Source organism: Heterocephalus glaber, unplaced genomic scaffold (assembly GCF_053883595.1).
Source record: "Heterocephalus glaber isolate CG9 unplaced genomic scaffold, H.glaber_assembly_v1.0 deba00001666, whole genome shotgun sequence".
Taxonomy (NCBI): Eukaryota; Metazoa; Chordata; class Mammalia; order Rodentia; family Bathyergidae; genus Heterocephalus; species Heterocephalus glaber.
Window position 1 is genome coordinate 16,047,554 of NW_028258406.1, and position 288,358 is coordinate 16,335,911.

At 38.4% G+C, this 288,358-nt stretch overlaps 3 protein-coding genes and 2 pseudogenes across 10 annotated transcripts in view; all 5 read right to left on the minus strand.

The window, feature by feature from the left end:
- Positions 1–38,124: 38,124 nt before the first annotated feature.
- Positions 38,125–123,057, minus strand: Zc3h13 (zinc finger CCCH-type containing 13). 5 transcript variants are annotated; one of them, XM_087197336.1, is made up of 20 exons: positions 122,715–123,057; positions 113,928–114,053; positions 113,482–113,591; positions 111,954–112,065; positions 104,614–104,722; positions 97,078–97,217; positions 96,389–96,546; positions 88,310–88,507; positions 85,043–85,353; positions 82,022–82,486; positions 67,259–67,450; positions 63,164–63,247; positions 62,263–62,818; positions 59,516–59,619; positions 58,009–59,202; positions 56,638–57,153; positions 52,535–52,684; positions 50,866–51,066; positions 46,707–46,870; positions 38,125–40,749 (listed from the first exon to the last, which is right to left on the minus strand). In XM_087197336.1, the coding sequence occupies exons 2-20, from the start codon at positions 114,042–114,044 to the stop codon at positions 40,579–40,581; spliced, it is 5,052 nt and encodes a 1,683-aa protein (XP_087053462.1). In that variant the 5' UTR covers positions 114,045–114,053; positions 122,715–123,057; the 3' UTR covers positions 38,125–40,578. The 5 variants fall into 5 exon arrangements, with proteins under 5 accessions (XP_087053462.1, XP_087053460.1, XP_087053461.1 ...); XM_087197334.1 differs by having other exon boundaries at positions 52,535–52,687; XM_087197335.1 differs by having other exon boundaries at positions 52,535–52,687; positions 113,928–114,050; positions 122,715–123,033.
- Positions 123,058–123,587: 530 nt separating this feature from the next.
- Positions 123,588–193,027, minus strand: Cpb2 (carboxypeptidase B2). 2 transcript variants are annotated; one of them, XM_004844206.4, is made up of 11 exons: positions 192,824–193,027; positions 162,343–162,418; positions 160,192–160,316; positions 158,318–158,426; positions 150,338–150,439; positions 148,002–148,106; positions 141,885–141,995; positions 141,018–141,111; positions 130,448–130,650; positions 128,207–128,294; positions 123,588–123,924 (listed from the first exon to the last, which is right to left on the minus strand). In XM_004844206.4, exons 1-11 carry the CDS (start codon positions 192,895–192,897, stop codon positions 123,740–123,742), a joined length of 1,272 nt encoding a protein of 423 aa, XP_004844263.1. In that variant the 5' UTR covers positions 192,898–193,027; the 3' UTR covers positions 123,588–123,739. The 2 variants fall into 2 exon arrangements, with proteins under 2 accessions (XP_004844263.1, XP_004844264.1); XM_004844207.4 differs by lacking the exon at positions 128,207–128,294.
- On the minus strand, positions 154,725–156,534 carry LOC147822261 (glutamine synthetase pseudogene; annotated as a pseudogene).
- A 16,947-nt stretch (positions 193,028–209,974) lies between the features above and the next one.
- Lcp1 (lymphocyte cytosolic protein 1) overlaps positions 209,975–288,358 on the minus strand; it is a 92,995-nt gene continuing 14,611 nt past the window's right edge. The window contains exons 2-18 of one of the 3 annotated variants that reach the window (XM_021257865.2): positions 265,544–265,605; positions 263,803–263,913; positions 245,999–246,086; positions 245,189–245,352; positions 244,891–245,020; positions 243,301–243,433; positions 241,541–241,622; positions 239,787–239,952; positions 237,956–238,098; positions 235,859–235,954; positions 234,242–234,437; positions 232,070–232,148; positions 231,430–231,544; positions 230,415–230,548; positions 217,440–217,563; positions 214,599–214,723; positions 209,975–211,759 (exon numbers count right to left, since the gene is read on the minus strand). In XM_021257865.2, coding sequence (XP_021113524.1) covers positions 211,627–211,759; positions 214,599–214,723; positions 217,440–217,563; positions 230,415–230,548; positions 231,430–231,544; positions 232,070–232,148; positions 234,242–234,437; positions 235,859–235,954; positions 237,956–238,098; positions 239,787–239,952; positions 241,541–241,622; positions 243,301–243,433; positions 244,891–245,020; positions 245,189–245,352; positions 245,999–246,062 — 1,884 coding nt within the window. In that variant the 5' untranslated portion in view covers positions 246,063–246,086; positions 263,803–263,913; positions 265,544–265,605 and the 3' untranslated portion in view covers positions 209,975–211,626. Of the gene's footprint in view, positions 211,760–214,598; positions 214,724–217,439; positions 217,564–230,414; positions 230,549–231,429; positions 231,545–232,069; positions 232,149–234,241; positions 234,438–235,858; positions 235,955–237,955; positions 238,099–239,786; positions 239,953–241,540; positions 241,623–243,300; positions 243,434–244,890; positions 245,021–245,188; positions 245,353–245,998; positions 246,087–246,919; positions 247,027–263,802; positions 263,914–265,543; positions 265,606–288,358 lie in introns of those variants that run through there. The other 2 variants (XM_004844204.4, XM_087197337.1) reach the window with 2 other exon arrangements.
- The window catches only part of LOC101700880 (optineurin pseudogene), a 6,387-nt pseudogene continuing 4,249 nt past the window's right edge, over positions 286,221–288,358 (minus strand).

The window sequence follows — 288,358 nt, forward strand, 5'->3', positions numbered from 1 at the left end:
GCCAGGTGCTTAACAGCCACATGTGGCTCATGGCTGCCATATTAGACAGTGCAGCTCGAGAAAGCATCAAGTCCCCTTCTTCAGCATAAGGACTTCTAAGTTAACTTTCAAATGCTGCCACAAACTGCCTGACATAAACAACTTAAAGGGGGAAAGATTTATTTTGTCTTACAGTTTCAGAGGATTCAGTCCATGGTCAGGGGCTCCATTACTTTTGGACTTGTGGTGAAATGGAAGGATATAGTGGTAGAAAACTGATTGCTTCATAAAACCTAGAAGCAGAGAGAGTGAAAGAGCTGGAGAGAGGGCAGGGCCAGGGACCAAGTTCACACCCCTATGATCCACTCCCTTCAACCAGGACCCACCTCCTCTTTCTATCACTTCTCAATGGCCATCAAACTATGGTCTCATATTTATTCCTTTCCCTTCTTTCCTTTCCCTTACCCCTCCCACTAAATATGAGAAAAGGAAAAAATGGAAACAAAGTCTGTAAATAGGGAGGGTTGGAGGGGTTGAAGGGAGGGCAGGGGAATGGGGAAAAAAATAAGAACCAAGGTATATCATGTAAATGTACAAATTCCCAATGATAAATGTCATCATATTGTATATCCAAAATGTACTGATAAACTTAATGAATAAAAAATTATAGTCTTATCAGTGTGTTAATTTGCTGTGAAGTTAGGGCCTTATGATCCAACCACTTTCTAAAAGTCCATTAGCAACCAAGCCTTCCACACAATGAACCTCTTAGGGTGACATATCCGATCCCAATAATAACTTTTATGAACTCTCAGTGTTTCAGAACTCTTACACTTGGGGAAACACAGACTCAGGCTTTCTAGACAGGCACATGGAAATCCATCTACAGGACTGGAGCCCTGAAATGTGGCCCTACAGGGACACACTGTTCAGAGTGAGCCACAAAGCGCCTGAGTGCAGGGGCTGAGCTACACTATCCGGCTCCCAGGCAAAGGGTGTATGGAGGCACAAGTAACTGCTGATAACCACACATGGCTGAGTGCTGGCTGCAAATTGAAGGGCCCCTTGAAAATGCTGGAAACAGATGTTCTGAAGACTCTGACCTCTCATCATTAATTTGAGAATTTAAATGCCTGTTAATTTCCCCTTTTTATTGCTGAGCTCCACACAGCAGCATGCTCAATGTCAATGGGAATATCCTTTGGGGATGTTCAATATATCAAATCTGAAGGTCACTGGAAATCTGGGCAGTCAGAGCAAGGGAAGAGGCCCAGGAAAGAGGGAGGGGAACCTTGAGGCACAGAGAGGCTGAGGAGAGGCTCCTCTGGATGCCACTGAAGCCTGAGCAGGAGAGGTGGACACTCATCTGCTGGCTCTTGGCTGATGCACAGGCAGAATAAGAGCTTTAGGGAGGAAACATAATGATTAGGAAAATCAAAAGCAGTGATTTGAGGGAAGCCCCCTCATTCCCTGCATCTGATGTCTTCCTTTCCATCTGATGACCCACAGTGGCTTCTCAGGAGTATTCTGCAGGGAACAATGCACAGACTCTGGAGTCAGGTGATCCAGTTCAAGTTCTGTTTCCTGTACTTTCCAGCCATGAGGCCCTGGGTGGCTGCATAACAGCCTGTTTGCTTGGGGAGGAAATGGGATGATGAGCACCATTACAGCTTTGTGTGAAGTTTATAGTATTAAAAAAATGATGCCAAGCACAGGGCTGAGCACATTACAGAGACTTAATAACCCACCACTTCTTCCCCCTTTATTCCGTTTCTCAGAGACTTTGAACAGGACTGCTGGGATTTACAGTGATTGCCGACAATGACTTTAGGGGCCTCCTTGCAACATCTTCCAGGAAAGAGGATGTTTTGAGGTCAAAACCTCTGGGGGGAGAATCAAGGTTGCTTCCTACTTAGACAAGAGGCTGAGAGGAGCCTGGGGTTCTAGTGTGTCCATGCCTTGGGGCATCAACTCTTTGCTCTTGGCTAATGGGGAGAATGAGGGGAGAAAAATAGTCAGATCCTGTGACTGATCCCCTGGGCCAACTGCATCAGTGTCTGCCTAGCCTGGCCTGCTCAGGGAACAGACACAGAAGCCACACCTGCCAGTTGGGCCCTGGCTGGCGGTACAGCCTCCACCTTCCAGTTTCCCCAAGCCCCTGAACATGAGCTCACCCCTTCCTTCAAAGAAATCAATTCTTCTTTGAATGCTCCCTGGGATTTCTCTTTTTTAGATGGTTTACTGAAGTGCCCCAGTTGAGGGTTAAAATTCCAGCCAAGTTTCACAAAAAGTCATGATTATTTTTTGTCAGTACTTTGGAAAAAATATAATTGCTTTCACAAAAGGAAGATCTCTAGGGCTTTTAACTTCCCTTCTTTAAAAAAGGTGGAGAAATTCCACCAGCATCCTGCAGGGGCTCAAGTAAAGCTCCAGAGAATCCCCAACTTTCTCATTGACATTTTTACCCTTGCAGTTTGACTTCCTACCAGGGGAGGACAATCATAAAGCAAGGGCAAGGGACACACACCGAATCATGGAGACTGATATTGAATCACTCTCATCCGGGGAGATCTTCCCCAGCCCAGGAGGGTGGTGCTATGAGGTGATGATCTGACCATGAGGGCCTTGGATCATCTTTTCTGCCTTCACCAAGACTGCTGAGATCACTTTCCTCAACCCAACTAGTCCCTGAGGAATAGCAGCGAACAGACTGCTCCCCAATTATGGCCTTCCTTTTGGTGTTTATTGTAAGACCCTGGTGAGACTTAGCACAAGTAACACCATCTTGTTACAGGCCCTCCATCTTGTCCCTGTGGGTTTCGGGTTCACTAAAGGACACAGAGTTCCTGGAATGTACTTGTTTATCTGTTAAGACACCCTGGAATGTGCCATTGTTTCTGTGTAAAGAACATCCTGTTAGATAAGTAAAGAACATCTGCAAACTCCCCTAACTGTCCCCTAACTGCAAAAATTCTGCTTCTGTAGTTCTGCTTGCTAAGCACCCCTGCAACCCCTATAAAACCTTCCAACCCCCTGAGCTTGGGGCCTCTCTAAGCTTATTGCTTGGAGGGTGCTGTCTGGTCAGACTAATCAAGGTCTGTTTTTTACCATCTCAATCTGTCTGGTGTGTTCCCTCCTGGGTGATCCTCACTGCAGTCAGCTCCTTGGAGTGTTTGGTAAGGCCCTCGGTCTACATTTTGGAGGCCTCAGTGAGATCCCCGGGTAGGAACCCCCAATTCAGCTGAGACTCCGTGGCGGGATCCAGCAGGAAACCCTCAGACACAGGCCTCAGAAAACCTCCAGAGGTAAGTTTTCAGCCAGTTGCAACCATTTTTTAAGTCCGGAGTGAGGTGGCTGATGAGCCGGAAAGCCTCCCCTGACCCCAAGGTTCCTGACGAGGAACAAGGGAAGATTTAGTTTCATTTTGTCGTGGTGCCCGTTTGTCTCATCTTTTATGTGTTGGTGTTGTGTCTGTTGTTTGTCTGATTTTACATTCTTTTCAGTCCTCATCAGGAGCAGAGTGATGGGAGGATCCTTTTCTACCTGGTCCACTCCGCTTGACTGTTTTCTTACTAATTTTAAATTGGCTTTCTCTCCAGAACAAGAAGATGAATATAGGGTGAAATTTTCTCACAGAAAACTCCGCTCCCTGTGCCAACTGGAATGGCCAGTTTTCAGGGTGGGATGGCCAGCCGAAGGGACTTTTGACCCCAGTATTTGTCGGGCAGTTTGGTGCAAAATCATCAGTCACCCTGGCCACCCAGACCAATTTACCTACATAGACATCTGGGTTCAGGGTTGAGAGGAACCTTCAGCTTGGCTGCAGCGCTGTTCTCTTCAAACAGACACTCACGTTTTAGTCGCTGCCCCAAAAGGACCCCGGGGACTTAAGACCTGGGCTCCCAAGCCGGTGCTTTCACAGGAACCTGACCCGCTAGACCCCTTGGGAGGGCTTCTGCCCTATGTGGAATCCTCCACCCCCTCAGATAGATCCCACTCTAGACCCCAAAATCCTTTCCTTCCTCCGTCTGTTCAACCTTCAGCCCCTACTCCTCTCTATCCTCCTCTCCCTGAAGAGCCCCAGTCCCCGGACTCAGTGACTTCTCCCCAACACATGTGAGCTGGGGCTGTGTATGGACCTAGCAAGGTCCCCACAGGGGAAACTAGTTCGGCCCCTCTCTTGCCCCTTCGGGAGACAGAGCAAGGTCACTATGCTTATATCCCTTCCACTACCAGTGACTTATACAATTGGAAACACCAGAATCCTCCTTTTTCAGAAAAACCCCAAGCTCTAATCTCTCTCCTGGAGTCTATCTTTCATACCCATGATCCTACTTGGGATGATTACCAACAACTCCAGGCCCTTTTTACCTCAGAGGACAGGGAAAAAATCTGGGGACAGGCTGTAAGGTCAGTACTGGGCGGAGCAGAGGGCCCCCTAGATGAACAGCAGCGGGCCCATATTGAAGCACAACTCCCATCCACCCAACCCCGCTGGCAAGTTAATTCCTCAGGCAGGAGAGAGGCTGTCCAGAACTATTGTCAGCATCTCCTGGCTGGCCTAAGGGGAGCCGCTTGGAAGCCTACCAATTTGAGCAAGGTAAGTGAGGTCCTTCAAGGATCAGAGGAATCCCCTTCTGCCGTTTTGGAACATCTGTTGGAAGCATACTGTACGTATACTCCAATCAATCCAGACACCCCTGCAAATCAGCAGGCAATAAATTTGGCATTTGTTACCCAGTTGGCCCCAGACATTAGAAAGAAGCTACAGAGACTAAAAGGATTTGAGGGAGAGAATAGGGAAAAGTTGATGAGTGTAGCCATGAAGGTGTTTAACAACAGAGATTCCCGGAAGAGAAAATGGCCAAGAGACTGGGAAAAGTGACCATATCTGCCTTGGCTGATGGACGATTTGTCCAGAAAGAAAGACCTGAAAACAAAGGAGGGCACAGAGCCCCCCCAAACAAAAATGGGAGTACCTTCAGAAAAAGTTTCCCAGGGTATGGGCTGAAGCCAATCCACTTGGGCTGACCAAACACCATGCCCCGGTGGTGGTCCCATTTTTGGCCTCTGCTACCCCCATCCATGTGCGACAGTACCCCCTCTGGCTTGAGGCCAAGGTGGGGATCTCTAAGCACATCCACCAACTCCAGGAAGCCGGCATCTTGGTCCCTTGCCAGTCAGCCTGGAATACACCACTGCTTCCTGTGAGGAAGCCTGGCAACTCAGACTTCAGGCTACTACAGGATTTGAGGGAGGTAAACAGCCAGGTGGAGACCATCCACCCAATGGTACCAAACCCCTATACTCTGTTGAGTCTCATCCCCCCTGCTCATGTGTGGTACTCAGTATTAGACCTCAAAGATGCATTTTTCAGCCTACCCCTAGCACCAGTGAGCCAGCCCCTCTTTGCCTTAGAATGGACTGACCCAGACACCGGGACTACCGGACAGCTGACATGGACCCAGTTGCCACAGGGATTCAAGAACTCCCCCACTCTGTTTGGAGAAGCTCTCAGCAAAGATCTACGAGAGGTAAGGAGAGTTTTTCCCCAAGCAACTATTCTTCAGTATGTAGATGACCTCCTAGTGGCAACTTTGACTGATGAAGAGTGTCTTGTGGCCACTGAGGGCCTCCTGGAAGCCCTCCAAGACCTGGGCTATTGGGTGTCCTGGAAGAAAGCTCAGCTCTGCCAGACCAAGGTAACCTACTTGGGCTATATTCTTGAGAAAGGAAAGAGGAGGCTGGCAGAATCAAGGGTATCAGAAATTCTCCAGATTCTGGAACAGAGCTCAAAGAAACAGGTGTGTGGATTCCTAGGGGCAATTGGGTATTGCAGAATTTGGATCCCTGGCTTCACTGAGATTGCCAAACCCCTGCACAAAACCACTGTGGGGGGAAATACACCCCTCGAATGGACGGAGGCTTGCCAGCAGGCATTTCAATTGCTTAAGACTGTGCTTGCATCGGCACCAGCCCTGGCACTGCCAGATTTAAACAAGCCCTTCACTCTGTATGTAGCAGAGAAAAATGGGGTGGCCAAGGGAGTGATTACTCAGCTTTTGGGACCATGGAAGTGGTCAGTGGCATACCTCTCAAAAAAGCTAGACCCAGTGGCCCGAGGGTGGCCTACATGTCTGAGGACAGTAGCAGCAGCAGCGGCTCTAACCCGGGAGGCTGACAAACTGACATTCAGACAGGATTTGACTTTGATCATTCCCCATGCCATTGAGCCATTGTTAAATAGCTCACCTAGCAAGTGGCTGTCTAATGCCAGACAGTTACAATACCAAGGACTCTTGTTAGAACAGCTGCACATTAAGTTTGCCACCACAGCTAGCCTTAACCTGGCTACTCTACTCCCAGAATCTGACAAACAGATGCCCATCCATGATTGCCTCAAGACTCTTGAAAACTTGAGGGGAGGGCATCCGGATTTAATGGACCAGGCCCTCCCCCGTGCAGAGGCAACGTCCTACACTGATGGGTGCAGCTTCCTGTGTGACAGAGTGCAATATGCCGGGGTGGCGGTGGTCAACCAGGACCAGCAGGTGGAATGGAAACAGAGGCTACCCCAAGGGACATTGGCACAGAGGGCTGAGCTGATTGCTTTGACTAAGGCTCTGGAACTGGGAAAAGGCAAAAGGATAAATATTTTCACTGACAGCCGTTATGCTTTTGCCACTGCCCATGTGCACGGGGAGATTTATCAGAACCGAGGGCTGCTGACCTCCGAAGGAAAGGAAATTAAAAACAAGACTGAGATATTGGCATTGCTACAAGCCATCTGGTTGCCCTGAGAGGTTGCTATCATCCATTGCTGTGGGTATCAAAAGGGGTCTAGCCCCAAGGTGATTGGTAATAATGCAGCTGATCAGGCAGCAAAACAAGCTGCCCAAAAATCAGTGGGGAAGCAAATGGTTCTGCTTCCCACACCGGTACTCCCAGAAAAACCTGAATACACAGATAAAGAAGTAACAGAAATGGACAGGAAATGCTGGACTCAAGGTAAACATGGGTGGTGGGCAACTAATGATGGAAAGGTGGTGCTCCCAGCCACTGTAGCAGACACGCTGCTATGCGAACTACATGAGTCCACCCACCTCAGTGAGAAAAGGATGATGGCTGCCCTGCAACCCCATTTCATCAGCAAGGGATTGGCCCAAAAGGCCCAGGACATGGTGAGACGATGCCCCACCTGCCTCAAGGTAAATGCAAATCAGGTGACTGGACCCCTTGGGGCCGAACACAGAGGATTAACTCCAGGAGAACATTGGGAATTGGACTTTACTGAAATGAAGCCTGGCATGTATGGGTATAAATATTTACTAGTTTTTGTGGATACCTTTTCAGGATGGATAGAAGCATACCCCACTAAGAGAGAGACAGCTGAAGTAACCATCAAAAAAGCTCTCAGGGCTGGGGATTTAGCTCAGTGGTTTGGCCGCCTGCTGCACAAGCGCAAGGACCTGAGTTCAATCCCTGCTACCAAAAAAAAGCTCTTGACAGAAATAGTTCCTCATTTTGGCTTGCCCCTAGCCCTGGGGTCCGACAATGGCCCTGCCTTCACAGCTAAAATATCTAAATTGATTGATAAAGTTCTAGGGATAAAATGGAATTTACATTGTACCTATAGGCCTCAGAGTTCAGGGCAAGTAGAGAGAGCAAATCAAACTTTAAAGGAGGTCCTAACTAAATTATGCCTGGAGACTGAACTAGGTTGGGTAGAGCTTCTTCCCTTCGCTCTTCTCCACACTAGGTGCACTCCTAAGCTGCCCCTTAATCTGTCACCCTTCCAGATCATTTACGGGCCATCTCCCCCTATCATCCCCATGATAGATTTGGAGTTGAGGGAAAAGCTTTCCCACCTCCAGCTTCTTAAGTCTTTAAAGGCTGTCCATCAGCTTCAGTCAGAATTACATGATAGATTGAGAAAGACCATGCCTGACTCCAATAAGAAACCTCTACAACCCTTGCCCTATAAGCTGGGAGATTTGGTTTTCATTCACAGGTTCGACTCCAAGACCCTGGAACCCCATTGGAAGGGACCATTTCCCATTGTCCTGGTGACTCCCTTGGCTGTGAAGGTAGCTGGACATTTGGCCTGGATCCATCACAGTCATCTGAAGGCAGTGCCACCCCCAACCCCAGCCTCAGGATGGTGAGTCATTTGACAAGCAAAGGATCCCTTAAAGATAAGATTGGTCAAGGACTGAGATGGGTAATGTGGGGACTTATAGAAACCTTGGTCCTGTTGGCTCAGGTACTAGGAGATGTTCAACAGCTGGCGCCTTCCAGCCATGCCCCCCAAAACTGGACATGGTCTCTCAAAAATTCACTTACTGGAGCCCTGATTGCTACTGTTACAACAGACCGGCAGCCCATCTTTCAGGTTGACTTGTGTGATATAGGACTAGTTACTGGGACCATGGGAATGTCTGTCATTGCAGGGCCATGTTCAGATGCCCCTTCAACCCCTGGGGGACAACAGGGATGGTCTACACTTAACAGAGAGAGGGGTCTCCAGACCATAGATATTTATGCATGTCCTATAGGTAAAGACCCAAAATGTAATGGGGGGGCCAGGATACCATTGTTACTATTGGGGCTGTGAGTCCATAGCCCCATGGAAAAATAATGACCAGTATTTAGCCTTGGAGTGACGAACCGCTAGTAGCTCATGCTCCTTGGGACATTGTAACCCCATTCGGTTAATGCTAAAACAATGGCAAAATCCATACAAAGAATGGGAGGAAGGTAAATCTTGGACAGTGGCACTAAACGCAAATGGGCAGGACCCAATGACAGACATCATCATTCAGCAAAGTCCGGTAGTGACACCGCCCAAACCAGTGGGAAACCTTTATAAGATATTGAGCCCCCAAAAAGACAGTGGCCAACCTCACAGGTGTGGAGAAAATTCCACTTCCTCACGGCCAAAAAAGAAAACACGCACTTACCCCACTGGCCACCCGGGTAACACTCTACCCAACAAGGTGCCCGTAACTGCCCCAGAGTCACCAATCCAACCATACTTAAAAATGCTGGATGCTATGTTTATGGTGTTAAATGGATCAAACAATAATGTCACTAATGAATGTTGGATGTGTCTAAGCCCAAAGCCCCCATATTATATAGAAATAGCAATCAATGGAACTTACACTGAAACCAGGCAAGATGGGCATAACTGGAAACAGACGAGGTTGTCAATAGGGGATATACATGGAAGAGGGTTGTGTGTTAAAAACCCTAAGGTCGCCTCATCCTACTTAGATAGTGCTTGCTTTTACCAAACAGCTTCTGCAGAACCTGATAAGTACCTAAGGGCAGAAAACAACTCATGGTGGGCATGCACAGGAGACATAATCCCTTGCCTCTCTGTTGCTGTCCTACAAAGGGAACCTGAGGTTTGTGTGCTGGTCCATAACTTGCCCCAGGTATTTATATATGGTGGAGAACAGGGATGGGAATATTTGACCAGAAAAGTCCACCATATAAAAATAAAGCGTCACCCTGCCCTCATCCCAGTACTGGCAGGATCCGCAGCTCTAGGAGCAGCAGCATTGGTGGTGCAGGATGCTAACTTTAAGGCCCTAACTCAATAAGTAAGGATAAACTTGGGCCTGATCACTAAATCAGTATCCCATCTGGAAAAACAAGTGGACTCCTTGGTGGAAATGGTCCTCCAGAACCACCGAAGTCTTGATCTCCTGTTCATAAAAGAAGGTGGACTGTGTGCAGCCTTAGGAGAACAGTGCTGTTATTATGCCAATAAATCAGAAGTTATTCAAGACACCCTGGCTACAGTAAACAAACATTTGCAAGAAAAGTATGACAGATTAGAAGAAAATTCTGGATGGTATCAGTCTTTGTTTAACTGGTCTCCCTGGTTGACTACCCTAGTGTCCGCCCTGGCAGGACCTTTGATGATCCTGCTGCTGGCACTAATTTTTGGGCCGTGCATCATCAACAAGCTCATGGCCTACACTCAGGCCCGAGTAGGGTCCGTTCATCTCATGGTTCTAAACCAGCAAGCTAGATATAGGCCGCTACCACTTGAAAAAGAAAGCAGTGCCTAAGATTACTTGCCTAGATAAATCAGTGGGGAATGTAAGACCCTGGTGAGACTTAGCACAAGTAACACCATTTTGTTACAGGCCCTCCATCTTGTCCCTGTGGGTTTCGGGTTCACTAAAGGACACAGAGTTCCTGGAATGTACTTGTTTATCTGTTAAGACACCCTGGAATGTACCATTGTTTCTGTGTAAAGAACATCCTGTTAGATAAGTAAAGAACATCTGCAAACTCCCCTAACCGTCCTCTAACTGCAAAAATTCTGCTTCTGTAGTTCTGCTTGCTAAGCACCCCTGCAGCCTCTATAAAACCTTCCAACCCCCTGAGCTTGGGGCCTCTCTTAGCTTATTGCTTGGAGGGTGCTGTCTGGCCAGGCTAATAAAGGTCTGTTTTTTACCATCTCAATCTGTCTGGTGTGTTCCCTCCCGGGTGATCCTCACTGCAGTCAGCTCCTCGGAGCATTTGGTAAGGCCCTCGGTCTTACAATTATGTCCCTGATTTATAGCCATTTTGGACCCAGTCAGGGACAAGGAGGCCAGCACCTCCCAGAATGTGTAGGAAATGATCTTTGTCCTTCAGTTGACAAGCAGTAGGTCTCCTCAGACTCCTTACTGGCCAGGAGTGCTGGGGGCCAGGCAAGTGGGGTCCCAGTCTCTTTCCTCTCTGTTTGTTGGGATCTGTTTCAAGATTAACAATCCACTGGGTCCCTAGCCTGCTACTCATTTAAAGCATGATTTGTGTTTTCTTCTGTGACAGTCAGAGACCTAGCCATTTTTGCTGAAAACTATGACTCTTCAGGAGGGCCTACTGAGGCCCTGTAAGTAACTAAAAGCAGAACATAATTGGACCTTTGTTTTATATTCTTTGTTACTGTAAAACTTTGGCTGAGATTCCTACTTAGCTCTGTAGGTAGGTGGGTTAATCATTTAGGGGGTATCTATCTAAAAGTTGGCAAACAAGCTTGATTAGCCCTGAATTTACAGACTCTCATCCTCCTAGACTGAGGAGTCTAAGGTAAGGGATTTATAGGGACATTCAACTACACCCAGAAGTCCCTGGCCCTTGTCCTAAACCTGTGATCACTTGGACTCCAGGAAAAGCAAAGCTCTTCATGACTGAAACTACCATAAATGGACAATCATTTCAGGGGAATCAAACTTTCCTTCAATTAAAAAAAAAAAGAAAAGCTTTGCTTCAAGCCATGAGGATTTCAGAGCCAGGAAACCAGGGCTGAGGTGAAATCACCTGGGCCCCACCCACCCACCAGCTACTCCCTTAAAGCTGTCCTTCTGTCTTTCAGGTGGGGCAGCCTGACCTCCTTTGTCAGAGTGTGCCTCCTCAAGCTGCTGAAGGGGGACTCCTTTTCTATCTTCTTACTTTCCTTTCTTAAGGCTAGCCTGATCTTCTTGGGCTCCTCAAATTAAAGCCCTTTGCCATTTTCTCTTATTTTCCAATTAAAACTTTTTCTGTAAAAAAGAAAAAAAGATCAACAATCCAGGCCAAAATACCTTATCTTCATTCTGTATCCTGATTAGTGCTCACACACACGCGCACACACACACACACACACACACACACACCTGCACACATACATATTAAAACTAGCAAGCACCAAATGCAATTGATAGCTTAGTTGTTAACATTGTACCAATGCCAATTTCCTGACTTTGAAAATGTATTATAGTACTAGATGTTATTATTGAGGAAAAGTGGGCAAAGTGTCCAGGAGAACTCTTTATACTTTTTTTTTTTGCAACTCCTTTTGAGAAAACAAATTATTTAATGTTTTTTCCATTATCTTAATTCTTTAAAAATTAAAAGTCTTTGCCACAAGGACCCTGAGGTTCTCATAGAAACTAAGCATGTAAATCAGGGACCTGCCTGGCCCAGCCAGAGTTCCTTAGTGGAGCTGTACCAGGCCTCCAGGATGGCACTTGCTAAGGGGCATTTTCCTCACTGAGCACTGACAAAATGTTTATACTTGGAGTGCTGCTGGTTTTCAGGTCTTTGCCCTGCTTTTTATTTTTTTACCACTTTGGGGAAATGCCAATTTAAAAAAAATTTGTTTCATATTGCCACTGATAAGGAAGCACTAGTGGATCACCTGACCCAGGTATACTTTGCCACAGCTGGTATCTCTGCCTTTTATATACCAGTTTTCTAACACTGCCAAATGTGGACCACAATTCCCCTCACCTACCCCATCCTGTGATCATTAAGCCTCTTCCTTTTTGTCTCTTCATAGTGTGGTTTCAGTCTTGGTCACCAGCCCATGGTGTTATTGGGAAGTAGCAGATCTATTAGAAGGTGGAGCCTAATAGAAGGAAATTAGACTACAAGGGTGTACTCTTGAAGGGGATATTGGGACCCCAGCCCCTTCCTGTCTCTATTTGTTTCCCAGACACCATGGGGAGAGAAGCTTTACTCTACCACATTCTCCCAGCCATGATGTTCTGTCTCACTACAGGCCCAAAAGCAATGGGTCAATCAACCACGGACTGAAACCTTTGAAATCATCAGCCAAAATAAACCTTTCCTCTTTATAAATGGATAATCTCAAGTATTTTGTCACAATGACAGAATGTTGAACAACACACCCTACTTGATGCTGTATCCTCTACCTGGCACAGGGTAGATACTCAAGACATACTCTTTGAATGATGAGTCCTAAACAGAATAAAGTAAGAACCAAGGTTCTGGGGAGAGTCCTTAGGTCAGGCTCTTTCTTCTTCCTATGTGTGATTTGCAGGCTTCAAGGAAGAACTCGTATTTTCTGCTGGGTTAGCTCAAGTAGGATGAGCCAGGTTCCTGAAGACATCTCTCCTGCTACCTGGAGAAAGGGACATACAGGACAGACACAGGTGGGGTGAGCACAGCCACAGATGGTGGGGCACAAGTAGAGAGGTGCAGGCCTAGGAGGAGTGAGAAAAAGAAAAGTCTGAGGGCACTGCAGAAGCTCCTGAATCCAAATGGGTCAGAACTTTCCACATTATAAAAGCAGAGATGCCAGGTGTAGTGGCACACGCCTGTAATCCCATCATTTGGGAGGCTGAGACAGGAGGATCGCCATGAGTTTGGAGCCAGCCTGGACTATAAATCAAGACCCTGTCTCAAAAAACAAAACAAAAAAGCACAGCTGCTGCCTCCTCCTATCAGATTTGCCAGTAGCAGCACAGGGATCCTTGGTGCCCTGTCCTGCTCCACCCTCTCACTGCCCCAGATGAAAGTGAGCCCTGTGTGCAGTGCCCCTTCCTCACACATCTGTCCTTTTCACATCTGCACTCGCCTGAGGATGACACAGCAGTCTGGGGCTGGTGTGCAGGTGGAGAATCCTCTTCTAACTGATGGGAAGTGTGTATCTTTTTCCCACAGGCCCCTTATTCATTGCTCATTCTCACACATTGAAGCGAAACATATCAGAAATGTCATAGATGCTCCAACAGCATTGAAAATTGGCACCGGAAAAACTTGGGCAGGGCTACTGATCCCGGAAGGCTTCTTGGATGGGGCCCATTTTAAAGAACAAGGATCATCCAGGAAGTGATGCCAGGGAAGGGGCGGCATGTGGGGAAACACACAGTGCTCTAAGAAAGCCAGCGTGTGGCACTTGGGAGCCATGCCCAGTGAGGCAGAGAAGGCTGCTTGGAGCACGAGGCAGGCCAGGCCCAGCTGAGGCTGGTGAGGGAAGGCTGAGTTTGTCCTGAGCTGTGAAGAACCACTGGAGGGTACTAGGCAGAAAGCCACATAATCAGAATTGTCTGTAGCAAGAGCTGTCTTGGCAGTGGGCAGAGTTGTTTGGGGGGGACTGGAGCCTTGAACCTGAAAGTGGCTGTGTGTCCTGAGAAAGCAGCTATGGTGCTAAAGGGACTTCTGCTTGGTGAGAGGGAGAGGAATGGGCCACGGGTGCCCAGGAAGGTTGGTATGTGTGGAGATGGAGTGGGGGCCTTTGGAAGTCTTGGGTTCTGCCCTTGCTAACATCCCAGGGCTGCAATGACAATAGTGCCCCTTAGTCTGGTGGTACTGATGTCTGGAGAACGTGGCCAGGTGCTGAGCTGTTCACCCCAGAGTTTGCCTGGCTTCCAGTGTCAGAAAGAGCTGCATGGGAAATTCTGTTCCTCAACTTACAAGTTCCTCTGCAACTTCATCCTCAAGCCCACTTCTGAGGTTTGCATACCACAGAAGAACAGTCACCATGGCACCATAAGAAAACAAAGCACCCAGGATGCTGAGGCAGGAGGATGATCACAAGTTGTAGGCCAGTCAGGGATATATAGCAAAATACTGTCTGAAAGGAAGAAAGAAAGAAAGAGAGAGAGAGAGGGGGCCGGGGATTTTGGTTCAGTGGTGCTGCTGCCTGCCTCTCAAGCGCAAGGTCCAGTGCATGTAACATATTAAATCATAACTTTTATACTGTGTACCCTAAAATGAAACTAAAAGCTCAGTGTTGTAAATCCATCTGCCTGAGTCTTGCTCCCCAAACCCTCATTCTCTCACTTCTCTCCACTCACACTTAAGTACTTCTGCTCAGTTGATGCTTTATTAATTTTTTTTTCTAGCACTGGGAATTGACCCCAGAGCCTTCACACTGAGCTAGAACCCCAGCCCTTTTTATTTTTGATTTTGAGATAGGGTTACATTTAGTGAAAGTTGCCCAGGCTGGGCTTGAACTTTCTGTCCCCCTGCCTGGGATTACAAAGTGCTGTGATCACAGGCAGGTGCCACCATGTCTGGCAGCTTTGCCACTTGGATTTTTTTCTACTCCTCTCCAACCTCTTCAGTTTTGTCTTCATTTCACAGATCCCCATATAAAAACCCTGCCTACCCCACTTTCTTCTCTCATTTTTCACATGAAAAAGACAGAGGTTCAAGCAAACAAAGTTTCCACACGAATATGTCTCACATACACACATAAACACAATGAAAGTGAAAGACACATCTCCTACGCCTTAACTCAAGCTCCCATATGGACTTGGCGGCTGGAAAAAAACACTTTTTCTTCCATCACAGTTCTGGAAGCTCGGAACTCAAGATTGGCGAGCCAGCATGGTGGGGTTCTGGGGTGGCCCTTCTCCTGATCCTGTCCTCCCTGGGCCTCTCCTGGTCACATGCATAGGGCTGGGCAGAGTGGGGAGATCTCATCTCTCTCTCTTTTTATGAGGGTGCTGTCCCCATTCATGAGGACTCACTCTCATGACCCAATTACTGCCCTAACCCCCACCCCATACCATCACTTTGGGGGTTAGGGTTTCAACGTATGAATTTGGGGGAGACCCACATTTAGCATCCTGTTTTGGATAGTGTTGTTGGAGACAGTGGGACCAGGAGAGGGACTCGTCCTAGTTAAGTTACAGACTGGTCATTCCAGTTACGCAGCTCAAACCTACCAACCCATGGCTGCCCCAGTCAGGAGCAGGGCTTTCATTTTGCTTACATTGGCAGTGCTCAGGAATATCCAAACTATCAGGCAGGAGAGAGAGAGAGAGAGAGAGAGAGAGAGAGAGAGAGAGAGAGAGAGAGAGAGAGAGAGAGGGAGAGAGAGAGAGAGAGAATGAATATTCCATAAAGAATTAGGCAAAAGCTGAAGATGAGAAGAAATGATGAAATCACATTCCCTGACATGGAAGTAAAGGAGCCAGAGTATCACCCTGGGAGAAGAGTGAGACCCAAGGGCGTTCTGTTCATACAATGCACACCACTCATGATGGAAGAATCGTTTCCTGGGCTCCCTCAATGTCAGAAGCTTCCTTTGACAAACAAACACAGCGTGTCTCTATAACCTTTAGATGTGCATATAAAGTGGCAAAATCCATGAGGGTTACATTCCTAGAGCACCTGTGAATTGTAAAAAACTGGGAATTTCAGATATGGTCAGAAAAATGCCTATTTTTATAGTTTAAACCTGAAATATGCTATGTCTTCCAGTTATGTAATTTTATAAAATACTGTATTAATAAAGCCTTAGAAGGTGCAGGGCATTTTGGTGGCATCTTAGGGTTTTTAGGTCTTTAAGAAGAACAAAATCAAGAGCACTGGAGATAGCTACATGTGATACGGCAACCTGTTATGATGTGGGAAGGCTGATGCATCTACCAGAGATGGGTTATAGGACAGCAGCCAATCAGCAGCAAGAACTGAATAACGCTCTCAGATTGGCTACTTGCAAACCTCCTGCCGAAAAAACAATTGTCAATTGTGAAGGAAGGATATTTGCAGTTTCTGAGAAACTGTGGGGGTTTCCTCTAACAATTATTAGTTAGATTCTAAGGAAAAATCCACAAACAACTGAGGCTGCAAGCTCTGAATTGCACCTTTGCAGGGGTATATTGTACACATTTGAAGAGAGTAGAAAGCCCAGAGTTGCTCTTTGGATAACTAAGGAAAGAGGAATACTAAAGTGTTTTTCAAAACGAGTCCTATCTTCACATGTGTGGGGGACACATATGGCCTGGACTGGTGTGTGAATTTATTCATTCCTACAGGGCCACAGAAAAAGTATATGGAAAAAGCTCTGGGCATAAACTATCTGCAACCTTTGTGGCTTGTCAGTGCTCTTTTTGTTTCAAAAGGTCAGCCATGAGAACTTTATAAAGATCATGTGGGAAGAGACAGAAAAATGGACAGGAGGGAGAGGTTGCTGACATCCATCAGGGATTAAGGATTTTCTCTTCTTTTGTAGCACTGGCCTCACAAAGACCAACACTGGTCCTCAGATTGTTCATGCAGAAGCTCAGAAGCTATGCTGAGCCATCAGTGATGTGCTCAGTCAGAGGTGTGTCCTCTTTCCCATCAGGATAAACCTAAGACCAAAAATCCATTTGGAGATGATTCTTGTTCCGAATCACAGTAATGCATCCTTAGAGAACATCCAGCTGAGTGCTTTGACTGGAAATTTAGATAACTGGCATGAACTCAGGAGAGGGAGATAGTATCTAGACACAAATTTCTTGTGGATGTGGAGCTACTCTTCATGCTAACAGGGTATCTTCATTAGTTAATGGGTCTGTCCAAAGAACTGATAAAGCTGCTTAAGTATTGATCATTTGATCAGCATTATCTAAGGAATTCAGGGACTGGGCTAATTGCAGTGCCTTTTCCCAGTGTGGAAAATAGCCAAGAATTGAAAGGAACAAGGGGAAGAAAGTGAACTAAAAACAGAGGCTTAAAAAAACACATGCAGGGAAGCTTGCCATTTTTCTTCAAAATTAAATTAAACTAGATGTTCTTTGAAATAACTTATAGAAACAAAACACAATGTATTGCATAAAGTTATAGAAATGTGAGTTACTAGTGATTTTCATTTTTCTGTGGCTCCTAAAACTTTAGGCTCATGCCTTTTCTCTCTATAGAAACAAAAATTATTCCAAATATAGCTGTTGCTATATCTGGCTTTACTTGAAAGACTAGGGTACTTTAAACACAAGACCTGATCCAGGACACACAATAGTCCTGTGAGATATTTGTATCCCTGTTTTACAATCAAGGCACAAAGGGGTTAAGTTGCTTACCTACCATAGCTCTCACCAGAGGAATGAGGATGGATCCCCAGCCTCTCTAACTTGCCAAGGTTATTCCTAAAGTCATACACTGATCAGACTATCAACCAAGTCTCTCTCAAAGTGAAGAACTCAAGACTAATATCAGATATGGAATAACAATGTTTTCTGCCAGAAGGTAACAGGTAGTGAATTGAAAACACCCAAAGAGTGGAAATGTGAGCCAAGACTATGTATCTGGACAAACTGACTTTCAAGGACAAAGAACACAGACAAATTTTTATGACCATATTAGAATTTAGAGAATATTGTTCCCTTTAACCTTTCCTGAGAACTTGTCTTGAGAACAGCTTCACCCAACCAAAATATCTGACAAGACACAGGTACAAGGACTGAGGGTAAAAATTAAGTATACATTTACCTATGGAACTAATATTAAATGGTAGAAACAGGGGAGACAGAGTAGTGATACATTCTGACAGTGTATAAGCAGACCAGTCAATGGAATGTAGAAAGAGAAGTGAAGAGTAAGTGGAGAGTAGAAAAGCTAATTTATACCTTGATAGTAACAGCGAATACAGGAATATTTCATATTAGATGCTTGAGGACAAGGAAGGGAGAGAAGTGAGGAAAAAGCAAAGAAGACCAGCTTCATAGTGTGTGACAGTTTCACAGAATGAATCTGCTTAACATTTGGATCCCTTTTTACAAGGCCTGATTGCTGAGAGGACAGCAAAAGGTGGTTAAAATGTGCTTTGAAGTCAGGTAGCCATAGGAGTTTGCTGTTGGACTTCATTGTTCTCAATCTCCATTTCTTTGTGAGAAAACTGAGGCTGATAATATATTTCTTTCAGTTTTATGGGATTGTGAGGATATACAGAATGAGAAAGTGTCTGGCATATAGTAGTCCACACTGTCCATTGGCAGTAATGCTATGTTCCATTTGTGGGGTGCTTCCGAAGACACACTTAGTAAAGGTGATTTTTTTTTTTTTTTTTTTTTTTTGGTACTAAGGACTGAACCAAGAGCCTTCACTCTGAGCCACTGGGCTATATCTCTAGCTATTTTTACATGTTTTATATGTTTTTATTTTCTCACTAAGTTGCTAAATCACCCAAGCTGAGCTTGAACTTTCAATCCTCCTTGCCCAGGGTCCTCAAGTGCTGTGAGTACAGGCATGTGCCGCCACACCTGGCCTGGGAACATGAACTTCAACTGTTGTGGATATTTGTCCTTCTTTTGGCTCAGTATCTCTGAATAGCCTCCTGATGTTTGGGGTTCTCTACCTCATGTATGTGTGCTTCCTCAAAGTAAGGTGGGCACTCACTTTCCCAGCCTCCCTCCAAGTCTAGGGTTGAGCATGTGACTATGTTCCCCAATCAGAGCTTACACATGAGGAGACAGGGAAGGAAGAAGCAGCTGCCACATGGTCTCCAATCTGCTAGGCTCCTCAGGGAACACCAGGCCCTGCAAGTACAGGGTAAGCTGCAAGGGCCACCCCAGGTGTACAGCAGAACCTCTGAATGGGAGCAGTCCTGCAGTGTGCAGTCGTCCTCCTGGTGCACAATTTTAATCCTGCTTCTCTGGCACCCTAAAATCATTCCATAAATTCTTTTTCAGCTTAAATCTGGAAGAGTAGTTTCTGGCCTGTGATTATCAGTCAAGACAGATACTCTGTAGTCACAACCCCAAGTCCCAGTGGTTTAGCACCATCAGTCAAGTATCTCTCTTCTGAGCAATGAGTTGTGGGTCTGGCTCCTCTGGCTTGTGATGCCACCACTCCATCAGGTCTCAAGGTCATCAGCCACATCTATTGGGTCTGGATGGCAGATGCACAAGGAGAAAATGCATAGAGGTTCTTGTGGATTCAGTAGTGCTGGACCTGGGAAGTAGCCTCCATCTCTCACACTGTAAGCTGGTGGGATGATGTAGGGTAACTATGTGCTTAAGAATAAGAAATGGGAGGGGAGGGGGAGAATAAGAAATGGCTGGCTCCACCACTGTGGCCTTGGCTAGGAGCTTCCAGGACCACTTTCTTCATATCTAGAAGGGCTTTGTCAGTCTCAGGATAATGCAGATATGGGGTAATATTTTAACCCAAACTGCATCAAGTAAACACAAATCATGACCTAGCTAGTAAGGAGAGACTTTATTTGAAAAGAGGTGAATTACTGCAATAAAAGGAGAAGGACTATTGCAATAGGGGAAAGACTCTGATCATAAGACCCATATCTTGAAAGTCACACAAAGAGAGCTTTTCTTTTATAGGGGGAACAAATAAGGCTCGAGAGGACAGGTGATATGATGGGACAGTTGGCTAGGGAAGGTTTTTCCCTGTGGTCAGCCAATTCTCAGGAGGGGATGTTCTGTTCTTTAAGCTTAAGGGTGAGTCAAAATCTAGAGGTTGCGGTGGCGTGGTGTGTGGCGGGTGCTAACTAAAGTTAGTAGATATTTAGTCCAGATTGGTCAGTGGGGACTATTAAAATAATTAGTCAAGAGTCTATTAGGCTACACAAGCAACTGAAAACTCAACTCCATGTGTTGTAGTCAAGGTTTGCAAAGGAATAGACAGATAATGTATAGGAGTATAATGCTCATCTGTGATGGTTGAGTGATTGTGTTAACTTGAGAAGTTTGGCTAAGAGAAGCTTAGCTAAATTGGCTCAGCAATTCCACACTTTAGGGCATGGGAGATCCACCCTAGGGCTGATTCTTGCCTGATTTTTATAAAGAGGAAATGAGGAAGGACCTGGCTATTTCTGTTCCTTTGGAGGAGCTCCAGTCTTTGCCTTCCAATGTAGACTCATCTCCTGCCTTCCAGCTCAGACCCATCAGCCTCCTAATAAAGACCCCCACATGACACTGCAGTGAGCTCCAGAACTTCCACTGAATCCTTCAGTCTCCAGTGTGCAGACAGACCCTCTGGACTCTTCCTCATCTGACCCTGTGGGTGGCCATTGTAAGCCAATCTTGTAAATTCTCTTATATATCTATATACTTTGTGTTATATCTCTTTCTCTAGTAAATACTGACTGATACATCCACCCAAATAGTCAAATGCAGAGAGTGCAAGAGATCTGTCTGCATACTGGAGACCTGAAGGATCCACCTGAGGCCCTGTATCCCACGACAATGTCCAGCACGAGTCCAGTTGAAGGCCTAAAGCCCACAGCAATGTCTCATGCAAGTCCGTATCAAGGATCTGCACTGGGTAGGCCCAAAGGACAGTGTGGAAGGTAGAAAGTCTGCACCAGCATGGTGCAGGATCTGTGCCACCAGACTGCGGGATCTGTACTGAAGCCAGGAAACTATGCTGAAGATGAAGACTAGAGCTCCCCCGAAGAGAACAGGAGCCATCCCAGGTGACAGCCAGGCCCTGAGCTCCTCCTCCAACAAGAAGAGCCAAGTTCGTATCAGTGTGCCAAGGTTCTCCAGGAAAATCAACAGCATGCAGTCTTCCCCTCTAGTTCTTCTTCTATGCCATTGGCAACAGTCCTCAGGTGGGTCTTCCTCACCCAGAAAGATGCTGAGTCAGTTCAGCTGGCCATTCTAAGTTGACCATTAGTTAATCCACCACATCATTTAAATAATAAAACAGAAACTAAGCTTGGCCAATGAGGTCAACTAATCCAACTAGGGGCTTTCCATTTTAACCAGTCAAATATTTCTTTGTCATGCTTCTGAGAACACACTATAAATGTTTCCCCATACTGCTTCAGTGTACACTTTCACTGAACTGGTTTCATGAATTACTGTCTGCTCTAATAGATTCTTTAATGTGCAGTTTATGTTTTAATAGAACAAACAGCTCCGTTAATCATTCATGGGGCAAAAAATGGGAATCTGGTGAGTCTGCGACTGGCTATATTGTAAATAAACATGGGGATATCTCTGAGGTTTAGCTAAGCCACTCTCAGAAAGTGGCTCTTCGCAGTAGGCCATATCAGGAATACAAAAGGTTGAGGCATAGCTAAATTTTAACACTTCAACCAAATCCCCAGAATTACATAAAATCACTATAATCATAGGAATGTGAGAAAGAATATCACTACCTAGCCAACTGATACCAGTAGTTACCTGTTAAACTCTCATTTCTCTGATATATTTCAATACATCATAGTTCTAAGTATGTTAGGATATATCTCTAAGGGAAATCACAATATGTATAGGATAGTAATAGCTAAGCTATGAAATAACTAATGAATCAAGTTTCAGCATTATCCCTAAAGCCCTTGGCATCAGGGATATTCATTTAAATAAAATTATAATTTCAGCTTCTTTATGAATAAGGTCGAAGTCTTTCTGATTCAATTTTTTACACAATATTTTTAGCTTATAATTTTTAATGTTTAAAACTGTTTCCAATGAGTAAGTCTTAAACCATCTCATCTACCATGTAAATATGTATGTAGATTTCAGAGAGTTCATTATTTACTTATATTTTAATGTATTTTATGAACCCATTGTTGAAGTCATTAAAGTCAGTTATTACTTACACTCAGCGGGTTTGTTTCAATTCCCACTGTTGTTCCCACAGTTAAAATACCAAAAAGGCTTACTCAACATGCACCGACAGCAGGAAGAAAACATTTTCCTAATTAAAGTAACTTCCAATTTGTGTATACAAAACATATTCAAGATCAAGGAAATGCCTCCTACCTATCTTATGCATCATAAACAGAGAAATTTTCTCTTCCCACATAGACAGATAAAGACAGGAATTTTCATACAGATGGTTTTTGGAGGGTTGGTAGGAGAGATAGGAGGATGGTATTAATGGTCACTCCAGAAACAGGCACCTCTGTCAATGGAAGGAAGCAGAGACTCAGAGAGGGCCAAATTGATTATTCCTTCTTGTGGAAGGATCCAGAAGTCTCCTTCCCCACATGCCCCCCACCTAGACAGCACAGTGCTTTTCCCATTGGCTATAGTAGGTGCTTCCTTCAGTGATAATGGAAATTTAAAATGAGGCTAAAGCTTTAATTGGAAGTAAGAGAAAATGCAGGGAGACCTCAGCTTCAGAAGGAAAGCCAAAAGGGGAACAATTCTGACAGAGAACAGGCTGGTCCCTTAACAAAGAAAAATAAGAGAAAATAGGAAAGGCATTTTACTTGAGTTGCTGAAGGGGACACAGGTCTGACAATGATCAAACTGGCCCCTAAACAAAGAAAAAGGCAAAAGCTTTTAAGGGTTTCCTGAAGTGAGCTAGATCATTATCTCAGTTGAGTTTCCAAGCTCAGTGGCAGTCCTTAAGGCTCAAGGGCCCCTTCCATTCCCCTGAGCAGATTGTTCCTGCTTGGTGACAGGAGGGCAGGCTTTGGGCTCCTGGATGAGGTGCAAGTTTAGGGTAATGATGAGACTTTGAGGTGCCTGTTCTAGGGAGTCAAAGTTGGTAGTTGAATGTCCCTGAAAATCTCTTACCTTGGTGCCCTCAGTCTGGAAGGGGGATTGTAAGACCGGGGGCCTTGCCAAATGCTCCGAGGAGCTGACTGTAGTGAAGCACACCCAGGGATCCCAGCGGTGCCTCCAGAATGTAAGACCAAGAGCCTTACCAAATGCTCCGAGGAGCTGACTGCAGAGAAGAACACCCGGGAAGGAACACACCGGACAGGTTGGAAAGTAAAACAGACCTTTATTAGTCTGGCCAGATGGCACTCCCAAAGCAAAATAGCTTAGAGAGGCAGCTGGCTCAGAGTCCGAGGCTGTTTTTATAGGGGGTTGAGGGGGAAGTTAACATATAGAATTAAAGAAAAGGGGACAAAGGTTAGTGGTCGACTGTCATGTATTGATGGTCAGCAGACATTTGCAGCTTGTTCTAAAAATTGTGGTGTCTGGAACATCAGTTCCGGGCGAACAAGGAGTTGAGTAGTTTACTTTGGGACTTTAGGTCTGTTACAGATTTTTATCTAGTGTCCCAAAACTAACAAGCATCTTTATCCATTAACCCACATTTAATCACAATGGGGCTGGAGAAAAGGAACAAAGGTTATGCAGTCCCACATTCCCCACTGATTTTTGGAACTTAAGTAATCTTACACACAAATGTAGGTATCCATTGTACACAACAACATGACAATAATAAGCATGTACACACAACTATGATGACAAGAAAAAGTTGTTTTAACCATTGTAGGTTGGGCAACCACGAAGTTAACCATTTGAACAAGTCCCCGCCATCCTCATTATATATATTTTTTAGCCAGATCTTCTAATTGTTTCACCTTTTCTTCGATCTTTGGACCACTATCGGTAAGTTTGAAACAACACATATTTTTTACTCTCTCACAACCTTGGTGGTGGAGGAGCAACAAATAGTCTATTGCTGCTCTATTATCTAAGATTGCCTGTCTCTGTTCCTGTAACTCTTGGTTAATTAATGCCAAGGCTGATGAGGTAGCATTTAACCCTTTGACCACCTTGCAAGCTGATTTTCGTACTGCCTTTTCAGCATGGACTCCTATAGAAGGCAGGGCAACAAAAGATGCTATCATGGTTATTACTTCAGCATCTGTTAACAGACCTACGTCATCATCACATCCTGGTGCAGTGTAAGGTGACCAACGTTTAGTTCTGTTAGGCACAATCAAATCAGTTCTGTCTGGCAAGACTACAGGTAGATGACTCAAACAGCAACGGGTCTTGGTTAAATTTGCTGGAATATAATTAAAGGTTATACCTTCACAGGTATAAAACCATCCTGTGGGCAGGGAGATATGGCAATTGTTACACACAATTTTTTTGTTTTATATGGCAGGACATCCCTTTTGACCGTTTTATCCTCAGACATTTGGTTGTACAATTTTCATGCATAGCACATTCAGTTTTGTTTGACATAATTACCTTGGGTGTATATAATTTGACAGCATTTTTAGGTTTACGGCAGGTGTCATGCCCCCAATTATAACTATCCATGTAAGTAAGATTTTTTTCCTGGGATGTCCTTAAATAGGGTATAGGGTCGTATTAATTCTAAAGAGGTGCATACCGGAATGAGACAGCTTCCCAGCACATAATGGAAATTTACATCAACATTTAAGTAGAATTCAGACAAGTTAAGCGAGTTTGCCAATTGAATCCATACATTTTTTGTGTGATCTAGTCCTCTAGGGGGCAATAATGCCAGTGTCCCAGAGAATATTATCATTAAGGTGAAACATCTCCAACCCGTTCCAGTCTTAGCTTTTGGTTGCCTGGTTGGCTGATAATCTTCCATTTGTCCTTTTTGATGTCCACGGGGGGGTCCTGCTTTCAGATGGTTGCAATGTATCCAGGCAGAATGTCCAGCCACCTTCACTGCCAAGGGAGTTGACAGGACAGCAGGAACTGGTCCCTTCCAATGAGGTTCCAGGGTCTTGGAATCAAACCTGCGAATTAAAACCAAATCTCCCGGCTTATAGGGTAAAGGTTGTAAAGGTTTTTCATTTGGACTAGTCATTTTCTTTCGTAATATCTCATGTAGCTCTGACTGAAGCTGATGAACTGCTTTTAAGGATTTAAGGAGTCGAAGGTGGGAAAACTTTTTTTTAATCCTACATCTATTAATGGAATGATTGGGGGAGATCGTCCATAAACAATCTGGAAGGGGGACAGATTGAGGGGAGGCTTGGGAGTGCACCTCGTTTGGAGGAGGGCAAAAGGGAGAAGCTCTACCCAACCTAGTTCAGTCTCCAAGCATAATTTAGTCAGAATCTCCTTTAAAGTTCGATTTGTTCTATCTGTCCTGAACTTTGAGGCCTATAGGCGCAGTGTAGATTCCACTTTATTCCAAGGATGTTATTAATTAATTTAGATATCTTAGCCGTAAAGGCTGGACCATTGTCAGACCCCAGAGCTAAGGGCAAACCAAAACGGAGAACTATTTCTGTCAGGAGCTTTTTAACTGTTACTTCTGCTGTCTCCCACTTGGTGGGGTATGCTTCTACCCATCCTGAAAATGTATCCACAAAACTGGCAGGTATTTGTACCCATACATGCCAGGCTTTATTTCAGTAAAGTCCAACTCCCAATGTTCTCCTGGAGTTAGTCCTCTGTGTTGGACCCCAGGAAGCCCGGTTACCCGATTAGCATTTACCTTGAGGCAGGTGGGGCATCGTCTCACCATGTCCTGGGCCTTTTGGGCTAATCCCTGGCTGACAAAATGGGGTCGTAAGGCAGCCATCATCCTTTTTTCACCGAGGTGGGTAGACTCATGTAGTTCTTGCAGCAACGTGTCTGCTACAGCGGCTGGGGGCACCACCTTTCCCTCCTTAGTTGTCCACCACCCATGTCTTCCTTGAGTCCAGTGTCTCCTGTTCATTTCCATTATTTCCTTGTCTGTATATTTAGGTTTTTCTGGGAGTACCGGTGTGGGAAGCAGAACCATTTGCTTCCCCACTGATTTTTGGGTGGCTTGTCTGGCTGCCTGATCAGCAGCATTATTACCAATCACCTCGGGGCTTGACCCCTTTTGGTGCCCATGGCAATGGATGATGGGAACCTCTTGGGGCAACCAGATGGTTTGTAGCAGTGCCAATATCTCAGTCTTATTTTTAATTTCCTTCCCTTCGGAGGTTAGCAGCCCTCTGTTCTGATAAATCTCCCCATGTACATGCGCGGTGGCAAAAGCATAACGGCTATCAGTGAATATATTTATCCTTTTTCCTTTTCCTAATTCCAGAGCCTTAGTTAAAGCAATCAGCTCAGCCTTCTGTGCTGATGTCCCTTGAGGTAGCCCCTGCTCCCATTCCACCTGTTGGTCCTGGTTGACCATCGCTGCCCCAGCATACCGTACACCATCACAAACAAAACTGCACCCATCAGTATAGAACGTTATCTCTGCGCAGGGGAGGGCCTGGTCCGTCAAGTCCAGACGTCCTCCCCTCGAGTTTTCAAGAGTCTCGAGGCAATCATGGATGGGCATTTGTTCGTCAGATTCTGGGAGTAGAGTAGCCGGATTGAGGCCAGAAGAGGTGGCAAACTTAATGCGTGGCTGTTCTAATAAGAGTCCTTGGTATTGTAACAGTCTGGTATTAGACAGCCATTTGCTAGGTGAGCTATTCAACAAGGGCTCAATGGCATGGGGAGTGATTAAAGTTAAATCCTGTCCAAAGGTCAATTTGTCAGCCTCTCGGGTTAAAGCAGCTGCTGCTGCTACTGTCCTCAAACAAGTAGGCCCCCCTTGGGCCACTGGGTCAAGCTTCTTTGAGAGGTATGCCACAGGCCACTTCCATGGCCCCAAAAGCTGAGTAATCACTCCCTTAGCTGCCCCATTTTTCTCTGTCACATACAAGGTAAAGGGCTTAAGTCTGGCAATGCCAGGGCTGGTGCAGATGCAAGTGCAGTCTTAAGCAATTGAAATGCCTGCTGGCAAGCCTCAGTCCATTTGAGGGGTGTATTTCCTCCTGCAGTGGCCTCATGCAGGGGTTTGGCAATCTCAGCAAAGCCAGGAATCCAAATCCTGCAATAGCCAACCACCCCTAGGAACTCTCGCACCTGTTTCTTTGAGCCTGGCTTCAGAAACTGGAGAATTGCGGATACTCTTGATTCTGCCAGCCTCCTCTTTCCCTTTTCAAGAATATAGCCCAAGTAGGTTACCTTGGTTTGGCAGAGTTGAGCTTTCTTCCAGGACACCCGATATCCCAGTTCCTGGAGGGCTTTCAGGAGGCCCTCAATGGCTGCAATGCATTCTTTATCGGTTGAAGTCACCACCAGGAGGTCATCAACATACTGAAGAATAGTCACCAGGAGAAACACTTTTCTTACCTCTTGCAGATCTTTGTTGAGAGCTTCGCCGAACAGAGTGGGGGAGTTTTTGAATCCCTGCAGCAGCCGGGTCCATGTCAGCTGTCCGGTTGTTCCGGCATCTGGGTCAGTCCATTTGAAGGCAAAGAGGGGCTGGCTCACAGGTGCTAGAGGCAGGCTGAAAAATGCATCTTTAAGGTCTAATACTGAGTACCACACATGACCAGGAAGGATGAGACTCAACAGAGTACATGGGTTTGGCACCATTGGGTGAACAGTCTCCACCCGGCTGTTGACTTTCCATAAATCCTGTACCGGTCTGAAGTCTGAGGTGTCGGGCTTTTTCACGGGAAGCAGTGGTGTATTCCAGGCTGTCTAGCAAGGGATCAAGATGCCGGCTTTCTGGAGTCAGTGGATGTGTTTGGAGATCCCCACCTTGGCCTCGTCAATCTTTTTTATCTACTAGAAGAACCCCATCTTTTTCTTTCTTAGTCTCTTTCTCTCTCTTTCTTTTTAACTTTTCACAATCCCTTTTATAATGGCCCTTCTCTTTGCAATATGTGCATTGATCCTTCTCTAACAAGGGCTGTACTTTACTTTTATCCTCTTTTTTATTTTCTCTGTATTCCTTTCAGATAAAACCTCCATCTGCCAAGGCTGTAATGTTCACCTTTCCTATCTTTTTAGCCATTCTATCCTCAAAAGGATCCCTATTGTTAAACACCTTCATCGCCACACTCATCAACTTTTTCCTATTCTCTCCCTCAAATCCTTCTATCCGCTGCAGTTTCTTTCTAATATCTGGGGCAAACTGAGTGACAAAAGCCAAATTAATTGCCTGTCGATTTGCAGGGGCATCTGGGTCAATTGGAGTATACGTACAGTATGCTTCCAACAGATGCTCCAGAGAGGCAGAAAGGGATTCCTCAGGTCCTTGGAGGACCTCGCTTACCTTGCTCAAATTGGTAGGCTTTCGAGTGGCTCCCCTCAAGCCAGCTAGGAGATGCTGACAGTTTTGGAGAGCTTCTCTCCCGCCCGAGGAATTAACTTGCCATGGGGGATGGGTGGACAGAAGTTGTGCCTCAACATAGGCCCAGTGTTGCTCATCAAGTGGGCCCTCTGTTCCTCCCAACACTGATTTTATGGCTTGCCCTTGGATCCTCTCTCTCCTTGGAGGTGGAAAGGGCTTGAAGGAGTTGTTGACAATCATCCCAGGTTGGGTCATGGGTATGAAAAACAGATTCTAGGAGGGAGATCAAAGCCTGGGATTTTTCTGAAAAAGGGGGATTTTGATGTTTCCAATTATACAAATCACTGGTAGAGAAAGGGATATAGACATAATGACCCTGTTCTATTTCCCTAAGAGGCAGAAGAGGAACTGAACTAGTCCCTTCAGTGAGAGCTCCGCAGGGACCATAAGCTGCCCATTCTCGTGTGGGAGGGGGAGGTTATAGAATCTGGAGATTTTCCTTCTTCAGGAAGAGGAGGGGAGAGAGGGTTTTGAGATCTGGGGCCAGCTTTATCAGAGGAGGAGGATGGCTCCACATAGGGTGGAGGTCTTATAACAAGATCTAAGGGGTCAGGATCTTGTGAGAGCACTGGCTTGGGAGCCCAGGTTTTGGCCTCTCGGGTTCCCTTGGGGCCATAACCAGAATGCAAGAGTTTGTTTGCAGGGAACAGTGCTGCAACCATGCCAGAGGCTCTTGACAAGCCTGGACCCAGATATTTATATATGGAAACTGATCAGGATGGCTAGGGTGCCCAGTGACCCTTCTCCATACCGCCCTGCAGAGACTCGGGTCAAAAGAGCCCTCAGCTGGCCATCCAACTCCAAAGGCTGGCCATTCCAATTGACACAGGGAATGAAGTTTTCTGCGAGAAAATTTAACCCCATATTTGTTCTCCTGTTTGGGGGAAAAAAGCCAATTTAAAATTAGAGAGAAAACAATCCAATGGGGTATTTCTGGAGCAGGATCCTCCCATCTCTGTCCTGATGGTTTGGAAAGAAATACAAAATTAAACACACAACGGACAGGACACCAACATACGAATGACAAGACAAACAGGTGCCACAACAAAAGCAAAACCAAACCTTCCCTTGTTCCTCGTCAGGAACCCTGGGGTCAGGGGAGGCTTACTGGCCCGTCAGCCACCTCACTCCTGAAAACAAACGGTTGCAACCGGCCAAAAACTTACCTCTGGAGGTTTTCTGAGGTCTGTGCCTGAGTCTCCTGCTGGATCCCACCACAGAGTCTCGGCTGAACCGGGGTTCCTTACCCAGGGATCTCGCTGGGGCCTCCAAAATGTAAGACTGGGGGCCTTACCAAATGCTCCGAGGAGCTGACTGTAGTGAAGCACACCCAGGGATCCCAGCGGTGCCTCCAGAATGTAAGACCAAGAGCCTTACCAAAAGCTCCGAGGAGCTGACTGCAGAGAAGAACACCCGGGAAGGAACACACCGGACAGGTTGGAAAATAAAACAGACCTTTATTAGACTGGCCAGATGGCACTCCCAAAGCAAAATAGCTTAGAGAGGCAGCTGGCTCAGAGTCCGAGGCTGTTTTTATAGGGGGTTGAGGGGGAAGTTAACATATAGAATTAAAGAAAAGGGGACAAAGGTTAGTGGTCGACTGTCATGTATTGATGGTCAGCAGACATTTGCAGCTTGTTCTAAAAATTGTGGTGTGCGGAACATCAGTTCCGGGCGAACAAGGAGTTGAGTAGTTTACTTTGGGACTTTAGGTCTGTTACAGATTTTTATCTAGTGTCCCAAAACTAACAAGCATCTTTATCCATTAACTCACATTTAATCACAATGGGGCTGGAGAAAAGGAACAAAGGTTATGCAGTCCCACAGGATGAGATAGGTTAAGTAAATTTAGGGACAATAAACATTGAATCACCAGTTTTATTTTATTTTATTTTTAGGTACCGGAGATCGAACTTGTGCAGCAGGTGACGAAACCACTGAGCTAAATCCCCGGCCCTTGAATCACCAGTTTTAGATAGACATTGCCACCTGATGACTAACCCACCTACAGGCAGAGTTGAGGAGGGATCTGACCCAAAGTTTTAAGGTAATGAAGGAGCCAGATATAAAATGAAGGCAGAAATACCAAGCTTTATCCTGTTTTTAGTTACCTATTAAACATCTGTAGGCACAAGTGAAGAGCTACTTTTTTTTCAAGCAAAAGCATTTTTAAGACCTTGACAACCTCAGTAAAAATACAAATCATATTTTTAATAACAGGTTAAAAGCCTGGGAATTTGTCCTCTGTCCCTCTGTGATGATCCTGAAGTTCTATTTTTTCAACTAATAAGAAATGCTATGGTACGGGTCTCTTGGCTTTAATGATGTACCTGGTTTTTGAGGTTGATACAGTTGTTTAGGAGAACCAGGAGGAGAGTACAAACCATACTTTTATGTCCTGAGTTAGGTCCAGGTGTTCCCCTCCCTTTGTCCCTTTGGACAGCTTTGATCTCACTTTTGTGCTTCTGCAAATATTTGGTTTGTTTTACTTTTTGTCAGGGAAAGAAAAACAGCAAAACAGTCCTGGGACATGCTCTACTGATTAACTAGCTGCCAGTAACCATGCACTGCTGGCACAAGCCTGGACTGCCAGAGGTCTCCAGGTCCTGATCTCTCCATGAGACCCAGATGAGAGCCAGGGCAGAGAACATGGAATGTCCCCATTTTACATGCACATTCTTATCTAAACATGATCTTTCTCTCATTTAATTATATTAAAATTATACATCATATGAAAACTTTTTTAATATAGCAGATTCTTGATTGAACCATGATAACTACTGGCATGTGTGCTATTTCCTATCCTTGCCAAAGTCTGCTTGTTAAAGATAAGTGCTCCAAGTTTAATTTATGTTGCACCCTGAGGATTCTTGATTGAAAATAAAACCAGTATCTATTTAAAAATTGTAATATGATTCTATTCCAAAGGAATTAGCAAGGAGCTTCAGGAGAGATGGCAATAATGTCTCACATGTAGCCAACAGAAATGTCATGAAGCTGTTTCAAAATTATCTGTTGGCCTTTTTAACTTCAAAATGACTAACCACGCTTCTTGGTCAGATGGGTAATTTTAATAGGAAGCGTGATCACATTTGCACTCTAGGGAGTTCATTTCCTCTACAATCAAATTCAAAGATGAACTCATTTAACATTCTTATAGCACAATACAAAGATTAATTAAGCAATAATCTCTTCACTCTGTTCATTGGTGGTGGGTAACAAGTTTTCTAGTTAACTTCCCTAAACTAAATCTGTAGTAGTGGATGTTCTAGGGAGCTGATCAACCACAGTAACATTTTTGACAAAGACTATTGAAAGGTCGCCGAAGGGGGCCACACATGGATGTTCAAGCAAGCTTTATTGGGGCCACAGTCTGCAGCCTGCCGGGCGGGCTGACTCACAGAATGGAGACCAGCAACTGTATGGGCTGAGCTGGAAGCTTATATAGGGATCTTTCAGGTGGGAGAGCACTAGGCCATTGGTGGGGGTGAGTGATTGGGGGTGAGTGATTCGGGCTGGGGTATGTGGCAACAGGTTTCGGTGGTCGGGGGGATGGAGTCCCTGCTTTTGGGAAGTCCCTATTTTACTGGAACATCTGACCACGAAACCGGTGGGGCAGAAAGACCTTAACTAGGCAGAGAGTCACTAGCAAAGGGAGGTCATGCCTTAGCTATGCAGAAGTTCCCTGTTCCTTGTGGCCGGAGTGGGGTAAAGGGAAAGGAGAGGAGGGGGCTTGCTCTGTGGGGGCTCTGAAATACCTAACAGCTATTGCTACCTTCAATTGCCCTTGATGATTTGTGACACTTGCAATGAATTAATAAACATTGTGTTGGAGATGGTGGTCTACAGAAAGAATTGTCGTTTATCTGTGGGGTACCTGACACAGTAAGCATGGAGATAAAAATTGAGATGTGATTGTAACCATCAGTATAAAAACTGTATTATGCATTTAATTTTAAAATAATTGTTTTCAATCATTTTGTCCATTTTTCCCCCATTACTACAGATGAAACTTGACATGAAAAAATAATATGGAGAGGGCCAGGGATGTAGCTCAGTGGCACTGCACCTGCCTGGCAAGCACAAGGTCCTGAGTTCGATTGCCTATACTGCAAAAAACAAAAAACAAACAAACAAAAAAATGGAGAAATTGACACAGAAACCACCATAGGGGCAGAGGACAAAGTGCTAGACCCTTAACCTGCTACTAATTAAAAGTACGATCTGTGTTTTCTCCTGAGGCAGTAGAAAACTTTTTTAAAAGCTGCTTTTTGCTGTAAAAAACAACGATCTACAGATAGCCAATAGGTGACTAGCAGTAGAACAAAGCTTGACCTTCTTTACCTAACTTTCCTTTATTACCTTAACAGTCTGGGTCAGATCCTTGCTCAGCTCTGCATGTTGGTGGGTTAGTCATTTAGGGTGTATCTGTCTAAAAGCTGGAAAACAAGGTTGATCAGCCCTGAATTTACATAACCTATCTCATCCCCCTTTAAGACTGAGGACACCAAGAAAAGAGATTTACAGGCATATTCAGTGATGGGAGAGTGCCCGTAAGTCTCCAGTCATTACCTTACACCCACAGACAACTTGGGAGTTCAGCAGAGCCTCTACAAAACTGAGAGGACTTCGGTGGAAGCACCTTGTAAAACCAGAACTGAGATAATGATCAATTAGACCCTAGCCTGCCTCAGCTAATTCATAAAGGTCTTGCTCTTTTGTTAACAGGCCAGTCTGAGCCTCATCATTAGAGCGTACCCCTGTACCCCCTTCAGCTCAAGCTGAAGTCCCTCCCTTATTTTCTCATACTTTCTAACTCGGCCTAATAAATTGCTTATGCCTCACACTAATAGTGTCCCGAATCGATTTTCTGTGATGAGTTGACGAACCTACCCCAAGTGAGTTGAGGTGGAGGACCTCCTTTGACCCTGTTCAGTGACAAACTGAGGTCTGGGAATAAGACTGTTATCTCAAACCATTTCCCATTTTGAGATGCTCAATTCATGAATTGTTAACTGCTCAAATAAAAGCTTTAAATGTTAATGTGCCATAATTTATCTTTTAACAGTGGTTTAAAACATAAGCCACACATATACATAACCAACTAATCTAAATATAGACAATATGATAGAATGCACTGCTAGAGGTAGCTGTAACAGGTAAAACAATAAAATGAGAAGTTTGGAATGAGAAAAGTTCCAGTGAAGAAGTGACATTTGATGTATCTGAAGCACAAGCACAAACTCAAAGGGAAGAGGCACTGGAGGAGGGGGCTGGTGAGCAGGAGGTGGCATTCAAATCAGGGGAGGCAGAATTCACCATTCCCAGGGAAACTGCTGGTGTGTGGGGCACTGCCTGCCATGGACACACAAAAGTGAGTATGACAGTGTCCATGATGCTGAGGCAGTAGAAGAGCCTCATAGAAGATGATGTGCACATGGAGGAAAGAAAAGTTGTGGTGGGCCATAGATGTGGCTAAAAGTTCATTTTGCATTAGACTGTGAAGGACCTTCACTGATCAGGCAGTGTTTGGACTTTATTCCATGCAAAAATCCAGATTTTTGAAGCAGAAGTGAGAGAAAAAGTCCTACAAACTTAAAAACAAGCTACAACCCAATTCTTACCTTTGTAATAAGAAAGTGACAGACAAGTTGATTGGCTTATGCTTAGACAGCTTGGCTGTGGCAGGACCCCAGCTAAAAACCCTGTTAATCACTAGTATGATTTACAGACTGTTCTGGTAATAGTGTAGAGTGTGAATTAGGAAGATGGAACTCAAGCAAAGTGTCCAAGTAATAAGTAGCAGCCAGAAAGCTGTTGGATGGTCCAAATAAAGACATAAGACCCAGGATTTCATATTAGCTGAAGTCTTTGTATTACTTTGTTAGTTTCCAAGCTGAATGTACTTTAAAATCATAATTATCATTCAATCATTCATTCTACATTCAATCACATTTTAGAGATCAAAAATAAAGTATAATTCCCCAGTTCCTGTCTGAATGTGCCAAGGAGGTATCTTATATAAATTGAAGGATGTTTTGTCTTGTCACTGATTATGCAAGAATGAGCTGCTGTTGGGTTTAGACGAACTGTGATGTCGCACATTTACAGGCCATGGAATGCAATTTATTATACTTGATTTTTAAAAATCTTATTTTTTGAGTATGTTTTTATAAAGGAAGCCAACATGTTCTTGAGGGTGGTGTGGGCATGCACAATTTTGAGAAATGACAGCACATTAGTCTCATGAAGTTGGCATCAGCAGGCCCAAATTGTTACCAGTGCTTCAACTCAGCAATGAAATCATGGAAGATACAGTACTATTGTTGGCAAACTTAACACCTATATCCAACCTTTATCTCCCCTGGTCATTTCTAATACACAAGCTAGAAAAGTGAAATACTCAATTTCCCAGCTTCCTTTGCTGTTAAGAGGTGGCTAAGTGACATGGTTATGGCAACAGAAATAGGAACAAACAGTGTATGATTCTTATGCACCACGATGATGTCAAAGAAATGAACTAACTTTTGTTTGGTCTATATTGATATTACTCCAAAGTTAGTTCATCGCGAATATTTATCTGAGAATGTATGGTGATAGAGAAGTACACAGCTGATAACTAGTGATCACTGGATTAAATTTCAGTGGAAAGGACTTCAGGAGGAACATGCTGCATAAATCTGTTATCTTTCTGCTATAAATTGTAAACAACAAACAAAAAGACTGTAAGAAACTCCATAAATTCTATTTCCACTGAAACTAGGATGCCAAAATAGACGTAAGGGCTGCCCAAACAGCTGAGATTCAGCAGTAGTATGGGCAAAGGAGGAAGAGTAGTGAGAAGAGGTAGGCAGCAGTAGCAGATCTCAGCAAAAATCACTTTTTTGAATGTGAAGTCTCCCCCTCATTCCCTCAAAGCAGCAAAAGTGATGTCCCTTGTTAATAACAATTAGGGGCAGAGGAGAGCAAGGCTAGCTGTGGAAGGCCTCCAGGATCTAGTTTGGTTGAGGGAAGAAAAGGAGGCAGAGTTATACAAGAAATCACAGGAAGAGGTTGTATTTACTAAAGGCAGTACAGCTCTGAGGCATTAGCTGAAGAGATGATAAACATGATTATGGAATATGAAAGGCTATCATGGCCTGGATTTCCTGCAAATATGTGAGTAATCAAGAAAAACTGCCATGAGACTGATAAAAAAATAACATTTATAAAACTTAGGAGAAATTAGCAAAAATGACCAAACATTTGCCATCTGAAAAATATTGCATAACAGATGAAAACATCATGCCACGAATATTAAAATCCAGTGATTCAGTTACCTCCTTAAAAAAAGTCAACAGAGCAAAATACAAGTCAAGGAAGAGATGGTGAGAAAATGGTAGGAAAAAACATGAGCTTAGGAAAATAATTAAGAAAAATATATACTGTGGGAAACTCAATGAAACATAGTTAATAAATGCAGAAATAAAAACTAAAAGAAAAGGAAATGAAGAAAAAAAATAAATTTGTTCTCTTGTTAATGAAAGACTAGATAATTCAGACCAATAAACTACAGCACAGACTCCAGTCACTGGGTTGGCTTGGATAAAAAAAACTTGCTTCTGGAGGAGGCAACAGCATCTGAGACCCCAATTTTCTTCTACAAACAATTCTGCAGACAAAATATTGGCATATAATAAAAAACACCCAAATCTGCCGGAGATTTAGCTCAGTGGTTTCACCACCTGCCTTGCAAGCGCAAGAGCCAGAGTTCGATCCCCGGTACCAAAAAAAAAAAAAAAAGAAAAGCACCCAAATCTAAGAGTAAAGAATACAAAGCAGAAACATAATAGAAGCAGATCCTAAAGTGGCATTAAATTTTAGTATTGTCAAGCAAGTCTAAAACTTGGATATTTTGAGAAAACAAATAATGATAGTAATAAACTCACTGAGAACTCTTGAGTTCACACTGACATAACTGGATCAACAAAGGAAGACATGGGTAGGGAAAGCAAATATTTTAAGTAGAATCCCAATAAATGTAGTAATAGAGTTAGAAAATTGCCACTTGCCAATGACCAGAATACAAAGAAATGCATGGGGATGACTAATGTCAGAGGTTTTCTCTTGATGTTCACATCTCTTTTTCCCATCATTTTACTTTCAAGATTTTAGTCTCCTATGTTTTAGCTCAATCTCTTATAAGCAACACATAGTTTGTTCTGCAATTTCATAATTTTTCTTTAACTGGGGTGCTGAATCTGTTTTCATTTAATGAAATTTACAAATACATTTGGTTTACATCTACATGCTTTAAATTTGTCATTTTATCTTACTTTTTCCTTGTTTGCCTTTTCTAAATCTGTATCATTTCATTATTCTCTATTCTTTCCTCTCAGATAAAATTCCAACTTCATAGTCTGCATATTCTCAATTTATTTGCACATCAGTAAGTTTTTGTTCTCAATGCTACCAGTATTTAAATTGTCTAGTCATTAATAGTTATTCTAAAAAGAAATGCCAGATTGCTGCAGTAACTCAGTAGCACTTGCTATAAATAGAAAATAATCAAAACACAAATATTATTAGAGCTCATCTTACATGCTACTTGGAAGACTATACTAAGATTTAGGCCTATACTGCTCAAAATGGTGGCTATGAGCCACATATAACTACTTAAATTTAATGTCAAACAAAAATTTACAAACTCAGTTCCTGTCACATTGGCTACCTGTCTAGTGTTAATAAAAGGCACACGAGGCTACTGACTACTGTACTGGGAAGTGCACTTAAAGGACATTTCCATCACTGTGGAAAATTCTGTTGAACAGCACTGTTCTAGACCTTCTCTCTAGCAACCCCCCACCCACTCCTACCATCTCTTCCTAATGCTGAGCAATACTAATATTTCTGTCTGGTAATGTACCAAAGAACTTTCCCCTAGTTCACACCTTTGCTCATTCCAATCTTTCTGTCTAAAAAGCTCTTCCCTGCTAGCTGCATTTTATTTTTTAAGGTGTCATTCACAAGACCACTACATTCTAAAATAGTACCTTATCCCCAATGTCCATTCCATTTCCCATTACAGCCCTGTTTTTTCATTACAAACACTGCATTTTTAAATTATCTCAAATCACCTATTTCCCACCTTTGCTTAAACTATTCAAAATTATGAAGCCCATAAAAATCTATACCAACACAAAATCGAAAATCTGAACACGAATAGCTCAATACAGTTAAGAAATTGTCTTCAGACCCATGTAGAAAATTATTCAATACTTTTAGCTGTGCCTGATGGCACACACGTGTAATGTTAGCTACTCAGGAGGCTGAGGCAGGAGAATTCCAAGTTTGAGCCCAGCATAGGCAATCTAGTGAGATTCTACCTCAAAATAATGAGCTCAGTGTTCCTTGGGCTCAATCCCCAGGACCACAAACAAGCAAACAAGCAAGCAAGCAAGCAAGCTTGTTTCATATTTTAAACCACAGATTTCCCCCAGGACATGTCACTGCATTCAAAATACAAATGGAAAGAGCAAAATAAACTAATGAATAAAAGAAGTTTATTATGTAGTTTAGTGATTTTGAAAAGAAATAATAAGGCAAGTTCAGGTTCAAATTTATTTTAAAAGACAGCTATAGAATTTTACCTAGAAAAAAAGGAAACACACCTCTGAAAGTCCCCTCCGCCCCCTCCTCCCACTCCCCACCCTGGGCCTTGCACATGCATGTGAGGAAGGTATGCTCCTCTGAATTATATACCCAGCCCCATACACCATGTTGGATAGCAAGCTGAGGTTTAGCTGATAGCTTTCCTTTTCGGATTAAAAAAAAAAATCACAAACAATAGTAATCACAACTTAATTTTTACTCAAGTGAACAGAAAAGAGTAAGATAATTCTGTTGATGCCACACATGTTCAAGTTGATAAGGACAAATCACAAAATCTTAAGGTAGTTACGGGGTAAAATGGGGACGAGAACCTGTATTCACTGGTCAGAATAGAGAAGTGGCAGGTTAGATTTTTCAGCATATTTATTACTTAAACATACTTACAAGTTTTTGTGAAATAAAGTTAGCTATTGTCAGTTAGTACAACCCTTTAGGTGAGATAGCTGCCCAAAAAATTAAAAATCAAACAGCTCTCAATTATCTAATTATTTGTCAACTTTCATTTATTTTGGATTGCAGACATAACTTTTCTCCCTTCTCTATTTAGACAACTCCAATGAGCAGCTTGAATCCAGTCGTGCAATTAGGACAAATGGACAAATCTGATTCAATTATGAGACAAATTCAAGGGTACTAGAAAATAATTTACTGATTGGAAGATTTTTCAGAAATACTAGTTTGATTGAGGCTTTCATATATGGCCCAAAAGCTTTTATGAAAACTCCAACAAAAAGATTTATTGTAGAACTTTACAGATATATGGTTAATAATACTGAGTATGATTGAATTTAAAAAATGAGACTTAACAGTACATGAAGCTCAGAATATGGTTGACCAAGTGAACAATGGATCGTTCTGAATTTTCTTTTGCAATGTAAAAGATATTCAAAGCTAAAATGGCAATAGATTTAAGTTGCAGATTTAACTGTAGTTTTTATTCCATGAATAATTTCTGAAATATGACCCATGGACAAATGAGGAAACAATTATTTTTGTCATATTCCACAATTATAAGAAGCCAAAAGAAAATTCTAGGAATTTTAAAGCCATTACAAAATTAAATTTAAAAATGTTTGTATTTTAAATATTTATGCTGCAGAAAACAATCTCATCCACTTTAATCAGGAAATAGTTTCCTAAAGGGCATTCATTCTCTGGGATAATTTTTTTTTCTTTATTCAAAACATTTAATAAAGGAAAAGATGCCAGGAAAATGTGATTACTTTTTGTTTTCTGTTCTGTTTGCAAATTTCTTATACACGATTTCAAAGTCATTTGAAAAAATTAACTGCACAACAAATGTTTCTTGAAGCAAACAAAAACTTTTAAGAGTCATTATGTAACCTTTAAAGAGGACACAAAACTACTGATATAGGTAATACAGACTCATACTTCACCAAAACTCTGGAAGGCCATGACCAAATTAAAATTCTGTCTTTTTTTTATTGTCATTACTTCTATCTGCCCACAAATTCTGCAGGTTGCAGTTCATTTCCAATTTACACATCTACTTTATGAGTTGAACATGTAGAGAACAAAGATGATATACTGTAATTTTTAAAAAGTAAAGCTGTTTTCTGTATTACATAGTATAGGATGGATGCAGTTTGATGTAACTAAAGGTTATAATACTGAACAATGTAACAGTAGGATTATAAACCTCATCAATTATATAGGTTTGTTAACTAATGGTTTGCTTCAAATAATTACTGAGCTATATTTGAAGTGCATCCTCAGTATGTGTCACACTATGTACAGCAGTTCAATGAAGAAAGAAGCAGGAAAAGTGTCTGAAACATGAAACTGTAATGTTGATGGTAAATGCTTCAGAATATCAGCATACAACTAACGAACAGCCAAGTACATAAATCTTGAACAAGAAAAGGAAAGGTATGTTTATTAAAAATAAAATGATAACAGTCTTTGATAATAAACAAGAAATTATTCAGAGCACAAAGACACCAATATACACCATAACAATATACACACATTTTTAAAAAATCAAAGACTCATGAAGTAATTTTTTTAGAACTTAAAAAGAATATTTTGGCTTCCTTCTGGAGATGTGCCTACAAATACACTACACTAGACCAGCATTCCCTTTCAAATGTTCTATTCAACACGGTATTCCACAATGTGTGCAATTATTTTGATGAACACACTGTTAAAATCATTGTTCTGTATGGATGATCCAGAATATAAATCCGTGGTTCCATTCCATAAAAAATATTGATAGAGGACTGGGGATTTAGCTCAGTGGTGTCACTGCCTGCCTCGAAAGCGCAAGGTCCTGAGTTCGAGTCCCGGTACCAAAAAAAAAATATTGATAGGCTGGAAGAGCAGTGATGAGGTTTTACAAAATCTTCAGCTTTAACAAAAGGTACAGAACAGGCTACCTAGATGGTTTCACATTATTTTGCATGAGTATTAAGTATGGTATAAAAATTAATGTAAAATTTTAAGTTAGTCAAAAACTAGTGTCTCTAGAGATCAATGTTCTTCACTCTTTTAGTACGGTGACAAACCTTTTTCTGCCTTTGTCACTGATAATGTTTGTCAAACTAAACTTTGAAAAAGAATATGCACTGTCGAAGGAAGATAGTACCCAAAGTATCATGCTGAATTTCAGTCTTAGGACACACACAGTTCCTGTTGCATATTGGAGTGTGATATTTTATTATCTTCAATCTTTTCATGTCCTGGGGCATGGCAAGTAGTCTTTCGCTTAAATAACCGAAGACTCAATCGTAGTAATTCATTGTCTACCATTGGAGCATTTGTGTAAGCTTGTTTTACAGTACCCTACATGTGGAAAAAAAAAAAAAAAAGATGTACATTACTAGACAACAAAAGGAAAAACGGGGAAATTAACCTTATCAGAAATATCAAAGTTGTAAGAGTACTTGGCTTTGAATGGATGTTAAATTTGCTTTGTTGGATTTAAAAGCGAAATTACAAAATGTTTCAGACTCAATAATCTTAGTTTTAAAAGACAGAAAACTTTAGAGGGCATCTTGACCTCTTGCTTTATTTGTGTTAGTACATGTTTGCAGTACATAATTGTTACATTCATCACAGGAAGTTGGTGCATGTACATAACACACCTTAATTCTTTTTTGGTTAATGTAGGAATCCTCTCAACAGTTCCCAAGAAGTAATAATGAATAGATTTTTTACCTACCATTTCCAATGACAAAATAAACACAAAACATATTTACACATCCTATTGGTGAATGGCACTATTTCTTCCATGAAATAAAATCTCTACCAGAGTTACAACCTAACTCAATCTTATTTTTACTTAACAAAACTTAAATTCTTAGAAGATAAGACATAACTTCCTTCCTCTTGTTTTTCTTTTGCAAGCAAAACACTCAACATTTCATATTGGTTTGTAATGTTCATAAAATTTGGGCTCTGGAATGGAATGAATTCTCTAGAAGACTACTGGTCATGTAATACACTAGGTACTACTATCACATACTAAAATGTACTTATATCTATTAATATAATCTAAAGCTACATTAGCATTTTTGGAAAGTTATGTACCCTACCCATGTGGATAAAGAAATCAGACTAAGATTTGGATATTTCCATCCCTCTGCTATTTCTCTTCTTTTCTGGGATCTTCAAAAACAAATGACAGTGGTTCCTAGATCACATCTGCATACTTGTTAAAAAATATTTTGTCATTGTAATACAGGAAAATTAGCTTTTTATGCATGTAACTATGAGGTTTAACTCAGATTCATATAACCTTGATCACAATCAAGATAGACCAGTTTCATTACACCCAAAAAATCCCTTTAGTTCCTTCCCCCTTTGTATCCATATCCACTTCCCAAATTTAACCCCTGGCAATCACTGATACATCTTCCACTGTAATATAGCCTTTTCCAGAATGTCATGTAAATACAAAATATAACTTTTGAAATTAGTTCTTTTCTTCAGCATAATCCCTTTGAGATTCATCTATATTGTTGACAGTACAAATAGTCTGGCTACATTTTATTGGTAACTAGTAATCTCTTTTATGTATACACCACAGTTTATCTATTATCTAGTTGAAGAACAATGGAGTTGGTTTGCTGGAGTTGAATATGGCTGTTATAAACTTCTGTGCATAGGTTTTTACATGAAAATAAGTTTTTATCTTTTTAAGGTAAATACTAGTAATGGAACTGCTGGATCATACAGTAAATGTATAATTAACTTTGTAAGAAATAACCGAACTTTTCCCAAGTGGCTCTACCTTTTTGCATTCAATAATACAGTATATGAGTTCTTATCACTATGCAACCTTACCAACACTTGATATTCTTGAGATTTGTTGGTGGTTTCTTAGTGAAAAAGGTAGTTAACATGTTACTGCTGGCTTGAACCACTGGAGATACAGGCATGACTGTTCCATTTCACAGCAGTAAGACATGAATTACAGCCCTTGTGAATGTGTTAATGGTATTTCAATGCAGTTTTAATTTACATTTCCTAATAGCTAATGATGTTAAACATGGTCTTAATGGCTGTTCATATATGCTCTTTGGTGAAATGTTATGTTCAAATCTTTTACTTATTTTTAAAAATTAGTTTTCTTACTGTTAAGTCTTGAGAATATTATATTTCAGATAGTTTTTTTAAAAAATATATTTTATAAGTAATTTTTTGTACTATGTTTGTCTTTAGATTCTCTAATCAGTATCTTCCAATGGACAAGTTTTAAATTTTGATGAAGAAAAATTATCTCAAAAAGTTAATATAATAACCCCAAAACTCTTTTCTTTCCCTTTCCTGGTCCTATTTGTGGGATCTATTTCTGGCCTCTGTTCTGTTCCACTGACCTATTTCTTCACCAATACCATACTATCTTAAGTAGTATAGTTTTCTGTAAGTCTTGAAACAGAGTAGTACAAATTTTCCATCATTCTTGTTTTGTAAAACTTTGGCGAGTATAATAGCATTGACTTTCCATATAAACTTTAGAATCAACTTGTCTATATCTACAAAAAAAATTCTGGTTGGATTTTTATTGGAATTCTGTTAAATCTGCAAATCAATCTGAGAGAGAACCATATCAGACCCGGGACCTTGCGCTTGCAAGGCAGGCAGCAGAACCACTGAGCTAAATCCCCGGCCCCTCTGCACATGTTTTGTTAGACTCATACCTAAGTACAAAACATGTGATGAAAATCTATGGTGAATGTCAAACTGTTTTGCATCCACTTAGGACATTAAGGCAATCATGACACTGCAACTAAAAACATGCAAGAGAAGACAAAGAAAGTGCCAAGAACGATGGGATATGTTGAAGTGAGGGGGAATATTTTGAGGGGGATCAAAGCAATGTCCTTTACTATAACAAATTAAACATTCACCCTATTTTTTGATATCTACTTCATTTCTTGGGAGCCACTATAAAAGGAATTCTTTAACATCTTGGGTTCTAGTTACTCATTGATAGTATTATCAAAGTACTATTTATTTATTTATTTATTTATTTATTTTTTGGTACTGGGGATCGAACTTGGGACCTTGTGCTTGCAAGGCAGGTGGTTGAACCACTGAACTAAATCCCCGGCCTGTACTATTGTTTTTTATATCCTGACTTTTTATCTCATGACCTCACTAAACTTATTTATTTGTTCTAGGAATTTTTTTGGTAAGTTCCTTGAATCTCCTGTAAGAGTCAAAGTCCTGAACAATGGTTTTCATGAAAAATTTTAATGCAAATATTTTTGAAGTTTCTCTTTTGCTGTGTCTCTTAAACATGCTAGGTTACTTTACTGTCTATGAATAAAATAGCTTTACTTCTGCCTTTCCTAATCTGTATGCACTTTCAAACTGGCTAGGACTTCCAGTATGATGTTGAATGGAGCAGTGAGGGTGAACATCTCTGTCTTGTCTTTGTACTCAGGGGGGGAGAATTCAAACTATTATTATTAGCTAAGATGTTACAGATTTTTCTCATACATACTCTTTATAAAGTAAAAACCCTTCTAATTACAATTGCTGAGTATTTTTATTATATAGGAATGTTAAGTTTTATCAAACAATTTTTCTGCACTGATTGATATGATCATACATTTTTCCTTTATTTTGTTGATATGGTAGGTAACATTGAGTAATTTTAATTTTAAAACGCAGAATCACTCTTTCATTCACAGGACAAACCATACTTGGCTATGATGATACGCAGAAATGATTTCCTAGTATTTTTGAGAATTTTTGCGTCTCTCTCCATGAAAGATAGCATCTGCAGTTGTCTTGTGATATCTTTCAATGCTGGATTCATAAAATGAGTTGGGAAGTGTTACTGTCTCTTCAGTTTTCTGGAAGAAACTGTTTAGAATTGCTGTAATTTTTTCTTTAAATGTTTGGCAGATTTTGTCAATGGAACCACTAGGATTGGACTGGAGGTTCCTTTTTCAGAAGCCTTTGAACTACAAATTTAATTTAAAAGATCAACAGATAAAGACTATTCAGATGTCTGTTATTTCTTAGGCTTTGGTAGTTCGTGGCTTTGGAACTCATTCCACTTCCGGTGAACTGTCAAACTTAAGAGCGTGAGCTTCCTCACAGAACTCCCTTACTTCCCTTCCCTTCCCACACCTGTGCGACATGCACCGCTGTGCCTACCCTCACCCCTGACAAGGGCACTTTGTGGCCCCCCTGCCCCACCCTCTGGTCAGTTCCCCAGAAGATCACCAGTCCCAGTCACTCCTTCAAAGGACCGGCTTGTGCTTTCACCCAGTTTCTTCAGTTTCTTTTATCTTCAATTTCATTGCTTTCTGTTTCCTATTACTTCCCTTTTGTTTCCTGTAGGTTCAGCAAACTTTACTTTTATTATAATATGAAAATGAGATTAAAATCCATTTTTTTGTATCCTTTACTTATTTCTTCAGAGATGCATCATAATTCACATACTCTACAACAGCCATTCTCCTACATAGAGCCGGATGGCACTATACTGGGTCAACAGCATTCTGCTTTTATTCATCTGATAGTGCTTACCACCTATCCAAGTGAATGCCCTTATCCTGCACATTCCTTTTATACTCACATAGAATTTAAAGGTTTTTGTTTTTCTTAGATTTTTCATAAGGCTAATATCTGAAATAATTTTTCTTTAATTATGCCCCTCTTCCTACTTCGGCTTTTGTGCTAATACTATTTATTTACTTATTTATTTATGTGGTTGTTTGAGACAAGGCTTTGTTATCAGGCTGGCCTTGAATTCTGGGCAATCTTCCTGCCTCAGCCTCCAAAATGGTGGGATTACAGGCACATACCACCATGTCTGGCTTGTGCTGGTATTCCGAACACTGAGTAATCTAAAAACTTCTAACATTTTGTTTAGGTGGATCGTTTAAGACATTTATAATGTGCCATTAAAATTTTCATCATGTGTCACATGCTGTAATTACCTGTGATTACACTGAAGAACTAAGTTTCTGAACAATGGTTCTCCATGAGGAATTTGCAGGTGTTTCTAGTAGTCACAGTTTTTGAGACGCATTATCAACAGAGGAACCAACAAATGTAATAAATAATGTATCTATTTTTTAAAGGATTCTAAAGAGATTATAAGCCATACAATCCTTCTTAACTGGAATTTCTTATCTGAACCAGACAGAAAATAAAGTGAATGATTATTTTTCAATTCACTACCAAGGTTGGTGGTAACTGGAAACAGTGATTCATTACACACATGCTTAGGAAACGGGAGGCTCAATTCTCTCAGAGAAATGTTCAGTTGAGAAAGCTACAAGTTGAGATGAGCACCTTGGCAAAAGAATAAGATGACTTAAGTACACACTGAAATGAGAATAGCAGCAATGGAAGAATGACTGCAGCAACTCTGTCAGAGGTAATTTTGGGCAGGCATTTAAGTAGGGAAGACATGGTGACTACACAGTCAAAAAGTGAATTTTTAAAAGTCTCCTATTCTTCATCTGTTTCCATTTTAATCTCTGGAGATGAAATCATCTTCATTCTTTATGAATTTACCACCCTCCAAACCTGGGTATCTTTCTTTAATGAGGTATCCTTTTGTTTAGCAATGTTATATATCCAAAGGTAATCCTAGATTTCCTTAAGTTAGTATGCTAATGTTTTCTAACTTTTTAGAACCAACTTTCTTTATCATACTACCCATGCTGACCACCACCTCCAAATAAAAAGGACAGTTTTTTAACTTTAAAAACACTAAGATGTTTTCAAATTATCGGATCTCTTCCAAATCAAATCTAATTTTTATTTACCTTACTTTTCAACTTTCTTTATTCTTCTCAAGTAAATGCTTATACAGTATATAATCATCTTCATTTATTTTTCTCTATTCCAACTTGGTACAGCCTCAGAAACACTATCCCTGTCAATAACCTCTCTATGCTTTATCTGCGATTTTTTTGCTGTTGATCTTTGAAAAAATTTCTAACATGTTTGTTTATGTAAAGAAACTTTTCACAAATGTAAAATATCTCACAAAAAGAATATATTTTTCTTATACATGAAGTTTTGAATAACAAATAATTGTTATTTAGGGCAATTTTGTTATTCAAAATAATCACCAATCAGTACTATTAAAGTAAAATGAAAAGTATTAGAAATTTTAATAGGATTCTTCCTTTATGTGTATAGGAAAGGCTAGGAGTCCAAATTCATAAAAACAGGTAAAATGAGAATTCACTTTAAACCAATCAAATGAAAAACATGCCATTCATACTTCTCACTTTGTTTTTTTCCCAAGCAAATTACAGTACCTTCTCATTTTTAACAAGCTGTTTTCGGATTGCAGAATCCCGTCTGAAGCATAATGCTTTACAACATGGTCCAAGATTACTAAGAAGATTTGCTCTTTCTTCTTTTCGTAGTAACGCAGCCATATTGAGGGCCCCCAAATCATGTTCAAAAAGACTGTCAGCATCTTTTAATAAAAATAAACATGCATTAAATTTTCCTGAGGTAGGAAAGCGCTACCAATGGCTTAATTAAATGCTCCTTGAGTCTAAGATTTATCAAAATTAACAGAATTGGTGAAAATTATTTCATACAAAAGGCAATATTCTCTGTAAAGGACCTTCAACATGTAGTTATGTTGCTAATTTTAAACACACTGATTACTATGAGAAGTTCAAGTAAAGAATTATTGAAATTAAATTTAGCATGTTGCCTACTATTAACTACTAAAGTTCTAGATTTCAGGACCTTATTAATTTAGCAAAATTCAAATGTAATAATATTCAAGTCTGACCTCTAAAAAGGAAACAGTTAAGTGATTATGGGACTGGGCATTTAGCTCAGTGGTTCTGCCACCTGCCTCACAAGCGCAAGGTCCTGAGTTAGATTCCCAGTACCAAAAAAAAAAAAAAAGTGATTATGTATTAGCCAACCTGTAAATCATCATAAAAACCTGGGACAGTATATTAAACTAAAATCACTTAATTTTAAGTTACTATATGGAACAGAGAACAAAAACATTAAAATTTTGCAAAAATAGTATGGCCCAGTGGCACATGCCTGTAGTCCCAGATACTTGGGAGGCTAAGGCAGGAGGAGGATGACAAGTTTGAGGACAGCTTGGGCAACTTAGCAAGACCCTATCTCAAAATAAAAAGGGCTAGGGATATAGCTCAGTGGTAGAGCACTATTGAGTTTAATCTTTTCTTTCTTTTGGTACCAGGAATTGGACTCAGGACTTTGCGCTTGCCAGGCAGGCACAGCGCCACTGAGCTAAATCCCCAGCTCTTGGGTTTAATCTTTAGTACCAAACAAACAAACAAACAAAAAACCTCACAAAAATCAAGGAAAAGAAGGAAAGATTTGACCAAAAAGTAAGGGTTAAAAAGAGACAGAAGGGAAGTCAAAATAACAGAACAGAACCAGTTAGTAACCCCAATAAATAACTCTAGGTACTCTATCATAATCAGATAGGTTACTATAACATAATCAGATAGGTTACTTTTAGAATTCACAAAGGAAAGCAGTAAATAGCACCTGGGTAAAGACAAAAGACAAATTTGAGAACAAGTAAAGTTGCACTACACAGTTCATCTGAATTTTCTGAACTGCACAGCATAAGTAATGAGATTAGATCATTAACAAGAAACTAGTTTCCCAGATATATGTAAGTTAACATGTTCTATACCTAACTGGTAGGTATACAACATAAGAAAAATTTAAATAAACAATAACTTGATTAGTCCCCAAACACTGAAGTCTATCAGAATCATCTAAAGAGCTTTTTAAAATTCATCAGCCCAAGGGGCCGGGGATTTAGCTCAGTGGTTCCAGCGCCTGTCTCGCAAGCGCAAGGTCCTGAGTTCGATCCCTGGTACCGAAAAAAAAAAAATTTATCAGCCTTCTAGAATCAGAATCTCAATAACTGGGCCGGGATAGCATGAAGAAAAAAAAAAAACAAGCAGTTCCTCAGATGATTCACTAATGTCTGAGTGAACCAATGATAACAAAAACATGAACTATTATTCCACTATATATACAAACAGAAGAAATCTGCATTGAACCCATGGCCTTCTAGGGAAATTGCTAGTTAGGACAGATTCTTTTTATTGGGGTCCGTTCTGTTTTTACAACAGTACAATACAAAACATCTTTTACATACATAAAAGATTAGAGAAACTGTCAACTTCCTCAGAAAGAATAACATGACTAAACTTCCAGTCTGTTTATGGTTGTGAACTGCGCAGCACTATATTACTCAAAAGGCACTAAATACATACTTAGAAGGAAAACAAAGGATGCAAAATAATTGGGAAAGTTTGCTTAAGAGAACATAACTATATTCCAATTAGTTAACCTAGATAAAAGCAATTTCAGTAGACATGTAAGTTTTCTGTGGTAAGCCTAGGTTTGTTTTTTAAATTATATATAGCGTGGATATATGCTCTCTTTCATGTTGGGTCATGAGAATAGAGCAAATGGTCTGTACAGGTCAGTAATCAATTATTTCACAAACATTTACTGAATATATACTATGTGTTAGGCAATGGCGTGGCCAATGGCATAATTAGTGATAATAGATAATCACATGAATATGGTCATAAACAAAGTCCAATTCCATATGAAATACATATCAGTAGCATTTATCAGTTCTGTAATACAATCAACTTTTTTTGGCAAAAAACTAGCAAGTTCTGACTGTTAAGTAATAATCAAATCTTCCTTTTACAAATAGCTTATGGTTTTATGTTTTACCTAATCTTCCTTTTACAAACAGTTCATAGTTTTGTTTTACCTAAGTCACCAAGGGTCAAATTTTATTTCATAGTAAAATCAAAGTGGATTTTAACTTAAAATGTCATTAGCAGAATTCACAGAAGAAAACAGCTTTAGAGGGAGATAAGATTTTAAGGGTTTTATTCCCTTGCTTTACAAATGAAACTGAGGGTCACAGGAGTTACTTGATTAAGACCACAGATCCAATTAGAGTAAAAAAAGTTGGGGACAAGAATCCAAGTCTTTGATCACTTTTCAGGTGAATACATGTTCACAATTATAATTAACATATTTTTCATGCACATACACTGCTTATTGGGTCATAGTAAAATCAAAAATTTTTACTATATATGCTAAAAGGAGGAAAAAGGGGCATTGATTCACAACACTTGTAAAATAATATTTTCCAGTTTTATGTTAGTAAGATGTATATTAGTTTTATATTAATTCTTTTAACTAAACAATTTTGTTCTCAGGGACATGACTATTGCTTTTACCTTAACCTCCTTTTCCTTCTTTTTGTCATGTATTCCACCTCTCCTAATACAATTATTAATAAGCTACCAAAAAATTATGATAGACACCAGATAAAGTGAAAGAGCAAAAACTTCCAGAATCAATAAACAAAGGGATTACAGAATAATTAAAGTTGTTTCAATAGGGTGAGTACTCAATGTGATACAATTTTCAGACAAAACAGCAGCAGTTCCAGTGCTCTATATCCCAGGCCCTGCAGGGCACATTTGCTCTTGCAGCACATAGCTGAGGTGCAATCATTCCCAATTGCCCATGATAACACTGACAGAGAGAGAGTAAACAATAAGTAGCAAGGGCTAGGCCTATGGAATCCAGACCACCTGCTCACACTGACCAAGCTCTTCACAACTTATTTTTTTGGCAGCACTGGGGCTTGAACCTATAGCCCCTGCACTGAGTTATATCCCCAGTCCTTTTAATTTTTTATTTTGATGCAAGGTCTTATTAAGTCACTGTTACTCAGGCTGGGCTGATCTCAGCCTCCTAGAAGGCTGAGATTATAGGCAAGCACCATCATGCTTCACTACAATTTTGTTAAAGGCTCAACTTAGACATCAGCATTTGGATAGAAATATTCAGTTCCCAGGGGAAAGAGTTGGCAAGACACACAATTTCCTTAGGCATGCAAAATACGTATTTTTCTAGGTTGTGCATTATTGTGCCCCAGGTAAACCCCTGGACACTGACATTTGAACTCACCTGTTAAAAGACCAAACTTCTCTTCAGTGTTGGGATCTAACCCAAGGCCTTGCTTATGCTAAACACACATTTTACCACTGAGCTATACCCCGGCCCCCAGAACCCCAAAGAACTTTTGATACAGCAAGTTCATTTTACCATTTATGCAATTTTTCTGTGGGATTAAATTTTTCTCAAAATAAATTTAAGAAAGGAATTTTGACCATGAAGATTAAATTATGACTATGAGTGATTCCTTTAAAAACCAGTTCCTCAGGCCGGGGTTTTAGCTCAGTGGTTCTGCTGCCTGCCTTGAAAGCTCAAGGACCCGAGTTTGATCCCTGGTACCAAAAACAAACAAACAAACAAAAAACCAGTTCCTACAGGATAAGTATATATGACAACCAAACAGAATTCTTTTCAAAAGCATCTAACAGTTATAGCAGGCATTATAAAGTAAAATGGAATTACCTTTGGGTTTTTCTAATAGTCTCTGACATGTTTCTTTTACTTTGGTAAAGAGCTCAGAACCGGCCAACTTTTTAGAAATTCCAACCCTCAGCATAACAGCTCCAGGTGTGAATTTTAAGAGTGCAGCCCCAGGCTCCCGTGGTTCTTTTGGATGCTTTGGCATAAGACCAGACCAATCCACATCTATCACATCTAATGGATCTGTAAAAAGTTAAAAAATAGGATTTTTTTTTTACATCAAGAAATAGAAGTCTTATCTACAGAGAAATATATTTGGCCCTCCCCATCTGTGGGGTTCTGTATCTGTGAATTCAACCAACCATAGATCAAAAATACCCAAAAAAGCTGTGGGTAATGAACATGTATAGACTTTTTCCATGTCATTATTTGCTCACCTACATTAGGAATTCTAAGTTAATCTAGAGACGATTTAAAGAATGAAGGAAGATGTGCATACACTGGACAGGTTACATTTTATACAGGTCCTGAGCATCCACAGGTTCAAGGACCTGCAGGGTTCCTGGAACCAACTCTCCATGGATATGGGGGGACAACAACTATCTACCAAGTAAACATGCAATGACTAGTAAGTACTTTAAACCAAAAATTTCACATCCTTAAAATGAAAGCTTTCCCATAAAAACTTATGTTTAAAATATAAGAACCTTTACAAATAATAAACTTTCCCACCAAAAGAAAACAGGCAAGTTAATCCATTCCTACAAAAATAGCTCATCTAAACTAGATGGGAGATTTCCAACAAAAGAACTCATTAAGTCTCACGTTCTGAAACATGGTACTAGAATCCTATTCAGGGTCAAAGCTATGTGTGTGCACAAACATACAATTTAGTTTTAAAAAATAATTCATTATGAAATTCCTTTAAGAATCAGTGACTATTATTAACATTGGAGCAAATGTTCCTCTATCAAGAAGGAAGAGCTGAAAAAATGTTTTGCTTAAAAATATCTAGCAAAAATCCAGCAAAAATATCAAGTAACAATCATACATACCTTCCACATTAGTAGAAAGAATTTTGGAATATAAGAGCAAATCAAATCAAAATAAAGATTTCATATTTTATGTGTCTAGACCAAGCAGGGATCCTTACTATAAAAAAAACTTGAATTTAAGGTTCATAGTATATAATCCAGAATCTTAACAAATACTGATTGTCTTCTACATGATAGGCATATACAGCGCTTCACAATTCCAGTGCCACAAGCCAACTTAAACTCTACACAGGAGATGGGCATAGTAGTGCCAGCCTGAAACCCCAAAACTCGGGAAGCTGAAGCAGGAGGATTGTCATGGGCCATAGTGAGTTTAAGGTAAGCCTGAACTACACAGTGAGATACTGTCTCAAAAAACAAAACAAAGCACCTCAAAACCAAAACCAACCAAACAAAAAAAACCTTTAGAAAGGGAATCTTAGAATTTTGCTTTCTCAAATTCTCAAATGAGGCTCTTTCATAAGCAAAATCTACTTCAAAATGAATGGATGACCAAGAATACTGACTGTAATTTTCCTTTTGTTGGTCTTTCAACCTTAATTAAAATATGAAGCAAAAAACTCAAAGTGTCTTATATCAATTCATTAAAATGAAAAGGAACAGAGAACAACATGAATGGGGTAATTTTTATGCTGAACCACCTCTGCAATGATTACCTGGCATCTTCTCCTCGTCCTGTTGGTCCTCTCTCTTTTCCACATCACCTGCCAGAATTTCATCTAGCTCATCATCACTGATTGGTTCATACCCTTCTCCAGCACCAGAGCCTAATGAATGTACATCATCTAACTTGGATTCATCATCTCCTGCTAAGCAGACAATGTAAAAAAAAAAAAAAAGCATTAAAGGGAAGGGATGTCTAAGTCAAACCAAAAGGTAGAGAATGTGCACTCTAAAACACTGTGAAAAGCATCCCCCGCCCCCAACCCCACCCTGTACCGGGAATCAAACTCAGGATCTGTGCTTGCCAGGCAGACACAGTGCTATTGAGCTAAATCCCTGGCCCGAAAAGCATTTTTAAATCAGAAAACTACATTTCTTAATTAGTGAAAAAATCATTTCAAAAGAAAATGGAGAAATTTTCATTAGATTTATTTTTAGTAGTAAAAATTCAGTATAGACAGCAATATTTACTCTTATAAGATTAGAATTAAAATATGAGAAATAAAAGCTACCACTAATACATTAATGTTGACTGTTATGTATATTGTGTTAATTCTTGATAATAAAATTTTAGCAGTCTGAAAACTTTAACTTCAGAAGTCTACAAAAAGGGCCAGGGATTTAGTTCAGTGGTTTCGCCGCCTGCTGCGCAAGCGCAAGGACCCGAGTTCAATCCCCAGTACCAAAAAAACAAAAGAAGTTTACAATTTCTTTACCTAAATAAACTTATTAATTAAAAAATTGCAAACATTATTTTAAAAATGTATTTTAAATGTAAATCTCATTTTATAATGTTTAACTCATTATATGAAGAACTTTCTAGCAGTGAGGTAAAATGTAGACGTGCCATTAATTCTTTCCCTACCTCCCAATTCATCTTTCCTATCCCAATATTTTTATTTAATTAATGAATGCAGCTTCTAGGAAAATGTTATAACACAATTTCAAAATATCTTTGCTACTACCAGTAGTGTTCATTCCACTTCTTCATGTCATCAACTTTTCCCAATTAGTACCTCAGAGCATATCATGGTGAATTAGTCACAAACTTAACCTTAAATCTATAGCATATGCTTAGTATTACTAATCATTAGCTATCCATACACTTTAGCGAATCTACAACACTAAATGTTTTCACACTGCAACAGTACACTTTATGGGTATGAATGTGCAGGAAATGAGGCCATGAAATGTTTCTAATCATTCTAAGAACTCTCTGTTCTATTGAATTCTATAATAAATGTCCCACATGCCCACCACTTTATCTCTATGGTAAGCCACTTTAATAATTTTGTTATATAATTATACATCTAAACATAAATGCACAAAATACAATTTTTTTTTTTTTTTTGGTACAGGGGATCGAACTTGGGTCTTTGCGCTTCTGTAGCAGGTGGCGAAACTATTGAGCTAAATCCCTGGCCCCTACAAAATAAGATTTTATGTTTTTAAGTTCACCGAACTCGTTTTCTTACTTTAAATGAATAAAATATTTATACTGTAGAGGAGGTGGTTCACCTCTAAATTTCTATGCTTCATTATCTGTAGTAACAACTGGCAAATTACATATCCTAGGGATGAGGGACATTGACAGCAATTAGGAGAGCTATCATGATGATTAGTTTAATTATATTCAATTATTCCCCAAGATTGTACTTCCATTAGAACGATGGCTCATGATTTGATGCTATTCATACTTAAATTTGATATGAAAATAATGTAAAGAAAGCTAAGGTAGAAATGTTTTTGTCAAGTCAGAAAAAGAAAATATATATAACAAATGACATATTGGAACATCTAACTGGCTAATCAAGAGATACATGAATCCACTTTTATATATTTTTTTCTTTTTGAATCCATTTTTAAAAGCAGTGAATTTTACTATAGGCCAAAGGTTCTTGTGTGGAAATAAAAAAAATCTCAGAGTTTTAGCAGAACAATGATATAAGTACTGATAACAGAGCTGGACAGTCCCAAGGAGCAAGGAGGCAGAATTTCCAGGATAATTTTTTTTTTTGGTACCAGGGATCAAACTCAGGACCTTGTGCTTGTGAGGCAGGCGTGGTGCCACTGAGCTAAATCCCTGGCCCTCCAGGAAAATTTTGAGAGAAAGTATTACTCCTATAACCTGAGCTATAATTCACCAAGAAATAAGATGTGGGGGTTTGTACATTCAGGCAGAACACATCTTCATTCATCACGATTTTATTGTGTCCTTACTATAGTCCTAATGATAAAGAATGAAAGCTACAGTCTCTAAAAAAGAGCACATACACTGGGGAGAAAATCTTGGAAAAATAATTATAATACAGTATAGTGATTTTGCAAAAAATGTACAAAGTGCTGTAGGAATTTGAAAAAAAAAAAGTGTCCACAGCACTAGAAGGTTTCATAGAGGAAGTAATGCACATACATCAAGACTTGAAGTTTGAGTAAGTGAAGATGAAAGGGAAAATGTCTACCAGAAAATGGGAAGAATGAATAGAAAGAGGGACTAGAAAATGGAAAGACAAAGCTCAGCTTGTCTAAATTTGGGGTAAATCTTCTAGGACAGTGATGGCAAACTTCTTTGAGACCAAGGGCCCAAACTGTAACCCAAAACCCACTTATTTACCACAAAGTGCCAATACTGCAATTAAACCTGAATACTGAGGTTTTAGCTTAGAAAAAACAACTATTATATGATGCTCGGCTGCTAGGGCGACTTGGCTCATGTGCCCACAGAGAGGGCTCTGTAGACCTGCTGTGGCGTGTGTGCCACAGGTTCGCCATCAGTGTTCCAGGATAAAGACAATTAGTATAGAAGCAATAATCTTCTATTTACTTATTTTAATTTGCCAAATGACATAGCATTTAGCCTATAGTAAAATCTACTGCTTTTATTTATTTTTTTAAAATTTTAATTGTTTTTGGTACTGGGGATCGAACTTGGGTCCTTGCGCTTGTGCAGCAGGGGGCGAAACCACTGAGCTAAATCCCTGGCCCACTCTACTGCTTTTAAAAGTGGATTCTAACTGGGTGTGGTGGCCCATGCCTGTAATCCCAGAACTCAGGAGGCTGAGGCAGGAGGATTACTGCAAGTTCCAGGCCAGCCTGAGCTACATAGTGAGACCCTATCTCAAAATGAAAACAAAAACAAATTAAAAACAACAACAAAAAAGTGGATCCTTATACTTCCTGGTTATTGAATTAGATATCCCAAACTGCCATCTATTATATGTATTTTTCTATTGAACTTGACAAAAAGCATTTCTACCTCAGCTTTTTTCACATTACATGTTCATCTCAATATGGAGTACAAATAGCATGAAATCACAAGCAATGGTTCTAATGGAGGTACAACACTGGGGTATAATTGAATATAACTAAAATAATCATTGAAATACCTCTCCTGTGATTGGAGTCCATGTCCTTCATCCTTAAAATAGTTTGTCCGGCAGGGCGGGAGCAAGGGCAGCAAAGAGAGCCAGAGTGGACAGTGGCACTCCACAGAGCCATGACCAGCTCTGACTGGGCCAAGGCGCTGACATCAACTTCTCTACACTTGTGCTCTAGGGGTGGGAAGCGCTAGCAGGCTCCTGCAGTGGATCTGTCATTAAATCAGTTTCTGGGGTGTTATTATTTCATATATTTGCTTTCACTCTCAATTGCCCTAGAGAAAAAGAACCACTAATAGTTATTTGAATCCCTCTCTGAATTAAGAAGGGAATTGAATTTTGTGACTTTTATTTTTTTAGCATTTAAGTAAAGGATGTTGTTATTCTTTAACATCTATAGAGATTGTATCTAAGCAATCTTTTATTCCAATGGTTAGGCAGTAGCAAAATTGATTACTTAACTCTGATTGTGCTTTCTTCTTTCAATCACTATCTTTTCGCTCATAGGCTTACTGGAACCAAATTTGCATTGACACTAGTACTAAGAACATATTTTTTTTTTTTTTAAATCAGAGGGCTTTTCCTTATGAACTTACTTCTTCTATAAAAGAATCAGTCAATCTGCCTACTGGTGGATGGCCTTTCAAAAGAAATACTTGTTTCCCACAAAATCGGAAAAGCAAAGCAGCCATGAAACAGAAAACGGGTGCGGCACTCACCTTCCACACTCTCAGGTCTCTCAGCTTTATTCAGGTCTTCAAATCCCTGTGCAGACCCCAGATCTTTATCCATTCTTTCTTTATCCAAAGCTACAGAGTCGCGAGAAGAGCCTTCTAGGTCTCTTTCATATTCATTCTCCAGTTTTGATTCACTGCGTTTCATAGACTCCATTTGAGAAGAACTCTCAAAAGTTCTATCTCTTTCTCTGTCTCTATCAAGAGAATCAGGGATTAGTCTCTCTCTCTCCCTGTCCAAGTCTCTCCTTTTATCTCTGTCTCTTTCTCGCTCCCGCAATCTATCACGATCTCTGTTCCGTGACCAATCTTTATCAGCTTCTCGGTCCCAGTCTCTCGGCCTTGTATCTCTCCTCTCTCTCTCCCTCTCTCTATCATGCTCATATCGATCTCGTTCTTGAAATCTATCTCTGCTGTCAAACGACCCAGATCTTGAATGGACCTGCCGATCTGACTCAGGAGAACTTCTTCTTGAACTATGGCTTCTTGAATCCTGGCGATCTAAAATTAAAATGTCATACACAAAAAGTTAATGTATAATAAAAGGAAAACAAAATATTTTAGGGCCCTTGAAAATTCACAATTTAGCTTCTATATTCTACACATTTTTCAGTATTGAATTTTCTCTTCAAATACTATTATTACATTTATAAAAAGTATACTATTATATATTTCTCTCTCCAAATAACTATTTTAAGGGGAAATTTCTTTCTTGATGAAAGTGGTAAACAAAAATTTTCATAGTTGGGCATGGTAGTGCACACTGTAATCCTAGTACTCTGGAGGCCAAGACAGAAGACTGCAAGTTTGAGCCTAGCCTGGATAACTTAGCAACCTGGATAATCCTGTCTCAAAAAATAAAAAGGGCTGGAGATATAGTTCAGTGTGAAGGCCTCAGGTTAAATTCCCAGTGTGTGTTTGGTGTGGGGGGCTTTCATGTCTATTTCCACTACAGGTACAAGATGTCATAAGTATATAAATTGGTTAGACATTAATAGAACTATTTCATTCTCTGATCTCTCCTCACTCCTGTCTTGTTTTTTGTGGTTAAAAATGCATCATAGGCTGCAGGAAGGATAGCTAGGTTGGTGTTGCAGGTTGTGCAACAGGACTTGAAAACATAAGGCTTTTGACCAAGACATACCTCTAAAATCATGATATTAAACTAGTAACACTGGACCTCTATTATAATGTTGGTATTAAAGTGATAACAGGTGAGATTTTAATAGGCCTTTAAGTTCCATAAAATTTAAGGCAGTATACAAAGTAACCAATTTAGCATTACTTTAGAATTATAATCTGTATAAAATATACTAACAAGAAACACTGATTAGACCATAATTCAACTTTTATTACCTGAAGAAGTACTTCGGTTGGGTTCTCCACGCTTTAACTGATCAATCCTAGATTTTCTCTCTCCTGTGATTTCCAGGCTTTTTGTTTTTTCTCTATCTCTTGAGCCACTATGCAGCACTCTCTTTCGACCACCTTGGTCATCCCCACTCCGATGGGCAGAATCATTGGATGGAGAGCGCAAACGACCAGAGGTGTGACTACGATTACTCCGATTGCTCCCGAGGCTGCTGCTCCTCTTTTGATCCAATGGCTTGCGATGTGGTGTATCTTCTATAGTCACGTGAGGTGCCTCTACTTTTTCCACCCGTGTTCTGTGGCATTTTCTATGTAACTCTTCACTGGCAAAAGGAGCACTGCTGTTGTTGGGGGTGGCAGAGGTGGAAATGGTGCCAGAGGTGGTACCAGCAGTAGCAGCAGCAGAGGCAAGAGCAGCAGCAGCACCAGCCACAGGAGGAGGAGGAGGGAGAAGAGAAGACAGAGGAGAAGGGGTACTACCAGGAGTAGCAGCAGTGGCAGCACGCTCTGGTTCTGTCAGTTCCGTCCGGTCAGGCACATCCTCATCAGACCAGTCACTAAAGGCCGTGTCTTCTTTCCTCTGAGGATCCTCTGGTGTGCCATCTTTACCACTGGAAATTTCAACCAGTTCCTCTTTGGTTGTCATGGGGGGCGTCCGTGGACCCCTTTTCTTCTTACTTTGCTGGGTTGCTTCTTCATCAGAAATATCAGAATCACCTTTGGATCTTTTATGTTTTTTTTCAATATTTTTCTTCTTCAGTCCTTTTTTTGGTGAAAAGACTTGGCCATCTTCAGATATTGTCTCAATGTTACCCCTCTCTATCCCAATATCATCCTCTTTTTTTTTCTTGATAGGTTTCTTCTGAAGTTTTGCCTTTTTCTTACTTTCGTCATAAGCTCGATCACATATGTCACGATCTTCACACTGGTGGTGGCCCATCATGTCTTGTGCACGTGCTCTTGAGCTTTCTAGGAGTTCTGCCTGTTCTCTCTGTTTATCTGCAGCAGAAATTTTCTCTTTGAGTTCTTGCTCCTCATAGTGCCGTGAGCTCTCTTTTCTTTCCAGTTTACGATCTTCTTCTTTCCACCTACCTTGCCTGTCTTCTGTGAGGTGTGATGGGCTGAGAGAACGAGATTCTTGAGGTCGGACAACCTGGCTCAAGAGCCTGTGTTTATCATCTACATAAAAAATAAAAGTAATCCCATTTTCCTCAGGATAATAAACACAGTACATTACAGTTAAAGGAAATGGAGATAATCTCTCATTTTTCAACTTAAAAAGTTTTAAATGGCAGTAAGTTCAGTCAGATAAAAATATAGCTTTAACTACAAATGGAAAAAGAGCTACTGTGATGACTGTTTCTAATATACTTCAGGCATAAAAGGAATTGTTTAGGGCAAGAAAGCTTTTTTGAAATCTTAATTTATCGGTTCCAATTGGTCATAGTTACAAACAAGTATGGATACAAACACAGAAACAGGCTGTGCTTACTTTTGTCATCCCCACTGTTGTAAGTGTCACTGTCAGGAGAATGCTCACGCCGGCGCTTAGGTGACTGCCGAGGGCTGGGACTCCCTTCATTTCTATAGCGCTTCCTAAATTGGGCAAGCAAATGTAATTTATAAAATGCCAGAAGATGAAAATGATTACTATGTTTTTTATTAGCTTTTTAAAATATAACTAGAACTTATATTTGTAGGAAAGCAGTATCGTCAGAGCTGTATCATACAAATGGTATTCAGTGTCTTTAATAAAAATTTCTTACATTATTTGCTAATATTTACAATTGTGAAGTTGAAGTACAAAGCAACATTTCTTTCATTATACATGTAGACTGACTCGAGTGAAAATTGCCAGATTTAAATACTGCAAGGTGGAAACACACAACAGACAAATCAATTAATTAATGAGGCCTTCAATATAAACATTCATCATTTTACATTTCTATTAAATAGAAATGCCCATAAGCAAGGAAGATGGATGAGGAAAACTAGTATTATCTTTGGAGTAAAGAGGCTGTGAGCCTCTTTAAAGAGCCACATTGCTCATTACACAAACTTAAGTAAGTTCCTTGAATCTCAGCTTTCTTATCTGAAATGGGGGGCAGAGGGGATAAAAGTCCATCTCACAAAACTGCAATGAGGAATAAATTAGTTACATTATAAACCTGATGCTGGGCATGTTACAGGCACACTGAAAAAAAAAATTAGTTCCTTTCCCCTTCTTAGAACAAGAGCACTTGGTAACAAATTAACAAAACAATTCATATATTCAATTTTTCCTTAGTTGAGCTTTAAATTGGTAATGATTTACGTATCTTGAGTACTTGAATTACTTCAGTGTTTTCTTATATTTTCATTAAACTTTGACCACTTGTTTTTTTTTTGTTTTTTTTTACTAACATTGTTTCTAAAGATTGCAGTCAAAAGTTGAGACACATGCTGCACACATGTATCTACCTAACAGCTCTTTTATACAGATGAGTGACCATGTGGAGGCAGCAGCCCCAGGTCCAATGTGACAACCTACAGGTCCCAGCTTGTGCAACTCTTTGCCCACAGTTTCTCCCATTAACAGATAGCCTATTTCCTCATTGTAAAAATCCAGGCTCATTCAGTGACTTGCTATATGACAAGATGTGGTGAAAGTTATGCTATAAGAATTTGGAAAGAACTCAAGAGGCCTTGAAACTTCTGGTTTTGCTCTCATGGTATGCTCTACCACTACAAGCAAAAGCAGAGTTTATACTACTAAAGGTCTGTTTATTTTTTATAGTAATGCAAGGAATGTCACAGAAGACTCTGCTTCTGTGCTGTGTTGTTTGTTCATAACCATAATTCACAATGATGAAAAACTGGGTTAGCCACTCACTGCCTACTTCTCAACTAACACGAGCCTGAACACAGAGAGGGCTGCTAAGTTGACAGGTATAACCATGTGGCCACCTGAGCCATCATTTGGAGAAAATATTTGTGAAAGTGGAACTAACACAGAGGGAAATAGTGGAGAGCTACTATGTAAGTTCTGAGGGAGGAAGAGGGGGAGGGAGAGAGGGAAAGGGAGAAGGAAAGGGAGAGGGAAAAGGGAGAGGGAGAGGGAGAGGGAGAGAAAGAGGGAGAAAGGGAGGAGAGGGGGAGAGGGGGAGGGGGGAGAGGAGGAGAGGGAGAGGGAGAGAGGAGAGAGGAGAGAGGAGAGAGGAGAGAGGAGAGAGGGAGAGAGGGAGAGAGGGAGAGAGGGAGAGAGGGAGAGAGGGAGAGAGGGAGAGAGGGAGAGAGGGAGAGAGGGAGAGAGGGAGAGAGGGAGAGAGGGAGAGAGATCTGTCATCTTCTAGCCATGAAAACACTGAATGCTTCTTATGGCCTGGAGGTAGTGACTCCATGCATACAAGCATATAAAATTCAGGAATGGCACGGGCTATCTTTTGGTTACTAGTCAACATCATTAACTAGTAGAGGATGTGCTAGGACACAAGTTCACTATCACTTGTATGTTGGACTCCTGCTAAGACGAAGTCTGCCGCAGTCAAAAAAACCCATATGCCATCAAAAAGCAAGAATAAACAAGAAAGATTATGCTCTGGGTTGGTTGTGGTCTGTCCCCCAAAGGAAGGTTGATGACCTGGAGGCTTGATCCTCAATGTGGCAGTGTTGAAGTGGTGGAAGCTAAGAGAAGGGGCCTACTACAAGTTGATCAGGTCATTGAGAACATGGCCATCAGAATGAATTCATGTTGGTCTCACAGCCTGAGTTAGTTTAGTTGGTTATTTTAAAGCTGGATCATCCCACACACTTGGACGATCTACATACCACCAGTTCCTGTTCTGCTTATTCATCATGTTATGCCAGAGCCAGAAAGGCCCCTAACAGAGGCTGAACAGATTGGGGGGGGGGGTCTATCTGCTCATGCACTCTCAGCCTCCAAAATTATGAGCTAAATAAACCTCTTTCTTTATAAAATGCCAGTCTCAGGTATTTTGTTATGGCAATAGAAAACAGACTAATAGTCCCTGAACTCAAAAATTAAATTTAAAAATTATTTTTCCAGACATTTAAAGACTACAGCCCAAAAATATATTTATATGTAAATATAAAATTAAAAATGTGAAGTACAGGAAGGAACATGCAGAGAAGAAAAAGATTTAACAGGAAATTAAAGAGCAAACTAAAAAACATTAAATGAAACTTCTGAATTCTTTATTGATATGTACCTTTAAAAACTTCATTCATACTCATTCTTACTTTGATTTTCTTTCATCATGTCCATCTCTTGGGTTTCGATCTTCTCGGATATCTTCTCGCTTTTCTCTGCGGTCATCTCGCCCCTTGTCCTTTTCTTCCCAATCCCGCTGACGTTCTCGTTCTTTATCCCTTTCTCTTGCTCTCTCTCTTTCCCGTTCTCTCTCTCTTTCCCGTTCTCGTTCTCTCTCCCTCTCCCTTTCTTCTCTTTCTCGCTCTCGTTCTTTTTCCCTGTCTCGCTCTCTCTCTCTTTCCCTTTCTCGATCATGGTCACGATCTCTCTCCCTTTCACGGTCTCTCTCTTTTTCTCTTTCTCTTTCTCTCTCCCTTTCTCTGGCACGCTCTCTTTCTAGTTCTCTTTCTTTTTCTCTTTCTCTTTCTCGATCCCGTTCCCTCTCTCTCTCCCGTTCTCTGTCTCGTTCTCGTTCTCTATCTCTTTCTCTAGCTCTTTCATCTCTTCTATCATCCACTCTGTCTACTCTTCGTTCCTCTCTTCTTTCATCACGCTCAAGCTCGTCATTCCTCCCCTGATGTCGAATTGGTGAGCTTGGTCTTTGATCTACAATGAAAATCAAGTTTTGTCAGTGATTAATTTGAGATGTAACCTATAGGTAAGAGAGCATGGGAAATCTAAATTTTATCTGTGTATAGGGTCACATTGGCAACAAAGTACAAATCAGGTATTATATATTTACTTTTAATCATCTAAATAATAATCACCTCTGGACCTTTTAAAAATATTTTCTTAAATATAATTTCCATTTGCCCACTAACTACCATTTTCTACTCCCCAACAACCTCCTCCCCCCTCCCACTGGTCCACCTTTGAGCTTTCTCTGCATGCTCCTTACCCTACCTCCAGCCCACTGCTCCAACCCCACTTTCTGCCATCTCTACCCTTCACCTCTGATCTTCTCTGTCCCCCCAGCAGGACCTGAGAACACTGGTGGCAAAAGATAGGGGCAGCAGGAGGTGTAGAACATAGGAGCTGAAGGAAAAAAAAAATTTCCCTCGTAAGTCACACCTCTAATTTCAGGCCAAAATATATACACATCAAAGTGCAACTATTATGTGAGAAAAATATAGTAGAACAAAACTGAACTAGAATTAAGGGTACTGATGTCTAACAATCTTGGAACAATCAAATGTAAAAAGTGTTTCATATTAGTGATATGTAGTTATAATTAGTAACTAATAAAAGTTTTAAATGATTACTCAGGTGAAGAGCTGTTCTCTAAAAAATTAACTGATAATCCTATTGCATTATATATATATATATTTTTCTAATCTACATATGAATCACATAAACACACAGAAAATGAATATATGCTATCCAAATGCCCAGTTGAACCGGAAATTGGTCTGGGATCAAAAAGTGTATAAGGTGATAGCATGAACTTCTTCAAAGAGAGCTATTTTTGAAAGCAACTACTGTGGTATGATCTAGGCTACTGTGATGTTTCTATTTTCATACTACATCTACTGATTCACGGATAAAGACCAAACTATACTATGTCAAATAAGTTGACAAATGTTCCATTTATCAAGCAGGGTAATTTTGGAATATTTCTCATGAAAGGTTCAACATAGCAACTTGAACTTCGGTTCCTCATCACTGACAAAAAAGACATCTATATTTACTATTTAAAGGTTATAGATCCCATATCTGTCAGTTTTAAAGTTCGTGGAATTTTAAAGCTAAAATAAAATAAAACCCTATTCAATCTTTTCTCTCCCTTTCTTTTGAAAAACAGAAATTATAGTCCACAAGTGACTTTGGTTATTTGTCAGAGTTACCAAGATAGTAGATGCATTAGGACATCCGGACTAATAGAAGTCTATTTTTCTTAAACCTTTTTACTTTGCTAAAACCAACTTAAATTTAAAATGGTTCTTCTGTATCACACTGTGTTTTCCCAGAGTGCTGTCTGAATTCTTGGTTTGGGAATCACAATTACAGGGCCAGGGATTTAGCTCAGTGGTTCTGCAGCTTGCCTTGCAAGCACAAGGTCCCAAGTTTGATCCTCAGTACCAAAAAAAAAAAATCACAATTACAAAATAACAAGAAACAAATTCAATACCGAAATTTGCTATAATTCATACTTAAAATTTCTCAATACAGGTGTGCTGGTGAATAGACTGCTGGTGAATAGACATCTGTACTTTACTCGGACACTTTCCTGGAGTGTCTGAATAAAACACAGTTAACACCTCTAATTTCCCAAACAAATTAACAATGGTCCTTATTTCAAAGGAAAATGGAACAATCCAATGGAAAGGATAAGAATGTGTTCAACATATCTAAACTGTGTTCCTTATATTTCCCTCAAAATCTGCTCTTCAAAGATGTGCCTCTCTTCATATATTTTCTTATCATAATGAATGACATACCTCTTCACAAAAACTGGCTATGCCACTATTCTCAAATACCATTACTTTTACTTCCAGAATATTTCTTTCTTTTCCTATTCCTATCTCTAAACATTAATTTAGAGTCAGTCAGCTCTTTTCAGATGACTATGTCAACAACAATCTAATTGGTTGGTATCTTTATCTTCTTAATGTTTCTAATAACAACTATTTTTTACATCTCCTTAAACACAGTTATTTGTAGGCAGTGAAAAGCAATTAAATTCAAAATTTTTACCTTAAATTAGGTAATTTACAAACTAGCCTAGTCTCTCATCAGTCCTTTTCCCCCAGCATCTTTCCATCCCCACCAATTACAGCATACTACTCCAACCTCAAAATACAATTCTTTATGCTAAAGCATGTGTTTCTTTCAATCATGTGTACGTACTTATGCTACACCTCTCCCTGCAAAATGCTTCTTTTACCATTTCCTCTAGCAAATGTATGTATTCTTTAGGCCCTACTGAAGATATTGTTTCTTTAGTTAAAACAGCTTTCTTCAAATCCCTCAGAATTGTGTTTGCTCCTTTATTTTCTCATAGAACTCCATAAAGTAGTAGCAATTGTCACAATTGATTATCTATCACAATTAATCTGTGAAGGTCAGATTTAAAGGAAAGTTTAAATCTTCGAGCACAGAATAAGGTATTCGACTGGGCACATCTTTACCCTCAACCTTTATCAACCTCCTGAATGCTCATCATATTCTGGCCACATTAATATCTTTCATTTCCAAGACAGGTAGGGCTAGTTCCCATCTCTGGGAATTTGCAACTACTCTTTCCTCTCCAAAGAATCTACACTTAAATCTTTGCAAAGTTAGCTGCTTCTCCTACATTTATGTTTCTGCAGAAATGTCATTTCCTCAATTTTTTTCATAAACACTGTAATGTAGGTACTTCTCTCATTACTTTATTTGGATCCCTTGTTTGTTTCCTTGCTAGCTTCATAAACCTTTCTTTTTTGAAGGAAGGGGCTTGTCTCCCCACTTCATTAAGTTCTGTAAGGACAAGAAATACTGTATTCCAAGTGCTTAACGAAGTGCCTGGCATGGGTACTCAATACATATTTGTAGACTATATCATTAACCTAAAAATGTTTATATTTTAATTGTAACACTGATAATTATTGAAGTAGCTATATTAAAATAGAAATTAGATTTATAGTCAGAAGACCGAAATGTGAATTACAGTTTTAGAACTTACTTCTCTGTAATATTAAAAAGTTACCTCTCTTAGATCTCCTTTCTTAAATTGCAAAACATGGATAATTTTATCATATCTACACTCACAGAGATAATGTAAAGACAAGTCAAAGATATATGTAAAGCAACTATTAAAGTTCTTGGCACCTAGCAGAAGTTTAGTATGTGTGCCTGAGCTAAACACAAGATTTAAACCAAATATTACTGCTGAATTCAGGCATAAACCTGAGGAAGCATATGAAAATAGAAAAAAGTACTAGAACATAATATTAAAGAAAGCTTGTCAAAATGCTGAGAAATAGTTTTAGAAACAAGAAATATATAAGCCACAGCCCTATCTATAACTAAGGAAATACTGCACATCTTTTAATTCAAATATATTAGGTTTACCTTTCACCCAATCAACTCTTTTCTCCCTCTGAATCTATCTAGCTCCCAAGCATAGATGGTGTCTTACATACAGACTTTGTTCTTCTCCCATTTCTACCCATAGCAAGATACTTTATTATATCTGATTCAGCCACAGTAAAGCACAAATATTCAATTATCTGGTCCATTAAATTTCATATTAATCTCAGCATTATAGTAAATCTTACTTTAGTAATCAGGCCAGGTTAGTGAGACCTTAATTTAATTAATTAATTTATTAATTTATTTATTTTCTGGTACTGGGGATTGAATTCAGGTCCTTGCACTTGCGAGGCAGGCGCTGGAACCACTGAGCTAAATCTCTGGCTTTGACCTTAAGATTTTAAATGTTTATGGCCTTAATACGTACAGACAGTAAAAACTTGGAAAGAAAGTAATTATAACCCATTAAGTGTCTCTTAGTAATCTTGCTTCAAAACTGTTCTAAGAGATCATCTAATAGATTAACAGAAAACTTTTTAGCTTAAGACATACAAAAACATAAAATTATCTAAAGCAAATACATACTGTCAGAACAGAATATGAATAAAATGTTTCTATGAACAATCTCCAGCCCTATCACCATTTTTCCCAGGCTCTGTGGAAGTCCTTATGTCTCTACTGGTAATAGGTTTAGGTATTTCTAGAATCAGAACAGACTAGGATGGCGCTCAATCACCCATATTCTTTACAGAGTTGTTTGCTGTTTGGTTAAGATGAGAGACACATAGTAGGGCAACTTAGCTTTTGTATTCTGCTGTTTTAGGTACTGGTAGCTAGCTAGTTCCATAATTCCTTCTACCCCAACTGAACAAGGAAGATTATATGAATACCATTTCCAATGTGCCATCAAGCATAAGTCTTAAAAGATATTCTTTTTTAATATTTATTTATTTAATATTTTAATATTAAAAAATAAATTGGTAACCATTTAAAGTACAATTCCCCCAATGGCTTAAATTCCATTTGACAAACCTCTTTCTCTGTTGTCACGTCGGTCTCTCTCCCCATGTCTTCTCTCGAAGGAAGAGTCCCTTGTTTGATCTCTGCTGTCTCTTTCTGGATATCTGTCTCTCTCAGGGTAGCTATTTCGAGTCTCCCAGCTGTCATGATAGTTGCCACTACTACTGTGACTATCAATTTGAGAGCCTCTGGTTCCCCGGCTTCCTAAACAAAGGATATTCACACAGATGTTTCACATACATACTTTACTCAACCTCCATCAATCACAACTTTTCCTCCTAAAAAAAAAACACTCTAAATTGTTTTTGTATTCTTAAATGTGGTAGTCACTGTTGAAAAGAATACTAAGCTTTGGACCAGAACACCCCAGTTGCTCAATGACTGACTAATAATTTGCTAAGTCCCAGTTTTCCGTATCTATGAAAAAGTCATATAATGGAAATATAAGCAAGAAGACTAACAACCCAAAACTAACAAAACAAAAAATAAAAACATTTCTTCATATCTAATTCTAGTTTATGGTGAAAATATTTTAATATAGAACCAAAACTATTTGGTAGCATAAAGTGATATCTGAAAATTTTCACTAAAAGATGTGGGAAACAAATGTCTTTATTAACTTTATTCATAATATCCCCAAAATGGAAAATACTCAAATGTCTTTCAGTGGTAAATGGTCAGATCACAGTAAATCTGTACTATGGAATAGTATTCAGGAGTAAGGAATCCATTATTGATAGATGAAATAATCTGAATGAACTACAAGATAATGCTAACTAAAAAAGCCAACGTGAAGCTAAGGGAGGTGGTACATGCCCGTGATCCCAATCAAAAGGCTAAGGCAGGAGGATCACTTTGAGTTTGAGGTCAGTGAATTCAAGGGCACCCTGAACTGCATAGTGAGACCTTGTCTCAAAAAAACCAAAAAATAACCAACCAAGCAAACAAACAAAAAACCCATAACATCATCAACAACAACAACAACAACAACAAGATAATGTCAACAGAATACATAAAATTTGATTCTGACATATTCATGAAAAAAATGTAAGATGTAAAATATTAGATGGCTCAGGTATGGGGAAAGGTATGGGATAGCTACAAAGGGGATTTTGTTACATTTGAGTGTCTTTTTTTTTGAGGTGGTCTCACTATATTGCTGGCCTCAAGTGTTCCTCTTGTCTCAGTCTTCTGAGTAGCTAGGACCACAGGAATATGTCACCATGCATGTCTCAGATGAAAATCTTGACTACAGAGAAGGCAATACAATGCTACCTGTGATAAAGGCACATAGAGCTACAAACACACATAAAAAATACATATGAATGCATTTATAATCAGTGAATTTGAATCTATGGATGTCTTTGTTACTTTTCTCTTGTTGCTGAGACAAAATACCTGATACCCGAAGTTAAAGGGGGAAAGGTTGATTTAGCTTATAGTTCCTAGGGGCTTCAGTCTGTAACTGGCTGGCTCCAAGGCAGGGTGGCAGAGGGGCAACAGTTCAAAGTGGTCAGACAGTAGCAAAGCAACAAGAGGACCTTAACAGTGTCTTTCTGTCCTTTTTATCTTATCCAGACTACCCGGATTAGGGCAGGGCCACACCAATCACTGTACTGCTTTAGTAATCACACACCCTTAATCCCAGCATCACACATTCTAGATTCGGCCACCTTTGAAAAAGTCACCTATGAGTGCATGAGGCTTTTGGGGGGACATCTAGACCCAAACTATAACATTCCACTGCTGGTCCCTTAAAGACTTATGTACATTCCTTTATGCAAAAGGGATTCAGTCCGCCTCTAAGAACTGCCAAAGTTCTAACGTTTTCAGCATTGCTGAAAAGTCCAAGTCCAAAGTCTCCTCTGAGATTTAAAACAAATTCTTAGCTGCAAGCCCTTGTACAAATGAAAAGAAAGTCAAACACTTCCAACATTTAATGCCACAAGACATTTCCATTCCAAAAGTTACAAACAGGAGGATAAAGGAATGGGAACAAAGCAAGTTCACAATCCAGGAGGGCAAACATTAAGACCTACAGTTCCACTTCCAGCATCTCTAGCAATCTCCAAAGGGTTCAGCCAAGTAGTTCTCCCACGTGGCTCCACCGGTATGGCACTGCAGGTGGTTGTAGCTCCCATGACTTCTCTCTGGGGCTGGCTCTACTCCATTACAGTTTTCCTCACATGATCCATTGGCTTCTGGCTTCTTCAAACTTCTGAGGTCTCAACTGCACCCCTGGGTTCACAACTTCACACACTGCCCTCTCAGGGGTACACTGTCTAGGCCTTCCAGGCTTCTTCTGAAATCTGGGTGGAAGCCTTCCTGACCCCACAACTCTTGCATTCTGCATGCACCTAAGACCAGCACCCACATGGATGATGCCGAGGTCTGCTGCCACTTGGAGCAGTAGCTAGGCTTCCTTCTCTCTTGGCTGTAGGAGTTCAGAGCCTATGAACCAAATCCCAAGGAACAACTTCCCTAGGTTGCCACCATTCTGGAACATGGTGCTCTGGGGCTCTTTTCTCAAAGCAGTCTTTCATTTTTTTAATTTTGAGGCTGCAAAGGGTGGCGTCCTGCTGCTTCTTGTGATACCCTCAGGCCATCTTTTCTATTCTGTTCCTTCTCAGCAATCAAGATCTCCTGTTCTACCTTTTCAGGCTGCAACTTTACTGGAGCTTCCTTTCTGGCCAAATTTACAATGTTTTAAATCATTCTGCTGGACTCTTTGTTCTTGATTCTCAACATAAATCTGGTTAAAAGCACGCAACAGTAGCCATGCCACTGCCTCAACATTAGACTGCCTTGAAATTTCTTCTGCCAGTTTAGTCTGCTGGCCTTAATCTCAGTCTCAGGCAAAGACTCTAGCCAGGAGCAAAATGCAGACAAACTTTTTGCCAAGGCATATCGCACATCATCTGGAGTCTAACAGACAATGCAGTCCATCTCAGCAGAAACTTCCTGAGCCTGGTCTTTACTGGCTTGCTGGACTTCTGAGCACTGACCAGAATCTCCCATACAGTACAGCCTGAGGTGTTCCAGCTATACTTTTTCAGCCAGCATCTCCAAACCTTCCCAAACACATCTCATAAGCCAGTTCCAAAGGCTCTTGAACCACGTGGCCAGATAATGTCACAGCAAGGACCCCACTTCTCTGCTACCAAATCCTGAGTTACTGTTCACTTATTTTTTGGGGTTTTTTTTTGCTTAAATTCTTTTATTGGTACATTTTAGGTATACAACACATTTACATTTCTCACTGGAAACTTGTACCTTTACATGATGCATCTTGGTTCTTATTTTTTCCCCATTCCTAGCCCAGCCTTCCCTATTTATAAAGACTTTGTTTCCATTTTTTTCCATTTCTCATCATTTTTCCTTTCCCTTCTTTCCTTTCCCCTGCCCCTCCCAATACCCCTACCCCTTTGGACCTTTTCTTCCTATTTCGCATTATCAATTATTCATTCTAATCATTGGTACATTTTAGGTATACAATTTAATGACATTCATCATTGGAAATTTGCACCTTTACATTATCTCTCTTGGTTGTTATTTTTCACCCTTGCCCTGCCCTCCTTTCAACCCCTCCATTCCTCCCTATTTACAAAGACTTTGTTTCCATTTTTCCATTTTCTCATATTAATTTGATTCCCTTCTGTCCTTTCCCCTACCCTTCCAAATTCCCCTTCACCCTTGCCCCTTCTCTTCCTATTTCACATTATCTATTATACCTTTTAGTCCTTATTTACACTTTCAGTTTCTCACACCACAGAAACTATTTGGTATTTACACATGTGTATCCTATTTATTTCACTTAAGAGTATCACCTCAATGTGCATCCATTTAGCTATAAATGTCTCTAATTTCTCAATTTTTATGGCTGAGTAGTACTCCATTTTATAAAAAAAATACCTTTTCTTTATCCAGTCTCCAGTTGATGGGCATTTGGGCTGTTTCCAAGTTTTAGCTATTACAAACTGTGCTGCTATGAACATGGGTGCACATATATCATTGTGGTATGATTCTTTTAATTCTTTGGGGAAGATCCCCAGCAGGGGAATAGCGGGGTCAAATGGGACTTCCAGTCCTAGTTCTTTGAGGTATCTCCATACTGATTTCCACAGTGCTTCCACCAGTCTACACTCCCACCAGCAGTGGAGCAGGGTTCCTCTTTCCCCACAGCCCCACCAGCATTTGTTATTGGTGGATTTCATGATAGCAGCCATCCGTTCTGGAGTGAGGTGGAATCTCAGCATTGTTTTCATTTGCATACCTCGAAGGACCAGTGATGCTGAACATTTTTTCATGTATTTATTTGCTATTTCTACTTCTTTGTCTGAGAAATGTCTGTTCATTTCAGATGCCTATTTTCGGATTGGGTCTTTAAATTTGGGAGGTCTGATCTTTTTAAATTCTTTATAGATTCGAGGTAGCAGACCTTTGTCTGAGGAAGAGCAGGTGAAGATTTTTTCTCACATTGTGGGTTGTCTCTTCACACTGCTGGTGGTTTCTCTTGCTATGCAGAAACTTTTCAATAAGAAGAGATCCCACTTGTTGTCTGTTTGTGCTAGTTCACGGGCAACTGAGGTTTTGTTCATAAAATCTTTTCCTATACCAATGTCTTCAGGAGTTCTACCTAACCTCTGTTCCAACTGGTTCAGCGTTTCTATTTTAATATTTAGATCTTTAATTTATTTCAATTTTAGTTTAGTGCATGGTGAGAGATATGTCTAGTTTTAATCTTTGGGAAGTTGAAACCCAATTTTTCAAGCACCATTTATGAAAGAGGCTATCTTTCCTCCAGTGAGGGTGTTTGGCTCCTTTATTGAAGATGAGATGGCTGACTGTGTCTGGGGTTGTTTTTGCATCTTCTAATCTGTTCCACTGGTCCTCAGGTCTGTTTCTTTGCCAGTACCATGCTGTTTTTATCACAGTAGCTTTGTAGTAGAGTTGCACGTTCAGGATTCTGATACCCCCTGCCATGTTTCTGTTACCTAGAATTGCTTTTGCTATCCTGGGTCTCTTCTTGTTCCAAATGAATTTTTGGATTGTTTTCTCAAGGTCCATGAAGTATGCTGCTGGGATCTCAACTGGAATTGCATTAAATCTATATAGCAGTTTTGGAGGTATGGCCATTTTCACTATATTTCCTACCCAGGAGCAGGGGATGTCTGTCCATTTTCTGATATCATCTTCAATCTCTCTTTTCAGAGTATTATAGTTTTCAGAGAAGAGGTCTTTGATTTCTTTCGTTAGGTTGATTCCTAGATATTTCAGTTTTTTGGATGCTATTGTGAAAGGAATTATTTACCCTATTTCTCTCTCAGTGACTCTGTTATTTGTGTGGAGGAAAGCTACTGATTTTTGTGTGCTGACCTTGTATCCAGCTACTTGACTGAATTTGGTTAAGTCTAGAAGACTTTTGGTGGAGTTCTTGGGGTCTTCTATATACAGTATCATGTCATCTGCAAATAATGACAATTTGACTTCATTTCCTATCTTTATTCCTCTTATTTCGTTCTCTTGTCTAATTGCCGTGGCTAATGTTTCTAAAACTATATTGAACAAGAGTGGTGATAGTGGACATCCTTGTCTTGTTCCTGATTTTAGTGTGAAGGATTCCAGTTTTTGACCATTTGGTATGATATTGGCTGTTGGTTTTTCATAGATGGCTTTTATCAGTTTGAGGTAGAAACCATCTATTCCAATTTTCTGTAGGGTTTTTAACATAAATGCATGGTGGATTTTGTCAAATGTTTTTTCTGCATCTATGGAGATAATCATATGGTTTTTGTCCTTGGCTCTATTGATATAGTGTATTACATTGATTGATTTGCATATGTTGAACCATCCCTGCATCCCTGGGATGAATCCCACTTGATCAGGGTGCATGATCCTCTTGATGATCTTCTCCATTCCATCTGCCAGTATCTTATTAAGGATTTTTGCATCTATGTTCATTAGTGAGATTGGCCTATAATTCTCTTTTTTGATTGGGTCTTTCTCTGCTTTGGGGATCAAGGTGATGCTTGCTTCCAGGAATGAATTTGGGAGTATTGCTTCCCTTTCAATTTCACTGAAGAGTTTAAACAGTAGTGGTAATAGTTCCTCTCTAAATGTCTTGCAGAATTCAGCAGTGAAGCCATCAGGACCTGCGCTTTTCTTAGTTAATAAGTTTTTAATTACATTTTCAATTTCACTGGTTGATACTAGCTTGTTTAGAACATTTAGGTCTTCTTCATTCAACTTTGGTAATTCATATGTATCTAGGAATCTGTCCATTTCTTCTATGTTGTCCATCTTATTGGCATATAGGTTCTGGAAGTAGGTACTGATGATCCTCTGGATTTCTGCTGGGTCTGTGGTAATTTCACCCTTTTCATTCCTAACTGCATGGATTTGGGCCTTTTCTTTCCTTTTTCTGATAAGATTGGCTAAGGGTTTGTCAATTTTGTTGATTCTTTTGAAGAACCAACTCTTGGCTTCATTTTTTGTATTATTCTCTTAGTCTCCACTGCATTGATTTCTCCTCTGATCTTTATAATTTCCTCCCCTGTATGAGCTTTGGGTTTGTCCTGCTTTTCTTTTTCCAGAATCTTGAGGTTCAGCCTCAGTTTGTTTAATTGGGCTCGTTCTATTTTCCTAATATGTGTATTCACTGCTATGAATTTCCCTCGTAAGACTGCTTTCATTGTGTCCCATTGATTCCGATATGTTGCATTGTCACTGTCATTTAATTGAAGGAACTGTCTGATATCTTAATTTCCTCTGTGACCCATTGGTTATTCAGAAGTGTGTTGTTCAATTTCCACATGTTTATGAAATTTTTCCGTTTGCTATGGATCTCCAATTTCATCACATTACAGTATGATAATATACAGGGGATAACTTCAATTCCTTTGCACTTACGTAAACATGTTCTATGCACAAGTATGTGGTCCATTTTGGAGAATGACCCATGTGCAGCTGAGAAGAATGTGTATTCTGATTTTGTGGGGTGGTACACTCTGTAAACATCTGTTAAGTTCATTTGTTCAAGAGTTCGATTGAGTTCTAGTTCTTCATTACTTATTTTTTGTCTAGTTGATCCATCTATTTGTGACAGTGGGGTACTGAGGTCCCCCACTACAATTGTATTAGTGCATATATGACTTTTCATGTCCATTAGTATTTGTTTTATATAGTTGGGCACACTAGTGTTTGGTGCATAGATATTTATGATTGTCATCTCTTCCTCTTGGATTCTTCCCTTTACAAGGATGTAGTGTCTTTCTTTGTCTCTCTTAATCAGTGTTGGTTTTGAAATCTACTTGATCTGCAAAGAAGACAGCTACTCCTTTTTTTAGGGTTCCTGTTGCATGGAATATTTTTTTCTACCCATTAACTTTCAGTCTATGAGTTTCCTTTTGAATTAAGTGCATTTCTTGTATGCAGCATATTTTTGGATTTTGCTTCTTGACCCACTCTGCCAGTCTATTTCTTTTGATTCATGAATTGAGACCATTAACACTGATGGTTATAACTGAAACGTATTGACTTGTCATTGCCATGACTTTTTCTTTTTGTTGGGTTCTCCCCCTTTACATTTAATTTCTTGTCAGGCCCGATGGGTACATTCTGCTTTGCTTCCTGGGGTTGTGATCTTCATTGTCTTTTCCTAGGATATTGTGTAAAAATTTTTGGAGTGCTGGTTTGGTATTCATGAAGTTCCTAAGGTGCTCTTTGTCATGAAAGTATCTTATTTCTCCATCAATTTTGAAAGATAGTTTTGCAGGGTACATCAATCTTGGTTGGAGGCTGTTTTGTTTTAGGCCTTCGAATACGTCATTCCAAGCTCTTGCCTTGAGGGTTTGTGTTGAGAAATCTGCTGTGATTCTGATGGGTTTTTCTTTGTATGTGATTTGTTTCTTTTCTCTAACTGCTTATAGAACTCTGTTCTTGTTGAGTTTCTGGAATCTTTAACAATTATATGCCTATGTGTAGATTTTTTTTGACCAATGCTATTTGGAGTCCTATATGCCTCACTTTATCTGTATGCCAAGCTCTTCTCCCCTGCTTGGGAAGTTTTCTGCCATTACTTCTGTGAGCAGTTTTTTTTAATGTCATCTGCACTCTCTCCTGTTTCTTTATTGAGTCCAAGTAGTCTTATGTTATTCTCCTTTCCATCGTCTAGCAGCTGCTGGATTGATTTCTTGTGTTTCCTTACAATTTTGAAGCAATATTTCTTTTCCTGGTCACTAATTGCAATCTTATCTTCTATATCTGAAATTCTGTCCTCACACTGGCTCATTCTGCTATGTAGACTTTCAATGGAGTTTTTGATCTCCTGGAAATCTGTTTGCCTCTGTTTTATGGATTTCATTTGTTTCCTATGTTGGGATTCCATCATGTTCCTCAGCTCCTCTCTAGATTTATTAATCATGTTTTGCACTACGAACACAATCCCTGCTGTTATCTGAGAAAGTATTTCTGATTTCATTTTTTTCCAGATCCTCTTTTTTTTTGTCAGTTCAGGGGGTCCAGGTGGTTGAGTATCAGTGTTCCATCTCATTTCCCTTTGGGGCTGCTGTAGGTGATCTGAAAGTCTGGTTTTGAGACTTGTTTACGTGTCTTTGCATTTTGACCCGGAGGTGGGGGGTGCTGTTGGCACACAACGTGGCTCACCTCCTCTGAGCTGGGAGTGGTGGAACAGAGGCTCAGAAGCCACTTCCTCTGGGCTGGGAACGGTGGGATGGACGGTGGCCCAGAAGCCTCTACCCTGGGCTGGGAGCAGTGGGACAGTGGCTCCGAAGCCCCTTCCTCTGGGGCAGGAGCAGCGGGATGGATGGTGGCCCGGAAACTCCTTCCTCTGGGCCAGGACCTGTTGGACAGTGGCTCAGAAGTCCCTACCTCTGGGCTGGGTTACTTTTCACTTGTTTTTGGAACAAAATACCCAACTCCCAAAGTTAAAGGGGAAAGGGTTTATCTCACAGTTTGTAGAGGTTTCAGTCCATACTTGTCTGGCTCCAAGGCAGAATGGCACATGGAAGAGGGGCATTGCAGAGGAGAAACAGTTCATGGTGGCCAGAGAAGGTAGCAAAGCAACAAGAGAACCTTAATGGTGTCTTTCTGCCCCTTTTATCTTATCCCAATCACCAGGATTAGGGTGGTGCTGAACCAATCAGTGCACTGATTTAGTAATCACACACCCTTAATCTCAGCATCACACACTCTAGGTTCAGCCACCTCTGAAAAAACCACCTATGAGCAAATGAGGCTTTTAGGGGGACATCTAGCACAATCCATAACAATGGATCAATCACACCAGTATTAACCTCTTGATTTCAATGCTGTACCATAGTTAAGTTGTTAACATATTAACATTAAGAAAGCTGAAGGGAGGGTGTAAAGGGCTTTCCTGTAACTGCTCTGCAATCTTCTGTGAATCTCTACTTACTTCAAAATACATTTTTTTAAAATTTAAATTTTTATTAAAATATTTAAATTTTTAAGGGGGTGCATTAGTGGAAAAAGAAAGAGAAGCAATACTGGGGCTGTGGGGCTGGGGATTTAGCTCAGTGGTTTCGCCGCCTGCTGAGCAAATGCAAGGACCCAAGTTCAATACCCGGTACCAAAAAAAAAAAAAACCAATACCGGGGCTGTGATAATCTAGTAATACTTGGCAAAAACAAAGGCAAAATCTGTAGAAGGTTCTGCCTTCAACCTCATAGAAATACCACAGAAACACCACAATTTGGAGTTCACTCAAAATTTAAGAGCACATGAAAAGCAAACCATACAAAGCCAACAGCTGGAGACTCTCGCTAGCACACTTTTTCCTCTTTCTCTCTCAGAATTTATGTGTAACAGATTTGAAGCCCTAAAATGACTGCAGCATAATTGTAAATAATACAACAGGATATTTTAATAATCTTAATATCTGCAAAGAATAATAATTAAAGACCAGAAAAAATATATATTAGAAACACTTTAAAAGACAATAAAGGGGCTACCTACACCACAATATCAAGGAATGAAAAGGTTAACTATCAGATCAGATGCAGCTAAGAAAAAGGTAGTAAGAAGCTAAGTCTAAGGATATGAAAAATTTGAAAGTTAAAAATCAAAAAGGTACAATAAGGCTATTCAACGTGTCTATAATTATATGTTGCTTAGAGTTAAAACAAAAAAACAGAGAAAAGCTGAAACTATGCCAAAAGATACTAACACATAGTAACATACTAACTAAAAAAAGAGCAGTCAGCAAAATAACCTTCAAGACAAATCACTGTTAAGGACAAAGAGGCTCATTCTATAATGATGAAAGGGATAATTTATCTGTGTATACCTAATAACAAAGCCTCAAAATACTAAAATAAAAAACAAATCAAACTACAAAAAGAAATCAGCAAGTCCACAAATTTCACATAATGGAAGATTTAATTCACCTGTCTAATGAAAGAACAAGCAGACTCTAAAAAAATTAGATGTAGATTTAAAAACATTAACAAATTGATCTTAGAGATACTCTGCATTCAACTATTAAAAACACAAGCATGTGCAAAACACAAAAATCCCACTGCTGAGCTGCATAGTGAGATTTAACAAACACATACACCAAAGAACTGATTTTAAAAAAATGTATTATTTGACAACAATTAAAATGAAGGGGGGGAATTATTAAGAGCTTCCCTGGAAATCTAAAACTCAATTTCTACATAACTGATGAGTCAAAGAATAAATCATTAAAATGTACAGTGTTTAGAATGAACACTAACAGAAACAGTACATATTTTACAAAAGAGTAAAACATAATACCAGAAATCAATGAAATAGAACAATAGAGATACAAAGAAATATAAAAAAGACTAAATATTGGTTCTTTGAAAAGACTCAAAAGGTACAAATCTTGACTAAGAAAAAAATAAGGGAATATAATTACAATGATAAAAGATCTTTAAAAGTATATTTATGAACACCTTTCTGTCAAAAATTTGAGACAAATAACCCATAGGGAGAAAAAAACTACAACTGTTTCAAGAAGATACAAAATCTACACATTTGATGGTGAAATCTCTAACCATCAGACAAATGTCACCAAACTTTTAAAGAACATATAACTATATGTAGATTATTCCAAAGAAGAGAAAACAAGAAGTAATACATTCTATGTGGCTAGCTTAACTGAGTCTCAACTCAAAGGACAATAAAAAAACAAAAAGCAACACGCACATAGGCATGCACGCACACACTCCTTCCTTGGCTGCAGTGGTTTGCTAGAACTGCTTCACACTGGCTCACCAGAGCCAGTGGTGGACCTCTCTTCCCAGCTCCACATGGAGTGATGACACGTTGGTAGCCCAAAATCTGCCATGGTAGAAATTATGTCTACCATGGGAACTGGCAAAAGGTAAAGTTGGGACTTTTTTCTGAACAATTAAAACATTTATCACTGTACAGTACCAGTGATGTTATGTCAATTTCAAAAACATACATGTTTAATTCAAAATTATAACAAACATTCAAGAACTTTAAAAAAAGACAAAATTTCATTTATCTCAAAATGTAATTGTTAAATATCTCAGGAATATCTTATGGAGATATTACTTCTATCTCCATAAGTAAAATAGAGACAAACTACATGATCTTCAAGATGAGAAAAAACAATCTGTTAGCTAAATTGAGAAAATTAGGAGAACCCTTAACACAATAAAAAGCATCCGCAAAAAATTTAATGGCAGCAACAATACTTTAAAATTGGAAGCAAAGCAAAAAGAACCATTTTATTTATGTTCGACACTGTACAGCACTGACAGAGATGGTGTCTTAGTCACTTTCTTCATGGCTAGGATAAAATACCCAACATTCACAACTTCAAGGAGGAGTTTAGTTTGGCTCACATTTTAGAAACTACAATCCATACATGGTCAGCAGCGTGTGGGAAAGGCCTAGGCGAAGGAAAGCTGTTTACTTCAAGGCAGCCAGAAAGCAGCGCATGAAGGGAAGAGCCAAAGAGGGAGACAGTTGTGACCTCCGAGGTCACACTCCCAGGGACCCGCCTCTTTTGACCTGGCCCACCTTCTAACACCAAGCCAGCCAAAACGCCCCCATGATCCAACCAATCACCTTCACAAGAGGGCTATGAGCAGAGGAGGAGGCTTTACGAGCATATCTTTTTTTTTTTTTTTTTTTTTTTTTGGTACCAGGGATCAAACTTGGGACCTTGGGCTTGGGAGGCAGGTGTGGAACCACTTGAGCTAAATCCCAGGCAAGCAGCATACATAGCCATAACATGCTAAGCAAATTACTGACTAAAACTAATTAGAAATGAAGCACCCAGTCTGTTCCCACATATATTTGTTAAAAGAATTTAATTAGATCTATTAGAAAAACACAACAACCTTGCGATCAATATACAAATATTAATTACCATTTCCATGCATCAGCAATAAGCATTAGAAACTGTAATGTTTAAAAAGACTTCATTTAGTACACATGTAGACAGTTATTCACTAAAAAAACACTGTCTGAAAAAGGTTAGAAAAACATAAAGCCATAATGGACACACACATTTTCTTGTATCAAATGTTTTGGGAAGGATATATATACAAAGCTGGTAAAAAATGGCCTGGGGCAGAAAAGTACAAGCTTTTCACTAATAGCTTGGGGTGTACCTCTGAAATTTTGAACCATGTGAATGCATTATTTTAAAATTTAGCTTAAAAAGGGCCAGGGAGCCAGGGATTTAGCTCAGTGGTTCTGCAGCCTGCCTTGCAGGCACAAGGATCCGAGTTCAATCCCCGGTACCAAAAAACAACAAAAAAAAGAAAAAGGGCCAGAGATTCAGCTCAGTGGTTCCACTGCCTGCCTCACAAGTGCAAGGTCCCGAGTTCGATCCCCAGTACCAAAAAAAAAAAATTTAGCTTAAAAATATGTATGTATATACCATTTATAATGGCAACAAAAATAGAGGGTACCTGGGAATAAAATATATATACATATACATATATATGTGTATATATATATACACACACACACACACAACCTTAATGGGAAAAGATATGTCAATAAATACATTTGAAATAATCTGATAAGTTTTTATGAAATTAAAAACTGTTTTCTAAAATTTACACAAAAAAGTAAAGAACCAAGAAAAGTGAGGACAATTATGAAGAAGCTGAGGGAAAATCAACACTTAAATGAGAAGCTATAATACTGACCAGGGAAAGAGATCAACAAACCAATGAAAAGAATAGGAGTAATAAGAGTTCTGCAGCAATGTTTGAGGTAGAGAAAGGTTTGGCTGAAGAAAGAAGTCCAAGCTTACAGTCATGAATAACGTTTCAGTCATCCGGGTATTAGTAATGCTTTCTCAAGGAAGAGACATGGCTCAAGATGCCAATACAGTATGTGATTGTTTAGGGGAGCTGGGATTTAGCTCAGTGGTTTTGCCGCCTGCTGCGCAAGCACAAGGACCCCAGTTAGATCCCTGATACCAAAAAAAAGGAATTTCGTTCAGTACGTGATTGTTTGAAACAAGTGCAAATACTGAATACATAAATCAGTCTTTATGATGCCACCAATTTTGAAAATATACTATTTAACTATTTTAATGATTATTTTATCACATATACCAGTTTATTAGAAATTACTTTTTTATAATTTTAATGTTTGGCTTGATAGTAATTTTCTTAGTATTCCACGTTAATCAAGATAGTAGGCATGACCCCAACCAGGAGGTATTTAACCCATCCTGGGGCCCCTGTGTTTTGCTACTTTAATAATTCTAATACAGAATTTATAGGGAAGATCACAAATTCAATTCACTGAGAAATACTTTGACAAAATAATAACAATGAATGTAAGAAATTATATATTTAGAAGTCTTAGGAGGCTTAGTATTTTCTATATAAACATACAAGATAGAGTGATATATGTATACCAATGTTTATAGCAGCACAATTCAAAAGAGCTAAATCTTGGAAGCAGCCTACATGTCTATCAACAGATGAGTGGAGAAAGAAAATGTAGTACTGGGCTAGGGATTTAGCTCAGTGGTACTGCTGCCTGCTTTGCAAGTGCAAGGTCCTGTACCAATCTTCGGTACCAAAAAAAAAAAGAAAAGAAAATGTAGTATCTATACATAACGGAATACTACTCGGCTAGAAAGAAGGATAAATTTAGGGCTGGGGATTTAGCTCAGTGGTTCCGCTGCCTGCCTCGGAAGCACAAGAACCCAAGTTTGATCCCCAGTACAAAAAAGGAAAAAAAAGGATAAATCTGAGACATTTGTAGGAAAATGAATACACCTGGAAAATATAATGGTCAGTGAAATAAATCAGACATACAAGCTTAAATACTGTATGGTTTCTCTCATTTGAATACTCAAAGTACAAGTAAAGAGTAAAATAAAAGATTGATAAGAGGAAACAGGGCGATAGAACTTCTGCAAATGGGAAGAGGTCCAAGAGACCGAGGGTGAGAAGCGGATGTAAAAAGATTTAAATTGTTTCATGTACATGTACCAAATACCCAGAATGAATGTAAACATTGTTATGTTGCAAACATGAACTGAAAAACAAATAACAATAATAATGAAAATGGGGTAAGGGGATCTAGAGACAGAGAGAGGTGGGTGGGGAGGGGAAGGGGAATAAAAAAAGAACCAAGATATGTTTTGTACATGCAACTACTTCCTAAGATGAATGTAGACTTCATTTACTGCAAACATGTATTAATAAACTTTTTAAAAATGAATATACAAGATACAGTTCATTGACAAGCCGAAATACTTACCCTTTTCAGGTAACTCTGGTACTCTCCCCCTACTTCTGCCCATCCGGTCATTCCTAATTTCACTTCGAGACTCATTTCTGGAATCATTTCTTATTTCAGTACGAGAACTCTCTTCTCTCAAGTGGTTTCTGCCATAACTCCGGGATTCTTCTTGGTACATTTCCTCCTTTCGATGAGTATCTCGACCTTCACGGTCCCGGTAATCATGGGCATCACGAGAGGACCGAGAGTCTCTGGGATCCCGGCTCTCTTTCGTGTCTCTGCTGTAATCCCTCATCTCCCTGGAGTCCCGGAGGTCTCTGGAATCTCTCAGTTCCCTTCGTTCTCTAGTGTCTCTGGTATCTCTCCGGTCCCGACCATCTCGGGGTTCTCTGTCATCTCTGTGGTCTCTAGAAGAGCTCTGATCCTGCTCATACTCTCGTTCCTCTCTTGTATCCTTTTCTCTATCCCTTTTGCCTCTAGTTTCTGTAACACAATTTTGGAAATCAAATGTAATTCATTTAAAAAATTTTCAGGAAGCAAGATAATATATTTAATACAGAGCTTTTAAAATTTTATTACATAAGTAATTCATGTTCTTTGCAAGAAAAAAGAAGAAAACAGGGGCAAATAATAAAATTAAAACCATCTGTATGTTAAAATTCAAAAGATAATTTTATTAACACTTGATCCTAAACAAATGAAACAAATAAGTGGATCTACATTATTGATGACTTACTTTATAGAAACCACTTTTAGATCTAGATATACAATGATGTTAACCAAATCTACTAAGTATAAAGTAGACCAGGACACATATGACCAGCTCAACTGTACTTAAGCACTGGAGAATAGCTCACAGTAAGCCCACTGGCAAATAAATAGTTACTCACTTTTCCTGAGCTCTTAATAGTATTATATTCATGTGTGCAACAGTTTTTACAGTTTTCTCACTTAACGGATTTTCTAATATATCACAGAAAAAAAATTTTCATTTTAAAAAACTGAACCTCACTGATTATCTAAACCAAATCTGTCATTTTATATATCAAGGAAAGAGGCCCAAAGATTAGATGGCTTAGTCAACCCCATACCCTCATGGGAATTTGCAAAGATTAGGAACCACTATTTAAATATGCATAGAAAAGGCATAAATTGACTATAACATACATGTGACATGTAGCCAAAAAAAATTTAATAAGAATCAAAAATAAATCCTGCCCTTTTTAAAAAAAATCAAGTTCTGCAAGCTGCTTTCATACTTGAATTGTCCTAATCTGAAGATGTTTTAGCAACTGTAGCAGCATTATGCCTAAAATATAAACTTATGTCCATTTTCTTTATCCCTTTTAGTTAGGTCCATAGACTTTCTCAAAGACCCAAACATCCAGTATGCACAAGGCCTTTAGACCCTCACCTCAATAACCAATCTTCCTGGCCAGTGCCTTTGTCTACATACTTACAACCCAAAAATGCTGTTTAAGGACAGAAGCAAGAGGCAAGAATCTGATATATCACCATCCCCATCTTTGTACAACTATGAGCTCCCCTCTTACACCACCAGCCTTAAAAATGTGTTCATTTAGTACCAGTTCCTTTCTTCACGATGCCATCTGTCCTTACAAATATATCTAATTATTGTATTTTATTCTTTACTTACTTCCCTATAACTCCACTGAAATTATCCTTATTTCAAAAAATGACATCTAAATAGAGAATAAACATTTGCCAAATCTCTTTTATGGAAGGTTAAAGAAACATCCTATTACAAAAGATTCTTCCTGTATCATATGTTCTTATCATAAAAAGAAGCATTTCTATGAGGCATATTACTTTCCCTTTATTAGTATATTTCATAATAGTTTTTTTGATAAGTAGTCATTAAATGTATATTATATTCTTGTTCTGCTCTAGTTGTTAAATGTCTTCTTAAAATTAACAGATAGGTATAAGAGATTTTTCTGATCTTACAAATGTTCCATAAACATTGCACTAATGTTTCCATCATGTGTTTCATAAATATACCACAAAGTTCCATATATACTATTGCACTGATCTGGTTCCAGAATCACGTACAAAAGGATTAAGTCTATAAAACAGGGGTTTTTTTCTCCCCTTACACATACATCCACCATTTTCTTGAATAAAAAGATTAAATACTGCTTGGATTATTGATAGGAAGAGAGGAACTAAGTTTAGAATCATTCATGGGAGATTACTATACTATACTCACAGACAGGGATTTAAAATGCTTATTAAACAGAAATGTTGCAAGTAAACAAGTATTTACTGAGTATTCTCTTTGTTCAAAACTAACTCAGGAGAAATGAGGAAAAGTTAAATAAACAAAGGCAAGATGCACAGAAAGAGATGAAAGCTATTTGACTGTGCACATGTCAGCCTGTATAAGGAACAGCTTATCTAACATTAACTTAATTCTCAGAACTCTAAAAAGACAAATGGCTTTGCTTACTTTCTTTTCTTTTCCTTTTTCAGTGCCAATCATAGAACCCAGAGCCCGGCACAACTTAGGAAAGAGTTCTACCAATGAGCTATACTCTCGGCCTTCTTACTTCTTTATTATGGATTTATAGCTAGAAATTCAATGACTTGGTTGCACTGAATTTCCGAAAGTTTCTCCAGCCCTAACTTCTTTATCAAAACACTTTCAACACTTTTAAACTCTTTCCTATTTTGCTGCTTTTCTTCCCTTTACTTCCTTTGTTCAATAACACATTAAGTAATAGAAAGGGGCACTCTTAAGAATCAAATAGCCAAAAGTACTCAGAGTAAAACACCCTAATTAAATAAAAGACCAACTTAGCATGCCCACTTCTTGTACTTATCCTACATTCCTGTCTTTTATAATCTCCTGTTGTCCTTAAGAACTCTAGTCTGTAGGTAACAGAGGACTTAATACAGCACAATCTTCTATTCCTTATTATAACAATAAATATGAATCTCGACTTTTTAATAAAGAAAATATCTACATAAGAACAGGATAAAATTAAGCAAAAATAACAGGATAAAATTGGTGCATACCTTCTCTCCTTTCATGACGCCGATCATGTGACTGTGAGGTCCTCTCATGGTCATGCCTCCCTTTCTCTCGCATTGGAGAGCGATGTCTTAGAGGACTTTGCTTTCTCTGAGGAGAAGACAAACAATGTGAAGGATAAGGAGAAGCAGAACGTCGTAAAGATGGAGTTAACGTCCGTTGGTAGGATGGTGAAGGAGTTCTTTTTCGGCGAGGAGAAGGAGAATGTCTTTGAATAGACGATCCTGATTGTGAAGATGAGGAGTGATGCCTAGAAGATATAGGAGAATGATGCTGTCCTGCCGGGGAAGTAGATCTATGAGGGTAAACAGTAAAAAGTTAATTAGTTATTTTTTAAAAACCTGTTCAAGAGCCTTCAATTCTAGTCAAAGGAAAAACAAAATTGAATGTAAAAGATAAAGCTAAAAATATAGGTAATATTCTAGGATAAATTCTAATTCACAATGCTGTAAAACTCTAAGTTATTTTTTAAAGATGTATCTGATTTGTAAGCCAAGTGAGAGCAATAGCTCTATAAGAGATATTCAGTACCTATCTCCCAAGCTTTGGTGCCACTTTTTTCAGGCAACATTCTTCCTGAGCAAAGACTACCTATTCTAACTTAAAGTATGGAATTTACTCTGATAATCTGAAAGTGTGAACAGCCACAGAGAAAACACAGTCATAATATCTAGATAGGAAGTAGATGTGAAAATGGAAGTAAATTCAAGGTTGTGGGAAAAGGGGAGTTACCACCAGCAAAGCCAAGCAAAGTCTATGCTGCATGGGTTGACATTTTGAACTGTAAAAGAATTGTAGGGTTAAGGAAAAGACAAGTATATGCTACGGGTTATCTTAAATAATCTGCCTTTTCTTGTGGGTGGCACAAATTAAGATTCAGCATATAATTATTGTTTAACTAAAGCTTCCTTCAAATTATATTTTACTCCTACCAGAGGAACCACTTACGACAATACAAAGTACAACTGAGTAACTATTACAGTCTGTTATGTCATAGTGTGGGCATGACAGGAAATGAAATACACACATTTGTGCAATACCTAAAGGAAACAGGTCTAATGTTTAAAAATAACATTCTAGATATCACATGCCCTGTTAATTATCAATGCTTTTTTTAAGAAAAATTCTGACATTCTAGACAAAGTATTCTGTAATTACACTCAGTTCCTTTGATAAATGTTTATTTTTAAGATATCTGAAATGATGGCAAAATCATTATTAACCCTAAATCAAGGTTTCTCAACCTTTCACTGCTGACATTTTGTATAACGCTGTAGGATGTTCAGCAGCATCCCTGACCAATACTCACTAGATGTCTGGAGCATCACTCTCATCTGAGTTGTGACATGACTTCAGATACCCCCAAATATCCCCTATGAGCCAAAATAATCCCTGGTTGAAAACCACAGCTATATACGTTGCTGTATATAAATGATGCCTTTGTATATCTTTTAATAAAAGGTTTAAATCTATAAAATGTATATTAGTAAGTCAGGAAAGTGATCATATATATTAGGATTCACAGAACAAAAATTTAGGCAAAGAAAAAGGGCTTTTGGATAATAGTTGACTAAAATATAAAAATTTGCTATGTGGATTCATCTAAATACCTAGTGATTTATGATTCCTTTTAGCTTTATGCTTTTAAAAAACTGTTGTTCTTTTTTAATATAAAAAAAGCCATAAGTCACTAAACTGTAACTGACTCTTAAGTAGCATTTATTTACTTTTAGATACAAGTAGAAATGCTTGATATTGGAAAACCAATGATGGCTATTCAAATATATCCTACCACAGCTGGGGATTTAGCTCAGTGGTTCTGCCACCTGCCTTGCAAGTGCAAGGTCCCGAGATCGATCCCCAGTACCAAAAACAAACGAACAAACAAATATATCCTATTGAACAGGAAAATCACTATTATCTGGGTACTTTTTTTTTGAGACAGCATCTTATTTTGTAAAATTCAGGCTGACCTTGAACTCACTACATATCCCAGGCTCGCCTCAAACTTGCAGTGATCCTCCTGTTCCAGCCTCCTCAGTGGTGGGATTACAGGCATGTGTCACCATGCCTGGCTTATCTGGGTACTTTTTGATTTCAATTTCATCAAGTGCTAGTCATGTTAGAAATATCAAAATTAATAATGTCTTCCTATTGAACTGATACTGTGAGTTTATTTCTCAAATATATTAAAATTGTTTCACAAGTGTCTACAATAGCCTTTCATGATTAGTTCATAGAATGGAAAAACCAAAACAGTTTACTCATAATATCTATAAAAACCACCTAATAGAGCTCAATCACATTTCTATTGCAACTTGGTGTCTACAGCATGAAAGAAAAAACTTCAATTCTAGTTTAAATAATCAAGCTAAGATGTAAGACCAGAACACTAATGTCTTGTCAAGTAAAGGCTTTACCATTTTAACTTTATTTTCTCCTTACTCATCTTTTCAGTTTCAGAAAATTTTACATTTAATTTAAATATCTTTACATTTTCTTCTCTACTCTTACTACTCTTTTGAAAGTCTAGTGACTAAGAAAAGATGTGTTAAAACACAACTATTATGTAAATGAGCAATCTCATTTCTATTTATATATCCAAAGGAACTGAAAGCAGAGTCTCCTAAGAGATATTTGCAGGCCTATGCTTATAGCAGTATTATTCACTACAATCAAAAGGTGGAAGGAACCCAAATGTTCGTCGACAGATGAATGAATAAATAAGTATTATTTACCCCCCACAAAAAATTATTCACCCTGAAAAAATAAGGGAATTTTGCCATGTACTATAACACAAATGAACCCTAGGGACTTTATGCCAATAATGTATGATTTTACTTATATGAGACATGTAAAGTAGTCAAATTCACAAAAACACAGTATAGAATAAAGGTTACAGAGGCTGGGAGAAGGAAAACAAAGGCAGTTATTATTTGAAAAGTACAGCTTCAAATTTGCAAGATGAAAAAGTTCTGGAGATATTTCACAACAAGGTTTATAATACCCAATACTATTGAACCGTATACTTAAAACTAATTTAGATAGTAATTTTTATGTTTTTACCACAATAAAAAAATTTTCAGTAAGTTTTAAAAGTTAATGTTTACTGAATTATGTTTAATAATTGTTTAGCTCATTATGGGAATATTATACATACACATAGTTGAAAACAAACCCATGACAATAATGACTGAGTTTCTGAAAAGTAAATACAAAAGAAATACTGTTAAAAACAAAATCTTCCTTACCTTGGTTTGTCTCTCTTTTCTCTCTGCCTTTCAAAATCTCGTCCTCTGTCCTTTCCATCCCTTGGTTTTTCTTCTATCCTGTCTTTCACTTTATACTTCTCTTTATATTTCTTTCCCAGAGTAATATCTTCTGGTATAGGAGGGGGTGGACTAGGAGTACGTGGCCCTTTCTTTTTACTCTGGTTGCTTTTTGAATTCCTGAAGGTTACACAAAGTTATAATTAGAGGTCTACACATTTCTAAAAGGCTAAGTGGGTATTTTTAAGTGCTCTTGTAAAAAAAGTGTTCCTTCCAATTAATGGCCTCTATTATGTTGTACATTAGGTATCAATATTGAGGGGGAAAATATATCATAGAAAGGAGCAAAGAATTAAATTACTTGCTCTTTATTACATTACTAGTGCTTATTATTATATAATGTTAAAGAATAGGTTTGCAAGAAAAAATAGAGGTGAGGAAAGAAGAAACTTTTAGGAAAGAAAGTAATATTATAAAGTAAAACAACTGCTTGGATTACATTTTTTAGTCTATATGTACAGTACAGAAAAGAAACTGAAGTAAAAATCATCTATAACACTAATACTCCCAAATAACAATTGTTAACACACTTGATACTTCCATACTTTCTTTACCAGATATCCACATGCAAAATAAAAAGACCTTTATACCATACACAAAAATTCACACAAAATGAACTAAAAACCTAAACATAAATATTAAAATTACAAAACTCTTAGAAGAAACCATAAAAAAAAACTTCGTAACACTGGACTTGGCAATGATTTTTTCATTATGACAACTAAGGCATAGGTACCAAAAGCAAAACTTGACAAATGGACTACATCAAACATAAAAACTATTGTGTGTCAAAGGACATAATCAAAAGTGAAGAGGCAACCTACAGAATGAGGAAAATAAATTCTAAATGATATTTGGGAGGGTCACAACTAATTTCTCATCAATAAAAATGGCTCTTAATATTGCCATCTTTTTTCCTGTCTCACACACATATTACAGTGCATTATATTTTGCACTGAACACGGACATAGTGTGGACATTTTTCTAAAACAGTAGATTAAGGTAGTCATTGTTACAGACTGTAAGAATTTCCTTGATAGATGCTTCCAAACTTCTTTAATCAATTTCATATCCACAGGGTTTTTTTAATGTAGCTTCCAAGTTTTGATCATTATGAAAACACAATTATTTACAACTGAAATCTCAAGTACTGTTAGTGAGCATTCCTTTAAATCTTTGAATCTGGTTTAAGAAATCTTGCCCAATTCTTAGATCACAAAGATGGCATCCTAAAATCTGGGAATTTTGCCTTTCATGTTTATATCTTATTTTTGGTACCGGGGATCGAACTCGGGTCCTTGCGCTTGCGCAGCAGGCGGCGAAACCACTGAGCTAAATCCCTGGCCCTCATGTTTATGTCTTTAATCAAATTATAATTGATTTTTAGGTATAAGCTATCTTTCACTTGGTATTTTAACTTTGGTCCCTTTTACAAAAAAACTGACTGGGTTTGCCTCATTGCTAAAAAAGTTTAACTGACTATAATAGCATTTTTATGTCCAAATTATTTTTCCTGACAGCTCTATAAACGGCTATGTTTTATAGCATTTAGTACTGTAGATAACATGTCCAAGACAGTCACACCTTTTTCCTATTAGGTAACCTGATTTTTTCTTTTGAGATACTTATAAAACACTAGCGCACGGAAAAAAATTTTCATCAAGTCCAGATACTTTCAAAAAAAACTTTGCCAAGGGCCAGGGATTTAGCTCAGTGGTTCTGCTGCCTGCCTCGCAAGCACAAGGTCCTGAGTTCGATCCCCAGTACCAAAAAAAAAAAGAAAAAACTTTGCGAAGAGAAAGCACCAACAGAGTGAAGAAATAACCCATAAAGTGGAAAAAAATTTCTTACCAGCTATTCTGATAAAGGACTATTATCTAGAATATTCAAAGAACTCCAAAAAAAATCAGACCCCCCCCAAACTTAAAGACTCAATGCAAAAATCAGCACCTGAAATAAGGAGACACTTCTCAGTTAAAAAATTAGAAAAGGCTAATGAATATATGAAAAAATGTTCAACATAACTGGTCATTTGAGAGATGCAAATTAAAACAATGCTGAGATTCCATCTTACTCCAGAAAGAATGGCTGCTAACAAGAAATCAACCAGGCCCAGGGATTTAGCTCAGTGGTTTCACCGCCTGCTCTGCAGGCACAAGGACCCGAGTTCTATGCCTGGTACCAAAAAAAAAAAAAAAAAAAAAAAAGAAAGAAAGAAAATAAATCAACCAATAACAAATGCTGGAGAGGCTGTGGGGAAAATGGAACCCTTCTCTACTGTTGGTGGGAGTGCAAACTGGTGCAACCACTGTGGAAATCAGTGCAGAGATTTCTCAAAAAACTAAAACTAGAGGTTCCATTTGACCCAGCTATTTCCCTGCTGGGTATCTTCCCAAAAGAATTAAAAGCATCATACCACAGCAATACATGCACACCCATTTTTACAGCAGCACAGTTTGTAACAGCTAAATCTTGGAAACAGCCCAAATGCCCATCAACTGATGAGTGGATAAGAAGATGTAGGTTTTTTTATACAATGGAGTACTACTCTGCCATAAAGAAGATGAGCTTCAGACATTTATAATTAAATGGATGGACCTTGAGACCATACCCTTAAGTGAAGTAAATCAGACACACGTTTAAATATCACATTGTTTCTCTGGTGTGAGAAACTGAATGTGGAAATAAGGATTGAGATATATAATGGATGTTGGGAAATGGGAAGAAAGTGTTCAAATGGGAAGGGGAACAAAGGAGGAGGCAAGGAGAAAGGAAGGGATAAGAAAAAAAGTAAAAATAAAGGAAAAAGTGAAAACAAAGCTTTTGTACATAAATGGGATAAAATAAAATAAAATTTATTTTTAAAAAACCTTTGCCAGGACAGAAACACTAAATTTGCTGGAAGATAAATTAGGTAGAACTCTTGAAGATATTGGTATAGGAAAAGACTTTATAAACAAAACCTCAGTGGCACGGGAACCTGCACAAAGAATCAACAACTGGGATCTCATCTTATTAAAAAGCTTCTGCACGGCAAGAGAAACCACCAACAGAGCTAAGAGGCAACCTACAATGTCAGAAAAAATTTTCAGCAACTGTACCTTAGACAAAGGTCTACTATCTAGAATATATAAAGCACTGAAAAAAATCAGAACCCCCAAATTCAAAGACCCAATTCAAAAATGGGCATCTTCCAGCACCTGCCTCACAAATGCAAGGTCCCGAGTTCGATCCCCAGTACCCCCAAAAAACAAAAACAAACAAAAAAATGGGCATCTGAAATGAACAGACATTTCTCAGACAAGTAAAAGCAGTAAATAAATATATGAAAAAATGTTCAAAAGCACAGGTCATTTGAGAGATGCAACACTGAGATTCCACCTCACCCTAGAAAGAATGGTTGCTATTAAGAAATCATCTAATAACAAATGCTGGTGGGGATGTGGGGAGAAAGGAGCCCTTCTCCATTGTTGGTGGGAGTGCAGACTGGTGCAAACACTGTGGAACTCAGTATGGAGATACCTCAAAGAACTAGGACTAGAGGTCCTATTCAACCCAGCTATTCCCCTGCTGGGTATCTTCACAAAAAAATTAAAAGAATCTCACCACAGCGATATATATGCACCCATGTTTATAGCAGCACAGTTCTTAATACCGAAAGCTTGGAAACAACTCAAGTGCCCATCAACTGGAGACTGGATAAAGAAGATGTAGTTTTTTAATAAAATGGAGTACTACTCAGCCATAAACAACCAGAAACTAGAGATATTTATAGCTAAATGGATGCAGCTATTTCCTCTTAAGTGAAATAAACAGGACACACATGTATAAATACCGAATAGTTTCTCTAGTGTAAGAAACTGAAAGTGTAATTAAGGATACACAAAGATGAAATGGCCTAATAACATATTTCTCGGACTGTGTTTCCATCACATGTCATATGACTGTATTGAAATTTAGATTAGGGAGAAGCTTGGCTTATGTGGAATCTGCTAACTGGAGTTTTTTCCAGATCATTATTTGTTCAATGTTGGTTTTGGGGATCTTTCTGAAACAAATCACATCCTCTGGTGTCTTGTTGGTGCTTGAGATACTTTTTTAGGTTACACGGAAAAATGTTTAAGTGCTTTTCAGTTTTGTTTTGGTTGAGTTCTACTATATTTGAATATTATTGTAGTTTTTTTCCCCTTGCATTGTTCTTCTTTGAATGGTTTTAATTTTTTGTATGTTTGATAATAAAGTTACTTAAAAAATTTTTTTTAAATTAAAAAAAAACCTTTGCCAGCAAGCATTCATAAACTGCTCCAATCTGAAATTTCACATTTTTTACTCAGCTAGATCTATTTTTATTTCATCACTTTATGACACACATCTCTTTAAAGTTCTCTTATACAGTTACCGCATCTCTTGGATCTCCTATGTCAAATTCTTCTGTCATTCCCATCTCTCTTATATAATGCAATATCATAAACTTGCCTTCAAATTTAGTACAGTAATTTTTCTTTTAAGTAGCAACCATTCTAATAATTCTAAATTTGGTAATCTCATTATTCTATTTCCACTTGAAATTTTTTTCCCTAAATGTCCTTGTTTACAGATTTTTTTTGGTTCAAGATCTACAGCTCTCATAACATCAATATCCTTGCAAACCATAACAAATTTATGCCTGAATTTATACTTAAATTTGTTCCTGGTTTCCATTTTAACACTTCTGTGTAAGCCATCTGCTAAATGTTCAGTCAGTACTGGTTTTTTAAGCAGCTCTTTCTTTTCATATATCTAATGAATTTTCAAAATTCATTCATTTTACTATTAATATTTATAGATGAAGATTTAAGCCTACATCCTAAAACTTACTTTCTATTAAGTTCTTAAGTCACAAGATTCCTTAAATATAAAAACATAATGGATATGGGCCGGGGATTTAGCTCAGTGGTTCCAGCGCCTGCCTCGCAAGCACAAGGTCCCGAGTTCGATTCCCGCTACCACATACACACAAAAAATGGATAGTATCGTCCTCAAAATTGCTGAAAGATTTAAAAAAGATAAAAGCATCCAAGTCACAATTAGCATTCAGAAAATTTAGCCATCTTGGTCCTTATCCTTGTTTCTTATCACATACAGGGTCACCTACTTAAGTAAAAAATTTTTTAAATATTAAGACCCAATCTATTTTTCATCTTTACCTTACACCAACATTAGCCATACATCTAACTGCCTATTTATGTGGTATCTTTTTATGCATCCAACTGGTAATATCTATATTTCTAAAACTTTTTCCATTTCAAACAAAAATAGTCAATACTTGGCAACTCTATCAAAAATTTTTAAGATAAAAAAGAATGTCAAGGAGAAATGCCAGCTTTTAGGGAGCAGTGCAAGTTTTAGTTTGTCAGTAATTGTATCCATCCAATCAATATGATATCCTACTTAAGACTAGGCCACTCTTAAACATTATGTACTGCAAACATGTACAAAAAAAGGAAGTGGATCACGAGATGTAGGAGGGGAAGGAGGGAAGGGAAAGGGGATAAAAAAAGAAATTAAGATGTATTATGAACATGTACCAATTCCCCACAAGGAATGTAAACATTACATACTGCACACATGCTCCAATAAAAAAAAAAAAATCTTAAAAAAATAAACCCTTATGAAACCACATCCCCCAAAAGAGTGTATTTACTTGCCTGTCACTTCAGTTGACTTACTAGCCCTGGCTGAAAGACTCCACTGAATTTTAACCGAAATTCTAATACTTGTGGTTAATATATCTTCAAACAGCTTAATGTATGACCACCAATGAAATTAGAAGTTCATTATCTGACATACTCTAGTCAATATGACCTGCATAACAAACCACTATACTTAATGTTTTCTTTGTGTATGCAAGGTATTGTTTTTCAGGTCTTTCCATTTAATTATTAAACTAATACATCATCTTAAAGTCAACTACAAAATAGAATACAGGAAATATAGTTAAATCAATTGGCCAAATATTTATCAAAGGATGAGTTACTAATAAAGCAGAAAGTGAGATAGTATTACAAAAAGAGGATGAAACTGTCATCTAAACAGTTATTAAAACTTTCTGTAAAGAGATTAAATTTCAAAGATGTCATAAATAGAAAGGATAAGAAAATGAAGATAAGGTATTTCTGATATACAGTTTATTGGAGAAATGAATAGAACTGAAGTAAAGTTATATAATTAGTTAGGCAAGCAGATAGCAAGTGGATCATATCACTTGGTTCAACTTCCTCCACATGCCTTTGCAATATTTACTAAATCCCAGGAACAAAGGAAAGTTCAAGTCAGCTTTACTGAATGCCTTATTAATTACAATCCAAATCTCTATGCAAAGTAGGCACTGTGGGAAGACGAACAAGGAACCATCAAGATCCCAATTTTCAAGGAGCTTAATCTAACAGAGGTTGTAAAACATATATGTCATAGCTGAAATATACTGTAAAAGGCAATTAATATTAATAAGAAGGTATAAACAAAATCTGATAGGTACACAAAAGGAACAAAAATTATGTTCTATAAGGAAAAATGGGAAAACTTAATGGAAAACTTAAAATTTAAGTTAGAGATTGATGGACTGAGTGTAGAAGACAGCAGACAGGAGGAAAATTGAACAAAAATACTGACAAGACAGAAAAGATCAAAGTCTGAATGTCATTCTGAGAAATAGGAATTTCATTCTACAAGATAGAAAACCAGAGTTTTACAAAGGCATAACTCGTTAATGAGAACTGTTCTGTTAAGATTTCTCTGACAGCAACTGTAAGAGCAACTAGGGGAGCTAAATGAAAATGTGTATGTTTGTACCGGGTTGGACACTATATAAAGTAAGTACAATTAGAATGATAGAATAATCTAGGCAGAGTAAATAGAGTCTGAATTATGCTAAGTGTCTCTAGAAACCAGAAAGGAGATGAGTTTCATTATAGGTTCAGATACAGAGGGTCTGCTAACTGATCAAATGTTGGGGAGGTTTTAGTTATTAGAAAAAAAAAAAATTGGTGTATGCACTTTAATTAAAATTTAAATACAGTGTTACTTCAGTTCACAAATTCAATTTTCTCCATGATTCTGATAGTGAATCAAACTAGACAAGAACTGAATCAAATTTCCCCATAAGGTCAAGTAAACCTAACCATTCAATTTGATTTGGTTCATGGAATCATGGAATGAATCAAGGTCGTGAAACAAGGTACCACTGTAGTACAGTGGCATTAAATGAAAACATGTTTATTGTCCTATTCTTTCTTCTTCAATGTAATTATATTTCATCATTCCTATTTTTATTTCTTCAGGTAGTTACTATAAAATTTCTAAATAACATACTCAGCTTCTAGGGATATACTATAAAAACTAATCTTGATCATGTACACAAAGAGGTAAGAATGTATATTATGTATAAATTATACTAGCTAATAACAAAAACAACATAAAGTTCAACAACAGAAAAGTAAAATATGTAACATAAATATTAATGAACTAAGGCTATATTTGTATCACTATCAAGAAATATAAAAAATATTAAATGAAAAAGCAAGTTGTACAAGGAACGTTATATATTTGTATTATAACTAGATGAGAGCAATATATTTTGTAAAACAATGCATATTAATGAAAGTATAAATATTCAAGCACACATATAAATACCAAATTCAAGAGAAAAGAACAAGAAATATATCTATTATTTTTTCTTAAAAACTAAAAAGCTCTGAAGTATGTCTGGATTTGCTACATATACTGTTCTCTATAGTTTTAACTTTTTGTTTAAGAAGAAAAAAACAGTAAATATTAACTATACTAAAAATGTCTTTTGGTACCGGAAATCGAACTCAGGGCCTCGCACTCGCCATGCAGGCACTGCACCGCTGAGCTACACCCCCAGCCCTAAAAATGCCCTTCTATAATCAACTAGAGAGTACTTCTTTTTTAGTATCCTTTGAGAAAAAAGGTACCTTCTGGCACTATCACCCCACTGACCTCTGCTGGTCCAACAGGGGCGAAGACACTGCAGATGTCTTCCTATCTTTCTTGCTAGCTGAAGAGGACTTGGGGCTTGATTTTCGCTTTGGAGATTTGCTAGACTTTCTTAGAGAAGGTGATGGAGACAATTTTGATCTAATCACTTCTGGCGAGACCTTTCAAAAGAATTCAGTAGTCAATTCACAAACTCCTTCACTCATGGTGTAACACAGCATACATCTTTAAAATCATGAAAAACAAATCCTCAAATTAAAAATCAAATAGTACTATAGTCACCATCTGTTGACAATAGTTTAACTCCTGCTTCTAACCAGGAAGATAGTTACCCTAACATACAGTAGTATGAAGAAAGTAAATTAAAAATTATAAAATTTCAAAATCTCCAAAAAAATCACAAATTATATTTAAATGAATTTTGACTTCTACACCTTAGAAAGGTGAACAAGACATTTTAGTAATAGCATGGGCCTGAACCAGACACATTGACTCAAACCCCATAGTAGCTGCTGATTCTAGGCAACAGGGCTTCAGTTTTATTCAACAACAGACTTCCTATTATCTAATAATGTTAGTTGATCAATGTATCAGTATTCTAGTATAATTTAAGATGCAGGTATCAACTGATTTCTGATCAATTTCCACACTGATACTAATTACTAACATATTTATTGCAATAAATAGGATACCTCCTTTTTAATGATAATTTCTTCTCTCTTCTCCAAATTTTCTTGTTCCAACTTCATTAATTCTCTCTGTATCTTCTGACGCTTCATTTCCAATGACAATTCATGAACATAATCATAATTAATATCTCCATTGTCAGAATCTTTAAAATAAAAATTCCATTGCTTGTCAGAAATTATAATGATCTACACAAAATTATTTTTCTATTAATTTTATACACAAATTTAAATGGAAGACTTTAATTAGAATAACATGCCTTTGAAAAATAAAAGAAATATTTTGTCTATAAAGAATTCAATCACTATGGTTGGCTTCTTTATGAAAAGCCATGCATTTTTAAGGATCATGAGTTTTCTGAAAGTGATTCAGGAGCTGTTTGAAGGTGGCTTTTGGCCAGAACCTGAGATTTTAAAAGTTGCAATTAGGGCTGGAGATGTAGCTTCAGTGGCAGTTGCACTTTCTGATGCATGTTCAAGGCCCTGGGTGTGACACCCAGTACTACAAAGTGAGGAAGGGAGGGAGATATCAAAAAGCCTGTAATATTTCATGCTGCATAAGATGTAATCATTTCCTTGATTTACTTGGAGATTCATCAATAAAGTGAGGTTATATTAGGTGTGCAACATAATTTCTGTCACTGCAATATGAATGATTTATATCTAAAGCTAGAATTAATACTAATGCATACACATATACTAATTTCTCAAGGAGTTTTAATATATTCATTTCCATTGACATATTATTTCTTCAAATTAGGCTGGGCATAGCAGCACATGCCTGTAATCCCAGCACTCAGATTCACACAAGTTCAATGCCAGCCTGAGCTACACAATGAGTTCAAGGCCAGCCTGAACTAAGTAGTAATACCTTGTCTCAAAAAAGCAAAAAGGAAAGAAGAAAAAGCGATTAGAACTATCCATCTCAATGGATCTGATGCCATCTTATATCCAATCGTTTCTGATGAAAATGGTAGGAAGGCTGATAAAGAAGGGGAAGAGGGAAAGAGGAGAAGGAAGAGCAGTATGAAGATCCATTTTATTACAACATATGTAACCTGTGGCTACTGGCATTCAACCCCTCATCTGCATGTAACATAAATGCCAAGAAGCCTAGAGAAAGGAACTGACTGACTTCTATTCTAACTAATGGCCATGCTGGGCTTGACTGATCACAAACTGAGGTGCCTTGTCAAGCTACACTTTCAGTACTTTATATATTTCTTAACTGAGGTAAAGAAAATGAAGAAACTCTGCGCAAGCTCAAGGACCCAAGTTCGATCCCCGGTACCAGAAAAAAAAAAAAAAAAAGAAAGAAAGAAAATGAAGAAACTAAAAAACAATAAAGAGGGGCCGGGGATTTAGCTCAGTGGTTCTGGAGGCTGCCTTGCAAGCACAAGGTCCCAAGTTCAATCCCTGGTACCAAAACCAAAACAAAAACAAACAAAAAAAAAAGGAAAATAATAAAGACAAGCAGTCCTATTTAATTGATTAAAGAACAAGAAAACAGACACCATCATCGGGTATACCTCAAATGCAGTAGAACGCAACTATCCATTCACACTTGGGGACTGAGTAACTATACATTCATTATCTGTGTGATCAAACTTGATTACTCATCTTATGCTGGACAGTATCTTAATAAACTATAAAAAAGACTGAATCATATTATTCAATCAGAAAACAATTACTAAATGAATAGCTGTCTCTGGTTACTATTTTGTACTCCACTGAGACACTTTACTTCAGTGAATAAAATGACTCAATGACCTGACTTGATTGTTCTTAAATAAAATTCTATCACCAAACATCTGAGTAAAACAAAAGAAAGAATAATTTTGAAGGTGTCAGGCTAGGAATGTAGCTCAGTAGCACTGCGCCTGCCTGGCAATTGCAAGGTCCTAAGTTCAATTCCTGGTTAAAAAAAAAAAAAATTCTTTGAAGGTGTCATAAGTAATGCTAAAGCCATCTAAAAACTGCTATCTGGAAATATCATCAACACAGAACAAATATGAGAAATGAGAAGATGGCTTTCAGTCTAAGTTTCCAACTACCAAATCAAGAGAGAAGCCTGAGCAGATAAAATATATGTCAAAGTCAATGTACTACAGGCAACATACTTTGCTATGAGGAAAAGCACTTGAATTCTTACTCTGAAAGTACTTATTTTATTCATATTTGTTTTAATAAAAACTCAGATGTTTTTCTACTCTATGAAAGAAGAAACAGGCCCAAAATACAGAGTTGGGGATGGTGGCACATGTCTATAATCTGAGTACCAAGTAGGCTGAAGCAGGAAGGTTTCAAGCATGACCCTTGCAAGGACAACTCAGTGAGACTGTCTCAAAATAAAAAAATAAAAAGGATTGGGGATGTATCTCAGTGGTGGAACACCATCTCAGCTAGAAATTATTTCTAAAATTACTTTATGAATAGTGATTCATCAAAATGATTCTAACATTGGAAAAACATTTAGTATAATGAAATTTAACGAGAGATTTTAAAAATGTATAAAATGTATAACAGAAAAACATATTGGGGCCGGGGATTTGCCTCAGTGGTTCTATCGCTTGCCTTGCAAGCACAAGGACCTGAGTTCGATCCCTGGTACCAAAAAAAAAAAAAAAAAAAGTAACAAATAAGGAATGGTTGACAAATAAATAAAGAATTCTTACTAACTGACAGAAAAATGAGCAAAAGACATGAAAAGCAATCCATAAGTGAGAAAAATATAAATAGTATATAATGTACTATGGAGACATTTTTTTTCTAATTATGGTAGTAATTGTTCCCTAAGGTTCAGAGAAAGGACAAGTTCATTCCTTAGTGGTAACAATGTAAACTAGTACCTTTATCCTGTGAAATCATTTGTTAATATAGGTAAAAGCCTTGGGAACATTCATACCCTTTAATACAACTGTACTTATTATATGAAAATTTATTATATGAAAATAACCACAGATGTACAAAAAGCTTATATATAAGGATTAAAGACTATATTTGAATGCTTCCATTTGTTTTTATTTATGATTCTCACCATTAAAGTTTTAAACAGTTATGGGTACAAGTAAAATACGAAATTCCTCTTATCTTCCTCCAACTGCCATCTTCACTGTAGTGCTAACACTGCTAACAGGATAGTGCTGCATGCATTAAAAATCTTTAAAACTGAAAGTGTAAATGAGGACCAAAATGTATAACTGATAATGTGAAATAGGAAGAAAGGTTCAAAGGGGAAGGGGAAGGGGAAGTGGGGGGCGTGGGGCAAAGGAAAGAAGGGAAAGAAAAAAATATGAGAAAAGGAAAAAACAAAGTTTTTGTAAATAGGGAGGGGTGTAGGGGTGGAAGGGAGGGCAGAGAAATGGGGAAAAAATAAGAACTAAGATATATCATGTACAGGTACAAATTCCCAATGATGAATGTGATCATAATATATACCTAAAATGTATCAATAAAGTTAATTTTTAAAAAATCTTTATAGCTTTCTCACTAATACAAGAACTAGAACTACAACTACAACAATGCCTTATGAATAAGATCATTCCATGTCACACAGAAAGCTCAATCACCTTCATTTTAACATCTGCAAAGTATTTCATAGTATGAATATTCTGTAACTTATTTGAGCAGTTCTTTCATTTTGATAAGACAGTTTGTTTTCAACATTTTGCTTCTAGAAAAAGGACTTCAATGAACATTCTGATACCAACCATAGTTCACAAGTGCAAGTATTCTTGGCAGTTTCTCAAACTACATTTGCTGGATCAAAGATAAGTATAATTTCTATTTTAACTATGACCAAACTGCACTCCAAAACAGCTTTACCAATATAAACTTCACCTAAAGACATGACTATTTTTCATTTCTGCCAAACTAATGAAACACTGGTGAAAAATTCTGTATTTTTATGGAGCAGTGTCTCAAACCCAGAGTTTCATGCATGACAGGACAAGTATTCCATCACTAAGCTGTATTTCCAGTCCTATCTTTATTTTCTATTAGCCCTTCTGTGCAGTAAGGTTAAGCATTCATTGGCTATTTGTGTTTCACATGCATACATCTTTAGCCTGTTTTCTAACTGGACTGCCTTCTTGTGAATTTCGGGGAGCTCATTATGTGATGGCAGACTTACAGTCCACAGAGTGGCAGCTCTTAGTGGTAGAGCAAGATCAGGCCAAGAAGAATTGAGAACGCACCCAGAGGTTGGAGGTAAGTTTATTACACTGGCAGGCTGATCTGGAATTTCTCCACAAAGCAGTCAGCCCGGATCTGGCAGTGAACAGGGTTTATATGGGTTAGGGGAAGAGGGGTGGGGATACAAAAGCAAGGCATTTATCATCAGTTCATTGGTTGAGGAAGTTACATTTAGTTTACACAATTTGATAGAAAAGTACACTGGATACAGACATTCCTGAAAACAAAGGACAATGAAGGAGGACATGTGTTAGGTGTGGGAGGGGGGATGAGCTGGGGATGGCTCTTTGTCAGTTGGGTCAGCTAGCCACAGGAAAAACCTGATTTGCTCAGAAATCATTTTCCAGCTCAATTATATGATTACATGTTTTTATATATTGTATTTACTAATGGTTACATATACAACTACTTCTAGTTTATCATGTATCTTTAACTTCTACATTTAGTTATCAGAAATTTATTTTTATGTAATAAATAATAAATTTTTTTTTAAGTTTACTCTAGCTTTAGAGTAGAAAATGAATTAAGGAACAACATTAAGCAACTGATGGAATTAGGAAGTTATTTTGGTAAAATAATTCACAAGCAATAAACATGTTTTTTAAAACTAGAATATCAGTAGTAAACTAAGAGAAATGGATGGTTTTGAAAGGCATTTACTAGGTCAAAATGTCAACTCTGAAAACACCTAGGTGGAAGGGAAGGAGTATCAATGACAACACTCAGTCCTAGGGACCAGCTAGGAAAGTAGTACTCTTAACATGAAACTCAGATGGAGATGTCCAGTTGATGAATGCTAACTCTTTCAATCTGGAGTTTAATTAAAAGTTCTAGATTTCACAATAATTAACACAGAAATGAATGAGGCACTGGGATCATGATTCCATCTAGAAAAAATAAGGAGAAAAAGAGGTGGTAGCCAAAAGGTAAGCAACCAAGTCTTAGAAGCTATTCCCATATACAAGTGGTTCCCAAAGAGTGGTGAAAGGATTCCTAGGGGGTCCCTTAGACAACTTTTGGAGTTTCCAAAGTTCAAAACTTTTTATAACAGTATTAGATTATCTGTGTGGTTTACTAATTCTATACTGACTATATGGCTGAGTTTTCCAGAAGATATATCTTTAAGAGACTGAATCAGAAGCAGTGATGAAGCATATGAAAATCTAGCTATGTTATTAAATCAGATATTAAAACAACTTGTAAAAACATGTAAAGCATTGTTACTTCTTAAATTTTCTTTTGCCTTGTAAAGCAATTAATTTTCATAAAAATATATATTAGATTTATTATTGCCACTATTGACTTAATAGTTTTCCAAATTCTCAAATTCAATTTCTAACCTGATAATCATTGAAAAGTATAATCCATAAAGAGAAAAGCTCTTAGCTAGTATAGTGGCATACACTTATAATCCCAGCAGTCTGGAAGACTAAAGTAAGAAACCAGAAAGACCCTGTCTCAAAAAATAAAGGGCTTTGTACAAAGGCCCTGGGTTTAAACCCCAGTACTCAAAAACAGTAAAAATTTTTTTAAAAATTTAAAAAGAGGAGGAGGAAGAATAGGAGGATGAGAGCTCTTTTGAGGTCCTTAAAGAATACAAACATACCCTAGAACCAAGAAGCTGAAGAAAGACTACTACATAACAATTCTTCTTGAGTTCAGCTAAAAATGCTACTTACTTTATAGTGACAAAGCACAAGGTAAGTTTATTAAACTAGTTCATCTCACTATTCATGCTTTGAGATGACTAACATACGTCAATATTCCTTCAAAAGATAACTTAAATCACAGATGCACAAAAATTAAAACTTGTGAGTTTTAATCAAAGGAAAACAAGAAATCACCATGTGATGTCTTATATGTAAAACTGTTAAAGACATTTATATTCACCTTTAAGAAAATTTTCTATATAATATATATAGAATGTAATAGAATCACTTTAGATTCTTTTGAGAAGATATTCAAGTATAAAGTCTTAGCGATCACCCAGAGTACAAGGAGTCTCTAAATAAGACAAAAGGGCTTGAACAGGAAGACAGAAAACTAAAATGTCATAGATAGAAGCCAATACAAAGTATGTTTTCTACAGCTGTTGTGTCAAATGCTGCAGAAAGGTCATATATAACAAAGACAAATACATCTCCATTTATTCAGCAAAGAAGATAAGTTGTGAGAGCAACTTGCAAAGCAGTTTTTGTAGAAAGGTGGGTCAGAAGACCACAGTAAGTATCAGTTAAAAGAGCAGAGATAGTAACATACAGAACTCTGAAGAATTTAGCTTGTAAGTGGGGATAGAGGAAGATGGTACCCAAAACTAATATGAGAAGAGAAAATGGATGCAAGGCCAGGGATTTAGCTCAGTGGCACCGTACCTCCCTTGCAAGTGCAAGGTCCTGAGTATATAATCTCTGGTACCAAAAAAAAAAAAAAGAAAATGGATGTAAAAGATAGAGAAGAGAATATATAATAAATGAACAGACTGCTGAGGTAGAGGAAATCAGATTTAGAATACAGTACAAGGGAATGTATTAACTTTATGAAGCAAGAGGAAGGCCTCTTGCACAAACAATGAGGAAAGCAAATACTGCGATTTATTAACGACTCAACCAATTATCAAAGGAACAACATAGCTACTTTTACTGTAACTGTGTACAAAAGATATTGGCTTGGGTTATAAAATACCAATGAATTAATCATAAGGAAGTCTCCAGTTTGTTCTTCAAAACAACTTTTTAACACAGCACTATCCAAAGGATAGAATAGATTTCCTTAATAGTACTGATGTTTCGATTACTGGAGAGATTAGGATACTTTTCAAATTCTGGTCTATATACATCTTCAGAGATCATTGATAGAACATTTGTGATGTGGAAAACAAATGCTTATTTTTTAAGACAATGACTCAGATATTTTGCTAATTTTCATGAATACATCCCAGGACTCAATTATCATCTGATTTTGATTTCCCCTGAAAAATGAAAAGTCAACAAACAATTTCTTAGAAGTAATTTTCTCAGGCACTTAAGTCTTAAAGATCCCATTTTTAATATTTTTTGTGTAAAATAACATAAATTTAAATTTTTTAATCTTAGTATTGAGGAATTTAAAATTTTACAAATGTAATAAATTTCCAAAGAACTATCATACAGCAAAGTTCTAGAGAGAAAACAAAATGAGGAAGTTGAAATATGCAGCACAAACTTCTTTTTCTGCCTTTGTACTGCTATTATATGCGTTATAACACCAAAGTAGGATAATAGTTCTGAAACAATAGAGAGATCACAGTTTTAAAGTCGATAGAGTGAATCATCAAGAACTGATTAGGTACGCAAAGATCTTGAAACTCACCATCTCTATTAGTTTCCCATTCTACATTTTCTTCTTCACTTTCTGGAGTTCTCTCCTTAGTGATTTTTATATCTTCCTTCTCCCTGTGTCTCCCTCTTGAAGATTCTTTCTAAGAAGTACATACATACACATCGATGAGTGATTTTAAAAATTACATAAGGTGGTAGGTTATCATATAATATTTTAATTTCATTCATCTTTGTTTCAAAGAATCAGTTTTGTAAATAGTCATTTATATACAAGCAGGGGAAGCGACAAGTTCTAGTACAGCACCACAATGAAAAATTATAGTATGTTTATTTCAGTAAAGAACATCAATATTGAGTCAGGTGTGGTGGTGCACGCCTGTAATTCCTGCACTCAGAAGGCTGAGGCAGAAGAATTCCCATGAATTCAAGGCCAGCCTGACCTACATAGCAAGACCCTGTCAAGAAAAAAAAGAAAAAAGAGGAAAAACATGACAGACAGATAGACAGATAAGATAGGCAGGCAGGCAGACAGAATAAAATACAATGGAAAGATTTGTAAGTGACCATATTTAAAAACAAGAGTTCTAAACCATTCATAGTAAACTCTCAAAATAACTGATCTAAGACTTATACACTAAAATAACAGCCATTTTCCTACAATGCCTAAAGATAAATTTAACAATTTTACAGCATTTAAAAAAAAGACATTTTACCAATTAGTTCTAAACAACATAATTAAAAAAAACAAGTTTTACATATTATTCAAAGTTTAACAATAGCCTATACACAAAACAGGACAACAGCAATTCAATTTATAAAATTCATTTGAATAACCTATTACATAAGATTTGAAACCACATTTTACTAGGTGGTGAGAAAATAAAGTAACCAGTGTCATATAACTGTTATCTTTCCATCACAGTGGAATTCTCACTTTTCTTCACAATCAAAATAGTAACTACAAAAGAAAATGATACTAAGTGCTTAAACTTCCTTCTGAGCATTACTAGTCATATAATCTGGCTGCCTAAAACTACACAAATCGATTCTTCTAAGTTTTCTTTTTCAAGAACAGTGATATACAGCTGCCTCTAAATTTTCCATATTTAGGTAAGTTGTTGTAAATAATAACTGCAAAATGACATATATGATTACTGATAAGATAATAAACGGTAACAAAAATCATTAAAAGACTATGAGAATAATACTTGCTATGGAAAAATTGCAAAGGATCAAGGAAAAAAACGGGCTTTTATTTATACAGAAGACAAAAGAAAAAAGGAACACAATCTATTTTTAATCATAAAATATAGTCTGTGAAACACTAATGAAGAACTATTATATACCTCATACAATTTCCAAATGTTCTATGAATTAAACCCACTATTAAATATACATTAGTATATACCCATATTACAAATATTTTATGGGAAGTTATCTTCAAATATCTGAGGAAAATATTGTGAGTTTTCTGTCTAAAGCATCTTCTAATAACCAACTACAAGTTTAACTGCAAAGGACTTCAGAGCAGTAGTGCTGGTGCTACAAAATAGACAAAATAATCTGTAATATTAAACACAAAAATGTTTTTTCTAATATTCTAACACTATCCTGCTTTAAATCATAATATAGAGAACTATTTTGATAACACATTAGGAAGGTCTAGCTTGCTTAAAATTATCGTATTTCCTCATTTTCTCTACTTCAACAATCTGTAACTTATTTAGGCATGCTATTCCTTTATCAAATACAATTATTTCCTCTTCTCATATTCAAATAAATAGGGTCTGGTATTTTTTCTTTCTTTTTTTTGGAGGGGGGTGGGTCTCGCTATATAGCTCGGGCTAGCCTTGAACTCACTGTGTAGTCCAGGCTGGCCTCAAACTTGTGGCAATCCTGCTTCAGCCTCCTGAGTGCTTGGATTACAGGTGAGCCTGGCATTTCTTGTCACATATGGTACAGCACAGTCCTTTATTTCTTGATTAGATGGTTTTTCATCTTATATTTCTTAAATCCAAACATATTAATTAGAAATATAACCTTCTAACTATTTTATTTTGTATTCTTGTTTTAGTCACTTTCCTCATCACTGGGAAAAATACTCAACACCACAACTTAAATGAGAGGTTATTTTGGCTCACAATTTTAGTGCACAGACGGTTCCAAGGCAGGAAGGCATGGTAGAAGGGCCTGGGCACAGGAAAGCTGCTGGCATCAAGGCAGCAGGAAGCAAAGAGCCAAGGAAGGAACCAGAATGGGAGATATGCCCTTCCAAGTCACACCCCCAATGACCCACCTCTTCTTACAGACCCCACCTCCTAACACCAAGTCAGCTATAGCACTCCATAATCCAATCTTCTTCCCAAACCCCCCCTATAAGTGCATGAAGCTCTTGAGGGACATCTAGATATAAACTATCACAATTCTAAAATTAGTCATTTGGACAAACAAGGGCTGATGAAAATATATGATGTGCTTAGGTAAAAAAATTACAGTAAAAGACAGACTGCCATTAATCCTCCTCAAAATGATCCCCACACTTTGAACACACTTATCTAATATTTCTTACTTTTCTGAAGCAGTTGTGAAAGTCTTCTTTCATGAGTGTCTTTATTAAACGTGCTCAAATACAATGAATGTTGCTGCTGAGTGCCATCCAATGAAAAGGCAAACTTGTAAACGTAACAGTGTGTCATCTACCTTATTCACTGGATGTGACACCATGCAACTTCTGCCTGATTTCCAAAGTCAAAATGACCATAAAGGGTAAACGGTTTGCATAAATCCAGGACACTGAGGCAGCCACAACAGCACAATTAAATACACTCACAAAAGAAGACTTCCAGGACTGCTACAAAAAGTGGCAAGAATGATGGTGGTCATGTGATTGAGAGGTGGAGGGTGCTGAGGGGGATGAATGGCAATGTGTATTTTACTGTAATGCATTTTTAAATTCTAAACATTCACCTTATTTTTCTATTATACTGAATATGCATGTTGAAATATTTGTTAAAGAAACACAATATTTTAGCCATAACCCATGGGACCAGATATTTCAGAATTTTTTAAAATTTCAAAATATAGTGAGTAACACTGACAGCAGGGTCTGCATCAGCAGCCGCCTGTGATCAAACATGTAAGTATTTTTATAGCAAAATCGGAATTTAGTAATTTGGAAAAGACTATAATCAGATCACTACAACATCTAGCTTTGCTGCCAAATAAGTCTACATGGTTTTAGGTTTCTTGGATTTCAGAAATACAATAAATGATTGTGAACTTCTGTTTTCTTGCATTGCTGGTGATTGAATCCAATGCCTTTGTACTGACCAATATCCTCAACCTCCCCACCCCACTTTATTATTACTCTTTTTTTTCTTTTTCTCCAGTACCAGGGATCAAACTCAGGACCAGGAGCCACTGAGCTACATCCCCGGCATTACTTTTTATTTTGAGACAGTGTTTCACAAAGTCTCTATGTTACTCAGGCTGGGCTGGAACCTGTGATCCTCCTACCTCCACCTCTCAGAGTGCTAGGATGGCAGGCATACAGTATCATGCTCAACTGATTATGGACTTGTAACTTACTTTTGTTTTTCCTTTATTTTATGTTCATATATCATGATCATTATATGTGTGTGCAGACCATGTCCATTATGAATTTTATTTTAAACAGTAAGGAGGAATTAAAAGGAATCTGAAATAAAAAGGAAATATGGAGGATAACACAAGTTAAGAATCAGAATAAGTGGATTAGTAACTAAACAATAAAATGTTAGGAGATTTGTAAGAAATGTAATCCAACCTCCTACCTTATGCAAAAAAATTTTCTTTTATATTTACATAGTACAGAAGCCCTCTATTAGATGAATTTGGCAGGAAAAAAATGGGCTCCCAAGGTCTCCACTGATGGCTCTCTACTCTCACACCCCTTTGCTCCCATTTCTAGAGAGTTTTAATTATTAAAAAATTCTTACTGGGCCAGGGATTTAGCTCAGTGGTTCTGCGGCCTGCCACGAAAGTGCAAGGACCCAAGTTCAATCCCCTATACAAAAAAAAATTCTTGCTTATACTGCTCCAGAATTTCTACTGATCTCTGGACTTGTGGGAAGGGAAAAAAAAGCCCATATCAAAGGCCAAAGGTATGCAATATGTTTATCATACAATGCTTATCATATATTTATATTTCATGATTTTCATATACTTCAATTATTTTCCCATCTTCTGTGCACTAATTTGCCAATATGCTTCAATACATGATTTTCAAAATTAATCTAATTTTGCCAGAGACAGGAAGAATTTATATGGTAAGATTGTTCTACAAATTAACTAATTGTTCAATAATTCCCAAATTGTTCTACAGATTAAATGCTATCTTCACTTTAATCCCAGCAGGCTACTCTACAGACACTGACAAACTGATTTAAAGTTTATAAGGGGACCCAGAATAGACAATGCAATACTGAAGAAGATCAAAGTAAAAAAACTGACATTACTTCATGACCTCATGTAAAGCTAGAGTAATCATGACAGCCTAGTATCAGCTGAAAGAATGACAAACACATCAGAGAAATAGCATAGAGCTAGAAATAGACCCACAGTGGACATAGTGTCAACTGATCTTTGACAAAAGAATAAAGACAATTCAAATGGAGCAAGAACAGACTCTATACAAATGGTGCTAGCATACTGAACATCTGAACATTAAAAAAAAAAGAATCTAGACACAGACCTTACAATCATTGAAAAATTAACTCTAAATGGATAGTGTGTCAAAGACCTAAACATATACCTCACCAAAAAACTTATACAGATGATAAACATATGAAAAGATGTTCATCATATGTAGTAGGCATCCCTGCCCAGTCCTAGTGGGCTATAAGTGGTATCTGCTTCTTGCTTTCCCTAATTCAGCTATATTCTTTTATATCAGGAGTCAGACTGAAGCCCCATGTGACTCAAATGGGCATGTCAGATGGCAGACTGGGGCAAGTATAGCCCCTTCCCCCAGTGGCTGCCACCGAAGCATAAGCCCTGGTCTGTGAAATGACAGGGCTCTGCTGAGCTATGTGCAGCTGAGCTCAGGGTGAACCCAATTAAAATCTTTTCCCTTGAATTATGGCTTCTCACTGACCCGATGGGTTGCTTGCTAATTGCACCCAGTCCCAGTACTTGTTCCTATCCAAGCAAGATAAGCAGTGCTTACTCTCTTATAGCATTGCCTGGCACCAGCATGCCAGGTGTTCGGCAGTGTTTCACTAGATGCCTTCAAAGCATACCCTGCTCCCTATTCCTTCCCGTGGCTGTATTCAATAAATACTGGATCCACCTGGGGGCCTTTGTCTTTGCTGCCCAGATCAGCACTGATCAGTCCCAAAACCCAGCTTTTTCTCTAAGTCTCATTTCCTGTCTTTATTCTTTAATTAGCCTTGTGCTGTCATGGCTCACAGGAGACCAGGACCCCACTGCAGGAGTTCTGGTAACGTCCCTTTCCCATTCCTTATAATCATAGTATGTCATTAAGGAAACTGCACACAAAGCAACAAGAGATACCACTATACACCTATCTGAAGAGCCCAAACTCAATACATTCACAACACCAAACGTTGGTTAATTGTAGAATAACAGGAACCTCATTCATTAATGGTGGGGATCTAAAATGACACAGCCAATTCAGAAAAGTTTGGCAGATTTTTCCAAAACTAAAAATACTCTTCTTATGTAATCTAGGAACAATACTCCTCGGTATTTACCTAGAAGAGTTGAAAATTAGAAACAAAGAAACCCTGCACATAAAATATCTATACCAGCCTTGTTCATAACTAACAAAACTTGAAAGCAATCAACATGTTCTTCAGCAGTCTCACTCCCAATATATCTCATGTATATGCAAATATCTCAAAAATCTGAATTGAATCCAAAATTCTTAACACTTCTGTTCCCAAGTATTTCAGATAAGGATACTGAACAAAGGCATTCACTACAACTCTACTTATAGCAATAGCAAGAGGAAAATAAACAAATCAAACCATGATTACTGTACATTATCATCTCATGCCCCCAAGGATGGTTATAATTAAAAAGTTAAATAAGTGTGAGTAAGGATGTGGAGAAACTGGAAATCCCTTATACTCTGCTACCAAGAATGTAAAATGGTGGGCCAGGGATTTAGCTCAGTGGTGCTGCTCCCTGCCTCGAAAGCGCAAGGTCCCAAGTTCGATCCCTGGTACCAAAAAAAAAAGAAATGTAAAATGGTGCAGCCTCTTAGTAAGAGTCTAACGGGTTCTCAAAAGGTTAAATGTATAGCTACCACATGATTCAGCAATTCCACTCAATATAAACCAAAGAGAAATTACAATATATATCCACGCAAATGCTTATACACAAATGTTTATAGCTGCATTATACATTAAGAGGCAAAAAGTGGAAATAGTCCAAGTATCCATCAACTGAAGAACAAACAAAATATGGTCTATCCATACAATGTAATATTATTTAGCAAAAACAATGAATGGAATATTGACCTGTTTTATCATCTTTCATGAAGCTTGGAAACATTATGCTGAGTGAAGGAAGCTAGTCACAAAAGATCACACATTACATTATTTCATTTATGTGAAATGTCTAGAGTAGGCAAATCTAAGAAAGAGAAAGGGGATTTAGTAGTTGTGTAGGTCTGTTGGTCAGCAGCGAAACAGGATGGTGACCACCAAAAAGTATGGGTTTCTTTAGGGAGTAATGAAAGTGATTGTGGTGACAGCTGTGTGACTGTGAAACAGTGGCGTGCACAATTGAAATGAATCAACTGTACAGTACGTGGACTCTCTCTCAATAAATCTGGTATAAACACACCAATTAAGTATAATAAATTTCTTGAAAGAAAAAAAAAAAAGATCCAGGAATGATTTCCATTCGTAACATTTGTTTTCTTTTATTCAGTGTACTACATCATAAATTGTGTATCTCTTTTTACTTCATTGCTAACAAATTCACAGCTAAATTTTGCGCTTCTATGTCTATTTCTTTACCTAAGTTTTCTAATTCAGTTTTTGTACTCCATGCTTTGCTTTCACTGTTTTAGTTCCTAAGTGTTCTACTATAAGTCACTTCAATCTTTCTTGGAAGCAAAATATGATGAATAGCTGAATTCTAAAAACTTAAGAATATACTCAGATACTCATGATCCTCACCATAGTACAAAAACCCTATAAATTCAGCTTGCCCACTGTCTATCAGTTCCTTTCATCTTACGATCTTATAGTGCCTAAGTGCACATTTACCATACACTTGGCATACAACGTATTTAAAACGGAACTTAAAGAATAAATCACTACTGAAATTTAACTAAGTTTTGGGAAATTCATCCCTTACCCTAACAGGCGAGGATGATTCCTCTGTATTTCGTTTCTGGGGCTCACCATCCACATCTTGGCGTTTGTTCTTCATTCTTTCTCTGAGATCCCCTGTAGGTCTTTCAGGTGACCTTTGAATCAAAATACAACAGAAATTAAAAAACAAAAAAAACAAAAAACCTAAATTTATATAATATCTTACATGAATATATTTATAGAAAAACCTCATAAATCTTAACTTTTCTAACTGTTCTTAGCTCCTAAATTTCTCAAGAGTAACTCACTTCAGCTTAAATACTAATATGTAAATATATGAGAAATATTTACAGATTTTCTCCCAATACCAATCAAAGAATTTACCAGATGGAAATACACACAAAAAATAGCAAAATCTTAACAGCAAATCCTTTATTCTAAGTCTAGTAATAACATTACTTTTTTCCATTTGAGACAAAGTTTTCTACTCATTTTCCTCAAAACTATCTCTTATACAAAAATTTTGAGTGATTTTGAGTGGGCAAATAAAAATTTTCAGATGAATTAAAGCATATGTTAAAAGTATGCTATTCATATAAACAAAAATTAAAAATACTGAGTTTCTCCAAATGCATTTATGTATGTACTTCCAGGTAATTAAACATATATAATAAGATGACAAATGACACTCTAAATACAAATCAGAGTATTTGGCATCACAAATAAACTAAAATGTGTATTGTTTAAGGGGACAAGAAGTTAGCTAATATTAAGGAAATTTGAAATTTAAATTCTAATAAACTTTGACATCTACACACAAATTCACTCAAAGAAAAGTTTCCATTTGTTAATGTTCAGTTCTTATACACTGCTGTTGCCTAAGCAATCAGCATACTCAACTTTAGGACTAGGTAAATTATTTGTCTACTACTCACGTTTAAATTGCTTTTGTGACACTCTATGTATGCTACCTCTTTAAAGACCATTACAAAGTCATCATGAGGAAATCAAAATAAAAAGGTAACTATTAAGCAAGTTCAATTTAGCCAAGCCTCTGTTAAAAGCAAAATCATGTTCTAAACAGGAAGTATGTCTACCCACATATAAATATATTTTATTTATGATAACACAAAGTGATAACGAATTTGGCAAATGCATTTTATCCAACAGGGTTTATACAAAATTTGAATTTATAACATATTAAAAACACTATTTAAATTTTAATATTTGAAGAGTTAACAATAGTCTGACTTCACTAAAAATAAATTCTAATATCATGGAACTCTGTGTCTTAATAAATAATTAGAGGGAAAAAGTAAGCCATACTATATTACAAAAGGATCCATTGTTAAAACACATAAATACCAAACATACACATTAACTTTAAAGCTAACATTTTCATAATCTTGAAAATAACAACCTAAAGATCTTGTGGATCTTTGACTATAGATAAGACTGCTATCAAAAGAAAATCTGACCAAATATATGGTTGTATTTCAGGTTTTCATAGTACATAAACTACAAAAGCCATCTTCTAATAGTATGTGAGCAGTTCAAAGTTCTCAGTTCACCTTCTATAACTGCTGCTGTAACCTTTCCCACGAGGTGAAGGGCCATGTACGAATCTGCATGTGTTTCCATAGAGGCAGTTGCCAGTCTTCAGCCAGTTACGGCACTGTGTCTAAGAGACAGATATTATTGGGTAAATTTGCTTTTATATCTGGAAAAAAAGACATGCTAGTGGGACAAAATTAAGACAAATTCTAGCAAAACTCCACCTAACCTATGATATATTATTCCCCCAATAATAAAAAAAAATTAGAAAAAAATAGAAAAACCCATAAACCCTACCACTTTCTTTACTCTTTTTTTTCCTTTACTCTTTTATAAACACATTTAACAAAATTTACTAAACTGACATTCTCAAGTAAAACAACTTGTTCACCTTTATTATGCAGATCAGTTTTCAGTAAAAGGATTCTAAGAGAAATGTGTGACCACACCAAGGACAACTCACCTCTGTTGTACTGCCAGTGCTGGGTCCAAGCCTCTCAAACACACTGGGTCTTCGCGATGTGCTATCAGATATAGTCTTGGTGTTTTCCACTGTGACTTTTCTCCTAATTTTTGACATTTTGTACTACTTTAACCAAAAAAGAAGGAAGCAAAACTGTAAAATTCTTTAAATAACTCAACCCATAACTTACAAATAGATAAAACTGAGGTAGCACTATAAAATATCAAGAATATTCCTTGGGGGAGAACTGAGGACAAGAGGAATGACACTTAAACAAAAATAAAGTATCTTATAAACACCTCTTATTAGTAAATTTGTAACAGCTTTGAAATCTGTACCCCTTCTGCAGAATAAACAAATGATTCCATTCAGCAGCAAGGCTTTTCACAGTACATTCAATCCAGAAAAAACACTACAAAATGTTTAACAAGTTACTTAGAAAAACTGTTTCAAAATTGAGTAACTTCAAGGAACTGCTTAACTGAAAAACATGTATCAGAAAATGAAAAAGTAAAAACCAGGTAATATACTGATAACAGAAACTATGTTTTCCTTTTTGGTTTTCAAGATAAGGTCTTGCTATGCCATGCAGGCTGGCCTCAAACTCATTACAGTCTTCCTGCTTCAGTCTCCTGAGTGCTGGGATTACAGGAGTGGGCCACCAGGCCCGGCTCATCCTATGCTGCATATTTTATACAGTTTAAGTGACAGCAGAAGTTTAGCCTCAAAAAACTTTAGCCTCCCTCATGCTGATGGGAGAAAAATGAGCACTAAATATTTTCTTTTTCTTCAAAGGTCAAAGAAAAGCAGCCTGATAAGGATATTTATTTTCTGGTAAAACAGCAACAAAAAGCCCCTCAAGGTTGATAAAATGACTTTTTTCCAAAATAGGACAAGTTATAGAACTAGAAAAAGTCAAAGTTTCTATAGTCTATCATACATTGACATAAAAGTCAAAGGTGCTAGAAGTAATGCATAGGCTATTTTACCAACAAGAAAAGAAAGACAAATGATAAAAATATTTCTAGCCAGGTGTAGTGGCACATGCCTGCAATCCCAACACTCAGGAGGCTGAGGTAGGAGGGTCCCTGCGAATTCAAGGCCAGCCTGAGCTACATGGCAAGACCCAGTCAAGAGGGGGAGGGGGGATGACAGAGAGTCAGAAATATAAAATAAAATTTATATATATATAAATATATATTTATATATTTATATATCTATATATATTTATATATATTTATATATTTATATATAAAATAAAATTTATATATATAAAATAAATTATATATATATAAAATATATAAAAACTGTAATAGAAAGATAATCCCATTATATAACTGATTCAACTGGAAATTAAAATAATAATGGATAGCATGATATATGTTAGAAAACATTATTAAATTCTAGACCAAGAAGCAACTGTATCTGCTGTGAAAAGTGGGTGGGAACTGCCAATTAAGAACAAGTAAAAAAGAACTAAGCTATATCACACTTTAAACCTTAATAGTTGTCAGAAGTTACTAGAATGAAGCATCGCAGCTAAAAAACTGAAAGTTCCATTTGTTAGAGAACTAGTCTTTTTCCCTGAGATCAAACCTAGAGCCTCCTATGTGCCAGGCACTGAACTACATCCCCAGCCTTTTTAGGGTCTCACTATACTCCTCAGGCTGGCCTTGAACTGTATCTTCCTGCTTCAGCCTCCCAACTAGGTGGGATTACAAACCTGCAGTACCACACCTGGCTTGGAAGTAATCTTTACAAAAATCACAAACACTCTTTAATAAGGTCTCAAAGTAAAGAAGTATCACTTGAGAGGACATCAAATCATGGTAGTACTAAAGCAAAACAACAAATAATAAAAATTCAAAACAATATTTGGTTAAATTACGTTCTCCATATTGCATTCTGTAAAAGATTAAAAAAGAACATTTGACAAAAAATGATGACAAATCAAGAAAATATAATTGATACAATATGGTAGTTTAGTCATTACTGTAACTTAAGATGTAACTATTGTTTTAATACAATAGCAACTAGTTTTTAGGGATTCAAAGCACTTAAAAATAACTTTAAAGCAATTAGAAATTATAAAAATTAGCTCAGTGTCACATAAATGAATAAGACTTTGCTGCAACATAAAATCACTTATGCATCAACTGTTCTCCAAGTAAGGAACTATAGCTAATTCTACATACTAGTGTCAACCTTATAATCTTTATTTTTCTTGAACTCATTCAGCCTAAACGTGAACAAATCAAAGAAAATTTGGTGTAATTTTATATGTTCTCTTTGATTTACTAACCATAAAGACTGTTATGGCTTGTGTCTAGATGTTCCCCCAAAGCCTCATGGAGTCACAGGTGGGGCTGTGAGGTAGCTGGATCTGGAGTGTGTGATGCTGGATCAAGGCTGTATAATCATTACTAAATTAGTCCACTGACTGGTCTGGCATAGTTCTGGGTAGAATTAAAGCTTCCCCACCTTGGGCGTGAGTATTACCCAGCCTAAGGGCATGTAGCCTGGATGAGATATAAGGGATGGAAAGAGAGCTGCTTGTTGCTTATTGCTTCTTTGCTGCTTTCTGCCTTCTGCCTGCCCTGCTTTGCCATGGACTGATTATCCTGCCTTGCCACCCTGCCTTGGAGCCAGCTGACTATGGACTGAAACCTCTACAAACTGTGAACCAGATAAACTTTTCCTCCTTTAACTTTGTGTGTCAGGTATTTTAGCTCAGCAATGAGAACAGTAACTAAGAGATCTAGAAAATTTAGTTTTGGTTAACTAAAAAAACTTCCCAGCAATTTATAATTTATATCTGTGTAAGATTCAAGAAGTAAATATATAAAAGCCAGCATGGTGGCACATGCCTGTAATCTCAGTACTCAGGAGACTGAGGGAGGAGGATGGAAGCAAATCTGATGTTAGCTTGGGCTACATAGCAGCACCCTGTCTCAAGAAAACAAAAAAATATATATATACACACACACTGTATATACATATATACAGTGTGTGTGTATATATATAGAAAAAATATATAAATATACAGAAAAAATTAGAGAAAAACTTTTAAGTTCCATTATATCCCCATTCTTCCATCTCTTGGTCCCTTTCCCTTATGCTAAAGATCCATCTCCCTATTTCCCATTATCAATCTTTTATTTTATTCTTTATTTATACTTTAGGTTTCTCATGAGAAATCATGTGTTATTTAAGCTTGTGTTCAATCATTCATTTTTTAAAATTTCTTAATAAATTTAAAATTGAATGGGTTTCAAATTTCCTTATGAGCTATTTATATAGAACTTGAAGGAAAATTTTTTCTTCATAAGCTATCTGTCTCATCCTACTACACTGCCTCAAAGAAACAACCCCTACGCATACAATTTTCCCTCCACCATCAACAGAAATGGGTTAGTTCTGTTTCTAATACCCTTACTCTCAATTGGCCTTGACTCCCCTAAACATATCCTCCTCTCAAAAAACAAAACAAAAAATTCAATGGTAGCAGATTCCAGAGCTGAGACAATAAACTATTTATGATTTTATTTGAAACACTGGTCATCTATCATCTTTCCTGTTTTGCTGATGAATCTGAGAATTAACTCTCTTGTTTTTTTTTTCTTGCTGTGTCACCTGTTTAGATCAGCACTATTCTCTGACCCACTGTTAGAAAGCAGTTTCACAACTTCACTCTAATCTTTGATCCTAATACAAGTTTTGAAGATTCCAGAGTTTTGACTACTATGTCAAGGACACTCTAGTAAAGACTAATGATACAGGCTTACAAACCACTCCCACTCCCTTGTATTCTTGCCCCCTGAAAAGCTGCTTTCTGCATAGATAAAACTGCTTCTATTAGAGGTGAAATCAAGAACTACTAAAGACTGACCTACATGGTGATTATTCCAGGAATTTTACACCCAGCTACTACTGAGTCATCTAGGGAAGAAATGCAGCGAAGGCGGACTCTCCTTTTTCCTCACAGTCCAACAGTGCCAGACTTTGCTTTACCAATGCACCACATCTTGGTATCAGGTCTAGGTTAAAAAGAAAGACTACAGATCTGAGGCAAAGTGGGGGGGGATGTGCGAGGGGAATAGGAATTAAAAATTCTTAATTGGAATGATGTCTGCTAGGGTTTGGATGAATGTCCCCCAAAGGTCCATATAGAAAGGCTTGGTCCCCAGGGTAGCAGCACTGCGAGGCACTGTGGACCTTTAAGAGGTGAAGCCCAGTGGGAAGATCGTAGATGCTTAGGACCTCAGGTCACAGAGGGGGACCGTGAGACTCTACTTTATTCCTCTCTGCTTCCTGGTTTCTGATATGAGCACTTTGCTCTTGCATGTGCTCCTGCCATGGTGTGCTACTCTCCAAAGAGACCCAAAGTGATTGGCCCAAAGTTGGACTCCAAAACTGTTGGCTAAAATAAACTTTCTTTTCTTCAGGAGCCTATTTTATTGCAGTAACACAAAACTGACACATATTCATCTAGGAACTTCTATTGGTCAACAATAAAGTTACTTAAATATTAGTACTGAGACATTCATGAGTTTGTAAATAAAAATGCTGTAAGTATGCTTGTATAGAGACAATGTATAACTTTTAAAATCTCATTTGTCCAGGGCCGGGGATTTAACTCAGTGGTACTGCCACCTGACTTGCAAGCGCAAGGTCCTGAGTTCAATCCCCGGTAGAAAAAAAAAAAACAAACAAAAACCCACTCATCTGTCCAAAATATACAATCTACAATATGCCAGATAAAGGTTTTCTTTACATATATTTATTAAAACTATGTAACCAACTAATCTGACAATTAGAATTTTCAATCCTTTTTACAAATCTGGCCCCATAAGAAAGATGAATACAACAACAAAAATGCACATTTGACTGAGACAAAAAAATTTCTCAACTTGCATCAACAGACTTCAATGAGACCTAAACACTTCAAAGTATGTAAGTTAGGAACAATAAAATAAGATAAAAATGTAAATGCTAAAGTCCTCCGTATCACTGAGACCATAAATTGAGGTCACAGTAGTAGTAACTTACTAATTTATTTTTTTTGTAAGGTTTTACTCCATTTTTGTTTTGGTGTAACGACCATCACACGTCTATCCACATTATCATGACTTTCCCAACCACAGGTGTTATTAAAGCTAGGTAACACTGGTTAAAGTCTTTTCAATTATTTTCCTATTTCTTATCTCCATTTGCAGAGTAATTGAATATCAGGAGTTCTTATAATCTCTTTTTGATTAAAAAAGAAAATCATAGTGAAAACCTGGCACACTAAGTCTACTGAGTTAGAATCTTAAAAATGGGAAATGGTCCCCTACTCCAGGAAACGTTCAATATCACAATGTGCTCAGAAGTTCACATCATAAACATGGGTGAAAGAAACACAGAGGGGCCTCTTTCTGAATAAGCAATTACTTCTGACACCTAATTATTAAAATCTTGTCAATAAAACATATATAGGTTGCAAGCGCAAGGACCCGAGTTTGATGCCCGATTCCAAAAAAAAAACATATATAGGTTGAGAATCCCTTCTCCAAAGTACTCTGGACCAGAGTATTTTGTATTTCAGGCTTTTTTGATTTTGAAATATTTGAAAAAATATATATAGCAAGATTATCTTGGAGGTGGGATCTAAGTTTAAATTTAAAATTCATTTGTGTTTTATACACATAGCCTGAAGTTATTTTTATGCAGTATTTTTAGTGTATCTGCATTCTGACTACAACTTACCACATGAAGTTAGAATTTTCCACTAGTGGTGTCATGTTGGTGCTTAAAGAGTTTTTAATTTTGAAGCATTTTAGAATTTAGATTTTCAGACTAGGGATGCTCAAACTGTATCAGTTTTGATATCTTCACTTCAATCTATTACTACATCTTTCCAATGTCTCAGCTATCAGTAGCATAAGTAAAAGCATAAATTAAGTTAAGTAGCAGCATATTAGATAGTGGTCAAATAATGAAGCAATTAAAACTACATAAATAGGGCCAGGGATTTAGCTCACTGGTTCCATTGCCTGCCTCTCAAGCGCAAGGACCCGAGTTCGATCCCCGGTACCAAAAAAAAAAAAAAACCCAAAAAACTACATAAATACTCCAAGTACAGTAGTAGGACAAATCCCTACATCCTGAACTTATAATGTAAATGGGTTACATTAAAAATAAGGCCTCTTCATACTTCATATTCCTATTTTACATTTTTTTTTTTTTACTCTTTTGGTTTTTTGAGACAGGGTCTTGCTATGTAGTTCAGGCTGGCCTTGAACTCACTATGTATCCCAGGCTGGCCTTGAATTCGAAGCAATCCTCCTGCTAAGCAGCCTCCTAAATTCTGGGATTACAGAAGTGTTCCACCACACTTGGCTTATACTTCATATTCTTAAAAGGAAAAAAATAGCTAAATTTATTTGATACAGAGTTTGAGAGAACTTTTTAAATAAGAACTCTGTAAAACAACCTTACAGATTGCTAATCTGTAGATTCAAGAGTAAAACAATTCTAAACTGAATTCCAAATAGAACTGAAACAACTAAGCTGATATCCCATGTTGGCAGCTATTATAAAATAAATAGAGCTGCAACATACAAAATTATCCTAAGAAAAAAAGACCCTAAAAAATATATCTGTATTTATTATATATCTCCACACCACTTAATGTTTCAACTGCTAATAAACATCTGGTAAAACAGCTCCATATCTGTATAGGACTGGGGGAATGAAAAGATGGGGAAAACTAAAAATCCACTGAAAACCAATTTTCCATACAAATGTAAGTTAAACAATTTTGTTTTTTATATGTAAATGCCAATGCTTACTATAAATTAACATTGGTAACTTAAAATTTTCATGACATATAGACAAAATAACATCCACTTACTAGATTTTAGTATTTTAAATTTATATTATGTATATGAAAATGAGAAAAGTCTGCATATCTCAAAACATAAAATCAATGTTCATTTTAAATCACCAGTAATCAGGAATCCAGTAAGAGGCCCTCCATATGCACGGGTTCTGCACCCATGGATTCAACAAACCTCAGATAAAATATATTCTAAAAAAGAGTGTCCACACATGTTTAAATACCGCATTCTCTGGTGTGAGAAACCGAAAGTGAAAATAAAGACTAAAACATTTAATAGTTATTGGGAAATGGGGAGAACATATTCAAATGGGAGGGGGAGCAAGAGAAGAGGGAGAGAGAAAAGAGGGGAGAAAGAAAGTGAAAATAGAAGGAAAAAGTGGAAACAAAGCTTTTGTACATAGGGAGGGGAAGGGGGAATGGGATAAAATAAAATTTATTTTTAAAAAGTGTCTGTAATGAACATATAAAAACTTTTTTCTCATTATTCTGCAAACAATACAGTATTAACTATTTTCATGGCATTTATATTGTATTACTACAAGGCAGACTAAATATGGATGAAACCAAATCAGATCAGATGCACAGTGAAAGCATTAAGTTTCAGAGTACTATTTTTAGTCACAAATTGCTACGTGCCTGCATCAACTTTCTTAGTCTCCTGTTGACACTCTCCGGTTATAATCTAAACACTTAAGAAATTAGAAGTTATTTCAAAATGTACAGATTATGTCCACAAAACTCTTCAAACTATTGTGTAAGTAGTAAAGCCAATAATGTCAAATATTTTTATCCTTTTTTATTAGTAAATATTTGTAGTACATAATGCTTACATTCCTTGTGAGGACTTGGTACATATACATAACACATCTTATTTCCTTTATTTTTTTGGTACCGGGGATCAAACTCTGGACCTTGCACTTGCGAGGCAGGCGGCAAAACCACTGAGCTAAATCCCCAGTCCTTAACTCGTTTTTTAAAATCACCTTTCCCTACCCTCCTCGCCTCCATCTCTTGATTTTTCCCTATGGGAGAGATCTCTCTCCCTACTTCCTATTATTTATCTTTTATTTTGTTCTTTACATTTAGTAATGTCACGTATTACAGAACCAGACCCAGCTAACTAGCCACATACACGTGGAATGTACTGCATAATCATTTGGATTTACTGCAACTGTACCACAAACTTGGAAGTTTGTAGTGTGAAGATCTTTTCCAAACTTTTTAAATGACTTTCTTAAAAATTCAAAAACCTGAAGAGACTGCAAATACCCCAAATTGTCAAAGTTGTTCAAATTAGCCTCCCCATGTAACCAAATAGTTTAGAACACTATCATCCACAATCAAGATCTTACAGTATTATCAACTCTGAATTATTTTCCAGCCACATTAAATTATGCTAATCTAGTTAGGAAAAAAAAAGCCAACTACAGACCCTCTCTCCTTTTATTCTTCTTCTCCACTTTCTGACAAAACAGATGGCAAAAGCAACTACCTCGGGAAAGCAAGACCAAATACAATGAAACCTAAGAACCTTTTTTCTCTAATATATCTGAAAAGAATGAAGAGAGAGACTCCAAAACTAAGACCATACTGTGCACCCTTCTATCGAATACAAATGAGAACATCAATCAAGGGTTCCCACGCCTACCGACATCAGATAGGAGAGACGCACAACCTTTGGTCTGAGTAAAGCTGTCCCCTTAGTCGAGCGGCAGAATCACAACCAGAGCAAGAAACGAGGTCCGGACATAGGAAGCTATTACAAGAGTTCAGTGCAAGATGCTCAAAGCAGCGCTCAAAACCCGAAGTGGTGAGGAGGGTCCCATATATAACTCAGGCCTCCCTATTCCAGGATCGGCTGACACCTTTCCTCAGATAAGCACGTCGACTTAATGACTGCTTACCTCCTCTCCAAGTTCCCCTTCCCAGCACAGTTCCGAGGTGTCACCGCTAGCTCCGTTCCGAGGAGCAGGGGAGGCGACAGTCCGTCCCCGCGCCTGGACCCGGGAGGACAAGGAGAGGGAGGTGCACGCGCGGCTCTGCCACGGCGAGCGAAGGGCCCCGGGGCGGCCGAGAAGTGGAAGTCGCCCGCCACTTCGCCAGGGTCAAGCGAGACCCGGACGTAGGAGAAAAACAGAACCAAGAGACTGAAAAGTAAGAAACGGATACGAAAACACTACCAGGCCGCTAGGCGGACCGTCTCAGAACACCGCCGGAAATCAGAAGCTGGCCGAGCTGTCGCGGGACGCAGGCAGCTTCCGGCCGCCAGATTAGTCGTCAGGCGCAGGTCCCCGCCCCTAGCCACGCCCCCGAGTGAACGTCGACTCGGGTGGGCGTGGTGCTGTCGGTGGAAATCCGCAACCTGTGCAGTGAGAGACCGTGGGAGAGCAATTTGGGAGCTGGGAGGGCTGAATTCCAATTAAAAGAGAAATTGTTTCCTTTTATTATGTAACGTGTTACAGTGAACGGGTGGTCTAGATACCATGTTTGTTGCTGCAAGTAATTACAGCCATTGTTTTCTTTCGTTCCCAGTGTTTCTTGAGGGGCTGAGCTGGAGCGAGAGGCGGGTTCTGTTCTCTGAGTTTCACACCTCTCGCGATCCTGGCCTTAGCCTGGGTCTGGGGCGGGCAGAAACAGAAGTGTACTAAAATGACCGGAAAACTTGAATGTATGGTACTCCTGACCAACTTTCCTTCTGTTGATTAGAGCCAGTTATCTCCTTGAAACAGTGAGGCTTAATCAGAAATTAAAAGTGAACACATACGCGAATCTTCGTCTTAATTTCAAAGTAGCATATATTATGTTCGTTGACAAAAGCAAGGAATAGGAAAACCGTTTATCAAAACTACTGATCAAACTTAGAAACTAGTACGATTTGGTCTGTCTAGAATCGGTAAAAGTACGGAAGCAGAGTGAAAAGTCAAGGGCATTAAACGTTCCTGATGACATGCCAGGCTATTTTAGAGACAGCAGCGAGAGCTTCTGTACAAGTAGGTTTGATATAACGTTCTGGCAGTAAGAACCCATATCTGCCTGTATCTCGAAGTTCAATTGTAAATGAGTACTTCGTGCCCAAATCATGGATCCAGTCATCGGAACCTCCAGGAGCCAGGTCTAAAACAAGAAGAAAAATTACTTTTTGAAAAATAGATATTTCAAATTAATTAACAAAATGAGATTTTTTTTTTTTGTAAAAATGAAAGTAACTTTGTTCTTTTCTGATAATTAAATAACCTGAGTTTCTTGTAGAAAATGGAGATTGATGGGAAACAGGTTACGGAAGAAAACAAAAATTATCCATAACTCTACCATAATCCTACCAAGAAATGATAAACACCAATGTTTTAGTGTAGTTTTTTTTTTCAGTGCATACATTCACTTACGTTTTTACTACATTATTGCATAAGTAAAATCACTTCCATTTCTATATGTATACAGTAGTAACATTTCTAAACAATCATTACAACATTTATAAATATAATAGAGTTCAAATCTACATCATCATTTTCTATAATCTCATGCCACTGCTTAGTAAAGCTAGATATAATTCATTTAAATAATATCCAAATGATAAATAGCATCAAAATGTGAGTTGTACATCGTGTTTATTATATCATTGTCCATCTTATATTTTTAGCAATTATCCTTGCTCATTTTCCACATTATTCATTTTATAGATTATTTATAAAACTATTAATGTTATTAACCCTGTATAATATGTGGAGAAATTTTTTCTCTCATTCAAATATTTAGTTTTCAACTTAAGTTTATGGTAGGGTTTTTATACTTTAATATTTGACCTTTCTGGAATTTATTCTGCTGATATTTGTTAATAATTCAATTAAGTTTTTATTCTAAATAACTTGTCAGATCTTCTGACTCCATTATTGAATTAGTTGACATCATCCTTTTTAATTTTTTTTTTTTTTGAGACAAGATCTCACTATGTAATTCAGGCTGGTCTCAAATCATGATGATCCTTCTTGCCTCAGCTTCCTAAGTGCTGGGATTACAGGCATGTGCCCTGCAAATTAACATCATTCTTAGTTTGAAGTGCCTACTTTTGGGACACTAGATCTCATACTGTATTTGATATCTTTCTGTGCTCCCTGTTCCATTCTATTGACTTCTCTTTTTGAAACCCAGTTCCACACTGTCCTAATTACTATAAGTTTATAATGTGCATTAACACCTGGTTGGGAGCAAATTCTCTCTTATTAATTTTATTTTTGGTACAGTGGATCCTCAAGTTATGACCAGCCTGATGTATGAACAACTTGGGTTAATTAGGTTAATGGAAGATTCATCTGCCTCTTGTTATCTATAGCATGTACCCAGGCAAACATCCAGATCTCAGCTGTATTGACTTACAACCAACCTCAGTTACAACCAGCCCTCGGAAACTAATCAAGTTTGTAAGTCAAAGGTCCACTGTATTTTATAAGCTCTTCTACCAAATTTATTCCTTCAGATGAATTTCAGGCTCATTTAAGTGTTCATTGAGATTGTGTTAAATACACAAATTAACTCAGGAAAATTTTTATATTGCTTTCTCAAAAACACTAAGGCAGCTGGGCGTGGTGGCGTATGCCTGTAATCCCAGCTCTCTTGGAGGCTGAAGCAGGAGGATTGCCTCAAGTTCAAGCCTAGCCTGGGCTACATAGTGAATTCAAGACCAGCCTGAACTACATAGTGACACCCTATCTCAAAAAACAACAAAAAAAAGAAAAACACAAAAGCTGGTTTTATCTTCCGTTATATACATCAAAAAAGTTTTCTAGGGCTGGAGATTTAGCTCAGTGGTTCTGCTGCCTGCCTCGTAAGCACAAGGACCCAAGTTCGATCTCCGGTACCCAAAAAATGTTTTCTATATTTTTCATATAGGTCCTGTGGATTTGTTGTATGTCTCTACACAGACATACATTTAATAACATTCAAACATGTGTATATGTATGTGTGTATATATGTATGTACCATGTATATATGTATGTAATGGGTTACAGCCAGAGCTTTTTTCCATTTTATTTTCTACATGATCATTTTTATATATAAGAAAGTTCTAGCTGGGTACATGCCTGAAATCTCAGCACTCAGTAGGCAGGGGGATTGCTGTGAGTTCGAGGCCAGTTAGGGCTACATAGTGAGTTTAAGCCCAGCCTGAATTACATGGTGAGACCCTGTCTCAAAAAACAACAAAAAGAAAAATAGTTCTAGATTTATGTATATTTAGTTCTTGACCACTTTACCCAACACTGACTGATACTAATATTTTTGGTTGGCTTTTTATAGTTTTCTAGGTAAACAATTATATAATACGCAAAAATGACCATTTTTGCCTCTTTCTGTTTATATGTGGATTGATTATGAGGTTGTCTACTGAAGTATGATTTATAATTTTTTTTATATATAATATTTTAAAATAGCTGTCAGGAATGGTTTAATTAATTCATTCAGCAGATATTTCTGACAACCATGATCAACATCTGGTATTTATTCTTCCAGCATTTTTCTTGTGCTTAAACACATCCATGTACATACTGATGCATCCTGGATCAATGAGTGTGTGTAGATGGACTGACTTCATCGTAACAGGGCTATTCTAAAAGCTTCTTCAGCCCTGACTCACTGTAGTTAATGCTTTGGGAAACAATAATAAAGACGATGGGAACAAAAAAGCTCAGAATTGTGACGGTAAGTGGGGTTTTTCCCCAGGGCAAGGACTTGGTTCTGCATCAGCAAAGTCAGCAGTAAACCAAGGGACAAAGATATGGGGTGGATGAGAGAGAGAAAGAGGGGAAATTCTGACGCATCCTGCTAATAGAGCATCTGCTGTTCAAACAACATATTCAAAACAATATAAATGTAACTTTTTATACCTTACAGGTCAAACCCTGGGACTATGCATATATTGCCTTCAAGCCTTTTCATATGCTCTTGCCTACCCCTGGCCTTTTCACACTTTTATTTGGCAAGCACTTACCAGGTACCAAGACCTTCCCGTACATCTTAACTAATTACCTGTCTTACCTACAGTATTCTCAGGCCTTTAAGCCTTATTTTCTTTAAAGCATCTGATGAAATTATACTATACTTCAATGTTTATTTACCATCAGGAGTTGGCAGACTTATTCTGTAAAGGACCAGATTTTAAATATTTTAGGTTTTGTAGGCCACATTGTTAACAATTACTGAGGTCTGCTGTTATGAAAGCCATCACACACCATATGCAAATGAATGAGCAGAACTGTGTTGCAATAATGTTTATATCCACAAATATGAATTTTATATAATTTTCACATGTCAAAATGTGTTCTTTTTAATCCATTTAAAAAGATGAAAAATCATTCTTAGCTCACTGGTTACATAAAAATAAGCAGTGGGCTGGACTTGAGCTTCAGGTTGCAGTTTGCTGATATATGGTTTCATGCTTATTTTTTATTCCTCTTGTATCATTTACCCTCCAGCTTCGAAAGTACAAAATCATTGTCTGTCATTCCACTATGAGTACTTAGGAATCTCTCAGTAAATATCATCCAGCAGAAATTAATCAAAAAGACATTCAACTGTAGAATGTTATGAACTATATTCTTGAGTACAGGTTATTGTTAAAAAGCACTTAAGAAAAATGGCATCACTTAGATTTGTGTAGTGTACAACAGCAGTCCCCAACATTTTTGGCACCAAGGACTGGTTTCATGGAGGACAATTTTTCCACTGACAGATGGAGGGTTAGGGTGGACTGTTTCAGGGTTAAATTCTCTTATGGAGTGTGCAACCTAGATCCCTCACACAGGCAGGTCACAGTAGTGTTTGTGCCCCTGTGAGAATCTAATACCACTGCTGATCTGACAGTAAGCAGAGCTAAGGCAATAATGCAAGCAAGGTGGGCAGCTGTAAATACAGACTACCATCTGTGTCCCAGGGTTGGGGACACTTGGTGTACAGTACGCGCAACCTTACATGTTGGCCCTGGACACTTCACACATTCTTTTCCCCCTTTATGACATTTTTTTCTTTAACTAATATACCAACTCTATAATCTGTACTCTGTAGTGACAAGCATAATTTCTTAAATACCATGTTGGCTTCTTTTTAGTGTAGTTATGTATTATTGCAACTTTGTTCAGCACTGTCACAGCTATTATGTTTCTGTTTCTAATTGTTATAATTCAATCACATGTGACCTTATTTAAAGATTTGGTTTGGAAAACTAAACCTACATAGAAAAATACAAATTCCTGGGCCGGGGATTTGGCTCAGTTGTTCCAGCACCTGCCTCAAAAGTGCAAGGTCCTGAGTTCAATCCCCAGTACCAAAAAAAAAAAAAAAAAAGAAAAGAAAAATACAAATTCCTTTAAAAACTCAGTTCTCCAAGATCTTAAAAAGAAATACTTACATAAAGTCTCTGAGCCACTGCCATGTGTATACTTGATATTTTTATGAATACTCTCAATAGCACGAGCTGCTTCCCTGGCCACTAGAGACTAAAAGCAATAGGATATAGAATTTCAGTTAATGTGCAGCTTTGAAACAGGACAGGTGGAAGTTTCAAAAAACAATTACATTAACTAAATAAAAGTGTGTATATGAAAAAACTAGATTTATCTAAAAAGTAAGTTAAGATGAATACATTAAAAATGTTTTTAACTATATGGCGATCACAACTGGTTGGTTTTAAACATAAACTCTTCCAGCGCATTGAAAATTTTGATATTTTAATTTGTGCCCAAAAAATTCTCACATAGCTTTTCAGGAATCCATTTATTATGTAAAATAAACTTCATTTCAAAGGCTTGGACTTACTCCATTCCTAGACAAAATTATCATCAAATTTTAAATCCAATTTCTCTATATATACATCCACTGCATGGATGATACACTTCTCATCCTCATACAAATTCTACTTTCTTCATGTTTAAAATGTCTAATTCAGTGGCACCAGGCCTGCCTGGCAAGCACAAGGTCCTCAGTTTGATTCCTGGTACCAAAAAATAAAAAATCTTTTAAAAGTCTAATGACTTCCATTCGATCCCCGGTACCAAAAAAAAAAAAAGTCTAATTACTTCCAAAGACTCATCACGTAAAAAAGATTATGCCCCTAGTAGGTAGCAGGATAATAACTAAGCCTACTAAGCTGGACTACATTTGATTATGAAGATCTTTTCTGAAGTTCCCACCTAACCCAGAAATTGAGACTAGACTCATGGTCATCACTATCACCTTCTGGACAAATCTAGAAGAATGTCTAGATTCTAAATGTCTAAATTTTTTTACGAGTATGTATAATATTGAGTATACCTTTGTCCAAAACTTACATTTTAATGGAACCCCATTGTCTACAAAACAAAATACAAATTGATTCTGACCTTTAAAACCCTTCACAAGATGACCATGCCTACTTTCTGATGATGTTACCCTCCACTCCTGCGCTCTCCCAGTCCCTTGAGCGAGGTTTCTGTGAGCGATGCCATCTCTTCTGTTTGGAAGGTTATCCCTTTCCTCTGTGTACATAGAAATCTTTCAAAACTGCCTAAAATGGTGACTGTCCTTTGATGTCAATGGTATTTTATTATTCTTGTTTCTTTGCAGTTTGTCAACCCTTAATAGACTGTGAGTCCCTCGAGAATAGAAGCTACTGCATCCCCTCACTTATCTCAGCACTTCCCTCTGAAAGAGTTAAGAGGCCACCCCTGACCATCCCAGTCAGCGCTGTTTCACTGCTGGGATATGTTGGTTTAGTGAAAGTATAAGTTACTATACTTACTCTATGTGATATTGGTTCTGGTGATTGAACTCAGGGCCTCATGCATGCTAAATGAGCCCTCTACTAGCTAAAGCAGCATATCCCCGCCCCTGTATGGGTCTTCTTTGAACTTACTATTGTCCATTACATTCTAAAAAAAAAAGGAAATTAAAAATAAACTCTTGCTTCAGTGAAGTCCTAAAACCTTCAATCCCTGAATCCATTGAATCCTGACCTCAGGGTGACTCTTGACAGAGTTAGACTGTTGAGGATCAGGCCATGATATGTATAGATCGATGTGGGCCAGGCTACAGGCCCTGCAGTTCTGAGGCCAATGTGACTTGCTTTAGGAATAGGGAAATACTCAGAAGGCTGCATGTTTCCTGGCTGTGTGGGGAAAGCGCATAATCACAGTGCTCCTAAGGCAAAATAGCATCTGCTGAGGACAATGCAAAAAAATGAAGCAATCCAGGTATAGGGAAGGACTTAATCCCCATTAACTTGTTCCCTTTGTGAGGATTAACTTGTTCCTCATTTTTTGTTGCCCCAGTCTTACTCCAGTCACTGTTCTGGGAAAAGTATACTACCCCTCCCACTGTGCTTCTTGCTGGCTATTAAAAGCAGGTTAACCATGGAGATTATCAATTCTGTTCACTAGAGGCAGGCTAGTCCCAGTCCACTTGAAACTTGAATATTGTCTCTGTTTTTCTTTATTTCCCATTGTCCGCCCTCCAGGTATTCCAAGAGTCTGAACAGCCCCTAGCATTAGACCATGATACAAAACAACTATACATTTGTCATCAAGTGGAGAAAGCTTTTTTCCATAGTTTTTGCTTCTTGAACTATGTATTATTTTATTTCTGAAATCTAATGAAAAAAAAAAGTAGTACTTACCAGTTCCTCATGGTCTTTGCTTTTGCTTCTATTATAGGAATATGGGAACAGTATCTGCTGGGAGTATGAATGCATGCTGATGTAAGCTTTAATTTGCTTAATATGTCTTCTCAAGAAATTTGCCACCGCCTTTACTTCCGGTTCTGATTCAGGATAAGGTCCACAGTAGGTTTCAGAGCATGAGAAACTTGATGCACCTTCCTCTAGTAAAATTGATAAAAGAGAATTTTATGGGAATCTAAATACTATCATAATTTCTGATTTCCCTGACAATGTAGTCTCCTAACATTGATGACACAGCATATTTAGGTAAATGGATTAGGGAGAGGTCTGTAAAGAACATAATCCTGATGTACAGAAATATTGCTCATGTTTCTTTTGAAGCCAGATATTTACATACATACCATGTAACCTTACTTCCAGACCCTGTCTCCCTTTCTGCCTTGGGGCAGCTGTCTTGCAACTCTGAGAAAACAAACAGAAGTCTCAGAGATGCTGGTTGTGCTTCCAAACTTCTGTTTATGTGAGGAAAAATAAACCACATTTGCTTTAATCAACTTTCTAATATTTGCAGTTTAAAAATTACTAAGTGTATTGGGCCAGGGATTTAGCTCAGTGGCACTGTGCCTGCTTAGCAAGCAAAAAGTCCTGAGTTCCATACCTGGTACTGGAAAAAAACAAACAAACAAAAAAACAAGCAAACAAAAATTGCTAAATATATAGTCCACAAAAGAGCCTTGCTTGGAAACTCAGAATATGCAAATCAGTTTCCTGTGCTACTTTAACTTGCTAGCATGGTGTAGTAAATAAAATAGGATAGTGATAGTTGGTGTCACTATAATGTTCATCCTTTCTATTGAGAGATTGTAGTATGTCCCACTTTAGATCCTGCCTTTCAACACTTCCCTCTCTCCCTAACTCACATGGGTGAGTCTGAGGGAGCCACAATTGACTCAAAGGATTATTCCCTCCTGGAAACAATGACTTTCCAGAATTGCATCTTAAATTCATGTTCTGCCTATCTGAATCCTTCCAATGATAACTTGAAATTGAGGATAGAATGTAGTCTCAGTCCAGCTACCCCCTTGAATGAAAAATGATAACAATAATCCTGCTACCATCTGAAACCCACAGAACATGTGCTGTATGTCAAAAACACTGCTAATATTTAGGCAATATTTCAGTCATTCTTCACAGCAACTATATGAACTATAAAGTGTTATTTTAGGACTTGCAAATGCCACTGTTGGTGGTAGCTATCCATCACAGTAAGAAACTATGCAGCATAGTGTCAAGTGTCCCATCACTAGATTCAACTCTTGAATTTGCCATTTAGTAGCTATATGAACTTTTGTTTTTTTAAACCTATCCATACCTCAATTTTCCTATCTGCAAAATGAGGGAAATTATACATTAAATGAGGATGAAATGGAGATACAATGAGCTAATCCATACAAAGTACTACACAGAGTGTCTGGCATACAGTATGTGTTCTATAACTGTTGCTATCCATCATCACCATGATTATCATCATCCATATCAGACCTGTCACACCCAAAATTCCTTAGGAATACTGAAAATCCACAAATTGGCTCAATTCAGAAAGTAAAGAGCAGAGTCTGATCCTAAGATAAGGGAATAGCTTGAGAGAATCCAAATTCCCTAAAAGAAAAAAAAGCCCTGTGTCCATATCTGTAGAATAGGCTAATAGCCGTCTTGGGGATAGGCCACCTTCTCCCAGAGTTTCTATCTCTTTAAGAGAAGTATAAATGTTTTCTGTTCCAGGAAATAATGCATCTCATTTCTCTGAGTGCCTACATGCCACTTTTGATTGTGTCCTACTAAAATCTGTACCTAATAAACCCTTTCTGTGCCTCTTACTGACATGTCCTAAAAATTCTTTTTCTGTGATAAGAGTTAGGGAACCCACAAACTTTTTCTACAGAAGAGTGGGCTAGGTTCCTTATTTCAACCTTCAGGGACCTCCTCAGATCCACCTTGTGACATTTTCTTTTGGTGAGCCAACCAGGAGGTAAAAGAACCATCGAGAAAGTGACTTTGGTAAGTCCAGCCAAAGGTTTTTTATTTTTTGTCTTCCTCACTTCCTTCAACCCTTTGCTTCTGAAGCATAACTTTTTCCAAACCCTTGCCCTGTGGAACATAGTTTACTATCTCTTTTGTTTCCCATTTTTCTCTCTCCCTGTCTACTAACTTCTGCAACCTTATGTTTCTTTTATCTTTCCAGCAGTTAGTCTCCCAAAGTCCCTAGTAGATAAATGCTTGTACATAAAAGCACCAAAAACAAGAGGCACTTGCTTACGCTAACCAGAATGGAAAGAGGTGTTGAGAGGTATTCTCTACGATGTGTGACAGCCTCATCAAATACTCTCTCAGGTCCACATACCCTGTTACTAGGTAAAATAGAACTAAAATTTGCTCACTAGGGAGACACGTACAAGGATTGGCCCATTCAGTATCCTAAGCAAAGTTTGTCATGCAACCAGCAGAGAAAACTCAGTCCTGAGACACCACAGAAAAGACCAGCCTTTGGGGTTGATACAGAAAAGTTTTAGATAACTTAATAGATTGAATATTAAGGTAATTGTAGAAGCAAAATAAGTAATGTGCTCTTTTAAGATTTGCTTTTCCCATAACTCCTTGTTTAAGGTGAGGATTATCTCACTCTAACCAGTAACTTTATTAACGTAACAAAGTTACCATGCCAGGGTGAATTTACAATGTATATGGCCTATCTTGTGTCTGTGACTTGTAAATAGAAACTGGAATTGTACTTACATATCAAAGACCACTAGGGATGAGACAATGGCTAAAAAGGATACAAAAAGGGAAATGCTGAACAAAGCGGGTACAGATACTGACCAGACCGGCTTCTGGTGTTCCTGCCTGCTCTCAAGAAGAAATTTTATTATTTTATCCGAATTCTGTGTCTCTTTGTATTTCTTTCTGAGATTTCTGTAACAGGGTGACTCCTAAGGGAAGCAATTTCTTTAAATCATGCACATTTTGGGGTCCTAACCACTTTAGATAAGTAAAGATCCACTAACTGCTTTTTTGTTATCTTTCTATCTCTCTGTCTCTCCCAACCAAAGGGCTTAAACTCAGTCTGCCTGATGTCACAGCTCTCTTTTTTGGGTGCCTGGGAACTTGTCCTCAGCTATGCATACTCAAGTGTCCATTCAGGTGATAGCTGATGTTATCCTCAGGACCACATGAAGTCTGTAGACTTAAAGTGAGAAGGAGCCCACTGGTTTACTCTTTTTTTTTCTTCTCCTATTTCCCCTAAGATAACCCTAGGGCCCATTTTGTCTCTTCTCTCCCACTCAGAATTTCATCTGTCAGAAAACTCAAATCCTTTAACTTTTTCTAATATTAATTATCAGGGAGAAGCAGGAATCTAGAGGGTGGAGGAGATTAATGGACTGGGGAGCTCAAGAAGTTTTTTCATGGCTCTGGGGTTAGTTCCTAATGTGTCCCACCATGTAAGAGGGGGAAGGGAACCGTGACCTCTATTTTTTCCCAGCTGGTAGAGCGCACTGGCCCACGGGAAAGGCTCCATTTTGGCCCTTCTCAGCTGTCTGCCATGACCTTCCTGGGTCCTAGAGCTGCCTTTCAAGCACTGACTATAGGTTTTTTTTTTCTTTTTCTTGAGTCTTTTCAGGCTATTTCTCTAATATTAGCTTGCTTCCTCCCTCCATCTTATTTGGTTGTGGTGTTTTAATGTTAATTTTGTCAAGTTTATCTCCCTATCTAGAATGGTGTGTGATTTGTAGTTGCTAAATAACATTGCTGGACTTTTCAAACCCTCCCTGAGTTCCTTGTGTATGTTAAAAGTCCCTAGGATATATATATATATTTTTAGATAAGGTCTCGCTACGTAGTTCAGGCTGACCTTGAACTCACTATGTAGCCCAGATTCACCTCAAACTCATGGTGATCCTCCTGCCTCTGCCTCCTGAGTACTGGGATTTCAGGCATGAGCTACCATGCCCCACTATAGGGTAAATTTTTGAGCCAAGCTCAGCTGTTGTGTACAATTCCTGCTTTCCTAACCTGTTGATAATGTTAGAATGGCTATGTGCCAGGAACAAGGACACTTATTCTGGACATGAGCAGCAGATTTCCACATGACCAGTAGGGACATCTACTCAATGACAGAAAACACAGCAGAGCTGCCCTGCTAGGCAGGTCTGACTCTGGGGTAACAGAGGAGAGCTGCCAATTGTGGATGGTTCTGACCCTAGCAGTTCTGACTTTGGGAACCAGGCACACAGCATGACCCCAGCATTAGGCAGGCCACATACATGGCCTGACCTTGGTTTGGGGTGGGGCACATCACACCTGCAGCATATCCCTGGTTTGGGGTGCCCTGTGCACATGGTGGGGAGCCCCCAGGATGAGGCAAGCAGCTCAGACAGTCTGACCTCAGGGACCTAAATAGGAACTTCATTTCTCTCTTTTTTTTTCTTTTCCAGTACTAGGAATTGAACTCAGTACCTTGCACTTGCTAGGCAGATACAGCACCACTGAGCTACATCCCCCGTATTTCTCTCTTTTTTCTATCTCCATCTTTTTCCAAAAATACACAAGGGAGATCTTAAAAACATATGATACATCTTAAATGACTATGGGTAATTCAATGTCAGTTCCCAAAACATCATCTTTAAGTTATATTTTATAAACTTAGGACCAATTTAAAATGGAGGATTTTTAAAAGTTGATTTTTCTCCAAATGTAAGTTAAAGAGTGAAAAATAAAAACAAAAACCAAGCCCTTAAACACAGTTTTATAATAACGAGGGAAAATAAAGATCCTATCTAGCAATTTATAGCTTTTTTCTCTTTCCCCTTTTGATGCTTATTGGTTAAAATCTACAGTGTTAAGTAACAAGAAAAAGATACTCAGAGTAGTTTAAATTATTAGAGGAAATACTGTTATGACTTACATAAGAAGAAAAGCACTAATTGATGACCCATAGGAAATGTTCTGACAACTCTATTTACAGTTAAAACCTAAAACTGCAAAAATGATTGTTATCAATCAGCATGGCCACTGCATCTAAAAGTGCATGCTATTTAAACATAATTGTTTTATGTGTTCTATATGTTCTCTTGTCTGTCTGCCTGTTAGTCTGTTTTAATAACTGATTAAAGTACCTACAGCTGCCTCATTAAAGATTTTGTTTTGGGCATAAATCAATTATATTTTTCCTTTTTTAATTTTTGCCCTTGTAAACTTCTGGCTCTGTAAATAATTGATTGTACAGGATTTCTGAGGATGACCAAACTCACTTAAAACCCCACAGGATGGGGGGCTAATATGCTTGAGGCTGGGCCAGGTATTTAGCTCAGTGGTTCCGCCGCCTGCCTCGCAAGCGGAAGGACCCGAGTTCAATCCCTGGTACCAAAAAAAAAAAAATATTCTTGAGGCTTACACAGTGTAACAGCAATTAGTGAGACAGGAGTTAGGATTCTTTTTTTTTTTTCTTTTGGTACCGGGGATCAAACTCGGGTCTTTGTGCTTGTGTAGCAGACAGTGAAACCACTGAGCTAAATCCCTGGCCCTTGGAGTTAGGATTCTATTAGGCAGTAAGGACAGCAACCCCTAAATGGAGTTGGGAAGGCCAATTGGGAATATAAAGGTATTTGGAGTCTGCTGAGTCATAACCCTTCATTTATCTTACAAAAATGTCTGCCAGATGTCCTTCGGCTGTCCAGGCCTCCCCAGAGCATGATCAGGCAGGACATTGGCCAAAGGGTGCAGGGCCCTGCATGAACACTGCATAGATTGCACCATAAAAATATGTAGTCTTTTATAGGGTTCACATTATATTGCTTACACCACAGCTTGAGTTCCCTCCTAAATCCCTTAAAACCCCTTAGAGAAAGAACCTTCATGGGTATGCAATTCAGAACCCTCTTCATGGAGAGCAGGAGCTTTACTTCTTTGCCTTTATATCTTTTACTTTCTTGCCTTTATATCTTTTAAATAAATTTGCTTGCACCCTACCTCCTTTGCCCATGGTTCTCACAAACCAGCATTCCAGTAACAATGGGATTTCAAATAAAAACTTTAAAGTTTAGTAACATAAAGATTATGAATGATTTAGATTAAAATGGACATTTATGTGTGTTAATTTTCAGATATATATTACCCTCCAAAAATTTCTATGGCTAGGTGTAGTAGTGTATGCCTGTAATCCCAGCCCTTGGGAAGCTGAGGCAAGAGGATCACCATGAGTTCAAGGCCAGCCTCAGCCACACAGTGAGTTCCTGGCCAGCCTGAATTACATAGGGAGACCTTGCCTTAAAAAAAAGAGCCTCTAAAGTTACTAATAAGGTCTCTCTTTCATCCAATATACATTACATTTAGACCTTACACACATAAAATGATTAAACTTTTTGGCATTCCTTTAAATTTAGTATAGTCATTTAAAACTTGATCTACATCTATTGGCTTTGATTAAACATTTTGTTATTGTATAAATGAGATACTCCTATATTGGGTAATAAGTCTATCTGTGCTCATTAACACTGTTTCCTGAAGTTATAAGAGCTCTAAAGATGTCTTTTAATTCTTGTCTGTGCAGTTACACCATGTAAACCTGTTAAAGGAACCTAAATTTTGCCTTAAAGAGTAAAAGCAGAGTGTACCTATGTAAAGATTTCTATATCGCTATGATGCTAATTATTGCTAGCCTTATGGTACATTAAATTTTTATTTCCCAAGCATACAGGCCTTCTAGGATGTGGAACTTAGAAAAACATTTTATCATACTGATAATCTCCAGACTAAAGTTGTTTATGATGGTGAACCTTTTCAGGATTATGTTTATGCAATTGTTATGTAATTGTATTATGATATGTAGTTGTGTTATAAACATTGTACAGTTGAAGCAGTGTCATTATAATGATTAAAGATTACATGTTAGTAAACTATCAAGTACATCTGTAAAACAAAGCCAACTTGGCTAGGTCTGTCTCTTGCCCCGGATGCCCTGTCCTGCCCCTGGACTCTGCCAGTAAAAGGGCTATCACCAGATATAGCCCCTCGGCCTGGGACCTAACTATCAGTCAAAATGAACCTCTTTTCTTTTATAACTTACTCAAGCTGTACTATTGTGTTACTGGCAACATAGAAAAGACTAGGTTAAAACTTAACGTTTTAAAGTTTATCTTTATCATATGTAGACAGTAAAATGTAGTATAACTGGCAGGGCAAAATAGAACTTTAAAAGTTAAAATTGTTTCCTTTAGGGACAAGCTGTTGCTTCAAATTTCCTCAGGCCAAGGTGGAACCAGGCCCCCCTCTCCTCAGCCCAGAGGAATGGACAAAATGTGCAGATGCTGGCACCAGGAGGTCAGGGTCCAGTTTCTTTTCCACAGGCAAGGGAGAGACAAAAGGGTGGCTGGGAGGCATAAAGCAAGCTTGGAGTTGTCTATTGTCTCATGATACTCTCTCCCCTGTCTTCCTCATTATGAAAGGCACACACCTGGACAAAGTAAGGTGGTGATTTGTGGCAATGTGAGGCCCCTCCATCTCCTGGGAGCTTTCCACCAGGCCTCCTGTGGTTTGTTTGGGAGCAGTGAGCCAAGGGACTTGAGCCTGCAGACCTGAGCAACCTGTAACACTGGAGACGAAACTTGTAAACTGCTCTGCTTGTAGTAAATCCGGTACAGTATTATAAATCTATTTATCTGGCCCCTTTTTTCACAGCAGCAGCTAGCTGCTTTTCTGAGTTGCTGGCCCCCTGTCAGTGCTGCAGCAGCCTGGGAGCCTCTTTGAGCACTGGTATAGGACTGTTCAGAATGGCTCTGAGGGGAACCATTGAGCAACTCCCTTAGACCAGCAGTGGTGAACCTATGGTACACACACTGCAGTGGGCATGAAGAGCTCTCTCTATTGGCAAGTTGCCCCAGCAGCCGAGTATTGAATATTCAGGTTTAATTGCAGTGTGGGCACTTTGCAATAAATAAGTTGATTTGAGGTTGCAGTTTGGGGACTCAGTCTCTAAAAGGTTCACCATCACTGCCTTAGACCTAAATCAGGATTAACTCCTTCTTCCTCTAGGTTCCAATTGTGTCATCCCAGAGCAATGAAACTTATTCACAGGTTCACTTCACCAAGGCTTTTTGAGATCTCTCCAGGTAGGTGAGGGAATGCGTAGTGGTCCCCTATCTTCATGGAGTTCTAATTTGAAGTCGAAAGGAAATGAAGATCCAGAAAGTCATTTTGTCATGAGGCTTTCACCTGTATGCTAGAGTAATGATGAAATGTTCAAAATTACAAGCTTTACTTCTTTAAAAAGACATATGTAAGGTCACATATGTAGGACTGTGTAGGTTAAAGGTGTGCAAAGAACAGGATGTTTCTGTGGGTACAGTATCTTCTCACCCTTGTTCCCACAGAGCTACATATGGCCATTTCAAAAATAGAGATGGATTATGCTCATTGCTTGATTTAATTTGTAGCTGTTTTTGTTTCATTTTGTTTCTGTGGTACTGGAGATTGCATGGAAGGCCTCTGGACTGAACAACATCCATCCCCAGTATCACCAGCACTTTTTTAAAATGTTTATTTTGAGATACAAACTTGCTAAATCATCCAGGCGTGGCTTGAACTTCCAACCCTCCTGCCTCAGCCTCCCAGACAGCTGAGAGTATAGGTGTGTGCCCCCATGCATGGCTTGTAGCCGTATTTTAAATGTAGTGAGCTATATTGAATAGCTCACCAATATAATAATATTGGGTTGGAGCAGGAAGAAGGGATGAACTAGCACATATCTGAGAGCAAGCTATTTTAGAATGTCCAAAGCAACATTCACAGAATATCTTAGCTCATTCAATCAAAGAATGATAAATTCACACTGTGCTTATCTTTATATCACTTTTTACATTTCCTTTAGTAAAACAACTAGATAAGAAAGTGAACAGTAAAAACAAAAGAAAAGTTTTCCAACACCACAACAGTAAATATTTACACACACAATTGAAAATGAGAGTTCCTCCCTCTGCTGCAGACTCTTAGATATACTAATGATGGATATGATTTATCTATTAAAGTATGATCTTTAACAGACATTTCTTTACTGTAATTCTAAGTTAATACAGGGTGTTTTTTTGAGACAGTGTCTCACTATGTAGTGCAGACTGGTCTTGAATTCACTATGTACCTCAGGGTGGCCTCAAACTCAAGGTGATCCTCCTGTCTCAGCCTCCTGAGTGTTAGTATTACAGGCATGTGCCACCACTACCAGATGAGTTTTGAAGCCAGAAGGGATCTTTATTTAATATTTTTCAGTGTTTTTTTTTAATTAGTACATGTTTTCAGTCGATAATGATTACATTCCTTGTGGGGAGTTAGTACATATACATAACACATCTTAACTCTTTTTTCATCCCATTCTTTCCTCTTCCTTTCTTGGTCCCCTCCCTTTTTGCAAAAGATCTAGCTCCTTATTTTCTACTATCTGCTAGGGATTTAGCTCAGTGATTTCACTGCCTGCTGCGCAAGAGCAAGGACCTGAGTTCAATCTCCGGTACCAAAAAAAGAAAAAGTATGTATTTTCTACTATCTATCTTTTTTTATGCTCTTGATTTATATTTTGAGTTTCTCATGTAAGAGAAACCATTTGCTGTTTAAACTTGTGTGAACAATTTACTTTGTTTAATATTATGGTCTCAAAGTGCATCCATTTTCCAACAAATGACTTGTTTTCCTTTTTATTTTTCCAAATGTGTATAGATACTACATTTTCTTTATCAATTTATCTACTGATGGACATATAGGCTGCTTCTAAGATTTAGCTATTATGAATTGTGCTGCTATAAACATGGGTATGCATACTTCACTGTGGTATGGTGTTTTAAAATCTTTTGGGAAGATGCCTAAAAGGAAAATAGCTGGGTCAAATGGAATCTCTAGTTGTAGTGTTTTGAAGACTCTCCATACTGATTTCCATAATGGTTGTCCTAGTTTACATTTCTACCAGCAATATAGAACCCCACCCCCCCGCCCCCAGCCCTACAGCTTCACCAACATTTGTTATTCTTGGATTCCTTGATGTTAGCTATTCTTTCTGGAGTAAGATGGAATCTCAGTGTTGTTTTAATTTGCATTTCTCTAATGGTCAGAGGTGATAAACATTTTTTCATGTATTTATTGGCCATTTGTACTTCTTTATATGAGAAGTATATTCATTTCAGTTTCCCATTTTTTGATTGGGTATTTTATCTTGAGGGGTCTAATTTTTTGAATCCTTGGACAGAAGACTAATATCTAGAATATATAAAGAACTACAAAAAATGAAGTTAGAAGGGATATTAGAGAACTAGTACAACTTCCTTAACATTGAGGAAACAAACAGCAAGTAGAAGACATTAAAGTAAATGGCTGACTGTAGTCAACATTCATAGCATCACATTTACCTCAAAATTTTATTATTCAAATTATCTCCCAATTCAAACTGGCCTCCCCTATAGTTAGTTTGCACTCTCAAGCCTTCTCACCCTTTTAATGAAAAGACAGTGCTTCCAATAAAGCAAACACCTACCACACCAGTGTTTGGAATCAAAGTTTCTGTTCAGGTCTGTTCCAATGCAACCATTTTTCTCATGGATAGAGCGGTTCTTTCTCCACATTCGATTCTAAATAAATAAAACAAGAAACAATAACCACAGTGGCCATGTTTGTAACAAAAGGAAAGGCACAAGTCCAAGGGCTGGGGCTTGGGGTTTCTCTCCTTCAGCCCCATAACTTCCATGACCTCATCCTCTCTCTGTCATTGTGGCATCCCTTTCACACAATCCCCATTTCTATCCACATCCCAATCTCATGAGCTCAAACTATTTTTGTTTGAACCAAACAAAATGGTAGTATTTGATGACTTGTTACCCATGCAAATAAAAATTTTTATTTAGTCCCACCAGGCTCCTTATTAACCTTTGTGTTTCCTTTAAATTAATATTATGCATAGGCTCATTTTGAGCTCCTTCAAAAAAAAAGCAAAATAACTTGATATTTCAAGTCAAAACTATGAATCATGACTTTCATTGCTCTCTTTTTGTACTGTGGTTATCTTTTAAAAGAGTTTTCTTTTTGAGATGCGTGATCAAATACTTATTAGTCAAGTGTCTGGGATGTGCTTCAAAATAATATGGGTACTGTAGAAGTGAGTGCAGGATATAAGTGAAACAAGATTAGCCATGGGATGATTATCATTAAGTATATGTGGTGGTTACTGCAGGATGTGACTATACAATTTTGTCTACTTTTATATATGTTTGAAATTTTCCATAATAGAAATTAAAATTTTTTTCATAACACTTCTGTACCAAGATTCAGGATTCTATGTACAATGCAGATAATATATTTTTTATTCCAAGAGGAGGCACTCTTTCCTTTCTTTGCCTTCACTTACCTTTTTCCATGTGTGGTCGTAGCCATCCACATTAACCACTGGCATAATATAGAAATTTGTGTGTCTTAGAAGATTGGTATACAGCTTTTCTTTCCCATAGAATTGAGTTACCTACAAATTAAACCAAGTATGTTTAACAATACCTAATTTTAAGTCCATCTAAACTTCATCTGGGTTTTTGTGTGTGTTTTTCTTTTTAAAAAGTTATTTGACATGCTTCCTTTTTCAGGAAGAGTCTGCTACCAAGTGGTGCTAAATGCCTTGTATGTGTTCCAAATAGTCTTTCTGTGTAATGAAGACAGGAAATAGAACCACACATCTCTTAAATGTTCCATCAAAAATTAAAAAGATTTCTTTGTTAAAGCCATAAAGCTTTGCTGGGTGTGGTGGTGCACACCTGTAATCTTGGCACTCAGGAGAGTGAGGCAAGAGGATTGCCATGAGTTCAAGGCCACCCTGAACTATGTAGTGAGACCTGTCTCAAAAAAAATTCATAATAGATTAAAATTCTTTACCATGAATAATCACTTATAAAACATGAGAGAAAAGAAATAAAAAAATACCAGATTTTTTTTGTTCAATTTTTAATAAATCTACTACAGGTGAGAAATAAAAGCTTAATGAAAGAAAGAAAATTTTATAGACAGAAAAACCATCTTTTAAATAGTTGAGCAACCAGTTAAATATGTTTTTATGCTACAAATTTGTAAATTCATATTGGTGTCATTTTTCAATAAGAATATAGCATTTATCCTTAGAATAATATAGAAGAGCAGTTACTTTCAAATAATAAAACATTTGTCATTTTAATATTTATGTTTGCTTAACTTTTAATAGATGGGGGGCATGGTAGGTTTGTTCCTCTGCTTCCCTATCTTTGGATGAGAGTCTTTCAGAAAATGTTAGATGAGAGAGATGACCCATTGACCTGGAATCTTCTTATCTCATATCAGGACTCCAGCTGGAAGGGACTGAGTGAGGGCTGAGACAGAGCCCATACCCTGTGTGTCAAGTTCTACCTTCAAGTGTGGCTGTAGCTGCAGTCTCAGGGAAAGGGCTGGCTATTTTTCTTTAACAGGTTTATTGAGATTATAATTGATATGCCAGGAAATTCAGTCTTAAAATGTAAAATTCAGAGGTTTTTAGTATATTCACAGAGTTGTACAACTATCACTGTTATCTGATTTCAGAACATTTTCATCACCACCACCACTGCCAAAACCCCAGGTCCATTAGGAGCATTCCCCCTCTTCCTCCCTCTGGTTATCTAGTTGTCCCAGGAAATGGTAGGCATAAAGGCATTATCAAGGCTAGTGGTAAGCCTGTCTAGGTGTACATTCAAGGGGGTTTTGGTCCAAAGCAATTGGGAGTTGGTTATGATCTGAAGGGAAACAACAAAATAAAAACCAGATTCTAAGGGAAATGCTGTTGTTTATAAGTCTTTTTTTTTTTTTTTTTCTGGTACTGGGGATCAAACTTAGGACCTTGCACTTTCAAGGCAGGCATGGCACCACTGAGCTAAATTTCCAGCCTAGGAGTGCTATAGTTTAAACAAAGGATAGAGGGAAGCTGGGTGTCAAAAAGACATTCATGCCTTCAGAAGAAGTGGGCCCTGACAGAGGCTGACCTGAATTGGACATTTTCCTAATCAGCCACGGGGTATAAAATCAGAGTCTAATGGTGGTGTCCGAGCCTGTGTTCCTCTCTCTTCACTGTAGAGATTAAGGGTAGGGTTATATAGATACAGGGAAGTCCAGGAGATGTTCTCCATTAATTGTGAATAATGCTATTACTGAATAAAGTATTCCCAGATTGGAATTTTCCCAGATATTTGTGCTTCAAAAACACACAATGTAGATAACTAATCATGCCACTAAAGTAATGTAAGTTGTAAAGTACTACAAATTCTAGATTAAAACTATCAACTGTGATTAAAGACATGATTGGGGGGGTACAGGGTTCGAACTCGAGACCTTCCACGTGCAAGGCAGGCGGTGAAACCACTGAGCTAAGTCTCCAGATCCTAAAGACATGAATTTTTAAAATACCATTTCAGCTAATTTGAACTTGTTTGTGCATCTAATATTCTTTACTGTTAATCTGATGTGTATCATAGACCTGTCCAAACGTGTTATTCAGTGCTATTATACTATGTGAATGTATTTACACTTCTGGTTTTACATCTCTCTAGTGAATGAATCACCCTTCATGAGGTGGGTGGCTAAAGGAATTGAGGAATTATGCTTGACACACAAAAGACAACACAGAAATATTTACTGAAAGTATGATTTATCAACAAAGCAAGTAACCTAAGTGAAATCATGGTTCTACTATTAAAAAAAAAAAAGGAAAAAAGAAGATGATAGAGTGTGGGAGAAGATCACAGGATCCAGTGAGTGACTAGAGGAGGGAGATAAAAGGTAGAATGATTCCTGGCGCACATGATCACTCACGTCTTCCCCTCACCCTGCCTGGAGTGTGGTGAAGCTTTACCTCTAATATGGTCCTAAACAATAGCACTTACCAACACATAACCCATAACTGTATGACAAAGAATAAATTAGTACATAAAGGCATACAGACATTGCACGGAAGGTTTTAAAATAAACTGTTATGTTCATTACCATTAGAAATACAGTAAAAAGCTGGCTCAGTCTTTACTGATCTTTATTATGCATGCATAATTCAGACATTATCCAATGACAATATAGTGTTTAGCTCAATAGTAGAAAATATTTAGGTACCCTCTGGGCCTCAGGTTTGTATTTCAGCCAAAACTTGAACCAGTATTTAAAGTTTCAAATTCTACAAGGGATGTAGAGCACTAATTATGTGCATTAAACAATATGCTGAGTTATGAAAAATGACTTTAGCAGTACATTTTCCCTTCAAAAAGGAAAATAAAGAGTAGAATTCAATGCTCTAAGTACTACAATAAATAATAACAGAACATACAAGGTGGCTCAAAAGAAGAACAGTTAATTCTAGGGGTGTTTGGGGTTGAAACTTCTGAAGGGCCAGTCAGGGGGCGAGAAGCTGGGGGCTCTCGTAGTTGAGAGGTTACAATGCAGACCAGAACAGTTAGTAAAAAAAAAAATTCCTGGAAAGGATCTGATACATCATTAAGCAACAGAGATATTCAGGGGCTAGAGATCTGCTAAAGTTTTTAAAAAAGCATTTATAGTAGGTACAAGGAATGAAAGAAACAGTAGGAAAGGAAATCGAGAAGTCAGATTAAGTGGCTTTTTCTAACTATCCTTGTGGCTGTCCATGGTAGTATTTGGAATCTAAGGATCAGGAAGAGCATTATTCTGACTCTCAGAGAATGACCATGGGAGAAATTCAAGAAGTTCAAGGAATTGAGAAATTGGGTTGTAGGTAGATCTGGTACACAAACTTTGAGTTCACTCAGAAAGATTTCAAGTCCTGGAGGGAATAAAAAAACAATGCACGGGTTTCGGGGAATGATAAGAAAAAGCAAGGATGATGCAACCAGATTATGAAATTTAAGGACGAGAAAGAGCTTTGGCAAAATTAAGATGGAGAATACTGATCACCCCTCCTGTCCGCTTGGCACATGGTGGTTTGAAAGAAAGAGTGGCCTCTGACTTGATGGAGCCAGTATGAAGCAGCATCCTTAACAAGCCCCACAGCAGCTAAGTTGAGGACAGCAGAGAGAATTCCACACAGGCCCTGAGATTGGAGGGTGCTGACTGAGTGTGCAGTTCTGCGAAATTTCTCAAGGGGAGAAGTTCAGAGGGAGGTGAACCATGAGAAAAGTCAGTTTGTAGAGAAAGCACCAAGCAAGGTGTGATGATCAGCACATGTTCACTGGGCTCTTACAATGCGCCAGATCCTGTGCTGAGTTTTGGTTGTGGCAATGCTGACTGCACAAATCAGTCTCAGCTCCTGCCTCTGCAGAAACAGAAGCCATCTAACTTGGGCCTCTTGAGAACAAAGGTGAGGCGCAGAGAAAAATGACTGGCTGCAAGCTTCCCAAAGTGGATTACTATCTTCTCTGAGATTGGACTATATGATTTCTGCAATCTTACTGAATTGAAGGGAGAGAAACTTAAAAGTTAAAATTTCAATTTACATTTGTATGTACTGACTTATTAACATAAAATTTACCCATACAAAAATTTAAAAAATTAAATATTTTATTTTCCTTTTCTTCTAACAGTGGTTTGAACCATTATGAGAGTCAGATGATCTGGATTAATTTTAGGCAGGCGGGGATGTAACATCTTAAATGTCCATTCAATAGAACATATAGATCATGTTAACTTGGGCCACAAAAATCTGGTTTACATTGTTGGGACAAAATACTTGACTATACGATCCTCGAGCTATATCTTGTTCTCTGTTCAATCTCTAGGGGCTAGAATCTCCTAGGCATTTTATAAATATTTGCAAAATAAAAAATTTAATATTACAAAGATTCAGCAAGTAGGTAAAGGGTAGGATGTACAACAGAAAGGAAAATGTCATGCTAAGAGGGGCACCAATTAGGAACAACTTTAAAATATGAATTAGAGTCAATATGTTTTGGAGTTTCTTTCCAGCCCTTCTCAGATTCAGCACTAGGATGAAAAAACAATGTTCTCTTTTGCTTGCACCTTTCTCTCTCCCTTAACTACTGCTCCCTTTATGAAAACTAACCAACTTTAGTAAGGTTCACAATTAGAAAGTGGGCTCTATTAAGAGGTTGGTAAATTGAAACCCATCTCATTTGGTCCAGTTAGTATCAATGGTGGCTGGAAACTTTTCAGTAGTTTCAGAGATTCTGCAACTCCTGTTAGTCAGGAAAATGAGATGGTTAAGCAAGTGAAAGTAGATACAACATTTGTTAAGACAGATCTAAATGACAGTCTTTCAATTTCCTAACTCCTCTATTTTATGTTATTGTGTATTTGTGAATACAAAGATTATAATCACTATTATCAGAAATATACATGTTTTGAGTTATTTTTCCAGTGGCATGACTCTGTATAAATCAGTTGTTATGCTTTTATATCTAGATGTTCCCCCCTAGAGTCTCATGTCCTCATACATGAGGCTTTTGGAAGGTATTGGATTGTGGAGGCTTACAGCTGACTTGATATCTGGAGGTGGAGTCTGGTTGGAAGAGGCAGGTGTTTGGGGGGGATGGCCTGGAAGGGTTTATCTCCTTTCCTGGCTTGTCCCTTGCAATCTCTCTGCTTGCCACCCCATAAGCTGGTCTCCTTTGCCATGCACCTCTGTCATGCTTTCCTGGGCCTTGGAGCGAGCAGACTATGGACTGAAACATGGACCAAAATCAACCTCCCCTTCTTTAAGTTGTGGGTGTGAGAAAGTGTCTTGACAATGATAAAGTGACTAAGACATCGGAGTAGAGGACATAGATACCCATTTTATAGGATTTGAAGTATAACTTTTACTGTTCTCACCTGTTACAGAGGATTATAACTATTCTATTTTTTACTTTTATGGCAAGCTACTAGTCTTATATATAATTTTTTATGCCAATTCCTTCTTTAGGGACAAAATTTCCTATTACGATACAAGAACAAACATTGTCTTTTCTGTAAGGGTATGGTTTATATTTAGTTCTCAAAGGCTGAATGTGTCAAAAGATGTCTAGACAATTCAAATAAATTAATAAACACATAAATAAGGACCCAGTTTAGATAACTGCTTCAGAAATTTCTTCTATGTAATAAAAATATTACAATCAGTGAATATTTCTTAATTATTTTCAGGGTTTACCCCAGATAGAATGCAGGAAGGAAAAGATCAATTATCTTTTCTTTTTTTTTTTTTTGGTACCGGGGATGGAACTCAGGTCATTGCACTTGCACAGCAGGTGGCAAAACCACTGAGCTAAATCCCCTGCCAAAGATGTATTATCGTAAGGCCAATTTAAATACTGAAATCATAGTTTTCAAACTTTATGTGAATAAAAGTCACTCAGAAAACTTGTGAATATTGTGGCTTCTCAAGCCTTATTTACAGATTTTGAGTCAAGAGTACCAAGATTTGAAGTGGGAAATGCATTTTAGTTATAGCCCAGTGGATTCTGACCCAGGTGATCTTGGACCCCACACTGAGAAACACTGACCTAATGTGGATACTTACATAGCCTATGAACCACACGCAGAAAGCTGGAGAGATCCATTCTCTGGCATGAATTCCACAATCAATCCATATGGCATTCCTGGCTGTTTGTTCTTTTCCAGAAACCTGCACAAAAACCCCCAAAAGTAGCAAAAGCAGTAAGTTGCAGTATAATAATTTTTACTTACATTTAATCCTTTCAACATATCTACAGAATGTATACACATTGCTTTCTGTATGCCTTTGAGAATTCTCAGGAAAATTAAAAGCTGGTGAGAATAGTGATATAACTAAAGTCTCACTACTAGTGTGAGCTGAGACTGATGCTTGCAGCCTCGAATCTTAATTTAAAACTCTTCATCCTTCCACAATTGACTGGTCACTGAGAGCTGCATTTGGAAGGATAGAAGCAGAGATGAGAGAGCTAATTTTCTGGGCCATATCGTTACACTTCAGTGAGAGGTAGACGGGTGGATATCGGTCAAGTAACCTTCCACGGGAGGTGTGGAGACACAGCAGGAACAGAAGTGTCCCCATCATTTTCCCTAGAGTGCACACTTTTTATGCATAGACTATTTTCCCACCTCACACGAAAAAGACTACACATGTAGCGTCACACAAACTGATACCAACAGATCAGGGGTCAGAGACCTTGTTACTATTCACAGCATGGTGGTTACTACAAGGTGCTAAATCTCTACAACAAGATTTTCTACCCTTTTCTAAATGATAGCCTTTGAAGCCTTTAGAAGAGTTCTCAAGAGGCCAGGGATTTTGCTCAGTGGCATCATGCCTGCCTGGCAAGTGCAAGGTCCTAAGTTCAATCCCCAGTACTGGGGGAAAAAAAGTGTAGAAGAATTCTCAAAAACACTTCCACAATTAATCATAATTTATTTGATTTAAAAAATTAGTTACCACACAATTTAGGGTATAGAGGGAAGGGAGAAGATTGTTGTAAAATGTAACATATATATACCTGGGTAATTTTAAAATAAGAAAAAGAGGGATTTAAATATTGCCATCTACACCACTCTAATATCCAGCAGCAAAGCAAAGAAGAAAGCCAAATGGCCACTAATGGCCAAACTGTACAAGGGAAGAGAACTATTTGACTGATTTAATCTACTCAAGGTCAAGAAAATTCCAAGTTGTCCAGATTAATTGCCATACTTGACAGTTCGCAAAGCAAACTCTTGGCACTCTTTCTGATGATGGAAATATGGAGGACCCCCAGAGATTCACATTATGTTGAGTGAGAGTAGGACTAAAGTACCCAGGGTGCATGCTTTTTCAAGGCATACATTCAGATTCCAGACATACAAGTTCCAAGAAGTACACATGACATGGGTGACATAAATGTCATGGGTGGATATACCATGATTACATGGACCAAATCCAATCGACCACCTGAACCACTAATAGAACGCAGCATTTCACATGTCTGGCTTGAGTTTGTGCTGTAAGTTCTTGTCAAGGACTGATTAAAACTGAAAAATCCTGGCTCAAAATTTTATTGGACAACTGAAGAGACTCACCTCTCATAATCTGTATAATTTCCATGTTATTAAATTTAATGTGTTTTTCATCAATCACATTTTTTCAGAGCTTTATTTTAATTATTTTAGGGACAGTGGTAAAAAATAGAACCACAGAATTAAAAACTAACAAGTAGGAGTGATTATGGCCCTTGCTCTTAAAATTTTGTATTCAGTGGCTATTTTCACTAGCTTTTACTAAGGCAAATTTATTTGAGAAAAGACACACTATCCAAGTTACTGTAAGTTGATCAGATTCTTTTCCATAAGATATTGCAATGGAAAATAACCAAACAGAAATCGGAGCAGAAGACATCATAGAGATCTACTGCAAAGAACCCCTAGCATTGCTCTGCTTTCTATGCTTCCCTAGGTTTGATTGTTCAGATTTTACTTTGGTTTATAACAAATAGCGCTCCCTCTCTCTCTCTCTCTCTCTCTCTCTCTGACTCACATTAAGACAGTCTATCTGAGGTGGTAATGATGCAAATAAAACAAAGAGTTAACAATAATCTAGATCATTTTGTGAATGTGAGTGCTGAAGCCCACTGAAAATTAAAACGCTCATGTACAGTCACATAAACATAGGCAGAGTCAAATCTAGAACTGGAGCTTCACTCTTACATCATCACTTCATTATTAAAAGAGCATTTAAAGGTAATAAATGACCTCTAAATAGCTGGATATTAAACTTGAGGAACACTTGGAATACAAATATTTCCAGAACTCAAAGGAAAAAAAGATCCTAGTTACAACAAAAAGCACTGGAGAATTAATCCCTTCCCTCAAGTTGAAAGAACAATGACTCTTCTCACAACATACCTTTAAAACATAAAGTGGATGCTTCTCATAAGATGATCCAATCTGGATTTTTCTAAGCATATCAGGATATTTCTCAGTTATTACTTCTATCCAAGAGTAGATCTATGAAAACAGAAACCAGACATTAGTCACAAGAGAAGTTCAAAGTATTCCCCTGACTACAGGAAGCAGACAATTTCTTCAAAAAGCCTTTGTATATAGAAGAAATGAGGAACTAAAACATTAGGTAGGGTAGAGTTTTTCTTTTGCTGCTTAGGAAAGTTAATAAAATTAAATTTTTGACAACTTTCAAAGTTTAGAGAAAGAGTTAAAAAGTGCTAAGAAATATGTAACAAAGTAGAAAAAACGAAGCTTTAAAGTATGGGTCCCGAAAGTTATTTTTAAAAGCATTTCACATCTAGTCCCTGCCTCTGTGCATGAGATCTTTTTACTGTTCATTTAAGGGTTCATGTTTACATGAGATTTTAAAAAAAGATAAAATCATTGTTCAAGATGAAGGCAGCCTGGGCACTGCCTTTACCCAGAACAAACAGCAGTGTCATTGTTTCCCACTGAACACTTCTGCAAGCACAATGAGACTGGCGGAATGACAAGAGGCAAAGGTAAGGACAGCCTGGAAGGAAAAAACAAAACAAAACAGTGAAACCATGAGAAGTTAGATTTGGACTTCTCTCCTTGCTCAAAGTTCAGTAGTATTTGAAGTTCTGTCAAGATGACAGTGAGAGGAAATAAAACAAAAATTCTACGACTGATTTTAAGGTAGCATCTACATCAAAGCAGGCACTAAATTCTTGTCTGGTTTGGGATCTCTAGGATTGAATTTGGTCATATTTTAATACTGAAGAACTTCCCAAAAGCTATAGAAAAAACTCCTGTACCTTCTGAAGTGGGAATGATCAACTCTTGACTTTAGTTCTGGGATCTTTTCTAGAGGTGTTTTCAAATAGCAAACTTAGCTGAAGAGAAATTGAGCCCCATTTACTCTAGGGTTCTGTTAGAGCGCTGAAACCAGTGCATGTAATATTGTTATCAAGGAAAAACTACATTCCATAAAATACCCTCAGTAAACCACTGGAGTCAACTCAGCTATAAGGCAATCTGTCAGAGTGAAATGGATAGTTCAACTGGAGCCAGGGGCTGCTCCCCTTCATTTGCTGCTGGACCACTTCCACTCACCTGAACCTGAGCAATGTCTCAGAGCCAACCCCCTAATCCTTGTTCTAAGGTTTACTGCAGGGAAACAGATAAGAAAAGTAAAGACCTCCAAGCCTGCCCTGGAAAATTCCAAAATTTCAAATCTGGACACATGTGCACCAGACACACTGGCATGACCTGCAGTAACCTTTCTTTACCTGGAGCTCATTGAAGGTTCATGCATAAGGACTGCATCTCATACATAGAATTATAACAGGATGAATTATGGGAAAATACATGCAACAGCAGCAGCTGATATGACTCAGTACCCTGTCAGTCATGCTCTGGAGGAACCCTGATAAATGCTTTAAAGCAGGTGGGACATTTAAGTCCTTAAAAGTCGCACTATTTTCCTTTTTCTGACACAAGCCCCCTCACTCCAAGCATATTTTCACCTTAATTAACTTTGCTGCTGTTGCTTTGCCATTTTGTGCTATAATCAATTCTTTGTTCATCACACACAAGGACTGGAAAATGGTTAAATGGCCCCCTGATCCATAGTAATAAACAGACATATCAAAACTGCACAAGTGCCAGGCATGGTGGTGCTTGCCTATAATCCCAGAACTCTAAAGGCTGAAGCAGGAGAATTGCCTGAACTACGTAGTGAGTTCAAGACTAGCCTGGACTATACAGTGAGACTTTGTCTCAAAAAGATAAAATAAAACAAAATAAATACAAGCAAAAATTCCACAGGTGCCAAGAAATCCCCACCTCTATATCCTTAAACATCAGCTTTTTCCCACCTTACCTTCCTTAGGCAGTCCTTCACAACTATATTCAAGGCCAACTTGGGCAACTTAGCGACTTAGCAAAAACCTGCCTCAAAATTAAAAAAAAACAAAAAAACAAACTTAGAAAGGGAAGGGGAATAGCTCTGGGTGAAGGCCCTGAGTTCAGTCCCTACTACTACAAAATAAAACAGAACAAATAAATACACACACATTTAAAAAGAAAGTTTTGTTACTTATATACATTATCTATATTACATATTTTATATGTGGCCCAAGACAATTCCTCTTCACTCAGGCCCAGGCAAGCCAGGTGTGTTCAACCTGTGGGCAGTGGGTTGAACATACTTGCACTGTATTTTCTCTAACAGGGGAGGCTGTGTTGTATGAAGACAGCTTTATGGACGGACTACTTATTTCATAGTCTGACCTGGGATAACGGAGGTAACATCCTTTGAAGAGTTCTTTTCTCTTGCCATTTTCTTTAATAAGTATTTTCTAGCAATTTATTTCACACTGTAGCAGATTACTTAAGATTTCCTGATGTAAGTCAGTGACAAAAATAAAAACAAAACCAAAAATGACAAAAGAAAAAAATCCTCCTTCCCATTAGGCCATTACATGGAAAGGGCTGATATAGAATCACGGTTGAAGAAGAAGGAAAGACTTAGGAATTTCCTGAGAGAAAGATAGTTCTTACCAACTGCCTGGAAAGGATTAGGATTAGAGAGTGGGGAAAAGAAGTCCAAAATATTTTCCGGAATATCATAGGGATAGACTGAACTGGGTACACCAAATTCATATGTTAAGACCCTTAGAATGTGACTAAATTTGAAGACAGATGGTTAAATTACAAGGCTCTAGGGGTGGATACTGAACTAATCTGACCAGTGTCCTTATAAGAAGAGGAAATTAGGACAGAAAGAGATACCCAGGATCTGGATTATAAATATTGGATACCCACAATTTAATGGAGGAGGGGTTTGTTTTTTGTTGGTGTTTTTCTTATAAATGTTAAGTTGATTTATAAGCACTGCTCTGGGAAGTTAGTCTGTCTAAAATGAGGAATTGTCTAAATCTGAACATGCTACAAGTGGCAACTAAAAGTCATGGCGGCAAGAGAAAACCACAGCTGCCTGCTGCAGCCAGCACAAAAACAAGCACAGAGCACAGTAGGGCAAATGTAGTGATAGAGGTGGGCTTTATCAGAAAAGAAACAACTTAGGAAATTTAAGAAAGGAATGTTCTGCACTGGGAGGAAAGACATTAAGATACAAAATTACAAGTGTTTTAACTCCAGCCCTGTCCCCAACTCCATGAGCAAGGTGGAGGAAGACAGCTCAATCAAACAGGCAATTCTGTAAAATTATACTTGGAAACCCTAAAAATTTGATTGAAATCTGAGCTTGTTTTGCTTTAAAAAAATTAATATTTCTTTTTTTTTTTTGGTACCGGGGATCAAACTCGGGTCCTTGTGTTTGTGCAACAGGCAGCGAAACCACTGAGCTAAATCCCCCGCCCCCAAAATTTAATATTTCAAAAGGCCCACTTTACTGACATGCTAGCCCCACTGGAAAATAACCCCTTGTCAGTGATGAGCTCAAGTTGAGCCGAATCACACTTCTAGACCCAGGTTTGCACAAGCATGAGTGTCTTTAAACCCAGCTGTGAGGCTCAGGTGACTGCTAGTGCTGTGCATCACTAACTGCCCAGTGTCCTCCCCTAGAAGGCTGGGCAGGGCAGGGACACCCTTATGTGGTAATGAAGGACCAAGAGCCACATTGCCCACCCCTACCCAAAATGAGATCTTTATTTTTAAACCAATTTTGGCACCCAGTAACCAGGACAGTTTTCTCCTTTTAGAAAAAAAACACATATCACATACCCATGTATAATTTTTTTTGTTTTTACATTTAAATACAAAAATGCTACTCTACTTTGTGTTATAAATGGAGGACAAAGAAATAAGAACTTTTCCTTTTTTTAAGGTAGGGACATCTAACGGTTTACATTTGGCTTTGTGCTCAGGGGAGGGAATGGAACCCCAAGTAGGGAAGGACCACAGCAGAACAAGGGCACTTTCCTCCCTGATCCCCAACCCCTCCTCTTTCTTACCTAATTCCTACTTATAACAGGAAATTTGTTATACCTTAGGAAATACAGCTTTCCACCAAGAGGAGAGAGATCCTCACCTGACCAAAGTCAGGTCTTTCCCCTTTCAGTACTTTGAAAAAAAATTCCCTCCTCCTCCGCTGCTCCTTCATCAACACATCTGCTTTGCCCGGACAGCTACAGCTACTGGACAAGCACACTTGACAAAGTGGAAAGCAGTGGTTAGTTTCCTTCCCTGTGTTCCACTAGCACATTAGAAAGCTTCTGTGATAGAGAAAATCGGGTGGGAGGGAGTGAAAAGACTAAGAACTTGATTCCTACCCTGGCCAAAGAAAGCAAGATCAACGGAGCATGAGGAATAAAAAAGACCTTGATATTATACCCTTTGAGTTACAATGGGGACAAGTGGGATGACAGAGAGATGAGGAAGAGTTAGGGTAGGGTGAAGAAGTAGGAGGGGCTCAATGCCAGAAGTCTAGTCCACTTAGTTTTTGTACTGGAAGGGCTTGTCACTAGTCTCATTGAAAAGACATGTTCAGATAAGGGCTTCTGTTGCAGCAGAGGGGTCACAATTGGTGGAAAGGCAATGGGCTTCAAGGTAACCCTACTTCTCCTGGCAGACAGTCCAGGGAATGCAGATGCTGGTGCTGTCATTGGCTATGTTAGCAGAAAAGTCATTGATGTTGGGGATTTCATGGAACTCAGTTAGGTAGCAGGCATTCTCTAGGCTCTCCTTGGAATTTTAGGTGCAGATGTGGTACTGATGCTGCATGATTAGTTTCTAGGTGACTTCCTCAGTGTACTTCAGACCATCTTCCTCCCATATGGGCTTTGTGCTGATGTTGGTATAGCAGCCAGTACCAGTCCAGTTCCCAGGAAGGGGCTTAGGATCAAAGGTTCTTATGACTCCAAAGTCTTCAGGTACACTATGCAAGATGAAATGGGCTATGCAGAGATCTCCCATGGAGCTTCTTTCATAGGATCCTTTTTGGAATTCCCACTGGGCAGGTATGACTTCAGCATTCATCCCTATATTCTTGACTCTGGTGTACAAGCAGATCCAATAATGAGCCTCCACAATATTTGCCATAGGGTTTTTCTGCTCTCACATCAGTAATATGAACCTTGGGGCCCAGGGAACCATTGGAACGCCAACCAAAGGGGTGCCTATCTGTCCCCATGAGAGTATATTCCTGTTCCATTCCCAACCAGTGGTTCTGGTTTCATACTGAATCAGTTAGTGCTCACTAGAAAAACAGATTTAATGGAAGGTATACAAATGTATAAGAATTTACAAGATGGCTTACAATGACCACCCACAGAGTCAGATGTGAAAAAGTACAAAAAGGCTGTCTATGCGCTAGAGATCTGAAGGATCCCGTTGAAGGCCTGGAGCTCACTGTAGTGTCCCATGTGAGTTTGTATCAGGAGGATGAAGGGTCTGGCTGGAAGGCTGAAGGATCTGTGCTGCAAGGCAGCAGACAACATCCAAGAAGAAAGTAAAGACTGGAGCTCCTCTGAAGAAAGAGAAGTGAAACTTTATTCTTCATTTCCTTTTTATTCCATTCATGCAACAAGTCTATTGGTTGCTGTCACTCACACTCAGGGTGGGTCTTCTGTCTTCAGTAAATCCCTTCAGCCAGGCCCAGAACTATGCTGATCCAATTTAGTTGGGCGTTTCTCACTCAAATTGACACAGTCAGTTAACTATCACATGTACCTTTCCATTATCCATTTACAGGTATGCCCTAAATTGGTCTCTGCAGGCTTCCAGTTATACTGCTTGAAAACTACACAGAATACCTGCTTATTGTGGTCTTTGCAGAAGGGTTCCCGAAACAGCAATAGGGGTAAGATACATGTCACTGTTGGAGCCCTCAGTCTGGAAAGTGCAAGAGCCATCAAAATTCCTCCCAGACAATGAACCCTTCTGCACATTTGGGCCCACAGTCCAGGGTGCCAGTCCTTCTCCAGTACTGTCAATCCAGATATACATGGCTTGGACTTTGTTGCCTGAGGCAGGAACATGTTCACCTGCTTGATGCCTTTGTTCAAGCAGGAACTTGCTGAAGTGGCTGTGGTGGAAAATGTTCTGGGCAGTGAGCAGGTGTATGGCAGCCATGAGAGCAAGGTGAGGACAGTGTGGAGGAGGCCGGTGTACCATCAGATGTCCAGCTCTTCTCCCATTCTTGGCTCTCCTCAGAGGTTTATTTTGACTTTAAGAAGATTCAGTCCATGGTTGGATGGCTCCATGGCAGAAGAGCATAGGAAGGAAAAAGTACTCACTCTGTGGCAGGCAGGGAGCAGAGAAAAAGAGAGGGGGAACCAGAGACAAGCATACACTCATCCAGGTCAGCCCCCAGTGACCCATCTCCAGCAGGCCCTATCTCTTACACCACATTCAGCTACTGAACTCATCAATGGATGAATCCAGAGGTGAGTACAGAATCCCAATGGTCCCATCACCTTCCAGACACATAAGACTTGGAGGGGGCTTATATCTAAACTACAGCGTGGACACACAGAGAAAAAACCATGTGAGGAAACAAGAAAGCAGTCATCTACAAGTCAAGTGGCCTCAGAAGAAAACAAATCTGCTGGGATCTTGACCTCAGGCTTTTGGCTTCTAGAACTGTGAGCAAATAAATTTCTCATATTTAACCACAGACTATGGTATTTTGTTATAGAATCCCTAGCAAACCAACATAGTCATATATTTGTATTTTCCTGTCATTTCCAACAAGTAAGAAAACAACTTTTTGAAAAGAAGAATTAAAATATATTAAAAAAAATACTTCTGTTTAAGTCATTTCCCTTTCCCCATCACACTCAATACAACAGTGACATATTCATCTTCTGTGGTTTGCAAGTCATGCCTACTTAGCCGCTTTGTATTTTTGTTATGCTTTGCTGGTGACAGATGCTGGAGGGGAGTGCTCTGTGTGAAACAGATGTAAGATATGAGAGATAAAAGAGGGGATACAATTTTATTACCCATATCAATCAGCCAGGCATATGGATTCTAGAAGCAGACTGAATTCTGGTTTAACTAACTGGAAAGGACTGGATGCTCTTAAAGATTAAATATAAAATTGATTCTTATTATCTATGTCTTAGGTGTCTGAAAGCCATGGGTGTGATCCCTAACAGTTTCTGGTCACCTAGTCCGAGATACTAAAAATACTTATATTAGACATCTTAGCATAGACTCCTAAGGGAGAACAAAAGTCATCAAGGTGTTTCTGTTTCTCAGAGTATACTGTACAAAACTGAAAATCCTCTGAGGGATTTACCCTTCAACTAAAAACGATGAAAAAATGGCTCTTCATGTACTACATGAAAGCTTACTGAGGGTAACTGAATGTTAGAAATATGTTCAAATTCCCTCTAGGAAAATTGAAACCTATAAGTACTGAAAGGAAAATAATCTAGTGTTTTAAAACTTAAAATACAGGCATTATTATTATTATTATTACTATATTAGTTTAAGTAGGTTCCTCTTCAAAGGATTAAAACACATTTATTTACAGTATATTAAATGTAAGTAAATATATTGTTTTAATTTAGTGACATAATCTTGCAGTTATTTACTAAGAATAAATTTTGGATAATGATCCAAAGAGACATGAGTAATTAGACTGGTAAATTTTTGTGGTAATTTAAATTTTAAAATCCTGTATTTCATTTTCTGTTGTTCTTTAGCATTCAGTGTTACCCCTAGAGACTGGAGATACTCTTAGCTATGCACAAACACCCTCCTTATGGATAGTTTACCACATACAATGCAATCTTCCCAGGGAGGATATCTATAAAAGAATGAATCACTGCCATAAAATCAACCCAAATATGATCTTTTTTGTCATCCTCCATCAATTACAGTTCTTTGATAATTTCTATTGTTGGAATGGTAATAGCAGCTTTGAAGGGCAGTGTGATGACTTACTTCATTTAGTGAGTGATATTGTTCATAGTATGATGAGGACGCCCGGGGGCTGACTGTATCATTGAAAGTCTGCTGTCGAATAAGATCTTCTACATCTCCCATCAAAACGCTGTGGGTTAAAACAGAAGGTGAGCTGGCTTCCATGCAAAGCACGGACCTTCTCACATGGTCCACTACAAACACAACAGGTGAACATGCAGAAATAATAGCTAGCAGATCTAAGGAGCAGTTCATCAAGGTAAAAACATCACCATCTTACACTGTGGTAAGCTGAATTCACCATTTCAGCAGAGCCTGAATGGGTGTTGAGTGAAAGTAGCTCTGACTTGATATGGTTTCAGGACCTTCAAAACCTCACCCTTTCCCACCAAATTTACTTTTCTTGATTGTGATTCTGTAATGTCTTTTATATGAACATGTAGATTAATGGACACTTTCTTCAATTCAGAGTAATATCTTATGATTTTGTTTTCAGCTAAGGATCAAGGAGAAGCAGAAAGCCTTTTCTTCTTGTTTTCCACTGACCTACATCAAATGTTCTGGAGAATCAAAAGTGATCAAATTTCTTGAGAAATAAAAGTACAGGGAAAGAGAATACATGAGAAAGGAATCTTGCTTATTCTATTAACTAGGCAAATATTTTAGCTGAATTAAAGCATCAGCATTAGGATGAATGATTAGAAATTAGCTATCATATTAACAAATGCTTCTTTATTTACACCAAGGGATAAAAACCAAGGCTTTGGGGTTGGGGGTTTAGATCAGTGGTAGATGGATTGCCTAGCAAGCACAGGGCCCTCGGTTAGATCCCCAGTACTACCCGTGCCCCCCAAAACCAAGGCTTTGACATCAGAGAGATTTCAGTTTGACTTCTAGTTCCAGCATGTTTCAGTTGGTTAACATGGAGAAATTCCTTTATAAGAGTTTAAAATTTTTATTTAGGGCTGGGGATATAGCTCAGTGGTTCCATCGCCTGCCCTGCGAGCGCAAGGACCCAAGTTCGATCCCCGGTACCAATAAATAAATAAATTTAAAAAAAAATTTAAATTGGAATAGTATTTTCCATAAGGTTAAATAAGAATTAAATGATACAATGAATAGATTGATTCAGCACAGTTCCTTGAGGGCTGTTAACACCTAGAACATCTTACTTATAATGATTACAGCATTTTATCCAGATACACAGAAGAGAGCACAGTCCCAAGGAAAGTATGAAGGAGTGGGAGGAGACTGGCGGCCGGTCATGTCCCATAAAAACCAAAGGAACAAGGGCTTGGTCTCTGAACAAAAATCGTGTGTGATTTAAAAACTTTAAAAAATCACCTGTTTGACATGCTAGTTGTTATCTTACTCTCTAATACACAAAACTGAGGCACAAAGAAGTTAATAAATTCTGTAAGATGAAACAGGTGGATAAGTGTCAGTGGAAGATCCCAACCCAGTTTCTCTACAGAGTTTAGGGCTACATATTCAGAAATGCTAACTTTTTGCTAACTTTGTGAAGGAAGAATTAACAAAAGCTAAATCCATCCCACCCCCAAGAGCAGCTTTTGAAAAGCGATATCACAAAGCCTCCTACGGTGAATGACAGTTTTGCTGCCCAGCTCTGGGAACAGAGTAATTGTAAAAAAGGAATAATGACAGCCTGTACAGATCGTTGAGTCTAACCTTCATTCCAGGAAAAGAGCTGTAGTTATCAGAGATTAAACCATTTGTCACAGAGCTGGGCCTTGGGTTTTATCACCAGCCCACCTCAGAGACTTTCGTGCTGCCATGTTTAATGTACTTTATTTTTCCAAAAAGCAGTTGTACCATCTCCTAAGGCACAATGGATGCTTATAATAGCTATTCAATATATATCAAATTATGCCTACCTGAATGGAATTCTGCTCTCATTTAAATGGGCTTTCACACTGGTTACATCAGATGCATTCACAAAAAAATGGACTTCTTTTTTCTTTTCAATAAATTCAGCAGTTACTGGCTGCCACAAAACAATCTATAGTTTCAAGGGGGGAAATTGATTAAAAACAGTTGTTCTCATCTGTAGCTAGAGCCATAAAAGTTGTATCTATAATAGAGACATGAAAAGGAAACTTCTTGGCTACTGGTACTCATCCACACATATGATAATACAAACATTTATTTTGCAGTGAGCTCTTTTTATTCTTCTCTGTAACTTTAGTTGCTGAAGAGGGCCTGGAACCTACCCAATACTCAATAAATATCTGACAAGACAACGAATGAGTGAATATATAACTCAGCTATAAAACTGGATGTGTACGTCAGATTTTTTTTTTTTTTTTTGAACTGGAGATGGAACTCAGGACCTTGTGCTTGCCAGGCAGGTGTGGCTCCACTGAGGTACATCTCTGGCTCTGTATGTCAGATTCTTTAAAAGAAAACACAAAATTTTGTCTAGAAAGAAAATTGATTAAGGAGTACATTGATTTTATTTAGGCCAGATATGGTGGTGCACACCTGTAATCCCAGCACTCTGGGAGACTGAAGCAGGAGACTCACAAGTTTAAGCCCAGCCTGGGCAACTTAGTGATTTAGCAGGACCCCATTTCAAATATAAAAAAGGACTGGGGGTGCAGCTCAATGCAAATGTCCTGAATTCAATCCTCAGTACCCCCCTCAAAAGACTATTGATTTTATTTAATAAAAATTCCATGTACTTCATATTATTATCCTGTGAGCATTCCTATTGGTTAATCTAATTATGGCCTTTGGACAATACTTTCCAATATTTACATTTTTTGCTATTTTACCGCACCTTTCCAAAGCACTTTCACACTCATTTCCTTTGATCATTGTAACACCACTTTGATATAAATCAAGCAGATATTATTATTTTCATTGTTCAGATGAAGAAATTAAAGCTCATTGCTAATTTGTCTAAAATCATGCATCAAATAGCAGAATAAGAAATAAAATTCTAATCTCTGATGATTCCTCCAGTGATATTTCCTCTCAGTGTGGTGGCCAAGAAAATACACCACTCAGCTCTTCTGCTGCCAAGAGTATACGTGAGCAACGTTGAGTGGTCACCTGTTCCAGTGGTCACTAATCCCTGGTGATCCATAATAGGCTGTGGCCAGCACTGGTTGAGCACTGTGGGCATGCTACTGCAAGTCCAGTGCTCCCAGCCATGAGGTTCTTACAACACATCATTTAGCTGAACAACAGCCCTGTGCTAGTCCAGCCTCTGTTGGAAGTGCTCTGCAGCCTGAGATCCTCCACCCAAGAGCCCCCTTCCTGCAAGGCTGTCAGACTGCACCATGCTCTGAAGGTGTTCCTTGCTATCTCCACTTCCCTCCTTTTTATCCCTGGCAAGCATCACCATTATCTGTTGCACTTCTGATTTGGTGTGGCCTCTGGTTCTTGGAGAACACTAACAAAGCTGTCACTTTCCTAACCATGATGGTTTGAAACTCCTTTCAATTTTCCACATCTTAGACATTCTGGAGAGGTGGGCCCCGAGCATGCAAATTTTTTACACTTTTAATTTTTTATTAGTACATGTTTGCAGTACATAGTGATGACATTCCTCCTGGGGAGTTGATACATGTACATAACACATCTTTATTCTTTTCATCATCCCCCTTTCCTCCTCTCCCTCTTCACTCTCTCCATTTCTTGGTCTTCTTCCCTTTTGCAAAAGATTTATCTCCCCTTTTCTTATCGTCTATCTTTTATTTTGCTCCTTTTTTATATTGTGCGTTTCTCATATATTCTTTGGTTAAGAAATTACTCTTTTATAAGCAAAATTCTATTGGACTTCTGTTACTATAGCAACTTCACAAAGACATACAATTATGAAATTGTCTGAAAAACCAACAGCACAAGTGAAGGTTTGATTTTAGGAATGAACAAAGTCAGATGATTATGGGAAGGAATAAAGCCTATAACAAAAGAATTCATACCAGATATATATAAGTCAGACAGAATATAAGAAGGAACATGGGATACAATACTCATACAATATAAAACCAATATAAACATAAATTAGAGAAAATTACCTCGTAAGTTGTGGTAATATTCTGTAGAACTTGAACTTGCCTAGAAGTTCTAGGAAGAGCAGATAAAACCTGGCCACTGGGAGAAAAAAATTAAAACAAAGATTTAATGTTAAGTAAAAATGTGAAAATTAGATACATTATACTAGGAGGAAATTCTAGGTAACTATAAAAAGGAAGCTAATTTAAAATATTAGTAGGACAGAGGATCTCACTCACAGTAGGTGTAAAAATAAATCTATTCTTTAATTTTTTTCCTGTTAAGCAATTACAAAATAAACAGTTTTCTTGAGTGGAGGTTTACATAGTACCTAGTCCTTTTTTATCCTGTGTATGTGTGTCAAAAACAAAAAATAATGAATTTGTCTTTATTGGTACATGAAGGTAGAGAAAACACTTGTACACAGTCAATGAGAATTGGTTCAGTCATTGTGGAAAGTAGTATGGAGATTCCTCAAAAAATTAAAAATAGGGCCGGGGATTTTGCTCAGTGGTTTTGCTGCCTGCTGCACAAGTGCAAGGACCCAAGTTCGATCCCTGGTATCAAAAAAAAAAAAAATTAAAAATAGAACCATCATTGGACTCAAGGATCCTACTACTAGGATATGAAATCAATATGTCAAACTCCCATGTTTATTGCAGCACTATTCACAATAGCCATGGAATGAATCTTAGTGTCCATCAGTGGATAAATGAATAAAGAAAATGTGGTATACATGTACACACAATGGAATGCTATTCAACCATTAAAAAGAAAAAATTCTGGCAACATGGATGAACCGGAGAACATTATGGTATGTAAAATAAGTAAGGTTCACAAAAACAAGTGGCACACTTGTATGTGGAATCTAAAGAAGCTAATTTCACAGACAGAGGGTAGAAGAATGGTTACCAGGGGCTGGAGAGGATAAGGAAGAGGAGGTGATTGACAGAGATTGGTCAATGGATACAAAGTTACATTTAGATAGAAATAACATTTGGTGTTCTATTGCACAGTAGAGTGACTTTGGTTAATATTATATCTGCTATTTCAAAATACCTAGAAGTAAGGATTTTGAATGTTCTCATCACAAAGAAATGATAAATGTATGAGGTGATGGATATGATAAATACCATGATTTGATTATTACGCACTTTATACATGTTTCAAAATATCACACTATCTCATAAATATGTATAAGCATTGTGCATCAATTAATAACAAAAGTAAAAATTATTTTTCACTTGACATTGCATTTTCAAGATACATAGTAAGTATTTATGCTAATGCTTGTTTATTTCATTTAAAATAAATGTCTATCACCATCCCCCTTAAATCTAACTTTGTTGTCATCCTTGAAGCTCCCTGTGGGTTCATTGTATCTACTCCTTTAAAATTTCACATTATTTTACTTTTCTTTGTAGTATGGATTCTTAAATATGTTTATGAATTCCTGTATGTGGATTCTGAAAGAATACACTTAGATTTATTGGATCCAGTTTTATAAACATGGTAGATGTATGTATTCGTCTGAATCTTATCTTACCTTGCTAAAACTCCAGTACAGTTTTGAATAGAAGCAGAGATAAAAATGAAAGATAATTTTTAAGGAAAATCTTCTAATGTTGCCTTAGAATGCTTGTGGTAGGTTTTTGGTGTATGCCTTTTATTAAAGAAATTCCTACTCTGCTGAATTTTTATCATGAATGGGATGGATTTTACATGGTTTTAAGAGATGAGCATATGAATTCTGTTTTAATTTCTTAATTTGGCATATTATATTAACAGATTTCATTAAAAAAATGACATTTGGATCAATTTGTTGTTTTCACATTTTCTTTGCCATAATTCTTTGAGCCTTGCAACTCCTATAGGGCTGTGAGGAATTCTTTTTTTTTTTTGGTACCGGGGATCGAACTCAGGTCCTTCCGCTTGCAAGGCAGGCGCCGGAACCACTGAGCTAAATCCCCGGCCAAGGAATTCTTAAAGTTTCTTGCACAGACTAGGCAATAGATTGGTATGACTCATCATGATTTACTTTACTTTCACATACTATATACTCAGAAAGAGAATATTTCTTAGCAAATTTTGTCCTATCTGCAACATTCTTGTACAGTTACAAACAATGGCGGTGGCACCACTGAGCTAAATCCCCGGCCCTGATATGTTTATGTGTGTGTGTTTAGTTTCAGATATATATTATCTTCCAAAAAGTCCTACTTCTGTTGTTCATAGTTAAATAGACACTCATGATATGAGCCCAAATGCTTTTTGGTTTACATAGTTTAACAATGGGCTAATTTAAATCAGTTGGTAAAAGTAAAGGTGCCTTTAAAGTTGGTGACATGTTTCCTTTCAGGTTGTTAGCCAATCAAAATGATGTCAAAACTGGTTTTATAAATACAATACCTATTGTCTGTATACAATGACTTAAAATATTATATAGATATAATTATAGCCCACCCAAAATGTTAACTATTATGATTAGTTCTCATGAGTTATTTATAAAGATTTTGAGATAACTAAGTAGGGATGATGACACACCTAAATAAATATCATTAACTATATCATTGTAATATATTTAAGTTGGATACAACCAAAAGGTTCAGTTTTACTAGCCCAGACTCAACTATTGGAATTCACCATCTGTTCCAATGTAGTGACCTGGTGCTGACAAAGACCTGGAAAGAGGACAAACTGTAGCTGACCTGGGAAGACCCCTATCAAGTGCTCCTGACCATTGAGACGGCCATGAGGACTGCTGAAAAGGGGTGAACTCACTATACTCAAGTCAGGGGACCCATAGGGAACATTGGGAGGTATCAGTGTCACCTGAAAAACTGTTAAAGCTGACTCTAAAAAGAGAAAAACAGGAGCTAGTCCACCCTTTGGAAGCTAATTTGGATGGGTTACTATATAAAAACTAGAGATTGGGATGTGGGATTAGGAACTTGGAAAAGGACCCTTGACTACCCCATTAAACTGATAATTAATGTAACTAAAATCACAGCTTCTCTAAATTTGAGATTTGATGCCTGCTAAGTACTGTCTTGTAAAAGCCTAAAATGTTGCAGGATCAGACTCTCTAGGCAGGCTTGTCCTCATAGTTGAATCTAACTTGTCTCAACTAAAGGCTACCCCAACTCACTCCCTAATTCCCAGAACAGTGATCTTACAAAGGTAGAAATAATCTAAATAAAAGACTTGAGGTAGGATATAGGAGATGAATGCCTGGGTCAAATGGGTGAAGATTTCAGCTCAGGCTCTTAACAAAAGTGACTGCTCTGCATGCACCATGGCAAGACCACAAGGACAGGTGGTTCCTTTCCCTTCAGGAGGGATGCTGATCCTGATGGAATGCTTTGTGTGGTGGCCTTATATCAGGACAAGGGTGCTTGGGAAAATGAGACTTGTAAAAGTCTGTTGCTGCTGTTCCCTGTGCCACAGGAAATGGACATAAAGGGGGTCCCTCCCTTCTCTGTAGGGAATGTGAGTTACTCTTCTTGCCTCTCTAGGTGGAGAGAATGATTTACTGAATCCATGGGCAACTTGGCTATCTGCACCCATGTCTTTCATGTCTTGGGGGGCACATGCAACTACTTTTCCTTACCATTGCCCATGTCTGGTGGTACTGTGGGAAAAGGACCCTCCATAGTTTATTAGCTCCAAATTGGACCAGGACTGTGCCTTAGTCTAGCTGGCCATTCCCTCACTGTGGCATGTCAGCTCCCAGAACAAGAGACTTCTCAAACTTGGACATCCTTACCAGGATCCTTTGATCCTCATGCATATACAGAGTCAGCCAAAAACTGTATACACCCTTTAGCAGTTTGCCATACTAATAAATGTCTGGAAACAAACAGCCACTACTTTGAGTGCCTCTTGTAATTATAGATGCCAAAGGTAACTTGTATTAATCTCATGATGTCTCAATACATTTAGTATTAAAGTATTGATACAAGTTTTTCTTTTCCTGATGTATACATTTTTTTATTCAACTGGGGTACTCAGAGGAGTCCCCAACCAATTTAAGACACAAAATCAGATAGCTATCAGATTTGAGTCAGTATTCTTCCAGTTAATAAACACATAGACTGGATAAACTATATCTATTATAATTAACAAAGGTTTATTAACTATACAAGAGATGCAATTCAAGGATAGTTAGCCAATTAGATGCAACTAGCTGGATGGCCTGGGAAAACTGGATTGCTCTAGATATGATATTGGCAGGAAAAGGGGGTATTTGTGTCATGTTAGGAGGAAAGTGTTGCACTTTTATCCCTAATAACACAGCCCCGGATGGGATCATCACAAGACATTACAGAGCCTCACTACTTTAGCTAATGAACTCACTGAGAACTCTAGAATCGATGATCCCTTAACAGGTTAGCTAGAAAACTGGTTTGGAAAATGGAAAGAATTAATGGGTTCCGCTCACATATCCCTCAATATTGTAACTGGAGCCTTAATTGCCATAAGGTGCTGCATTACCCTATGTAATGTGAGAAGTGTGTGAGAGGTGTGAGAGCCCTGGCCCAAAGAATTGAGACTGCTCTAAAAAAATATCTGCTGCTAGCAATGACATAACCTCTTCCTATTAGAGAAAAGAGTGACCTTATTGTCTTATGATGAAGAAAGTCAATTAGCATTAGAAAGATTTGAACACTCAAAAGGTTGAAAAGGGGACCAAGGATCCTATAATAAGGAGAGGGAGAGACTGTAAGAGGTAAAAATATTTTTAATTGGCCCATATTTCATTAAGGACCCTAATAACCCTTATTCTTAGACTTAGCTCAGTCAACTAGTTGACAAGGACACTCAGGCTGTAGAAAGATTCATATTAGAGATAAGGTTCTGGGGTAAGAGATAATTGCTAAACAAGTTTCCCCAAAAGTGGGAAGCCAAAAAGTGAAAAATAACTACAAAGAGAAACATAGAGGGAAGAAGAGATGAGAAGGGAATGGGGGAGGGAAACAGCAGGTGTGGGATGGTATAGATTGCTTGAGTTAGACTGAGAACTCCAGATCCCAGGCCATGGGAGAGGGGGAAGGGACTTTTGTGAGTTAGGAATAAAAACAGTTTCTCAACTGGGGTGTGCCATGTGTATAAGTACCACTTTTGTAAGACTATGGATTAAAAGCCTCGATTTTACTACCTCTGGAGTCCAATTTCTTTTTTGGCCCAGAAATAAATGTATTACTTACAGAACTATAGAGACTTAATCATGAGAAGGAAAAATTGGCTCACAGAGACTCTAAACTGGGAAATTATATGCTAATTCCTAGTACAAATTTAGTATATTCAGCCACTGCTTAAATACATAGGTTCAAGGATATGTATTAGAGGATTATTCATAGTACAGTTACTGGAAACCTATGCAAATACTTACCAGCAAAGAGTTGAATGTTGGTGATGTCTCCACATTTTAGAATGTTTTGAATCCATTATAAAGAATAAGTTTGATTTATAATAGTTAACTTATGAGGTGGGGGTTCACAATGTATTAAGAGAGAGAAGGACGATATGGCAGGCTAGATCCTATTTTTGGGACACTAAATTAGAAAGAAAAAGGAAGTAGAAGAAAATTATGAATAAATAATGAACAGATTGTTTTCACTGATTTTGAGGGTGAGGGATGGTAATTGAAGGTGAGAGGAAGAAGGATCAAGTGAGATTGTTTTTAAAAGAAAGGTCTTTCTAGTGCCATAGGGGAAAATGATATTTAACAAACATAAAATTATACACAGGGACCTATAAATGCAAAAAGAAATGCATGAAAGAGGGTGACCATTAAAATGTTGTTTATTTTCAGGGTAATGAATTTATGTTTTTCCATATTAAAAAAACACAAAAAGAATGCTTAATCTTTTATTTAATCAAAAGAAGATATTTAAAAGCTACTCTGAATGTAAGAAAGCCACTACCAAGCTTCTCAGTTATAGGGAACGGGAAAGAGGATGTTATCAGAACCCCTGCAGTGGGCCTTGGTCTCCTGTGAGCCATGACAGCACCAAGCTAATTGGAGAATAAAGACAGGAAAAGAGAATTAGAGAAAAGGCTGGGCCTTGGGGCTAATCAGTGCTGCTCTAGACAGCAAAGGCAAAGGAATTCTGAGCTTGCCACTATTGGGTTCATAGGGACTATCAGGTGACTTAGAGGGTGGCAATAATCCTAAACTGATGAGGATCTTATAATCAGAGGAAGTATCAAATCACTCCAGGGTGGCGTTAATCCTATGATGATGAGGATCTTATGCTGATGAGGAATTTAGGTCGATGATGAGCAAAAACATTCTTACAACAGTAGGTGGGATGAGTTGAGCTGATAAGGAATTTGTCTCTCCCCAGGTGAAACCTTTTCTTTTTGTATTACTACTCAGTTCTCAAAGAACCAGGATGTCTTCAGCTGATGTACTCTTATCCTTGAGTGTGGCATCATCACTGGCCATTGAGGCCTCAGCTGTGACCAGAGGTAAAATGGAGTTATGTTTTGGCATGCCATAGCTGGCCTGCAGGTGAGACTAGGCTTCAGACAGCCTTAATCATAATTTAATTGTGAAATGATTTTTTTCCCCAAAATTATGTAAAATGGCTCCCAACACTCAGTTATGCTGGTGACCCTCCTTCTCATCTCACCAGTACATTCCTTATTATTTTAATAAACAGAATGTCTTCTGGGCCCATGGTAAACCATAGTCACCCACAGGGTTTCCTGCCTTACATAGTATTTTTTTTATCTTAATATATATCTATGAATCTAGATTCCCCTTTTCATTGTTTGTCACATTAGTTCCGACATTTCTGTTTCACTAGTGCAGGACATTGTTCCTCCAAGCTTTAAACAATCATCCTAGCAGCTTGTTAGTACTATCTCCCAAGGATCTAAATGGAATGTTAAATCCTTTAGCATGAGCACGTGCATCTCCTTTGGGGTAGGGTCACTTTGCTTTACTGACATGCCCAGCCAGCATTTCCACAGCTAGGTTATGTCATGACTTTACTCTATTTTTTTTTGTATCGGGGATCGAACTCAGGTCCTTGTGCTTGCGAGGCAGGTGGCAGAACTACTGAGCTAAATCCCGGGCTACCCTAACTGTTGATTTGGAGGTGAGGTAGGGAAGGGAGGTAGGTTCTGAGAGCCACCTACAGGCCAAGCTCCCTGACAGCAATAGAGACAATGAGATCCCTATATAATAGAAACCTCCTGGCAGTACTTCACCACCAGCATACAAGTTAGGCACAACAACTATGATGAGCAGCAAGGTCAGAGTAGCAGCCAGGGAGGCATGAGCTTCAGAAAACTATGCAGTTAATTAAAAGAACATGGAGATCTTAGAGACAAGATAGATAAACCACCAACAAAAGTATTGCTTTATCTTTACAATCAAAACAAATTGAAGATGGATAATGAGAGAGGCTGAAGGCAGTTATCTCAAGCAAAAATCAGTTTTTGGATCTGAGTCAGTTCTTAGACCCAAAATTTCTTGGCTGAAGTAGAAGTCAGGTCCCCAAAAGCAAAGGACTTACAATACTATGGAAAATATTCAAAATGACTGAGATCCCTATAGCCATTTAGCAAAGAGACCTATGGCAATTTACTCAGATAGTCCTGCAGAGTGCAGAAAGGGGAATGCATCAACATTTTGTGGTCTTTTGGATGCAGGATCAAAGTTGACACTGAAATTTGGGGATGTGGAGTCCTAGAGCAAGTCCAGCTCATAGTGGGTGCACTGAATCCATGGATCCCCAGTGATCATTTCCCTAATTCCCAAATGTATAACAGAAGTGAACATACTTAGTATCTGGCAGAATTTCCACATTGGCTCATTCCTTGGCTTTTGCTATGTAGTGGGAAAAAAAAACTAAACGGGAATCTTTGAAACTGCCTTCCAATCAGCCAAGATAGGCAAAAAAATTTTTTCTATATCATGTGGGGATTGGGGGATGATTTTATTAGTACCACCCTTAAAGACCCAAGGGATGCAGGGGTGGTGGTTCACTTCAAATCTATATTTAATTCATCAGTCTGGGTCTTATCAATTGTGTTCATTGTGCTGGATATGTTATTATTGCAAGGGCAATGTCTCAGGTACATGGTGTTCTGCTATTGGGCTCCCTATCAAAAGAATCAGAAATAGTTAATATCCACTTAGTATGGCTTTAAGTATATACTCTTAATAGTCTTGCTTCAGCATAAATTAATTTTCTCACTCTCTATGAAAACATAGTCTGAAAAGAACAAGCCTGGGCCAGGAATGGTGGTCCATGCTTGTGATCCTAGCATGCTGGCAGGCTAAGGCAGGAGGATCGTTTAAGTTCAAGCCTAGCTCTAGTAATTTACCAAGACTTTGTTTCAAAAATTAAAAAAAAATAGAATTTATATTTTTAATTTTTGAGAAAACTTCCAAACATTTCTATAGTGGTTGTACTAATTTACATTCCCACCAACAATGTAGAAGAGTTCCTTTTCCCCAAAATCCTCACCAGCATTTATCGTTATTGTTGTTACTGTTGTTGTTGTTGTTGTTGGTGGTGGTGGTGGTGGTGGTGGTGGTGTGTGCATGTTGTTGCTGCTGCTGCCACTGAAAGCCATTCTGCCTGGGGTAAAATGGAATCTCATAGTTTTGATTTGCCTTTCCTTAATGGCTAAAGAAGATGCACATTGTTTGCAAGTACTTAGTGCCTAATTGTATTTCTTTTTTGAGACGTATCTATTTAGCTCATTTACCTGCTTTTTGATTGAATCCTTTGTTTGGGGGAGGTAGGTGGTTTTCAGTTCTTTATATATTCCAGATATTAGTCCTCTATCAGAAGAGTAGCTGGCAAAAATTTCTTTCCCGTTCTGTAGTCTCCCTGCTTTGTTGACTATTTCCTTTGCTGTGCAGAAGCTTTTTAATTTGATGTAATTTCATTTGTTGATTCTTGATATTATTTCCTGTGCTATTAGAGTTCTGTTCAGGAAGTCCTTGCCTGTGCCTATGACTTCCAGTATTTCCCATATGTTGTCTTCCAACAGTTTCAAGGTTTCTGATTTTTTAACCATATATATCTAGGTCTTTGATCAATTTTGATCAGCTCTACCTCTCCTGAGTATATTCCCAAAAGAATTAGACATTATACTAATGGTACATCCATGCCTATGTTTATAGCAACACAGTTTATATTAGCTAAGTACTAGAAACAACCTAGATGCCCATCAATAGACAAATGGATAAAGAAAATGTGGTACATATACACAGTGGACTATTATTCAACCATAAAGAAGAATGAAATCATGTCATTTGCAGGAAAATGGATGGAACTTGAGACTATAGTGTTAAGTGAAATAAGTCAGGAACAGAAAGTTACATATATATGGGTTTTCTTATATGAGGAACTTCAAATATAAATAGAGTAAAATAAAGGAGAGATGATAGGAAATAAAAAGATTTTGTAGAGATAGGGTAGGTTAGAGGGGATGGGGGTGAGGAGGGTAGGGTGAGGGATCATGGGATTGAAAATGATGAAAATATAATACATAATTATACTAATTTCCCAAAATGAATGTAACTATTATGTATTACAAATATACATGAACAAAAAAAGACTAGTAAAAACTAAAAAGGGGAAGGTGACACAGCTCATTGTAAACACCAAGGTTTAAAAAAAAGACTAAGCCTATCTGGGTATCCCAGTCCACTATATCAATGACACCATGTTAATCTTGGACCAAATGAGCAAGAAGTGACCAATTATAGTGGAGGCCTTGGTGAGACATATGTGCTCTCAAGCTTAGAAATAAAAGATGAATACTACAGATTCAGGGAAATTTTAGGGGTCAAAGGATCTTGGATAGGCTACCACATCCTCTCAGAAAAAAAAAGGACAAATGATTAACTCTTATACTTCATGACAAGGACAGAGGAACAATTCTTGGTAGGACTCAGATTCTAGAAATACCTCCCTTAGGAATTTTGCTTCAGTTCACATATTGGGTGACATGAAAGACTACCATTTTTGTGAAAAGACCAGAAAAGAAAGATTCTGGCTATAGTTCAAGAATCGCTACCATTTGGACTATTGGCAGACTGGCTGGGATTAGAGCTATCTGTAGTATTAATATACCATCTCTTGTTTTTCCTTTACCCTTGGCTAGCACACGTTTTGAGCTAGGTGGGTGATGCAGACCCTCAATCTCAGGCAGAGTCTGAGCCCCAATCCCCATGTCTTCTCTGTCCATGGCTGTTATACATGTTTTTATATCTCAAAATTGGACAGAGGAGAATTACAGAATGCCTAGGCTTGTCACCTGGAAGCTGAACATGATCTCTTTCATGTTCATTGTGTGAGTGCCACATAGTGGCACCTGGTATCAAATTGATTATTTCTGTCTGTTTTAGTTACTTTTCTCATTGCTGAGACAAAAATACCAGACACCCAAAGTTAAAGGAGGAAAGGTTTATTTAACTCACAGTTTGTAGAGGTTTCAGTTCATAATTGGCTAGGCTTCAAGGCAGGATGGCATGGCAGACAGGCATCACAGAGGAGAAACAATTCATGGCAAGCAGAAGGTAGCAAAGCAAGCAAGGGATGACCACAGCTCTCTCTATCCCTTTTATCTTATCTAGGTTACTTAGGCCAGGTAGCACTCACACCCTTAATCTTAGTGCCCTTGATCCTAGCATTGCACCATGAATCAATTCGAGTGCCACACACTCTAGATCTAGCCACCTCTGAAAAAGTTCCATTTATGCCACATGAGGCTTTGGAGGGACATCTAACCACAAGCCATAACACTGTCCCTTCCAGTCTAGGTATAGGTTCACTTCCCCTGACTGCAAGACCTGTGACAGTATCACCATATGAGGGCTTTAGAGTGTTTGGTCCACTGATGTAAGACCCCACATATAACATTGCATCATATCAAGTGACCTACTTTACAACAAGAGTGCAGAAATTAGCATGTTGTCATGGGATCCCCTGGGGCTATCACATCCCATACCTCCTAGAAGCTGCTACCCTGATACAACAATTAGAACGGGTTGTCAGAAGTCAGTTGAGGTGCTAGCTTGGGAAGCATCTTGCATGCTACAATAGACACTTTACATCAATTATGAGTATAAGATGTCCTTGTCGGGTAGAGTACATGATTTCAGGGACTACATTGAAATGGCTCCATTTACCATCATTCTGAAAAATCCACTTGGGAAATTTGTACGTTCAATCTGCATATTTGGGCTCTGTAAGTTCAAAAATTCTGGTTCTCTAAGGAGGAATGTCTTCCCAAGGGGCAGAACAAGAGTTTCATTAAACTGAAAGCTGTTGCTTCTACTTAGTGATTTCACTTTTCTCATGTGCGCAGATCACCAGAAAGAAGGGAAGGTATGTTAGAAAGGGCAATTGACCTTGATCATCGGAAAGATATTGAGGGCTGCACTCACATAGTGAATGTAGCAGGGAAAATCGTGTTTGACACCCAGGTGACAAGCCTAGACATTCTGTAAAATTCCCTTGTCCAGTTTTGATGTAGGCATATAAGTACAACACCATGGTCCAAGAGGGCACAGGGATTTATTGGGGCTTAGATCCTTGAGGCTGAGGGTCTGTATTGATCATTTCGGTGAAGGCAAGTGTTAGCCAAGGGTGAGAGGAAAATAGAATGAGTGGTGGAGGAGAATTATAAGTATTGGATAAAGTGCCAAGATCAGCCATAGCTGTGGAAGTTCTAGTTGATTCCACTAATGTTCTTCTTGTGTGTTTCATCTGGGAAAGGAGACCAACTAGAATGCCAGGGCTGCTCTCAAAGCATATTTTATGAAGCAAGTTGATCTGAGTAGCACAGTGGGTGGACTATAGATGTCATAATCAGCCTAGAGCCCGATCCAGGAATGGACACTCCTTCCCTCAGCTTTAGTAAGGTTGGCAGCTGACATTTTCAGCTTAGTCCTTTTCTAAGACTTGCCATTAATGGAAGAGGGTGGTGTTTCTCAAGATTATGCCTTACCCCAGGGCTAGTCTACAGCCAGTGATTAGTAATAGCAGTTACAAAGGCATGGCTGCTTGCCCCAATTTGAAGCAATTCTTCAAGGCCAAGGCTTCCTATAGAAGAAGCTGAGGGCTTTTTTGTGACAGCATCACAGTTTAATTCCCTCTCTGCTCAATTCTCCTTCCTTCATTCCTCCATAGATGTTGATCCTGAGATCCTGTGCCAATAAGTTTCCTACATGAAAATCTCCACCTCAGAGTCTTCTTCTGGGGAAACTAACCTGAAACAGATACAAATGCTACTATATGATATAAAACTGAAAAGGACTATATAAATGGCATAAAAGTCTGCTACAGGAATACAGTCGAAAGTAATTTTTTGGCTGAGATAATCAGAGAAAGGAAACTGCCTTGAGAGGTAGGACTTGATAAAGGAAGGGGAGATGAAATGGCTTAAGTGCAACCACATAAGTGGACAGAGTTCAAGGAATGGCAAGTGATCCAGGTGGAGAGGAATATGGGGCTCATATAGAAATACACCAGCAGGCTGGGGATTTAGCTCAGTGGTTCCACCACCTGCCTTGAAAGTGCAAGGTCCTGAGTTTGATCCTTGGTACCAAAAAAAACCACCACCAACAAAAAAACCAAGAAACCCACCAGGAAATAAAGCCAGGATGAATGACAGGCTAGGGTCTGACCATCAAGGAGTTTAGATGCTGGGCTCAGGATTGCGGCCCTTATTTTCAACTTAGGCTTCATTCTGGGAGTTAAATGAAAAAAGTAGCAAACTCAAATCTCTCTTTTGATGTGAAGTATAAGGAAGTGGAGGTGAATATAATTATATCATAATTTTAGAATGAACTTCCTGACAAGTTGAGCTAACAATGAAATGCGATGACTTACAAGGCAAAAGAGCTTTCCATTATTCTAAGAGGAACTGAATTTCAGTTCCATGTAGAGGAAGTCCTATGCTGACTAGAAAATAAAATGTTTGGGTAATTTTCTTTCTTTTGCCATTATCTACAAGCAAGTTGTTCTTTCTTTGGGGAAAGTTATTAATTTGATCAACTACCTTTCCAAAGGGAATCTACTGACTTGGATGTTACTTTAAATGCTTTAGAGGCATTCTTATTTAATCCTCACAAAGAAGTATGGTAGGGGGATTGTTATCATTGAAAATCAGGAACAAAGGATGTTGAGTGAACAGTAATAAATAAGGAAAAAGCCTAATATATTAAAAGAGGAGAAAGCATCAAAATCAGTCAACAGAAGAAGAAAGGCAAAAAATATGTTATACAAATGTGCCTTTCTTTTTTTCTTTCTTTCTTTCTTTCTTTCTTTCTTTCTTTCTTTCTTTCTTTCTTTCTTTCTTTCTTTCTTTCTTTCTTTCTTTTGTTCTTTCTTTCTTTCTCTCTTTTTTCTGTTTTGGTACCAGAGATCGAACTCAGGACCTTCCACTTGTGAGGCAGGTGGCGGAACCACTGAGCTGAATCCATGGCCCTGTGCTTTTCTTAATGAGAAAAAAATATGGAATTATAAAAATTAGTTGGGAAATCCTGAGAAATAATGTTGCAAAGTTAAAAATATTTTTGATATGTTCAGGGCCAGGGATTTAGCTCAGTGGTTTCACCACCTGCTGTGCAAGCACAAGGACTGGAGTTCGATCCCTGGTACCAAAATATATATATATATTTTTTTGATATGTGCAAATGTAAACTTGGACTGGATCTTATTTGATTTTTGACTTAAGTGCCATCACAACAGCACTAGGTTGTGAGATGATAACTCACTCTATGTCAAATTTACAATTTCTGAAAATGAGTTTCATGACTTTGTCCCCCTTTACAGGGAGCAGGATAAGGCTACACAAAGTAGAGTGGAATCATGGGTATGTGTGGAAAAGATTAGAGGAAGGGGTTATTTTCCTATAAAGAAAAATAAATTTGTCCTGAAAAATGCCTCTGAACCTTTCTAGTAAAGAACTACAACCTGATACAGTAGACAAACTAAAAGTCTAATTTAGGACTATTTTTACTAACAGTTCACTGAGTTTGAGCCAATTACAGCAGCTAAGCTTTGGCCAATTACAGGCTGCCATCTGATCAGACCATGCCCAAATAAGGCAAAGATAGAGTTGTAACCAATCAGGCTGTTTCTGTACTTCACCCCCACCCATACTGGGGATTAAATTCAGGGCCTCAGTAGGCAAGTGCTCTACCACTAAGCTGCATCCCCAGCTCTGTGCTTCACTTCTGCTCTCTGTTCATAAAGGATTGGAGTTCTCTTAATTTCTGCTTCCAAAGACTGTTCATTTTGCAAATCATTCTTTGCTCAGTTAAACTCTGTTAAAACTGAATAATGCCTTGGTTGGCACTGATATTCTGATTTCTGAATTGAGGCTGCTTGCATTTTAACATGGCCCAAGGGCTATCAGTTACTTAGAACTGGGCTGAAAAGCCATGGAGTTTTCTAACTTTCCATGCAAGTACAAGAAAAGATAACCCCAATTACATAAAATTCATGGGACAATGAGAGATGAGAAAGAAAGATGTCTTTTGATCATGTCTCTGAAGTATTTATACAGTAACCACTTGAGAAAAAAATTCTTGCACTAAAAGTTAAACAAAAAGTATAAGCACAGAGAAATAACAGATCTGTTTATGAGAGAGAGAGAGCAAGAGAGAGAGAAGAAAAGAAAAAAGAAAGGAAAGCAAGGCTTAAAGAGAATGAACAAATTGTCCAACTGTGCATGGCTAATAAGTAACAGATCTGTGATCCAGCTATGTTCTTCAGATCCTGACTTTTTAATACCTACTCCTCTAACAATGTGATTATGTTCCACCTTACACTTAGAGAGCTTGCATTCCCTTCTGGGTGTGTACTTCTTTAATTGCACTTAATAAACCACACAAGAAAGAAAGAAAAACAGAGAGAATGTGATATGTTCATCAAGATCTGTCCCCACTGGGGGTTACAGGAGAAGGTTCATGCTCGCGGTAGTTCTGAAGGATTATGTTAAATGTAAAAAGCTGGCAAGATGCTTCTGAACAATGGAACATAGCTCAAGGCTGCTATTTTATTATTGCATTACAGTGTTTTAGGACCACTGGTGGTCTCTTTTCTGAGGTGAAAATAATATATCAATAGGAGCCAAGTGAAAGAGAATAAACTGGTCTCCAGGTGGCCAGAGAGTACATGGAATCAACAGAAAGAACACTTCTTGTGGCCTGTTAATAATTCAGACACCCTTTATCCTCTGAAACCATCTCCAGATCCTTTCCCTTCTCTTTTTAATTTTTCTCACTTTCTTTTTCTAAATAAATAGTCCCTGCTGACAGGCTGCACTTTGGTAATCATTGCATAATATGAATTAATGATTTTGTTTATAAGAGTCTTCCTATTTTTTTTTTTACCCTTTGTACTGTTTGGCTTTTAAAATCAAGTGCATATGGCAATATGGATATTTTTTTTTGGCTGCGTTTCTCTGCCATATGGTATTTATGCCTTTTAAAAATTTTATATTTTGATTGTCAATCCAGGGCATTTCACTGATGAGTTTTATCAAAATGCACCTATAAATCAGCCACTGAGAGACTGCCTGAATACAAACTCTTATTAGGAAAATGATCGTGACAAGAAAGCAATAACAAAGAACAGCTCCAGGAAAAAGCCAGACTGTTAGTTCTTTTTAAAAGGGTTTATATTCTCTCACTGAGAAATAATTTATCAAAGGTTGTCATTCTGAATGAAATTAGATTTCCCTTTTAGTTTCAGTAATAGGCCATTTACTCACAGAAAGATGAGTTTGTCATGTTATTCCTAGTGAAAGGACAAAAAACCAGAATTTAGACATGCATCTGTCTACAAAAGGCAGTTGCCTCCCTGACACACACACATGCACACCACACACACGGAGGCCTCCACTGTACACACAAAGTATTCAGTATTTTCTATGTGATAGTCTTTGCTTAATTATATTCTAATTCTTCTCTTCAAGCATAAGAATCAGATTTCAGAGTGCATGCTGAAGCAAAACTTACCTCTTCACTGTTTTCTTTTTGTCTATCTCCTTCGTTCGCATTATACGTAGTCCCACTAAACTGCTATACACTTACTTACTTAGAAGATATGGAAGCTCTCTCAGTGTGTCTTGCAAAACTGCTTATCCTACCCAGGAGTTCAGTTCACTATGGGATCAAAAGGGCAGCCTGACAATGAGAAGGTAGCACTGCCTATGGTCACAGCCACTTGGGAAACTGAGGCAGGAAGGTTGCTTGAGGCCAAGAGTTTGTGGCCAACCTGGGCAATATAGCGAGATCTTGGCTCAAACAAAACAAAACAAAACAACAACAACAAATTGTTAGGGCGCTGGTGTTGGCTGGCACTGAGGTCATATGTACACCTGCCAGTAGATGAGGACCTGGAAGGCAAGCATCTTCAGCCCTCACCTGTCCAGCTGGAAATCTTCCCAAGCAACTATCTTCTCAAATCCACTGTGACTAAATCTGATCTCCCTTCAAGCTGAGTCCTTTCCTAATTTCTACTAGAGGCAAGGTTACATATGCAGAGTTGAAAGGAGCAAAGTTGGGTTTGCATCCAAACTCTACACTTTTCGTTTGCTCTTATGATTTATTTTTATGAGGGTTCAGTTTTCTCCTCTTTAAAATGTCCAAAAATATTCCTAGCATGTGTTGAGTTCCTAGGGAGAGGGATCCCTGCAGACTCAGTTACTCAGGAATCTGAGGTGGGAGGATCCCTTGAGCCCAGGACTTCTGGGGCAGCCTGGGCAACTCAAAGATATCGAAAACAAGCAACCAAGCAAGGGAGCAAACAGTCAGTCCGACTCACTCCACCCACTTGCGACCAGGAGACCTAGCCAGAGATGAACCAGTGAGGACCCCTGGGCACGCCCACCAGCCTTCAGCTTGGTTGTGTGCACGGTCTGAGTGCACCCTGCTCAGTCCTGCTCGTTCTGCCCACTTGTGACCAGGAGACCGAACTGCTACTTGGATCCATGCTACAGAGGCACGGGGGGGCATAAAGGCCATTGTCCCGAGTTGCAGAAGTGAACAACAGAGAGAGGGCCTCTCTCAGGCTCCCTGATGAAAACTGAAGCCCACTGGAAAAGTGAAGAGAATCTCTGCAATAAAGGCACACCAGACCACCATACTTGGTAAGTTGGAGGGATCATCACCGCCCATTGGAACCTGGACTATCTTCAGGGGAAAGGCAGCTGGAACCTGCAGTAGAACTTGGCAGAGTTCAACCCTGCAGGAGGTCAGGGAACTCAGCTTGAGACCTGCAGCCAGAAATCTGCCTGAATCTCATGGGTCTGTGACTGGCTTGCTGAGACTAATTGACTTATAACTGCATAATGCTGCCCGCATTGTCTATTGTGATAGCAGAGACATACCCTGAAGGAAGCCCTTCATTTTTATCTTTTATTTGTTATTTTCAAGATTACCACTTTTCTTTGTTCTTATTTTTAATATTTTTCTTATTTGCTACTCTTTAAAATTTTTTATTTTTCTCTTTTTTCTTTCTTTCCTCTTTTCTTTCTCTCTCTCTCTGCCTCACTCCCTTGCTGTCCCACATTGTTCTTCATCTCCCTTTGTGTTCCTGTTCTGCCTCTAATTCATATTTCTTCTTTATCTTTCTTTTTTTCTTTTTCCTTCTCTTGCCTGTGCCCTCTGGCCTCACTGATAACCTTCCCCTATCCTTCTACTTACCTATTGCTCCCTCCCCAATACCTTCTAACTCCCCATCCTGAAGGGTAAAGTTGCTATATTGAAGAGTTTATTCACTATAAACATATATTGGGTTGGTCCTTGATTTTGATTTAATTCACACTGTTAAAGGTGATAGATTAATAACTACCACAAATTGTCATTTTCTAAGAGGTATTTGATGCTATTGTGTTGCTGATTGTATCACATGGGCTAAGGTGTTGTGACTGATGTAATCAGTTGTCCTTCCTGGTATAATGAAAATGAGATAGCCTCAGAGCCATTAGAGACTCAAAACCTAAAGACCAGCTCTATCTGGAAGACACCTCTGAGAAGCAACCATTACATAAGTGTTCTAAATACATCAACAAAGATACTTACAGTAAACAACTTCAAAGTATCAACCCAGGAACTAAACCAAGGACAGTACCAAAAACAAAAATGAGAAGACATTTAAGTAAGGCACAAACTCAGACTTCCACCCCACAAAAGATAAATTCTGAAGGAAACGAGGTGGATAAGTCTGATTCTCGACCACCTGGACACCTTGAACTGATAGCACAGGAAGTAACAAAATAGATGAATGAGGCTCTAAAAAAATTCAAAACAGAAATAATTTCCCAGATAACTACAAAGATGGTGAGCAGAGTGAAAGACATGATTAGAGGCTCCAGAACAGAAACATAAAAAAATAGATGAGCTCAGAAACATGCTGGAAGCCATGAATGCCCAGCATAAGAAAGAAATGGAAATCATGATCACCCAACATAAGACAGAAATGGAATCCATGAAACAGATTCCAACATATTCAGGAGATTAAAAACTCCATTGAGGTAGAGAAAGCTTCCAGGTAAGTGTGTCATGTCTCTGAGCCCAGAGGAGACCTCCAGATCAGCATGCCACAGCTCCCAGGCAGGATGAGGCTTTGGGTAGGCATGCTGCAACACCCAACATAGAGGAAGCTTCCTGGTAGGCGAGCCATGGCTCCAAGCCCAGGGAGGTGAGCTGCGCGGGTGCCAAGAAACACACCCACCCTGCCCCCTCTCCACAACTACCCCCCATGCCCTCAGTGTCAAAATGAGAAATCAGGTAAACAAGCCACAGAACCAGACTTCCAGATCACCTACAGCAACCTCAAAGGGAAATGAGATGGAACACACTGATACTCATTCACTTGGACTCCCTGAACTAGCAACGAAAGAAGATCTGGAAAAAATGAAATCAGAGATAATTTGTCACAAAACAGCAAAGATTGTGCCCATAGTGCAGGACATGATTAATAAATCTAGAGAGGATACAGATAAAAAAATAGAGAAGCTGAGGAACATGATGGAATGCAAACATATGAAAAAAATGAAATCCATAAAACAGATGTAAACAGATTTCCAGGAGATTAAAAACTCCATTGAAAGTCTATGCAGCAGAACGAGCCAATGTGAAGATAGAATTTCAGATATAGAAGATAAGATTGCAATTAGTGACCAGGAAAAGAAAAAATTCTTTAAAATTTTAAAGGACCACAAGAAATCAATCCAGCAGCTGCTAGATGATCCAAAGAAAAATAACATAAGACTGATTAGAGTCAATGAAGAAACAGGAGAGAGTGCAGAGGACATAAAAAAAACTGTTTACAGAAGTGATGGCAGAAAACTTCCCAAGCAGGGGAAAAGAATTTGACATACAGATAAGAGAGGCATATAGGACTCCAAGTAGCCTTGATCAAAACAAATCTACACATAGGCATATAATTGTTAAGATTCCAGAAACCCAAAAGAAGAATAAAATTCTACAAGTAGTTAGAGAAAAGAAACAAATCACAGGGGGCAGGGATTTAGCTCAGTGGTTCCAGTGCCTGCCTCACAAGCGCAAGGTCCTGAGTTTGATCCCCAGTACCAAAAAAAAAAAGGAGAAAGAAATGTTCTCCAATCAGCATAGTTTAAAAAAAATTACATACAAAGGAAAACCCATCAGAATCACAACAGACTTTTCAGTGCAAACCTTCAAGGCAAGAAGAGCTTGGAGTGGTGTGTTTCAAGCCCTAAAGGAAAACAACCTCCAACCCAGACTGATGTATCCTGCAAAACTATCTTTCAAAATTGATGGTGAAATGAGATACTTTCATGACAAAGAGCACCTTAGGAACTTCATGAATACCAAACCAGCACTCCAAAAAATTTTAGACAAAAATCTTAGGAAAAGACAACGAGGATCACAACCCCAGGAAGCCCAGCAGAATGAATCCACTGGGCATGACAAGAAATTAAAAGCAAAGGGGGAGGATCAAACAAAAAGAAAAAGTCATGACAATGATAACCCAATACATACCAGCTATAACCATCAATGTTAATGGTCTCAATTCACCAATCAAAAGAAATAGACTGGCAGAATGGGTCAAGAAGCAAGATCCAACAATATGTTGCATACAAGAAACACACTTAATTCAAAAAGAAACTTATAGACTGAAAATTAAAGGGTGGAAAACAATACTCTATGGGAAGGGAACCCCCAAAAAACCAGGAGTAGCTATCCTCTTTGCAGACCAAGTGGATTTCAAACCCACACTGATTAAGAGATACAAAGAAGGACACTAACTATATCCTTGTAAAGGGAACAATCCAAGGGGAAGAGATGATGATCATAAATATCTATGCACCAAACACTAGTGTGCCCAACTATATAAAAAAATATTAATGGACATGAAAAACCATATAAGCACTAATACAATAGTAGTGAGGGACCTCAATACCCCATTGTCACAAATAGATAGATCAACTAGACAAAAAACAAGCAATGAAATACTAGAACTCAATCAAACTATTGAAGATATGAACCTAACAGATATTTACAGTGTTTTACCCCACAAAATCAGAATACACATTCTTTTCAGCTACACATGGGTCATTCTCCAAAATAGACCACATACTTGTTCATAGAACATATTTAGGTAAGTGCAAAGGATTTGAAGTTATCCCCTGCATATTATCAGACCATAGTGCAATGAAATTGGAGATCCATAGCAAAAGAAACTGCAAAAACTTCATAAACACATGGAAATTGAACAACACACTTCTGAATAACCAATGGGTCACAGAGGAAATTAAAGAAGAAATCAGACAGTTCTTTCAATTAAATGACAATGACAATACAACATATTGGAATCTATGGGATACAATGAAAGTGGTCTTACGAGGGAAATTCATAGCAGTGAATAATCATATTAGGAAAACAGAGCGAGCCCAATTAAACAACCTGATGCTGAACCTCAAGCTTCTAGAAAAAGAAGAACGGGACAAACCCAATGCTCATACAAGGGAGGAAATTAAAAAGATCAGGGCAGAAATCAATCCAATGGAGACTAAGAAAACAATACAAAAAATCAGTGAAGCCAAGAGTTGGTTCTTTGAAAGAATCAACAAAATTGAAAAACCCTTAGCCAACCTTATTAGGAAAAGGAAAGAAAAGGCCCAAATCCATGCAATTAGGAATGATAAGGGTAAAATTACAACAGACCCAGCAGAAATCCAGAGAATCATCAATACCTATTTCCAGAACCTATACGCCAATAAGATGGACAACACAGAAGAAATGGACAGATTCCTAGATACATATGAATTACCAAAGTTGAATGAAGAACACCTAAAAATTCTGAACAACCCAATATCAACCAATGAAATTGAAAATGTAATTAAAAACTTATCACCTAAGAAAAGCCCGGGCCCTGATGGCTTCACTGCTGAATTCTACAAGACATTTAGAGGGGAACTGCTGCAGCTACTGTTTAAACTCTTCAATGAAATTGAAAGGGAAGCAATACTCCCAAATTCATTCCTGGAAGCAAGCATCACCTTGATCCCCAAAGCAGAGAAAGACCCAACTGAAAAAGAGAACTATAGGCCAATCTCACTAATGAACATAGATGCAAAAATCCTTAACAAGATACTGGCAAACAGAATGCAGAAGATCATCAAGAAGATCATACACCCTGACCAAGTGGGATTCATCCCAGGGATGCAGGGATGGTTCAACATATGCAAATCAATAAATGTAATACATTATCTTAACAGAGCCAAGGACAAAAACCATATGATCATCTCAATAGATGCAGAAAAAGCATTTGACAAAATCCAACACTCATTTATGATAAAAACCCTACAGAAAAATTGGAATAGATGGTCTCTACCTCAAACTGATAGAAGCCATCTATGAAAAACCAACAGCCAATATCATCATAAATGGTCACAAACTGAAATCCTTCACACTCAAATCAGGAACAAGACAAGGATGTCCACTATTACCACTCCTGTTCAATATAGTTTTGGAAACATTTGCCACAGCAATTAGACAAGAGAAAGAAATAAAAGGAATAAAGATAGGAAATGAAGAAGTCAAATTGTCATTATTTGCAGATGACATGATAGTCTACATAGAAGACCCCAAGAACTCCACCAAAAGTCTTCTAGACTTAATAACCAAATTCAGTAAAGTAGCTGGATACAAGGTCAGCACACAAAAATCAATAGCTTTCCTCTACACGAACAACAGATTCACTGAGAGAGAAATAGGGCAAATAATTCCTTTCACAATCACATCCAAAAAACTGAAATACCTAGGAATCAATCTAACAAAAGAAATCAAAGACCTCTTCTCTGAAAACTATAGCACTCTGAAAAGAGATTGAAGGGGATATCAGAAAATGGAAAGACATCCCTTGCTCCTGGGTAGGAAGGATCAACATAGTGAAAATGCCCATACTTCCAAAACTGCTATATAGATTCAGTGCAATCCCAATTGAAATCCCAGAAGCATACTTCATAGACCTTGAGAAAACAATCCAAAAATTCCTTTGGAATAAGAAGAGACCCAGAATAGCAAAAGCAATTCTAGGTAACAGAGACCTGGCAGAGGGTATTACAACCCCCAACTTGCAACTCTACTACAAAGCTACTGTGATAAAAACAGCATGGTACTGACAAAGAAATGGACCTGAAGACCAGTGGAACAGATTAGAAGATGCAGAGACAACTCCAGACACACTCAGCCACCTCATCTTTGACAAAGGAACCAAACACCCTCACTGGAGGAAAGATAGCCTCTTTAATAAATGGTGCTGGAAAAATTGGGTTTCAACTTGCCAAAGACTAAAACTAGACCTATATCTCTCACCATGCACTAATCTAAAATCAAAATGCATTAAAGATCTAAATATAAAAACAGAAACACTGAACTGGCTGGAATAGAGGTTAGGTAGAACTCTTCAAGACATTGGGGTAGGAAAAGACTTTATGAACAAAACCTCAGTTGCCCGTGAACTAGCACAAACAACAAGTGGGATCTCTTTTTACTAAAAAGCTTCTGCACAGCATGAGAAACCACCATCAGTGTGAAGAGACAACCCACAATGTGGGAAAAAATTTTCACCAGCAGTCCCTCAGAGAAAGGGCTACTATCTCGAACCTATAAAGCACTTAAAACAATCAGACCTCCCAAATTTAAAGACCCAATCCAAAAATGGGCATCTGAAATGAACAGATGTTTCTCACACAAAGAAGTAGAAATGGCAAATAAACATATGAGAAAATGTTCAATATCACTGGTCATTCAAGAGATGCAAATGAAAACAATGCTGAGATTCCATCTCACTCCAACAAGAATGGCTGCTGTCATGAAATCAACCAACTACAAATGCTGATGGGGCTGTGGGGTAAAGAGGAACACTGCTCCACTGCTGGTGGAAGTGTAGACTGATGCAACCATTGTGGAAATCAGTATGGAGATACCTCGAAGAAGTAGGACTGGAAGTCCCAATTGATCCAGCTATTCCCCTGCTGGGGATATTCCCCAAAGAATTAAAAGAATCATACCACAGTGATATATGTGCACCCATGTTCATAGCAGCACAATTTGTAATAGCTAAAACTTGGAAACAGCCCAAATGCCCATCAACTGGAAACTGGATCAAGAAAATGTGGTTTTTTTATAAAATGGAGTACTACTCAGCCATCAAAAATGATAAATTAGAGACATTTATTGCTAAATGGATGCACATTGAGGCAATACTCTTAAGTGAAATAAATAGGACACACATGTAAATACCAAATAGTTTCTCTAGTGTGAGAAACTGAAAGTGTAAATAAGGACTAAAAGTTATAATAGATAATGTGAAATAGGAAGAAAAGGGGCAAAGGGGAGGGGGAAGTGGGAGGGGTAGGGGAAAGGAAAGAAGGGAATGGAAATTAATATGAGAAAATGAAAAAATGGAAATAAAGTCTTTGTAAATAGGGAGGGATGGAGGGGTTGAAGGGAGGGCAGAGGAGGGGGAAAAAATAAGAACCAAGAGAGTATGTAAAGGTGCATATCTCCAATGGTGAATGTTATTATATTGTACACCTAAAATGTACCAATAAAATGATATACAAAAAAAACTCCATTGAAAGCATGCACAACAGATTAAGGGAATCTGAATATAGAATATAGAAGACAGGATTGCGGTTAAGGACCATGAAAACAGAGATTTCTTAAAAATAGTAAGGGACCACGAGAAATCAATCCAGCAGCTGCTAGATGATGTAAAACAGAATAACATAAGACTGATAGGAGTCCACAAAGAAACAGGAGAAAGTAAAATTGACATAAAAAAACCTGTTCACAGAAGTAATAGTAGAAAACTTCCCAGACAGAGGGGGCCAAATGGTCATACAGATGACTGAGGCATATAGAACTCCAACTAGCCATGATAGAAAAAAACTACACATAGACATATAATAGTCAAGATCCCAGAAACCCAACAGAAGAACAAAAGCCTACAGGCAGTTAGAGAAAAGAAACAAATCACCTACAAAGGAAAGCCCATCAGAAACATGGCAGACTTCTCAACACAAACCTTCAAATCAAGGAGAGCCTGGAGTGAAGTATTTCAAGGCCCAAAAGAAAATAACTTCCAATCTAGACTATTGTAGCAGAATTATCTTTCAAAATCGACAGGGAAATTAGATACTTTCATGACAAAAAACACCTGAGAAATTTCATGAACACCAAACCAGCAGTCCAAACAATTTTAAGCAATATCCTAGATAAAGACAATGAAGGTCACAACTCCATGAGGCCCAACAGAGGGAAGCCACCAGGCAAGGTAAGAAACAAAAGGGAAAGGGGGGGGGGATAAGAAATAAAAGAGCCAACAACAACAAAACATCATGACAAGGATGAGTCAATATCTATCAATTATAACTCTCAAGGTTAATGGCCTCAATTCACCAATCAAAAGAAACAGATTGACAGAATCGATTCAGAAGCAAAATCCAGCAATATGCTGTATACAAGAAACACACCTAACTCAAAATAAATTCATAGACTGAAAGTAAAAGTTCTCACTGTGACAGGAACCCAGAGAAACGCAGGGGTAGCAATCTTATTTGCAGACAAAGTAGATTTCAAACCAAAACTAATCAAGAGAGACAAAGATGGTCACTACATCCTTGTGAAGGGAACAATCCAAGAGGAAGAGATGACAATCTTAAATATATATGCACCAAATATGAATGCCCCCAACTATACAAAACAAATATTAATGGACATGAAAAATCAAATAACACTAATACAGTTGTAGTGGGGGACTTCAATAACCCACTATCACAAATAGACAGATCATCTAGACAAAAAATTAACAATGAAATTTTAGAACTGAACCAAGCTATTGAACAAATGGGCTTAATAGATATTTACAGAGTGTTCCACCCCACAAAATCAGAATACACATTCTTTTTGGCTGCACACGGGTCATTCTCCAAAATAGACCACATACTAGCTTATAGGACATATCTAAGTTAATGTAAAAGAATTGAAGTTATCCCCTGTATATTATCAGGCCACAGTGGAATAAAATTGGAGGTCAATAACATAAGAAACCGCAAAAACTCCCACAAACACCTGGAAATTGAATAATATCCTCCTGAACAACCAATGGGTCACAGAGGAAATTAAAGAAAAATTAGACAGTTTCTACAAGTAAATGACAATGCCAGAAAGCTCCTAGAAAAAGAAGAGCATAACAAACCCAAAGCTCATACAAGAGAGGAAATTATAAAGATCAGAGAAGAAATCAATGCAATGGAGACTAAGAGACCATTACAAAAAAATCAATGAATCAAACAGTTGGTTTTTCAAAAGAATAAATAAATTTGATAAACCTTTAGCCAACCTTATCAAACAAAAGGAAAGAAAAGGCTCAAATCCATGCAATTAAGAATAAAAAAGGTGAAGTCACAACAGAACCAGCAGAAATCTAGAGGATCATCAATACCTACTTTGAGAACCTGTACTCTAATAAAATGGAAAACACAGAAGAAATGAACAGATTCCTAGATACATACGAATTGCCAAAATTAAATGAAGAAGATATAGAAATTCTAAACACCCTAATTACAATGAGTCAAATTGAAAATATAATAAAAAATTTAGCAACAAAGAAAAGCTCAGGTCCTGATGGCTTCACTGTTGAATTCTACAAGACATTTAAAGAACTATTGCCATAACTCTTTAAACTCATCAAGGAAATTGAAAGGGAAGCAAGGCTTCCAAATTCATTCCTGGAAGCAAGTGTTACCAGGGAAAGACCCAACCCAAAAAGAGAACTACAGGCCAATCTCCCTAATGAACATAGATGCAAAAATCCTCAACAAGATACTGGCAAACAGAATACAGAGGGTCATCAAGAAGATCATATACCCTGACCAAGTCAGATTTATCCCAGGGATGCAAGGATGGTTCAACATTCGTAAATCAATAAATGTAATACAATATATTAACAGAGTCAAGGACAAAAACCATACAATCATCTCAATAGATGCAAAAAAAGGCATTTGACAAAATCTGACACCCATTGATGATAAAAATGCTACAGAAAATTGGAATAGAAGGTCTTTATCTCAACCTGATTAAGGCTATCTATGAAAAAACCATCAGCCAACATCATACTAAATGGTCAAAAACTGAAAACTTTCACGCTAAAATCAGGAACAAGACAAGGATGTTCACAGTCACCACTTCTGTTCAATATAGTAATATAGTTCTGGAAACATTAGTCACAGCAATTAGAAAAGAGAAAGAAATAAAAGTAATAAAGATAGGAAAGGAAGAAGTGAAACTGTCAGTATTTGCTGATGATGTGATACTTTACATAGAAGACCCAAAAAACTCAGCCAAAAGTCTTCTAGACTTAATTGACAGATTCAGTGGAGTAGCTGGATATAAGGTCAATACTCAAAAAACAATAGCCTTTTTATATACAAATAGCAGATTCACTGAGAGAGAAATTAGGGAAACAATTCCTTTTACAATAGCATCCAAAAAATGCATTATCTAGGAATCAACCTCACAAAGGAAGCAAAAGACCACTACACTGAAAACTACAGCACTCTGAAAAAGGAGATTGAGGAGGATATAAGAAAATGGAAAGATATCCCTTATTCCTGGGTAGGAAGAACTAATAGTGAAAATGGCCATACTTCCAAAACTACTGTATAGATTTAATGCAATGTCGATTGAAATTCCAACAATATACTTCACAGAACTAGAGAAAACAATCCAAAAATTCATTTGGAATCATAAGAGACCTAGAATAGAAAAAGCAATTCTAGGCAACAGAGACATGGCTGAGGGTATCACAATCCCCAATATGAAACTATACTACAAAGCTACTGTGATAAAAGAGCATGGTACTAGCAGAGAAACAGACCCAAGGATCAGTGGAATAGATTAGAAGATGCAGAAACAACTCCAGACATACTCAGCCACCTCATCTTTGACAAAGGAGCCAACCACCCTCATTGGAGGAAAGACAGCCTATTTAATAAATGGTGTTGAAAAAACTGGATTTCAACCTGCCAAAGATTAAAACTAGACCCATACCTATCACCATGCACTAAACTAAGATCAAAGTGGATTAAAGATCTAAATATTAAGACAGAAACACTAAACTTGCTGGAAGATAAGTAGAACTCTTGAAGACGTTGGCATAGGAAAAGACTTTACGAACAAAACCTCAGTAGCACGGGGACTAGCACAAAGAATCAACAACTGGGATTTTATCATATTAAAAAGCTTCCGCACTACAAGAGAAACCAACAGAGCTAAGAGACAACCTACAAGGTGGGAAAAAAATTTTAGGAGCTGTACCTCGAACAAAGGACTACTATCTAGAATATACAATGAATTGAAAAAAATCAGATCCCCCAAATTCGAAGACCCAATTCAAAAATCAGCATCCGAAATGAACAGACATTTCTCAGACAAAGAAGTAAAAGCAGCAAATAAATACATGAAAAAACGTTCAACATCACTGTTCACTGGGGAAATGCAAATGAAAACAATACTGAGATTCCACCTCACCCCAGAAAGAATGGCTGTTATCAAGAAGTCAACCAATAACAAATTGCTGGCGGAGGTGTGGGGAGAAAGGAACCCTTCTCCATTGCTGGTGGGCGTGCAGACTGGTGCAACTGCTGTGGAAATCAGTATGGAGATACCTCAAAGAACTAGGACTAGAGGTCCCATTTGACCCAGCCAGCTATTCCCCTGCTGGGTATCTTCCCCCCAAAATTAAAAGAATCATACCACAGCAATGTATGTGCACCTATGTTTATAGCAGCACAGTTTGTAATAACTAAAGCTTGGAAACAGCCCAAGTGCCCATCAACTGGAAACTGCATAAAGAAGATGTGGGGTTTTTTTTATAAAATGGAGTACTACTCAGCCATAAAGAATGAGAAACTAGAGACATTTATAGCTAAATGGATGCATATTGAGGCCAAACTCTTAAGTGAAATAAATAGGACACACATGTGTAAATACCGAATAGTTTCTCTAGTGTGAGAAACTGAAAGTGTAAATAAGGATTAAAATGATTAAAATGAATAATTGATAATTTGAAATATTAAAAGGTCCAAAGGCGTAGGGGTGGTGAGAGGGGAAGGGGAAAGGGAAGAAGGGAAAGGAAAAATTATGAGAAAAGCAAAATAATGGAAACAAAATCTATGTAAATAGGGAAGGGTGGAGGGGTTGAAAAGTGCACAGGTAATGGGGGAGAAAATAAGAACCAAGATACATCATGTACAGGTACAAGCACCCAATGATAAATGTAAATGTATTGTATACCTAAAATGTACCAATAAAAGAATTAAAAAAAAACTCTGTTGAATCAAGCTGGTAATTAGAAAATCAGCAAACATAACAATAAGCTTAGCTGCCCTATCAAAAAAAAAAAAAAAAAAAAGGAAGCAAACAAACCAAGTGGCTAGTGCCTGTAATCCCAGAATTCTGGGAGGCTGAGGCAGGAGGATTCCAAGTTTGAGGCCAGCCTAGACAATTTAGTGACTTAGCAAGACAGTCTCAAAATTAAAAAAAAAAAGGAGGGGTGGGGTGGGATGGGGTGGAGTTGCTGGGGTGAAGTCCCTGGGTTCAGTCCCGAGTACCATAAAAAAAAATAAAAGGACGAAGAAGAAGAGGAGGAGGAGGAGGAAGAAGATTCCTAATGTGTAGAATTACAGACATTTAAAAAGATAACACTGCTAAGCATCTAGCCCAGATCAAGGAGCAAACACAGGTGCTAAATAAGCACACGTTTCTGCTTTCCACCCTTTCTTGTCTCAGTCAGTGATGTACCACCACAGAAACCATGTTGGACATGGTGTTATCAGTTTCCTCCTTCAACCTCCTTACCTTAAAGACAATCATCAAATTATATAAATAAATAGTAGCAAAGACCTTAGAAGTTGCACTCATCTGATTTACTGATAATATAGAGACATAAGTCACCAATTATTCTCACAAGTTTTACACTCCTATTAATTCTGAAACAACCACTATTTCCCAGTGGAATTTGTGGCTTGATACTTGACAACCATATTGAACAAAATGAATCAACAAAATATTCAGTGATCAAACACAAACAAAGCTTTGGGCTCATAAGTTAAGCTCTGTCATCTGAACTCTTGTCCTATGGTTATTTGTTGTTAAAGGTTTTTGATAGAGTTTTCCCTGTCTCTGCTATGTACCTTTCACATATCCTTCCTCCCTTTGCCTTTCACTAACATGAGGGAGGCATCTGTCTCAGACATAATTAGGAAAGAAAAGGACTGCAGAAGCCAAACAAATAAAAAAATAAGACAATTCCAAAGGAATCAAAATCAATTTCTAAAAGGCTAAAAATAACTAGTTAATAAACTACATTCCCTGTACCCTGGAACTATTTGCTCCATGTATTATGTGCTCTAGGATAGTTCATTTTTGTCTTTGTAAGTAGTTTATGGCAGACTATCCTAATATGATCAATCTACTAAGCAAAATAAGAATTAGACATGTTCATTTCATATCTCATGCTGAATAACCATGCATGATCTGAATTTCCTATTTAATATCTTTACCCTCTTTTCCTGTATTTTACATACAAGAAGAAAATAAATTATCCATAGTTAAATGTTTATACATGATGACAAGAAGAATATAACTCATGTGATATGTTAGGATACAAATAACTACCTTTATTAAAAATTCCATTTCTTTCATGTACACATATACAATGAATGTATTTATCATCCAGTTTCTCCTAGTAATAAAACTGAGCCAGAAATGAATAAAAGACGTTATATCTAGTGATAATCTCTTGTACTGAAATCCACTTATTTGTCAGAGCAATGTGGCAAGGTTCTGGCTCTCACACTTTCACATTTTGCTCTGGGTCCAGTACACTGATTCAAATCAGTGTGAGGCAAACAAGAGAGAAACATCCCAGTGCAACTTGAGTTCAAGTGAGTTACCTCTGAAAGGCGAAGCCATGCTGCTCACAGAGAAGGATGGTGGCGACAAGGACGCCGAGGCTAAAATGCTTCATCCCAACAGAGGTTTGCTGTACACCAAAATTCTCTGAAGAGAAAGGCCTGGAGGATTGATTGCATAAGAGCCTTCTTTACATACTGGTTAAAATGTAACAGCGTGTTCCATCTCATTCCATCTCAATTGATTCAGCTTCCATGTCCACTCCGAAAAAGAGAACACACATTTGATGACTGAAGCTTCACAAAGAGAGTGTGGTGAGAATCGTTATTAGTTGAGGCTGTGCAGAGAACATTTAGTACCTCACAGACGAGAAGACCAAGAATAGATGTATAGTGAAGAAGGTCTTGTCTGGTTCTCTGAAGAAGCACGGCCAGGGGATATTGACTGATGGCTCATAGCCCATGTTGAGGGAGATCTTTACCACTCGCCGGTGTCTTTTTCAACATTTTGACTTGGATGAAGATATAAAAGGCGGGTTCCTCATATCTGGGGCTAATGCAAGGCTGAGAAGCAGAGGTTATGTGGAAGACTATAAAATCTCCACTAAAAATATTTTTCCTTGACCATATGGAAGGATAGACCCACTACATGAAGGAATACTGTGGTATGCAGGCTAGATCGACCAATAAAAACAGTAGGTAGCTCAAAATCACATTAATTTAGGGAAGATTACCGTAATAGCCATTATCTAAAAGCCCACCACTCCTCACTTTGAAAGAGACATTATAAAATGCTCTGTTAGTACAAGGCTGAATCTGAACTCTGTGAGGGGACAGGGTCAAGGTTTCTCTCCCCACAATTCCATTTGTAAAGACATTTGAATGTTCTTGAGGTCAGGATAAAGAAATTTGCAAAGTAAATCAGCTTGTCCACAATGAACAACTAAGAGGGAAAAGACTGAGATTTCAAACTCTCCTTCTGAGTTCAAAACTATTGAAACAAATTTAATGGATTGAGGTGACACCCACTGAACCTACATTTTGTATAAAAAAGAAGAGGAAATAAGAAAATACATGTGTATCTGTTCATTTGTGGAGAGTACGCACGTGCGCACACACACACACACAGGACAGAGGGAAATTGATGAGCTTGGTCATCTATAGGAATAGGGAAAAGATGAGAGAGTAAGAATCAGATAGAAGAAACAGGAGGGAGAGAGTTTTTGAATAAACTTTTTGAGTAGATCCATGTTTTCACTTACTCAAAACAATTACATTTTAAAAATGAATACAAACAAAAACAAATGAACCTATACTTCAAAAGAGCAACATGAACACACTGAAGCAGGGAACTAGCCCAAGTAACTTTTAGCTTTTTTAAAACACAAAAGATAACTAAACAGTCAAATGTTATGATATCCAGATAGATTTTATCCATTTTGTTCTATATATTTTGTGTTCTGTTTCCTCCAGAGAGCATAAAAATTAATACATTGTGTTACATTTCTTCCTGATGAAAAATCTTTCAAAATGCCCTTTAACAATTTTTACTCAAATATACACATTTTTCAAAATTAATCTCACTCTACACTGAAGATCTGTACATTTCACTGGTATGCATCAATAAAAAGAAGTAAATAAAAAGAAGTAAAAAGTGGGCCGGGGATTTAGCTCAGTGGTGCTGCTACCTGCCTTGCAAGCGGAAGGTCCTGAGATTGATCCTCGGTACTGCCCCCCCCCCCGCCCCAAGAAGTAAAATGCTGCACACTGCTGTCTCAGACTGGTTTGTAAGTAGCTGCTGGTCTGCAGGAGCAACTAGACCAGACGCATCAAAGTCAAGTCAAGTGGTGCAACCTTTCATGCTCTGTATATCTAACATTGACTTTTTCTACCCTCACTTTCGAATGCTGCTTGTAACAGTGTGGTGTGACCAATGCTTTTTGTCCTTGGCATCTATTGCTATTTGGTAGGACTCTGCTATTGTTCCCTTCCAGGTAAGCTGTCCTTTGTCCTTGATGATTTTTAAGGGATTATCTATATCATTGATGCTTAGATCCATTACTCTGGTCTAGACATGGATTTACTTTTTATCGTGCACAGTACACAGAATGTACTTTTTATCTGAGGATTTAGATATTTATTCAGTTTTGGAAACCACTTTATTATTTCTTCAGCTAATGTATCTCTGCTAGTCCCTTGTTGGTTTGGGGCCTCCAATGAATTTCCAGTGAATTTCTTGGTCTCTCCTTTATGTTTTAAAACTGACTTTCGTTTTTTTACTTTTTTTCAGCATTGGGGATTGAACCCAGGACCATTGCATTGAGCTGCATTCCAGCCCTTTTTATTTATATATTTATTTTATATTGAGACAGGGTCTTGCTAAAGCATGAAGTTGCCTAGGCTGGGCTCCCAACTTTCCGTCCTCTTGCCTTAGTCTCCTGGAGAGCTGAGCCTACCACCATGTTCAGTTTATCCAGCTTATTGTTCAATCTTTTATGGATAAAATTCTTCCTGATTTCTCTCTGTATCTCTGTCTCTTTCTCCAGTTCTGGGAGTTGGACTAAGGCCCTCATGCATTCTAGGTATGTGCTCTAACACAGTTACGTCCTCAGACACTCTTTCAGATCTCTTGAGAATCCTGAGAATACTTATTTCACAGTTTGCCCTATATGGTTAATGGTTTGAAACGAGTTCATGTTCTGAATATTGCTTTTGTTAGTTGTCTTGCTTGGCATTTGAGTCCTTCTGTGATTTGGAACACTGGTTTGTAGTCCCATTGTGAGGAAAACATCTTCTTTTTTTTTTTCAATTGCTAGTTTGCATTTTTTTCCCCATTAAGTTTATTGGTACATTTTTGGTATAAATACGATTACATTCATCATTGGGATCTTGTACCATTACATGGGTATCTTGGTTCTTATTTTTTTCCTTTCCCTTGCCCTCCCTTCACCCCCTCCACCCTTCTCTATTTGCAAAGACTTTGTTTCCATTTTTTTCCTTTTCTCATATTTTTTCTTTTCCCTTTTTTCCTTTTTCCTACCCCTCCCACTTCCCCTGATCCTTTAGACCTTTTCTTCCTGTTACACAATATCAATTATACATTTTTTTAAATTACAATATCAAGACCTAGGAGACATTACCACAGATTTTACAGAATTTAAAAGGATATAGAAAGCATATTACAAAAATCTGTTTTGAAATAAATTTGACAACTTCTAAGAAGTACCTTGGAAGACAAATTAATGAAGCTAACTCTGGAGGAAATATAAAATTTGAATAGCACCTATTAAAGAAAGTATATTCCTAGTTTGAAAACCTACCTATATGACAACAGCAGGCACATATACATTTTAACTGATAAATTATACCAAACAATTAAAGCAGAAAAAAGAAGGAACACTTCTCCCCTCATTTTAGGAACTCAATATTGTGGTAATCCTAAAACTGGATAAAGATAATAGAAGAAAAAAATATGAACATAGGTAGAAATTTGTTTAACAAAACAAACTACTAGAAGTCAGATCTGGCAAGATGTAGAAAGTGGTTTTGTTATAGGGATGGCAGTGTTGGTTCAGCATTGGAAGATCAACCCCCAAAAGTCATCATTTGAACAGAGGAAAGGAAAAAGCCATATGATCCTATCACTAGTTGGAGAAAAAGCATAGAACTAAATTCTACAGCTGTTCATGGTAAAAGCTATCAGAAGACTAGAAGTAGAACAGAACCTTCTCAACAGATTAAAGACATGTACTCCATACTTCCAGTGAGAATCTCTTATGTGAATGGAGAAGATACAATGCTTTCTCCTTAAGGTGGGGAACAAGGGCAGATATGCTTACTCTTTATCTGTCCATTAAACTTTGAAACCTAGGCCCCACCAAAATAGTCTGGCAATAAAATGATACAATTAGGATAGGATTGGCAAGGTAGAAGCAAAATCTTTATATGTAGATGAAATGATCATCTACAGAGAAAATACTAAGAAATCTCTAGGAGCCCCTAGAACTTGTATTTGAATTTATCAGGATTAGAAAACACAAGGTATATATAAAAATTCAGGTCTGTGTATACTTGCTATAAATGAAGAATTGGATATTGAAATTTAAAAGTTATGTAGGAGTACAAAGGACCTAAAAAAGTTAAAAACAAAACAAAACAAAAACAGTGTTGGAAGACATTTAGTACCTAATTTTAAGACTTCTTCTAAAGCTACAGTAATCAAGGCAGTCTTTGTGTAAGGAAAGATATATAGATCATTTGAATAAAACAGAGGATCTAGAAATAGAACCACACATATATGGTCCACTGAGTTTTGAAAGATTATTTAACATTAGCATTTTATAGAATATAAACTCAATTCAAGAGCTGAGGAGGAGATAGTGTTTTCAGCAAATGGCACTAGAACACCTGGTATCCGTATGTAAAAAATTAACCTCAACCCTTTATTTCCATACAAGAAAATAACTTGAAGGGATCTATGAACCTAAATATGAAAGCCTAAAAGTATAAAACTTTAAGAAGAAATTATAAGGGAAAATATTTATGAATTCAGGGTAGGCAAGAACTACCTAGGTTACAAAAAATATGATGTATAAAAAAAAATTGATAAATGAGATTCCATCAAAATTTAGAACTTTAAATGACATCATTAAAATGAAAAGTAGTCCTTAAACAGACCATATTTACAATGCATATAACCTATGACCAAAATATATAAAGAATTCTTAGAGCTCATTAATAGACAACCCAATTAAAAAGACATAAGAAGATGATGAATAGCCAGTAAGCACAAGGAAAGGTGTGCAACTCTAGAATCAGAAAAATACTAATCAGTACAATAACAAGAGTGAATTATACACTCATTAGGGAGATGAAGTTAAAAGTTTTAAAAGCCTTGTCATGACTTTTTCTTTTTGTTGGATTCTCCCCCTTTGCATTTAATTTGTCATGCCCAATGGATTCATTCTGCTGGGTTTCCTGGGGTTGTGATCCTCATTGTCTTTTCCTAGGGTATTGTCTAAAATTTTTTGGAGTGCCAGTTTGATACTCATGAAGTTCCTGAGGTGCTCTTTATCATGAAAGTATCTTCTTTCTCCATCAATTTTGAAAGATAGTTTTGCAGGGTACATCAATCTGAGTTGGAAGCTGTTTTCCTTTAGGGCTTGAAATACATCACTCCAAGCTCTTCTTGCCTTGAGGGTTTGCATTGAGAAGTCTGCTGTGATTCTGATGGGCTTTCCTTTGTATGGGATTTGTTTCTTTTCTCTCACTGCTTGTAGAATTTTGTTCTTCTGTTGGATTTCTGGAATCCTAACTATTATATGTCTATATGTAGGTTTTTTTTTTTGATCAAGGCTATTTGGAGTCCTATATGCCTCCCTTATTTGTATGTCAAGTTCTTTTCCCCTGCTCTGGAAGTTTTCTCCCATCATTTCTGTGAACAGTTTTTTGATGTCATCTGCACTCTCTCTTCTTTCTTCATTGACTCCAGTCATTCTTATGTTATTCTTCTTTGCATTGTCTAGCAGCTGCTGCATTGATTTCTCATGTTCCTTTACAATTTTAAAACAATTTTTCTTTTCCTGGTCACTAATTGCAATCTGTTGTTCTATATCTGAAATTCTATCCTCACATTGGTTCATTCTGCTGCTCAGACTTTCAATGGAGTTTTTAATCTCCTGGAAATCTGTTTGCATCTGTTTTATGGATTTCATTTGTTTCCTATGTTGGGATTCCATCATGTTCCTCCGATCCTCTATTTTTTTATCTGTGCCCTCTCTAGATTTATTAATCATGTCTTCCACCATGAGCAAAATCTTTGCTGTTATCTGAGTAATTATTTCTGATTTCATTATTCCCAGATCCTCTTTTGTTGCCAGTTCAGAGAGTCCAGGTGGTTGAGTATCAGATTGTTCCATGTTGTTTCCCTTTGGGGTTGCTATAGGTGATTCAGAAGTCTGTTTTTGAAACTTGTTTGCATGTCTTCTCATTTCCACGGTGGGGGAGGGGTGCTTCTGGCACCCGTACAGCTCACCTTCTCTGCCCTAGGAGCTTGGGATGGTGGCTGGGGAGCTTCCTTCCAGGTGCTGGGACCGGCTCAGCTTCTCTGCCCTAGGTGCTTGGGATGGCAGCAGGGGACGAGAACATCTTCTTTTGAGTTGAGAATTTGGGGGGTTTTTTGCTAGCATCTGAGCAGTGATAGGCTATCTTGTTAGCTTTTATGTAGAGGACAAATTAAATCCTTGAAACAACCATTGCTATGTGGTTCCAAGTCCCTAGAATGGACAAAACAATTTAAAGAAGAAAGGATAAAGTTAGAGCACTGAGATTTCCTGGCTATAAAGCTATACCAGTTAAGTCAGTATAGAATTGGCATAAGGATAGAGTCCAAAGACAGAAGTCAGCGGAACAGAACACAGAGTCTAGAAATAGATCCTCACATATAAGATGAGCTGATTTCCAACAAAGTTCCCAAGATCATTCAAGGCAGGAAGGATAGTACTTTTAGCAAATGGTGTTGGACAAATACGATATCCATGCACAAAATAACTCATCTGTAGACATACCTTGCACCTTATAAATAATTCAAGGTAGATCTCAGACTTAAATGTAAAAGCTAAATTATAAAACTTCCAAGGTCCAAAGGAGTAGGGGAAGTGGGAGGTGTAGGGAAAAGGAAAGAAGGGAAAGGAAAAATTACAGGAAAAGGAAAAAATGGAAACAAAGTCTTTGTAAATAAGGAAGGGTGGAGGGGGTGAAGGGAGGACAGGAAATGGGAAAAAAATAAGAACCAAGATACATCATGTACAGGTACAAGCACCCAATGATAAATGTAAATGTATTGTACACCCAAAATGTACCAATAAAAGAATGTAAGAAAAAAAATAAAGTGGAATTTTAAGCATTAAAAAAGTAAAACTTCAAGAAAAGAATATATGAGGAAAAATTTTGTGATGATCAGTTAAACAAAGATTTGAATTTTTTGACATGACACAAAGAGCACAAATGAAAAAACTAAAAATTTAGACTTCAAAGTTAAAAACACTTGCTCATTTTTTTAGTATTTATTTATTTTGATACAGGGTCTCATTATGTAATTCAGGCTGGCCTTGAACTCACTATATAATCTGGGCTGGCCTCAAACTTGCAGAGATCCTCCTACCTCAACCTCTCAACTGCTGGGATTAGTGCATCCTTATTCCTGGCAGCACTTGGTCATTGAGAGACATTGTTAAGTAAATAAAAAGATAATCTGGGAGAAAATATTTGCAAAACATGTATCAGATAGGGATTTGTGTCCAAAACATTTAAAGAACATGTGTAAATAGAAAATAAAACAATCCATTTCAATAGAAGGATTATACAGACCCTTTACCAAATATGTAAATGGGCTGTGGACATATACTCAATATCATTCATAATTAAGGAGATGAAAATCAAACTGAAACTAAACAAAAACTAAAATTCTCTACCATGTATCTCTGGCATGTTTCAAATGAAAAGCCTGACAATATGAAGCGTTGATAAGAATCAGGAGCAACTTGAGCTCTCATGTATTGCTCATGAGAGTGCAAAATGATACAGCCACTTGGAAAATCACTTTGGTAATTTTTTATAAAGTTAAATATATCCTTATCATATGTCCCAGAAATTCTATCCTAGATATTTAACCAAGTGGAAAACAAATATTTGTCTACAGGAAGACCTGAATGTCAGAGCAGCTGAGTGTTCAAAAAGCCAAATGTTTGTAGCAGCTTTATTCATGATAGTAAAAGACAGAAATTAAACAATCCAAATGTCCAACAACCGGGGAGTAGATAAACCAAGTGTGTACATCCATGCAATGAAATGCTACTCGCTGGTGAAAAAGAACAGAGCATTGATACATGCCTCAGAAGCATGATGCCATGTAAAACTAGCCATGCACGAAAAGATTATTATTTCATTTGTTCAATACCTTCAGAAAAGCAAAATTGAAACAGATAATAGGTAACTTGTTGCCAGGAACTGGACCTATGGAGAATGGTTCACCTACAAAGAAGTCCAGGAGAATTTGTGGGAGTGGTAGAAATACTTTTTATTTCAATTGTGGTAGTAGTTACACAATTATATCCTGCCAAGAGTCCTCAAGCCTGACATTTACAAGCTGAATTTTATTTGGAAAGAAAGGAGAGAAGAGGTGGAGGAAGGGCAGGAGGCTGGCAGGAAAGTTACTTTCTTTGTCCTCCTCTCTCCTGGATGCCTCTCTGTGGTCACGGCACTTCTGGTAGGGAGTGAAAATACACAGAAGTTGGATCCAATGGGCTCCACCCCTAGCTGTGGGATTGCTTGTCACTTGGAAACCTCCTGCTCTCTTGGATTTGCTGCTTCTTCTTTGGAAAAAATAAAAAATAAAGTCAATAATAAGCTACATCAGAGAGCTGTGGTGAGGATAGGGTAATGTGACAGTGAACTGATTGTGTCAACTTGAGTAGAAATGCCCAACTAAATTGGATCAGCATAGTTCTGGCTGTGGCTGAAGGGAGAACTGAAGACAGAAGACCCAACCTGGGTGTGAGTGCCACCAACCAACAGGCTTGCAGCCAGAATGGAATAAAAAGGGGAACAAAGAAGGAAGGCTCACTTCTGTTTCTTAGGAGGAGCTCCAGTCTTCACCTTCACCTTGGACATCATCTCCTGGCTTCCAGCCCAGACCCTTCAGCCTCCTGATACAAACTCACGAGGGACACTGCAGTGAGCCCCCAGCCTTCATCTGGATCCTTTGGATTCCGAGCGCACAGACAGCTCTTTCATACTTTTCCACACCTGACACTGTAAGCCAATTTTGTAAATTCTTACATATTTTGCATTAAATCTGTTTCTCTAGTAAGCATTGACTGATACATCTGAAAGTAACTGGGAAAAACAGGTAGGTGCTCAATTCATCTCACTCATGTTAAAAAGGTAAAAGAGGAAGGAGTAGCCAGAGGCTTATGTGTGCTTTGCCGAGATCTCATCTTGACCTTGGGAACAGCTAGTCTTCTTCCACTGGTATTTTCTGAGAGTTAAGTAGTAAGCGACCTCCACAAAGGCAATCTAATTCTGGTAGATTTATCTGATTTAATCATACCCCAGGACCTAGCTAATTTGCCCAGTGGTTCTCAAACTAATTTGGAATATTAGGTGCCAAAAATAATATGGCAAGTATTTCATGAAGGTTCATAACCCTCTGTCTTTATTAAGGCTGTACCTATGAAGATGACGTCTGCAATGAGTGTCTACTTTGGGGTTTTTCTCAAATTGGAGCAATCTGAGAATCAGGGCAAATGCCACAGTGACCTTGGCTAGCCTCAACATGGATATGCAGTTCAGGCTTGTTTTTAGTTAAGTGCTGAGAGTTAATTAATTTATTGCCATTTTATTATGAGTTCAGATGCAATTCAATTTGCAAGCTTTCCTTTCCAAAATCATTCTTCCATTAAAGCTGCATAATCTTGGGAGGTTTCAAAGACACATAATTGATAGATCTTTTTTCTCATCACACATTTTCTCTTATGCTTATTCGTTGAAAGTGAACCATTCTTTTAATTTACACAAAGTCTTGGATTATCTGGCTTCCTGTGTTTCTAAGGGAGATAAAAGTTGGTCATCCCTGAAGCCTTTCCCTTTTCAAAGGGAATGTTGAGGCCTGAATGCAAAGAACTTGACCCCCTTACTTTGGCTAGCAAGACTGGACCTGAGACTAGAGGTACCAAGAAGATTACCTGGCACCCAGACAGGCAAACGCTTGTTGACTGGATGGTTAAGTTGTAAACTGAGCAAGGCTTCTTTTTGGAGCATCCCCATGCTTTCACTGCCCCTTTCTGAATGACACTCCCTTCAACTGTTCTGCCTCCTGTTCAGATGTTCCAGCCATTCCTGCCATCTGGAGCAATACCCCAGGCTACCTAGCAGCATTTCTGAAACTTGACAACCTGTTAAAGTCACTTGGGGATCTTTGGAATATCCAGCTTCCTCTAGTGCACATCAGGTCAAATATGTTTGACTCTTGGAGAGAAGAATATATTTTATTTATTTATTTATTTATTTATTTATTTATTTATTTATTTATTGTGGTACTGCGGATTGAACTCAGGACCTTGTGTTTGTGAGGCAGGCATGGTGCCACTGAGCTAAATCCCTGGCCCAGGAAGAAGAATATAGACATCAGCATTTCTAAAGCTTCTGAGATGGTTGCAAAGTGCAGCCAGGGTTAAGAATGTCTCCAAGGGTGATCTGAGAGTCACAGGCCACAGAATCTCTGGTAGACACTGAGTCTCAAGGTGGGATCTGGGCATTTGTTGTAACAAGCTTCCCAGGTGACTTGTTTTATGTAGATTGTATAACTTTAGAATTAAAAATTTGCTTGCATTTTAATTCTATAAAATCTCTACTCTAAAAATGATGTATAATAGCTATTAAACAAAGTTCTTACTTTGCTGGGTGTGGTGGTACACACTTGTAATCCCAGAACTCAGGAGGCTGAGGCAGGAGGATTGTCATGAGTTTGAGGTCATCCTGGGCTACATAGTGAGTCCAAGCCCAGTCTTAACTGCATAGCAAGACCTTGTCTCAAAAACCAACCAACCAAATAAGCAAACAAAACTTATTTAAATATAATTCCTCAATTTTGATGTCTCAGGCTGTTATAGGACAGGATCCAAGGAAATCCTTCAAAGAGGACATAGGGACCTCAGCTTGCCCCTACTTGGCTTGAGTAGGTTCTTGACTCATCATAAAACAGAACTACAGGACTCATCAGTGAGAGGCATAAGCAGATTTATTAGTCCAAATAACAGAACATAATGGTTGGGTGTGATGTAGCATGCCTATAATCTCAACACTTTGAGAGGCCGAGGCAAGAGGATCACAAAATTTGAGCCTAGCCTTGGCGACTTGGTGACTTAGAGATCCTGTCTCAAAATAAAAATTTTAAAAAGGTTGGGGTTGTAGCTCATTGAATAGGCCCTGAATTTCATCCCCAGTACAAGAGAGAGAAGGAGGAGAAAGAAGAGGAGGAGGAGGAGGAGAAGGAGGAGGAGGAGGAAGAGAAAGTGGTGGAGGAAGAAGAGGAGCAAGAAGAGAGGAAGAGGAAGAAAAGAAGAGGAATAGGAAGAAGAGAAGGAGGAGGAAGAGGAAGAAAGAAAGAGGAGAAAATCAAGGAAGGAAAAGGACAGGGAGGGAGAGAGAAAGGGGCAAGGGAGGGTGAGGGGGTAAAAGGGGAGAGAGAGAGGAGGAAGAGGAAGAAGAAGTAGGGGCTTGGAAAAGAGTTCAAGTGCTTGAGGGAGATGCACTATGATCTGGGGTATGTGTCAGTCAGTATTTACTAGAGAAACAGATATAATACAAGATTTACAAATATATAAGATTCTATTTTTTACAGTTTGGTTTATTTATTTATTTATGTTTTTGGTACCAGGGATCGAACTCGGGTCCTTGTGTTTGCAAGGCAGGTGACAGAACCACTGAGCTAAATCCCTGGCCCCTACAGATTGGTTTATGATGGCTGCCCAGAGTCAGGTGTGGAAGAGTGCGAAAGGTCCGTCTGTGCACTGGGGATCCAAAGGCCCAGTCTGGAGCTCCATTCAGTGTCCCATGAGACTCTGTATCAGGAGGCTTAAAGGTCTGCAATGGAGGCTGGAGATGACGTCCGTGGTGAAAGCAAAGACTGGAGCTCCTCGGAAGGAAACAGAAGCAATCCTTCCTTCTTCCTTTCCCTTTTGTACCATTCTGGCAACTATCTTCCCTAGGGCAGGTCTTCCATAGCCAAAACTATGCTGAGTCAATTTAGCTGGGCATTACTCAAGTTGACATAATCAACCATCACAGGATATTTAGGTGGTTTTGGGATATCCTCAAGGTGGATGATCCAGGATGCTTATTTCTTTGAGTTATTTATCATTTACCTGGTGTCTGTCTCCTGAAGCTCAGGCTGCTCATTAGTGGGCTAAAGCAAAAACTGGCTTTATCAACTAGGTTAAAATGCAAACCATTGTATGTGTTTGAAGTTTGGAGATACTAGTGTTTCTTTGAGAATGAAAGTCTGTGGAATTTATGGGCTTGTGATATCAATATAGGTCAAATTTATGAACTTAGTGTATCTTTAAGACACCCGGGAATTTATGAAGGAGTAGCCTGGAAGAAAAACAAGCCTAGGAGCAAAAAAGACATTGTAAGGTTGGGTAATGTTGGTTGTGTCTTGAAGATGCAGTTTTCTTAAAATTACAATTCCCTTGTCTCCTTTCTACCTATCTTTTTTTCTTATAACTTCCCTCAAACTAACATAAAAATTACCTCCATTTTTCCTTGAGTTGTTGCAGTGAGACAGTGGGTATTAACTAGATTATCTGTTTTGGGGCCTGACATAAGATGGATTATTAAATTAATGTAGACTTCTGACATGAGAAAACATTTACACAGTTTTCTTTTAGTCATTCATTCACAGACTCACTTGGAAAATTCTGTCTTTCAGAAACAGGGAGAAAGGATACTGTGTAAAGAGCCGTTTTTAAAGCTAAAGGTTTAGTTACAGGAATTTTATTAGGAAACTATCAAAGTGAATGGATTTCCCAAGAGGATCAGTCAACACTACTCATGGTTATTCTGAGCATGAGCCTTCTGGATCATGAGGCTGGCAGGGACACGCTGGGTTTTTAAAACAATGTCAACTTCACCAAGAGAGTACTGCTGGCCCTTATGCCAAGACTTTTGGTTCACTGGTATGGTCAAAGAAAAAAGGTCAATGACAACAGGTACAATAATCGTAAGGAAAGCGGGCCCAGGAACTGACCCAGGGATGTGAAGGCACACGGACACATCCCTTGTGCATTCAGCATCAGTTTGAAATGAGCTGGTCTAAAGTGGACTCAGAGTTTACATAGTCTTTACAAGAGATCATAATTATGGACCTGAGGAGAGACTAGAAATGCCTGTGTGAGGGTGTATGCTCATGTCTCTTAGTGGATAAATTACTAGGTTGATTGAGACTTTACAAGGTCATCCAATCCAATGGATTGCATCACACAGGCTCAAATGTCACAATTTCCAGGCAGACAGGAATCCATTCTATTTTAAAGCATTCCAAGCAAGTCTGTTTCACAACTGTTCTCACAATTACTTCTGTCTGTTTAGCGTCACTCACACTCAGAACATATTTGTTTATAACAAATATAAAACAATTTCTAAGCAGATACTGAGCTCTTAAGGATCTAGAGATGATCTTGTCCCTGTGGGGGATATCAGCGTCTGTAAGTCATGGTTCCTGCCCACTTTTCAATCATGAGAATGAAACTTCATTCAGAATTGACTTTTTCTCTAAGCTCGTATAATACTATACTTCATTTACAAATTTGTTATAGCATTGGTCACATTCTGCTTTTCATTTTGGTTGTGTGTGCATTCATGCACATTATCTCTTGCTGGATTAACATGCTACTTTAGATATAAAATGGAGACATTGGGATCAGCTTAAGCATCCATCCAAGCTTAGGGTTCTTTGTAAAATACTTTGGGGAAACAAGAGAAGGCATGGTTTACTCCCCAACATTCAATACCTTTGCTAGGGCAGAAACTTGATAAGTACCTGTTCAATAAAAAATAACATTGTATGCTCAAGAAGTGAGTATACTATTACTCACTAGGCCTTACTTGCTGTGGCAGAAAAATTGAAACAATCTAAATGGTTAAATTTTGTTTTCCAGGACCAGGGATCGAACTCAAGACTTTGCACTTGCAAGGCAGGTGGGGTGCCACTGAGCTAAATCCCCATCCCTCTAAATGGTTAAATATTGTTCAGCACACTTATATACTAGAATGCTTTGCACTTGGTGAAAAGACTGAGGCAGATCTATATGTACCACTATAGAGCAATCTTCAGGATAGAGTGGTGAGATGTATATATTAATATTTGTACTTTAAATGTGTGTGTTAGTGGCACATGGTATGTGTATAGAATATTCCTATGGGGATACAAAAGGAATTGGTAAGAATAGTTGACCATGAGGGCAGGGAACTGGGGGATTAGGACAGTGGTCAGTTGATGAACTAGCTCTTTTGGAATCAAAAGCCCTATATAGAGAGCTTGATAATTTCTGTGGCGTCAATATCTCCACGATGCCAATTTCAAGCTAACAATTTTTTAACAATAGGTGTCCAAAATTCACTTGGCTTCAGTGAGCTGATTTTGGCTACTTTCAAAGCACACCACCAGGCACAGGAGTGAAGGGTGATTGAGCTTCTCCTGTAGACCTTTTAATGCAATTTAAATTTCTTGTGATATATTTGATCATTTAAAATGTAACAATAAAACTTTAAAGTTAGAAAAGTATCATGCTTAGGCTCCTATATTTCTTTAGTATCTTCTCCAAGATAGTCATAGATCTTCTTGATAGTACTTATTCTGCTCTCCTGTACTTGTTCAGGTCTTTTTGAGATTCAATACTTAATGACAATAGTTAATATTTATAATGTCTTCATGTGTAGGAAAGGCAGCTATGTCCTAAGTATAGAAACTGCAAGAATGTTCCGACTGGGAAAAACCACCCTCAAAAATGAGCCAGTGAAGAAAAGGGGCAAAGGGGAAGGAAGTGGGAGGGCTAGGGGAAAGGAGAGAAGGGAATGGGATTAATATGAGAAAATGGAAAAATAGGAACAAAATCTTTGTAAATAGGGAGGAATGGAGGGGTTGAAGGGAGGGCTGGGCAAGGGTGAAAAATAAGAACCAAGAGAGACTATGTAAAGGTGCAAATTTCCAGTGATGAATGTCATTATATTGTCTACCTAAAATGTACCAATGATTAGAATGAATAATCGATAATGTAAAATAGGAAGAAAAGGTCCAAAGGGGTAGGGGTAGTGGGAGGGGCAGGGGAAAGGAAAGAAGGGAAAGGAAAAAATGATGAGAAATGGAAAAAATGGAAATAAAGTCTTTGTAAATAGGGAAGGGTGGAGGGCGTGAAGGGAGGACTAGGAATGGGGAAAAAACAAGAACCAAGATGCATTATATAAAGGTACAATTCCCAATGAGAAAAAAAAAAATGAGCCAGTGGTTGGAAGAAAGATAATCTCTTTAATAAGTGGTGCTGGAAAAACTGACTTTCCACATGTCGAACACTGAACATAGACCCATATCTTTCACCATGCATTAACCTAAAATCAAAATGGATCAAAGATCTAAATATTAAAACAGAAACACTGAATCTTCTGGAAGAAAGAATAGGTAGAAGGGTTGAGGACACTGGAGTAGGCAAAGACTTCATGAACAAAATCCAGACCACATGGGACATACTACAAAGCATCAACAACTGGGACCTCTTCTTATTAAAAAGCGTTTGAACAGCAAGAGAAACTACCAACAGATTGAAGAGACAACCCACAGTGTGGGAAAATATTTTTACCAGTTATTCAGACAAAGGACTATTATCTAGAATATATAAACAACTCAAAAATATCAGACCTCCCAAATTTAAATACCCAATCCAAAAATGAGCATCTGAAAAGACACTTCTCAGATGAAGAATTAGAAATGGCAATTTATGAAAAAATGTTCAGCATCACTGGTCATTTGTGAAATACAAATTAAAACAATGCTGAGATTCCATCTCACTCTAGAAAGAATGGCTGCTATCAAGAAATTAACCAATAAATGCTGGAGGGGCTGTGGGGAAAAAGGAACCCTTCTTCACTGTTGTTGGGAGTGTAAACTGGTGCAACCACTGTGGAAATCAGTGTGATTTCTCAGAAAATTAAAACTAGAGTTTCCATTTGACTCAGCTATTCCTCTTTTTGGTATCTTCCTGAAAGAATCAAAAGCATCATACCACAGTGATATATGCACACCCATGTTTAGAGTGGCACAGTTTGTAATAGCTAAATCTTGGAAACAGCCCAAATTGATGGGTGGATAAAGATGTGGTTTATTTACACAATGGACTACTGCTGTACCATAAAGAAGGATGAGCTTCAGACGTTTATAGCTAAATGGATGGACCTTGAGACCAAACTCTTAAGTGAAAGAAACCAGACACACGTTTAAATACTGCATTATTTCTCTGGTGTGAGAAACCGAAAGTGGAAAGGACTAAACTGTATAATAGATATTGGGAAATGGGAAATGGGAAGAAAATGTTCAAATGGGAAGGGGAACAAGGGAGGAGGGAGGGAGAAAGGGACAAGAAAAAAGTGAAAATAGAAGGAAAAAATGGGAACAAAGCTTTTGTACATAGGGAAGGGAGGGGGCTTGAGGGAGGGAGGAGACGGGGGAAAATTTATTTTAAAAAGAAATGAGCCAGTGGTGAGATTGGAGCATACAGCTCAGCTGCAAAACACTCAGTTTCCTGTATCATTATTTAATAATATGGGAGGTTAATAATTTTTCAGTTTTCCATGTTTTTTTGGTATCGGGGATCAAACTTGGGACCTTGCACTTGCGTGGCAGGTGGTGGAACCACGGAGCTAAATCCCTGGCCCCAGTTTTCCATGGTTTTAAATATATACACATACTCTGGAAACATTAAAGAATGTATATTTTTAATGTTGGGGAAAATAAAACAAAACACCTCTCAGTTTTCCAGCCTCTACGTAGGGGTGGCTCTTATGCAAGTCTAGGTGCCTAACTGGCGGCGGGTCTGCTCTGTCTCAGCAGCCCAGCCTAGGGGAATTGGCTGCAACAGAATCCTGCCTCATTCCTCCTTAAGTACACCCTCTCCCACCAGAGTAAGGCCCAGCCACGGGGAGAGGAGTCCCCAGGTATCATCAACCCAATAGATGCCTTCTCAATTCACTGCAAAAGTCATTCTGTACCAGTCCTCAAGTCTGGTCTTTATGATCAGAGTCCCTGTGTTTCTGAGAATTCATGGCTCAGCTTTCTTCACTTAACCAGCTGCTACTTATCTTATTCCTCAGGTTTCAGCCAAAACATTTCTTCCATTAGTTTCATGCCACTGGTTTACATCTCACCTTGTCCTTCTTTACCACTTATAACACCTTTCATCTTAATTGTGAAACATCTGTCTTTCCTGATCAACTGCATATGATGCTGGTCTTATTTATGGCATATTCTTAAAACCATGCACATTGTCTTGCTTATATTAGGCACTCAGTGTGTGTCACTTGAATGAATTGAGTTATAGTACACTGTTATTAAACATTCATAAGGAAATGTCCAGAGACACTCAATCTTGGGAACATTTTATTTGGAAAGATTTTGAGCATTATTTTATCTTCATTTTCCATTAAGGCAATAACATTCTTCCTTCCTGAAGGTAGATGAGGGAAGATCATCTAGGGCTATATGAAGTTCAGACTAAAGTCAAAGTCAACTACTTTGCATTCAGATGCAGCAGAAATACTGGTTGTGAGCTGAAAGGAACCACATATTAGCTTCCTGAGCCCACTGCCAAGGAACGGATCCAGAGCAATGCATTGCAATTGCTTTGAAAAATAGCTAAGTTCCATTATATAGGACCCCTATAGAAGATACCTCATCAATGAGCCCATTTACCAGGACACAGGGCATCTAATGTAGGATCACAATGTTCTGTTGCTTTTTTAGCCTTTGGTGCATTCATCTAGAATTGTTTGAAATTCTTTAAATGTCAAGGTAATTAGCTTTTCCTAAAGCAACAAATGCAGTTCTTATTCAGCATAAACTCGTTCATCCTTGACTTCTGGCTAGGGAGTGGGTGTGTGTGTGTGTGCGTGTGTGTGGGGGGGGGCAGGGGGACAAGGGTGCTTTTAATTGGCACATAATGCCCCCTGGAGCAGAGGGGTGGCAAAAAGCTTTTGCAGTACCAAAAAAGGTAAACATTGATCTTATGGCCTGGCAGCAATCACATATGCTGATATCGAAGAGCAAATGAAAGTTGAGCAGGACTGCTTCCAAACTTCACCAGATATTTAGCCATATCACAATAACTGCATCTAACAAGCAAGGCTAAATACACAGAGAGCCAGCACCATAAAGGCAGGTGCTTAGGACTAGCTCTACACTGCCCCTTAGTGGCTTTCTTTTTATTACAACTTCCAATCTTCTGCTAGAGTTGTTAATCTACCGGAGGGTGTTCAAGGTGCTAGATCTGGCCTGAGACTAAATTCTAGATTTAAAAACAGAGGATTTCTTACTCAATGAAAAAATGAAAACTGATGATGCTTGGGACCTTGGTTCTGAGGAAAGGCCTTGATGATGAGGTTTACTTCTGTAGGCTACCAGAGACACCTGGCTCCTCAACAGCCCAACTGACTTGTCAGGATGCTCCAAGAGGCCAAGGAGGACAGCAGGAAGAAGTAGGCCAAGAGCAGGCAAGCTTCTAAGAGGGAGTGGGGCAAAGTCACTGGGAGACAAGGCAGGAGAAAGGGGCAGGAAGAGGCTTATAAAAGATTAAATATCAGCCTCAATTAACAGGTGACAGGACAGCTTCATGATTCCCTCTTCCTGGTCCTAATGTTGAAGAAAAAGGTAGCCAAATGAAACCAGTCTGAAAGATTAGGTCAAAAATGAATACTGCAGTTTCTATCCTAACTGCAAAACCAGAAAGGGTGCCTGGAAAATAACTTCTTTTTATTTTCTTTAGATTTTCAGAGAAGGAAAAAAAAATCAAGAATAAAAAAATATTTATAGAAGCTGAGGTCTTCTGAAAAGAAGCAAGCATTTTCTGTTAAGTACAGGAGAGGCTACTTGGCTGAGTGAATATGCACTTTTTGGAGTCTTATATAATGTCACCAAGTTGAAAACTTTGGAATGGCTTGAATGGTCCTCATGCATCCTGGGGGTATCCTGTGTGGGGCCCTCAGGATTCAGGGTGTTGATGTCTAGCCTGGCCCATTGGGCCTTATACTCTCTTCATCCCTTTCCCCATGAGGCAAGCAAACACTGTCATGACCATTTTGGGGTTCACTTCAACCAGGTCTTCTGGAAGGGCATACACTCTTGCTCCAATTTTTCTGGCCATAGAGATGGCATACCTGAAAGGGAGAAAAGAAGACAAATGAAGAAGAGTCTGAAGATTAGTGTTGGGGCGAACCTCCCAGGACCACAGCTACAGTCATCCTACAGTCAGGACAGAACTCAGGCACGGGGTTGCTGGTGCCAGCCACCTGCATCCTCCCAAGTTCACAGACCCATCTTGGCTCCACACGGCTTCCAGCAAAGTGCTAGTGTTACCATTTAGCCTCAAAATAATGACCAATGGCTGTATTTGTCCTTGAAAACCTCCCCAGCTCCTGCCTCCTGGTGTGATATCCACACCAGGAGTTTTTCTGTTCTTTTGGAATTTTTCTTTTTTTAAAGACAGGATCTCTCTAAATAGTTCCAGCTGTCCTTGAACTCACTATGTAGGCAGCCAAGGTTGGCCTTGAACTCACAGTGATTCTCCTGACTGACTCAACTCCTGAGTGCTGGGATCACAGGCATGCATCGCCATGCCTGACTAGTAGTATTCTCTTGAGCTATAGAGCATGGTAGAAAAAAAAAAAATCTCATAACTGAATAAGAAATGATGCTAGAAAGTCTGCAGACTGTATTTCAACTACAGAATCATTTTTATAGAAAAGAAGAAAAATGTATCTATGATACATTGAGCTCATACATTTCCTTTATTCCTTGCTTCATTCCAATCTGTGTCCATACATACATGTATTTATTTAGGGTACTATATTAGAATAGCCAGTTTTATATTCCATATTTTTCATATAAATTACCATAGCTACATTAGAATACTTTTGTTTTACTTATAGTTACATAAAGATAATTTTTATTAGTTGTAATCCATTTTAAAATGAGCCCAAACTACTATCTGGCAGTTCTTTTATTCACCTTACTGATTCTCTAGCAACTTCTTACTATGGCTACTCTGGGGATTTCCCACCCTACCATTCCTTTCTCCTGAAAAACTTTACTCTTTCTGTATTGATGAAACTAAATGAAGAGCATTCAGGAATAACCCTATTCTTTCCCCTTGTCCACTGCTCAGTCATCAGTGGAGTAATGTTAATTTCTTCATTATAAAATGTAGAGGAAAACTGTGTAAAACTTCTTAAGGACACTTTGAAATAAAATCACATGCAGTCGAGATTTTGCATTTTGCCCTTATGGGAGAGACCATAGGAGCCTGGGCTGTGAACTCAGACTCTGGGTCTCAGCGGCACAGCTTATGACCTTGGCAAGTGCCTTAAACCTAATCACACCCTTTCGACCCCCAGCCCTTAAGGTATTTCATTTTTTAAAAAAATTTCTTAGTGTTTACATATTTTTTTTATCTGGAATATTCTTTCTTTATTCTCCACCCGTCAACCTCCCTCTTTCACTTGTCCTTTCAGTCTAGCTAAGTTTAGATGTTATTTGCTCTAGAGCTTCAGTCCTCTCCCCTCCATGGCACCCTGTATTCCTCTCTGCCTTCTTCGCCCTCCCTCATGCTCTTGTAATTGCAATTTAATTATTTATCCTCTCTCCATTTGATTGTGCTAAATATCAACCCACTTTCCAAAATCAGGAATGGAGAGAAGGGCACTGTTGGGATTCTAAGGCAGGGATGCCGGGGACCAGACAGTTATAAATTCTAGACCTTTGTATGGGTTCAGTTGTGTCCCTTCTCTGTCAACAAAGTTATGTTGAATTCCTAAACCCAAATACCTTCAGTTATGACTTTATATGGAAATAGGGCAAGTGTAGATGTAATTAGTTAAGATGAGGCCATGCTGGAGTGGGATGGGCCCTAATTCAACATGACTGGTACCCTCGTAAGAAGAGAAGAGATACAGAGAGGGGAGAGAGCCATGTGAAGTCAGAGGCATGCGGTTAGAGGTGGAGATCAGAATGATCCCTCTGCCAGCCAGTGAACGCCAAGGATAGCTGGCCCTAGAGCAGCTGGGAGAGAGCCATGGGACAAGTCTTACCTCAGAGCCCCCAGGAGGAAGCAGCCCTGCTGACACCTTTGACTCAGACTTCTAGCTTCCGCAACTGTGAAAGAGCTAACTTCTGTTGTTTCAACCACTCACTTGATGTGGTACTTTGTTAAGGTGGCCCTGGGAAACTAAGATAACCTGCTCTGAGAAAGGTGTCTCTAGGGCAGAGGCTGGTAAACTCCTGTAAAAGATCAGACCGTGGGCTGGCGATTTAGCTCAGTGGTTCTGCCACCTGCCTCACAACCGCAAGGTCCTGAGTTCGATCTTCGGTACCAAAAAAAAGATTAGACCATAATTACTTTTGCAGGCTTTGTTGCAACTACTCAACTCTGCTGTTGTAGCAGAAAAGTAGTTAGTCACAGACAATATGTAAACAAATAGACTGTGTTCCGTTAAAGCTTTATTAATAAACGCAGGCTATGGGCCAGATCTGGCTCAGAGCCTATAGTTTGCTGACCTTCATTCTAGAGGAATCATTTGACAAGTGGCCTAAAGTGGTAAAGTGTGTGGCAGCTGTTCTCCGGTTGGTGAAGACTTTGGTGTTGAACTTGACCCCTGCCTTCCTGTTTTATCCACAGATATTCATGAATGGTGTGCTTATCTTTGGGCCTTGCCACGCACAAACTTTATTTTGGAAATCTCCTATAAATCAGGTTTAGGAAATTGGTTTTATGAAACTATAGACTTGCTTATGAATTACAAGAATATTCTTAGATTTTGTTTTGCTCTCATTCCAACACAAAGAACTTTAAACTGCACTTGCACCATATGTAATGTGATGCTAATGAGAAGAAAAAGCATGAATAGTGAAAAGAAAGTACCCAACACCATGAGCACTAGACTTTGCAACACCCAGTTGCCAGCTGGGTCTTCCTTTCTGATCTGAGGTTTATTTACTTACTTTGCATTGTTGAGCTTCTCTTCATCATCCAGGCTGTCTGTCTTCAGAAGATCATAGTTAATGGAGCCTGGCTGGATGGCATCGATGAGGTCCAGAATGGGAAGACTTGTACTAATCTTTGGGTCCTACACAAAAAGAAGTGGGGGAGGCTTTTGTAAACACATCCCAAAGTTATTTCTATTCTTCCTCTTAAAGATGAAATGTATACATCCTGGTCAGGCAGTGCCACAATATTCCACACAGTGTTTCAAATCCACTGTAGTTTCTGTAGGGCTATCAGTAACTTCAGAGAAAACTTACTCTCTGCCAACAGCAGGAGGCATTCTCAAATAATGAATGGAAGCAATTAGCACAATTAGAGAAAAACACAAAAGTTGGAACATGTCTTTTGCATACTGTTTACACAGTAGTAAAGTAAATAAATGAAGGAATGATTTAAAAATGAAGCCATCAAGCTGGGCATGGTGGTGCACTCTGGGTATCTGAGGCAGGATTGCAAGTTTGAGTCCAACGTGGGCAAGTTAGTGAGGCCCCATCTCATAAGGGGGGCGGGGGGAGGAGGGATAGATCAGTGCAAAGGCTCTACATTCAATTTCTAGCACCACAAAGAAAAATAAATAAAAACCAACACACATAAAATAACATAAGAAAGAAGAGACTAATGATGTCAGAAAATCCTGCTTCCCATGGGGAGCAGAGTGAGTGACAGGGTAGTGATGAGTGTGCAGGAGGACAGGGGAACCAATAGATGCTCTTTCCCTGGGGGCTTCAGGGAAACAAAACAGACACTGCCAGGGAAACAGCAATAGCAATGATACGATTAAAAACACTGACAGTAACTATGATTTGTTGGTGCCTCACAGTTTGTCCAGTGCTGTCTCACAAGGTTATCTCGCTTGACCGTCACAAGACTTAGACATAAGCATCTATCTAATCTTTTGGGGGGTGGAGCTCTAATTTGTTTTTTCAAGTTTATTTTTTCACTGACATATTTTATGTATTGCTGCTGGCAACTGAACTCAGGGCCTCTCACACATGCTAAGTGCACCTCCAGTCTCCACATTTAATGTTAATTTAAAGGTGAGTAGAAGGAGTTTCTGAGGTTGAGCGACTTGCTGGGAAGTGGTAGAGCTGGGATTTGAACTTAAAATTCTGGCTTAAAATCCTGGTTTCTTTTGCATTTGATATTCATGCCTACACTGCGAATGCACCTTGGATATGAATCACAAACCTCTGTACCATGTATTCTTTTGTCTCCTGCTCCAGGAGGGGACCATAGTCCTGGGGCCCTGTGAGTTCAACTGTGTGTGCCCAGCAAGGCACAGGGGGCGGAAGTGATCATACTTTCAGGATCTGAATCAGAAAAATTCTAAGCAAGAAACAAGACCCAGGAGCCCAGCCAGGTGCTAGTTTTCTAATATCAGTCTTTCTGAATAGGAAGAATCCTAGTTTTTAATAACTATCACAAGTTCATTTGATTTATGGTTGGATAATAAAAGAATCATTCATAAAATTAAAGCCAAGGTAGAATCACAATCTAATTTCCATATTAGCCTTGGATTCTGTCTCCACAGAACCTTTCGAGGAAGAACAAGGAAAGCAAAATGGGGAGACTGAAATCTTTCTTCCTGCTTCCCGCCCATAGTATGGAGGAGGTGCTGACAGGCAGAGAAGTGGCTGCACCTGGTAACAGAGATAGGCGAGGAGGGGCCGGGATTGTTTCCAAAAGGAAAACAGTTACAGCTGACCTCACAATGTCTGTGAAGAGAAACTTCTGAACAAAGCCCCTGGTACTGAGAGTCAATCAGTATTTGGAACTCCTTTTGACTTTTCTTTCTGCTTTCTTCAGTCACCAGCCTCCACTCCCACCTCTGAGTCTACAAAGCAGACTGAGAAGCAAGCTTGAGGCAGAGCACAGGTGGCCATTATCTGTGACCAGCTGGTAGCTGGTGGATGCACCCGGGACACCCCTACCCAGATCCACCTCTGACCTTCTTGATAGGGAGAGGTTTTCATTTTTTTTTCTTAACTTTTAATCAGAGGATTGATAACATGATGCACTGCCTTACTCACTCTGCCAGGACAACTCTGAAGGAGTCCCTCATTTTTAACCTAGAAAAATGTAGTTAAGGTGCACAGACACTATCATGATATGGGTCTAGTATGGGTGAGTTAAGAAATTTAATAAAATATAGTGCAGTTATTAAAAATAGGTTTTGGATACATAGCACAATCGGTTTTTGAAAAACATCACATGGGAAATCTTTTAGTATTTTACATTTCATCATTAGAATGTTAAAAATCTGAACCATGGAAGTGTGCACATATTTAAGAAATACTTCATGTTACTTTATTTATTTATTTATTTTTGGTACGTGGGAGCGAACTTGGGTCCTTGTGCTTGCACAGCAGGCAGCAAAACTACTGAGCTAAATCCCTGGCCCTATTTCATGTTACTTTGAAAGAACAAGGTCTACAATGATGTGTTTAAAATGATAGTTTTTTAAAAATTAAGCATGGGAGAAAGTGACATGAAATTTGTCAGTGAAATGCCCAATGAACATTAAAACAATAATGGGTCGTTTACTTATTTTTATTTTTTTAATAATGGGTCATTAAAAAAATAAAATGGGAGGAGGAGCCTCGATTCTAACACTGAAGGCCATTTAACATATAATGAAAACAATAAAGGGCTGGGGATTTAGCTCAGTGGTTCCGCTGCCTGCCTCTCAAGCACAAGGTCCCAAGTTCGATCCCTGGTACCAAAAAAAAAAAGACTAATAAACAATAAAGATAACCACAGAGTTCAAGTGGCCTCAAACAGAAGACTAGAAATTTTACCTTGAAACTAGCGATGGATGAACTTTTCTCTGCTTCCTTCAGTGTTTCATTCACCCAGTTGATGATAATGTCATCATTGACCTTCTGCCCACCACCAATATCTTCGAGGATATTCAGTGTGTACCTGAATCAAATCAAGAATGATTTTTGGAGATTAAGTTGCTATAGCATTTAAGAGGGTAGAGATTTTCTTTTCTTTCTAGGTATGTCATAGAAGATCATCTGAACACTGTGACACTGGAGGGGAAAAGGACATGTAATAACATCAGATCCTTTTATAGTTTTAAAAGGAAACATATGATTGTAAATGAAAAGCAATTCCTTAAAGCACTGGGCAGGAAGAACAAGCAGAAGTAAAGAAATGTGAGAAATGAAAAATGAAGCAAAGGATCTCAGCCAGTGATACTGTGCTAAAACGAACCATAAAACTCAAGAAACAACTCAATGTTTGAAAAACCCCAGAAATGACATGATAAAGGGAAGATATGGAGGAATTTCTTATATTAAATAAGAATGTTAGAAATACTTTAGTCCAAAGGTAAGATGTACCTTAGATACATGTACATAATGTTAGAATTGGTAGATTTTTTGGGGGGGGTACTGGGGATTGAACTCGGGACCTTGTCCTTGAAAGGCAGGTGGCTGAACCACTGAGCTAAATCCCCAGCCCCTCCCCTTTTTTTTTGAGACAAGGTCTCACTGTGTTTCACTATGTTCAGGCTGGCCTTGAACTCACAGTGATCCTTCTGCCCCAGCCTCTTGGGTGCTGAGATTACAGGCATGCACCACTACACCCTGCTAGAATTGGTGATTTTTAAAGAGAACATTTATTAAGAAGATTCTTCAAGCCCTTATAATTTTACAGAGCAGAGATGAGCCACCATTCCCTCAGGCTACTCCTTTCTGGAAAGGGAGAGGCAGGAGTTGAGCAACATGTAGGTTTGTTGATCTCCTGGTTCAGGTTTGTGAGAGCAGACAAACTGCTCACGAAAGACCTCCAAGGGGAATCAGCCCCCTGCAGACAGACAGGTCTGTGCACGCCCTACCGAGGTCCTGAGTCACGCGGAAGACACCAAATCAGCCTGCGGTAGACAGGCAGGTCTGCCCACACCCTGCCGAGGTCCCCAGTCCCACGGAACACGCCGAATCAGCCCGCTGCAGATAGGCAGGTCTGTGCACGCCCTACCGAGGTCCTGAGTCACTCAGAAGACGTCGAATCACCCCGCTGCAGACAGGCAGCCACCTGATTCCACATTACCAAGGCGCAGAGGACACCAGACCACCAGACCAAGGTACTGAGTCCCACTGTTCCCGGCCCAGAGGTAGGGGCTTCTGAGCCATTGTCCCACTGCTCCTGGTCCAGAGGAAGGGGTTTCCCAGTCACCATCCCTCCCGCTGCTCCCAGCCCAGAGGAAAGGGCTTTTGGGCCACCTTCTGTCCCGCTGCTCCTGGCCCAGAGGAAGGGGCTTCTGAGCCATCCTCCCACTGCTCCTGGTCCAGAGGAAGGGGCTTCCCAGTCACCATCCCTCCCCCTGCTCCCAGCCCACAGGAAAGGGCTTTTGGGTCACCATCCCTACTGCTGCTCCCGGCCGCTGTCCCACCTCACCCAGCTCAGAGGAGGTAATCCGTGCAGGCGCTAACAGCCCCCCGCACCAGTCGAAATGAGAAAACACATAAATAAGTCTCAAAACCAGACTTCCAGATCACCTACAGCAACCCCAAAGGGAAATGAGATGGAACACTCTGATACTCAACCACCTGGACCCACTGAACTGGCAACAAAAGGGGATCTGGAAAAAAATGAAATCAGAAATAATTTCTCAGATAACAGGAGAAATTGTGCCCCTAGTGCAAGACATGATTAATAAATCTAGAGAGGAGCTGAGGAACATGATGGAATCCCAACATAAGAAACAAATGGAATCCATAAAACAGATGCAAATAGGTTTCCAGGACAGGAAAAACTCCATTGAAAGTCTACACAGCAGAATGAGCCAATGTGAGGACAGAATTTCAGATATAGAAGATAAGATTGCAATTAGTGACCAGGAAAAGAAAAATTGCTTCAAAATGATAAGGGAACATGAGAAATCAATCCAGCAGCTGCTAGATGATGCAAAAAAGAATAACATAAGACTGATTGGGCTCCATGAAGAAACAGGAGAGAGTGGAGATGACATAAAAAACTCTCTTCACAGAAATAATGGCAGAAAACTTCCCAAGCAGGGGGAAAAGAGCTTGACATACAGATAAGTGAGGCATATAGGACTCCAAATAGCCTTGATCAAAGCAAATCTACACATAGGCATATAATTGTTAAGATTCCAGAAACACAACAGAAGAAGAAAGTTCTCCAAGCACTCAGAGAAAAGAAACAAATCACATACAAAGGAAAGCCCATCAGAATCACAGCAGACTTCTCAACACAAACCATCAAGCCAAGAAGAGCTTGGAGTGACATATTCCAAGCCCTAAAAGAAAACAGCCTCCAACCCAGATTGATGTACCCTGCAAAACTATCTTTCAAAATGGATGGAGAAATAAGATACTTTCATGACAAACAGCACCTTAGGAACTTCGTGAATACCAAACCAGCACTCCAAAGAATTTTACACAATATCCTAGGAACAGACATTGAGGATCACAACCTCAGGAAGCAAAGCAGAATGAACCCATCTGGCATGACGAGAAATTAAATGTAAAGGGGGAGAACCCAACAAAAAGAAAAAGTCATGGCAATGACAAGTCATATGTTTCAGTTATAACCACCAATGTTAATGGTCTCAATTCACCAATCAAAAGAGATAGACTGGCAGAATGGGTCAAGAAGCAAAATCCAACAATATGCTGTATACAAGAAACACACTTAATTCAAAAGGAAACTCATAGACTGAAAGTTAAAGGGTGGAAAACAATACTGCATGCGACAGGAACCCGAAAAAAAGCAGGAGTAGCTATCCTCATGGCAGATCAAGTAGATTTCAAACCAACACTAATTAAGAGAGATGAAGAAGGACACTACATCCTTGTAAAGGGAACAATCCAAGAGGAAGAGATGACAATCATAAAGATCTATGCACCAAACACTAGTGCACCCAACTATATCAAACAAATACTAACGGACAAGAAAAGTCATATACGCACTAATACAATTGTAGTGGGGGACCTCAACACCCCACTGTCACAAATAGATAGATCAACTAGACTAAAAATAAGTAATGAAATACTAGAACTCAATCAAACTCTTGAACAAATGAACTTAACAGATGTTTACAGAGTCTTCCACCCCACAAAATCAGAATACACATTCTTCTCAGCTGCACATGGGTCATTCTCAAAAATAGACCACATACTTACACATAGAACATGTTTAAGTAACTGCAAAGGAACTGAAGTTATCCCCTGTATATTCTCAGACCATAGTGCAATGAAATTGGAGATCCATAGCAAAAGAAACTCAAAAAATTTCATAAACATGTGGAAATTGAACAACACACTTCTGAATAACCAATGGGTCACAGAGGAAATTAAAGAAATTAGACAGTTCCTTCAATTAAATGACAATAACAATACAACATATCGGAGTCTATGGGACACAATGAAAGCAGTCTTACGAGGGAAATTCATAGCAGTGAATATGCATATTAGGAAAACAGAACGAGCCCAAATAAACTACTTGATGCTGAACCTCAAGCTTCTAGAAAAAGAAGAGCAGGACAACCTCAAAGCTCATACAAGGGAAGAAATTATAAAGATCAGAGGAGAAATCAATGCAATGGAGACTAAGAGAACAATACAAAAAATCAATGAAGCCAAGAGTTGGTTCTTTGAAAGAATCAACAAAATTGATAAACTTTTAGTCAACCTTGTCAGAAAAAGGAAGGAAAAGGCCCAAATCCATGCAATTAGGAATGAAAAGGGTGAAACTACAACAGACCCAGCAGAAATGCACAGGATCATCAATACCTACTTCCAGAACCTATACGCCAATAAGATGGACAACACAGAAGAAATGGACAGATTCCTAGATACATATGAATTACCAAAGTTGAATGAAGAACACCTAAAAATTCTGAACAACCCAATATCAACCAATGAAATTGAAAATGTAATTAAAAACTTATCACCTAAGAAAAGCCTGGGCCCTGATGGCTTCACTGCTGAATTCTACAAGACATTTAGAGAGGAACTGCTGCAGCTACTGTTTAAACTCTTCAATGAAATTGAAAGGGAAGCAATACTCCCAAATTCATTCCTGGAAGCAAGCATCACCTTGATCCCCAAAGCAGAGAAAGACCCAACTGAAAAAGAGAACTATAGGCCAATCTCACTAATGAACAGAGATGCAAAAATCCTTAACAAGATACTGGCAAACAGAATGCAGAAGATCATCAAGAAGATCATACACCCTGACCAAGTGGGATTCATCCCAGGGATGCAGGGATGGTTCAATATACGAAAATCAATTAATGTAATACACTATATCAATAGAACCAAGGACGAAAACCACATGATTATCTCCGTAGACACAGAAAAAGCATTTGACAAAATCCAACATGCATTTATGATAAAAACCCTACAAAAAATTGGAATAGATGGTCTCTACCTCAAACTGATAGAAGCCATCTATGAAAAACCAACAGCCAATATCATACTAAATGGTCAAAAACTGAAATACTTCACACTCAAATCAGGAACAAGACAAGGATGTCCACTATCACCACTCTTGTTCAATATAGTTCTGGAAACATTAGCCACGGCAATTAGACAAGAGAAAGAAATAAAAGGAATAAAGATAGGAAATGAAGAAGTCAAATTGTCATTATTTGCAGATGACATGATAGTCTACATAGAAGACCCCAAGAACGCCACCAAAAGTCTTCTAGACTTAATAACCAAATTCAGTCAAGTAGCTGCTTACAAAGTCAACACACAAAAATCAATAGCTTTCCTCTACACGAATGACAGACTCACTGAGAGAGAAATAGGGCAAATTCCTTTCACAATAGCATCCAAAAAACTGAAATATCTAGGAATCATCCTAACGAAAGAAATCAAAGACCTCTTCTCTGAAAACTATGGCACTCTGAAAAGAGAGATTGAAGATGATATCAGAAAATGGACAGACATCCCCTGCTCCTGGGTAGGAAGGAGTAATAGAGTGAAAATGGCCACACTTCCAAAAGAGCTATATAGATTTAATGCAATTCCAATTGAGATCCCAGCAGCATACTTCATAGACCTGAGAAAACAATCCAAAAATTCATTTGGAGCAAGAAGAGACCCAGAATAGCAAAAGCAATTCTAGGTAACAGAGACATGGCAGGGGGTATCACAATCCCCAACCTGCAACTCTACTGCAAAGGCACTGTGATAAAAACAGCATGGCACTGGCAAAGAAACAGACTTGAGGACCAGTGGAACAGATTAGAAGATGCAGAAACAACGCCAGACACACTCAGCCATCTCGTCTTCGACAAAAGAGCCAAACGCCCTCACTGGAGGAAAGATAGCCTCTTTAATAAATGGTGCTGGAAAAACTGAGCTTCAACTTGCCAAAGATTAAAACTAGACCTATATCTCTCACCATGCACTAAACTAAAATCAAAATGGATTAAAGATCTAAATATTAAAATAGAAACTCTGAACCAGTTGGAACAGAGGTTAGGTAGAACCCTTGAAGACATCGGTGTAGGAAAAGATTTTATGAACAAAACCTCAGTTGCTGGGAACTAGCACAAACAATCAACAAATGGGATCTCTTCTTATTAAAAAGTTTCTGCACAGCAAGAGAAACCACCAGCAGTGTGAAGAGACAATCCACAATGTGGGAAAAAAATCTTCACCTGCTCTTCCTCAGACAAAGGTCTACTATCTCGAATCTATAAAGAATTTCAAAAGATCAGACCTCCCAAATTTAAAGACCCAATCCAAAAATGGGCATCTGAAATGAACAGACATTTCTCAGACAAAGAAGTAGAAATAGCGAATAAATACATGAAAAAATGTTCAACGTCACTGGTCATTCGAGAGATGCAAATGAAAACAACACTGAGATTCCACTTCACCCCAGAAAGAATGGCTGCTATCATGAAATCAACCAATAACAAATGCTGGCGGGGCTGTGGGGAAAGAGGAACCCTGCTCCACTGCTGGTGGGAGTGTAGACTGGTGCAACCACTGTGGAAATCAGTATGGAGATAACTCAAAGAACTAGAACTGGAAATCCCATTTGACCCCACTATTCCACTGCTGGGGATCTTCCCCAAAGAATTAAAAGAATCATACCACAGTGATATATGTGCACCCATGTTCATAGCAGCGCAGTTTGTAATAGCTAAAACTTGGAAACAGCCCAAATGCCCATCAACTGGTGACTGGATAAAGAAAATGTGGTTTTTTTAATAAAATGGAGTACTACTCAGCCATAAAAAATGAGAAATTAGAGACATTTATAGCTAAGTGGATGCACATTGAGGCAATACTCTTAAGCGAAATAAATAGGACACCGATGTGTAAATACCGAATAGTTTCTCTGGTGTGAGAAACTGAAAGTGTAAATAAGGACTAAATGTATAATAGGTCATATGAAATAGGAAGAAAAGGGGCAAAGGGCAAGGAAGTGGGAGGGCTAGGGGAAAGGATAGAAGGGAATGAGATTAATATGAGAAATAGGAACAAAATTTTTGTAAATAGGGAGGGCTGGAGGGGTTGAAGGGAGGGCTGGGCCAGGGTGAAAAACAAGAACCAAGAGAGACTATGTAAAGGTGCAAATTTCCAATGATGAATGTCATTATATTGTATACCTAAAATGTACCAATGATTAGAATGAATAATCGATAATGTAAAATAGGAAGAAGAGGTCCAAAGAGATAAGCGTTGTAGGAGGGGCAGGGGAAAGGAAAGAAGGGAAAGGAAAAAATGCTGAGAAATGGAAAAAATGGAAATAAAGTCTTTGTAAATAGGGAAGGGTGGAGGGCGTGAAGGGAGGGCTAGGAATGGGGAAAAAATAAGAACCAAGATGCATTATATAAAGGTACAATTCCCAATGAGAAATGTAATTGTGTTGTATACCTACAATGTACCAATAAAAGAATTTAATACAAAAAAAAAAGACCTCCAAGGGCTACAGTTACAGCATGCTGTTCTCAAACTGAAACTCAGGAGGCCTGTGTCTGAGCCTCCTCTGGAAGGGCCTGCCTAAATGAGGTCACCTCGTGTGGGTGCCCCAGGAGTTTGCTTACATAATACAGTGGCTATCTTCCTCCAGTTACTGCCTCTACACAAAGACCAATTCTCCTGTGATTTTCCACACAGATGTCAAGTTTCATCCCTGAAATAAGAGTAACGTCTCACTCCTGTGTTGAAACAGTTCCCCAGGGTTGTATGTGGAGAGCAAAAATGGCCTGTGCAACTTTTTCTCATGAGAAAAATCACATTTACGAAATCAGTACTTATATCTGCTCAAAGATACCTCTCAAGTCTCCCCCAGATAAACTGATTTCTCTTCATTCTATTTTTCCTCCTTACAGAATTTCCATTCTACAATAAAGTTCTAGTCCTGTCATTCAAAGTGACTCTCCATGGCCCCAAAAACACAGGTTAAACTTCTTTGTGTGGCTTATAAGCCCTTCTAAATTTGGCTCTGCTGTGCCTTTTCCATACATCTCCAATTTCCTTCTTTTCTCCTCTCTTCTTCATCTACACACACACACTCATGTTTCAACTACACAGAACCATCAGGAGCTCCTCAACACCACCACACATCTTCCTGCCTCCTGCTTCCAGGACTTAACTATGCATGCTTTCGATGTCCTTTGCCTCTAGTGAATTTCAAATCTTCTAAATAATTCTCAGTTTAAGCAGTATATTAATGATTATTGTTAACTTGCTTTAAGACACTTTCCCAGAGTTTTTGATGGAAATGATGTCCATTGTGTTCTCTTGGTCCCAGTCCAGGAATCCTGTTCATCATGGTGTTTTCCAGGGTTAGCAGAGCATCTAGTAAATGCAGGGATATGATGGTGGGTGAAAGAAATAGAATGACTTTCTCCCAGGGAAAACAAGACAACAATGAGTATAGAAAATGCTTAGTTTGGGCTACAAGATTGAACCAAAATGCTAAGGAGTAATAAGCATACAAGATAAAAATCCCAGGTAGATTCAAAAACTATTCCTAGTTTGAAAAAGATCTGCCTTTGGTTTGTTCATAAAGATTATGTTTTATGGCATAATTGGCCTCTGGTTTCCTGATAGCATATGCATTAAATTATTAGCAGTTAGCATAACATTTAAGAATTTCAGCTCAATGAACTGCTCAGGAAGAAATGGCAGGTCAGTGCCTGCTTCATTAGGTTTTCTATATATATAACCCAATGGTATAAGCCAAATGGAATCTTCTTGCAGCTTACTTCATCAGGAGTTCCAGCTCTACTTTGCTGTCACACCCAAGGAAACTGAAGTCAGTTTTCCACCCATCTCTTGAATTTAGAAAGTAAATGGTACAGAGAAGAATCCCACCTTTATATATAAGTATGTCTGTAAAAATAAAAAGCCACCTAGGAAGAGAGATCCCGACTGGAGTATTGAATATTCTGGAGGCAGCTTATTGCCTTCTGGGTTTTAAGAACAGTCCCTCATGTGGCACAGAATTTTGGTGAGCACAAAACAGTCTTGCTGTCACCTCTAGTGAGACAGAGATTTAAAATGGAAGTACACACTCACTTGTAAATGTAATAAAAAATAAAGTGAAGAAAGAATAGAACTAGGCTAGAGTCTCAATTCTACAGAGTGCACTAAACAACTATTCATCTAGATTTGTAAGGTAAAACAAAACTATTTTGGACTGTGTCTACCTAGGTTTTTCCTTGTGAGTTATTTAACCCTTATTATTAAATGTGTCTGGGGGCAACCATGCTCTTATGTAGAATCCTGCTGTCTATATCTCAATATAACGGGTGCTTGCAAAATGTGCTGTGCTGAAAAGCCCTTTGTCAAAATGAAATAGCATCATGTGCCCCAGCTCTAGCCCATCCCTCATTCAACAAAAGAGGATTGATGAGGTGTGGATGTGAAGGGCCAGGGAGAGTGTGATTATTACCTACTTGCTTTCTTGCCTTCTAACACTTGTTTTATTTGACATTTGGCACAGAGGAACAAACCTCAGTGTTTTGTTTGTCAAGGATTTCACCATTCATAGCTCATGTGACTGCAGGGAGTTAGCTCGTTTGCCTGCCTCAGATTCTGTTCATTTGCTTGTCTCTAACAATTATTGCCATCTGCCGACAGCCTACTTGTTTCAGGCTTTTGTCTCCAAATTTATACACACACACACTATTTGCCAGCTGTCCAATCTGAGAACAATTTCCATGAAATGAAGGGAAAAGGAAGGCTTAAGCATACATCTCTCCTTTGTTCTTGGCGGGGAGGGATGCCATTTATTGTCCAGATAAATGACCAAATTAACACATCGCTGCAGTCCAGTGAAATAAATTCCACTACAACTGATGCAAATTTAATAGGTCTATTAATATTTGGAATGCAGAGAAAAGAAAAAAGAAAGAAATGAAAAAAAATCCCTTCTGGAGCTATTTACATAATTACCAGTCATTTCTTCTCCTTCAACAGTAATGCATTTCTGCATTTCTCTTACATGTACAATTTTTATGTAAACATTCATGAAAAATAAGATTTATTAATCAGGTAAAGACCGGAACAGCAAACTAGACCTTATCATATATATACCAGCTTTCAAGTAGGGCTTTGGGCCACATTTTTTTTTTTTTTGGTACCAGGGATCGAATTTGTGACCTTGTGCTTGCGAGGCAGGCAGCAGAATCACTGAGCTAAATCCCCAGCCCCTGGGCCACATTTTTTATAAAACTTCCAGAACAAGGATCAAGTTACAAGGTGATTCTTAGATATTATGAAATTTAAAACAGAATAGAGTGGGTCTGAACTTTTTATCATTAAAATAGAATATATTAAAGACTATTTTGTATTGTAACCCATGAGTGAATTTAACGGTCATAACTAAAAGGACATTCACTTTGATTTTTAAAGGAATTAGTACCAAAAGGCCTTCTAATTATAATTCACAAAACATGTCAAAGAAAATGAAGATAGTTTCTGGAAATATAAGAATGGCTCTTAGGATCTCTCAGTGATGCTCTAGATACAAGTTGTAAAACAGAAGACAGAGCTGAATTTCCTTAGCTCTAGAGCCTTCTGTCCAGGGGACTTTACACATCTGCCTTCCATTATTAAGGAAACCTCAGTTTTAAGATGGGTAGAAAAGCTCTATATTTGGTAAAGCAAACGTGAGTCAGGTACTGAAATCTATTGTGATCACTGCTAATTATCCTACACCACCTGGAAACACTGGCATAATTATAATTACCTCAAGAACCAATCATAAAAACTGGAATCTGCAGACAGTGGAACTAAAGCTAAAGTGCTTTAAAGGGACTACAAACCTTGCCTTTGTTATGACTTTGTTAGACAAAATGTAATATGACATGTAGTTTGGAAGGCTTCCTTCCAGGTAGAAAAATATAGTCACACTAACAGGCTCTATTTGGAGGATGTTAGATTTCTGCCTATTCAAAGGTATTGGTATAGAGGGAAAGAGTAAAGCATTTAAAAGTAAACTTTTATACTTACAGTAGTTTAAAATCCTTCCTAGGCTCATGATTTAATACCAAAATTATTCTTCTTATAATCTCTTTTCTATTTGCATATCTTACTATATTTTATCATTTATTAACTAGTATCACCAGTAGTCCTCACATTAATCAAGCTTATATTTAGCTCCAAAAGGTATCTAAAGTTCTCTGTCACAGTTATCTCTATGAAAATTCTTTAATAGAGATGTTTTTAAATAGAGAACATTAAGCTTCTGTATTAAAAAGACTTGTGCTTCTGGGCATGATGCACTAAGAGGAACAGGATTTAAACCCCTAATACACAATGAAAAGCATACAAAACAAAATTATTTGGACTCTGGACAACAGGAAGCACAGCACAATGGTCCCTGAAAGAAGGAAAATAAGGACGGTGACCTCTGAGATTGTCCCAGCATACAAAGAGTTTCCAGGCTGCAGTGCAGGGAGAGAAAACCCAAAGAGGGCATAGCCATCCCCCTGAGTTGAGATGACAGGGTTGAGAATTCATGGAAGCCAAGTTGCCTAAAATTCAGAGAAGAGAATAATGGAGAGGAGAGAACTACATGGAGACAAGAGAGTCATCTGGAAAGAAATCCCCAGAGATCTTCAGTAGGTTTTCTTCAAGTTTTTAGCTGATTCCTGCTTAATGTATGCATATGAATAAGCTACTGGAGGCTATGAGACAAAACATCAGAAATAAGCAGGTTGTTATCAGAAATAACAATCCTTGGAGTTCACACTGGGCTAGAAATTATTTGGTTCCCACCATTTCGAGTGGAAAAATTTCATAATACATGGAACATCTTGCAAAGTACTCAGAAGATATGATTTCAATAGTAAGAAACAAAATGAACTCTAGACTAATTAAACTCAAAGGATTAAAGTAGATTTAAGTAATCTAACTGTCCCAGACAAAATTCAAGAATACTGAAGGGAATATAGAAATATCCGTTATACAGCAGGGAAAAGTTTACAACGTCTGGCATTTAAAAAGCAGCATGTGAAAGTCAGAAAATATGACATATTGAAGATAAAAATTCAGTAGAAACAGAAGAAGAAATAACAATTATTACAACTATATTTTATATGTTCAAGAAGGTGGAGGAAAGAAGAGATATGAAAAAGACTCAGATAAAATTTATAGACATGGAAATTATAGGGATAACATATACACTGGATAGGGTTAAGAGGACATAAAACATATAGGGGAGAGAGAGATATTAGTGAACTAAAGATATAGCGATACATATACAAAATGAAACGAGAGAAAAATGAAACATAGAGGAAGTAAATAAATAGAGCATGAGTAAATTCAGGGACAAGTTCAAATGACCATATATACATAGACGTGGTATCCTCAAAAACAGGACTGGGTGGGTACAGAAGATACATTTGAAGAAAGGAATGCCAGAAGTTTTTCACATTTGACAAAGTTTAAACCCCCAGATCCAATAAATTCAACAAACCTCAAGTACAAGAAACTACAATTACATGATAATCAAACTGCTTAAAGTCAGTGGTAAAGAGAAATCTTAAAAGCATCCAGAGAAAAAAAGTAGCATTACACAGAAGAACAAAAAGAGTGACAATAGGTTTTGTTGGAAACAATCCAGTCAAGAAGAGAGTGAAAACCATTTCTAAAAAAACAAAAAACAAACAAAAAAACTACCATCCTAGAATTCTATACAAAAATAAAAATGAAAGAATCTTTCTGATATATAGAAGCTGAAAGAATTCATCATCAAAAAATGTGTAATATATGAAATATTTTGGGTAGAGTGTGACACCAGATATAAATCTTAATCTATACAATGGAAGGAAGAACACCAGAAATGGTAAAATATATAGGAAAATATACAATCATTTCCCATTATTCTTCAAGCCATTTTAAAGATAACTGCTACTTACACAAATCAGTTAAAGAATAGAAAAAGATATGCCATGCTAACCACCAATCAAAACTAAACAGTAGTAGCTAATTGATACAAAAGTGTAAATTTCAGAGAAAAGAATATCATCAGCCATAAAGAGCGTCACTCTGTAATGATGGTATGATTCATTAAGATGAAACAAAAATCTAAGATGTGTATGGACCTCATGACACATTTGTAAAATACCAGAAACAAAATAATAGAACTTAAAGGAAAAAAAAAATAATAGGAAAACAAAAAGGACTTCTTTGTTAGTAAGTTTAGCCTAAAACAAATTTGGGGTATGGTGGTTTAATTTAATCACATTCCTAAAAATTTGATAGTATATTTCTAGGCAAGTAAGCCAGTCGATAAAAAGTCATTCTCATGAGTTGTACTACCTTCTCATTAGCTGCCAGATCAAAGCCAACGTTAGAGTGTGGTTTCCTTCATTGAGATCTTGTCCACCAATGCCAACTAGCGAAAACTTAGCTTGATTCTTCCCCAGTTCCACTGCATAATTGCAATTCTCAAGCTATTAAAGAGCAAGAAGGAAAATAATTTAATGTCATCACTTTGCTTATGATAAATACCAAATAAATTAACAAAAAAATAAAGATAAAACTGAAAAAAAACAAAGTCAGATTGAATGATTCTCAAGTCTCAACTGGTTCTGCAATTCTGGGATTCTAAATTAGTTAAAGGATTTTCCATGTTTCCTTAAATAAAATTCCTTACTTCCATCCAAAATACTCATAGTGTACTCTTAAGTGCAAAATTAGAATGAATCCATTATTATGAATATTTTCTTAGCTACACACATTACATAAATAGACAATAATCCTCAGTTACCTGTCTGTAACATTTCTAAAAGAGCTGACTTCATGGAGATAGGCATGGAGAATTTGGATTCTTCATCTCACATACACAGTGGATGAACATGTAAGTCAGATATTCCTGTGGCTACTCATAGATCATTAAAGGTCACACAGATGAGAAATAGTGACAAATGGCTGTGCCAACCCTGTTGTTGCAAAACAATGTTCCCACTGTGTTGACAATAGGCAAACTATTTGTACCAGTCAAGCTGTCAGTACAAAGCTCCAATTCTTTAGAAAATTAGAATGAGGATCCTGCGGGGGGGGGGGGGGGGGACCCTGTGGCTCTGCTTGCTCTAATTATCTTAATTAGAATTTTTACATGATAGTGTTTAAAGACATCCAACACAGAATTATAAATAAGAAATAATGGACTCACTTTAATAAACTATTCAGGTTTCTTGACTGCTGTACTATAATTTAATCCCTGGATAAACACTGCTTATCTAAATTTAACTGCCTGATAAAGTATTCACAAAATCTCTTGCAGTCTATGACATCACCTCCCTCTTAGAATAACAAAACAGTCTTTGTTTACCTTCTTCATATTGCCCCCAAGTTTGGGGTATGGCGGTTTGTTTACTCTGTTCCAGTCAACAGGGACTTTAATCTTTTCATAGAGCTGGAAGATGACCAGGGCATCTGATAAATCACTAAACAAAACAAACAAAAGAATGTTCAGATATCCAATATTTTATTCAGGGCCTACAGGGGGCCAGCACTTCCTTATATATTAGCTCTGACAACAATCACAATAACCTTGCAAAATTGATAGGAGTCATTCCATCTTTAGAGAAAAAGAAATTGCGATGCAGAGAAATTGGGGAACTTTCCCTAGGTGTGATGAGCTGCCTCCAGGAAAAGAAGCTTGGCTTTCACAAATAGCACAGAAGACACTTAATTGTAAATTTAAAACTCATTTTTTGCCTGCTAGCAAGAAGATTATAGGCTTAGCACATAGAGTAAATTTGTCATTTTGCTGAGGTCTTACTTTTGAATTAAACACAGTGAGGTTGCTACATGGAGGGAAGTTTCCCAGGCGAACATCCCACACCTTTAGCCCTCATCAAGGGACACACATTTTGAGAGAAGGGTGCATACCATCGTAGTATCTTAAATTCTATGATCTTCAAGGTCTCTATGTCTCACACCATGGGTGAATTTATGACTGTTCTTACCTGTACAAATGATTCACTCGAGGGTTAACACCCAGCGAATTCATCCAGTTCCTGAATGTCCGTTCTTCCCTTGTCTCACCTAGTTTAATGAAGACTGGTTATCTTTCAGACTTGTAGAAAACAGGCCATTTTTATTATCTAATTTCAACACAAGAGACTGCAATAAAAACTGAAAGTAAAATGAAAATAATAAAACAGACCCTGCTGGATGTGGATGAGGGTTGCTATGCTGTGTTAATTCCCCTCTTGCCTCAACAATTCAATAAGTATTTCCGTATCATTTATTAGTATATTAAAGATCCTTTGCAGAGGTTAGAGTTGGCCTCAAAGGCTGATATTTTTGCCAGAAAAATGACTCTTGAGCATCAGACAAAGACCATAGAATCTAGAAAAATAGTCAGTAGGAGACAGATATATTTGCTACTGAAGTTGAGACAAAGGAAAAAGTAGTATGGACTAAATTTGGAGAGGTGGCATTTGAGCTTCACTTCCAGGGATAATTAAAGCTAGATATTAATGAGGAAAGAGTAGAGGATTTGGTGTAAATTTAAACACAAAAGGAGCAACAGGCAAGTCTCTACTAAGAACACCAGGAACTGGTGAGGCGGGGAACAGTATATCAGAGTGTGCAGAGATAAGGCTGTCTAGAGGCTGGAACCAGGGTTGGGGATCTTTGAATGCTGGTAGCAGGTTTGGCTTGATCTATTAGACAATGTTCACCATCATGGATTCTTTATTTATTACTATAGTAAATTCTTGAGCAAGGCAGATATATAATGAAAACTATATTGGGATGTGCCTGGCAGCACTGTGCAGATACTGAAAGGTTTTGGGGGTTTGTTTGTTTGTTTGTTTTTGGTTTTTTTGGTACTGGGGACTGAACTTGGGACCTTGTGCTTTCGAAGCAGGCACTGAAACCACTGAGCAAAATCCCTGGCCCTACTGAAAGGTGATAGGCATTTAAATTAAACATGCAGAGGCGATAGTGTTTGGAACTAGCATGTGGAGGACATTCAAGTGTTTGATAAATGAAGGAACAGGCCTCTGACACCTATTAAAATCATTGGTGTAGGAGGTAATCTGAATCCAGAAGAACAGAAAAAGTGAAAATAACAATCTAGAAGAAATTCCAAATGAAGAAGTTTCAATATTTGTTGATTTAATAGATTAAAGGGTGAAGGAGAGGAAGACAGAGTAGAACCCAAGGTCTTCAGTTCTGATGACTAAAGAAAAACAAATGTTATTAATGGAAATGGAGAATTTCTAAAGGGGAGCAGATGCAATGAAAGGTGGCATAGAAAAGCAATGGGGGGATGGGGGACAGCTAAGGCCCCAAACTTCAATGTCCTAAAGGGCAGCTGGAAATGGTGATGAGTAGACTTGATACATACATTTGAGATCAACAAAATACATAGAACCCTGACCATGGTTTGTCAAACGATGTAAATGCAGCAGCCTTGGGACAGATTGATACTGCATTTCCAACTAGAGTAATATATTTTGGAAAAGAATCAACCAATATTTAAACCTAGATTTCCTTGCTTTTGTAATATTCATTTAGTATTAATTTTGACTATTTTTTGTTTCAATTAGTATATGAGAAAAAAAGCTACGTAAACATTTCTGGCACTTTTGGCTGGAAGAAACTGACTACAACTATATGCTCTTTGTCCAATCTTAGGATATTAACCCACAAAATACAACTGTCAGGATTCTGCCTCAGAATATTTTTCTATGTCTCTAAGAATCCAAATCAAAGAAACTAGAGAAAAAGGAAAACCTCATATTCTAGTATAAATTAAATATCATCTTTACGTAGTGAATGGTGGCCATTTATCACCTCTAGAAATTAACCGAGTCTATTAAGTTCATAAACTAGGGTTTTAGAGCTCAGGTTTTATTTCATCTAATAATTAAATGCACTGTCTTCTCTAAAACATTTAAATTCTGATAATGGATGAAGCCTATATACGTGATATAATTATATTTGATTATTCTTGCTTTGCTGTAATTGACTTCTTATTTATTTCTCTTTGTTGTATATCAGAGAATTGATAGGCTTGTTTGCATGTATGAGGGGTTTGGCTTTGCTCAGGAGGAGATTTTGAATGGGCATTGAATTAGAATTGTGAGTACTTTTCCAAACATCTTAAGCAACTGCTTTACTGTTACCTTCGAGCGCCCCCCAGTCGATGTCTTGGTTCTCTGGTTTGTGCAGGGCAGGGTATTTGTTAAAGAGGTTGGCAATGAAAGCCAAGTTCAGCTTGGGGTTACCCCGGACAACATCTGTGGCTGTGACAAACTGTCGGCAGCCCAGCCTCTCTGCCTGCTGCAACATGCATTCTGCCCTCTGGATGTCATCTTTCTCCTGCAATGAAAAAGGATGTGTTCAGGCTGGGCCAAGGTTCCAGGCACAACATGAATATGTATCATGTGAAAAGGAAAAGGAAAAGGAAAATCTCACTGATACCCTTGGGGTTTATCTCAGGTAGACACTTAATAACAGCAAATAAGAACTTATGTGAGCTTGCACAAGAACGGACAGTCACAAGTAAGAGGAATCTCAGAAGTCAGGTAATTGAGACTTCTCATCTCTATCCAGAACCATTTCAGATGAATGGTTGGTTGGTTGCCCTGTTTTTAAAGAAATTCAGTAAATTCCCCAATCTTTTCATTTACATTGATCTTAATTATTTTAGCCATCAAGCTTCCTTCTTATTTTCTTGCACAGACTTCATGAATTTTTGTCTATCAAAAAGTTTAATAATTTATATTCCTATTTCTAATTCATAAAATATACAAACTTCAATAAGAACTGTCAGTATCTGATTAGTATAATCACTTTTCATATACTGCACTGGTATACTTGCAAGGCAGACAAAATAAACATCAGTCAGTTAACCTACATATTGTTGCTGATGTATAATATCAACATATAATATCAATTTGGCTTTTTCAGCCTTCAGGTTGAGAACCACTCCACATATTCTAATGATTCCAGAGAATCTCCAATCATTTGTAAGCAGAATCTTATGAGAAGACTAAAATTTTGTTGAAATATGGCCCACTGTTTGTAAGGTCTAAAATAGAATTTTAAACTAGAATTATTTCTTGAGTTGATGCTTTAGTAGATAATACTATACATTATACTTTTTTTTTTGGTACTGGGGATTGAACTCAGGACCTTGCACTTGCGAGGCAAGTGTGGTGCCACTGAGCTAAATCCCTGGCCCTACATTATACATTTGATGACCCTTACTTCTCATTTATTTTAACTTTCTCATTTCTCAATATTACATCCTTGGGTTTAATTCCAATGATGTTAAATAAATGAAGCAGAAGCAGAAAAACTGACAAGGCAAATTCTCAAGATCAACGTCAAATATGTTGGCAAAACTGAAAAATATGCTCTTGATTTGACAGTTACCCAATGGATATATATATCAAAATGTTACACTGTATTCCAAACATTTGCCTAGTTATTGTATATCAATTAAAAATAAAATAAAACCAAATTTTTAAAAACTTGAAGTTTTAATATTCAGATCTGGTTGGTGTTGAAAGGATGGGATATAATAAGTGCCTAGCATGGCAGATGGCACTGAATTAGCATTTGTTTGTTTCCAGATTCATTTTTCCACAATTATCATAAAAACTCTTAAGAGATTTTTAAATAGTTTCACCAGGATTTAAGTAGAACTCCAGAGTAAGGTCATATAGAACAATGGAACAACCAACACAAGGGCAGTGTCCTGTGTTCTCTAACCACACCCAGGGATGTGTCCTTACCCTTAGTCCTGACATGTCAATAACCACGGCAGGGATACCTTCTTCATCTCCTTTAGGGGCCACCTGCTCAAGTAGGTGGTAATAAGCTTTTGAGTCCTGTGAAAAATTAAGAAATGACAATTGCAAAACAGCATGGCTAATTAAGTACTTAGCATGACAATAATTTCCCCCAAACAAATATTTTATTTCTTATTCCATTGTCATTTAGGAATGTAACTTAATTAACAAAGCTAGAAGCATTCACTAATTTGGAAGTTCTACTTGTTTGGTTGCATACTTTATTTGCTTTTTCCTTTAAAAAGAGTTTAACAATTGAAAATACAAGACACATAAAAGGCAACCCAAAGAAGCAGATATTATTGTGTTATCTTTATGGGAGAAAAACAACTTACGTATTTAATTGTATACAGGAAAATATATATATACCTTTATATTGCTGTAGAAGTCAGCCAGCTAAGGTTTAATTTTAAAAAAAAGTGACAGAAAAAGGAAGCAGAAGTTTAAAGCAGAGTTTAAAAACACATTTACATGCACAATCAGCAAAAGAAAAATAAAAGACTTCAAATACTGGAGGCTGAAGCTTTAACAAACAGTCTTCGTAAATGAAAAAAATACAATGACAGGTTTATTTAATGTTCCTCTAGAAACTAGAAAAATGTTTAAGTTTAGTTATAACAGATTGGATATAGGTATTGAGGCCTCACATTTTCTTAGATTCTATGTGACTTGAAGAATACTCCAAGGTACTGGCTGCTCAGATACACATTATAGCACATCCCTCCTATGCTCCGTGAGGACAGGCGCAGTCAACTGTGCAAGCGCCCAGCTTGCCTGGTCCTGTCTCAGACAGATATTGTACTTCTCAATGTCCAAAATGGTTAATCTAAAGAACACAGGCTTTTAGTGACAGAAAGGCAGGTAAATCATAGAAAGACAGCTAAGATCATGTATCCTAATTCTGGCTGAAAAGTTTTACAGCAATTGCAGAATTTAACTGCTGAGCCCAGAGAGGGATGAGGTCCAGCCCTTGAGAAACCCCATTTTGGTTGGTGCTGCTAGAAAAATGTTGATAAGCATTCAAAGTTGTATGGATAGAAAAATGGATTTAGCTTAGATCATAAGGAACAGAGAGACTCTCCACTTAGAAGCTTTCCTCTAACTGTCACTGTGCCTGGAGGACCTGAGGTCTAGACACCAACGAGTCCACCTTGTCCAGCAGCAAAAAGCTGTTACTCACAGGTGGATTCTTGGCAGGTCACATGATCTTTCCTCTGCCTTTCTCTCTTTGGAGAAGGTTTCCATTAACTTTATTTTTTTTTTTGGTACCGGAGATCGAACTCGGGACCTTGAGCTTTCGAGGCAGGCGCCGGAAGCATGGAGCTAAATCCCCGGCCCCACTATTAACTTTTGAGAAAGGAGGGAGTGAAATATTTCCCTCAGGTTATGTTCCAGCATCTCATGTGGGTTCCGATGGAGACTGTTTTTGGACTCTCCTGAACTGTTCCTTCAGCTTTTTATGTTAGTTCATCTGTTACCAACGCCAAGAGCTGTTTCCTCTCACTTGGGCGTGGAACCTTTCTCAAACGTGAAGACCATAGCTTCTGCCCTTGTGGAACTCTTTACCTCAGTTTCTTTGTAAAACAGGAGACTAATAATCCTTACTTCAGGGCATCTTGTGAGGATTAAACCAATCAATGCATGTATAATGCAATGAGATCAATGCCTGGCATGTAGACACTGTGGTTGCTACTATTAGTGTAATTAGAGGAGTTATTCTCACTCAATTTTTAAAAAAGAATTCCTATCCCATCAGATGCTCTCCTTTAAGCTGTCTTACTCTTGTCGTTGCTCTGTCTCACCCTGATAATCAAACCTCAAGCCAGACTCCTCCCTTTGATGCTACACTAAGACCCTGGGCAGATGGTGTGACCCAGAACTAGAGCTGCAGACAAATCTTTGAGGACAGCAAGCAGCTCCAAAACAGGACCACACTAACCACAGACCTTCTGAAGACAGAAAGCTCAGTATCTGAGTTTTCTCTGACACCAAATTCCCCTTTCCTCCCAGTTAGTCATGTGCAAAGGACACTCCTCCTACCTTGATGTCAGTGCTGAAGTTGCTGATTTTGTTGCAGCCTGCATTTTCCAAGTGGTAATTAGCCCATCTCAGCAGGAGCTCTTCCGGTGAGAGCTTCATCAAATCCTCCAGGCTTTCTCCTTCTCTCAAAAGAGCAATCAGAGCTGAGGAAGCACAAAAACCGAACAAAAATAAATGCAGGGGATGTTTAGGGGGATTTGTCTTAACTTTCACAGTTCTGTTGGAAAGCAAAAGACAGCAGCATTGTCTCTCTGGGGGCATGTGTGCTTATAACCTTTCCCACAGAACAAACTGCAGTATTATTTCCTAAAAGAAGCTTGGACTACTGTGAGCTCATTTACTTTCCTCATTTTTTAGATGGAGAAGACAAGACCCCAGTGAATCTCAATACTATGTGTAAGGACACCAGGACACGGTCAAGAAAATAACCTAGACTATTAGCTCAGAATGCTCTCCTGGGTCAGTGAAACCATGTTTTATGGCTTGACACTTTTGCTTTTAAGAGATCAATTTTGTAATAATGATAGTGTTTTCTTGGCTCATCCCCTAGGTATTTTATATTTCAAATCCTTACCTGCTTATAATTATAGCAACTCAACATTCTAATCAATTCTCCTGTTTCCCCAGATGAATATTTTTTTGCTCGGTTAGAAGGTTTAAATTTAGCTAATTTGAATTTGCAAATCAATATTCTTTTTCATGGGTTTTAAGATCTCTATTTGCTTTTTTCTTATATTATGATTAATATATGTGTTTTAAAGTGAATTCTCAGGTTTCTTCATTGTTTATTGTGATTTGAGCATATAAATAAAAATATGTATAACAGGGCCAGGGATTTAGCTCCGTAGTTCCGCTGCCTGCCTTGCAAGCGCAAGGTCCTGAGTTCAATCCCCGGTACCAAAAAAAAAAATATGTAAAACTAAAAGTTAAGATTTGATATTTCATTTTGGTAGGATTTGTAACCAAAAAGTAAGCGGTAACACTATGGTTTCTATGGTACTTATTCAGGTGTATTACTTTCGTTTGAGCATTTGTGATACACCTATTTAAATGTGGACAGGATGGTGAGAGAAGACAAAGGCTGGCAGCTCCATCTTTAGTTCAGAATTTCAAAACCTTAAATATAATTTTCTACAGCCTTTTTCTAATTTTTATATTTTATACATTTAACATATATAACATGGTGTATTTATATACTTATCTTGATATACACAGTGATATGATTGCTGTAGTAAAGCAAATTAACATCCCGTCATGTCATCACTTACATTCCCTTTTCTTCTGGTGTTAAGAGTACCTAAGTAGCTACTTTTTTGGAAAATTACCAACATATAATTAACTATACTCATTATCATGTACATTATCTCTCTAGATTTTATCCCACATAAATGCAATTTTGTACCCTCCGACCCACATTTTCCTCTATAGTCTTCATGAGAAATAGACCAACTTTCTCCTAATCTGGTCCACATATTGAAGTATTTGAATATGACTTGCCTCACAAAATATAAGTTAAAACTAGTCTCACTCACTAGGAAGTATGTGAAAGGCAAAGTGAGCTCTAAAAGAAATCTCTCAAGGCTGAAGTCCCAGGTAGATTGTGCTATATGCTTTAACCAAGCATTATTATTAGTCTGTGGTCTTAAAAAGTTTTTGCTCTGTCATTTTGAAAAGTCTGGTGTGTATAGAATCTGTTAGATTACTATCATGGATTCAATACAACTGTGCAGTTGTCCAAATTTGAGATTTGCTGGCATCTTTCTCCTCCAGTCCCCAGCACAAGCATCAATAGGAAGCTGTGCCATTCACAACATTTGATATTTGCCCTTACCTTCATTTCTGCTTAGCTCAATGTCAGCAAACAACCCAATCTTGATGACTTGCCACAAAAGTCCCAAGACCAGATATGGCTTCCCCTCCTTCAGGTCCTCAGCCCCTATGTTAACCACATGGCACCCGATGGCTGAGGCAGAGTTCAGAGCCAAGTTCAAATTTTCCTGAGGGAGGAAAGTATGTAAGTTTGGTTCTGTCACTTTGCAGATGGCAGATGATGACCACTAATTGCATACAGCAATGTTCTTTTCAGAATATTCACAGGCCTATGGTATGGTCTTCATTAACTTTAACACTGAGGAAAAGCAGTGAAAAATACCATAATAAGAGAAAATCCTGTAACTGAGGCATAGAGCTTACACAGTGACTATGTAGTGAAATCAGCACTCTTAGTGGAAGGCCCTTCCTGGTCAGCAGGAAATTAATGAGTCATTTCTGTGTTCATCTGGCTTTGTGAAGAAGACTACACACTGAGTGCTTCCTAATTCTGGCTAATGGCAGAAAGAAAGGGGCACCTTTGAGGGAAGTCATTGTCCTGTCACTGGCTATCTTTAGTTGATATAAATTGAGGTCATAAAAGAGCAACAGAATAGCTTTTTGACTTGCAGATTGGGTATTACAGGAATTACAGAAAAAGATAAAAACCAAATTCCTGGAAAAGATGAAGTTTTCAATAAGACAACTTATTGAATATCCATTACACCTAGGAAACTTGAATACACACACACACACACACACACACACAGATTATAGGTTCCTATGACTAACAACAGTGCATGTATGTAATTCACACACAGTTGGAATAGAATCAATAAAGTTTTCAATCTAGAGTCTATATGCTATTTGTTTCGTTTTTTTTGGTACTGGGGGTCAAACTTGGGACCTTATGCTTGCGAAGCAGGCAGCGGGAGTCTATACACTATTTTAAGATCCATAAAGGAGATTTCTGTGTCAGAGATGTATTGAATTTTTTATGACAAAAATAAAACAAAGGCTATCAGAATTGAGGATTCTTACCCTACTGTTCAAATAGTGAATGAAAAAAAAATGCTATTTCTACTTATGGTCAACATTATGAGTAAACTTAACATGATCTGCTTCCCTATTTGTTTAATCACTGTTCTCAATTTGGTCACTACTTCCATTTAAAAAGCACAGAGGGTCACTTAAACTGAAACAGGAGATACTGATCTGTTCGTGATTTGGGAAGTAAGATATGGTTTCTGAGCAAGGGAATTATGATCCTAAAATATTGGAACATAAGATATATACACAGCTTGCTTTCTGCTGGTTATTCTTCCAGTTAATCAGCAAACTGAAGGAATAAAAGCAAGTTATATTTATTATACTTGTGGCTATGGCCAGTATTGCTGTGAAGGCTGCCAGAGAACTTCCCGGTTTTTACCCCCCACTTCTTAGAAAGGCTCATCTTTTCAGCTAAATGTTACGTATTTGGCATCAACTCAAAGATAAATTGCTAGGGAAAGTTTGAGTCAAAACTTCAGGCAGTGTAAATTTTATTCCTAAGTGACCACCTAACTATTAACACCACACCCTCCTCCTCTCTTATCTGCTATATTAGTAAAAGACCATACAGAAACGTGTCCTTCCATTCCCACTAGTTAGAGCAAGTCACCAGCCTGAAGCCTGGATTTGGGAATGTCTGAACTCCTGCAGAAAGCTGGTTCAGTAGTGATAGTATTCATTGCTTCCAAGCTAATCCTACTCTAAGATAATGGTGGGGAGACATACCTGAACAGTGAAAGGGGTGAGTTTCTTTTTGTTGATTGTTCTTTCATCAATTGTGTCTGGCACTGACAGATTGATCATTTTACTGAAAGATAAACAATGAAATGAAAGAAAACATGATTCTGAGTAACAAAGCCCAGTACCATTGAGTTCAAATTCTAGCAGCATTATAATTGAATGTATCAGCAACATAATCGTGTAGTCAGTGTTTAGACATAAAATCAGCCATGAGATTTTGACCAGATTCAAACTATCTGTAAGAAAAGTGAATGTCTCTGAAGCCATAGTAATACATTGAGGTAAGAAATGAGGATCCCACTTCATTCGCTCACTTAAAAAGCTGCAAAAGTATCCTAGTTCCCTTAGCATGTTAGGATATTCTAGGTGGATAAGCAAAGCAAATCCCCCATGAATGCTTCTAATTTCCTAGCCATGAAAACTGTATCTATTAATACTGTTAATACACTTCTGAGCTTTTATAATGCCTACCTTTTGATTTGATACCTGATCAGTACCTTTAACTTATCATCCAATGGCTTTTTCATATCCTTCTCTAGTCATTATTCAATCAGAGCTTTATCAGTTCCTTCATGTAAGTATCTAATGTACTGATCAGATATCCAAAGCAAGCAATTATTTATGAAAAACTGATTCTACCCAAGTTTGTAAAACAGGGCCTAAAAAATAAATCACCTTAGGTCACCTTCATCTTATTTAAAGAAACAAATAACCAGGGGCCAGGGATTTAGCTCAGTGGCACTGCACCTGGCTCGCAAACACAAGGTCCTGAATTGGATCCCTGGTACCGAAAAAAATATAAAAAAATTTTAAAACTCAGGAAGATAAAAATGGTGAATATGACTATTCCCATTTAATGAGAAGAGAAATAGGCATTAACAGTTTTTCCCAACAATTGTTAAGCAACTACCATTTTGTGTATGACTGATTTTTAAAAATATATTTCCATAATTTTGCTTGTGTATGTTCATACTCATGTATACCCATATTTAAATAAAAGGCACTGTACTACAACTAAAGCAAAACAATCTCCTAAAATCATCATTTGAGAAATATGAAACTCTTACTAAACTAGTGAAGCTTTGGGAGATGGTGAAGGGGAAAGGGAGACAAAACACATATCTTGTATCTCGTTCCTTGAAAAAGCTTCAAATCCAATTACAGAAAAAGCTATGTAACAGTCCAAAGCAGACCATTATGATGCTGTAGTTCTCAAAGTATTACAGATAATATGTTCTCTAAGAATCCCATTACTCGAAGATGGGTTAGACCAGAAAATGTCATGGTGAATCTGCATAGAAGGAGAGGGTAGAGAAGGCCATTCTTAAAAAGGAAAATAAAAGGCAAAGCCACAGATGCAGGCAGGGTGCATGGGGGTGAGAGTTGTTTTTGCTGGTGGCCTCACCCATTCATATTGATTATTTTTGTGGTTGTTTTATTCTCATGGTAGTGGAGAAGCTATTCCTCTGAAAGCTTCTGACTATATTACTGGATCTCTATGTGTGTGCTTATGTCTATACTGTGGACCCCTCTTCGCTATCCAAGAAATAGCAGTTTTATATTTTTCATTATAAATTGCTTCTGAGACTGGTTTGCTTTCTTGGACCTGGCCAAATGAAAGTCCACAAAACCATTCCTGGTACAGCTGAGCACCAAAGGAAGCGGGCCTAGGATGTACACAGTGAATTATTGACATTGCACAAAATGGGCAGTTATTTGGAAACCAAGAAGGAAGTTTTATTTACCAAAGGACAATGCCATCCCCAACAGCATTAAAAAGATCATTGGTGTTTGGATTCATTGGGATGACATGCTGACAATCAGGATCATTTTCCAGGGCTTTGTTTATCCAGTTGACAAAGGCGTACTTTTCTTCCTCTGCAAGTAAATGATTAAAATGATTTACTTGCAAGGTGAAAATGTGATAAAAACAACATTATCCACAAGGACCTCAGGTTCTCAAGCTGAGAAGAGACATTATAAGATTACCCAGCCCACTCTCTTACTGTTTGTTTCTTTCTTTCTTTCTTTCTTTCTTTTTTGGTACCAGGGATCGAACTCGGGTCCTTGTGCTTGCGAGGCAGGCGACGGAACCACTGAGCTAAATCCCTGGCCCAGCTGTCTCATTATTTATTGACATTTAAACATCTCAGATCACTTGGGAAAAAGGCACAAAAGTTATGTTCATTCCAAGTCATAAAACATGCCAAGCAGATTTAGAACACAATAATAAAAATGCATATATATTATAGTTAGAAGCAAATATACATTTATATATTTTCATATATAAAAATAATAAAAATATTTATATAGTTATAATTTAAATATAAATGTGGCCTAATGCTTATAGGATAAAACTTGGGGTTCTGCCTATAGCCCTGCTGATTTAAATCTTGCATTGATCATGGACAATCCTTATAATATCTCTGAGCTTCTTTATGTAACTATAATGAAATTGCTGTGAAATGAAATCATTTGTGATATAATTTTTCTTTCCTATCAGTAGAGCTGCTATAAGTTTATTTTAAAGTTCTAGTAAAACTTCTAATAATGCCTTATATTCTAGCACTGCATTTTCCAAATTGTGTGTCACAAAAACAAATATGAGTCCGAGGAATTCTGACTCACAAAAATTTGGGAAACACTGTGTAGCCAAAAGACTAAACTTCGTCCTAGCAACTACAGGCAATATTTAACCACAAACTGATTAACTAATGTTTTAGAGAACTCAATTTGGGAAATGTTGGTCAACTGTACTGTTTGGATTATTAGACGTTTCCATTGAGGATGTTGGACGGCAGCCTCCAGAATAAATATACTACTTTCTTGCAAATCAATGAAAACACAATTTTTTGATTACTCAGTAGGCATTAAAAATAATCATTATATATGGGCTAGGGATTTAGCTCAGTGGTGCTTCCGCCTGCCTCACAAGCGCAAGGTCCTGAGTTCGATCCCTGGTACCAAAAAAAAAATCATTATATTGAAGATATGAGAAGTAGCTAATTTTGTCCATGCAATTTACAATAGGATTATTGCAGCCTTTAAGGTATTTTTTAAAACGTTGATGATACCATTTAGTATTGGGCCCTACTGAAGCTCGGACTGCTCCTATTTTACAGCCCTGGAACCAGCTCACTTACAGGAAAATAGCTGGGAGTCCATAGTCATGCTCTTCTGCATTTATTTTCACCCTTTAGGTTTGAGTCTCAAGTTCAGAATCTGTAACCCCAGAAGACATGGGTCCTTTCCACACATTGCCCTCTCCAATCCTCAAATCTCTCAACACCCCAACACCATCTTCTCCACAGTCCCCAACCATTAGCACAGCTTACCTGAGTAGGAATGCTGGGTGCCAACACTAGACTGCTCTGAGGTACCACCAATTGCACAAATGCCCTCCTTCTTATTGATTGCTTTTCTAAATGTCTTGGCAACCTCTGTGCTTTTCAGGCCATGGAAAACCTACAAAAATATAATGTAGTTTTAGAAACCAAGCAGCAGCACAGAAAATCACAAAAGAAAGTGCATAATGATGAAGGAAGGAAGGTAGTAATGTCTCCTGGATATTTTTGAAACTGAATTAAAGTGCAAGTTTCAAATGTATCTCTTTGAATTCTGGATCATATTCACCTTGATAAACTCATCAAAGCTGATCCTCCCATCTTTGTCCAGATCACCGGTAGCCATCAGATTTTCTGTGATCTCTCTTATTCTGTACCCAGGCAGTGGCAAGCAGGCAGCCTTGAACAAGTCATTCAACTCATTGCAGCTGATGTACCCATTGCCATCTGTATCTGTAATGCAGAAGCAAAGTGGGGCTTCAGAGCAATTCAGGGATAGTTCTTAAAGAGGTCAGGGAAGGCTGGGTGAAGGATAGGGGGAGCAACTGTTCAAGGGCTCTGAAAGGGTCAAAAATCTCATAAGAGGCCTGCTGCTACTAGATACAGGCCCAAGCATCACTTCCAACACCTACAGTAAAAGAGCCATAATTTTAAAAAAGAGGTTCTGGCAATAGAACCTAGAGAATTCTTATAGAAACTCTCAAATAAGCCACAGCCTCAGTGATAAAGGGTAACAAAGTACGTCATAGTATTAAAGGAAAAGAATGGAGGGCCGGGGATTTAGCTCAGTGGTGTCACCGCCTGGTTGCAAGGGCAAAGCCCTGAGTTCGATCCCTGGTACCAAAAAAAGGGAAAAGAATGGAAGCAGACAATATACCAAGGATGAGACTTAGGGGTGAACTCCAGGAAAAAGTCATGGGTGGAAAAGGGTCCATAGTCCATGTTTTGATAAAGTCGTTTTCTCAAAGCATAACTTTCAAAACAGCTCCCTTGTCACTGTCACTGTGGTCTCCTGTTACTGTTGCTATTTTGCTTACCATTTCACTGAATCTGTCACTAGAGGAGAGAACTGTGTAGCTGAGATACCAGGTCTACTTACCAACTTTGGCAAAAGCCTCTCTGAGCTCCATCATTTCCTCATCAGACACTGATCCTCTGGCCATTTTTACTGCTTTGTATAACAGATCCTGGAAGAAGAACATAGAGATGACTTTTGTACATCTTAATTCTTAAAGTACTATGTTTACAAGCAATGCCATTTATTAAATGAAGAAATGTTCCTCTGCATCCCGCATGATTTACCTCTAATGTAAGTCAGCAGTAGGCTTTTTCTTAACCCCTCATGTAGTGATCTCCAAAGAACAATGTTCAACAAATTCTCCCCTCCTTGTATACACAGACTGCCCCTCACATCAAGAGGTAGAGCTTATTTTCCAGTCCTTGAATTTGGGCTGATTTTGTAATTGCTTTGACCAAGAAGGTGCTAGAAATGATGCCTACAACTGGAAATTTCTGCTTCCTTCCTTCTGGAATTCTCATTTTTTGGGGATACTCCATTTGTTACCCAACTACCATGTTGTGAGATATTCAAACCACATAAAGAAGCCACAGTGAAGGAGAACCGGGTGATCTGGTTACCAGTCCTTGCTGAGCACCCAGCTGACAGTCAGCACTAAGTGCCAGCCACCCGACTAGGCCATTTTGGACTTTCTGGACCATTTGCGCTCTCAGATGACCACAGACCCAGCCAATATCACGAGGAACAAAAGAAAGAATTGAGCAGCTGTGCCTGGTCAATCACTAGAACACAGAGGATAAACTCTCTGAATTTTGGAGTAGTTTATCACACAGCAATTAACAACTAAAACATTTAACTTTTACATAAATTCCTTTTCAGAGATATCTTCATGACATATTTTAAATTAGTATGTTTGGCCTAACCAACAGATATATTTTACAAATTCAAAGGGAGTTAGTCAAAATTCTATGCATATTTAAGAATGGAGGAAAGGAAGCTGACCCTCTAATAACTGGAAGTCTGAAGTACTTTGTAGGTGTTTTGTTCTTTGTCTTGCTGAGAATCTTGCTAGAGCTTGAACAATTTCCTGTTCCCTGTGCATTACTGCTGCCCTCTAGCGTGGAGAAAGAGAATAATACAGAAAATGGATTAAGTTCTCTAAACCCCTAGCTAATCCTACACACACCAGCATAGTTCAAATGGGAGTTCCACTACAACTCATCTGATTTCCTGGTAGAGAGTTTATAAATGGAGTGGGAATGTGGAGGATGGAGTGTTTCTAAGTATAATTATATTTTGGTCATTCTAGTAAAATTACTGATTTTTTAAAATATTTCAAATTTCTGACTGGATGTTTTAAATTGATTTTCTTTTTAATATTTTCACGTCATTCTATAGTGTTCTTGTTCTCTATAGAAACCAACAATCACACAAAAAAGAAGTAGTTTTAACACTTAAATCTGTAGGTCAAAATTGCGTAACACTCAATTCTGTAAATCCATATCCACCACCCAATTTACTATCCTGACACATACAAATATCAGTGGTTTCAAACTTTTGGTTCCCCAAGCAACATTCTGTTAACATAAACCTTAAATGTAAATAAAAGTAAACACTCAGTACCACAAAAAAGTAAACAAATGAAAATAACATCTCTGAGAGTATTTGGTTGAAAAACTCCAGATATTCACCTGCCCTAAATTATATTTTGACTTTATCAACTTATTCATTGATGTGAACTTCAGGGAGTATGAAGTGAAATATCATAGAATTATATGTTATTATATTTGAATTTATTTTGGAATCCATATCAATTAATATTTTATTTTATTGTTATTTGCCTTATATATCTAAGAAGTATTGGTCCATTGGATTCTCTAGTGGAAGACAGAAACCATTGAGAGCTTAATTATATAAACAAACACAATCTCATTCACACATCACAATAACCTCTAAGAGACAGTATTATAGACAGCTAAGTTACATAGAAATATTATAGGTACTCAGAGAGGCTCTCCAGAGAGTCAGAACAAAGGTAAAACACATTACAATGGTGGCCGGAGATGCATCCGTTGGAGACCAAGCCTCAAGATAAAGAAGAAATGACCAAGCCTGCATACTTCCCCAAAGGACAAGATAAGGGGTAACACTTGGCCTAATGACATCTAGATAAATATCAGTCACTCCAGTGACCAAGACTTGTGGACCCATCATTTCCTAGAAAAAGTCTTTGTTCTCTCCACATACACTTGTTATGTGACTTGTTTCCCCACTGGGCCATTATTACCTAGATGACTATACTTGTAACTTTACTGGCTGATCATAGCTTTAACCCATGTTGTACCCATGGAGTTTTGCTCTATAAAACTTCTCTGTAACGTGGGGTCCATGGCTACCCATTTGAGATGCCTCCTGCCTCTCAGGAGCTATCCTCTCAATAAATATTTCCTACTTGTAACCTGCATTGTTCCTAGAATTCATTCTTCAGTTTTAGAGAACACAAACTCAGTGTATCAGACATCCAACAGGTTGGGAAGTATAGTATTTCTCTTATATCATTTGGAGGTCCTATTTCATCATCCCTGTATCATTTGGTGTAGGGATTATCTGACCAATCTCTCACAATCTCTCTCTCTCTCTTGTGCTGGGGATCAAATCCAGGTCCTTATATATGCAAAGCATGTACTCCCCACTAAGCTACACCCTCAGCCCATAGCATCATCTACCTATGCCCTGCTAAGAACCATTTTAAAGTAGTTTTCAAATTAGGGATAAGTTTTGGAACTTTGTTTCTGAATCACTGCCCAAGTCATAAATCTAAGAAGACAAATCTCAGATCGTTCATCTTGATCATGTCTGGCTACTAGTTTTTCAGTGAGCACCTAAATTTATTCCTTTTTTTTTTTTTGGTACCCGGGATTGAACTCGGGTCCTTGCGCTTGCGCAAAATTTATTAAATCTATAGTTGTAGACTCTCTAGACATTTGGCCAAAGAAAGTAGTGGCTTTAAATTATAAGATTTTTTTTAAATCATAAGAAAATCAAATAACTCCCCAAAGCTGAAAAAGCCACAATGCCTGTCCATTCCTTAGGTTGGCAAGTTTTGAATCTCTGCTTAAAGATAGCTGGTATTTTCCAGGTTAGTAGTGACAGGGAAATGATCTGACTCAAGCTCCCTGAAATATGAATACAGAAACCATCTGAAGGAGCTTACTATGGAACACAATGCTGAAGAATTTACAGATGTAATTATGTCCTCTTAAGTGTACGAGGGTGAACGGAATTTTCTTGTAGGGACTTTGTTACTGGTCATGAAAGAAGCAGTAAGGAGGAAAAGGTGGCCTGTCCAGATTTAGACACTTCTGGGCAGCAACACTGTCCTCATTGGTGTTGTGATTTAGTACACTGATGCCCAATTATGTAACCTGCTGGAATCACGGGGCATCTGCACCCCAGTGTCACATCACAAGGGACTCTTTTCAATGTGCCCCACTTTTCCTGCAACTTGACTCTGTAGTTGAAATAACACTGGATAGTCAGTACTCCAATTCTTAGCTCATTAATTTTGGTGTATACCCAGGAGGAAATTATACAGCTTCCAAAGTTCTCAAAGACCTATGAGTAATCCGAAACATATCAGCTAGAACAGGAATTTGCAACCTTTAGCATTAGACTGCAATGACTAAAGAAATGAAACATAAAACACATAACATTCCAAAGCAAAATAAAATCCCCATATATTTTTAAAGCGTGACAATATCCAAAGCCACCATGATATCAAAATAGCCAAGAAAAAAAACTTTGCTTTTCCTTAATCTTATCACCTTCATTTTACAGAGTAGACCCTTAAAAGAGAATCTAATTTTGAAAAAATGAAGTTATATATATATATAATATATATGACATATATATGCCTAACTTTTACATAGAGAACAATTCTGAAAATATATGTAAAATATGACTATTTAAAAAAAATAAAATAAAATTATAAACAGCCTCAAACGTAGATGGCCATTGAAGGAGACCCTTACTAATCCTTTTATTAAGCTAAAATCTCTAGATTGTCTTTTTCTTGTGAGACAGGCGGAGGCACCACTGAGCTAAATCCCTGGGCCCTTAGACTGTCTTTTTCTTTTCTGGCAAATACATGGATTCTCCCAAGGGCTGCTCTAGGATACAGAATTCTTATCTCCTCAGTCACTGATGCAAAGGCCAAGGGAGGAGGCAGGGTAGGGCCCTTCAAGCACAAACTTAATAGCTCTTCTCTGATATAATCTGGGGCCATGTCAACATTTGGGGGAAGCCAACGGGCAGGATTACTCCACTCCTGATTACCTTGACATAGCTCTGGAAGTTTTTGTGTTTGGCCATTCAGTGAGGGGGTTCTGAAGCTATGTAGAGCAAGGGAACCGTGCCCAGCTTTGTCATCAACTAAAGAGTTCTTACTCCCCACACACCCACACATGCTCCTAATTCCTTCGTTTTTTACCAAGTTGCCAAAGCCATCTTTTACTCCAGATGGTATGTGAAGACCCCTCTTAGAGCTTTGGCACCTCTCTCCTCCCATAGGCTACCAATGATACTCCTGGTACTAATATCTTGAAAATCCATAGTTACCATTCATTTCATATCATGCTCCAAGGACTTTAAGATCCATATTTCCTGATAAAAGTGCAGGGTATTCCAAATACATCTTTTCAAAAAGTTGAATATTATGGTCTAGCATGTTATTCACTACTGAATTATTACATCAATATCAAATGTTATTTATTCATTTTTCACTCCGCTGAACTGCCTATGGGAAAAGCACTGCTCTTTGCTGGAGTGGGAGGTACAAGCACTGGGGACACAAAAACTGGGTCTTCTGAAGCCCATAGTTCAACACTAAGCTTCAAATGCAACACATAGATTACAGCTACCTTATTGGAAATGATTAATACAATGGAAAATGCCCTCAAAATAAAAAATGAACATGCAAAAAGGCTGAACATAGAGAACAGAGGACAGAAAAAAACTAGATAAGAGATTAGCACAGAAACATCAAAAAAATAAAAATATCAAATGCGTAAGTCCCAGTCAGCCCATGCAATAAAGATACTGAGATAATTAACACATTTGAAGATCTCCAAAGGAACCCAAGCTGAAATAGGCAGGGAGTGGAGAACAGCACCCAGCTGGGCAGTGAGGAGGCCAAGGCTCCCACCTGCCTGTGTCACTTCAGACTCTACCTTGTCCTCTGGGCCTCGGTTTCCTCATCCAAGAGATGAAGTTTCTTTCATGTTAAAAGTTTCCAAATCCTATGAACTAGCCAACAAGTACGGGTACAAACTAGAACCAGGACAGGGAGCACTGCAAAGGAGCCAAGGAACAGCTGCTGTCACTCTGAGCAGTCAGGGCTGTGGGCCAGAGGGAGACTTCTCCTGTAAAGTGGTGTGTGTGGGGGGGCCTTCCTGGCCCTCTCCCCAGCTTAGCCCCACTGTGTTCTTGCTCTTACCTCGGCAGCAGGCAAGGCTTTGTCCAGTCATTTCCTTATGGACCCCAGGCAGATCCCTAGTTCTCAGCTGCTCAGCAGAGGGAAGTTACCAGAGCAGCATGTGGGACCTGTTTTCTGGGACGTCACTACATATGGCTTAAGGCACGCTGACCCAGTTCACTCCTGGTTTCTAGCCAAGGGAGTACGCCAACTGTCCCAGAAAGAGAGTCATATACTATTTGCTTAAAAATATCCAAATAAGGAAATTCCACAACTTCTCTAGTGTCTCACATCCCTACCTTGTAACCTAAATATTTTCAGATATGATTAAAGTTCCCTTTTTCTTGGGCTATTCCCAGAGGGACTTCAAGGAGCTCTTCAGTTCATTCAAATTCCATCACCTGCCCTGGGAATGGCCAGCAGGTCTATTTTTATTCTTTTAATCTACTTTCCTGGGGCTTATTTTCCAAATCTTTATTAGTTTCCTTGGCTAACTTCTGGGTCTATAACACTTTTCTTAAATAATGAGAGTCAAAATAAGAGTCACAGTGCAACCATTAGGGAAAGCAGTATGGAGATTCCTGAAAAACTTAAAAAGTAGAACTACCGGGCCGAGGATTTAGCTCAGTGTTTTCGCCGCCTGCTACACAAGTGCAAGGACCTGAGTTCGATCCCCGGTACCAAAAAAAAAAAAAAAAGTAGAACTACCATATGACCCAGTAATACCACGGACTGGGATATATTCAAAGGATAAATAAATAAAGGGTAAATAAATAAATGTATGGAGGCGACATTTGCACTCCCAACTTCACTGCCACACTATTCATGATGGCCAAAAAAGAGTAACAACCTAAGTGTCAACCAGTTACTGAATGCAAAAAGAAAGTATGTGTATGGTATAAACACAATGGGACACTATTCAGCCTTTTTAAAAATAAATTCTGTCATTTGCCAGAACTCAGATAAACCTGAAGTACATTGTGTTAAGGGAAATAAATTAGGCACAGAAGGACACATACCACATGATTTCACTCACTTGTGGACCCTAAAAAAGTTGAACTGTAGAAGTTGAGAGTAGAATGGTGGTTATGGAAGAGCAGGGCGGTCAATAGGTACATTGCTAAAATTAGAAGGAGTGTGTTCAAGGGAGATCTGATATACAAAATAGTGACTATGAATGACGGTGTATTACTCTCTCTCTCTCACTGGGGATTGGATCCAGGGCTTCACACTAAGCCACATTCCCAGCCCTTATTATTTTTTGAGACAGGGTCTCACTAAGTAGTCCATTCTGGGCTCTAATTTTACCACTCTCCTGCCTCAGCCTCCCGGAGTTCTGGTATTATAGGTATGTAGTCTTGTAAAAATTTAAGAGTTGATATAAACTGTTCTCATCGCAAAAAATGATAATGTGAGTCAATGCATTCATTAGGTTTAACCATTCTACAATGCATGTATATTTCAAAACATTATATTGTACATGATAAATATACACGATTGTATATGTCAATTTAAAAAAATCAATACATTTGGGAAATAAAGTACTTAGAAAACGACAACAAAAAATATAATAGAAACTCTATTTGAATAAGCAGAAACTGGATGATAGATATAAGGGGATTTTATGTATTATCTTTGCAAGTTTTTATAAGTCAAATTATTCCAACATGAGCAGTTTAAAGAGAAAAGAATAAGAGAGGTAGAGTGTTTACCTGAATGTAATTGGCACATGACTACCTGGACTCTGGTAATTCTAAATGTCTACCACTAAGCAAATTCACATTTATACAGTTATTCCTTCCACTGACACCTGCCAAGTGTCTGCTAAATAGCAGGTCCTAGGTTAAATGCTGACAACATAAAGATGAGATATGGAACCAGAGAGTCACTAGTAGAGGGACTTCTTAAATCTATAGGAAGACCTTAAAATTACTCTTTCCTGAGGAGCCAAAGATGATCCCAGAGGACATGATCCTGGACCTGATGCTAAACTTTGAACATGTCTTCCACAGTTCTCATGATGGAAACCTAATCTTCAATGCATCAGTGTTGAGAGGTGGGGTCCCGTGGAAGGAGTTAAGACAGAGCTTTTGTGATCAGTTACTGTCATGATGCCAGGAGTTGCTTATTTGAAGAGAGCAGTGTGGCCCCTTCTCCCTTTTTTGCATTGCCCTCTTGCCCTCCTCCTTCTACCATGGGCTGATGCAACCAGGAGGCCCTCACTGCATGTGGCCCCTCAGCCATGACTGTACCAGCCTCCAAAGCTGTGAGAAATAAATCTCTTATTTACAAGGGATCCCATCTCAGGTACTCTGTTTTGTGGGAGGAAATGGACTTAGATTCTAATAGATGAGTGTTGGAGACCACTTGAAGATCAGCCTTTTTCCTTCGTTATAAGGGATTGTTAATCCATATTCTTTCTGTAGGAAGCCTATCTATTTAGTTAGCCAAAGGACAAATGAGGAGACCAGATAGAAGACAACAGCAGCAGCTAATGTTTGCTGAATGATTAAAATGTTTTATATGCATGATCACATTTAATTCGTAACACAGTCCTATGGAGTATTATTCTTACCCTACTTTACAGATGAGGAAACTGAGGTTAAACAACTGATCCAGAATCACACAGCTCTGAACTGGAACAGTCTCCTGGCTTTCCTAGCACCACTGACCTTTGGATTCTTGTATCTCAAAGTACTTTGCCCTTCTTTAGGCTTACCCTGAAGGAAACTCCAAAAGGTCAAAGCTCTGACCCCATGTTTATTATAGTTACACATGCTTCTGTAAGATTTTATTCAGAACTGTGCTCTTCAGGGGAATTCTACGTTTCTCTTGAGCTTCTCAACATCTTAAAGGAAGTGGTAAGAGCAATTTACTATCAGGGTTGATCTTTCCTGCCTCTGTGCCCCTGGCTCTGATGGATAGGAGTCCTCGCTATCAGTGGCTTCCACACCTCAGTCATCCACTGATGTTCTATAAAGCATTTGCCTTGTCCTAAGTACTTAAAATACAAAGATGAACAGGGAAGAATCAATGTCCTTGAGGGGCACAGTCTAGTGAAGGAAAATTGTCAAGCAAACAAAAGGCTACACCACCATGAGTACTTTAAAGAGAGTATCATCTTGGTTCTGTGGGAGAACAGAAGAGGGAGCACTTAACTTGGACAGGAAGGGGTCCTGAGTTCAATTCCTGGTACCAAAAAAAAAAAAAAAAAACTTGGAAAGGAAGGGAAGGGAGGAGAAGGGGAAGGTTTTCCAAAGAAGGTAATATTGATCATTGAGCTAAATCTTAGAGAATTAGTAGACATTTTCCAAGTCAACAAAATGCAAAGAGCTCTTCAGCCAGACAAAACAGCTCTTTAAAGGAGGAGAAAGGAAAGAGCATACAGAGGATATGGTTACAGGTGTGCTGAAGCCAGAAGTGCAGGAGGTGAGTGCCAGAAGATGCTGGGGAGGTACCTCACTAGCTCTTGTTTTCAAGAGAAACCCTCGGTGACTGAGGCTATACCCTAAGGCTCACTGCATTCACTGAAGGTTATAAGAATGCAAACAACAAAACTATTCTGCCCAGAACCATTTTTGTTGTTTTGTGTGTACATCAGTTCCTCCTTGTGTCACCATCCCCCATTTAGAAAGCATTGTAAAGTGAAGCAGGAACTAGAGCTCTTAGACATGGGAAAGTGGAACATTAGAGAATGAGGTTATTCCCTAAAGTCTCAAGGTGAGTTAGTGACAAAAAAGAAGTGGAATCTCCAGAGCCTTAGTTCAGTGTAGCCGTGTTATGAGAAAACACATTGATATTTTAGGAATTAAAAGGTTGGAAAGAAAACCAACCAACTTGAGATGCACAGTCCATTTAAGGAAAGGAAGGGTGATAAGAGGGAAGGAAGAGTGGAAATTAAAATAAAATTTAAAAGGATTAGACTTTTTACAAAATTATCTTGGGGAACACACCTCAATTTCAACTATAAGTCATAAGAAATATTATAGTCGCCACCTAAATGTCACATGTCATTGTGCATGTATGATTTCACATCCATGCTCTGCCTCTAAAAGTCTGGCTTGCTTTGGCTCTTGTAGCATATGTCTCATCCAGAGTCCTAGAAGCCCCTACAGGTACTGCAGGTCTGGCAAGTGACACGAGAGGCCACTAGAATTGAGATTAGCTGATTTCAAGTTGAACAGTGAAGGGGCTCTGGGCTCTGCCTTGCCTAAAATACTGACTGTGGAAAGTACCTTCTCACAGTTGAGGAAGTGTGGCCAGAATAGAAAATGTGCAATAATTTTAAGCCCAACCACATCCATCATGAGTCATGAGGAGGAAAGAGACCTTGGGGACCTACGGGGAGACCACCGGGGCATGGGATGCAGGGGCAGCTTCAGTCAGCCTATGTGTTCTCCCACCTGCTCTTCTCTGCCTGATTATCCAGACATTTTTCTCCACTGTAGTTTGAGCTGAAAAACGGTAAGACAGTATTTAGGAAACATTTATGTATCAGGAGCTCTTATTTATTCTTAATAGTGTGACTTCATTTTCAGCAGCCTCCTTGGAGCTGTTTCTTTAGAATCTCCAATGACAAGCTCATTTTAAGGAAAAAAAAGACAAAACAAAGATTTACAGATAAATTAAGGCAAGCAATTTGTATTAATTTGATGGCTGTACTTATCTTGACTTTTTAAGAAAGCCACTACTGATTGCAAATATTTACAATGGGATGTGCTCTAACATTTTTAATTTTAAGTTGCAAAAAAAGAAATTCAAGTGGCTAAGCAGGCTAGTCTAGTAATTTCATAACTGTTATTTTAAAGACACTTAAGGACTTTGTACCATAAAATTCTCAAGCATTCATTTGTTTTTCAAATGTTTGGCATACCAGCAGATCAATAAAAGGTAGTATTAGGACCTCTTCCTGATAGAAAACATGGCATTAGGAATAATCACTCAATATTCAATCACAGAAAGGAATATTTAGACTGATTATGAGGAGTCATCATGGTTTGCAGCCTTAAGAAATTTCCCACATAAAGTGAAAAGGAGGCAAGGTTTGAATCTTGACTCTTCAAGGTAGCCCTCCTTAAATGCAAGTTTGGTCATCTGTAATAGGAAATAATAACGCCAACTTTACATAGGTAGGCATTTGTGGAGATGAAAGAGTGACTATATTTCAATTACTCAGCATGATCTAGCAAAGGGAGTGACACTGGGTGTCTCAGCTGTACACATAGACTGATTACATAGGGAAATGAAGGGGACAGTGGGCCAAAGACATCCCCAGAAGACGGTAATTGTCTGATTTTACACATGAACAGTCTGAGCTTCAGAGGATGAAGAGATGTCCACTAAAGGCTGAAATATGAATCCAACACCGTCTACATTTACTCTCTTTTCCTGATACAACTGTCTCTTTCATCCATGAGACCAGCAAACGTTCAGCTTTCAGAACCTCTAAAACACCTACAAGCTTGCAAGGCAGGTGGCGGCACCACTGAGCTAAATCCCCAGCCCCTAAAACACCTACAAGTTTAAAAAAAAAAAAAAAAGACATTGGTATGATATTGGAGGGGGAATTGAAGCACTGGAAGTGAAAGCAGGTGTGGGAGATGCAAGGGTAAAATCACACGATCATCACCAGACAGCTACAGTGTTGCCACTGCCATTCTCAATGATCACAGGAAAAACACAAATAATTAGTGATCTATTCATGAAGTCTCCACACAAAAGACAATGAGGGAGGGGGATATTTAAAACAGTCCTCCAAGGTGCTCACTGTATTCCATCTTTCCAAAGGGGACAGTTTTAGATGTTTATAAGTCATTGGAAATACTGCAAGAATTTCAATTTACATTTTTAAGACGAAGGGTGCTCAACAATGAAAAGCTGTATATGTGTTCACTTTTTTCTTACTTTCCCTTTGAATCTGTTGCCTCGCTTTTCCCATATGGAGTTTATATACCACTCTTCTTTCTTTAAGTGTGTGCTTATGGTGAAGGTAAACCAGGTGGAGTATCCCTTATCCAAAATGCTTGGGATCAGAAGTGTTTCAGATTTCAGAGATTTTTTTGGATTTTGGAATATTTGCATTAGACCCAGTTGAGCATCCCTAATCCAAAACCAAAATACTCCAAAATCCAAGCCTTTTTGAATGTTGTAACAGCACTCAAAAGTTTTGAATTTCAGAGCATTTTAGACTTCAGCTTTTCAGTTTAGGGATGTTCAACCTGTAGGTACCAATGATGTCAAGGGGGTAAAAATGACCTATATTTTGGAATTTCCAATCTGAGATTAGTTATTCCTGATTCCAAATTCTGAGGAAGAATAAACAGGGAGAACATGAAATTTTATACAAATACATTTATGCAGCTCTTTACTTCATATATTTGGATATATAACTTTTATAAAAGTTAGTGATAACTACCAGACTGAGGGATCAAAATCTAGGGTATTATTTAAGTGCATAGTAATTATTTCATTAATTCACTTCCCTCTGGAAAGCAACCAGAGAAAAAATGAAAACAAACTATTTGGTAAGTTGCAATTCACATTCGTAATTTATCTGCTGTTGAATTTGTTGTCTTCATTTTCCTACCGTGGAGAACATAATCTCTTTTCTACCCTCGCTCAGGCATCAGGAAGATTTTGTGTGTGTGTGTGCGTGTGTTGGGATGTTCATCTGTACATGTAACTGGCACTAGACTAAAACAAGAATCAATGCTGTAAACCACAGAGCTGTGGCTTTGCTAGTTCCTCAATTTAACAGCTTTTCCTTCTGCCAGAAAAAACAACGTGCCCATATTTGAGAAATAGTCTCCTTGTAGCTTGTAGATGACACTGCCTTGGCTCTGATGAACAAAACTTACTTTAACTCTATAAGTGGGTCATTTTTAACTTCTATTCTACTCACAATTAAAATCATCTTTCATTCTTTCACAGTTTTTAGGACACGTATATTTGGCCATTACTGTACAATTATAGATGTGTGTACGTGGGTATAATACTAAATTTATTCATGACTATCAGTCACAACAGACCAGAAAATGTGGATGCTATTTGACTACAATAATTCTAAACTTCTAAGACTAAAATCTTTTTAAAGTTTTGGGGGTGGATATGTAGAGGCCTGTAAGCTAGTAAAAACCAGATAGTCAAGTTGTTATGGCTTATTCTAGATGTCCCCTAAGGCCTCATATACTCATAGGTGGGGCTTTGGAGAGGTGACTGGATAAGGGGGGTGGGATTCTCATCAGTGAATTAGTCCACCCATGAGTTTATAACTAAGTGTGATGCTGAGAGGTGGAGTTGGGTTAGAAGAGATGGGTCACTGGGGGTGTGGCCTGGGTCGACCTCTCCTCTCGGTTCCCTCAACTTTTTCTGCCTCTTGGATGCCATGCCATGAGCATTCACGTCCACCATGCCCCTCTGCCACCCTCCCAGCAGGATATGGACTGAAACCTCTGCAAACTAAGCCACAGTAAACTTCTTCTTGCTTAAATTGGTGTTGGGTATTGTGTTTCAGTGATGAGAAAGTGATGAAGACAGAAGTGTACAGAAGGGATGAGTACGTTATGATGATTATAACACAGAATAGTCTGTTTTATAAAAGCAATTAGAATGTGGAGACACTTTTCCATGGGAAATTATGATTATTTGAGCTCAACTTGAGAGCTTAAGCACATATAAGAACCATGGATTACAAAAAACAAAAGAAAATTCTTATACAAAAAAACAGATAATAGCACAAAACTTTCTTTTCAATAAACTAAAAGGACCTAGTGGTATAAATGAAACAACTTAGCATATATATTGAAATATTTTTGAAACCACAGAATATATAATTTGGGGATTAGAACTTCTCCCTTTTTGGAAGAGTCTTTTATCTATGATTTGTACTCTAACGTTTTGGTCATTCTTTTAATATTATGGTATAGTGTATTAACTAATGTTATTCTTTTTTTTTTTTTTGGTAGAGGATCGAACTCGGGACCTTGCACTTGCAAGGCAGGCACTGAAACCACTGAGCTAAATCCCCAGCCCTAACTAATGTTATTCTTTAGTTATGAAATTTTCCTTTATTTTTTCATAGAAGACTTTCTAAAAAAATATTTTATTAATATCTACTTGTATTACATTGAAATAAGGTTTTTTAAAAAACATGGATTACTGTGTATTTGTATCAGGAGGCTATCCTGGTATTTGATAGTTGATACAACATTGATTCAATCATAGAAAATGAATGAATGAACTCATCTTCAAATATGTAGATGATACTAGGACCTACTTCACAGGATTACTGTGATGACTAAATGCTTTATTTTAGTTAAAGCACTTAGAAAACTGCCCATTAAAAGTAAGTAGTATATAATTACTAGCTATTACTGTTAGGGTGAAAAATTGAAACTCCTCTCCTATTGCTTGCAATATCTTACAAGATGGAGCAATGATGCAATTTCTGGGGAGACTGGTGTAATTATTGAAACTGACAAATGAAAACAACAGGAAGAGTCAATAGTACAGGACAGGAAGGGGAACTAAGAGGGTACTGAGGAAAGCAACAGGGAGATGCCACCTGGGGAGAAATGTGGGTTCAGCAGCTGGATGGAAATGCCTTAGGAGACAGATATCTAACCAAGAGGTAACTTCTTAGAACTTCAAAGTGAAACATTAACACTTTTGATTTAAAAAGTATATTGCCATCTAGCAAAACAGGGACACTGAAACTCTTCAAATATGCTGACACTGATTAGTTTCACATTTTGACAGATCCTAATTCCAACTGTTACTTCTGCAATGCTCAATATGCAGATGGAATAGTATCATTTTACTGGGTATCTGTGACCTGGGAAACTACCAGGAAAAAAAAAATCCTAGGGAGTTAATCTAACTAATGTTATTACGTATAAACTCTATTAGTCATAAAATCAATGCTTGACTCTTTATAATCTTTCAAGTAAATTTTCTGATTTTGTTTTACCTAACCTGATTTTAAAATGTTTGCTGTCTCTCCTGAATACACAGGGAGGCCTGTACTCTTTAGGCAAGAAGAAGCTGACTGAGTAAAAGTTAATGATATCTCCTATTGTGCTGTGTCATCAAAAAAGCCCATCCATTATTGGGTACACAGTTTAAGGAAGGATTCCTAACTTTTAGTTCAATGAATGTTTTCAGACGAAAATGATAAAATTATGATATTTCCTGTATGCTAAGGTCACTATGATTTCTTGAGATCAGTATCCTTTTGCTGCTTCCAGGCTGCCACGAAGAGTAGGACTTTAGGGCCAGGGATTTAGCTCAGTGGTTCCACTGCCTGTCTCGCAAGCACAAAGTCCAGAGTTCGATCCCTGGTACCAAAAAAAAAAAAAGAGTAGGGCTTTAACAAAAACGAAGCATAATAGATGCAGAACATTACATTATCATTGGGCCTTTGTTTTTGGCGATCACTGTGGTGACTCAGTAAATATCAAGCTAATAAGTGAAATTGACACTTCCATGCCTAGGTACCAAACTGCTAAAATCTATTTGTGATAAATGTTCATTTCAATAAATATTATTAGCACCTACTATGTGCCAAGAGAGATGAGAGGCTCAGTGTTGTCAGCAAATACGTACTGGAAACTAAAACAATATGATCAAATGGTGCATTTATTCTAAGATAAAAGCATTAAGTAAACACATACACATATACAGCCATGAATAGGGGCAAGGGAGAGCAGGGAAAAGGTTTCTAAAGGGGGATGTTTCCTGAAGCAAGCCTTGAAAAATGATTAGAAGTTTTACAAATAAAGAAGAAAACCAATTGAAAGAAACAGTTGGGGTGAAAAGGAGTGAAAGAGCACAGCACATTCTGGTGGCTTGTGGTCTGGTGCACCTAGAACGTGGGTAAGTGAGGGGGCTGGGAAGAGGACGGGAGGGCTAAAGCAGAAGGAAGTGACAAGAAATGGGGTTGGGGAAGTGGGTTAAAGCAAGTTTGTGAAGGTACAAAATACTGTGGTACAATTGTACATTAACTAAAAGAAAATACTTTATTCCATTAGTACACAAAATCCGCAATGATATCTATAAAAAATAAAACTGCAAATTTCTTTCTTCCCTTTCTCTCACTCTCTTTTTTGTCTTCCTCTTTCTGTCTCTCATTCTCTCTTTCAAAACGGTGAGTGCAAGATGGCTTTGGTCAGCTTCAGTCATGAAAGTCTGTCTGCAGTCTTCTCCACTGGGGGCAAGGCTCTGGCAAGGCACTGGCTGCCTGGGTGGAGGTTCTGGCGATGGACACTTTCAGCCCAGGACCTCAAATCCTGGCCATCGTCTGCCCCACCCTGACTGCCAACTGCTTATGACCTTGGGTCAGCCCCTCCAAATCCTAAACTCACACCTGTCCTGAAAAGGTAGTTGAGAGGATGAGGTCCTGCATGAAGAGGGGCTGCACATCCTGAGTACTTAGGATCCAGTGTTATTAATTTAGCCAGCCCTCCATATACCAGCGTCTGCATCCATAGATTCAATCTACTTTAGATAAAAATTCTTCTGAAAAAATATTGTATCTGTACTGATACAATATAGCTATTTACACAGCATTCACATTGTATTAAGTAATCTAGAGATGATTTAAATTGTACAGAAAGATGTGTGCAGGTTACATGCAAATAGTGTGCCATTTTAGATAAGGGATTTGAGCACCTGCAGATTTTGGTATCCACAGAGGTCCTTTTCTCGTCCTAATTTAAATTTATACATCTAAATGAGATTAATTTCTTGACCTTCCCTCTCCAAAAGTTTCAGAGGTGGAATTATAAATAAAATTAAAACACTGAAATTATTTCCTTCATTGCTGATTGTTTCAAGGCATAATTTACAAAGGAGATAAAAATGTAAATGCTACAAAGAGAAGCATCCCTGTGATTGCTAACGAAATGTCCTCCTGAGCACCAGTCTGTTCCACCACACCAGTGCCTCTTCAAAGGATTAGACCCAGAAAAATTCTCCTGACAGGATTAGGGGTGAATGGGAATAGAGAGGACTGGATACATTATTACCTACCAGGTGGGTGCTTTAGCAATCTAAATTTGACTTAAATTAATTTTACTCTTTTCTAAAAGTAAGTAAATACATTTTTCACATCCTAATTTATTTCATTTTCATTATTATTTTTTACTGAAATAAAACAGCATATTTTTTAGTCTTGTCTAGGGTTAACCTTCCTTCCTTCCTTCTCTTCCTTCCTAGATCCCACATTTTTGCTAGTTTAAAATTATTCAGGTAAGAAATATAGAACAATATTGATGGTCACATTTTGTAACTTCCACAAATTCACATTATTGGATAAAATGCTAATTCCATTCAAACATGCTTGTATGTTCAAATGTGTCTTTAAATAATTTTACCTAACAAAAACCAATTATAATTCATTATAAATTTGAATCAAGATGTGTATTGATGAGTTGACTTTATTGCTTACTGAGACTTTTTCAAAAAGTTGTCCTGAGGACTAATTTAGAAAACAAATTGATTAAGAAACATTGGGTTTCGATAAGATGTTGCTTAAGGTATACATTTCCAGTCTGAATACCTTTTATATTTATCATCTGTCAATGGTTCTTATTATTTTTTATAGTAATAATAAAATAAAAGTTGATACTACAAGATTCAAAGTCTCGCTGTTTCAGCAAATTTCTAGAATATCCCATATCAACTTTATAAAAATTTCTATTCTAGACATAAGGCTTTCTTCCAGAATTTAACTGAGTATTCATTTATATAGCCATAAGTATTACCAAATAATTCAGATAATCCTACAAAAACAGTACAATTGAGCAATCCAAATTGCTTTTATTTTTAAAGAATAAATGGAGAAGAGGAGACTTCTAATTTTGTGTGGTTATTAAGCACACCCATTAAAAACTCTTGGTGCCAAATCAAATAATCAGTATCACATTCGATAATATAAGGCCTGAGATGTTAATACAGCCACTAAAAAAAAGTTTCAGAAAAACAGAACCACAGCAGCCAAAATTAAACCACCCCCATTATGCCAATGAGTAGTACCGTCTAAATGATCAATATGCACTTTCCTGAAAACATTTTAAAGCAGATAAAATCCCAGTAAACAGCCTTCCTGAAGTAAAGCAATAGACTTAAATCAGAATATAATTTTGTTTAAAAAAGGGGCGGGGGAATCCCATAGTTTTGGGCAAGTGATAACTGATTAATTTGAGGAGAACCCAACCCAAGCAGCCCAGGTTCCCCATCTAGGGCGTTTACACAAGGGGGCGGCACATTTCCTGGTCCTCAGAGGAGCTAGGGGTTCAGGTGACAGGTACTCCCAGTTCCAGGCCGTTGAAAGTAAGATTCACAATCCACAGAAACAGAGGCAAACACCATCACGAGCATTTAGAAAAGTCAAAAAGATATGAAGAAAATTTACCTTGTAGAAACCGTCCTTGGTTGAACTGGTGTGCGACCAGAAACCTCCTCTTTTCTGATTTGCAGAACAGCTTTGTCAAGCCCAAGTGTGTGGTCACAAGGCAGGAAGTGACTAGAATGACAAATCATCAGCCAGGAAAGAAATAGATTTTGTCTTTATAAGGACATTTTACTTAACTTTGTTTTCTCATGTCCCCTCCTCCCCAAAAAATCACCTGACAGAATAGGTCACACTGGAATTCAGATGTCTCTTACCACTTCCTCTTAAGCATTTTTCTACCTCCTCTCCTGCCTTTCTCTTACAGCTGACTCTAAGTAGGCCCTGGGCTACTTAAACCTTTCTGATCTCAGATAGCAAGGGAAGGTCAGCCTGCTATCTTGACTTTTTTGTCTGACTCTCATTGCAAAAGCAAAGCCCTGGTGCTTACCTACTTACAGCACAGATAAGCAGTTATTCATTTTTAGTGAAAAAGCCAAGAAAAAGGTAACTGTATACTTGAGACAAATCAAAAGGGACTTCCTTGGGAGAGCCCCAGTCCATCCTAAACCAAACTCCTCAAGTCCTCTAACCATGGTCCTAATGGTGCAAACAAAACAAAATGATCTCTTTAAGACAGGGCCCTGAAAACGAAGGTTACTATATTATTTACTCATTCTTTTATTTATAGCATGCCTATATGCTAAGGATCTCTTTAACCCAATTAAAGATTTCAATTATTTAGATGTTTCCTATAAACAACAGCAGGAGATCACACTAGCAGCTCTGCTGTTATTACGTAGATACCTTAATTCCTTCACACAGACCAGATTTTTTTGAATGCACATTTTATAAAATTAGCATGGGAGGAGAGGAGCTCCATTCCATATCCAAAGCCCAGATAATTATCTTGAGAGCAAATTTCTACCTTTAAACAGAAAATCCTCAAGTGGTCACAATGCTATGAAGACTGTGTGGCTTCTTGAGTTATGTTCATTGAGTATTAAGCATAGTCTATACAATGCTGGAAATGGTATGCTTCCAGTAGTAACTCTGCCATTTAGCAATGAGTGTATGATGTATGGCTGGGCTCCCAGCTCAGATGGGGTGAGTTGAGGACTCTCTATAGGCAACCACATTTGTTGGGGGTCATGGTGTCAAGAGGCAGCAGTATTTGCTGGGGGGCTGCCCTTACACTTCCTTTGCTTCTTTTATTTCTCCTCTAGAAAGCTCCTGCTTTAGACCTCAAATGTTAAACTGTTGTGGTTTAGCCATTGGCATGGTGACTTTTCAACAGAAGCAATAGGGTCCATCTGGAGAAGAGGGTCATCAGAGAATGGAAAGACATGGAAGACGTGAAAGACATTCAGGCTATAAATAGTTCTAGACAGAGAGCAAAGAATTGTCAATCCCCAGGGAAGACTGAGGAGATGAATGGGTTTCTCCATTCAATGATTACTCCCAATTAATATGTTGCAGAGAGGGTTTAGGAAGGACCTAAATTCTTTTCAGGATATCAGGATGTCATGCAACATTCTATGGGACTAATTGCAATACGAAATATCAAAATGCTAGTGGTTTGCAGTCTGGTGGAAACAGCTCCCATTCAGGTCCCTGAGGAGGAACTCATAGATGGTTCCCCGACAGTCTTAAGGGTGAAATGTGTGTTACTGGACTTCTCTCATCTGGCCCCACATCCTTGTAGTTTCAGGATGAAATGAAGGTCCAAGCCATACTTCATAAAGGGGAACAGCATTTCATTTACCTGGCAGAAGGAAAGCAGCAGCATTCTGTATCTACTTGTACCTGGTCATGTGAGACTCAGATCTATAAAAAAAATTAAGACATATTTGTGCATGGGTTCCACAAGTGTGTGACTGCCTGTCAGAATTGGTGATGGACAGAGAAGTGAGACACAGTCACTGATCTCAGGGAGCACAATGTCCAATGGGGAGACAAATATGTAAGTAAATAAATGCCACGTATAATAGAGGGTTGGGACGGGTAGAAATGTGAGCACAGGTAGTATGTGAAGACAGTGAAACATGCATAGTCATGACTAGCAACTGGTTCAAGTAAAAGAAAAGGATTCAGGATTGCAGAGGATGTCTAGACTGTAGGAGCTGAAAGCCACTGAGTTGCATGCTCCGTATCACCTCCCAATTGGCAGGGTCTTTTTCTACTCTAGCACCAGCTCAGCTCTGACTCCACATCACCCACACATCACCCCACGAACCACATCCGGACTTCACCATTTCAAGCGCCGCCTTGCTCTCTCAATCTTACTCTTCATCTGCCTCACAGTTGGTGTAAAGCCCAGGTGCAGACAATAGTTTAAATCTTAGACCCTGATCTCTTCAGAAAGGAATATTTTATCCTTGTCCATGGTTAAAATTGCTTGTGCATCAGGATCACAGAAAGAAGATTGACTTTTGATTTTATTTTTGCATTTAGGTTCTCTACAGACAATGCACCCCTTTACAGCCTGCACTCAGAGCGGACCTCACTGCACCCTACTCCTGAGATGTCTCTGCTGCCACCTCTCCAACTTCTTCACAGTCCCCTTCTCTGCCTTCCCAGTAGTCCCCTGTTCTCCTACATCTTTACTCCCACGCCTGCTCTGATGGCTCCTACCTCAGTCTCTAAAACCATATCACTGGCTACTCTCTGCCTTGGAATGCTGCTGAGGCAATCACAGAAACACAGACTTGGCATGTTGCATATTTGAGCTGCTTGACTTCAAATTACTTCTCAGAAATACTTTTATTCAATTTCAGTAATTCCTGGGAGTTGGTATTCCCAACCCGGGGGCCACAGACTCCTAAAATTACATGCAAAATGTTGTATACACGTACTTTTTTCTAGGAAAAAGATCCATCATATTATTAATATTATTAAAGAAACTGGACCTGAAAAATCTGAGAATCTATTCTAAAATCTCTCCTTTTGGCTCAACCTCTCAATCCATCCTCCTGTAAACTTCCCCCTGCTACAGGGTTCCTCTGCTACCCCTTAACTATTGCAATAGTCCAAGTCCTCTGGTGTGAGCATCGTTTTCTGTCCCTCTTTACACTCCACTTCCTCTCCTCTCTTAAAATAAGAGAGGCTGCTCTGTCCCAAGTAGTTCCTCCTTGCAGTCTTACTTTTATCTTGTATTTCCTAAGGGACCATCAATGATCTCATGTTTTCTAGCACCCTTAATCTCTTATACTCTCTCCCCACTTCCTCTGCTCACATGGGATTTGTACGAAGGGAAAACTTTTGCTTCATGGTACTATCTGTAACATTTGACAGGCAGGGAATGAAGACAACTGAGATAGGCAGAGTCCCTAGCTTTGTAGTATGTCCACTATAGTTGAGACCACAGGTGTGTAAAAAGACGAGGAAAATGTAGCCTGCCTGAAACCATGACAGATGAAGAGCACAACGCATGTGGGAACACACAGTACTAACCCAGGCATGGGGCCATAGGCAGGCCAAGCGAGCAGTGTGTGATGCCGGGTAAGGGTGTTGGGCTAGCCACCTTGGGCAGACTACTCAATATCACTGGCCTCAGGGTCCTCATCTAGAATGGATAAGAATAGGGTGTCTTATATAGTTGTTGTGAAAGTTAAGCCAATTGATGTATGCAGACAGCTTAGTGCTTGCCAGATATCTTTTAATATTTATACCAGGCTTTGGACTAGACCCTTCATATACATTATTTCATTCATTCCTCACAATAGCCCTATGAATTAGATATTTTTGTTTTTCATTTTTAAATAATAGCTTCATTAAAATATGATTCACATCATAAAAGTCACCCTTTGAAAGTGTACCATCCAGTGGTGTCTAGCAATATTAACAGAGTTGGGCAACCATTTCACTATATGATTTCAGAACACTTTCATTATCCCCAAAACAAACCTTGCACTCATTAGCAATTATTCCCTCTTTACTCCCATGTTCCAAATCCCTAGCCTGTTTTCCACTAGTTTTTTTTCTGTATATAGATTTGCCTATTCTGGGCATTTCATCTAAATGGAATCAAATAGTCCATAGTCCTTTGTGGCTAGTCTCTCACTCTGTGTTTTCAGGGCCCATCCGTGTTGTAGCAGGTGTCCATATTCTATTCCTTTTTGTAGAGGAATGATATTCTCCACTGTGAGAATACACCTCATTTTACTATCTGTTCATCAGTTTATGGCCATTTGGATGGCTTCTACTTTTCAGATAGTATGAATAACACTGCTATAAACATTTGTGTACCCATTTTTCAATAGATTATAGGTATTGATTTTTTAGTCAAAATAATACATGTACAAAGTTTTAGAAGTCAAACACTATGCCAAGGCTCATTATAAAACAATAATCTCCTGATTATACATGTTTTCTTCACCTGATTCCTCAGAGACAACTTTCTGCTACTCAGCTTGGTATTTCAAGATGTTGTTCCTATACTATGTCTTGACTGTTAAGATATATACACCTAATATTTAAGTGTTATTCATATATATTATTTGCATGTTATAAATTTTATATTTCTACTCTGGGAGATAAAGATTTGACCCTTACTCATCTATTTGACCCTTACTCATCTATCAACATGTACACCAAAACCTCCCATCATCTTCTAAAAGAGTTTATAATACCTTTTAAATTAAATCCATATTCCATTTTTACAATGATTATAAAAAAATCAAAATCAAGGTATTTATTGCATTTTACTTTTGTACCTTTTTTCATTTTATAGGTTCCTATGTCCTAATCCTAGTGCTAATACTGTGCTAAACTCTCAAACAGAACTAAAATACAATAAAAACACCAAGGAATGGGTCCATTCCTATTTTCCCCCTTGGAGAGGACCCTGCTGGAGTCTTTTGTCCTCCTATCTGGCTGCACGGCCCAGCTGTCATTCATCCAGAATGTCCCTTTGTCATCATCCTGGGAAGCCCCTGGGACTCCCCCCCCCCCCCCCCCAGCTTGTTTCTGGACTACACACCTTCCACTTTCTTGGTCTACTTCCTTAAAGAGCACATCCTCTACTACATTCCTGTGAATGGATGGGACATAAATTTCTTGATAAATTTTATACTTGACAACATATATATTCTTCTCTCATTCTTGGAAGTCCATACTGGATGTCATTTTCCCTCAGAATTCTGAAGGAATGGATCCAGAGTGTTGTACGCTGTCCAGTGTTGCTGTTGAGAATTCTGATGCCATTTGGATACCTCTTTATGGCTGGTGTTCACGTGATAGGTCTTCACGTGATTCTGTTTTCATCCACTGTGCTGGGTACTCAGTGGTGTCTTTCCATTGTGGAAATTCAAATCTTCCATTCTGGGAAGTTTTCTTCCATCTCCTTTTCCCTCTCTTCTCTCTCCCCCCTCTCCTCTCCCTTTTCCTTCCCCCTTTCTTTCTGTCTCTGTCTGTCTCATTTCTATGATTTCTATGTTCTCTTTCCCTAGCATTATGCCTATTTGCATATTGTATCTCTTGGGTTGATATTCTAATTTTATTCTCCCCCTATTTTCTACTTCTTGGCTTTCCTGTTCTACTATCAAGAGAGAAGCTTTCAACATTTTTGTAAAAATCCTACTGAATATTTTATTTCTGCCATTATTGCTTCAATCTCTGTCTTAGTCCATTTTGCCCTGCTATAACAGAATGTCACAGATTGCAATTTAGAACAGAAATGTATTGGCTCACAGTATGGAAAATTAGAAAGTTCAATGTCAGGGTGCCCACATTTGGCCTGGGTCTTTTTGCTGTGTCACCACACTGTGGAAGGTAAAAGGGCAAAAAGCAAGATGGACCTGAACTTTCTCTTTATAGTAGCATTAATTCACCCATGAGGGCAGGGCCTGCATGGCCTTATCACCTCTTAAAGGTTTTACTTCTAGTGTGGAGGAGGCCAAATGTTCAAATCATAGCAAAAGTCAAAAACTCTTTTTCTCTGAATGTTCTTTTTTCCTTTTATAGCAAGATGTGGGGCAGGATGGGATGTGGAATGTCTTTGCTCTGTATATAAACTATTTACCAATCCTATTTTTCAGCTCCATCTTGCACCCCAGCCTTTGAAGGAATCTGGTGCCTCGGAATCCTAAGCTTTGCTGAGTGCCTATCCTGCTGATGGCAAGATATGAATTGTAATATAAATTGCTTCTTGCCGGCTTCTCATACCACAGGTTTAGGGTTCAGTTTTGTCATGTGCTAAAGTACTTCCCACAGTACACGTATTTCATGGCCTCCAAGATTCTTCCAGAATCTCTTGTATACCACTGCCTCATTCGGTATTGGTAACCACTAGACTTCGAATTCCACAAGGCCAGGGGCTGAGTCTGTGGTGTTAGTTTCTGGACACTGTACCAGGCATTTCCAAAGTGTGAGTTGAGTGAATTAACGGAGAGGACTAAGCTGAGACTTGAAGGACAAGATGAAAAGGAAAGATGAATGCCTGAGGCACTTTCTTTATTGCTGGGAAAAAATACTCAATACCCACAACTCTTAAATGAGGAGAGGCTTATTTTGGCTCACAGTTTGTAGAGATTTCAGTCCATACTCAGGTGGCTCCAAGGCAGGGCAGCATGGCAGAGGGGCATCACAGAGGAAAAGCTGCTCATAGCACTGCAGTGGGGAAGCAATGAGATTCGAGGGAAGAGCTGAGGAGGGAGACAAACCCATCCAGGCCATGACCCCAGCGACCCACTTCTTTCCACCAGGCTCCACCTCCCAACATCGCACTGAGCTATGAACTCATCAGTGGACTAATACATGATGAGTATCACCCCCCACCCCCATGATTCGATTACCTCCCTGAAGCCCTAGGAGCACATGAGGCTTTGGGGTAACATCCAGTTATAAACCGTAACAGTGGAAACGTACTCTAAGCACAGAGGACAGCATGTGTGAGAGAGCACAGGTGAAAGAAAACAAGGTACATGGAGAACCCAACAAAAGCTGGGTAGTACTGCAGCCAAGAGTGTAATGCTGCCTCGGGGGAGGGGGAGGGAGGGATAAGCTGGAGGATTTAACCAAGAACAGGGGCCTTCACCTTGTGTTAAGTAACTGGAGTTTCTGTGCTTGCTTCAGTAGCACATATACTAAAAAGTAGTGGAGTTTCACCCCTGTATGAATGTTTTCCTGAGAGGCAGAATAGGGAGAGTGTGTGTGTGTGTGTGTGTGTGTGTGTGTGTATACACATAAACATATATAAACTTTATATATATGCATATGTATGCACTTATATGCGTGTGTGAATACATAAATATATATACAAAGAGATTTATTATAAGGAGTCGGCTCATTTTTTGACAGAGAACAACCATTCCCCAGATCTTCAGGAGAATGAGCCAGCTGGAGATTCAGGAGAGTCCCTGGTGTATTTCTAGTGTGAAGGCCGGCAGGCTCAAGAGCCAGGAAGAGTGCTTGCTTCAGTTCAAGTCTAAAGGAGAAAGAAGCCAATATACCTGTTCAAAGGCAGTCGATCATAAAGAATTTGCTTTAATTTGGGGAAGGGTCCACCTTTTCATCTATTTAGGCCTTCAGTGGATTGGATGAGGGCAATACACATTAGGGATAATCATCTGCTTCGCTCAATATATCGATTTGAATGTTACCCTCATCTCCAAACACTGTCACCAATACACCTGGAATAACAATTTCTAAAATACTTGGGCATCCCATGGCTAGTCAAGTTGACACATAAAATTAATCATCACACCCTCCAAGCAGTGGGCAGCTATTTTAAGATCTGTGTCAGTGCCCTAATGTTGTGGTAACAAAGTACCATAAACTAGGTGGTTTAAAAACAGAAACTTAGAGATAAACTCTTTTCTAGGATAGAAGTCTGAAACTAAAAGTGATGGCAAATTGGTTCCTTCTGAGAGTTGTGAAGGTGATTAGTTTCATGCCTCTTTCCTACCTTCTCAAGGTTTGCAGGCTTGTCATCCTTGGCTTTTAAAGACATCACTCCAATTTCTACCTTTATCTATAGCTTTCTGTGTCCAAATTTCTCCCTTTTAGAAGACAGTGATATTGGATTAGGCCTCATCCTAATGATCTCATCTTTACTTGATCATCAGCAAAGACCCATTTTCCAAGTAAGGCCACATCTATAGTAGCTGAAGTATAGGATTTCAATATTTTTTGGTAGAACACAATTCATAAGAGTCATAAATGGGAAGTGACACTGTCAGATCTGCATTTTGGAAAAGCCCCCAGCTCAGCTTCAATGAGAATGAGATGGTGAGGAGTAAGGGTGGGGAGAATAACGGCCAGACCATTCCAGAGGCTTTTCCTTTGGCTAGGTCTGAGGCAGTGAGGCAAAGAGGAGTAGTTAGATTCAAGAGGCATGTGATTATCAGAAAGAACAAGAAAGGGCATACTGACTACAGAGAGATTGAATAAAGGAGTCAAGAATTATGCCATTCTGGAAGTGAGGTCCAGTGGTAGACAGTGGTAACACTCAATGTGATGGGGAACTCAGAGATAGTTTGGAGAAAAGGATTATTAATCTGAGAAATGTTACCTTATTTGACCAGTTTCCACGCAATCTTTATTGGGTCACTCCTATTAATCTGAAACTAGACTCTCCTCAGTTTCAGTGGCTTAGATCTCAAATGACTTATGTGTTTGGAAGGTGATGGGATCATGAGGCATTACAGCTGACCTGCTTAGAGACGGTTCAATGGGGACATGACATAGAAGGGTGTGTTCTTGTTCCTGGCCCTTTCCTTCACAATCTGCTTTCTGGTTTCCATGGGTTGAGCACATTTTCCTCTGCTATGCTCCTCTGCCATCCTTTTCTTCCTTGAAGCCAGCTGACCTTGGACAGAAACCATGAGCCAAAATAAGCCTTTCTTCCTTTATGTTTTGGGTATTTTGTCCTAGCCATAGGAAAGTAACTAAAACAACATGTCCTTGCCTTTCTACAATATTTGACTTTTCCAAAAATCTTTTCTCAATTAACAATTACTGATAAGGTGCAAAATGAACAATTCTATTCTGAAACGTCTCTATCATTCCACATATAAGACTAAACTTAATTCCTCTGACAAAAAGCTTTCCCTACTCTAGCCTTCTTTCAGTCAGGATTATACCTCTAACCCAGATGGTCCAGAATACCCTTTGAGTCCTACTTTTTCTTCAATTCTTACATGTTGGTCAAAGTTGCATTTGTTTTTTGATTTCATGGCATTTCCCAATTCTGTTCTTCAACTTACTACCACATTTGGGTTAGCTCCCTGATTTCGCTATCTCCTATCTCATCTCTCCTCAATCCATCCTGTGTATCACAACCACATCACTCTTCAGAAAGCCCTGCTATTTCCTGTTAAATATGCATCTAAAATTAATCATCACCTGCAGGGCAATGTCCAAACTCTGCTTTCATCCATCTTTCAAGCTGGTCTGTCATCAAACTTCTGACATACCTGGCACATTTCTCATTATGCAAACAAGATTCCTTTGCTCTTGCCCCCTTGCCTGCTCTCTCCACTTCTGTAAATATGAGTCCTTCTCCTAGAATCAAGAACAGGACCAGCTGCATAGTTTATGTACCCCAGTTCAAAATAAAAGTATGAAGTCTTTTGTTAAAAAATGAAGAATTTTTAGATGGTAATAAAACAGCATTAAGTGTGGGGCCCTTCTGGGCACAGTGTCCTGTGACACTACATAGGCTGTAAACCCATGAGGCTTTCCCTGGCCAAGGACCTTTCCTTAATCAACAATCTATTCCTCCTTCTCCTTCTAGAACTTGAGTACTTATTCGTAAGCTATTATTAACATTTTTGTATGTTACCTTTCCTTATTAATCTTTATCCCTGTGTTTGTAGAATCTGTCTTCATTCACTGAGCTCTTTTTGGGAGCTCATACTCTGTGCCAGGGCCTCAGAAAACAAAACTAAAAGACTTAGTTTCCTAAATTCAAAGAGTTTGCAATCCAGGTTATCAGAGATACAAAAAATGACAATGTCCTATGATAGATATTGTGACAGGGAGTTGCATGGTCTACCAAGAAGACATGGAAAAGGGATAATAGGAGGGATGGCATCTTAAAAGATGTGCAGTTGTAATCACACTGAGGTATCACTTTGTACCTGTTTGAGTAACTATTATTAAAAAAACACAACAACAACAACAGATGTGAAAAATAGGGAACCTTTACACATTTTTTGTTGGAATGTAAATTAGTACAGCCATTATGGAAAATAGTATGGAGGTTCCTCAAAAAATTAAAAACAGAACTACCATATGATCTAGCAATTCTACTACTATTAGAATTTCCGAAGGAAATGAAGTCAGTATGTTGGAGAGGTATCTATATCTTATGTTCATTGCAGCTTTATTCACAATAGCCAGGTTATGGCATGTTCCTAAGTGACCATCAGCAGATGAGTGGCACCATCCTAAGTACTCATCCACAGATATAATGAATAGTATTCAGCCTTTAAAAATGAGGAAATTCTACCACTTACAACAACACAAGATAAATCTGGAGGACATTACGTTAAGTGAAACAAGCCAGGGACTGAAAAGACAATGCATGATCTCACATATATGCAAAATAAAAAAAAAATTGAGCTTACAGAAGCTGAAAGTAGCCAGAAACTGGGGTACAGGAGAGCTATTTATCAAATGATGTAAAATTTAAGTTACATAAGAGAAATAAGTTCTAGAGATCTATTGTACAGCCTGGTTGCCTATAGCTAATAATACTATATTGTATATTTGAAAATTACTAAGAGCATAGATTTTAAATGTCACTACAAAAATGATAAGTCTGTGGGGTGATATTTTGAATTTGTTTTCTTTTTTTTTGGTACTGGGGATCGAACTCAGGACTTTGCACTTGTAAGGCAGGTGCAGTGCCACTGAGCTAGATCCCCAGCCTGTGAGGTGATGTTTTAATTAGCTTGACTTCAACATCACACATTATGTACATATATCACAATACCACACTGTATACACATATACAATTGTTATTTGTCAATTTAATAAAAGACAGTGATGATGCTGATATGTAGCTGGGTCTTGGGAAATATATAGAAGCTGGCCAGGCAAATGAGAGAAAAAAGTATGAACAGCACTTCAGACAGAAAGACCAGCAGACATAAACCAGGTAGGGATGTTACCTTTCCCAGCTGAAATGTCATCTTCAGGAAATTAAGAGCCACATCTCCTATAGTACCTAACATGGTGCCTTGCATATATGCAAATTCTCTACATATTTGATTTGCTGAGAAGGCAAATTGACTCTCTAAACAAGACGACACTTAAAAGTTACATCTAAGAGTAAAAGTAATTAGTTTATTTTAAATATAAATCTAAAATTCATCCTGTAAGCATGATAGATTTTCCAGGGAATTTATATATGCAGCTTCCCTATGAAGATTGACTTTACATCTGTTTAATGCTTATTTTACCATTCCTTTCTGATAATAGTGCAATAAAAGCTAATTGTAGTTATTATTGTCGGGTAGACATAAAAGAAAGAAGGCTGTTTATAGCTGCAGATTTAATTTTCATAAATGTCAAGCACATCAAAATGTTCTCTCCACAGTATTCCTAAGTATTAAAAAGCAAAATTCAGCAGATGACGCAGGCAATGAACACTTCAAATGTAGAAAATTCACATTTCTGTGGCTGATTACAACTTCCCAGATACTAACTGGCATTTTCCAATCCTTTTGCACTTAGATAGTCATTGAAGCAGACACACACTGAAATGAATGTTCACCACTTACCTTCAGCTTCCCACTTGGGAAATACAAGATCTCTACTTTTGTAAATAGATCTGCTGCTGCTGAGACAATGTCTGAAACTCTATCAACTGCTGAGAATTCCAATTTAAGGACAAGGATTTAAAATAAAAATATAGAAAAAAAAGTGAGAAGTATTTCAATGGATAGTAAAAATGTAAAGCTATCAGCCTTTTAAACAATGTAAGCCTTGAGAATATATAAAAATTTTAAAAATGATAAGAAAAATATTTGAGGAACATGGTACACAGGAAGAGCCAAAGTCCTGGAATTAGAAAATCTTAGACAATTTTTTATTTTAGGGTACACTATCTGGGTAAGGTACTTTGTTTTTCTTAGTGAAACTTATGAGTATTTTGGAGAAAATACTGCATACATCACATGGCTACTATAAAGAATAAATGCATAATATTTGTTAATATACCAAACAGAGAGGTCTTTGTTAGTCACATATTTTAACTGATTCTGAATTTTTGTACACTGTGAGTTACATAAAAACAAATATTTCATTATGTCATCAAATGCATTCATTCAATCTTTTTGTATTGAGACTCAAGTAGGATTTATTTATATAATATCTACTAGATGCTCCGTGATGGGTGCCTTAACAAACTGTATTTATACTCTCAGCAAACCTAGCGTATATGTGGTGATTTCTCTCTTTTAAGGTAAGGAAACTGAGTCCCAGATGAAAAGTGTTTCTCTTTCCTGTTTATCTCCAGCTGCAGTATGAAAATATTTCTGGTTAAGTTCTCCATTCTTTAAATAGAGATGTGAATCAGCTGCTGGTTCTCTAATACTAGGTCAAAGGATAGTCAACATAGCTTCAGTGAATTCATATAACTTCCTTATTTCAATCACTCAGTACCCATTAAGCAAGCATTTATTCTGTGTAATGGGGAGGTTGAGGCAACACTGAAGATAGCTCAGGATAGCTGGCCCGCGGGTGATGCATGAAAGGTAAACAGAGCAAGAGTTAGGTTGGGGCAGAAGATAAGAGATCTGAGCCTCATTAACATAGAGATCACTATGGGACAGAGCTAACTCTGGTAGAAAGTATTTAAAGGCAAGTTAAAGAGAAGTTTAAGGAAAAACACTAAAATTAAGAGGAAAAAGGGCCAATTTAATCAATTGTTTTTGGTATGCAATGACATGGAATGTATTTTAAAAATAAAGGACAAGTATCAATAAGAAAGGAAACATGCACACTTTAGGTTCTGTCCATTTTGAGGAGAATCATATTCAGGGGAAGCATCTCTTGAACCACATAAAAATATTTAAAACTTATACCCAATTCACCAATGTAAAAGATCGGCTTCTATCAAGAAAACCCTGGAAGTACCCTGCAAATTGGAAAACTTGCTCTGCTTGCAATAACCACATCATCTAATTCATTTTCTCCTTTCCTTATCATCCTACTTTCTGCAAGCTACTCAACCGGACATTACAGTTGTGGGGAAGATGGAGATACCCTCTGCTTTTTGAGTTCACAGTCTTTCCACAGTAGTCTACAGCCTGCTTCTTTGCTTCTAGTCCAAACTATCTGGGATTAAACCTCAGTGACGATTAACTACTTGTTGTTCCAGATGCTCTTTGGCTGTGTACTTTTAGATGAAGTCTGGGTGCTTATTCACCAGCAGGGGTATGTTTTCTTTTAAATGAATAATTCAGTGGCCCTAAAATGTGATAAAAATATGAATGAGTGGCTGTACATTTTAACTCGAGTGACTAAGTGGTTTCTGCGATCACTCTAGAAGGTTCTGTCACTGGTCTACACTGCAGGGTTGCAGCCTCATGAAGGCCTCTTGGTCCCTTATGAACCCCAGTTAAAGGATTGAGATCCTGGGAGGGAAAACAGATTCTTTTTACCTCATCTCATTTCTTCTCACTCTCTCCTATCTAAATCAAGAGAAATGAACAAAATATATTTTTAATTTAAAAAGCATAAGAATAAATGAGACAAGTCTCTCTCAAAGTGCTTTTCGTAGTAGAATTCCTGAACTTATGAAATTGAAAATTTTCATGCTATAAATGTTTGGAGAAATATCACAATGCTTCAGAAAAAGTGTAGTAACTCTGCCTGTCCCTATAGATGCCATCGATATTTCAATCTTCAGGCAATCTTCCTGCTTGTGGCTTAAGTCAACTTCAAATCCCCAGAGCTAACTAAACCAAGTGAAATAGGTTGAATATAAGTGGTAGGGCCTGCCATGCTCTAGAAAATATGCCTTGTCTAAAGGTAGTAGCAGAAAGAATGTACATTTGGTCAGATTATCTGATTTTTAAAATATTGGCAATGAAATTTTAAAAAATTAAATGTCACTTTGGCTAACTTGTAACTGATTCACCCAGAGGTCACTAACAATCTTTGATCTATGGAAAGTTTGGGGGGTTTTTTGGTCTGTTTTTGGTACAGGGGATTGAACTCAGGACCTTGCACTTGACAGACAGATGTGGTGCCACTGAGCTACATGCCAGCCCAGAGAGTTTATGTTTATTCAGAAGTCATAAAGTAAAAATCTCAGATGTGTCCTGTGTATACACTAAGTGCATAAGACTTGAGGACACTGAAAGAATCTAACAAAGGGTCACGCGGAAGAAGCCGAATGAGCCTGCTGCAGACAGGAAGGTCTGTGCATGCCCTACCGAGGTCCTGAGTCACACGGAAGACGCCAAATCACCCCGCTGCAGACAGGTAGCCACTTGGTTCCACACTACAAAGACGCAGAGGACACCAGACCACCAGACCAAGGTACTGAGTCCCACTGCTCCCGACCCAGAGGTAGGGGCTTCTGAGCCATTGTCCCACTGCTCCTGGTCCAGAGGAAGGGGTTTCCCAGCCACCATCCCTCCGGCTGCTCCCAGCCCACAGGAAAGGGCTTTTGGGTCACCATCCCTACCGCTGCTCCCGGCCCCTGTCCCACCTCACCCAGCTCAGAGGAGGTAATCCATGCACGCACTAACAGCCCCCCGCACCAGTCGAAATGAGAAAACACGTAACTAAGTCTCAAAACCAGACTTCCAGATCACCTACAGCAACCCCAAAGGGAAATGAGATGGAACACTCTGATACTCAACCACCTGGACACACTGAACTGGCAACAAAAGGGGATCTGGAAAAAATGAAATCAGAAATAATTTCTCAGATAACAGGAGAAATTGTGCCCCTAGTGCAAGACACGATTAATAAATGTAGAGAGGAGCTGAGGAACATGATGGAATCCCAACATAAGAAACAAATGGAATCCATAAAACAGATGCAAATAGATTTCCAGGACAGGAAAAACTCCATTGAAAGTCTACACAGCAGAATGAGCCAATGTGAGGACAGAATTTCAGATATAGAAGATAAGATTGCAATTAGTGACCAGGAAAAGAAAAATTGCTTCAAAATGATAAGGGAACATGAGAAATCAATCCAGCAGCTGCTAGATGATGCAAAAAAGAATAACATAAGACTGATTGGGCTCAATGAAGAACAAGAGAGAGTGGAGATGACATAAAAAAATCTCTTCACAGAAATAATGGCAGAAAACTTCCCAAGCAGGGGAAAAGAGCTTGACATACAGATAAGTGAGCCATATAGGACTCCAAATAGTCTTGATCAAAAAAAATCTACACATGGGCATATAATTGTTAAGATTCCAGAAACACAACAGAAAAACAAAGTTCTCCAAGCAGTCAGAGAAAAGAAACAAATCCCATACAAAGGAAAGCCCATCAGAATCATAGCAGACTTCTTAACACAAACCATCAAGGCAAGAAGAGCTTGGAGTGACATATTCCAAGCCCTAAAAGAAAACAGCCTCCAACCCAGATTGTTGTACCCTGCAAAACTATCTTTCAAAATGGATGGAGAAATAAGATACTTTCATGACAAACAGCACCTTAGGAACTTTGTGAATACCAAACCAGCACTCCAAAGAATTTTACACAATATCCTAGGAACAGACATTGAGGATCACAACCCCAGGAAGCAAAGCAGAATGAACCCATCTAGCATGACAAGAAATTAAATGGAAAGGGGGAGAACCCAACAAAAAGAAAAAGTCATGGCAATGACAAGGCAATAGGTTTCAGTTATAACCGCCAACATTAATGGTCGCAATTCACCAATCAAAAGAAATAGACTGGCAGAATGGGTCAAGAAGCAAAATCCAACAATATGCTGCATACAAGAAAACACACTTAATTCAAAAGGAAACTCATAGACTGAAAGTTAAAGGGTGGAAAACAATACTCCATGCAACAGGAACCCGAAAAAAAGCAGCAGTAGCTATCCTCTTGGCAGATCAAGTAGATTTCAAACCAACACTGATTAAGAGAAACAAAGAAAGACACTACATCCTTGTAAAGGGAAGAATCCAAGAGGAAGAGATGACAATCATAAATATCTATGCACCAAACACTAGTGCACCCAACTATATCAAACAAATACTAACGGACATGAAAAGTCATATATGCACTAATACAATTGTAGTGGGGGACCTCAACACCCCACTGTCACAAATAGATAGAGCAACTAGACAGAAAATAAGTCATGAAATACTAGAATTCAATCGAACTCTTGAACAAAGGAACTTAACAGATGTTTACAGAGTCTTCCACCCCACAAAATCAGAATACACATTCTTCTCAGCTGCACATGGGTCATTCTCCAAAACAGAACACATACTCACACAAGGAACATGTTTAAGTAAGTGCAAAGGAATTGAAGTTATCCCCTCTATATTATCAGACCATAGTGCGATGAAATTGGAGATCCATAGCAAAAGAAACTCAAAAAATTTCATAAACACATGGAAATTGAACAACACACTTCTGAATAACCAATGGGTCACAGAGGAAATTAAAGAGGAAAATCAGACAGTTCCTTCAATTAAATGACAATGACAATACAACACATCGGAATCTATGGGACACAATGAAAGCAGTCTTATGAGGGAAATTCATAGCAGTGAATATGCATATTAGGAAAACAGAACGAGCCCAAATAAACTACTTGATGCTGAACCTCAAGCTTCTAGAAAAAGAAGAGCAGGACAACCCCAAAGCTCATAAAAGGGAGGAAATTATAAAGATCAGAGGAGAAGTCAATGCAATGGAGACTAAGAGAACGATACAAAAAATCAATGAAGCCAAGAGTTGGTTCTTTGAAAGAATCAACAAAATCGACAAACCTTTAGCCAACCTTGTCAGAAAAAGGAAAGAAAAGGCCCAAATCCATGCAATTAGGAATGAAAAGGGTGAAATTACAACAGACCCAGCAGAAATACAGAGGATCATCAATACCTACTTCCAGAACCTATATGCCAATAACATGGACAACACAGAAGAAATGGACAGATTCCTAGATACATATGAATTACCAAAGTTGAATGAAGAGGACCTAAAAACTCTGAAGAACCCAATATCAACCAATGAAATTGAAAATGTAATTAAAACTTATCACCTAAGAAAAGCCCGGGCCCTGATGGCTTCACTGCTGAATTCTACAAGACATTTAGAGAGGAACTGCTGCCACTACTGTTTAAACTCTTCAATGAAATTGAAAGGGAAGCAATACTCCCAAATTCATTCCTGGAAGCAAGCATCACCTTGATCCCCAAAGCAGAGAAAGACCCAACTGAAAAAGAGAACTATAGGTCAATCTCACTAATGAACATAGATGCAAAAATCCTTAATAAGATAATGGCAAACAGAATGCAGAAGATCATCAAGAATATCATACACCCTGATCAAGTGGGATTCATCCCAGGGATGCAGGGATGGTTTAATATACAAAAATCAATCAATGTAATAAACTATATCAATAGAGGCAAGGACAAAAACCATATAATTATCTCCATAGATGCAGAAAAAGCATTTGAGAAAATCCAACATGCATTTATGCTTAAAACCCTATGAAAAATTGGAATAGATGGTCTCTACCTCGAACTGATAGAAGCCATCTATGAAAAACCAACAGCCAATATCATACTAAATGGTCAAAACCTGAAATTCTTCACACTCAAATCAGGAACAAGACAAGGATGTCCACTATCACCACTCTTGTTCAATATAGTCTGGAAACATTAGCCATGGCAATTAGACAAGAGAAAGAAATAAAAGGAATAAAGATAGGAAATGAAGAAGTCAAATTGTCATTATTTGCACATGACATGATACTCTATATAGAAGACCCCAAGAACTCCACCAAAAGTCTTCTAGACTTAATAACCAAATTCAGTCAAGTAGCTGCTTACAAGGTCAACACACAAAAATCAATAGCTTTCCTCTACACCAATGACAGACTCACTGAGAGAGAAATAGGGCAAATAATTCCTTTCACAATAGCATCCAAAAAACTGAAATACCTAGGAATCATCCTAATGAAAGAAATCAAAGACCTCTTCTCTGAAAACTATGGCACTCTGAAAAGAGAGATTGAAGATGATATCAGAAAATGGACAGACATCCCCTGGTCCTGGGTAGGAAGGATTAATAGAGTGAAAATGGCCATACTTCCAAAACTGCTATATAGATTTAATGCAATTCCAATTGAGATCCCAGCAGCATACTTCATAGACCTCGAGAAAACAATCCAAAAATTCATTTAGAACAAGAAGAGACCCAGAATAGCAAAAGCAATTCAAGGTAACAGAGACATGGCAGGGGGCATCACAATCCCCAACCTGTAACTCTACTACAAAACTACTGTGATAAAAACAGCATGGTACTGGCAAAGAAACAGACTTGAGGACCAGTGGAACAGATTAGAAGATGCAGAATCAACGCCAGACACACTCAGCAATCTCAGCTTCGATAAAGGAGCCAAATACCCTCACTGGAGGAAAGATAGCCTCTTTAATAAATGGTGCTGGAAAAACTGGGTTTCTATTTGCCAAAGGTTAAAACTAGACCTGTATCTCTTACCATGTACTAAACTAAAATCAACATGGATTAAAGATCTAAATATTAAAATAGAAACTCTGAACCAGTTGGAACAGAGGTTAGGTAGAACCCTTGAAGACATTGGTGTAGGAAAAGATTTTATGAACAAAACCTCAGTTGCCCATGAAATAGCACAAACAATCAACAAGTGGGATCTCTTCTTATTAAAAGACTTCTGCACAGCAAGAGAAACCACCAGCAGTGTGAATAGACAACCCACAATATGGGAAAAAATCTTCACCTGCTCTTCCTCAGACAAAGGTCTACTATCTCGAATCTATAAAGAACTTAAAAAGATCAGACCTCCCAAATTTAAAGACCCAATCCAAAAATGGGCATCTGAAATGAACAGACATTTCTCAGAGAAAGAAGTAGAAATAGCAAATAAATACATGAAAAAATATTCAACATCACTGGTCATTCGAGAGATGCAAATGAAAACAAAGCTGAGATTCCACTTCACTCCAGAAAGAATGGCTGCTATCATGAAATCAATCAATAACAAATGCTGGTGGGGCTGTGGGGAAAGAGGAACCCTGCTCCACTGCTGGTGGGAGTGTAGACTTGTGCAGCCACTGTGGAAATCAGTATGGAGATACCTCAAAGAACTAGGACTGGAAGTCCCATTTGACCCCGCTGTTCCCCTGCTGGGGATCTTCCCCAAAGAATTAAAGGAATCATACCACAGTGATATATGTGCGCCCATGTTCATAGCAGCACAGTTTGTAATAGCTAAAACTTGGAAACAGCCCAAATGCCCATCAACTGGAGACTGGATAAAGAAAATGTGGTTTTTATATAAAATGGAGTACTACTCAGCCATAAAAAATGAGAAATTAGAGACATTTATAGCTAAGTGGATGCACATTGAGGCAATACTCTTAAGTGAAATAAATAGGACACACATGAATAAATTCTGAATAGTTTCTCTGGTGTGAGAAACTGAGAGTGTAAATAAGGACTAAATGTATAATTGGTAAAGTGAAATAAGAAGAAAAGGGGCAAAGGGGAAGGATGTGGGAGGGCTAGGGGAAAGGATAGAAGGGAATGGGATTAATATGAGAAAATGGAAAAATAGGAACAAAATCTTTGTAAATAGGGAGGACTGGAGGGGTTGAAAGGAGGGCTGGGCAAGGGTGAAAAATAAGAACCAAGAGAGACTATGTAAAGGTGCAAATTTCCAATGATGAATGTCATTATATTGTATACCTAAAATGTACCAATGATTAGAATGAATAATCGAAAATGTAAAATAGGAAGAAAAGGTCCAAAGGGGTAGGAGTAGTGCGAGGGGCAGGGGAAAGGAAAGAAGGGAAAGGAAAAATGATGAGAAATGGAAATAAAGTCTTTGTAAATAGGGAAGGGTGGAGGGGGTGAAGGGAGGGCTAGGAATGGGGAAAAAATAAGAACCAAGATGCATTATGTAAAGGTACAATTCCCAATGAGAAATGTAATTGTGTTGTATACCTACAATGTACCAATAAAAGAATTTAATTTAAAAAAAAAGAATCTAACAAAGAAGCATGCAGTTATAATTGAAAATAACACTTAAAAACCAAGAATGCTGATTAAATAATCAATATTCCTAGAGTTATGGGATGAATTGTTGAACAGTAACAATTACATCAAAAGGCCGGTAACAAATCATCCAAAAAGTTGAAATGAGATTGACCTATGCAATCATCCATATCATCTTCTAGAAACTAGTGGGAAATCTGGTGTGGTAAATATTGGATGTCTAATGGTAATCTAGAAGGCTAGGAATTGGTGTAATTAGCATAAATTAATATTGAATTTCTACTGAAATGTATTACAAAACATGGGTGATTCCTTTGGCTCAAAGCCTATTTCACTAACATTTGTGTTCAGGTTTCAGTGCAGATTAATACTCCCATTTCATTCATTCATTTATTCAACAAATATTTGTTGAGTACTCATTATGTCTCAGGTACTACCACAGGCACTGGAGATAAAAAGTACATGAATCAGACAGCAGTTTCTAATTTTATGAAATTTATATTCAGAGAGACAGACAACATATAGAATAACTAAGCATATATTAGTGATAAGCCTTAGGGAGAAAAAAATAAGGGAGGGAAGGGCAATAGAAGCCTGTGTGTGTGTTACGTGTATACAGTGTACACGCAGGGGTCAGGGAGAGAAAGGGTGAAGTGAAACTGAAGTTACAAAGGGGTTGCCAGGAAAGACCTTTCTGAGAAAGTGACATTTGAGTGGAAACCTGAGGGGAGTGAGGGCTGACAGTGAGGAAGCAGAAATGAAGCAAGCCCTGAAGTTAACTGGGGTAAGAAAATTCCAGGCAGTGCAACAAAGTACAAAAGCCCTGGGGAAAAGTGTGCCAGTCATTTTCAAGGCAGTGTGATGAAACAAAGAATATGGGGTAGAGTAGTAGCAGGTGAGGTCAGAGAGGCCTCATCACATAGGGTGTTGGCTTTTACAGTAGGTGACAGTCACAGGAAGCCATGCCAGGGAGAGAGTTTAACAAAAGGAATCACCAGCTCTGGTTGATATTTTTAAAGGTTCCTATTGCCCATTGTGTTATGATTAAGCCAAATGAGAGTAGTGCCAGATGCAGAGACAAATGGATGGCTGTTGCAATTATCTAGGTAATGGAGAACAGTGGCTTGGACTGAAGTCTTAGAAGAGAAGATGGCAAGAAGTAGCAGTCTCTAGGTAGACAGTATAGCTGACAGTTTCTTTGTGGCATATGAAAAATGAAGCAACAAGGATGAATCCAAGACTTGTGGCCTGACCCACTAGTATGATGGAGTTGCCACTGACTGATATGGAGAACACTAAACAGCAGGCCCCAGAGTGGAAAAAAGAAGGTGCTTAAATTTAGACCTGTTAAGCCTGCCAGGGACCCACTGAGGAGTTGCTGAGTAGGCAGTTGGATAGAGGTGGTTGGATATATATACTATATGCATGTATTTGAAGTCATTGGCACATAGATGGTATTAAAGCTGTGGGACTGGGTGAGATCACATAGGCAATAAATATAAGAGAGGAGAGGTGCAAGTTCTGAGCTCTAGGCTACTCCATATAAGAAATTAGGAAAATGAAGTGGGACCAGCAAAGTTGCTAAGGAGAAGCATAGAGAGAGGCAGGAAATGAATCAGAGAAGTGATGACTGAGAGGCCTGGTGAGTAAGATCTCAAGGAGGGGAGAGGAATCAGCTTGGAAAAGGGAAGGACAGGGAGTTGGCCACTGAATACACAAACATGAGGGCCACTAGCAATAATTTGTTGGAAGAGTGGACAAAAATGCATTGGAATCATTTCCCCAAAGAGCTGGCTGGGGAGTGACAGCAACTGTAAACAAATTTCAGATTAGTTGGAAAGAGAATAAGAGAAATGTTGAGAATGCTAGTTGAAGGCAAAAGTGGGCTCAACAGCTTGTTCTCCTTTTGTTTTAAGATGAGAGAAATACGAGCCCATTTTATGATTGCAAGGCGGGGGTGAAGAAAGGGAGAAAAAGGGAGTGAGACAGACTGACTATTCAGAAAAAAGGGAAGATTTTATGGAACAATTTTCCGAATAGACAAGAGAGGACGAGGCTCGGTGGTGTCTAGGGGCACAGACAGCTCAGCCACAAGGATAGGAGCAGCAGAGTAAATAGTCACAGGTGCGGGTAGCTTGACTGTGTCAAGTCTGATTGTCTCTATTTTCTCAGTGAATAAGGCTGAAGACGGAGCTATAGATATGTTGTAGAAAACATATGTAGAAAACATATGTTGGAGAGTGTATGAAATAGTTGTCTAGGAATTTGGAGAATGTTGTAGAAAACATATGTAGAAAACATATGTTGGAGAGTGTATGAAATAGTTGTCTAGGAATTTGGAGAATGAACGATTTTGGGCAGTGGTGGCAAACCTATGGCACCTGTGCTGCAGTGGGCTGTTTGTATCATTGAAAGCAATAAAAGGTCTGCCATCACTACTTTAGGGGAATATGGTAAGGTGACCCAACAATGTTCAAGATTAGTGATTAAAATTTAAATATATTAACTGGCCGGGGATTTAGCTCAGTGGTTCTGCCACCTGCCTCGCAAGCACAAGGTCCTGAGTTCGGTCTCTGGTACCAAAAAAACAAAACAAAATAAAATTCTTAACTTTTAATTTTGAAATAATTTTAAGATTATAAAAATGGGGTAAAAATAGAAAAATTTCCATGAGGCCTTCACCCAAGTCCCCCAAATGTTAACACCTTACATAATCAGTGTACAGCTATCAGTATCAGGAAAGTATCATGGATCTAGCATTTTAAATTTAGTAGGCTGTCTTATCAACACTCCTTTTCTGGGCTAGGATACAATTCATGAGCCTACCTTCCATTTGGTTGTGATGTTTCCTTAGTCTCCTTTAATCTGGGACAGTTCTTTGGTCTATCTTTCATTACCTCAACACCTTTGAAAAGGCCATGGAATGTCCTCAGTTTGGCCTTGTCTTGCCTCACTTTAATTCAGGTATGTGTTTTTGGCAAGAATATCACAAAAGTGATGCTTCAGTTCTCCTAACACACGGTGTCATGGGGCATTTGATGACTGTAGGAGTCTGTCATTGTAAAGTTACAATTTCCCTTCGGTAATTAATAAGTAGGTGACCATGGATATAAAAGAGTACTCCATGTGGGTCTTCTCCTGTCTACCCTCCCCTGCTATAGCACTAAGCGGAGAGCTGATTTAATATTGTGCCTTATCAAGTGAGTACCTTAGATAAAGTGAAATCTAAAACAGTTACAGATATTATCAGACAAGGGTAAAATGCCTCACTGATTTTCAATGGAAACCAAAACAATTATAGAGAGAGAGTATAGACTGTACATGGTCACAAAACAGAAAAATAGACCTGATTTTAAAGTTTCATGGGACTAATTTATTTATATCCATTTTTAGTGGAAATACTTCTGGGAACTTCTGAGAAATACTTCTTAAATCCATTATAGACTTATCTGTACATGTACTTAAGTGCAAATGGCTGGGTTGCAACTTGAGGCCCACGTCAAGGTGGTCTAGCAAGGTGGGTAAGCACTTGCGCTTGGGGGTCTCAAATGCCTGTGTTCCACACCCGATTTCCGGGTTTAAGTTCTCAGGGACTTTAGACAGGCATCTTAATCCTTCTAAGACTTAGTTTCTTTTTTTTTCTTTTTTTCTTTTTTAAAGATAGGCAAAATTTTATTTTGTGATAACTTTTTTTGTCATTGTTAAGATATAACCTGAGCTAAGCAGAAAGCAGCTGTTCTTTATAGAAATTACTAAACTATTTACTGTACAAGCCCATATACCTGCAGTAAGTACCATGAAAAAATTGAAGGTAACACTGAATGGTTATAAGGAATTTAGTGAGCTTAGTGTCATGTACGCTAGTAAGGTTTTTCACATGTCCTGATAGAAACTGAAAGCTCATAGTGGTCAGATAAAAAGAGGCATATAACTTCGGTACAATTACTGTGGCTGCAATAAACCTACAACATACACACAAACACACAACCCCCCCAAAATCCATTTTAAATAGATGAAGGAAAGCAGTAATATAATTTACTTAGAAATGCTTCAAAGACATTTATTTGCTGATTAAATCTGTGACCACTTCATTTTCCTCCATCACAAAAGGTCCTTAAAATCAATTAGTAGAGCTGGATGTAGAGGTATACGTCTGTAATACCAGCACTCTGGAGGCTGAGGCAGGAGGATCATCACAAGTTCAAGGCAGCCTGGGCTACATAGTGAGTTCAATGCCAGCCTAAACTACAGAGTGAGGCCTTGTCTCAAAACACAAAAGAAAACAAAACCAAAACCAAAAATTGATCAGAGAAGCTTCTGGCATCTAATTCTGTGAGCTCTGTCAATTCAGATTCCAAAGGATGGTAATTAAATATTCTATTTTG

Bases quoted from the DNA above. Each gene is read 5' to 3' on its own strand.
- Zc3h13 (XM_087197334.1), bottom strand. From the start codon at position 114,044: ATGTCAAAAATTAGGAGAAAAGTCACAGTGGAAAACACCAAGACTATA. The intron at 62,819-63,163 runs GTGAAGGGTAGA...TTTTCATTGTAG, and splicing joins GGGGACAGAGAAGATCAGAG to ATCAAAGACCAAGCTCACCA. The intron at 59,620-62,262 runs GTAAGAATGAGT...TGCCCAATTTAG, and splicing joins CATGATGAAAGAAAATCAAA to GAAGCGCTATAGAAATGAAG.
- Cpb2 (XM_004844206.4), bottom strand. From the start codon at position 192,897: ATGAAGCATTTTAGCCTCGGCGTCCTTGTCGCCACCATCCTTCTCTGT. The intron at 150,440-158,317 runs GTAAGTCATCAC...CTGTTTTCATAG, and splicing joins AATATCACTCACTAAATGAA to ATCTACTCTTGGATAGAAGT. The intron at 141,112-141,884 runs GTAAGTGAAGGC...TTATTTATTTAG, and splicing joins ACGACCACACATGGAAAAAG to AATCGAATGTGGAGAAAGAA.